The sequence below is a fragment of the Lepidochelys kempii genome, chromosome 3 (assembly GCF_965140265.1).
Source record: "Lepidochelys kempii isolate rLepKem1 chromosome 3, rLepKem1.hap2, whole genome shotgun sequence".
Lineage (NCBI taxonomy): Eukaryota > Metazoa > Chordata > Testudines > Cheloniidae > Lepidochelys > Lepidochelys kempii.
In genome coordinates, this window is record NC_133258.1 from 165,096,612 (window position 1) to 165,384,969 (window position 288,358).

General features: G+C 42.1%; 2 protein-coding genes across 3 annotated transcripts; one reads left to right on the plus strand and one right to left on the minus strand.

Annotated features, from left to right (window-relative positions):
- The first annotated feature begins 8,146 nt into the window (after positions 1-8,146).
- Positions 8,147-189,945, plus strand: PTPN14 (protein tyrosine phosphatase non-receptor type 14). Of its 2 annotated transcripts, XM_073338921.1 has the most exons (20): positions 8,147-8,645; positions 13,982-14,083; positions 77,286-77,610; positions 85,338-85,507; positions 127,175-127,272; positions 130,333-130,400; positions 133,142-133,212; positions 133,691-133,778; positions 137,553-137,641; positions 140,178-140,265; positions 140,992-141,074; positions 144,263-144,320; positions 147,964-148,042; positions 150,062-151,548; positions 154,952-155,095; positions 160,913-161,131; positions 172,619-172,747; positions 174,071-174,305; positions 176,601-176,764; positions 182,248-189,945. In XM_073338921.1, exons 3-20 carry the CDS (start codon positions 77,437-77,439, stop codon positions 182,374-182,376), a joined length of 3,573 nt encoding a protein of 1,190 aa, XP_073195022.1. In that variant the 5' UTR covers positions 8,147-8,645; positions 13,982-14,083; positions 77,286-77,436; the 3' UTR covers positions 182,377-189,945. The 2 variants fall into 2 exon arrangements, with proteins under 2 accessions (XP_073195022.1, XP_073195021.1); XM_073338920.1 differs by lacking the exon at positions 13,982-14,083.
- A 1,559-nt stretch (positions 189,946-191,504) lies between these two features.
- On the minus strand, positions 191,505-234,814 carry SMYD2 (SET and MYND domain containing 2). The gene is made up of 12 exons (XM_073338922.1): positions 234,474-234,814; positions 231,275-231,338; positions 217,550-217,660; positions 215,690-215,750; positions 213,191-213,315; positions 209,483-209,550; positions 207,327-207,429; positions 204,032-204,142; positions 200,039-200,159; positions 196,381-196,555; positions 194,775-194,883; positions 191,505-192,011 (listed from the first exon to the last, which is right to left on the minus strand). The coding sequence occupies exons 1-12, from the start codon at positions 234,653-234,655 to the stop codon at positions 191,931-191,933; spliced, it is 1,311 nt and encodes a 436-aa protein (XP_073195023.1). The 5' UTR covers positions 234,656-234,814; the 3' UTR covers positions 191,505-191,930.
- Positions 234,815-288,358: the final 53,544 nt, after the last annotated feature.

The window sequence follows — 288,358 nt, forward strand, 5'->3', positions numbered from 1 at the left end:
AGCTATATACACTATACTTTACTCTTGTAACTTAAAAAAAAAAAGGCTTTGTGGAAGGTGCATAATAAGCATGGTTAGCAGTTGTTCTTGCTCCAGTTCCTCCATCTGCATTTTGTGATTCACCTTCAGTAACATTTTTACCTACATCATCTCTAGTCTGATAAACAATCATTTCCCTTTACACTAATTACATAATCTTCAGCTCTAACTTCAGTTCTTTATTTCCTGTTCTGCGCCTTTTATCTAGTACACCTGGTTAATACAGTTCGTATTACTTCCTAGCAACTAGATATGTTACTGGTCCCAATACCTTCCTGACAATACCTTTTCCATACTGGGGGAAAAAAACTGGTGGGGCTCTTCCAATCACCACCCAAAACTGTCCTTCCTCCAGTTTTTTCTGTCTGGCTCAATTCTCCTTATGTGGTTCTGTTCCTATCTGGACACTTTGGGCAGAGCACTTCTGGCATGCTCTGGCTTGGCTACCTCAACTCCTGCTGGCTGGCTCCACTCCCATTCTCTGCTGCCCTTGGAAAAAGAAAGAACAAAAATAAAGTCTTGATGAGAACAGCATATGTGTCTCTCCTGACAGTCTGTAGCAAGCTCTGAGAATTACTGCTGATTTCTGTACACACAGAGAGTTCTTAGAAATGTAAAAGTGCAGAACAGAGAAAATATCAACATTTTATAGCTGCATACACCAGTTGCTTTACATGGTATGTTTAGTTGGAGTAGGCCAATTTCTGATTGAAAATCTATGTGGGAGTTACTACTTGTCTCTTCAAGGAGAGGGGAGCCCAGGGATTGGCTACATAAGATAGGACACCAGTCACCGTGCTATATAGGTGCTAGAGGGCTGGTCTTCCTTACAGGATCTGTGGGATTGACTGTGACTTCTTTTTCAAGGCCACATCCCTTGCCCCCTCTCTGAGGCTTGCAATCCCTCTCCCTGAGGGGAACATTCTTAGGAAGCTTAAATTCACCAAGTTGCCAAAGTTCTCTCAGCACTTCTCCCCAGACTTTTCAGCAGGGGGGAAACATTTGGCCCTCTGTCTTCACTTTAACATTCACTTTAATTTGCTATAGCGTATACAGGCATTGTGTAAGTTATGGTATAGTACGGGGTGGCCAAACTGTGGCTCTCGACCACATGCAGCTCTTTTACCCTTAAAGTGTGGCTCTCAGAGCCCACCACATCCCCCCCACCATTCTCCACCTACTAGAATGGGTGGAGGTGCTCGGAACCCCTGCCTTGCAGCAGGGTGCTGGAGTATGGGCTTGTGGCTAGTGGGGAAGGGGGTCTTGGGGCTTCAGCCCTGCAGGACACACTTCCCGGGGCTTGAGGGTTCAGCAGGAGCAGGGCTGAAGCCCTGAGCCCCGTCAGACACCTCCCGCAGGGCTGAAGCCCCAAGGCCCAGCCCCTAGCAGGTGTGTCCCGGCTCTTGAACTTCTGAAGATTGTCAGATGGGGCTCGGAAGGCCAGTATGTTTGACCATCCCTGGTATAGTATGTAACACTGGTGGGACAGGCTAGTGCTTAGGATGAGATCAAGTCAGAAGCTCAGCTGGAACTCTAAATATATAGTGTATTTATTTTAAAAACATATAGCATATCTGTAAAAGGAATTGGTTTGATCTGGATGTTGCGATGCAATTTTTTAAAATCATTTAATGATCATGAAAGATGCCCAATTCTCCACAGCTGGAAACTGAAATCATTTATCTACTGTAAAAAGAAAAGGAGGACTTGTGGCACCTTAGAGACTAACAGTTTATTTGAGCATAAGCTTTCGTGAGCTACAGCTCACTTCATCGGAATATGCATCCAATGAAGTGAGCTGTAGCTCACGAAAGCTTATGCTCAAATAAATTGGTTAGTCTCTAAGGTGCCACAAGTACTCCTTTTCTTTTTGCGAATACAGACTAACACGGCTGTTACTCTGAAACTTATCTACTGTAGGCAGTTTCGAAGTTCCCTGCACAATTCCATTAATGTGCCTCAATGCTGTTCTTTATCAGACCACATCTAGGAATCTGAGGGTGAGTCAGTCTGAAAATCCACTGAGTCTTAACTGGCCTTTCTGCTAAGACTGCTGGCAAACTGGCCATCTGTAATGTGGAAATCTGTCCATTGAGAAGTGGACTCAGGCCATTAACTAATTTCACATAGGCCCCAGATAAAAAGAGCCATCAGGCAGTAACAACTTTCAGTCACTAACAACAATTTGGGTCAGATTCAAATCACTGATCATGAGGTAAAAGGGTTTAATCCTACTACCAGTTCCCTAAATCACACTTCACCTTTTTGACAAATGGTATCACTTATTCAATACACTTGTCACTTGTATTTATTGGAATCATGTCTCTATGAATTAAAACTCTAAATGATAGAGGCTATGTAGAAATGCATTTTTTGGCCTGATGTTCATTACAGACTATTGATTAAATCACTCTTAGTTCATGAATCATTGACCAGATAGATTGCAATGACTCGGAATGGTATGAAGGCGAATTGGTCACATACTGACAATACTTAACATTTTGTGAAAATTAAAGTGAAGCACATATAATAACCAATTTTTAAATCTCAGTCTCTCAACATTCTAAAATGGCTTTATATCAGAAAACCATATGATCATATTCTGAATTAATCACTAATGAAAAGAAAAAGTATAATTATTTAATATTTATATTATTGTAGTTGTCATAAAATCCAGTGTGAATCAGGACCCCCTTATACTAGGTGCTCTACAAATACATATGAAAACAACGCTGATATTTATATTACTATATAATGCTTTCCATCTGCTGATTTTAAGGAGCCTTAAAAGCATGAATGAATTGAGCCTTACAACAATCTTGTAAACTAGGAGGGTATTATCTCCATTTTACAGATAAGCAACGTGTAGGTGTCAAAGTCAAAGCACCAAGAATAAATTCAGGTCTCTTGGTACCAATTCTTTGCTATTTTCAGGAACTGGATGGCCCAAAGAGTGGTTATAGATCAGTATTTTCAAATGTGGGTTATAGATCAATATTTTCAAATGTGGGTGCCAAAAGTTAGGTACCTAAATACATATTTAGGTGCCTAAATAAGAGACTGATTTTCAGAAGTTCTGAGCACCTGAAATTCCCTTAGACTTAGACCCTGATTCAGTAGTCCATCTTTATGCTTACCTTTAGGTATGTGCTTGTCTCATTAACTTCCATGGAACTTAAGCACATGCTTAAATGTTCTTTGCTGAAATGTGCCCTTATGAGATGCTGGTGCTCAGCACCTCTGAAAATCGTGTCACTTTTATTTAGGTTTGCACTACTGTTGCCTTGTTATATGGATACATTATGGATTTGGATCTCCAGGGTTGTCAAACCAGTAATTTCAGGAGCAGTAAATTCACTAAAAAAAATGAGCTTTTTTTTTTTTTAAATGAATGCCGATTTTGGATTGTATAAACTAAAAAATTACAATAGTAAATTTCTAATTGTGCTAGAATATCCTAAGAATATCCTAACTGATGTTAAAAAAAACCACCCCAAAACAACTTAGGAAAAATATTTACTTCTGTCTTAAGTCTCTGTGACAAATTAATGTCCACCCTGAAACACATTTCTATACAATTTCCATAAGAGCCTGAAAAATGGGGTTTATAATAGAAGTGGTGACACAACCATAACTGTGGAAGCAAGAGTTCACCACTATAATCAGTCTCAAACACTAAAACTTTTTTGATTTTACAAACTTTTATTCAAGGATTAAAAAAAGGCCGAGATTTTCAGTTATTCCCCAAACCTGTAGAAATAGACTGTAACTTTAAGCAAACTAGAATGTTCAATGTTCCATAATTTATTTGTATGGATAATCACAGAAAAGTTTTCCTGGTCCACAAAACTTGGTGCTGGCTGTAAGACACTGTAAGCTATAGAGTACTATAACATGTTAGCTCATGCTTGATGGCAACAGGTTTGTTTTCCATAATTGTGTAATCCAAATTCCTTTTCAAAGAGAAGATTTTTGAAAAGGACTATTAAATGCAATCATTAACAAGCACATAGGGCACTAGACAAGTAAACTTGTCTTAATTATGGTAAGCTTAAAAAAATTGAAAGTACCAAGTTACAAAGTACAGATATGGTTTTAGGACTAAGAAGTTTCTCCCAGTATACTGCCTAAGCTTTTGTCTCCATTACAGTTACAGCCAAGTCAGGGTACCCAGCACATGTTCTAGCTTTTAGAATAGTTAGGGAGCACAGTTAAGGTCATATTTACACTACATATTCGAACTGTGTTGCAACTGTGTCCTTTGATTTGATTGTAATGTAGATGGCTGTAAAGCTAATTAAACCTCATCTACTGTTCTCAGAGCAAACCGCCAGATGTTGCTTAAGCACAGTGTAAAGGGAGTTTTGCTGAAAACAGGTTATGACATGGTTTTGCCAATAAACAGGGACTGAACATTTTCCGTGTTATAACAAGATTTTAAAAATTGCTTTAGCCCAGGATAAACATGTTGGAAGTGTTTAAACACAGGTGTTACCAGGTGCTAGAACTATTTCAAATCTCATTGTACACCATATCCAAGTCCCATAGACATTTTACATTTTACTGATAAAAATACCCAGATACAAAACAATAATCCTCTGATATGGTTGACACACCATTCATTCAGTATAGATATACTGGATTATGTTTTCACTTCTTTTTAGCTATGTTACAGCTCTGCTCAGGTGCCAGACTTTAGCATGGTTTAGGAACAGAGTTAAAACATGATTCAGTCCTGTCTGCTCTGCAAATCCAAAATGTATATCAACTTTGTTAGGACTACTCTGCTGCAAAAGGATACCCAAACAAAAAACTTTTTCCAGGGCAGATGGGATATTAGAGAGATAAATTCCATAAACTGTCATATAAAACCACTGAGTCCCATCTTTAATAATATTTTAAATCATGGCAACACTTTTCTAGCAAAAGAGTTATGTTTAAACATGGTCTCTAGGAAGCTGGTAACTTGTTTTCTTAAACGTCGGGGCTGTATGCTCCTTTCCATTCTGTTTTGGGGAGCAAAGTAATGGCAACAAGAATACAATGGGTCCTACACATGCTGAAGGTGGGAGTGGTATCAAAGTGACATATTTCCACTCAGAAGCTTGTCTGTACTAACCAATTGTGTATTTCTTAAAGCACCTCTCTCCATAGTATCTAAGAGCCAAATACAGGTATTAATATTTGTATTGTCACACAGTAGGCCATGCTTTTCACCACTCCTTGGTTCAGCAGCTTTTATATATTTGGGTGGGTTTTCTCTTTGGGCTACAGCTTGCCATTGCAGGCAGGGCTTTGCAAAAGGGTCAGCTCTGTAAGCTGCTGTATTTTGGGGCATATTTTTATCTCCTCTTGGACTCTTCAGTATTTCAGGACTGTGCTGGGACAGGAGAGACAGGAGCTGGGATTCAGCTCCCATTCAAAACTAGCAGATACTCGAGCCAGTATCTGCTACTGTGTTAGTGCTGCTTGCAATATTACCGTATGCTCGCACTTAAAACTCCTTGAATGGAAGAGTTCTGTACAGGTGCAGTGAGGTCTAGAGGAGGACAAAGGGGCCAGGAGCAGTACCTGGGGCCCAACAAAACCGCAGAGGTGGCTAACACCTTGTGGTGAGGCATTAAGATATACCTGTGAATGCCAGCCTCCACAGTGTTTAGAAGTAAAGTCTTCTGCCTGCTTGGTAGGGCCTCAAAGTTGCAGAGAGAATCCAGCAGAAACTTCAGGAGTTTCATGCCCACTTCCCCACCCCACCCTCTGTGTTTTTCTACTTGTGAGGGGGAAAATATAAAAAAGAATCTTACAGATCTGGAGTAAGGAAACTCTAAACTCCACTGTCCTCTCCTGCTTTGCTACCAGCTGCAGCTACTCTGCTCATGGTGCACTACCTACTGCTGTGCTGTGACTGAATGTGTCTTTGTAGTTCTGTAGTTGGGTGCTATTCACAGCTCCGTATCTGACTCAGTGTGTGACCTGGAGCAAGAAAAACCTTTGAATGCAACAGTTTACCATCAGAATCACTTCTCAGCATAACCATCTGTAAGACGTGGATACTATTTACTTACTTCACTAAGCCTCACAACAGCTTTGTTAGAGCGTTTCAGATAAATAGGACTTTCTCTGCAAAGTGTAATTACATTTTACAATCTTAGGGGTAAGACACAGACTTGTGACTCCACATATGGTCCTGAAGCACAATTATGAATCTATCTAAATTGAGGAACTGTGCTATTTCTCTCTTTTTTAAGGGCTTGATCCTATTACCTTTACTGATGTGGGTAATGCCCACTGACTACTCATGTACTGAATGAGTATTGCAGGACCTGGCCCTTCAATGAGGGGAAAAGTATGTATGAATACCAAAATGTGTTACATAAGTGTAAAACAAACAAACAACCCTCCAATTGTCACCCATTTTTTTAGAAATTACTCTGCTCATGAAACTCTCTAACTCCTGTGTAGGGAATTTTACAGTTTTCGGAGCATATTCTGTGTACGTCTCTGACACCAAAAGGAATTCTGTGCCCTATTCTAGGGTTGCTCCTACCCTCCATTTGGTTCTCTCCTGCTCTGCTAACTCAAAAATGAATAAATAGATTTTACTCAAACTACCCTCCTAAACAATCTCCCATACTTGAAATCAAGCACAGTAAGGTGAATTTAAGAGCTAAAAGTGGTTTAATATAAGGGTTCAAAATCTGGTTTAGGTAATTTCCTCCCGATTTTCAGTGTTGATTTTTAGGCAAACAAGGGCTCTTTTTTAAGAGTAAAATTTTTGTGAATTTATTTTAATGATATATTACTTAAATGCCCAACACCTGTAAAACACTATAAATATCTGGGGAATTGTTTGCAGGGTGTCTACATATTCTTAACACCAGTTCATTCATAACTGATTCATCATCTCAGCAGAAGCAGCAGCCTGGCTTTACAATGTGCCCCAACCATGCTCCTCAGCCAATCTTAGTGCAGCCACCAGAAAGGCCCTTTCTCACCCACTGTTGATGAGGAAGGGCCTTTCTGGTGGCTGCACTAATGTTATGCTTCTGGCATGACATTCCCATCTCTTTTACCCCATCGCACATCTGGGGGGCTGCAGGGTTTTCTCTGCTGTTTCTTCTCCAATTACAAGTGGTGCCAGCATTGCAGGTAGCCAGGGAGCCTTTCGTCCGCTCCCTCTGGAGGATCCCAGCAAAGAGCTGGCAAGGAGTAGGGAGAACTAGCAGCAGCTGGATTCCCCAGCGCCCTGCCACTGGACACGTGTGGGTCGGCTCCTAACACAAGATGTGAAAGAGGGACAGGCCAGGGAGCAGGGGCTGAAGTAGGGAAGCGCGCAGAGGCTCAAAGGCGGCCCATTTTGTAATACAGGGAAAGGGGCTGAAGAGAATGAGGGGTGGGGTTGGAGGCCGGCTAGACCAGACAGCCTGAAGGGCAGGGGGGAGGTAGACCGGCGGGGTGGGGGTCACAGCAGAGGAAGTGGGGCTGAAACGGGGAGGCAGGGGCAGAGAAACTGGCCTCCGAAAGACTCCCCTGGGCTGCCTCAGCCCCCGCAGACCAAACACACTCCCTAGGACTGACTCAGCCCTTTCCTCCCTCTCAAACATTCCCGCTCCCCCCCCCCCATCCCAAACCAAACCCTCCCCTGCGGACTCGGACTCTCGCTGTTCTCCCAGCACCCTCAACCCCCCGGCCGCCCCTCGCTCCCTGCCCCTCTCACTGGCTGGAAGAACGCGGGGGGAGGAACTGGGTTGCAAAGGTAGCGCAGGCGAAGGGGCGCGGGCGGGACCAGCGCAGACAGGGGGGCTCCGAGGGGAAAGCAGCGAAAAGCCCGTCCCGCGGCTCTGCCCCGACCTTGGCAGAGTCGCAGCAGGCGGGATTGGCAGGAGCCCGCCCCTCCTCTTCCTCCCGCCGACGGGGTTCGTTCCTCCTCTTCTGCAAAGAAAACACACAAACAACAACAAAACAGCCCATGTCAAGTCCCCGACGTCTCCGGGCCCCGCAGTAGCAGCGGCCGCTCCGCATTCCTGGGATTCCAGGGCTGTGACTCCGCGCTCCACAGCGACTCCGACACGCACTCGCTCCGCAGCCGCAGCCGCCGCCGCCTCCGGCCCCATTCGCTCTCTCGGGACGACAATCCCCTCCCTCTCTCCTTCCCCCACCCCCGCGGGCTGCAGCGGGAGCCCACGGCTCCCTTCACCGCCTGCAAACTCCCCTCCCGGCCGCAGCGTCCTGCCTCCGCCTCCCCAAACTCCTTCAAACTTTCCCCGCCGCAGCGGGGACAACATTATTGGGTGGGGGTCGTTGGTTTAGTTTCCCTCCCTCTCCTCCGGGAGCCCCCAAATCCGGCACCACCCTGATTTCCCCTCGGCCCAGCTGAGCAGCAATCAGCTCTTCCCAGCAGCACCGGTTCCTACTTTGTCCCCCCCCCCTCACCAGTTGGGAACCCTCTCCCGGTCAAGACGGAAACCTTCTCCGCTGGGAAACCCTCCTGGGTGACTTGGAACGAAGCCTGAGTTCAGCTTGTTGCCTTTTCCCGAGGAAGGGGGGGGGGGGCATTCCCAGTGTCCCTGCCCGAGAGGAGAAGCCGCCTCTACATGTAAACCCAGGTAAGCAGCAGCAGGAGCAGTAGAGTTTGCTGAAGTTTGTCCGCGTTGTTTTAATATGTAACTTGTAGTTGCTTGTACCACTGATCGCAGCGCCGGAGCGGTAGTGACTTTTTCAAAACAGTCTTGTCATAATTGATGGCGTATGTGTGCGTATAAAAATCGGTTCCCATCCATTATAATTTATCATCCGTTGTAACGCAATTATGGACAGATTACTTGTATGTGTACATAATGCAAATTTATCTCAGCTAAACTTGTCCTAATCCAGAAATATACTAAAGCAAATGTCTAAACAATATATGATTTATAGAATCAATATAAATATATATTTGTAAACAGCTGGGGACAAGCTAAGCTTTCTGCTGAGCTGCTTTCTTATTTACACTGTAGGATCCTCCTCTGCCCTACCTCACCCCACCGGATGGATTTACCTTGTTCTTTGTTAGTTACAAGTCAAGTCTACACTGACCATTCCTCTACAGCAAAGGCTGTAACAAGTTGGGCAGAAATTACAATATTACAAGACTGTGTGAGCATTGTGACATCTCTTCTCATTTCTAATGTGCCAAAGTCAAATAATCTTAAAAGATTCAAAAGTAACCTCCCCTATTACAATCCATTTGGGCCATACAGTAGGTATTGTGTGTGGAAGGGTATTGCAATGTTTTCCCATTAGGAACACTGTAGTTTTGGTTGCAAAGGCAGTTCCATTATAAGCACCTCTCTATCTATTGTGGCTTGTAACTTTAACTTTATAGAAACAAATAGTTACTGGTAAACTGGGCAATAACAGTGAATGATCATTCAGAGGTTGTTCCTGAGATTGTGGTATGTGGCCCGCAATCAAGGGCAGTATTCACAGTAGAATGAACTGTTTTTACTCTGTTTCCTCATAGACATTTGCTATTAAAATGTGTGAAAACATACACTTACTGTATGCTGAATTCTTTAGTGCTTGTGACTTCAGTCTATAAAATGGCTCCCTTAAGCAGGAGCTCTTGAGGCCACCTGCCAGCCTTGTGAGGGTGGGAGAGATTAAAGAAGACAAGTAGTTTTTAGGAGATACTTGCTGGAGATTGTCACCCTTGTCTGATGTCTTCTGACCATTTATTTGAAATTGTCTGTATCAAACAAACATTATAATGACATATAGACTCCAGGGTTTGCTATTGCCCTTTTAGGAAGGCTGTCACTCATATCTAACATTGGTTTAAAATATAAGAGGTTAATGTAGTTTTTGTACATGCATAGAATGGGATTTGGGCAATGATCTGTAAATGACTGTGCAGCTGGACCTCCCTTGATTTCAATGGGTCTCTGCACAGACACAGGGCATTTGTCTGAGCAGAATTTCATGCAGGATTGGGGCCTAAATCCAAACCCAGTGGGCACGATATAGAAGTTTCTGAGCCATGCAAACTGCTGATTTGGGGCCCAGTCCCAAAGCCCTTATTCAAATGATAGTCCTTTAAATCCATGGGTTAACTCCTGGATCCCCAAGTCTGCAATCACATCTGTATGGGGAAACCCTTGTCCTCATGTAAAGGTCCGATGGCTCTGTACAATTACAGGGGGTCTGTCTGTGCAGGTCTGACTGCAGGATCAGGGCCCGCATGGATGAAAACTGCAGGGTGGAGCCCTTAGTGCTGCTTTGTACATACAATGTGTCTTAAAAATGTATATTTAAAATCTGTGACTTTCAAATGTTTGCACCCCAGTAGTTACAGCTATTATAACACAATGGTGTTCTTTGAGGATTAATTAGCCACTGTTGTTAATGGCTCGTCGTGTCATTAAATGCCAGCAGATGCCTTGCTTAAATATGGAACAGTCTTCCATGAATTAGGTGTTTTTTGTTTTTTTACTCAAATTTGCACAAACTGCTAAAAAAATGGCTAAACCAAACATGGAGAAAGTTTTCAGCCCGAAGAAGGGTCAGAGGTGCTTTTGAAAACTGTCGGGTACCAGTGTAGTCAAAGGACCACAGATATTTTTCATCTTATTTGTCTTTACTTTGGGTCTGGAATTAATTACATAGTGCTAAAGCACAAGTGTATTATTTGACTCTGAATTTAATAGCTTTACATGCATATCTGTAGCATGAAAGACACACTTTAAAAATAAATAAATCAGGCTCCTTCGTTGGCACGTCAGTTCTATTGTATCTAAGTTGTAGTTAGGTTGTTGATATAACTATTGTAAGAATGCAGTTATTTAATATGTCTTAGAAAGTTTTTCATTAGGCTTTCATACTCAGTACTTTAATTATAGGTTCCAGTTCTTCAAAGGCTTACCCATGTGCTTAACTTCATGTAATGAAGCCACTGGGACTACTTGTGTGTGTAAATATTAAGTATGTGCATACATTTTTGCCATAATAATTAGGATGTATATAGTATGATTGTACTTATCAAGCACAATTACCAAAATAGAGATTGTTATATTGTAGGGATACTATAGCAATCTTGATTTAATCCTCTTGTGCCTAAAAACATTGATGTCAACAGAAAGATTCATAAGGGCAGGTTTTGGTTGTTTTTGAAACAAGCTGTGAAGACCATTTTTCCTGTGAGAAAACTATTGACCATCTGTAGACTTTGATGGAATTTTATATAAAAGCATGTAGTTCTGTATTAATATTTAAGAATATTTAAGATAATTCTTTATTACACAGGTGGTTCAGAGTAATATCCATAGAACCCTATTGATTTAATCTTCATTAAGTTCTAAAAGACTCTTTTGTAAGGTAATATTTTAATAATTTTTATTTTTATAATACTTTCTATTTGGGGACCTCAAAGCATTTTACAAATACTGTTGAGTTAGGCTTCACAGAGCCTCATGAGGTAGGCAATATTATTGTTCTTAGTTTATAGATTGGGAAACTGAGGTACATATATTAAGTGACTTGCCCAAGGTTATATCCTAGTGTGTGGCAGAACCGGGAAGAGAAGTCCAAAGTTAATTCTAGAGCACAGGATTGTGTCCTGACCTCTTAGTCCTATGCTCACGTCTAATTAATTGTTTTCCACCAGGGAACAGAAATGAAGCCATTCCAAGGACCAGCCATAGGTGTCTTGCCATCCTAGATAAAAAATATTTTTGTCCCCTTCTTCCCACCAGTAACTGAGCCCAAAAAAGAAAAAGGTTGAAGGATGTCCCCCCATATGCTGATTTGTTACCCCTAGTAGTTAGAGCCCAGGGTGATCACCCTGATTACCAGCCATACTAGATCCCTCTCTTCTCAGATGGATTCCCTCCTGCAGCTATTTCTTTTCCCTCCCAACTAGGCTATTCTTCTGCTTTGCTCCTACTGCACCAACTAACTGCAGCAGCCTGTTAAGGAGCCCAGTGTGCCACACTCCTCATCTCTATACTCCATTAGCTATAGGATGCAGCAGAACTACAGGGAATTTTGAGATGAATCTCTCTCACGCATCCCTTATCTCTCTCCCCTTCCCCCCAGCACCATCCCACCACCACCACTTGAACTGCATGGAGTTATGCCACATGTGATTTTTCACCCATGGTTTCCAAACCCCTTGAAACATCTTGTGGCCCGCCCAGAGACCCTTGGAAAGTTAGGTTTCAGAGTAACAGCCGTGTGCATCCGATGAAGTGAGCTGTAGCTCACGAAAGCTTATGCTCAAATAAATTGGTTAGTCTCTAAGGTACCACAAGTACTCCTTTTCTTTTTGGAAAGTTAGGAAAGTTCTGGAACTCCAGGAATGTGGACTCCCGAGTGGGTGTTCTGAGGAGGAAGACTCCTAGCCCAAAATGAAGGAAAACAGTGAGAAGACTCAATGCCTTGTGACACTCCAGAAGACAGGTGGGAATAGGGTGGCCAGATAGCAACTGTGAAAAATCGGGTCACTTTTTTTTAACGGAGTGGGGGGTATAGTTGCCTATTTAAGAAAAAGCCCCTGATATCGGGACGTCTGGTCACGTTAGGTGGGAAGGAGTGAAGAGATTGTGGTTGCAGATGTTGTGGAATAAGGGGGCGGGAAAGAATTTGGGAGGGATGGTGGCCCATGAAAGGTGAAAGATAATAGCAAATGTGCGTCGGTCTGGTTGACTTCACAAAAGTGGATGGAAGGGCTGGGAGAGAGTGAGTGTTGGGTGATCCAGGTGAGGGAAAGCCCACGGAAAGAGTAAATGAGTGAGTATAGAGACTACCTAGGAGCAGTCCTTCACACACTTTGAGCCAGTTTGTGAGTGTGTTTTCCCAGACTGAGCCTGCAGCTGTTTTATGAGGTGGGCAGGCTGAAAGGTTGGTATGTGCACAGAGAGGAGGAAGAGTGGGTTTGGTTCTGGGGAAACTAAATAATGGGAAAAGGGGTTGATGGGAGAGTGTAGCAAGTTTGTATTTCTGAGGTGTTGCATACCTATAGTTTGGTTATTTTCTGTCTGGCTATTGATAGTCTTTTTTTTGGTAGATAATCCTTGCCCCAAAGAACAATCTTCTCTCTCTCTCTCTCTCTCTCTCTCTCTCTTTAAACAATTGCCTAGTACAATGGGGACCACTTCAGATTGAGGCATCTAGGTTCTTTAATAATAATAATAAATAATTAATTACTAACAATAATGATGGGAAAAACACAGAAAACGAGAACAAAAATAATAAAACCACAAGAAATCATTAGAGCGTAATCAAAAAATGGCCTCTTCACAGACAAAATTATTCATAGACTTTTTGTTTTGTTTTAATTTTTTTTATCCAAGTTGTTAGGGAAATTTATCTAATTTTTTTCCTTTATTGAAAATCTTATTTAGCTACACTGGAAGATCTTAAAATGCATTTGCCCCTTTTTTTGTGTGGTTTCTGTTCTATTTTCAGCTCTTTTTTTAAAAAAAAACCCTCTTGATTATGTTTGTTATAATTTATTATAAATTGAATGTTTGATAAATAAAAAAATTGTAAAGTTTTGTGGTGAAAACAAATTCTGTGAAATTTAATAAGATCAAAAATTGCTCCATGTCAAACACTTTGAAGTGAACCCCCCCCTTTGAAATTTCAACTTTTTTTGTGAAAAGTTTTAATTGTTTTTCCACCTCTTAAAAAAACAAGGAAAACAATTTAAAGATTAAAATGATTAATAAAAAGCTTAAAGCAAATAATTACAATAAATAACATATCAAAATGTTTGTTTAAACTGAAGAGATGTAAATAGAAAAGGATAAGAAGAAAATGGGAACACACATTGAAATCAACCCGGAATAGATAGATAAATGCCTATTTACCTCGTTTAGTCACTTCATTGGTGAGCTACTACTATTGAATAGTTCTGTCCCATTTTATTTAGTCATGAGTCACTGTTTGTTTGTTTTTTTGGCAGTGGTGCAATACTCTTCTAATTTTACAAATTTCTGAAATGAACATGGCAATCAAGATCTCCTGATTACCAAACCAACGTTTTAGCCACAAGAGCAAATAGACAGTATGTATTCAGTTTGTATGTATATTTTTCTCTCTTCACTGTATATTTCACCCGTATGTTATAGAGTGCTGGACCTTCTGATTAGTGATTCCGATTAGTGAGTGGTAAAGGACAACATGGAACTATGACTCAGAATTTCCTTGGGATTTACAGTGTTCTGTCTTAATATAGTTTTACTGATACATTTCCCTTAAGATAGTGCAAATGGCGCATTTTTCTTTTGAAAACATAATAGTCTCCATTGACTTTATCTGATATGTTGGATTTGTACTTGATAATATACTATAACATGGTTATTTAAAAAATCGTTCTCATTGAGTTCAAGGGGAGTTTTGTGAGAGGAAGGACTGCAGGATCCTTGTTATTATAGTTGCCTTTATTTGTAATGACATTGGCATGATGATATTGTAATGAAATTAGATCTACTGTAGTGAATTAGCAACATTAGATCATGGTATAATAAGTGTGACATAACTGTGCTTGCACAGTGGTTTGCCTTCCAACCCCTTCATGGGGATTGACCCTTTTGGACTTTGTAGAGTGCATCCACATTTATAAGTTTCTTTCCTATGCTTGGGCTTTGTATTGTGGCATCTCCTCCTGTTCATGACCACATGCGGCTCTAATCACTGCTTAAAGTAACTGAGAGATTGCTTAAGGACAAGAATTTTAAAGCTCCTCTAGCTCTAAGTGTTCATCCTCCACCGTTTTTCCTGCTACTGCTAGCCTGGTAAAGAATTGTGGTTATTTTCAAGCAGCTATTGAAAAATACTTTGTCTGATAGGAATTTAATGATATCGTAATCTTAAAACAGATCCATATGAAAGGCATTCCTCTTAAGGGAGTCAGCATGGTATTTGAAATGTCAAACCTTTGGTATTCTAGAATTAACAGAAACCTTGGGTAATCTAATCCCAATTTGACATTCTTTAAGGGACTTTCCTGGTGCTCTGCTAATGTGAGGAGTAAAACCCAAACTTTGAAAAGTTAACAGACTGCAGCAAGTTTCTTCCCTTATTTCATTTTTTTGAAAAATAAAACAAGATGTGTATTTCTATTATTATTTATTATGTTTATTACTCTAGTGCCTAGGGGGTACCAAGATTGGGGCCTCACCGTTAGTTAGGTTTTTGTTTTATGTAGTAGTAATAGAATTATAATAATAGTCTAATTGAATTAGACTCTGAGCAAAAAAGAACTCTGAAGAACTGTTGTTTAATGTTGTTAGTGATCTAACAAAGAGGCTGAACGGCAAGGTGCCAAAATTTGCTGCTGATGCAAAATTATTTGGTTAGTCAAGACTAGAGAAGACCAAGAGGACCTAATAAAGCCAGATGAAAGAGCAACACAATATCAACATTGAATTTCATCTATTGGAAGGAATAGTTGAATTACTCGTACATGTTACTGGGTTTTAAATTTATTATATCCACTAAGAATAAAAGACTTGGGTTTTGGTGGGTTCAGTGAACTTTCTACATCTACTTAATGGGTCTCAGTGAACAGAAAAGGAAATAAAATACTGTACTAGAATAGAATTTAAAATATTTAAATCAGTGACCACACTCTACTCAGAATACTGTGTTCATTTCTGGTCGCTATATCTCAAAAAAGGTATAGCAGACTTAGAAAGGGATGTAATTAAGAGACTTCCATATGAAGATCAGTTGAAAACATTGGGACTGTTTTAGGGGGAAGATGAATAAGAGGAGACATGATACGGATATAAAAGAATAGAGAAGGTAAACCACGTTCTCTTATTTACTCTTTCTTATAATGCATGACTAGGGGTACATCCAATGAATGTAAAAAGCAAGAAATTTAAAACTGATGAAAAGTAGGGTTTCTTTAACACAATGCACAATCATCGGAACTCAATGCCACACGATATCATTGAGGCCAAGTAGGATTTTTTTTATAAAAGGATTTTATATATACTGTATGTCAACCACTCTCTGACATGGTGTAGGAAGAAATTTCCGTTAGGGGTTATTTCATAATTGTCTACTATGAGATTTCCTGTACCATCTTCTGAAGCACATAGTATATAAACCACTGTCATAGACAGGATAATGGGCTAGGTGGATGTCTGGTTTGACAGCGTATGACAATTGCTATGTTTCTCTGTGTTGATGGTTTTTAGTTAAAAATAATGAACCTGTAATGAGAGGACTTAATATAGCTACACCAATGCTGGAAAGGAAAGCCTATTTTGGGACTTCCATTTGTGGTCCTGAAATAGACATAACGATGATGTAATATCTATTTTATGTTTTATGTATTGTGGTGGGCACACTGGGCAGTGATGAGGATTAGCCGAGAGGGGAGAAGAGCTGGCACTTAGGCCCTATTTAAAGTACCATAGGGCAATTAGCATTGGCACCTGTCACTGAAATCATGTAATCTATTTGGTATAATTTGTTCATTTAAAAAAAATTCTATAAAGCTTATTGTAAACTACCCATGTATTTAAGATGTGCATAATATTCCTGAATTCTCTCTTGAAAAAGAAATTGGGATAATGCTTACATCTAGATGACAGTGGTAAATGTGAGAAACATTCTAACTGTCAGAAACATGTGAGCCATTCTCTGAATGTAAGGAGCAGTCCTTGGTGTAATTTAGTGAGTGTGGGTTTTTCAGAAAAATAATTGAATTATCTCTGAAACTTTAATACAACTACAGACTTTTTTAAATTCTGCGTCTGTGTAAGATGTGAAAGTGAAGGGAAACAGTTCAATTACAACATGTCTCCTCACTTCTAATTTGTTACATTATTAAGAATCCCCTTTTCTGTGTATATTGTAACATTTTTTTAAAAGTACAGTAAGAAATATTTGAAAACTGTATTGGTGTACTCAAAAGGAAAACAGGGAGTGCCAAATCCATCCCTTTAACTGAGGGCAGAAATACCCTTTTTAAATCAATAGGAGTTGCAGCTGTTTCTGCAGACAGATTGGGTCAATAGTACATAACTGCTTATAATACCAGTAAATCAGGAGTATAATGTGTTAGATACTTATATGAAGACTTAGCAAGAGATCTGTTCAGTGCTTCAGAATAACGGACTTGGCTAATATTTGCAAAGATTTGTCAAAGTCTCTATATCTGTCCAAACTGTGGAGTGCACTAATTCTGCGAAAGAGAAGGGATAGGGGGCTCTTACAGATTAAGGTAAAATGAACAATGCTGCCTGAGAAAAAAAGTTCTGTTTGAGAACTTACGCATCATAAAGTGTACACTATCTAGCCACATTCACAAACTCTGCAAAGTTCTCCACAGCCAAATGGAACTAAGAGGATGTGCTGCTAAGCTGTGCCCTGCTCTGGCCACTGAATAAATGCTTTCTCAGTATTATGGAAGTGGGGACTCTCCTGGGCTTTCCTTCAAATTCCCTTATTTTAACATTATTCACAAAATAAAACTCAAGTTTCTTTTGCTGACTTCATGTTGTTAGTGAGGATGAAGATCCGGGTATTTATTAAGATAAGTACCTACAATTATTTGCCTTAGTTTCTAGTTTCCTGCATTTGGGAGCCACTAGCATTCCTGTCTAAATCTGAAGGGTGCTTGTCTTCCTTTTGGGATGACATCCTTTTAAAAACTATGGACCTGATCCAAGGCATGTTGACTTCAATGGGCACTGCAGCAGGCCATAACCCAGGATAAATCAGGCAGAGAGGGTGAGGTCAATAGTAATCCTTCTAGCTTTGTGCTTGTGTGTTTTTTCTTACGAAGAAAAAATAGTTTACATTCTTCAGGTTTCTTAGATTAGCTCTTATCACAGGACTCCTTCTTTTGAGAAAAGACACACATTGACTTGTAGATAAAGTTGGCTGCAGCCTTTTATTGATGAGGATGATAAAGCTAGCTGTTTGGACAGGCCTGATCATGGGGGTTTGGCAGTCTGAGATTCAGCTACTAGTAGTCAATTCCCTGCTTGAGTTTCTTCATCCGATGAAGTGAGCTGTAGCTCACGAAAGCTTATGCTCAAATAAATTTGTTAGTCTCTAAGGTGCCACAAGTCCTCCTTTTCTTTTAGTGCCTACTGTATGTTCTCTCCCTTTAGAACTTCCCCTCACAAGACTGGGCAACCCTACTGGAGAAGCCTGCATTAAACCCCCAACCAATGGGTAATGTTCACTTCTGGGGCTGGTGAGACAGCACTTACTTCACCTACATTGCCACAAGCTTTGGCCTAATTGTTTACTGTAACACAGAATAAACAAAACATCCAAGCTGTGAAACGTTAGAGCTGGGACTTTCAAAAGCACTCACAAGGTGGGCTTACTTTTGTTCCCACTGCAGTCAATGGTAACACTCCACCATTGAGAGTAGAGGTAGGCCAGTGCTGAGTGCTTTTGAAAATCACACCCTCATGTAGATGAGGAAAGCAAACTCCACTCTTTGTGGGAAAACTACCTGAAGGTTCAGTATAGATAGAAATCCCTGATGAACTCTTGAGGTCGGAAGTTAGCTAGGGGGGTTCCTGAACATACTTCATTTATGACCCTCCTGGATCTTTCTCTGGGCAGGAACCTTTCATTAGTTGAGTTTCCCAGCTACTGGGTTGGAGCCACAGAGTTGAGTCAGCAGTTTTGTGACTTCCTACCCTCTCAACAGTATGTTAAAGGTTTTAAGCTATCTAAGAAAACCTCCTGGCCAGTTGGTCCATTCCAACCCATAAGAACTCTTGTAATTCACTTATTGTAGCTCCTGTTACTTGCCACATTGGACCCTTTGTTTGCAAAAACTGATTTGCGACAGCTGTGTGAACGTGCAACATCAAGGTAAAGCCGGATCACAGCACAGTAGCCTCTCTACATATGCTGGTGGCTGCTATTGCTTTGCAGTAGTTCTGCTTGCCTCTGGCACTCCGAGAACAAAGAAAAGAAGTGGTAGAATGGTTATCTCAAAACTTATTTCTTGCAGACGCATACAATTTAATGCCTTTCCCCTCTACAGTTCAGTGACACTTACAAAATTCATTTGTGCTTAAAGTAGTCTCAGCCATAAAAGTGAAAACTAAAATATTACAAGAGAGTATTATCCAGATAATGTAGTATATAACACCAGAATACTAAGTATGTTTGTTCATTGCTGATGGTTACATTTCAAAAACTGGTTTTATTCACAAAAAGAAAAGGAGGACTTGTGGCACCTTAGAGACTAACAAATTTATTTGAGCATAAGCTTTCGTGAGCTACCTTTTTTGCGAATACAGACTAACACAGCTGCTACTCTGAAACCTGGTTTTCTTCAGTTTCTTTGTGAAATTTAGGAAATATAAATTATTCTTAAAGTATAAAATTTATCCTAGACACTACATTTTATATCTTGTGAATATATTTTACATGTAATACTATTGTATTGCAGCATTTTCTTGAGAGGCATGTTTGAAGAAGAGGTATTGTAAGGAAAAGAGCCTTATTTTGCCATGTACTGTGTGTTCAGATTTCCTTCTATTTTTCTTATTTTGAATTATTTTTATATTGCAGTAGCAGTCAGCAGGTACCAGGCACTGTACAAATATAAAAAAAATGCACAGTCCTTATCCCAAAGGGGGCGGGCGGGCGGGGGGTGGGTGAAAAAAAAAAGGAAGAGTATAGGAACGAATACAACAAGTAGGCAGGATAAAAGCTGGCAAATGTATTTTAGTTTTGTAGGTTTGTTTGAACAAATTGTCCTTATCTGCTCTTCTCATTAGTAATGATTAGCTGGCTAGTTGCTTGAAGGTTTCTTGGTTGGAGAAGTAATTTAAAATGATAAAACTATTAAACGTATATTTAGAGTTGCATATTTCCTGCAACATATTTTGATTTCAAATTAAATGATTTCGGGAGAACATGGCTTATGAGAGAAATGATTTACTGTCATAATGTCTGATCTTGCGAAGGGTTATGGAGTGCTGACCATCCTCAAATTCCTCTGAAGTCATTTGAAGCTGTGGCTGCTTTGCTCAACATCTCAGAGGATCTGGCCTGTAACATCTTACTATTCTTTCTTCTTCCTACCAACCACGTTCTGCTTTGCTGTAGTTCCTTCTATTATCTCTTGTGTCACTGACATAATAGTAACTTCAATATTTTTTTAGTTATTACAGTACAACTCCATATTTTTGTAACATAAAGTTATGAGTTTGTAATGCTGCACTGCTGATGAAATAAACAAGTAACGTAGATGAGGTATATTTCTGCAACATTCTAAACTTTGCCTAGTGAAGGGTATGATGTTACCTCCGACATACAAATGATTTTATCCACAGAGGTTATAAATGTGGTTTGTATAGGTTTCTGGAAAGTCTGACTTGGCTTTCTAGATTGTCACCCAGGCAGTAATTAATCTGTGAAAATATCTGACAAGGGGTGGGCATGAGTTTGAGGCAATTTGTACTTCTTTGTTGTTTGAGCCAGTAATGTTAACCTCTGTTAATGTGAATATAGGATTTCCCGGCCTGATTTACAAATGCTAATTTTGGATTTTTAGCTTAGAAGTTTGTTAACAAATAGCTTAGTCCTCTGCTCATGCCTGAATGTTTAGTATACTCAACAACTGTCATTAAGTCTCTGGGAATTGCTGTGAAATTTCTCTTTCAGTTCTTTTAATATAAAATGTATTTGAAGTAAATATTCATGTCTAGTGAGACTGTGTATTCAGGCCAATAGAGCAAATGTCATGCAATTATATCTGTAATATAAAAGGGACTTCCAAGAGCTAACTTCAAGGAGCAGTGCATATTATTACATGCCACTTAGCTTGGGTTGTTCTTTGCTCCTAAGTAGCCTCATTTATATTTAGCTTGACAGACTAATTTCAGCAGATATCAATGTTTATTTTTATGCATTCTTAAATTTTCATCTATTTAAATTTTCACAGTTGCACAAAATTATGGATTTTAAGCATTTTGTTATTAATTTAAATGTTCACAGTTGCAGGAAATTATAAGGGGGTGAGACAATTATTTAATGGCAGTAGCCATTGAGAATCAAAAAGTTAGTTTTATAATAATTAAAACACATATTTTGACACATGATGATGACCATTTACTAAGTAAATATTCATTAAATCAAATTCTCATAAGTTCTCAAGCAGCATCTTTTTTTACTTTGCCTCTCTGTAAATTTTGCTTATTGTCAAATAAGTAAATATTTTTCCTTTGCTTATTGTCAAATAAGCAAATATTTTTCTTTGATTTGTGTGCGTCTACGTTAATGCTTACCAACATTTACTGATAAAAATCTAATCCTTTCAAGCCTATTGGAAATCTAATCCTTCCAACCAAAAAATGTAGCTATAAAGAGGATGGAAGCGAATGTACTTCTCAACAGCTCCATGTGGTGTTTTGCAGTCAGTCAGAATGATATGCTACCTTCCAGATACCAGTATAGAGGATATGACAATAACAGTAAAGGACGTCATTAATTATCCTGGAACATTCCAAGGATGAAACAATTTGTGTGAGTGGGGAAGATTTTATAAAATCAGGGATAATTTAATTCGTGGATGAGTTTGGAGATTCTTCTGGTATCAAGTTCAGTTCAGGAAGAAGATTGATATCCGAGATCAAGCAATAGATTTTTCAATATTGTAGGGCATGATTTTGAATTCTCTGAGCATGGGGAAGCCTTTTTAGAAGCAGAGTGACTGTTGAGAGTGTAGTCTTTACTTTAGCAGATGTAGTGCCAAGCTTCTGGGCTTACAATATAAAGGAAATAACAATTGAGTAGGAAATAACAAAACACGATTCAGTTTAGAAAAGAGGTACGCTAATATGTCTGGGGGAAAATAATCTGAAACACATTCAGCATAAGGGAGAAACCTGTGAAACTGTAATGTTGGCAGAGACCTAGTGATGAAAAAGAATAGCAAATAAAAGGTGTTTCATGGATACTAAGAAAGGCAACCTAAATTTTTCTCTATCAGGCAAAACTTCCTGATATCAGCTCTATTAGGCTGTGGAATAATTTCTCAAGCATGTCAGAGGGAATTGCATTACTTACAGCACTAACAAGACTGGACAAAGCACCAGTAATTCCGTACTGGAAGAAATATGAAGTAGGGAACCTAATGGGCTTCTAATTTTTGCAACCGAATAGGTCTCCCACTTGGTGGTGGTTTGAGAATATAAAACAGATTTTATGACATCTGTGCTCACAAGCTTTGATAATTCTTACCATATGCAAATCTATAGTAGTGGGGGAGATTCATATTTAACAAGAGATTGGAATAACCACATATAATAGCAGTATAAAACTTAGCAGGAGACACTTAAAGTATGTATAGGTAGTCCAGTTTCATGGTGAATCAAGCAATCTCTTTCTTTTGTAACTTAATTTTGTACTTTTGGTTACACTTAGAAGTTTGGTATGCTAACTACCATTTGGACAGCTTAGCATGCCTTAAACAGTTCCACAGACCTGCTTCCAGTGATGCACAGGTGACCACATCTCTGTTTCGGATTAGACTTGGTTTGAGTAAAGTTCTTAACTCTGCTGGTGTAGTGCTGTTGTGGACAGGAATCGATCACACAATATCACTAACTGTACAAAGAGTCTTTTCACCGCTGTCCTGCAGTGCACTTCTTCTGACCTGTGTGGTCTGCTTTGTTCACAAGAGTCACTTATCTGTGGGAACAGCGCTGCTCACACCCTGGCAGTTTATTTGCTTGCTTTTTTTGCCAACCTCAGGTTCTCAGTAGCAATCCATTCCACTGGTAGCAAGCATGCCTTGGAGGAGGTTTTCTTATTAACTTGCTGTCTACTGGACAGTAGCAGAAATGCATGAGCAGGATTGCCTGGAATTACTGTGGTGATCAAGACAAAGTTAATATTCTTCAATATACTTACTTTCAACAGGTATGAATAACTGCTCCAGATGCAAAGAAGCGGAGAATTGGGACCATTATAGTGTTGATATCTCTTGTAATTTTATTGCAAGTCTTGTGGTGTTTTGTTTTCTTAGGCCTTGTCTACACTCCAGTTTTGTCGACGCAAGTTATGCCGACATACAGCCACTGCTGTAAGTAAACCACTGTTGCATGTCCACACTATGCTCCTTGTGTCGGTAGAGCGTATCCACACTAGCAGCACTTGTGTTGACACAGAGAGCAGTGCACTGTGGGTAGCTATCCCATTGTGCAACTGGCTGCAGTGCGCTTTGGGAATGGTTTGCAGTGCCTCATGGGGGCAGGAACGGTGTCACGTGATGGCTTCTCAATCCCTTCATTCCATGGGCATTCTACTAGATTGCCAGCTGCTTTTCGACTGCCCTGGTAACCTGCAACCCAGATATCTCTGACAGACAGCATGAATCCAGCACTGCTGTTCAGCATTGTGCTGTGCATTATGAACACAAGGCTATAAGAGGAGCCCAACAGGGGCTATTCAGCTGGGGGATGCCTTGAAGGAGCATATTAACACTGCGGGCTCGTCTACACTGGCAAGTTTTGTCGCCAAAAAACTGGCTTTTGGTGACAAAACAGCAATAGCGTACACACTGCAATGTGACTTTTGCAGAAAAAAACCCCTTGTTTTGGCGACACAAAATTTCCATCCCTGTGAGAGACGTTTGTTTTTTCCCCCGCCCTTTATTGTTGACAAACATGCAGTGTAGACACCACAGCTTTTTCCCCGATTTTATTGGCCTCCAGAAAGTATCCCACAATTCTCATGCTGCCACTCTGGTCAGCGGTTTGAACTCCGCTGCCCTGCAGCCAATCTGTCCCTCCCCTTTGCAAGACCTGGGAATTTTAAATCTCATTTCCTGCTTGCTGGCTTCTCAGAAGAGCTTCCCAGGTAAGCAAGGCGGGCTATTGCACCAAACGCGCTCCCGCTTAGACCACCGCTGAGTTGTTGTATCTGATCGGTATATGGGGAGAGGAGTCTGTTCAGTCGCAGCTGCGAGTGACCCGTAGGAATCGGGACGCACATGGGCAAATTTCTCGAGGCCTGTGCAAAAAGGGCTACGATCGGGACACACAGCAGTGCAGAGCGAAGATAAAGGAGCTGAGGCAGGCGTACCATAAAGCGGGAGAGGTGAACTATCGCTCCGGTGGTGCACCTAAGACCTGCCGCTTCTGTAAGGAGCTGAATGCTATCCTTGGTGGTGACCCCACCTCCATCGCCGATAGCCCTGTGGATACTTCGCAGGCAGCAGAAAGGGGGGTAACCCACAGGCTGAAAGTCTGGAAGAAGAAGTCGAGCTAGAAGAGGATGTGGTGCTCCCAGTGGGGCAGGCCGCCAGGAACTTTTCTCCACTCCAGAAGTGCTCAAAAGGAAGCAGATGAGATGCTGAGTAAATTGCTGTGGCTTGTGTAGGGAATCAAAAAGTGGGAGGCAGGTAGTGTTTTCTGTGAGCTGGCTGTTGCCCTGTGTACCTAATCTGCATGGCCAAACAGGGTGTCGATGGGCATCGAGACCTGCAGGGAATCCTCCAGAGAGAGGCTCTGGAAAGTTTTCAAGAGGTACTTGTTAATCCTCTGCCGCAGATTCCAAGGGATTGCAGCCTTGTTAGTTCCCTCATTGTAGGAAACTGTATCATGCCATTTAGCAATCACTGGAGCTGTGACCAAAGCAGCACATAGCTGAGTTGCATGTAGACCGGGGTGAAAGCTGCAAGCATTCAGCAGTTGTGCTCTGGTTTCTCTGGTCACCCGCAGCAGAGAAATGTCAGCCAGCAGGTTGGCCGCCTGTGAAAAAGTGTGGGATCATTTTAGAATGAGTTCCCTGCAAAGTTGCCCTGCAAGCCGTGACCTTTTTGTCCATACGCAGAACGACCTTCCCTGCACTCCTGACACTCACCACGACTGGTGTGCTCGCGGAGCTGTGGGCCTGCCTAGAGTCTGAGAGAAAGTGATTTCTACTAGCAAAAGGCCCTTTTTACTAAAATGTTTGAATCATTTGCTGGAATGTAACAATCCCTCTTCTGTTCAGCATGGACCTTGAAGAACACACCCTGCAGACCGGCTTCGGCAGATAAGAAAAAACCCTAGGCACAGCAAAGAAGACCTGTTCCGTGAGGTGCTGCAGCGCGATGAGAGACAGACCAGGGAGCGGAAAGAGTGCTGGGGAGCCGGAAGGCAGGGCAGAAAAGAGAATGCAGCATTTGCTAGGCAAGCAACAGAGCGGATGATAAAAGTGATGGAGGATCAGACAGGGATGCTCCAGTATCTGATACAGCTGAGCAGATCTGAGCAGATCCGTGGTTGACCTCCCCTGCAGCACATGCAGATGCACAGTTCTTTGCCAACCCCACCCCCCTCCATGCCCACACATTCCTTTTCACTTCACAGCCCTCCTGAGCCTCCCCGTCACTCCACCTCCTCTCAACAGTTCGCACAATGATAGCTGGAGCTACACACAGTTGTGTGGTTTTATCTTTTTTTAACCATAAATAAAGGCTAAGGTATTTAATGGTACAGCGTTTTTATTCTGTGTTCTACAAAAGCGTATAGCAATCGATTCAGTTGTATCCACTCCCAGTCTCTATTCAAACTCAAATTAATGGGACCTAATCACATGAGCCACACCATCAGGGGCTCGTTCATAGAATATCAGGGTTGGAAGGGACCTCAGGAGGTCATCTAGTCCAACCCCCTGGTCAAAGCAGGACCAATCCCCAATTAAATCATCCCAGCCAGGGCTTTGTCAAGCCTGACCTTAAGAACTTCTAAGGAAGGAGATTCACCTGCACATATGCCATCATGTGTCAGCAATGTCCCTCTCCCATGTACATTGGCCAAACCAGACAGTCTCTGCGCAAAAGAATAAATGGACACAAATCTGACATCAGGAATCATAACATTCAAAAACCGGTAGGAGAACACTTCAACCTCTCTGGCCACTCAGTAAAAGACTTAAGGGTGGCAATTTTGCAACAGAAAAGCTTCAAAAACAGACTCCAAACGCATGTTAAGTATCCTCACACCTTCTTGTCAACTGTCTAAATGGGTCATCTTGATTATCACTACAAAAGATTTTTTTTCTCCTGCTGATAATAGCTCATCTTAATTAATTAGCCTCTTACAGTTTGTATGGCAACTTCCACCTTCTCTATATGTGTGTGTGTGTGTGTGTGTATGTATATATATATATATATATATAGCTTCTTACTATATGTTCCATTCTATGCATCCGATGAAGTGAGCTGTAGCTCACGAAAGCTTATGCTCAAATAAATTTGTTAGTCTCTAAGGTGCCACAAGTATTCCTGTTTGTTTTTTAAACATGTTTCATGTTTTGATTCGTTGACTCCCTCAGAGTTCTCCCACATTCTCTTCTCCCCACAAACCAAGGAGATCCACCCCCTCCCCTGTAGTCCCGGCAGGAGTGTGTTTGCTGCTGGGAGCTGGCATGCTTAACTGAGCAGTAGCTATGTGAGCTCTCCACTCTGAGCAGTTTCAAAACTTTCTGGGGCTTTGAAAGAAGATGGGTGCATGTCTGTGTAGCTGGATGCAGGGCAACAGAGTTCAAAACTGTGAGCACAGTGGTCATGGTGGGCATTGTGGGAAACCTCTTGGAGGTCAGTTACGGTGATGTAACGAATGCAGTGTCTACACTGACACTTTGTCAGTCTAATTTTGCCACCAAAAGTGTTATGCCTCTCGTTGAGGTGATTTGATATTGTTGGCAAAGCAGGAGAGTTTTGTCAGCGGGAGGAGCGTTGTAGTGTGTACAGCTCCACTGTTTTGTTGACAAAACTGTATAGTATAGAGCGGGCCTTACTTAAAGCCTCACCTCCTGGAGATGAATAATTATGTGAGAATCCTTCGTTTGTTTGTTTTGTTTAATATGAAAGTTAAGTCTCTAGTCCTCATAGCTGAAGAGAAAAGCTTGGAAATATGACCTGCATGCCTCCTAGTGGCTCAAAAACCAAAAGGCAAATAAAGTTTATTTATTATTCATCTCTTGATTGTTGAACATGTAGGATTGACAGTATTGCCAGTATATTTCATATACCCACTGAAACCCATAACCATAACTGCCTCAGCAGTGCGGGGTTGTTTGAGGTGTCAGTCCTGCAGTGAACTCCATGCAGGAGGAGACCTGAGTCCTGCGCCTGCATGGAGCTGGAGAAGTCAGTGGAGCTTTGTTTAGTCACGCGGTCGTCTGTGTGCAGAGCTCATTGCAGGATCAGGGCCTTATTTTGCGTATTTGATACCTTCTCTTCTTCAGCTTTGCATATGTAAGAGAACAGCTTGTCAATGTTGGCAATTACTTACCTTTTTTTTTTAATTAAAACAAAAATTAGGAACTATTTTGTGCAGTAGGAGGAAGCTTCTCATCTAACAGCTGTTTTATTTATTTTTGTGCCTTCAGTTTATGTAGCCAACCATATTTACTTGCAACACGAGCCATGTTCTTTTCTATGGTTTTTCATAAGCCTGCAAACTAAAACATTTTGTTAGACTGTAGGCAGTAATATTGTTTGTGATAGCAGTGTTGTGTTGCCTATTGACACGCTCATTGTAGGGTTCTGCCTTGAAAAAGTAATGCCTTGACTTGCCCAGAAAATATATCTCCACAGTTCTATTTCCTCTGCTAGGGATCGTAAACACATCAGATAATGAAATAATCATTTTCTCTGTGTGTGTGTGTAACCTTAAAATGTTAATTAAAATTATCACATGTATGCCCCACTAACATGCACACCACGTTTAAAGGCAGAATGTCAAAAATCCACTTGGTACCAATACCTCTGAGTTTCCTTGCCCTTTGATCTTTGTTTAAAAAAAAAAAAAAAGCTGTAGGAATAAATTACAACGCTGTGTGAAATTGGTGGAAGTGTGGGCAAAGGACATTGTCAAACATCTGTGGTAGTAGTTGGTGTACAGAGCTTATTTAAACAGAGATGTGTTGCTTGACACATAGTGAGAAATTACAAAGACACGCTCTAAGGGCCAAAGGTGGTGGTGGTGGAGATAATAATAATAAATCAAACAAAATACCTGGCTTTCATGCCTGAAAAACGGATTATTCTGTCCTTTTCCTGCCACTGTGGGGCTGCAGGCCTCTATATTTTATCCAGTCCTAAATGAGTAAAGAGTAAGAGCCCTGTGAGCTGAGAGCGAACACAGTTTGAAAGATGTACATTTGAGAGCTGTAGTATTTAAACAATGACCTTTTGAATGAGACAGTTGTAGAGCAACATAATTAAATTGAGTGGGTGTGGCACCTGGTGCAGGAGATACAGATACAATTCAAAATGCACAGATAATATATTACATTCTAATACAGTGAATATGTACTAAAATATCTAACAATTGAACTGTCAGTCTATTTTTTCCGATTTGATGCATCCAGTATCTCCGTGATCGTGAATGATTTAGATGTGTGTCATGATTAGTTGCCTTGGCACTGCAGCTTCTCAGCAAGAAGTGTAGTTTGCTGATGTAGGTCCCAATTCCAAAAGGCCTTAAACGTGCTGATAGTTCTTACTCCTGCGGCTCGTCCCATTGAAGCCAGTTAGGCAGCTCATGTGGCACAGGTTTGGAGGATCAGCACAGTACTTTGTGACAAAGGAAGTACTGTGTATACTAACATTCAGTGGGGGTGTTTTAGTTGCTAGCTCCCAGGACTAAAAGGGGAAGGGTCTATGTGAAATCAGCAACCTGAGACTGATAGTCCCCAGGAACAATGGGGAGAGGCCAATGCTCCAGGTCAGCATGAACGGCAGGGCAGGCAGGCTAATCAGGGAGTCAGGAGGCCAGGGAGGTCCCGTCCTCCATGTGAGCTGGAATTGCCTGGGTCAGACAGAGCGGGGCCGAGCTAAGGAGAAAGCGGGGTGCAAGTTGAGCTGGGGAGCAGAGCTGTGCCAGATCCACAGAGAGCAGACCCTGTTCTGGGAGCAGAGCTGCAGCCCCAAAGCCAGAGGCACAACCCAGAGAGAGCAGACTTGCCCTGGGAGCAGAGCTGTAGCAACCAGTGGCAGAGGGACCAAAGAAGCAGCCCAGGGAGCTGGGAGCAGAGTCACAGAAGCAGCAGCAGTGCTGAGACAGAGTGGTGGAGCTGGAGCTGGGGCTGGAGCAGTCCGGAGCTGGGTGCGGTGAGAAGCTGGGGAGAGCGAGGGGGACCCTGGGCAGTGGGCCCAGCACAGGGAGACACCTTAGCCAAGAGGCTCTGCAGGCCAGGCTTGGATCGTAACCCCGACAGGGTGGGGCGACACTGGGAAGAAGGGTCCTACCACTTAGAGCCTGAGAGCGTGTGGCCACCACCAGAGCAAGTGTCCAACCCACAGCATCCCTGCAGCACAGCCAGGGCTGAGAAGAAGGCCTGGGACTTACAAGGAACAGACTGTGAACTGCCCTGACATTCCAGAGACACTGTTTGTGATGTTCCCTGCCACAGAGCGGGGTGATGTGTTTCCTTTAACCTTTCCCATTTTTCCTTATTCTTCTTAAAATTAATTGTTGATTAAATAACTTGCATTTGCTTTAAATTGTATGTAATGGTCAGTGGGTTAGAGAAGTGCCCAGTGCAGAGAGAGTACCCTGGAGTGGGTACCTAGCCCCTGTCCTAGGTAACCACAGCAGGGTTGGGGGTCGAGCCCCCCAGGAATCCTGGGCCCAGCCTTGTCGGGGGTTACGAGGACTCTGCCAGACAGGAGAGTGGAAGGGGAGTCTTCAAGGGCAGGGAGGTCACTGGGTAAAGGAAGTGGGAGCGAGGACTCAGATCCTTTCGCGATCCCACTCCACCAGGGTAGTGCAGAAATCAGGAAAGTTCCCCACAATAGCGGGACTATTCCCCTGCTTACAACTGCGCTAAAGTTTAATGCATGAAAGAGGCTGGAGACTTTTAACAGCTCATTCTAAGTTAATTCTTTTGTACTGAAAATATAAAATTATATATATTAAACAAATGTTAAATTAAGAACAGAAAATATAGTAAACAACAGAATTGTCCTTAAAATAACCTCCAGGTTTTCTCATGTGTTTTGAAGGCTAAACAATACTTCCTTTGTCACATATTACATCAGCAGACAACTATTACAAGTTCCTGTTTCGCTAATTATTTATGATCATGTTTTGGATAAAAGAAAAAAGTGATTTACTCTTCTTTGTAATCAGATGAAGTGATTCTAGGGGTTTTACTTAACCTTTTGATTTTTTTTTCTTTTGATACTTTAGGATATAAATTCCTTCCTTTCCTTTTACAAACAGACCTTCACCTTTCTACCTCTGTGAAATTGCATCAGGCTTGGTTTTTTAATGGCAATAGCCATTGTGGTGATAACCCTCAGGCTAGGAAAACAGGAGACTATTCCTCTCTGGGATTGTTACTGTTCCATGGCTTGTACAACCGGCAGAACTAAACTAGTTGTTCAGCTGTAATGCCTATTTAGGTGCTCTGACCCCAAATTCGCTTGCAAGGACCTGATCCTACAGTTTGCTGAGTGCCTCCTATAGAATGCCTTTCCGCTCACTCTGCAAGGTGCTGACCCCTCCAGCTTCCATTGACTAAAGTGGAAGTTGAGAGCTCTGAGCATCTTGCAGGTATGGTGCTTAAGTATAGCAGGCCAGCCTTCGGTTGCAAAACATGCCTGAACTGGTTGTCCGGTATTTGAGATGGGGGCATAGTTTATTTGTTTGTTTGTGGTTCTCATCCAGGTACCTTTATATAGTGGGCAAAAGGGTTTGTTTGTTTGGTTTGGTTTGATTGTTTTCTGAAGGCAGCCACCATGCTTTAAAAGGATGGGTTTCTTTTTTAGACATACTGTTTTTTCTTTTATAACACTTCAGCGTTTTCAGATGAGATGCTGTTAGTGTAAAACTGGCTAGGTTGAAGATAGTGGAAGAGAAGGGATAAGTTTCAGATGTGGTCATGAACAATAGATAAGAACACAAGGAGAGGTATGGAAACGTAATGTTAAACCACAAAGCAAAGTCTCTGACCTCTAGAAGCCCAGAGTTATTTCTGAAGCCTTCTGACACTATCGGACATTGATTAGGGCACAAACAAGGTGCCACTATCCCTGTATATCATGGGCTGCTCTTTGCATGTCTTCTACATGGTTAAATCCCATAAATTTTTCCCTCTCTAAATACTATTTGATGTAGGGATTCTTTTGGTTTTGCAAGTTCTTCCAGCTGCCTAATAGCTTGTCTGCCATGCTGGACAATCTTTTGGTCTTTGCTTGTTGGTTTAACTGTCATTCGGGATTTGTCTACACTTAAGGAAAAAAGTGTTCTTAATTCAAATTAGCTAATCCAGTTTAAAGTAGCAATGAAGCCACAACAACTTGGATTAGGATCTTGAGTTCAACCTCAGGCTCAACTGTAGGCTTTAATTCAAACTGCTAACCTGCTAAAAGTGGAAGCACTGTGTCTTCAGCACTTAAGCCATGTGATGCCTGTGGTGTATCTTTCTATGCTTTCTTATAATGAAGTCTATGGCAATGCCAAACAGGAGATTTGGGAGAAGATTTCACACCACAATTCACTCAAGTCTGTGTTGACTTTAACTGAGCAAGTTACCCCTTGATATAAAGCCTTCAGGATGCTAATTATTTTTATTTCCACAGCAGTAATTTTCTTTACTTTGTGGTGGTTCTGCTTTCCTAGTTACTAAGGGCTTGTCTTCACCGAGGGGGTAGATCGACCTATGTTATGCTACTCCATCTACGTAAATAATGTAACTGGAGTTGATGTAGCTTAGGTTGACTTACCCCGGTGTCTTCGCTGCCCTGTGTCGACAGGAGACGCTCTCTGGTCGACTTCTCTTACTCTGAGAGCTCGAGTACCAGGGTTGACCGGAGAGTGCTCTGCCATAGATTTAGCGGGTCTCCACTAGACCCGCTAAATCAATGCCTGCTGCCTCGATTGCAGCAGCATTGATCTCCCCATAGTGAAGACCAGCCCTAAGTATCATCATTTAATCCATGTAGACCTAAAAGGGAAATGTTTAATAAATGATTGGTTGAAATCTTCTGTTTTTTTTAATCAGGTCTATAACCATAGTAACAATTAATTTAAAACAAACAAAACTTTTGAATAATTCTAACTCGTTGTTTGAATTGAGTTGCCCAAGTTATATTTTGCATGCCTGCCTCAGTGGTAATTTACATAGCAGAAAGCTTTGCATTATACCTATAAGATTGTCAAACTCTGGCAGACTATCAGAGAGAGCAGGTTTCGTAGACAAGGTCTTTCAATGATAAATGCCCGGTTGAGGTTTTCAAAGCAGTGCAGGGGATTTAGCCACGCATCATTCATTAATTTTAATTTAACGGAAGAAATGTGTCTAAGTTCCCTGCTCAGGACTGAAAAATCCTAACAACGCCACTGGACCTGGAAAGATTGTTTCCCAAGTATTGACAACATGAGTACCCCTACCAGTGTGCCTCTCTGCTTACATTTAAATCTCTCAAATATTAGAATCTAGTGCTTTATAATAAGGATTAAAGGTGAATTTGGAATTTATTTTTTCTTTACACAAAACAAACCCCTCTGAATCCTCAGATCGATAGTGATATAGCTCTTCATAGTTTTGTTTTAAAAAGCTGTAAATCCTTCACTACTAACTCTCTTATAAGAAGAAGAGGATCTTTAAAGTAAATGGTTTAGAAGAAAAAATGAAGGGAAGGAGGGGGATGCATTAAAGTTGTGGATTCTCAAGTTGTGGTTTTCTTAGCTTTTGGTGGTTGTGATCTCCAGCATGAAATGTTTTGGAAAACAAGAAGAAAGGGATTAGGGTTGATGGTGAGGAAACGGCCCATGAGAAGATCCTGCCCCCACAGAGGTCTGCATATAACAGTTGGAAAACCACTGCATTAAAGTATGAAGATGTGTACAGTGTTCGAATATAGGAAAAGAAATTACAATTCAATCCCAATTTTACCCTCCCCCCGCTTGACTCTTTTTAAAAAAAAAAAAAAAAGTAGACAGTTCTATGCTACAGTAAATCAAAACCAAGACAGTAATTGTCAACAGTTCAAAGTTTATCCATATATTTTTATATTTGGTGTTTTTTGTTTCCACTGAGCTTATGACTAACCAATAGCTTTTTACTTCTTGGGGACAGGAAAGCTGTGTTTAATGCTTTGTAAAATGGCCATCGGTTCCTCATTTTTTCTCTCTATTCAGCATAAATTATTTCAGCAAGGCCACAGAACACTTTTGGCCAAGATCTGCAGGTGACCTTCATGGATAACTGGGGATAAAGGCTTAATCTTAATGCTTGTCTTCCCTCTTCTTGAAGAACACTAATCCTGAATGACAGGAGCCCACAGTTTTCCCTTTGTGGCTGACTAACGGATTTATTTTCTTTTTAATTTTTAAAATTAACCTGCTCCTGAGCTGGAGTTATATAATCATATTCTCTTACATTTCAGCATGGAGATTCAGCATAGACTGCCGTTTGAATATTTCTAGAGGGGAATTCAGACCCTAATTATGAAATTAGATGCACATTCTGGTTCTTTGGCATGACTTCACTCCTGCCCATCTGTTAAGTTGGCATTGTGTCCACTCACAAAGTAGCCTGCTAGCTTCAGCACAGCAGAGGATCCAACCAAAGATGGGTTAAGAGGGGCAGCCTGCAGAACACTTCATGTTCAATCTCCTGCCAGAAGCTCCTCCTGTTTGCAAACAATGCCAGTTTAAGACCATATGTTTCATTACAGAGGATCACATCTGTCTCCACGGATGTGGACATACAAATACAAATGACACTTGATGAGGAAAGGTAGTATAGTTGCCTAAACAATGCACCATTTTCTAAGGCCCTGTCCTTACTGTTGTGGTGGTTTGGGTTTTTTTTTTTCATACCAGTATAGCTATTCCAAGGCATTTCACTGATGCAACTGCCCAGTATAGATAAACTTCACCTGTTGGTGCAAGACTATGCTTGCACCAGTGCAGTGGATCTACATTTAGGATTTGCATAAGTGTAACTACATCAATGTGGTTATTTCAGTGCAAATTTTTGTTAGTCTAAGTAGGTCCTTAGTTCAGCATCTCCTTGGTAGGCTCCTTTTTCAAAGACTGAGTTGCAGCACACATTTTTGTTGGTATCGGGCATGGGGAGGGTCCAGTGCATTTTCTGGCATATCCTCTTGAGGAGTTAAACCACCTAATAAGTAGTCTACCAGAATGCTTTTTGAAGAACTCAGTACTATTAGTATCTTTCCCAATATTAGTAGGACATAAATACCTTTTTCATGCTTCAGGAGGACGTAATGTCTCCTCTGGTGCACTACAGCCTGTAGGAAGGACCTATTGCCTATCTTGCCAGTTTATGCTGGCTTTTCACATGAGGCCAAATTTTGGTCCATAGTAAAGTCATTATTTTTCCTATCGGCCTCTAGTATTTGGAGGCTTGCAATAACTTGAAATGCAGTTTTCACATTGCAGTTCACTGAAGCAAATCAGGACTTTAAAGGAACCCGACCAACTTAAAACCTTTCATGGACTAAACTTGCCCTTGAATCCTTCTCCAATTGCAGTATTTTGGTTTTACCATCACACTCCCCTTTTTTAAAAAATGGTTCTCCCTTGTTGCTGTGTTAAAGGCACACATGACCAACAAGGGAAACTGCACGACCGGATAGACAGAGCAAGTCCTAAATAGGTGTCAGACTTGTGGCTGCACATGGAGCCTTTTAGGCCTGTCACATGGAATAGCAATGGCATGTACAGACTCATCAGAAAAAGTAATACTGGACCAGAACCTCCTAAGAAGAGTCCATGGTGAAGAGCAAAAGGAAGAGGGATGCCATAGGATTCCCCAGTCACCAGCAACAGCCCAAAGGAGGGGAAGGAAGACAGGAGCTCTCCAGCAAAAGGCGATTGAGCTGACCACTTCTGCTATTTCCAGGAATCTTTAGATCTGGTGGCCCCAGGTGCCTGGGGTGTTTTCTGCATTAGCTGCTCAGAAGCAGGAGGTTCAAAGAGCTATAGAGAGAAGCTTCACCAGATTCCCCAATATGGAGTAGGCAATAGGCAGAAAGAGGTATAGAGCCCTCCTCTGTGGGTGGAGTGGGGTTTGGGCATGGTGTGTGTTTGAGAGCCTGCTTCTCTGTGTGGTGGTACACATTCAACAATTTGTGGGGTGAAGATGGGAGAGTCCATTTTTGGATCTGCCCTTGAGAAGGAAGTGGTACCTCTCAAGCAGTTGTCTGATTTCCTCTGAAAATTGCTAATTATTTTCTTTTATGATACATGACCTCTTATGACTCAGTTAATTTATGAAAAGATATGTTCTGCTCATGACTGTTGAAAGACTCAAAGTGATTAGAAAGAGACAAGGTAGGTGAGGCAATATCTTTTTATTGGACCAACATCTGTTGGTGGAAGGTACAAGCTTTCGAGCTACACATGAAGAAGATGAGCTCTGTATAGCTTGATATCTTGTACCTTCCACCACAGAAGTTTAAAATATATGTGTGTGTGTGTATGTGTTACCTGGGACCAACACAGTTACAACAACACTGCAATCAAAATGACTATGGCACTGAGTCTGAGGATCAGCCCTCCCAGGCTACTATAGGCACCTGCAGACTCTACCTTACTGTGATCATTTGTTTACGATGTTGGAAGGGGAGGAGGAAAGAAACGTCAGTAGCCAGAGGGTTAACCTGAGCAACATGCCAGATTTAACACTTTATCTCTGGTGAGTCATCTGCGAAGAATGAGAAGGTGGCGGCTAACTGATTTAATAATTTTATTAAGATGTTGAAGTAAAAAGAAAACGGTACAGAGTTTAAGCGTAGAAGTTTCTCGTGATCAGGGAATAAGGTACAGATTATCAAGGGGTGCGAAATTCGATTTAGGAACGGGTGGCGTAAGGAATACATAATCTGCAATCTCCCCGATTGGGGGTAAAAGTTTTTAACGGGTCAAAGTACAGACATTGAGATATGGGGGTATGTTGTTCATATAATGGCTATGTTCAGGTGTGGAGTATAATGAGTGGATACGATGATGAGGATGGATTTACCCTCATTTGGTGGGATTTAATGTTCAGTGAGTTTATGGTTCCAATTCATATGGTCCAATGGAAAAAGTCTCTCAGTCCCTTTCCCATAGTTGATGCATGATGTCGTACCGGCTCACACCTCCTGGTACTGTCGGTGGCCGGTGAGGTGTTGGATGTAGATGTCCCTGGACCATCGGATGGTATCTGAGATCATGAGGCGCCGCATGAGCCGTGCGTAGTGTCGACCGATCCCACAGGTCCTCAGCACACTCTCGTTGCAGGGAACCCAAGCGCCCAGGGCTCCGACGATCAGGGCATCCATCTGCACCTCATAGCCCTTCGCTCTCAGGGTGTCGGCCAGGGGGGCGTATTTTTCCAGCTTACGAGCTCGGGCTTCGCGGAAGGCCGGGGTCCTGTTCTCAAAGGAGACTGTGATGTTGACGAGGGTGATCTTTTTCTGGGTCTCGTCGGTGACTACCACGTCAGGTCGCAGATGGCTGTCAGTACCGGGGATGGCACAGTTCATGGCGACCTTCCCCAGGCATGGTGTGATGGCTTTCACCAGGCAGTTCTGGATGGCGTTGTGGCACAGCTGCCAGGCTCTGGAGTGGGGCTTGCAGATGCACAGTACGTGGGGCAGGGTCTCGTTGGAGTAGCCGCACTTCCTGCAATGCTTGTCTCGGTTCCCATGGCGGACGGCTCCGTTAAGCGGGACACAGTTGAGCCAGGCATGGTGGATGAACCGCCAGAGTAAAGCTAGATACTTTCAGACTGGAAATAAGGTATACATTTATACTAGTGAGAGTCATTAATAATTGGAACAACGTACCAAATGTCAAGGTGGACTCTCCATCACTGGTAATTTTTAAATCGAGATTGGATGCTTTTATAAAAGCTATTCTCTAGGGGTTTTTTTGGGGGGGGGGGGGAGTTCTATGGCCTATACTATACAGAAGGACAAACTAGATCAGTGCTTCTCAAGCTATCTGATGTGGGGGACCGGCAATTTGTTTTCCCCAATGTGCGCGTAGACCGGCAGCCGATGGCTCGCGGACCGGCACCGGTCCGTGGACCACCACTTTGAGTAGCACTGGACTAGGTGATTACAATGATTCTTTCTGGCCTTGGAATACATGGATTGAGAATTTGCAATACCTAAGTCTTGCAGGCTGTAATAATTTCAAATTTTAAATGCCTATCACTTATAAACAATAGCACTATATAACTGTAACAGAGCTTAAGTATAATTAATCATTTATATTTGCTCACCTGTTGAGCAACGTTTGTTGCTAGCAAATATTTCCTGCTTTTACATATCTTGTTCGTTTTTTTTTTTGTTTTTTGTTTTACCCCTACACTTTCAAACTAGTGTAGCTATAAGCAAGTCAAAATTACCAAACCTGGATGCCTAAAGTTAAGTTCCTAGATCCATATTTAGTATCTAAATAAGAGGCCTGATACTCAGATGTTCTCAGCACCTTTGAAAGTAAGGACACTTTTATTTATTTAATATGCATCATCCAGTTTAAAACTTCAGACCAACCTGCAAACATCAAAATTTGGTTTTGTGGCCCGTGACAAAATGTAAGGTGGTTAGACATATTCAACGAGTTAAGGTGTACGCTAATACCAATGAACCAAACTTACTGACACATCTTTTCCTTGCTATAAAAGTGTCCTCTTTTCATAGTAATAAATAAGTTTCCATGCTTTTAGCAGCAAGAAATATGTATGTAGTTTCACACCCCGTATCTGGTGGTGTTTTCTCTATTAATTGAAATGTGCAGAGTCTTGTTATAAATCTTCAGAATGTATTTTTGATCAAGGTGAATATGGAGAATTGATTTTTTTTTTAAATCCCTCCCCCAGATCCACTAAAAGACATTTAAACTTTGTAAATAAAAATGTTTGTATCCTTATATGCCATATGATTAGAAAAATCAGACCATGAGGAGGATTGAATGATTCAAGAGATTAGATATTCAACACAGAATTTTGAACCAATGATGTAGAAGTACAAATGAAGACTACATTAGTAGTTAACAAAAACATTGCTTGGTGGTTGTTCAGTGGCCCATTCCTATTGCTAATAATTTTGTGGGCACTTGATCATCATAGTTGACACTCTTGTTGGCAGTTTCATCAGACAGGCCAGGCTCTGAATGTATATAGTGACTGATGAAAGATGGATCTATCCTTTCCTTGCTATCCTAAATACAAAAACCCTTTTCTGTGCTTTGGTGGCTGTGGCATTATCCTTTCTGTCCTTCCTTCATCTCACCTCTGTTCCCTCCAATATCTCACGTGCTAATAATGCTTTAACTCTTTTTTGTACTGTACCAAGCAGTTTGGTTTAATAAATTTAGAAGTGAAAATTACATTCTCATTTTAAAAATATTGTGTTTGGGAGAGTATACTGATTTCCCCCCCCCACCACCTTCATGATTTACAGAGCAGTATCTGTGTACTTCCTGGTGTATTGGAATTGACATTGTTTTAAAGGGAACATAGGGGATGCGTATCAATTTTGAGTACCTTCAGATACTTTTGTTTTCATTGTTGATATTGCGGTGTCAACTGTTGACTTCTCAAACAAAAATACTTCTAAACTATTTATTAATTTCTGGACATTATTCTCTGTGTCTTGCACTACAATCCAAAATCCTTCTCTAAACAACTTTTCATTTGATTAATAAAAGAAAAAGCTCTGTCCCCAACACAACAAAATGAGACAGAGTCCAGGTACTATGGGGACTTTGATGGTGAGTTACCAACATCAGTCAAACAGGGTTACATTCTGCACTGAGCAGTCCCATTGCACTTGTCTCAGTGGGAAAGTGTAAAGTGGAAGTCGAAGCAGCTTTGGCCTAGTGTCTCTGGAACCAGCTAAACAGACCACATGGAGAAATGCTATATGAATAGAGAACTGAAGAGAGGATAAATTTTGGGGGAAATAGTAGCTACATTATCCAAAGGCTAAAATTGTTTTGCATTCCAAGGCTTAATTTTCTCATATTTGCTTTTGAGAGAGAGCAGAATGACACATCCCAGTCAATTAAAATGTTTAATAATCCATATAAAATTCTTGTAGGTAACGAACCATTTCAGAACAGTTTGTGGGCCTAATCCTGCTACTATTTGCTTATGTGAGCAAAGGGCTGGAGGACTGGGCACTTAGCAGTTTCTAAAGTTAGGATCCTAAATCCTTAATTAGTTACCTGAGTAAGTGCTCTGATTTTCAAAAGCGCTGAGCACTTAGCACCTCCCACAGACTGTTGTGTGTATAGCGCTTTTGAGAATCAGGCTATTTCCTTAGGCATTTAAATATGGATTTAGGAGCCTAAATATGGATTTAGGAGCACAACACAACCCGAAGGTACCTCTGAATTATAGTGTGTGTTAATAATTGAATCTGGCTCAGTGCCTGAACTTCCCACAAGGCACACTATAATGCTATTCAAAGCACCTCTGAGAAACCATGTATACCAGTGATGGAGTTGTGTCAGCGATGAATGCTGGGTGCTCATGAAGGAGCCCTACAACTTTCTAGGCTAATTCAGGTTCATTTCCTCATCCCTTAGCTCTGGCACCAGTTTTCCAACATGGATATTACATTTATAAAACTGTTTCCTAGTCTGACTTTCTACTCCAGAGCCTCTTTGCATACTGTGGTCCTGCATTTTCTGGTTTTTTTGTTTTGTTTTTTTTAAAACTTGGCTTAAGTGTTTTAGTAAAAGCCCAGAGACTTACTATTTTGGACAGTATCAGAAGCAGTGTTCATGGCAAAGGTATTTTAGATACAAAAAGTTCTGTGACAATACACATGGCAAAGTTTTGTGCTAGATTCAGTAGTAAATAGTCACTCCCAGATTGTGGTATAAATCTAAAGTTTTACTCATCACTTAAAATACTTATATATGGTTTATCAAAACTATGAAATTGGTTAGATTATGGAATTCTGCAGTGACTACTAATGAATCCTGCATACAACTAGTACTACTGTTTATGTATTTTGTAGACATTTTTGTAATTTTTGGAAGAAGTTACATGAGTATCAGTTCTAGTATTCTGAACACTTACTGCACAGGGCTTTTAGCAAATGAACAATGTGGGTTTACATTTTTTAAACAAGCATAGATTGAAACGGATTCCAGGCTCTAAAAGCAATCACAAGCAAGCTAACTTCTTTGTGTGTGTATGTGTGTGTTATATATCATTTCTCCTCAGGAATTAACATCATACTAAAAACTGCAGTACTACTTAATTTGATTGAAAAAGAAAGAACCTTGCATGCAGAAGAATAAAAACACTTGGACTGTAATCTCTTAATCTCCATAAAATGTTTGAATGTTTAGTTTTGATAAAATATGAAACAAATCTGGTGGTCCGTAACATTTCTGAAGTGCATTCCCCTTTTGGAAACAGAAGAAAAACAAAGCAGACATAAAACAACGTATGATAAATGGGTTGACGTTGGTAAGAGTTTGCCCTCAAGCATGAAGGAATTCCATGGCTGTAAATCTGTCTTTTAATAATTGAGTTCAAAGGCATTATGGTGGCTTGAGATGATGATGATGATCTGCTTTGTATATGGCAACTTTCCTCCAGAAGTATCCCCAATCACTTTGCAAACTTTTATAGGGTACTATCTGTACTACAGAAGAGACAATGCAAGGAAACGGTTTATAAAAACAAAGTGTTTTTTTTTTTTTTTAAACTGGGACGGCTACGTCTCTAAGTATGGACAAGGCGTCGTATGCTTTTCAGAAACTGTTCTCAAATAGATACTAGTCTTGGCTCAAAATGAGGCACTTGGAGTGAAAGGTTTACACAACAGTTGTGGATGCAGCAGTTTTGTCAGTTAAAACAGTGGTGTCATTTACGTAGAAAGAATGCACTTGCCCAAAGTAGAGCGAGAAGAACATGAGCTTTGGTGTAGCTGTCTTCTACTTCATTAATTGTTTACAGTAACTTACAGGAGCTCGGATTCCACAGTGGTTTGGGCTACCTAAGAAGATAATTTGAAACAAAGAGAGCCTCCTTGTCTCCTCGGCCAGAATAACCCACATAAAGGAGTGGAAACTGTAGGGAACTCCATGTGTTGAAACACTCTTCCAAAGGGGCTGTGGAGTTGATTTGGGGCTCTTATGCAGAGGGGTGAAGCTCACAGGATGCTAATGAGACAGAACTCCCTTTCCTCTTGCCTTCCATTGGTAACCACTGAGGAGAGTATTGGGCCCTAAATTTGTGCCAAATAGATGTTTTAGATATTCAATACTGATGCAAGTGTTTGCAACTCGATTGAAATGACCTGCTTGCACCAGGGCTGAATGTAAACCATTGGGATTGGAAGTGCTTACTTTCTCCTGGATGCTGCCATCAGACCTTTGTATTTTTGTTTCTGTAAATATTTCATACAAAAACTGAATACCCAACTGAGAAATATCAAGTATATCTCTAAACATAGGCATGGAATAAATGGTTTGGGGACTTCTATCGCTCTTCTGGTGAACATTTGTCCATTGTACTAAAACAGTTGTCAGTTTCTCTCTTGCCTACGTTGACCCATACTGAGTGTTTTAAAAAATAGATCCAACATAAAATTGTATTCTGTGCATGTAGAATGCCTGCCCCAGGGAACAAAGGAGCTCCTATGACAAATAATCAGAATAACCAAACAAATGCAAAGACATTGCAGATTAATGGTTAGATTGGGCAGGAAATAAGACTGGAAAGTCACTTGCACCTCTGTGTTAAAAACAAAGAAATCCTCAAACAGTTTAAAAAAAAAAAGTTATAATCTTTGACCAGATCTTCATTCCTTTTAATAGACAGGGAGAGATGTCATCAGAGGAGTTATAGGTATCATTTGGGTGCAGAGATCACAAAAAAGGAATACACAAGTACTGTCAAAGTCCCTGATTAGATTCCTTGGGATTCATCAACCTCAGTGCACTGATTTAATTTTCTCAGTGACACATTTTTGCCTGCAGGCAGCAATAAACCATCAGAAATATAACAAGATACCCTGCCATGACAAAAAGAAAATCTTAGGGCTCCATGTGTCCAAAGGCTGTGGCTGACTGATACAGAGTCAGTTATATCACTAAGTGGAAGCTGCAGTTCTAAAGTGAATTTAGCTTAATTTTTTTTTTTTTTTTTTTTTTTTTTTTAAAAATCTGCTCTCTTACGTACTAACAACTGCTCATCCAAGATAAGAAATAGCAGCAGCTAGAGCTTTAGATTTATTGCTACAGTCAGTTTCCTGTTTTTTAATAGGATATGATTTCTCCACTTTCTAAACTACTGAGCTGTATCAAAGAGACCAGATCACATTTCAAATGACCATTTCTGTCAGTTTTTGAACATATGTTTATGACCTGGGTATTAGCTCTCTAGGTTTGGCATTATAGCTTTTATTCACTGACCTTTTACCCTTTGGCTACAAGGATTTGAGGTCTTTGTGTAATGTGTGTTCAGTCAGTACCGTTCGTCTTTTATCGGCCCAGAGTCCTCCTGTACTGAGATCTGCTTGCTGTGGACAGAGGCACAACAATCACCTACCTGGTTATCAGGGTGCCCTGGCCTGTTGGCATAACTTCTGTGCTGGGGGATTCTCAGCTAGCCATTCAGAGTGAGGTTCTGTCACTTCACCAATGCAAAGTGGCTGGAGCAAGGGGAGTGAATCTGGCTGATAAATTTCTAGCAAGTTGAAATGCAGAACACAAAGCCTGGCTTTAGTGGGGGAGAGGGGAAACGTCTTTTGTCTTACTTCACTAATATCTTTTTTCACTGTTGTTTTCTTGATCTACTGTTGATCATTTATGCTTAATCTCTAGGGATGTGCTAATGTGAGAAGAGATATGTAATGAGGGCAGCCTTGTATAGAAGTAGGGGATTGGGCCATGAATTGACTCCCCATATTGGCCAACTGTCAGAGTGGGGAAATCCATGGGCTCCTGATTTGCAAGGTCCATATAGGATTTAGGCATCCCAAGGAAAAGCTTTGTGCCGAAGGGCAGCTCTGCTTATGATGATTAAACACCTCATTTACAGCTTTTTGCATTTTTAATGCAATTGTCACTCTGTAAGCGAAATTCCTTATTGTTCAACAGCTAGTTCTACAACCACCATTAAGATCACAATAGTATTGTAAAACGAAAAGGAGGATTTGTGGCACCTTAGAGACTAACCAATTTATTAGAGCATAAACTTTCGTGAGCTACAGCTCACTTCATCGGATGCATATCGTGGAAACTGCAGCAGACTTTATATACACACAGAGAATATGAAACAATACCTCCTCCCACCCCACTGTCCTGCTGGTCATAGCTTATCTAAAGTGATCATCAAGTTGGGCCATTTCCAGCACAAAATTTCATATTCTCTGTGTATATATAAAGTCTGCTGCAGTTTCCACGATATGCATCTGATGAAGTGAGCTGTAGCTCACGAAAGCTTATGCTCTAATAAATTGGTTAGTCTCTAAGGTGCCACAAGTCCTCCTTTTCTTTTTGCGAATACAGACTAACACGGCTGTTACTCTGAAATAGTATTGTAAACTTTTTAAGACTACTCCGATTTTTAAAATTAATTTTAGTTAATAAAAATACAAAATTCCTGGGTTTCCATAGGTCTTTTGGTTTTTGTTTTGTATAGCATCAGGCCAGTTTTTAATTGCGCCATCATTAATGGGTAATCCAAGTTTAAAATTTGTTATTTAATAATGCATTTTATTAACATTAAGATGGTCAGATTGCTCAGTTGGCTGAACATTCATAAGGTAATTAAGAAAACATACATCTCATATAATGGGACGGTTCCAATAGGACATTTCTATTGCGTTTGCTCTGGAAGGGCGGGGAATAAAAGTAGCACTGTTCTGAGATCTGGGACTTGCGGCATTCATTCCTGGACTAGTGCCAAAAGGAGGACTGTTAAACCAAAGGATCAAATGCTCCTGTGGTCCAACAGTTTGCAAACATCAGGATCAGAAATGCATATCTGATTCATTTGGGAAGCTGACCTCAGCTTTTCAGTGAGAGGAATTATTTGTCTGTGGCCACGGAAAGTCTTGATAAGTGGGACCTTTTAAGATCATGGTGATCTGATTACTCTTTTTCTTTTTCCCATTTCACTTGTCTGGATTTTTGCAGTTTGTGTTGAGTGTTGCAAAAAATTAAGAACTAGTGTTGAAGATCTGGAATCACTGATACAAACTAATCTGCAATGGTTGAAATTCTTGAGCTGTTAAAAATCACGTGATAATTGAAGTGTAGGATGGGGAAGCAACATCAGAGTGAGAATGCTTTTAAAAATCCAAATGACTTTGCAGGATAAGAGACCGTTTGGCCCACTAGTGCAAAAGCTTTCAGGACCAGTAAACTTCCTTTTGATCCTGGACATGTGACCAAAGACATGAGAAACAAAATTTCACTTCCTAAGGTGAGATGGCAATTCTTGCTTCAAATATTAAGTTAATTATTTTAAAAATAATGTAACAATGCTTTATAAATTGCACAACACAACCTGAAGGTACCTCTGAATTATAGTGTGTGTTCATAATTGAAACTGGCCCAGTGCCTGAACTGCTCACAAGGCACGCTATAATGCTATTCAAAACACCTTTGAGAAACCATATATACCAGTGATGGAGTTGTGCCAGTGATGAATGCTGGGAGCTAATGAAGGAGCCCTACAACTATCTAGGCTAATTCAAGTTCATTTCCTCACCCCTTAGTTCTAGCATCAGTTTTCCAACATGGATATTACATTTATAAAACTGTTTCCCAGACTGGTTTTCTACTCCAGAGCCTCTTTGCATACTGGGGTTCTGCATTTCCTCTTGGGTACCTTTCTTATTTGTTCGCTGGGCCCTAGTTATGCAGAAGCAATACATACTCAAGTGAGCATAAGTATTTTCTTTGAGGGCTGTTATTACGTTCATAAGCTTGCATAAAACTGAAGTAGAAAATGAACTTAAATTTGAAGTGATGTACGATTTGTTTTACATTTAGAAGAATGAGGTAGTTCATATATGTTTATCTTTTAAAAATATTTGAAAATACTCCTGTCTCAAGAAGCTTTCAGTACTTGTAATTATACCCACAGAATGTGTGCTCCACATGGAAGACTCTCTTTCAGTGCCATTCATTATCAAGAAACTTCTTGATCGCAGAAAGTTCTTGGCTATGTGCCATTCAGCCTACCATCCTTTTGCTTGCAGCTAGTTTCTTTGCAAGTGGAAGTGAAATCCTTAAGAACAGGAGCTTTCACTACCCAAGTCTCATCGGTTTCATCATATCACCACCTTGTTTTGGGAAGGGGAAGACCATGTAGCACTTGCACGAGTCAGCTTACCTACCAGCCTGTCCCTTAGAATGATGGATCTTAATTTCTCTGCCTTGTTACTCTGTAGTATTTTCATCCTTCTCTAACACCTCCATAGAGGACCTGGAAAACTCGCTGTTTACGCATTAACTGGCCCATGCTGCTTGGGCATATTTAACTATTGCCAATCTGAAGGCTGGTATTCTGAATTGCCTGCTCAGCTTTGTCAGCTGTTGTAGTGCCGCAGAGCCAGCTGGGTTCTCATGTGAGTTTTCTGTCTTGAGTATTACAAGTGAAATTTTTACCTAAGAAGAAGGGCAACACATTTGAAATAACGATTTGGGAGGGTTTTGGTCTATATTTCTCCTCCTCCTAGTGAGTTCTAAGTATAATTTAGATAATGGATTTCATTTCCTTTTTGTTGGTAGCACTAGTAAGAAAAGGTATTACTACATCCAGCACAACATATATTGTTTTCTCCTTCAGGTCCTGGGTACGAACAGATCCGCAAACAAGTTTACTAAAAAATTCCTGGCCAGATTCTGTCCATGTAAGAATGGCTACTGGACAAACCAGTGTATAACTACTTGCATGCTTTAGCGTCACTGTCATGCAGTTAGAAGCATGCCAGTGTCAGTGCTTATACTCGTGGGATGAAACCTGAAAATGTGTGGAAAGCCTCTAAGGCAGGGGTGGGCAAACTATGGCCCGGGGGCCACATCTGGCTCTCCAGCCTGTTTAATCTGGCCCTTGAGCTCCCGCCAGGGAGCGAGGTCTGGGGCTTGCCCTGCTCCTGCGCTCCAGCTGGGGAGCGGGATTGGAGGCCACGCTGCTCGTGCGTGCCAAGGCTCCCAGAAGCAGCAGTATGTCCTCCCCTCTGGCTCCTACGTTTAGGGGTATCCAGGGGGCTCCATGTGCTGCCCCTGCCCCAAATACCACCGCCGCAGCTCACGTTGGCCAGGAACTGCAGCTAATGGGAGCTGCAGGGGCGGTATCAGCGGACGGGACAGCGCAGAGAGCCTCCTGGTGGCACCTCTGCATAGAAGCCAGAGAAGGGACATGCCGCTGCTTCCAAGAGCTGCTTGAGGTAAGTGCTGCCTGGAGCCTGCACCCCTGCTCCCCTCATGTGCCCCAACCCCTGCCCCAGCCCTGATCCCTCTGCCCCAGCCCACAGCCCCCTCCTGCACCCTGAACTCCTTACTTCTGGCCCAACCCCAGAGCCCTCAGCACCTCCTACATCCCAAGTCCAATTTCGTGAGCATTCACCATACAATTTCCATACCCAGATGTGGTCCTCGGGCCAAAAAGTTTGCCCACCCCTGTTTTAAGGGCATCTTGGCTTTCCTCAAAGAGAGGATAGGTAGCTGGCTACTCCAGGGTCTGCCTGGCTCAGCAGGGCATCAGAGCAATGGTTCTTTATGTACTAAAGAATACTTTCTGCACTGAAGTCCTTCTGAGCTGGCCGGCACACTGTACCAATATAAACAGCTTGATAATGGTGTAACTGAGGCCACGTTAGGGGGTTGTGCTTATTTTAATTAAATTAGTGCCAGGAGTTCTGTGTAGAAACCCACTTTTTTTCTTTGTATGGGCCTAAGTGCAGACCTTTCAATCTATTTACTCATTTATTTGGCATCTTTCTATTGCTGCCAGCATGTTGACATTTCCCATTTCCAGTTCATTTTAACTGCAAAGTATAAATGACCCTTTCCCACCCCAGCATGTGTACTTGCCCTAGTGCTGCTAGATCTTAGTCTTTTAATATTGCCAGTGCCCTATTCACAACATATACCATGACAGCTTCTTCTGTATGATTCTTAGCAAGTACTGATTTCCTACCATCTCTTTTTCAGGCTGCAGCAGCAGGAGAACTGTTTGTATTTCTAAATTTAGATATCCATGGATACATATCATATTTTTCTCTGTTTAATCTTGGCAGTTTAAATTGCACATGGAAAAGAAAACTGCATTCAACTACAGGAAGTCTGTGTGCTGTACACTTGATTTGCAGAAGAATAAAATGTTACATGGAATATTTCACTCATTGTTTTGTAGGAAAAGCATGCCTAAAATTAGAGGCTTGCACTATTGTTTATAGATTAATTTTACCTCCCTATTCTGTTATACTGTATTTTGGCTATCACTCTTGATATGGGAGCTGGCTGTATTTCAGTGGTTCTATTTGTATACAGTTGTAAAGCAGTTTGGTTCTTATGTTGTTTAAAATAAATTCATTATTACTATCAGATTCCTCCCTCCGTCCTTGTTCATCAGGTGGACCAATCTTAATACAGAGGTTGTCTCATGGATACCTCCCTTCTGTTCACAATAGCATGTACTATTTCCCCCTTCCAATAGCACATACCATCTCCCTTCCAGTCACAGTCGGGTAACACGCCATTGGCAACTACAGCAATTGGAAAAGTAATAGTAGGAAACTGTTTCTATATTTTTGTTGGGGTTTGTGAATGTTTCCTTTTATTTTCTAGCAAGCTGCTAGATAGACAAGGCACAGCAAAAAAAAATGAGATGTATTTGGCCTTTTGCATATTGTCACCAACTCTTGCAATTTCATTGTTAGTCTCATGGTATTAGGTGTTTTACTTTAAGCCCTGACTCCTGGAAACAAGTGACCATATGAAAATCTCGCTTTTCTTTCTCCTTTTAAGTAAATATCTGGTCCTCAAGCTTATGGAGAAAAGCGTGAAAATGTGACTTGAGTGCACTTCAGAGTAAATAAAAATAAATATTATTATTTATGTATTTTATTTAACAAGCTCATGATTTTTAAATCAGTCTTGTGACTTTGTTGAGGGCTGACCCATGATTTGAATGTTTTAAGTTGGCAATACTGCATACGTTAGTCTAGATGATAGTTTACTTTCACCAAGTTGGTGAAATTTTGAGAAGCACAGGGACAACTTGGTGGAGGAGATTTATAGGGACCATAGGTGACTGCAGCTTAAGTGGATTAGAGTTTTTCATGATGTGTGCACTTTATTGTTGGTGTTTGAAGGGGGGGAACACTTTGGTGGGAGACTAGTCATTCAGTCCTGCTGTCAGCACTCCTGTCTCTGTCACGTATGAAACAGATGATATGAATTAGACAACATTTGGTGGTCCTTTCTCTCATGTTTAAGCATAGAGTCCTGGCAAGCAAGGAAGAAAGGAAGGAAATAAGGTTCCCTAGCCTTAGGAGCTTACAGAATTCATGGGGATTAATGGTCTCAAATTGTAAGTTTGACCATCAGCTTCCTCAAGCAGGGTATTAATTGGAGTATTTTCTAATGATTAGAGGATGGAATTAGAGTCAAGACTCTTAGATTCTGTTTCTAGATTTTCCACTAATGCAGTGTCTAGTCTTAGGGGTGGTCAGTTGCCTTTCCTGTGCCTCAATTTGTTTAATTGTGTATAGCAAACACCTTTATTGCACAAAGGATGTAAGATTTAATTAATGCTAGTGGAACACTTTGAGAACTTTTGGACAAAGTTGCAGTATATTTGCAAAGTATTCTTCATCTTATTATTATTATTAATTTTCCACAGAAAATGCCTTGCCTGTTGATTATAATTACCTAAAATAGTTGTACCACTTATATGTTAGAACTAAGAGTCATCTGATTACCCATGACCACAGTCTCTTCTCCTTACATTTCTCTGTCAAACTGCTGGATGGATTTTTTTTTTTTTTTTACTATTTCTCTAGATACAGCTTTTTATGTGAAAATCTCCTAAGCTTGAATTTTTTTGTTTTGTTTTTGAGATCTTTTCATGTGTAAAAGCCTGCAGACAATAAAGTTCCAGAGTTCTAATAGATTTAGATTCCTCCTCTTCCCTCCCAATGGTTTCCATTCATGATGATCAGCTTCATTACTTCTCTGTCAATTTCATATTTCTGAGTAATACACTGATAACAGGTGTAAGATTGTAGTTGAGGAGCTGTACTAATAAGTGCCAATAATAATAATAAAGCCATGAAATCATGTAAAGATGCAAAAATATTCCACAAGCTTTTTTGTGTTTGAGAGTGGTGAAGACAAAAAGCCCTGCGAATAGTCTGTGAAGCAAATGTCGTCCTATTCTTCACCAGCTTCTACATACTTGTTTGTAAACATTCCAGGGCATGCTAACAGAGTAGTGATCATTTGGGACTTCCTGAGTTTGACATGCTAATATGTTGCCACTTTCAACATGACTCCCCCAAAAACATGCTCAGTTTTTTAGAGTGGTCCTTCAGAAGGATTCTTCTGTTTTCCCACCATTGTATACAAATGGCCTGTTTAGTCTTAGACACTGACTGTACTCTCTGGAACTAGTCTAACTTACCCCATTGTGCCCACCAAAGGGAGAAATTATTGGAGAAAAATGGAGTATTCCTTCTTTTACCAACAAGAGGCTAAGTATGATGCCACCACAGAGATTTCACTGGATCTGAACTCTGTCACCTGCCAATCCCCTGCTGTGGCAGCATGTTATGTTTCCACTGGACCACAAGGTACACCAATGATTAAATAAAATATCCCCCAGGAAACCAGACAGTTGTTTGTGGAATAGCTCTTCAATCTGTTGGCCTCTTAAAGAGTAGACTGGTACGGCGGTACATACTTTAGGTAGCGAGTTCTGAAACAATCTTCATATTGATTATATTATTAGGGTTGTACTGAAATTTAGCCTCTGAGGGGTAGTCACCTGAATTATGGCTAAAGTTTATAACATTCCCTTTCAGCTAACTAGTTTTTCAGATGCCAGGAGGAAGAGGTACTAATCTTTCCTTGTGGTATCTGCAACATGGTTGGTTTAGTCACTGCTTCTTCTCTCCTTTTGTCACCAGATTGGATGTAGGCCCAATGTGAGCTAAGAGAGGAGGGTACGTTAGGCAATCAGGCTCCTTGTCGTTGGCCATTATTTCTCCCCTCTTCTTGTGGCCTATTATCAGATTCCCTCTTCCATTCAAGAGTGAACTCAGGAATTCTGGGAGAGTGCAGGTTTGAGATGTGCCTGTAGTCTCCGGGGAAGTTGTTTAGCTCATTCCTTACTCTAAAATGACCATTTTCCCCATTATTTAGTGGTTTAGCCTTATAGGTCAGTGTCCCAAGTAAGCATGTTATAGGGTCTTCACTTTTTTGGAGTCCATTAGTTCACCTTAAACCGTTTTAAAAACAAAAAGGATATTTTTTAATAAAAAGCAAATAATTCTGTTAAGATTTAGCTGTCTAAACCTTATTACAGAAAATGGGAAGAGCAACCATTAGTGACAGTTAAGGATTCAGAACTGAAATTCTAGTGAACCTGCTTTAATCAAAATAAATTGTTAACTCTATCGGGCAGAGACTGCATCTTCCTGTGAGTGATGGAAATTGCCTAACACAGTGTAGGTGTCCCTAGAAGACAAATATAGAACAATACATTTTTATTTGCTGTGCTTTTCTGATGCAAGGTAATTATTAAGCCAATATAATAGGAAAAGTAATATCAAATACATGTTCTGTTTTGTGATGATATGACTATTATTTTCTTATTACCAACATCTGGCTGTGGTAAATGATCAGGTAAATGATCAAGTCACTATCATTTATTGCTCTGTCCACTGTTTGGTTTCTAATTCTGCCAAAAGCCATTTACCAGTAGTTGTCCAAATGCTATAATTAGATGTATGGTTACAGATACTGATTAACACATTTCAAAGCTGTTGGGGGTCACACAACACGATAACTTCAGTGGAGTTGTGTATCTAGGGTTGAACTTGGTGATTGAGGTCTTATGTCTCTTGGTTATGCACCTAATTGACTACTTTTTATAGGAGAAATAGTTGTCATGAAAGTTGGTTTCCTTTTGATTTCTTTTTTTTTTTCTTCAGTAGATACAGATATAAGGCTTCTTACCCACTAATTTGTAGATTGTGGGCTTGCTACACTAAATTATTTAGCTTCTTTAAGACACTAATGTATTCTGTTGCCCTCATCCTTGTTAATTTACAAAGGATCTACATATTGTTCTCCAGGTCAAAGAATGCACTGCTTCCAGCTGACTAGCTCAGAACAGAATTACAGGAAGAGCACTGTCACATGGTCTTTCCGCACTTCACTTTTTGTTTGTTCTCCTGGTGTTCTTTGGATTCAGCTTACTCATTTGTTTCTTAGTCTACTAAGAGTGCACTTATATCAGGGGTGGGAGAACTTTTTGGCCCGAGGGCCACTTCTGGGTATGGAAATTGTATGGCAGGCCATGAATGCTCATGAAATTGGGGTTGGGGTGCACGAGCGGGTGAGGGCTCTGGGTGGGGGTGTGGGCTCTGGGGTGGGGCTAGAAATTAGGAGTTCAGCGTGTGGGAGGGGGGCTCCGGACAGGGGGTTGGGGTGTGGGGGCAAGGGGTCTGGCTGGAAGTGTGGTCTCTGGGGTGGAGCTCGGAATGAGGCGTTTGGGGTGTAGGAGGGTGCTCCAGGCTGGGACCAAGGGGTTCGGAGAGTGTGCGGGGGGCTCTGGGCTGGGGCAGGGGATTGGGGAACAAGGGGTGAGGGCTCCGACTGGGAGTGTGGACTCTGGGGTGGGGCTGGGGATGAGTGGTTTGGGGTTTTGGAGGGGGCTCCAGGCTGGGACCAAGGAGCTTGGGGTGCAGGAGGGGGCTCTGGGCTGAGGGAGGGGTTGGGTGTGGGAGGAGGTATGGGCTCTGGGCTGGGGGTGCAGGTTCTGGAATGGGATCAGAAATGAGGGGTTCAGGGTGCTGGAGGGGGCTCCGGGCTGGGGTTGGGTTTTGTGTGGGAGGTGAGGGTTCTGCCTGGGGGTGCAGGCTCTGATATGGGGCCGGGGATGAGGGATTTGGGATGCAGGAGGGGGCTCTGGGCTGAGGGGTTTGGAGTGCGGGAAGGGGGTTGGGGCATGAGCGGGGGTTCGGAGGTGCAGGCTCCCGGTGGCCCTTACCTCAGGCTCCTACGCAGAGGCGCAGCTAGGCGGCTCTGCATGCCGTCCCATCCACAGGCGCCGCCCCTGCAGCTCCAATCAGGCTATGTATAGAGGAGCAATCGGTTTTTCTCCTAATTCTCCCCTTAAATACAAAATGTAAACATTGGACCAAATCTGCACAACAATTTCATTTTAAATGTTTAAAAATTAACCTATTTTTTATTTAGTTGTATTGTGATAGCACCTAGAGGACTGCAACAGTTCATGGGCCTATTGGGCTACCTCTGTATACATCTGTAATAAAAAGACAGTATATTAATAGAAGTGTTTTCATATTTTTAAAAAAATTTGCATCAAAAACATTTAGATCCAAACAACTATTCCTTTGCAACCTTCAGCTTTGCAGCATCTTTAGTGCTACTGTGTCAGAACCGGAAATCGAGACTGACTTCTCTGTTTGAATTATTTAAGCTAACTAATGTGCAAAAAATGCAAATGAACAATAAAATGGGGAAAATTAAATTAGCTGTTTTTTTCTAGAGTTTTAATATTCAAATATGTTGTTTGCAGATAAGAAAATATGTACAGCTAATTCATTATGCTCCAGTTTCATGGCAGTTATAGACTCCTCCTCATCATCTTTATATACAGTTGTATACTGGTATAAAACTGGAGTAACTGGGGAAACAAGCTCTGTATTTTAAAGTAGGATTTCTAGCTTTCCCATGACTCTTTTTGTAAACTTATGTAAAATGTTTTTACATGGAATGTTTTGAAGGCAGTTGTTTGAATAGCAAGGGCAGTTAATAGAAAAACGTAAAGAATGACAGTAGGTCTACTAGCCACACAGCATGTCCACTTTCTGTGAGACGATAAACTTCAATCTCATTAAAAGCTGAAAGCTTTCTTTGAGGTGGTGCTTCAGGATAGCACCATATTCAAACGCCAAACATCATGCCAATCCCTCCTTTGGACAGTGGTTGTAGAGGGCTTATTACATACCCTTAAAACATGTTACACTCAGTAGTATAATACGTCATACTTTTTTCAATTGATTTTCAATAGTTTTGTGTACAACATTTTTTTCACTTACAAATTTGTATTCCACTTTTTTTTTTTCTGGCCTTTACTGCAAAACTGTTCTCTTGATAATAATTAAAGCGGGAATAATATATGTTAGAGGAAGTAAAATATAAACAACCTGCGGAATTGGAATGGGCAAGTTATTCTGATAAGCTATAATTAGTCAGAGTTGAGAAGGACACTATTGCATTAAGAAACAGTACATAATTACAACTTATACAGTTGCCTCATCTGTAGATGAGGATAACAGCACTTATCTCGTGGGCATTTTGAGCCTAAATTCATTAATGTTTGTAAAGCGCTTTAAGATCTTTTGATGAAAAATGCTGTAGCACTGAAGAATTACTAATGTTTGTTTATGCAGTTGTTGTAAAGGAAATAATACCACTTTCTCTGTTTAACCTTTTTACAGTAATGGCCATCTGTTTTCAGTAACATCTACATTCTTATGTTCCATTCACCCCTACTGATGTCCACTTAATGATTTTCAAACGTTGTTTAGCAATATAATTATATGCAGTGGAGATGAAGGAAAAATGTAGAAGGCTGTTCACAGAAAGGGGTCCTTTTGAAGCTTTGTAATTCTGAAACACCAGTCAAAGAAGTCAGTCACTTCAAAGAAAGATCCCCCTCATTTCAGCCATAAATCTTCCTGCTAAATATTTTGGCTGTTTTCAGGCTGGAGTTTTTAAGCCTACACAGTGCAACTGGAAAATAATCCTATCATACAAAAAGAACTGTACCATTAGCTCACTTCCAACTACTACTCAGTATTGCAAAGGAGGTGTTGTTCTGTTATGAGATTGAAACAAATGCAGTTATTCATAAACTGTTAGCAGCATGATTTACATCAAGGTTTTTATTCAATTAAAGGAATAACAGATTCACTTTCTTCATGCATGCATACTCAATATAGACTTTCTCTGATAGGCCTTTAAAGAGTTTTTTCAGTGATTGGTACAATTCACGTTTTGTTGAGACCAGGTTGAGAGTTTACCACTGCTACCCAAGTTTGAAAGTTCATGTTGTGAGTTAGCACTAAACAGCAATTTATCTAACTTAAATTAGGTTTAATATATGCAGTACTGTCTCTGTGCTCAAATTCAGCTGTTGGTAAGCATTCCCAGCTTTCCTGTCCTCCCATTTAAATCAGCTTGCCTATTCAATTAATTAAGCCATTCTGACACATTCGGAGGTGGTCTTCTACTGTGGGCATCGTGAAGACAGTTGAAGCTTTATTACTAATACCATAAATACTAAAGGGCCTAATCCTGAATCACTGCAGTCAATTAAAGCAGAATTGATCCGTTAGTCTCTAAAAGACAGATAAGAATCTTTTCCTCTTATCATGCACAAGTTTGTTCACATCGGATTGTTTAGCACATGGAGTGTGTGTGGTTTTGTTTGGTCTCTTTAAAAAACATATATTGCTGGAATGGTTACCCCCTTTTTTAGGCTTTACAATGTGTGTATTTTAAGGACTTGATTATCTCCTGCTGGTCCATTGAGCATAATATGTTGTGACTTTGGTTCTTTGAACACATAATTTGATTTTTTTTTCGTAATTTTTAGAGGTATATGTGGCCTGGTGCATTTTAGAAATCTGTAATTGTAAATCTAGCCCTTCTTCTTTGAGTAGTCCCCCTAGGGGTGTTCCACTTCAGGTGAGAATGCACCTGTGATTGGAGATTTTCTGAAGCAGTGCCTGTTCAGCCTGCACGAGTGCTCTAGTCTTCCTTGTGCCCCATACTGAGGATAGCTGCGTGGGCGGACTGCCCTCAGTTCCGTCTGTACCATCCTTGGCCTGAGACAGAGCATCTAATGTGCCCACGTTGTGCTAAGCCTCTAGCTTAGCATTGCTGTTTTAATTTTAACTAGTAGGTTTAGTTTGAGTTCACTTTACTTGATCTGGTAGTGATTTCACGGGACGGGTGGGGGGGGGTTCCATGTGATAACCCCTCCCCACCCTCCGAGGGGAGTTCCTCAAGGGTTGTTTTTTGCTGTGGTATGCCAGGATTCCCAGGATTCAAATGTTGCCTCTCCTGCCGAGAATCCATCCAAGTCAGTGATGGACACTCTGCAAAGTGCAAGATCTGCATCTCTTTTAAAAGCTTATTTGAAGAAGAACAGAGAAATCAAGTTTAGGCTCCTGATGGTGGAGCCAGGCTCTGTGACAAGCCTCTGATCTGGGCCCAGGGAAACCATACCAGTACATCAGCCTCTGAATACTCTTAGTGCCCTTTTGACCTCTGCTTCTCAGTCACTGAGATCCTTGACAGAGAAGACTTCAAAAGGTATTGACAAGCTCCTAAGAAAAAGAAGTTCTAGCTCTCCTTGTAGAGAGTCTTCATTCAAAATAACCTGGTCACCTCAGAGACTGCACACTCCAGAGACCTCAGGTCCCAAGAAGCTGTGAAGGCCCAAGCTGTTCTAGTACCAGGAGCTCTTTGAAGACAGTTCTTGGAAACACTGGTACCAGTTGTACTTTTGGTACTGGATCCAGCTCGGGTACCACTGAAGCATGATAGACCTAGCAAAGTCACCAAACACTCTACTTCGCGGAAGCCTGTACCATTTTCAGACTCCTTGCTGAACAAGTATCCCAGACATTGGCACCAGTACAACAGAGGCTATCTACAACCTTGATATGGAGGTCATCTAATAGGCCTGTGTCTCTGCAATCGCTGCCTTCGATACTTGTCCCATCTTCCAAAATGAGACCACCAAAGCAGGCAGTCCCTTTAGTATCAACACAGATTCCTGTGGAGCCTCAACTGACTTTCACTCATTTATACCTGATACCACAAGGATTTAGATATTCTAGAGACTTGCTCATGTCAGACAAGCCAGAATCCCGCTTATTAGTGAGTACCCAATGAATGTCAGTACCAGGATCTACTGGGTCACCAAGATGGTATCTTTCACTGGTACCTCCTAGCTCTCTGGTAGCCATCACAACAGACAGGCAGTTGCATTTGACTTTGCACAGTGCTTAATTTGTAATTAAAGAGGTGCCGGTGCTCAAGCAATTAGCTGCTGGGCTCTCACAATTTTTTTGCATTCATAACTGATGCAGCAAGTTCAGAGATGCTGGGGCTATGAACTGTCAAGCTTAGAGGTGCCAGGGTTCATTTCTGGCAAGCACTGGCACAAATTTAAGCACTAACTTTGGACTATGTTGAGGATGATTCCTCAGACTCCTATAGGGCCTTCATATAGGGTTCCGCTGACTATTCTACAAGAGACATTCCCCCATATTTCTATCCTCAGAGGGAGATCTCAAGGTACAGACAATCTCATGTTCTTCCTTACTGGCATGACCAGCATTGAATACTTTTTCCTTTGCCTTATGATCCACCTCAGTGGCCCTACTGGGAGCCGTAGATTGTATACTGCCTGCAATTCTCAAAGCCTCAGAGTTCCTCCCATGGGGATCATTGAGGGAGACACTCCCTGTCTCATCACTCACTCCTCAACAGCCTCAGGAGGAGTCTTTTGCAGACCAGTAAGCTGCAGGGGACAAGGAGGTGACACCACAAACTAATATTTCATCCTAACCAGACGTGACTTGTAAAGCCATCTCCACCTTCTGTTGCTGATGACTTTAAGCAGTTTCAGGAGTTGATGATGAAACATATTGCTAAATCATTACAGACTGTGCTAGTAGAGGTCCAGGACTCTCAACATAAGCTTTTGAACATTTTCCGTATATCAACTTCTGGCAGAGTCGCTCTACCAGTGACTGAAGCAATACTTGATCCTACCAAAACCATCTGGCAAACTCCAGCCACTGCACCACCTACTTGAAACCAGCGGACAAAAAATATTTCATATACCAATGAAAAATACATTCTTCCACCCTCAGTCAAATTCTTTGGTTGTAGAGGCAGTAAATGAGTGTGGCGGACAACATCAGATGAAGTTCACACTCTCTATCACGGACCAAAAGCATCTCAACCTATTTGGATGCAAGCAATTCCGCAGTTCTGAATCATTAATTATCAAATCTTGATGGCAAAATATACCTTAATCATTTATGACACATTCTATAATTTTATTCATCACCTCCAGATGGAACATCGAGAACAGTTCAAACCATCATTGACGAAGTCAGATCTTAGCAGGAATCTCTCCACAAGCTTCCCACAGTGGCCCACTCTATCTCATCTGCTGTTATGTGTAGAGCATCTTGGCTATGACTGGCTTTCCTAGGGAAATACAAAAACTGTAGAAGACCCTCCTTTTGGTGGGCTTAAGCTCTTCTCTGAGTCCATGGATTAATTCTTTCACACTTTAAAGATTCTAGGGCCACACTCAGGTCCCTTGGCATTAATATTCCTGAAAATAAGAGGAAAATTTAGCAGGCACAGAGATCTCATCCAGCTCAATACTCATCCTACCATAGATCTACTGAACCAAATAAGAAAAGGGTATTGTTAAACAGCTGGAAGACTTCTGCACAAAATACTTACCCTCAGAAATGCAAGAGATTTCACCGTTAGGGTCTGTGATGACAGACTTTGCCTGTTTTCACTCTTCCCTTTTCACTGTTCTCAACTACCTGTTGGAATTAGAAAAGTCAGTTCTTGCTATGAGATTTGTCAAGGTTCACTTGGTGGCTACCACAACCACTCATTCATCTGTGGAGGGTTTTTCAGTTTTTGCTTACCCCATGACAGCAAGATTCCTCCAAGGACGTATGCATCTTTTTCCACAGTTTAAGGAACCCACCTCAGTATGAGATTTGAACTTGGTCCTTAACTGCGATATGAAGCCCTCTTTTGAACCAGTGGTTACCTGTTCACTACTCCACCTGTCTATGAAGACAGCCTTACTGGTGGTCATTACTTCTGCCCAAAAGGTTGGAGAAATGGGGATTCTGATGGCAAACACTCCCTTCACAATGTTCTTCAGGGGCAAAGTTTCATTACGACCCCGTCCTAGATTTCTGCTGACAGTTCCTTCTGAACTCCATATGAATCAGGGTATTCACCATCTGGTTTTGTTTCCAAAGCCACACCAGACCATAGAGGAAGCTGCCTTATGTTTATTGGATGTCCAAGCGACATTGACCTTCTATTTAGACTTAAGCAAAGATTTTTCAGAAAGTCTCATAAACTGTGTCAATTGGTGACAGATCCAGAGGTTCTGCAGTTTCATCTCAAAGACTCTCAAAGTGAATCTCTTGTTATGACATTGCCAGTGTTCAGCCTCCTTCTGTGATCATAGCCCATTCTACAAAGTCTACTTCTGTAGCCATATTGAAGGATTTTCCAGTTGTTGAAATTTGCAGAACTGTATATGTACTTTTCCCAAACATTATACTCTGGTTTATGCTTCTAGAGCTGATGTTGTTGGCAATGTAGTCTTCAGTGCTAGATCTGACTCTGAAGGTGTCACCTCCATCAGGGGTTACTGCTCGGGAGTCACCTGAAATGGAGCATCTATAGGACACTACTCAAAGAAGGAGGAGAAGTACTCACCTTATGCAGTAATTGGAGTTATTTGTGATGTGCCCCCCCCCATGGGTGCTCCATTACCCAACCTCCTTCCCCTCTGCTCCCAAATCTTGTCTCTTGGCTAGAGAAGGAACTGAGGGCAGCTGTATCTAGCCTCAGTACAGAGCATGAGGAGGACTAGAGCGCATGTGTGATGAATTTCTGATGAAAGGCTCATGGGTGCATGTGCACCTGAAGCGGAGCATCCATAGGGACATGCATCTCGAAGAACTCCAGTTACTGCACAAGGTGACTAACCTCTCCTTCCTACATTCCTGTTTACTTGAGAGGATAATTCCTTTAACTTGGTATCCTCAAAAAATGTTGTATTTAAAAACAAAACATGTGAGCACTTTTTTTCTTTTACACAACTCTGAATGGTAAAGGCTCTGCTGTATTTTCTGTGTAGAAATCTGAGCACAAATGAGAGAATGACTTCAGAGCAGGATTGGAATCTGTCAATTAAATGAATAGCTGGAAACAGGTTTTTCCCTTAGACCCAGTTACTCTTCTGGGGGGTTTCTCAAGTGATCAGAAGTGAATTTACCCTATTCTTTCCAGATGTTAAATTACTGTATGGGCTGATAAAATGGCATGTGCTAAAAGTATGTTGTAAGCACACTTGTGGGTTTTTGTTGTTGTTGTTGTTCCCATTTCCATTTGGATTAATACATTTTAGAGATCCGAGTAATTTTTGTACAGGTTCATTTTTAGGCTTATATTCCAGACTTCTCTTGTTGTACCACAGTACTCTCTATCTTGTGTCAGATGTAACTGGGATTATGGAAGAAGCTGGGTTTTCAGGAGGGAGTTAAAAGACAAGGAATGGAATCTAGGATCAGGAATGACACTCCAGGCATAGACTGCATCCATGAGAAAAAGGGACAGGAGGAGGAATAGGAACAAAGGTGTCATGGAATTGACAGTACATGGGTTCAGAACAGGAGAGAGGCATGAGATCATGCTAGTGATTCCAATACAGAGATTTTGATACTTCTGTTGGTTACATGAAATTATGTGACACACATTTGTCTTCTTTTCACAAGAATTTTAGTTGCTGTACTCTTAGGCAGGTAAGCTCTGGTGGTTTATGATGTCTCAGAGCCGCTTGACAAAATTTCAGCCTTTTAACGGACAATTGAATATGCACTGAACTTTTCAAGAAATTTGGTGATGGTTTTTTGGCCTGGCTTTAAATTCAACAGCATAGATACTGTTTGGAAATTTTGTCGATGTGATTTGTAATTAACTTTTGATTGCATCATCTGAGATTATGCAACACCTCAGCAGCTAGCACCATTTGTACTGATTTTTGGTCATTCTCATACCTGATCTAGCTGCTTGATTCTGAAGAAAATTTATTGCTTAGAATGTTCATAGCACTTCATTAACCCACATGGTGTTATTGACTTGCATACTGTTGATAATACAACGTGGCCAAAATTTTCTAATTTGGGTGTCTAAAATTGGCATCCAAATCTATAAATCACCTAAATAAATCTAAATCAGTTGCTGCTACAAAGATCCAGTCTTTCAAACTTGGATGCTAAAGTTAGGCACCTGAATAAGTGGCCCAATTTCTTCCCCCACCCCGAAGGGGCTGAGCACCCACAGTTCCTGTGGAATGTAATAATAGTTGTGCGTGCTCAGGCCTCTGAGTCAGGTTTCTAAATCTGGCACCCAAGCTTGCAGATTTTACTTGTGTAACAGCTGACTTGGATTTATGCAACTTCTCCTTTGTGTATTATTTTTTTTTTAAATTTCCTAACCTGTAGTCATTTGGTCTGTTACTGATAGTTATGGGTTTTTATGTTTTACAGACAATCAAGATCCAGACCACAAAGAATCTACAGTTTGACAAGTTACATGCACACTGGTGGCAATATGTTAAAAGTGTATTTATTATTAATAATTTAATTGCTTTCTTCTAAGGCTCTTTCTTATAACACACTTTGATGAAGGGCTGCTGCACTTTAACTGTATAGATGGTAGCCAGGTGATTGGTGTTTTAAAGGCATATTCATTCACAGAGAAGATTTTGCTTGTGTCCTTGTAGTATGAAAGAAATGTGAAAACAAACACCCGAAACTATTCTTCATTCAAACACTATTTAGTTGCTGTTCTATAATGTTTTTTGCACATTCATTAATTACCTTAATCAGGAAATAAAATTTCTTATTTATATAGCACCCTTCACCCTGAAGGATCTGAAAGCAATTGACAAACATAGCTAACTGAAATACCATGCATATGGTGGGAACCCTTCATTACCATTGAATGTAGCCACCCTGAAGTGGAATGTGGAAAGGGTTTAGCACAAGAAATGAAGTATACTTTATCCAATTGAAACCACAAGGGAAATTTTAAACAGGCAGAATGTAATTACTCAAAATTATCATTTGGCCAGGCCCCTGGGGATTATAGCCCTCTCTTCTTTGCAATAGGACAAGGGGATATACAACAAACAGATGGTCCAGGGCCTTGATATTATGTCTTATCGAAAGATGGTTAATGGAACCTCCAGCAACAGAATGGACCATAGTGCTACTCTTTAGTTTGAGAGAATACAGTATGTCAGACTTCAGAATTGCCACCCCCACTTCTGCAGCACCAAAGGTCTTGTCTATATGAGGAAATTGACCAGAATAGTTATTTCAGAACAAGCTATTACACAATCATTATTCCAGAACAGATCTCCATGTGGCCACTCTATTCCGGAGCAGGTCACTTGATTCTGGAATAATTAGTGCACTTTGTGAGCACACTGATTAACTGGGAATAAAATATGCCAACCAGAACACATGGTGAGCTGTTGCGGAATAGCTTATTCTGCAATAGCTATTCTGGTCAATTTCCCCATGTAGACTAGCCCCAACCCTTCCTTAGAGGCCCTCCATCCAAATACTGCCATAGGTGCTGGCACTAGGGGGTGCTCCTCCACCCCCTGGCTTGAAGTGGTTTCCACCATATACAGGGTTTACAGTTCGGTTCAATGCCTCTCAGCACCCCCACTATGCAAATTGTCCCAGCACCCCTGAGTACCGATCAGTCTCACCCTTGTTTACTTTGAGATCTGACCACATCTGAGGTTATAAAGGGTTAACTCTGCTGTACTCTTTAGCGTTGCATAACTCCCTCTAAAAGAGGTGGAGTTGCTAGGAATGCATTCCTGGCATGAACAGGCAGAGTATGCATATTCAAGGAGGAAAACAATTCAGGGTATTTTTTTTCCCCAGATATGAATTCGTACAAGTTAGAGAGGCCAGAAGAGAAAGTTCCTGTTTCATCACTGACCGTTTTAAAGAGATTTCCTACTCTGATATAAAGAAAAGCAGAAATTGAGACAAGTTGTCTCTGTCATTATTCACATGGATCACTTCATAAAAGTATTAATGCGAAGGTGAACATCTATTCAAATCCAAGAAGAGCTCTTTATGCCACAATGGAATCACAATAGTTATAGCCTGGAGGGGTAGAGGAGGTCACACATCTCACAGCTTCTATCAGCCAAACTTACTGCATACCGCAGGGGCTCCTTGCATCCCTCCATTGCACCCCACAAGCTCCCTGTGTGCCACGTTTCCTTCCCCCTCAACTTCAGGTACTCCCTGCAATGCTACTCTCCACCCCTCTCCTATACCAGGGTCCTCCATTGTGTCTCCCCTCACCCTGGCTTTTTGCGTGCCTTGATTCCCCACATTCCTTCAATGTCCCCCCATTCTCCTTTTCCCCTATGAGCAGGGGTATTGTTATTCTGAAAGACATTAATGGGTACCATTAACCGTTGTTTAATCTGCAGACAATCAAGAGGTGTCTAAAGCTGTGGCTATGCTAAACAGATGACAGGGTGTGTCTACACTGCAATTAGACACCTGAAATGGACCAGGCTGATTAATTGTGGTGTAGACGATCTGGCGCCAACTGTAGCCTGAGCTCTGCGACCCTTCCACTTTGCAGGGTCCTAAAGCCTAGGCTCCAGCCCAAGCTCAGATATTTTCTGCGATTAAACACCCCTGCAGCCCCAGCCTTGTGAGCCTGAGGCAGCTGGCACTGCCCAGCTGCGGGCTTTTAATTGGAGTGTAAACCTACCCAGTGTGTCTTCCAATTTTCTTCCTGTTAGTTTTCCAATCTTTGCCCAAAATCAATAATGTTCTGATAGTTGATTGCTCAAACTTTCTCTGAAATGTTGGCATTGATCGGATGCAGTGTTAGAAATATTATCTAGTTGATCATACAGCTTTCTCAAGCTTGGCCAATAAAAAAGACCTGTTAGGTTATTGAGTCCATCCCCCACCAATGAGGAAGAATGGTCTCATGGTTAGGGCCCTTGTTTGATGTTTGGGAAATACAGGTTCAGTTTCCTGTTATACCACAAATGTCCTGTGTGACCCTTGTGGATGAGTCATATAGTCTTTTTGCCTAAGTTTTTCATCTGTAGAATGGGGCTAAGAGTAGTTCCATATAATGCAGGGGTGTTGGGAGGATACATATATTAAAGATTGTGAGGCGCTCAGATACTGTGGTAATAAGTGTCATATAAGTATGGTAGGTAGATAGAAGGCAATGGTAGGACACTCACCAACGGAGGACGTGATCAGATTTTTGAAAGGATGTGACAGTTGATTTTAGACGAAAGGTGAAAAGATTAACAAAAAAGCGATATTGACATAATTGAGGGAACTTTTTAAAAGCTTTTTCCTCACTTAACATTTTGGCTAACATTTCACTTCTTTTCTAGTGAGTTATCTTAACTTCTCGTAGCCTTCTCGTCTTCTCTTAAACATAAAAATGAGAAGAAACAAAGGATCGAATTCTAATGTTACGCCTGTATCAGTCTAGAATGATTCACTTGTCTTCAAGTGAGTCATTCTAGACCTATAGTGGGGTTACTTAGAACAAAGTCTTGCCTATGGTGTGCAGTAATTTGTGTCAGGGGAGATGTGGTAGCTGCAAAGCATGGAGAGCATAGGGTCTGTTAGACGCCTCAGGGGCATAAGGTCAGTCGGAGGAGGAGGTGGCAGTGGTAGAAAGTGGCTGCAGTTTCCTTTGAGCGAGGTGACTTAGGAATCTGAAGAAGACACCAAAAATGGGCGGGGCTGGCTGGGAGACTGCATGGCTTGGGTGTCCAAGTAGAGCATTGATTGTATGTATCTTCTCAGGAGACTGTGCCATCAGAACCATTATGGAGTACCTGACATGAGTTAGAGCGTCCTGTGGGAGGGCAGCAGTCATGGTCCCTCCACCTCCCATCCTTTGGGTTGGATCCCCCAGTGGAGTGAGAAAGCCATGCTGGTGCAGACAGGTGTACAGTGAATCAGACCTAGAGAATGTTCCATGGGTAAAATGTCATTTTAATTGTTAAAATGAAACAAAATGGCAAACTGACTTTCCACTCAACCAGAAGAGTTAGGTGTGGATATTATCAATTGTGCATTATTTGTTTGCATTATGGTACCACCTAAGAACCCAGTCTTGGATCAGGACCCTATTGTGCTAGGCATTGTACAGAGAAGAAACAAAGAACAAAAGCACGGCCATACTGGTCAGACCAATGGTCCATCTAGCCCAATATCCTGTCTTCTGACAGTGACCAATGCCAGGTGCTTCAGAGGGAATGAACAGAACCGGCAATTATTGAGTGATCCATCCCCTGTTGTCCAAGAAAACAGTCTTTGCCCTTGGGGATTTATAATCCTAGAGGAAAAACATCATTTGTCCATGACTCTATTTGAGTGTTGAGCATGTAGCAGGGTTTATCCAAATCCCACCCACTTCCTAGTATGGAGACACCTCATCAACTACAAAAATATACTCTGCCTTGGCTGTGTTACCTGGATAGAATGTAGTGTAAAACTTCTGCAGGAGAAATTCACATGACAATGGTTAATCAGTGGAAAGAATGTTGTCTCTTTCAAAAACCTATGAAAGAATTCTTGTTAGATGAATTACTCCAGGTGAGTCCTGTCTCCCTTACACTTACTTTTACCCTTCCGTAAAACTGCAAGCTTGCACAGCATAAGCAAGTTGCATCAATTATTCCCTTCTCATGCCCTGCCCAGGGTTACATAGTTCTGTTAGGTGTGCGTCTGCTTTGTAATATATGGAATGCTGAAATTGTTCCAGAGGCTGGTAGTAAATATAGGCCGCAGTTTTACAGTAATTGTTGTCTTCCTGGAATTTTAGAAATTAAATTCAAAAGCGAATGTAGTAGGAAAAGTCTTTTTAATATTATTTAATTATACATGTTAAGTAGTCAGTTTTTCTCCTTAGAATACAGTACATTAAAGTAGTTGAAGCCTATAATAAGAAGAGCAAGGCATATGCCAGGAATATCCCGAGAATCTTCTTGGCCTTAATATATAGACCCTTCTTCAGTGCTGGTATTAAATATTTTTAGGGGAAGTGAGAGAACTGCCTGTGATTTGGAGCAGCAGTTGCTTCTGTGCCCTTCACCACACAAGAAGACTTTGGTTGCGGACTCCCTGTACTCCAAATCCAGAGTTTTCCATTGCTCTTGCCCCATCAATCTTAATAAATAACACTTTTTTGCCTGCTCCTCCCAGTCCCAGAATGCTGGCCATGGGGGAACCAGGGGAGCAGTTCCTAAATGGAATTGGTCTCCTTGGCCTCTTCATATGCACATGCAGCAATGGGTGCAAAGTATTCTGTTTGTCCTTTTTGCTTAGCATAGGTCCTATATCAGCTTTGCTCCACTGTAGTCTTTTATAGAGAAAAAAATAGCATGATGATGGAAAGATGAATTTTCTTCTGAATCAGAACTTAATCAGGAGTAACCCTAGGAGGGGATGTATGTTGTAAATAAGGCTAACAGAATTTTTCAGAAACCGCAATTAAAATAGAAATGCCCCAGAGCTATGGACTGAATTGTGAACTTATATTTAGTTCTCTCACAGGCAAAATTACCACTGAAGTCAAGAACTTCAGAGTTTGGCCAGTTATTTGCATAACCCTAGTGCTCTAAATCAGGGGTTCTCAACCTTTTTCTTTTTGAGGCCCCTTTCCCCCCCAAATGCTGTAAAACTCCACGGCCCACCTGTGCCACAAAAACTGGTTTTCTGCATATAAAAAGCAGGGCCGGAGTTAGGGGTTAGTAAGCAGGGCATGCCACAGGGCGCCCCGCAAAGCTACATTGCTCAGGCTTTGGATTCAGTCCTGGGTTGTGGGGCTCAGGGCCTCAGGCTTCAGCCCCATGCGGTGGGGCTTCATCTTTCTGCCCTGAGCCCCAGCGAGTTTAATGCTGGCCCTGCTTGGCAGACCCCTTGGGCCCCAGACTCCTGGTCAAGAACCACTGCTCTAAATACAGTGTGGCTACTTTTTCCTCAACTGTTGGTTAAGGCTGCAGTTTTTTCCTTTAGCACCATCTTTGCCTTGAAGAAGAGTTCTCTAATTATGCACCCAGATTGTGTTTTGAATAAATTCTTCAGTTTTATCCAGGTGGTTTTATTTCAGCACGCACTTCTCTCAAAATGTATTCTTTTCCAACATATCGCTTATGAAGTATGGGTGGATATAAAACATTAGGCTTGACTAGATTGTCTAGAAACAATTTCCAGCAGAGGGAGAGGGCTAATATTTTGTCTGAGTGCTAACGTAAAGAAGAAAAATGTATTTTGTGGTTGCTGTATATCTTTATCTTTCTCAACCCCATATGTATGCTCCCTGTTCCTTTGATCAGATAGTTTATACCAGTTCTACCAGTCTCAATATGCATCAAAAATTTCCAGATTATATGTTATGTGGATTAAAAAGTAATCCACCACTTTTAAATTCTAGCTTGTTAGGAGTCCACTTCTGCAAAAAGGAAATAAAGCCATCTGTCTCTACCATTTCAAGGAGACCAAATGACCTGACATCATCTTTAAGTTAAACTCCAGCAGATACACAGAAGAGTTGGGAAGTGTGCTCTTTGCAGTGAGAACCTGCAGATTTGAAAGATCTAGGGTTTGTCTGCACTGCAGGTTATATCAGCATAATTTATGTCGCTCAGGGGTTTGAATAAGCCACCCCCCAAGCAACATAAGTTACACCAACCTAAGCTCCAGTGTGGACAGCACTATATTGGCGGGAGAAGTTCTCCCGCCGGCATAGCTACCGCCGCTCGCAGAGGTGGTTTAATTATGTTGTCGGGAGAGCTTTCTCCCGTCAGCATGGAGCATCTTCACCAGATGCGCTACAGTGGTGCAGCTGTGCTGCTATAGCACTTCTGGTATAGACTAGTCCCTAGTCATTCTCTAGGTTGTGCTCACATAGAGGGGCTATTGTAGTGTTCTTCCTGCAGAAACACCTAAGATTTAGGACAGTCAGTCCATGTTGCCTCTTTAGCGATTAGAAATATGCAAAAAGAAAAGGAGTACTTGTGGCACCTTAGAGACTAACAAATTTAGCTGTAGCTCACGAAAGCTCATGCTTAAATAAATTGGTTAGTCTCTAAGGTGCCACAAGTACTCCTTTTCTTTTTGCGAATACAGACTAACACGGCTGTTACTCTGAAACTAGAAATATGCAGTAAGCCAGTTGCTGCATGCACCATTGTCATTAATGGGGATAGATCCCAGTGTCTTAAGCACCAGACAAATAAGCCTAAATTACTTGACCCAAAGGAGTAACTCGCTTACCAGTGAGCAAGGAGGTAGCTCTTCCATGTGAGCCAGCCATTAGAGGGAGACATACAGGCATGCACAGCCAGTACAACAATTCTGGGTCCAGGGGCTGTTTTCCATTGTACCAAGGGTGGAGGACTGATATCTTTCCACACTCATTTGGATTCATTTACATAAAAGTAATGGCTGCAAGAACATTGTCCTCCTCGTTTGAAGTGGGATAGTAATAGTGGTGTTTCTTGTCAGAGTGATGGAAAGGGTGATAGAGTAATATAGTGTTTCTGCAGTGTGCATCCAGGTTATTGTCCATATGTGGGAAGTACTCTGGCAAGAGTAAAGAATGTATGATAAGGAGGTGGATGAACAATCCCATCTCCACGAGGACACAGAGTCCAATGTTAGCAGCCTAGAATCTGGCAGGGGTCCAGTAAAAACTATTAGAGATTTTATTTTGGATTGGAAGAGGAGACTGTTTGGATTTACGTTGTGCTAAATCTGTTCTCTCACTTTATCCTCCCAATGATCTTATTCACATGGCTTTGCAAGTAAATAACATGCCATATCCAATTTAATATCCATGGTAGCAATGGATTGGTTTAATTATTTTCTTCAATATTTCTTGGTTTAATCTTTTCTGTCTAGCTGAAGTTTCTTATGCTTCACTGGATCACCTCTAAGATGGTGTCCTTTCAGCCTTTGTACTGAACAGTCTGTGTTCAGGAAAGACATTCTTGAATAGGTTATTCCAACTTTATAGATGACACATTTGGCATCAAAGTTTTACAGAGGTTTGGGAACAGTATTTTGCAGGACATAGTTTACCTCTTGAAATGAATAGATGCTGAAAAGTTTTTAAAAGTTTAAATTGAAGTCAGTACACTGCACTCTGGCTTAGCCCCGAACCTAAAAAAAAGTTATTGTTTTTTTTAATATAGCACTTTTCATCTTCAAAAACCTTTGCAAACATTAAATAATATGCAGTAATTCTATGAGGTTTTATTATCCCCATACATATTTTAAAACTTTTAGTGCTGCACCATTTCAAAGGGACCTCACTTCAGCCTATAATTTTGGGACTTCAGTTTTGAATTAGCAATCAGTTGCAGGCACACGTAGTAGAATTTAGACGGCTTACTAGTTGAGGATTTAATACAAACGTCAATTCAGATTAGCAGGATTCCTGGAGTGACATTTGTGGTTTTGTTGGTGTTTTTGTTTGTCTTCCTTTTGTTGAGAGTCTCAACTTTTTCCTAAACAACATTTGAACAAAATCTGAGTCGGCAAAACACTTTTCTATGAGAAACAAAACTTTAAGTAAAGACCACAAAGAACCTCCAATTTTCATTTAGATAGATAAATAAGATTCTAACCTGGACACTGCCTTTCCCACCTGAAACACACATAGGGTATGTCTACACTGGCAGAGTTACAGTGCTGCTCAGAGAACACTGAAGGGAAACCGCTGTTTTGTGTTCACACTGTCAGCTGCCTGCGCATTAGCATGTTCACACTTGCAGCATTTGCAGTGGTATTCGGAACGGTGCACTCTGTGCAGCTGTCCCACAGAGCATCTCTTCCTCTTCTGCTGCTAAGAGTTGTGGGAAGGCGGAGGTGGTTGCGGGACATCCTGGATCCTGTCCCAATGCCCTGTGATGTATTGATTCGCATCCCAGCAATCCCCGTGCTTCTGTCTGCATTTGGCGCCATCTTTCAACAGTTTGTGTATTCGGTGCTCTGCCTCTTTGGTCTGCGGGACTGGATCCCGCAGTGTTGACTAATATGCTGCTCACTCTCACCAAAACATCTCGGGTGGCAGTGGAGTTATTCCTTAAACTACAAAGGCAAGAGGAGTGCAACACTGATCTCGCCACACGTACTAGCTATGACACGAGATTGCTTGTGGCATTCACAAAAGTGCTGACCACATTGGAACGCTTCTTTTGGGCTTGGGAAACAAGCACTGAGTGATGGGATCACGTCATCATGCACATCTGGGATGATGAGCAGTGGCTGCAGAACTTTTGGATGAGGAAAGCCACATTCATGGGACTGTGTGATGAGCTCGCCCCAGCCCTGCGGCGCAAGGACACGAGAATGAGAGCTGCCTTGTCATTGGAGAAGCGATGGCAATTGCACTGTGGAAGCTGGCTACTCCAGACTGCTACCAATCGGCCACTAACCTGTTTGGAGTGGGAAAGTCAACCGTTGGAGTCGTGTTGATGGAAGTGTGCAGGTCCATTAATCACATCCTGCTCTGAAAGACCGTGACTCTGAGCAACGTGCGTGACATTGTGGATGGCTTTGTACAAATGGGCTTCCCTGGCTGCTGAGGGGTGATAGATGGCATGCATATTCCAATTCTGGCACCAGACCACCTAGCCACCAAGTACATTAATCAGAAGGGATATTTCTAAATGGTTCTCCAGGCACCTGTGGATCACCGTGGGTATTTTATGGACATTAATGCAGGCTGGTCGGAAAGGTGCATGACGCACGCATATTTCAGAGCACTGGCCTGTTCAGGAAGCTGCAAGCAGGGACCGCTGGTGCTGCCTATATGGGAGTCTGGACCTGGCTGATGACGATATTCCTATGCTTATAGTGACGTGCTGTATGCTCAATAATATTTGTGACGGCAAGGATGAAATTTTCACTCAAGGCTGGACCGCTGACGCTCAGTGCCTGGAGGCTGAATTTGAACAGCCAGCGACCAGGGCTATTAGAGGGGTGCAGCGCGGGGCCATGAGGATCAGGGATGCCTTTGGGGCAGCAATTTGAAGCTGAAATCCACTAATACTTGTTGCTATGCTCGGGAGTGCAGTGCTTGTAATGCTAGGAGGTGATTGTGATTGGTGCAGACGATACACTATGAAGGTTTAAGAAAATTGTCATTTGCTTTGCAGGGCTCTGTTTGCTTTCAATTAATGAAATAAAGATTGCTTTCAAACTAGAACAATTCTTGTATTAAAAAACAACAACCAGAAGAGAGAGAGAGAAACAAAAATAACACATCAGCACTGTGGGGGATGGGGGAAGGGAGGATCCCAGTAGGAGGGGGAGTCCTGGGACAGTTAAAGATCTGTGTATGTCGAGGTATCATATGCAACCTTGTCCTTTGGAGTACAGTGCAGCGGGTGCTGTACTTCGACAGGGCTAAACTGCAAAGGGACGGCTGTTTGAGCGTGGTGGGTACAGGGAGTCCGCAGGGCTGGACTGTGACGGGGCAGGACTGGAATGCAGCAGGTACAGACGGGAGCCAGGAGGTTGATAAGCGTGTGCTGGCAGTGTCTGGGGGGAGCCTGGGAAAGAGTTTTTTGCGACAGCGGCTGCAGGAGAGGGCGGGCGCGGAGCTGCTCAGTTTGCAGTGCTAGTAGCGACTGGAGCGTTGGTAACCTGAGGGCAGGGCAGTAGAGTTCAAACCGCTGACCAGAGAGGTGAGCAAGGCATTGTGGGACACCTCCCGGAGGCCAGTCGCAGTGCTGTAATTGACCCCGGCGTCTACACTGGCGGTGCAGAAAGCTGTACGCCTCTCATCGGGGTGGGTTTTTTTACAGCGCTACAACTGCACAGTTTCTGCACACTAAGTGGCTTGGCAGTGTGTACACCTCGGGAGTTACAACGCAGAAAGCTGCTTTACTGCGCAGAAACTTGCCAGTGTAGACAAGGCCTTAGTCATAACGAGGGGACTTGTTTAAAACAGAATGAAATATGCACATAATATTTATTTGACCCACCACTTATTGGTTTGCTTAATTGATTTAATTGAAAGCCTGTAGGCTTGTGAACAAGAATTGGTGTTACAAACACCTCTTGAGTTTGCTAATTTGGCTAGGAATATTAACTCTCTTTTCATAACCTTACAGCTGGGAAGCAGTGGTGACCCTGGCATGAAATAAACAGGCCATCATTAAAGAGTGTGTGTGTGTGTGTGTATATATATGTGTGTATATATAACTCTTATTGCTGCCCTAAAAATGTTTCCATAATTAGATTGGTGCATGTGCAATTAATTTGCTGTAAAAAATAATACAGGGGCTGATTCTGGCATCCTTATGCACATTTGAGGTTTATCTTATTTATGAGATTTCCCATTGGTTTTAGTGAAACTACTCATGGAATAAGATACTACTCAATATGAGTAAGGGTGGCAGAATATAGCTCACAGTAAGCATGTTTTCCGTCCATTAGTACAGACTGTGAGCAGATTCCCTACCCAGAATTTACGGGCTTCTGTCAGCAAAATCCAGGCTGTAGGTTTCCAGTGGTCAAAAGTACTCCTGAAGCCAGGATGTATCAGCACAAACCATATCATGAGACTGAAATAGGCTACTGAAGCCGAACTGGGAGATTTTAGGTCACTAAAAGTGCAGCGGGGTTAAGGCAGACTCCCTGCCTGCTCTGGTCTCACGCTGCTCCTGGAAGCAGCCTGCAGCCCCTGGGGTTGCGGGGCAGGGCCTTCACGTGCTGTCCATGTCCTGAGTTCCAACTCCTCAGCTCCCATTGGCTGGGAGTGGCGCAGGCTTAGCCCTGCTGCGCTGCTGACTGGGAGCTGCCCGACGTAGGCGCTGCCCCAACCCTGATCCCCCTCCCTGCCAGAGCCCGTACCCCCTTCAGCACCCCAACCCCTTTCCCTAGCCCGGAGATGCCTCCCACACCCAAACTCCCTCCCAGAGCCTGCATCCTGCACTCCTTCCTGCGCCCCAACCCCCCACCCTTGCCTGGTGAAAGTGAGTGAGGGTGGGGGAGAGCGAGCGACGGAGGGAGGGGGGATGGAGTGAGCAGGGCTGGGCTTTGGGGAAGGGCTGAGGCAGGGGTGGGGCCTCAGGGAAGGAGCGGGTAGGAGGTGAGGCAAGGGTGTTTGGGTTTGTGTGATTAGACAGTTGGCAACCGTAGACTGAAATATGGGGCAGGGATAGTCTTTTCATTCTCTGGGTGTATAATAACTGGCACCTGGGGTCCTCTAGGCATGACCACAATACAAATTATAATAATAATTGAGAGAGAAGAGATGTCTTTAAACAGTTAACAGTTAAACTGTTTCAAAATGCTGTCGATTTTTGTTTATTTAATCCCAGCTTCTGACAACCTTTTGGGAGAAAAGCTCTTTGTAAAAAATAATTCAGCACTCCTGTCCTTTTGGTTGAGGGTGGAGAGAATTCTTCTTGCAGTTCTCTACTCCTCAGAGTTCTCCAAGAAATATCGGTAGACAAGAATCAATATTCCTGGTACTGGTAAGGATATGGGGGGCAGGTTAGGAAGCAGGAGAAGAGAGAGGAAAATAGAATCTTTCAGGCCTTTCTTATACATCCTAATGAAGGAAGTGAGGCAAAAGCACAATTCCTCTATCCCTCACCCTGTATTTGAAGATCACTTTTAAGGACCAAAAGTGACCAGGGTCTCTGTAAAAAGAAAAGGAGTACTTGTGGCACCTTAGAGACCAACACATTTATTTGAGCATGCTCGGGGGTCTCTGTGTTATATCTTCTTCAGAAAGTTTTATTTAAACCTGCAAAATGTCATCTTAAGACAGTGATGAAAGCCAAAGAGCAGATTTGCCTTGCCTTGATATGTGACCAAACAGGAATGCTAGTCTTGTGCACAGAATCAAGGGTAAAGATTTTCCTGTGTTGATATCACTGATTTTGTCATAAAAGGGTTCTGGCTGGCTCAGCATAAGCTCTCTGGGAAGCGGGCGGTGGGAGGGTGGAGTAAAACTGATGATTTATTTTTTCAGTTTAGACTTTATTTGGCAAATAATTTGGTTTGTTAAAATTAATAAAATAAATTAATATAAAAGGTGCCATAGGGAATCCATGCGTAGTCAATTATTGATTGATATGAAAATATAGCGAGAGCAGCACTTCACAAAGTCTATGTACTTTTTTTTTTTTTTTAAAGAGTGCAAGCTAATCTCCATTGATAGGATGAGACAGGATGACGGTGGTTCTGATTAATGCCATGAGCTGCACTGGCTGTCTGTTGACTTCTGGGTGGACATTAGGATGTTGATTCCGACCTATAAAGCCTGAATCGACTGGGACCATCCAGCTTGAGAGATTGCCTCTTGCCTTGTGCCTTACTGCTGCAGTTTAATTGGAAGAAGCTCGTAAGCTGGAGCTCCCTTGGTATATAAGAGAGGGAGTGGCTGGCAGGATGGTCCTTGTAACAGCCCCATAACTTCGAAATTCACTATTCATCTTGGTCTTAAATAGCTTGGTACTCAGGCAGTGCTGCAAAGCCCATTTTCTTGAGTCAGTATTAGGGGAAGATAGAGGTGGCAGTGCCTGGATAAGTGGGTGAGTATATTTTTGAAGTCTTGTTTGTAATGTTTATGCATTGTGTTTGTAACTGACTGCAGTGATGCTTAGAGGAGCAGATAAGTGTTCTTATGTGTGTTTGTTTAAATACAGTTAAATGAATAATATTTCCTCCTCTCCTGCCTGGCAATGTCTAGTTTTATGAGAGTGGTTTTGTGCTGTGTTTTAAGAGAGTGTGTTTATATAGTATTATATTTTTCTTATTATAATACTCTGAGAGCCCTGGCAAGTGTTGTTTTAGAACCAGGATATATTATATAATGATTAAAACATTTGTAACATGCAATTATTCTATAGTAAGGCTGGGACATTCAAAGAAGCTTAAGGGTGCTGGATGCCCAGTTGGACATCTAACTCCATTAGGCCCCATGGAAAATCTCACCGTACTTGCACTATATTTGCACTTCTATTGCACTTTCCATTGGTGGAGCTCAAAGGCCTTTCAAAGCCTGTGGTAAAGCTGGGAATAGAACCCATATCTCCTGACTTCCAAATTCTGTCTCATCTGTATAAACCCTACGTTGCTTTACCTCTCTAATTTCTTATATTGACCCACCACTCTTTTTAGTACCTATTAACATATTAAAATTGAATTTTTGTTCTTCCTCTTTGTGGCTGCTTAATAATAATAATCATAATAATAATAATAAAGTGAAGATAATGTTTGTCTGCACAGGGAGATTGACTGGAATAACTATTGTGAAATAAGCTATTCCTGAATAGCTCCCCAGATGGACACTTTCTTCAGGAATAAAAGTCACTTTTATTCTGGAATACTGACTCTGCTTTGCGGGTGGAACTATTCCAGAATAAAAGTAATTTTTATTTCAGAAGAGTGTATCCGCATGGGGAGCTATTTTGGATTAGTTTATTCTACCATAGCTATTTCAGTAAATTTCCTTGTGTAGCTAAGGCGTATTTTAAAAAAAATACTTTACTAAATGAACATACTGACTTCAGGATGAGGGCTCTCTAAAGTTGGATTGACTAATTAGAACAAAATCAGAGACCTCACAAAAATATTTGATAAGACATGGGTCTATCCTGCCTAAGTTGTCTGTGATTTCTTTTTTTTTTCTTTCTAATTTTTAGCTTCAAACTATTATTTTGGGTATATTAATGGGAAACATAACCCTCAGGTCACAAGATTTGAGTGTTAAGGCATTGGATTGAACTCCAGATACAGATTAAAATCTTGGATCTTCTACAGAGTTCCTAAATGGTCTTGGGCAAGTCATTTAAATCTCTTTGTCTCGGTTCCCCATCTGTAAAATGACAGGTTTCAGAGTAACAGCCGTGTTAGTCTGTATTCACAAAAAGAAAAGGAGTACTTGTGGCACCTTAGAGACTAACAGATTTATTTGAGCATGAGCTTTCATGAGCTACAGCTCACTTGTAGATGATAACACCCTTATGAGGCAGGAGAGCAGTATGAGGATAAATTTTCTGTTTGAAGTGTTTAGATGTCCTGATGATGTGAGGGCATATAAATACACTAATACACAGTCATGTGAATATAATGCGCACACGTGTGTGTGTGTGTGTGTGTGTGCGCACGCACGCTCCAACGTTAGAGATGGGATACCTACAGATGCCAGTGTAAGATGGTTACTTACAGTATACATCAGCAGGCATCTCAAAGTTCTGTGTGTTTCATGGTAAAGTTATCATACTGCCTGGGCAATTATGAAAGCTCAACAACAGCAGCTAGTTTTAACTGCTAGTAAATGTCAAGATATGAAGTGTTTTGAAAAATAACTTTAACCAACTGTATGGTGGTTGCATTGCTGTGCAGTGGTTATCGCTTATGTCCTTTCTAATAATTACCATAGCAACTTAGTAAAAACTGAAAATAACTGATGGCTGCAGTTTCATGTCAAATGTTACATGTGGGCAATATACTATCAGTTTAAAATTTCACTACATTTAGCTAAATGATGCATATTTTGGTGGAAGCACTTTGTTACTTCTCTTCAGCAGAACGAAAATGATAGCTTGTTCTTATTCACTATTCATCTTTCTACAATACTTGTTAAAAGCAAATGACCTTCTTAGTCGTAAGGGCAGTACCCCAAAACACACTCACTAAAAAGGAATCCGGGGGGATTTTGCTACCAAGCCTTTTCCTTTTTTGTATTTAGGTCCAGGAGAAAGTTGCACCTTTTTAAATTAAACTGGGTTTAAACTAGTTTGGTAATACCAGAGCAAACCCCTTATTTTGGTTTGAGAGACTTCTTTTGCTTTATCTTAAACCACTTCCTAATTGACTTTAGCTAAAACGGAAATAAGCTCTAGCCCTCAAAATTAAATAATCACTTCATTATATTTTTTGAGAAGTCTGCATCCCCTTTTCTAAGTCCATTCTGTTTTAGCCCAAAAGACAAATCTTGTCAGGGATGTGTATGGCTGTTAAGAATAGTTTTAATTAAAAATGGTATCTAAACTACATGCTCTCCTCCTCCCATTTGGCTTTACCTTCTTTGTCAGCTGCGGCTGACGTTATTTATCCTAGCTCAGAGTGGGACATGTAAGTATTATGGAGCTGAAATGAGTCGAATGGCAGGAATTGCCCCACAGGAGGTTTCTCTCTAATGTTTCTGACACTTCTTCTCTTTCACATGCATTCTAGCCATTTTGGGCCAGATTTTCAGTGGTGCTGAACACGGCAGCTCCTGCTGACTTCAGCATCTCTGAAAATCAGGCCTCTTTTGAATACATAGCACTTCAAGCCAATGTTCAGGGCTGGCCTGGGGCACCAAAGGTTTAGAACAAGGCTAGGTTATAGGTCCTTTAGTGGAGGTTAATGGTGGGAGGTTAATGGTGTCAATGGGGCTTGACAGAGTTAAATTTAAAAAAAAAATGTTTATCAATGTTTATTTTTAAGCATTGTTTCAATTTGTATCTATTTAAATGTTCACAGCTGTGGGAGATTAGTGGAGAGGGGACGTCAGACACTGGGAATGTCCAGACAAATCATTTAATGACAGCAGACATTGAGATTCCAAAAAGTTAAAGCTTTATAATCATTAAAACACACTGTCAAATCACATGTCAAAATATAGAAAGTAAATATTCTTAAATCAAACTCTGAAGCATGTTCTCGATGTCTTACTCTGTTCTCAAGCTGTGTTTGTCTTAATTTGTCTATCTGTAAATTTTGATTATTATTGATGGGAAAAAAATATATATATAGGTAGTGTGCGTATGCATGGGGAAATCAACATTTACCGACAATTTCTGATAAAATATAATTCTTCCAGCCCTACCTATACAGCAGCTGCTTCAGGAGCTCCTCAAAGATAGTCTGACATTAAAGTTCCATTTAAAATTCAGTGCCGGAATATAGTTTTAAAAGATTTTGTTTGGTTTTGGGGAGCTGTAGAAGTGCTTTGGAATCTATTTTACTTGTCAAGTGTAAGTCTTTCTTTGAGTTCAAACCCGTTAAGATTCATTCATTTCCACTGATCTTTAGTAACATCTTATCCTAATCCATATTGTTAACTATGCTTCATATTTGTTGTTTGTTTCATGTTTCTTTACAGGGATCCCTTGGAGTTGGCCCTGGGCATGGACAACTATTTCCAGTCCTGGAGGAGAGTAGTAACTAGTGGAGTGGCATTCAAGAGAAACCAAAAAACGTGCTGAGGATATCCAAAGTGTGACAGGAAGGGACAGCCTTCCAGCCCAACAACCATGCCTTTCGGGCTGAAATTGCGACGGACCAGGCGCTATAATGTCCTGAGCAAGAACTGCTTTGTGACACAAATCCGTCTGCTGGACAACAATGTGATCGAGTGCACGCTCTCAGTGGAGAGCACAGGACAGGAGTGTCTGGAGGCGGTGGCCCAGAGGCTGGAATTACGTGAAGTAAGTGTGACCCAGGAAAGGCCGTCTGTCAGTTGTAATTTAACATATTTTTAGCTCAAGCAATTTGTCATGTAGAATCCGTTTATTAGAATCATGTTATTCTTCGTGTTGGCCTGATCTTATCAGTAAACGGAACTTTGGCAAACGTATTCTGGTTTAATGAAAACTGATGACAGCACACTGCCTATAGTTTGTACTGTGATTAATGTTCATCCTTGCTAGGAAGAAATCTACATGATCGGAAAGAGAGCTTTCTTCTTTGCTTATGAAAATAAATGTATATTACTTTACCTTTGAGCGGGTAGCTGATAATTTCCACGTTTGGGCATCACATCAAAAATGTTAAAACTCCTTCTTGTGGCAGAGTCAGTAGACTAATGTTCTTTTACTTTGTTGTTGGAAAAAGGACTAGTTGTTAAGGACCAAAGTACCAAAATATAGTTATTTATCTGTGCAAATTTTGGGCCAAATCCTAAGGTTTTTACATAGTCCTTAGTAAGACAAGGCGGAGATAGACTTCGGGATTTGTTTCTTTTTCATTCTTTATATGTATAATTGAATTTATTTCTTGGTAGCAGCCCTATTGTGTAGACAATATGTATATATAGTTGCAGTATTTGGATGTGTTTTTTAAAAAAAGATTATTAAAATACATGATAATCAGATCATTCCATCAGTTTAGCATAGTGATATCTCTGTTTGGAACCCATGTTTTGTGGGAAGTTTCAGTCCAAAAGAAACATGATTGAGAAAGTTGAGTGGGTAAAAAGAAAAAGTTAGAAGAACTTGACCTACACCTTAACTAAAGCTATATGTGATAGCTGTGTAATGGCTGACTGTTCCTTAAGACACATCTTCCTGCATTAGGCAATATCTTTGGCCCTGGTTACGTTGGTTTTATTTTGATGTGACATCATTGATTTCAGTGGCTCCACTCTCTAATTTACAATGGTGGGAATCAGGTCCATCGTCTTTTGAATTTGGGCAGCATAGAACACTATTTTAATATTAAAATAGGTTTTGGTAAGAGCAACTTACTTATTTATTAAAATATACATAGAAGTTGAGTAGTGTATGTGGTAAAATCCTGTGGATATGTGAAGAGCTTCTTTTGGCGGCTTTTTATGTTGTATAGTTATTCTCAAAATTTGTTGAGAGGCTGAGCCTTCCCATCTTATATCTTGTCCTTCTTTTATTTTCTACTTTGTGCCATAGGAGTGAATGGGTATTTTTAGAATTGATTTTGTAAGAAAGATACTTTAAAAAAAAAAAAGTTTAGGTACTCTGGGCCAAATTCTGTGCTGACTTATATCCTGTGCAGGCCCACCATAGTCAACAGGGCTTCATAGGATGTAAGTCAAGGCAGGGATTGGCCCATTGGGTTTGGATTGCCGCTATGAAGTGTGCACCTTCCTGTCCACATTTATCTCCAGGTTTCTGTTGCCAAGACTTGCTGATTAGCCCTGGGTCTTTAATTTACAATCCATATTTCTCCAAGTCCTGCATAGCTGGCAGGTGGCACCAGTTCTTCGTGAACCTATGTTATGTCTTTGGTTTCCATCCTGGCACAACCTATTCTCTGAAGGCGTGTAGGGCAAAATTCAGATGAGCTGTAAACAGATGCTACTCCCTCGCTCTCTATCTTAGGTACTTATATGGCCCCTGTAGTATCTGGGCATGTCACAATTTTTAATGTATTTTTCCTCACAATGCCTCTGTGAGGTAGAGAAGTGCTATTATCCCCATTTTACAGGTGCAGAACTAAGGGCTTGTCTACCTTGGCAATTAACAGTGCTGCAACTTTCTCGCTCAGGAGTGTGAAAAAGCACCCCCCTGAGCGCAGCAAGCTGCAGTGCTCTAAAGTGTCAGTGTAAACAGTGCACCAGCGCTGGGAGCCGTGCCCCTCGTTGAGGTGGTGAGTTACGCCACAACCTACTCTGCACAATGTCTCCTCCCTGAAAATTGCCTCTCTTCTCTCTCACTAACCTTGAGTCCTACCCTCACCTTGCCTTTATCTAGATAGTTTTTGTAATCCTGTGTTAATCTCTTTTTTGTAAAATTATATATTTTTGTGTGTCTATCTAAAAATCAGTGTTTTAGACCTTGGGGTGTCTGGTGATGTTAATTGTATGAAAGACTCTATTAAAAATAAACAGTAATTGTGTTTTTAATTTGATATACTTGTACTAGTTCTCCTGTTATATATGTGTTATAAATTGTACCTTCAGGATCAGAAATAAACACACCTTTCAGTCAGGCTGACTTGGAAGGAAAATATTTTGTCAAAAACAAAACTCAATTTGCTTGAGTTGACTATGTGTATTGTTGTGGAAGAGCTATCAATCACTGTACCACACCTGACTGAAAAACAGTATTTAATGGGTTATGCATATTTTTATTTGATCTCCAGGGAATGCAGTTCTTTCCTTGACTGAGTCAGGGGTCAAGCATAGGTCAGCTGAAACTGTAGCCATGTAACTACTGTAAAATCAACTTGAATCCTTTCTAGTAAGCATCAGCTTGAAGACCTGATTCATTTTGAGTTGTTGACAGTTATCAGTTGCAATAAGATGAAGTTTTATGTAAGCCCTTGTAGGCCTTAATTTTTGTTTTTTTTGTACTTTTAGCATTATACTCTCTCACACTCACAGAGAGAGAGAGAGAGATCAGGAAAGGAATTTAGTATAATAGGACTTACACCAGTTTTTTTATTGGAGAGGAGTATCTGTATTAAGTATTACAGAAGAATTTTGCTGTTAGCTGGCTATGAAACTGTTTCTTTTTTATTTTGGTTAAGGATATGTAAATCAATAATGCACTTTTTAACCAATTTTAATAGATTAGTTGGTTGATATTAAGCATGCACAGCAAACTTTACCTTGATATTATGCTACTCTCAGTAGCCAGGCAGAATGGGGTTGGGTGTACCCCTACCTTTTTAAGTAAGAAAAATGGCACCTCTAGCACCATATGGTGCCGCAGAACTTCACATGGATCACTGGCTCAGTACTGAGGCAGAGGGAAGAGTGCTACTTACTGAATCATCAGCACCTCTTACTACAGCACTCTGGGCTTTTCTTGGAAGAGCTCCCATCCACGGACTGGCCTGATATAACAGGAAGTCCTGCATCCTGCAGTCCTATTGCCTCAAATGTGTCTGACTTGTCTTCGTCTCAAACTAAACAGGATTATACCCAATCAGTACATGAATGGGAGAACTTCCAAGAACAAGCAGCTGCAGTAAGTGGTGATCTCCCCTCTAAATCAGTATTGAACTGATATCCCAGGATGGGATTAGGGGGAACTCCTCTATTAGAGGTATGCTGGTGCTTTATGGCTAAAGCAACAAGGACTCTTCCTCTTGTTTAGAGTTCAATTTATACTTGGCATTATAGCTGAATATACCAATAGGTGTTGAGTCACTAGATTCCTTTGATTTAAGTTAATTACTTCAACAGGTGTTATTAGCTTTCCTCCTCCAGGCATCCCACCCATGCTGTCTGACAAATGAGTAGGGACGTCTCTATTATAGACTGCAGGATGCAGTAGAAGCTCAGAGTTACGAACCGACCTGTCAACCACGGAAGTATTTGGAACCGGAAGTATGCAATCAGGCAGCCACAGACACGAGGGGGAAGAAAAAAAAAGCAAATACAGTACAGTGCCATGTTAAATGTAAACTATTAAAACAATAAAGGGAAAGTAGCATTTTCCTTCTGCACAGTAAAGCTTCAAAGCTATATTAAATCATTGTTCGGCTGTAAACTTTTGAAAGAACAACCATAAGGTTTTGTTCAGTTATGAATGTTTCAGAGTTACGAACAACCTCCATTCATTCCCAAGGTGTTTGTAACTCTGATGTACTACTGTATAGCAAAAATTTATTAAACTGAAAGTTGTGGGATTTTTAAGCCTTTACAACAAAGTTTTGTGTAAATAAAGGTCTCATTGATCATTTTTAATGAATTGATTATTATATCTCTGAACCCACCATGTAAAGTGCATTAATGCACTTTAACTTCACACCTTCAGTTAATTTGGCTCACCTTTGGTATGTGTCCCTGGGTAGACATGTCCTCAGTGAAAACTTCCCAACTGAAAGAACAGTAGGACAATGGAACAGACTGCCTAGGGAAGTTGTGGAAGCTCCTTCACTGGAGGTTTTCACAAAGGAGGCTGGATAGTCATCTGTCTTGGATGGTTTAGACACAACAAATCCTGCATCTTGGTAGGGGGTTAGACTAGATGACCCTTGCGGTCTCTTCTAACCCTATGATTCTAAGAGGCCAATGACTGAACAGATATTGAAATGTTCTGCCCTTTCATCCCTATAGTTGGGGTCCCTCCACATCAGGGTTGAGGTACATTAGTAGAACAGTAGAAGGAAGGGTTATACTGGTACCCAGTTTAAAGTAAAACTAAACATTTCAATAAAGTCTTTGATAAAAATTTCAATAAAAATATATGAAATATATTAAAAAGTATATTAAACCCTGTAAAATGGAAACCATGTTGAAAATGTTGGAACTTTTTAGAAAATTTTATTTAAAGAAAAATTCCAACCTTCTCAAATTCTGATGAAAAAGTATATTTAAATAAAAATGTATAGTACGAAGCATATTATAGGCAAGGTTGTTTGAAAATTGTGACTTCTGCCCTACTCTTGGCAGTTGTTTGGTACGGTGAGGCAAACTGTCCCTGTTTTGTTTAAAATCAATGTAGAATTTCCATCAAGATTTTAAAGGAATAGGCAGAATAAAACATTAAGAAGCAACAATGCATCCCAAAGTATAAACTTAAAAATATAATAAACACACAGTTGAAACTAATTTCCTGCTACATAATCATTCCATATATGTAATCATCATCAAATGAATGTTCCTTCTTTACTAATTCATTGCTATATTAGATTAGATTTAGTTGCAGGTGGGAGGAGAGGAGAGATTGCAAGGAAAAGGAATGTGTAGGAGTAGAAAAAAGTATAGTAATTTTACCACCTTTCAGAAGAAATCCTTTAATACATGAACTCTTGAAACTAACTAGTTCACTTTCAACGTGAAATGATACAAGTACTGAAAATACTGTACTGAACTTTCAAGGTATTAAAAGGGCTTACAGTAATCCGTGTCATCTTGGATTGAAGTTTCCAATGTGAGCGATCTTAAAAATCACCCAAATAACCAAGATTATTTGTAGTCTAAAGTTTACATCTGTTATTCAAAGGTGAGGGGAAAAATATAAACACTGTGAATAAGAGGCTTTGAACAGCAGAAGTCATTTTATCCTGGGAATAAAAACTAGGGGAAAATAAAATCAAACATTTTGAACTACTTTAAACTTTCCAAGGAAAATGACGTGAATTCACCTCTGACTTGTAATGGCTTGGCTGTACTTGTGAGTTAGAGCGCATTAAAGCAACCCCGAGCGCCCTAGCTCACTACCTGTCCACACTGACAAGGCACATAGAGTGCTCTGACTCCATGGCTAGAGTGCTCCTGGTACTCCATCTCGGCGAGAAGATTAACGCTTGACATGTCTTGTCTGAAATGCGTGGGCGTCAGTGTGGACGAGGTGTTGCATTACTGCGCTCTGATCAGCCTCCAGAAATCTCCTTAAGTCAAGTGTCCACTCTTGTCATTGTTTTGGAATTGCTGCAGGAATGTGGGTATGCCCTTTGAAAGCTCCGTTTCTGACAGCCAGCTGCTTATCTGCTCCAAGACAAAGCAACCACTAGTGTGGAATGCTGTGGGGGGGAGGTGTCTGCTGCTGTCTGAATTTACAAGACAGCATGCTGACATGCTCTCAGCCCCCCAAAAACGCACTCTCTCCCCCCCACATACACACAACACACTCCCTGTCACGCTCCACCCCCCACCCCTATTTGAAAAGCACATTGCAGCCACTTGCATGCTGGGATAGCTACCACAATGCACTGCTCTCTGTGGCCGTTGCAAGAGCAGCTAACGTGGCCATGCCAGTGCGCTTGAAGCTGTCAGTGTGGACAAACTGCAGTGCTTTCCCTACTGTGCTCTCCGAAGGCTGGTTTAACTCAAAGCGCTCTACATCTGCAAGTGTAGCCATGCCCTAAGCTTCTGGCATGTTCTGGTAGATGTAACAGGCTGTCCAAGGGCAGTATGCATCTCAGATAATTGAATGATGGCCTGTGGAAGAAAAGGTGGAAAGTACAGTGGGCATTTATGGAATGTAGAAGAAGTGATATGCTAAATGCTTTAAGGGAGGAGAAGTAAGTCACAAACTTAAAGGCTGGATACACTTGTGAGTGCACAGAGTACTTTTCTGTGTACATGATAAATGACTCATAAAAAAGTCAAACAAAAAATCTCAGCTACCTGACTTAAAAGAAAAGAAAGTTCACTGGGGCATTAATTCTTGACACTTTCAAATATTTTATAATGCTAAAGGAGTTAAACAACCTGAAGTTTACTGACCTTCTAGATAGCAAGGTAAGTAAATCACAAATATGGAGACTCTGCCTCTGGGTATTAGCCATGGAATAGAGTGCCTTTCATCTCTCGGCAAATGATTCAGAACCAGCCCAGATATATCATTCCCAAAAGTTGGTACCATCTGATGGCTCTTTGGATGAAGACGAATAGCTCATTTCACACAGATCACCAGTTTTCACTGGACAAGTATCTGCATAAAAAAACCCACTGCCCCAACTAGCAGACATTGCAACACTGTAGACTATTTCAGCAAAGAGGCCAGTGACTGAAGCAGCACTTGCGATGAACTGTACTTCGAAGAGGTACTGTGAGGGGAAGTTTGCGATGGCGCTACCCATGGTGTACCCATTTTGTGGATAGAAGGAGAGCATGTTGCTAGAATTCAGTCTGGCACCTTTCACACACATACAAAGAGCTGTAGGAAAAAAAAATTGGTACAATTTTCTTCCAGAGTTTCCTAAAGGTTGCCTTATGTTCCACACGGCCTCAGCCTTATGTACATGACCTGGAATTTCTTGGAGTGTACACGTTTTTCTTAGACAGTAGATATACATACAGAAACATCGATTTCTAACACATGCTAACATCACACTTTAAGGGCTTATTAGTACTAGAGCTGGCCAGAAAACATTTGTTTTGGGGGAAAAAATTGAGCTGTTATAATGTGTTTTCATATTGATATAGAAAGAATTCAAGACCTTTCAAAACTTCATGAAAAAAGGCTGAATGTGTATAAAATCTTTTACTTTAATCCTAAAGTTCCATGTGTAGATTCTCTGTATCTCATGGTGCTAGATGGGGGGGAGGGGACGACTACCACCATACCCCTCTTAAAACCTTCCTACAGAAGAGGTATTTTTCAGCTCAGCAGTTGGCTTCTACTTTCTCTGCAACAGATGCATGTCCACACTGCAGTTTTACAGCCCTGTTGCCCGAGCCCTGTGAGCCTGAGTCAGCTGACACAGGCTAGCTGTGGGTGTTTAATTGCCGAGTAGACATACCGTTAATGTGCAACCCTGTATAGATAGTAGTGAAAAGCACAGATCCCGTATTGTGATGTATACTGTATTTCAAAAATTATTTGACATCATCTTCAAATTAGTCCCAAGAAGTAAAAATGAAAGCAAAAGACAACTTTGGCCTTGCATCTGCATTGGGAAAATTGACACATTATTGCCTTCCATTTTTATTTGCATTTATGACCTCAGTTGTGTGTGTGGTCTTGAAAATAAACTGTCTCTATTTGACTTCTTTATTTAGACACACTACTTTGGCCTTTGGTTTCTCAGCAAGAGCCAGCAAGCACGATGGGTAGAACTGGAAAAACCTCTGAAGAAACAGCTGGACAAATTTGCCAATGAGCCTTTGCTTTTCTTTGGGGTAATGTTCTATGTGCCCAGTGTGTCCCGACTGCAGCAGGAGGTCACAAGGTATGTGAATTCCTTCTGGTCATCCTGTTGATAGTAAATCTGTGGCATAGCTGTGTATGAACGGACAATTACTCTTTTTTTTTTTGTTCTGATTTTTAAGATTTTGAGTGTCATCTATTTTGTTCCCTTCCTGACAAGTTCCAAGTAAAACCAGTGAGAGAAATGACCAGTTGGCATATCCATTTGAAAAGATTGACTCTGTGTGTTGCATCTCAGCTAGTGTTCTGCAAAAACGAAATGATAAAATACACATTAAAAACATGAAATCCTACCTGCCTGCCTCAACTGGCCGGGGAACTTGATGGGGCCAGCGGTAAAGAGGGACAGCTTCAGCAGCAAGGGAGGGAGACACTCACGGTGAGAAGCTCTATGTAGCTCCTCCCTGTCCGTTGGAGTCTCTGGCATCCAGTCTCTGGTATCCGTTGACCGGTTGATGGAGAGGGGCACTGATTGACCTTCACAGCCCAGCTCCAGGGATTTAACATGGAGCACAGGCCATGCAGATCCTCTTTCAGCTCCATTCCAGAAGTCCCACCCTACCCACCCTGAACTAGAAATGGGAATCCGACCTGGCAGATGCTGTGGGTTGAGCCTGTCGCCCGTTTGGGGATCATGAAGGAATTTTATCTTGCACATGGCCAGTTGGCAGAAGTCCAGGGAGCATTTTTGCCTTCTTTTCAGCACCTTGGAGTCAGAGTGGGTTAAGTAGGAATGTGCTTAGTACCTAACTGATGTACTTGGTTAAGTTGTTAATTTGTAGCAACTTATTGCTGGCGTCTAGTGCAGTTAAAAGGGTATTGCATGGGCCCAGAGGAAAAAGACCTGGGATTTTGCTGATGGGCCTTGGGCTCATTGCATAGGTACAGATCTTGTGGCCCTTATGGGACAAAGTCCCCACCCTTTGGCGTCCTCTGACCCCCTCGTCGGGGGGAGGGGCTAAGACTCAGAGCAAGCTGAGTCTTGCGGAATTGGTTGAGGAGAGCCTACCCCGAATTATGGATTATATGGTAGGAGCCCCATAACCTCTTCAGTGAAACCACTTAAATGTCTGGCATAGGAGAGAATGGGTTGCCTCTCCCTTGTGTTTGAGTAATAAAGTTTCAGTCTGCCGCTTCAAATATATCCATGTTTCTGTCCCCATTTCACCTCTCTGTCTGGATCAGTTGGAAGGGTAATCTAGTTGCCAGATCTTCATGTGCTTTGGTGTGTTCTTCTACAAGCCTTACACATTTGACATCTGTTTACATTTTTGGTTTCTACTTTATATTCTCTAATAACTTCTGCTGTAAATAAATCTTAGTTTTGTCTTCTATCCATAGAATCATAGAATATCAGGGTTGGAAGGGACCTCAGGAGGTCATCTAGTCCAACCCCCTGCTCAAAGCAGGACCAATCCCCAATTAAATCATCCCAGCCAGGGCTTTGTCAAGCCTGACCTTAAAAACTTCTAAGGAAGGAGATTCTACCACCTCCCTAGGTAACGCATTCCAGTGTTTCACCACCCTCCTAGTGAAAAAGTTTTTCCTAATATCCAACCTAAACCTCCCCCACTGCAACTTGAGACCATTACTCCTTGTCCTGTCCTCTTCTACCACTGAGAATAGTCTAGAACCATCCTCTCTGGAACCACCTCTCAGGTAGTTGAAAGCAGCTATCAAATCCCCCCCTCATTCTTCTCTTCTGCAGACTAAACAATCCCAGTTCCCTCAGCCTTTCCTCATAAGTCATGTGTTCCAGACCCCTAATCATTTTTGTTGCCCTTCGCTGGACTCTCTCCAATTTATCCACATCCTTCTTGTAGTGTGGGGCCCAAAACTGGACACAGTACTCCAGATGAGGTCTCACCAATGTCAAATAGAGGGGGACGATTGCGTCCCTCGATCTGCTCGCTATGCCCCTACTTATACATCCCAAAATGCCATTGGCCTTCTTGGCAACAAGGGCACACTGCTGACTCATATCCAGCTTCTCGTCCACTGTCACCCCTAGGTCCTTTTCTGCAGAACTGCTGCCTAGCCATTAGGGCCCTACTCCGTAGCTGTGCATTGGGTTCTTCCGTCCTAAGTGCAGGACCCTGCACTTATCCTTATTGAACCTCATCAGATTTCTTTTGGCCCAATCCTCCAATTTGTCTAGGTCCCTCTATCCATATTTTTCTTTTTTGTGATTTCCTTTTTCCTCCTGCAGTTCATGACAGGTTTGCAATTAACGTTTTTTTGTTTTTAATTTCAAATCTTATTTTATGTAAATTCACGTTTATGCGTCAATTTCCCACAATTTTGACAACACAATTCAGGAAACAGTGGCTGGCTTTTGTAGAGCGAGTAAGTAAAGGGGGCACATAAACCACTGAGTTTTACATAGGTTCTACATTAAAATTGGGGATTTCTTTCTTGTCAGGGGAGTGGTGGATTTAAGTTGGGAGGTTTTTTAGTTTTAAATAGGGCTGTTAATTTGTGTTGAGTTAAATTGCTTGAGTTAACTCGATTAAAAAAAATCTTGATTGCCATTTTAATCACACAGTTAAACAATAAAAGAATGCCAATTTAAATTTATTATAAATATTTTTGGATTTTTTCTACATTTTCAAATATATTGATTTGAATTACAACACAGAATGCGAAGTGTACAATGCTCACTATATTATTTTTGGTTACAAATATTTGCATTGTAATAAAGATAAACAAAAGAAATAGTATTTTTTCAGTTCACCTCGTACAAATACTGTAGTGCTTTAGAATCTCTTTATCGTGAAAGTGCAATCTACAAATGTAGATTTTTTTTGTTATGTAACTGCACTCAAAAATAAAACAATGTAAAACTTTAGAGCCTACAGATCCACTCAGTCCTACTTCTTGTTCAGCCAGATGCTAAGGTGAACAAGTTTGTTTACATTTACGGGGTCCTACCTGTAATGGACTTTCACGATAGAGATTGCAGTACAGTACTTGAAGGAGGTGAATTGAAAAATATTATTTCTTTTGTTTATCTTTATTACAGTGCAAATATTTGTAATAAAAATAACACAAAGTGAGCACTGTACTCTTTGTATTTTGTGGCAAATAGTCTTCTGGCTCTTTATAGACGAACAGACGTATTGGAGCATAAGCTTTCGTGGGTGAATACCCACTTCGTCAGATGCATGTCCGGATAACGGATGCAATTGTGTTATAATTGAAATCAATGTATTTGAAAATGCAGAAAACATCCAAAAATATTTAAATAAATGATATTCTATTATTGACAGTGCGATTAAAACTGCAATTAATCATGATTAATTTTTTAATTATTTGACAGCCCTAGTTTTAAAAGGAACACCTTTTGCCACCCTGTCCTTTCACAATTGGCTATTTAGCCTCAGACAGATCTTCCCACCAAATTGGTGATTAGACTGACAATAAAATCTGCCTTGGATAAGGGGCTGCCTAGAGAGTGAATTGTGACTCAGTCCCAATTTATTCCCTGGTTCCCCACTTGCTTCAGGGTAGGGGGGAAGAAATTCATGCCAGGCCTTCAGCGGGTCTCATTCCTCTTAGTGTACACGCTGGAGGACAGACTTAAGGCACTGTCTTTTCCTCATCCCTGCCTGCCCACCTGCGTGGAAGGGGGAATAGTGGCCCCTGCGGTATGTCTACACTGCAGTAAAGAACCTGCGATGGGCCCGTGTCAGCTGCCTCAGGCTTTGGCTGCATGGCTATAAAATTGCAATGTAGATGTTCGGGCTCAAGTTGGATCCTGGGCTCTGTGACCTTCCCCTCTCAGATGTGAACCTGAACATCTACACTGCAATTACATAGCCCTGAGAGGCCAAGTCAGCAGATGCAGGCCAGCTGTGGCTGTTTTACTGCAGTGTAGACATACCCTTGGATGCTGTGACCTGCAGTGCTGGTAGCTCTCACAGAGGAGAAGAGAAACACCTCCTTACTACCATGCACAGGTGTGTTAGGCATTTGACAGTCTTGCTGTAAACTAATTTTTTGGGAAGGTAATTCTGAGGCCTTTTAAACCTCTGTTGTACTTGCGAGTACTGCAGGTTTGAGTGGCTGTGGATTCCTATAGTTACATTTTGTGTTTCTTTAAGCTGGGGTTGACACTTTCTCTTATTAAGTGGCAACAGTGAACATAGTAACTCACTAATGGATCTCTGGTACAGTACATTATATTATAAAGGCATTAAAATTATAGAGGATACAGTGGAAATATGTGGCTTCTGTCTTTCTGTTATGTTACTTGTTATGAGAACAAAGAGAGTCTGGAAATTAAAGGGCAGTAAATTTAGAATAAAAAAAGGAAACACGACCCCCTACATAGTTCTACAGTGGTATGTCAACGCAAAATTACTCCTAGGTATCAAGGAGCTGGAAAATCTTATTGTACCTAATGTTTAGCTATGCAAATTCAGATAAGGACAAGAAATTTCATTTTTCAGGGCATAGGATGCTCACTTGTGGGGATCAGGAAGAATTCCCCCTTCCACCATGGGCAGTGGAGGGTATCTGTCTGAAGCATCAAAGATCAGTTGAGAGAAGACTAGCTGGGCCAAGAGTCTAATAATTTTTGACAGATCTGGAATAACAGGATGGTTATGGAGAAGAGTCAAACTTAAAAGGAATGACAGCAACCCACAGACAAACAGAGAACATCATACGACCACTGCTCCACTGGAGGCAGCTGCTCCCCAGGATGGGGATTGAACTACCCTATTTCTAGGAGAGGAAGCTTTAACATCTAGTCATTGCTCCATAGGATCAATGCTAGGCCGTGTTCCATATTTGAAGGTGTATTGGCTGTCTGTGGCCCTCCTGATGAAGTTTCCAGAGCTCCCCTTCCTGGAAGTACTGCTCCTTAGTGTATGCTAGCAGCAGCCTTGTATCTGTCCTGTTAATTACAAATTGTATGAATTGGAATTTGATTTTTTTTCAAGTATCTCCTTCTGATCAAACACATCATTCACTCCGTTTAAAGCTGCAAAAACTACCAAAAAGAAACCAAAAATTTTACTGCCCATGAAGCCAATGAGAGAGCCTTACTTCAGGAATTTGCTCTTGCTTGAAATATGTCTAAGCCTCAGCCTGGTCATGTTTAGAGTGTGATTTAAAACTCTTCTCTTAATCTAGACTTTCCACTAACTGCAGGGCCTGGAATTCCTGACTCTGATTAATATTACTGGATTGTTATATAAAGTGGTCAGGTCAACAAATATACACGTAGTCCACAAATATGCAGAATTCAAGGCATTTCGTTTACTGGCAAAGTTTTCTGTGCCCCTGCTCTATAAGATTAGTAAGTGTGGTTCTTCTTCGAGTGCTAGTTCATGTCCCTTCCACATTAGGTGTGCGCGTGCCTTATGCATGAGCGTCAGAAACTTTTCCCCTTAGCGGCTGCCGGCGGGCCCCCCAAGTTGCGCCACTGTGCCCGGCGTATATATACCCCCACCGGCCCGACCTCCTCCAGTTCCTTCTTGCCGACGACTCCGACAGAGGAGTAGGAGGGTGGGTGGTGGAATGGACGTGAACAACACATCTCGAAGAACAACAGTTACGAGAAAGTAAGTAACTGTTTTTTCTTCTTCGAGTATTTGTTCACGTCCATTCCACATTAGGTGAATTACAAGCTTACCTCTGGAAGAGGGTAGGAGTCATGGAACAATTGCTCAGAGGACATATATGATATATGAAGGCTGTTATGCCTCTTAACATAATTGTCCATTAGTTAAAAAGGACTGGGATCTGCAGGGTGGGGTAGAGACTTCTGAAGCCCTGCCTTGCCTAGACAGAAGAATTAGTAATAACCTGACTACAGATCAACTTATTAGTCACCTAAACAGGGCCCTATATTTGGGAAGATGATATTGACTCTTCATCTAAATCAGGTGAAGTGAGCCCATGAACTATGGTCATGATTGCCTTTATAAATGCACACCATGATAACTCATCATTGGATGAGCGAGTAAGATAACAGAAAGTCCATGGTGGCAGAAAACTACACCTAGAAATTTTTGGTAAAAGTTCTTTTCTAGTTTAGAAATTCATAGCGGAGTCTAATATAAGTGCAGACTCTTTTTGCTGCGTAATCAGTGGCAGTTTTATTATTTAAGTGTTCACACAGTTTTGCTACCTGGTTTATCCACATATTTTTTCTAGGATTTCTCAAGCCATTTGCCCTTAATGACAACTATAGCAGAAGCAATTGAGTTGGGAGTAGGGGTCTTGGTACATTAGCAAAATATTTTTTTCCTGGAAGGCACTATTTCAATTACAGGCTAGTTAAACAACAACTTTTCCAGTCGTCCGGCTGTTCTCCGAGTTACCAGCCATCACAGGTGGAGATGCGGTGTCTGCTTTGGATATTTAAAGAGCCTTGGATTTGTGTGGTGTCTGATATAAAGCAGTCTTTGTGATGCCCTGCAGAGTAGATATTTGCATAGATTAGAAATTGTAAATCTGCCTTTTATTTGCTGCTAACTCAGAGGAGGCATCCTTCCAACCATTTGTGCTGAAAAATAAGCCTTTGTATAATGTCTAGAGCAAACCAACTTGTTTTCATTGTACTGTTGTTCTGCAAACAGACCCCACATGCTCTCATGGCCGCTTCTCATGTGGGTGTAATACTGTTTTCTGAATAAGTGTCAGTCAGTCCCCACTCACTGCAGACAATTTCAGGAGAGGTGTGAAGATTGTATTCAGATCTTCAGGCATGATCTTGCACGGTGGTGTGCATCTTGCAGTGCCTTTTTAAAAAATTCCACGTTGCAGGAGGCATTCAGTACGTTGTAGAATTTAAACCCATTGTTTTGAGCGGTATTCATGTTTGTCACCTTGCAGAATTGGGACTCTGGGGCCGAATCCTGCAAGATGCTGAGCACCTTTCCTCTAATTGCAGTCAGTGGGGTTCAAAAGCATACAGCACCTCACAGGAGGCATGCTGCACCTTGGAGGATTTGGTTTATTGTCTGTGTAGGTTTCAGAGTAGCAGTCATGTTAGTCTGTATTCGCAAAAAGAAAAGGAGGACTTGTTGCACCTTAGAGACTAACAAATTTGTGTAGGAAGATCAAAGTACTTTGCATCTTGTAGGAGTCGCTCAGCACCATGGTGGATTGTGCCCCTAATCTGAATCCCACTCCCAGCTCTGCATTTTCCTTGAGGAAGGCAATGTGCAGTTTTTATGCAGGGACCAAATTTGGAAACAAATGTATTTGCAGATGGAAAAGGAGCATTTCTGGTTGCCAAGCATGTTTTTGGAGGCCTTTTGAAAAACTGGCCCCAGCACTACCCTCTTTTAACTTAGTTTACATCCATTTCTTCCTATGTTTCACTGCCACTTCTTTTTTTTTTCTCCCAGCTGTACTGGTCATGCTTTAAACAAAGGTTTCTTCTTCACAGCCCTTCTCCTCCTATTTTCTTTCGCTTCAAATGCAAAGTGAGGAATTGATGATCCGCTGTTACCATTAACATGGCAACAGACTGTTATGAACGGATGCTTTTGACTTCACTGGAGAATAGGGCTGGGGGAAAATCTGGGTTGTGACTAGATGTGGAACATAAATATATTCGGGGGGAAAAACAGAAAATTGCTGGCAAGATCAGTTTGTTTTGATCAGGGCTCTTTTTTCCTTTCCAATTTTTTTTTCCATTGAGAAAAAGTCCCTCTCTTAAAGATCTCAGCTATTTGAACTTATGTTTACTTTGAATCTGTTTTGTTTTGTGTTTTTTAGATAAGTTAAACATCCTCAAATGCTGAGTGTGGTTACTGTTTTTATCATTTTTAATACAAATATAATTTGATTGTTTTTGCGTTAGTCACTGTTTTTAAATGGTGCTTTTGCTTGCCTTGATAAGGATAACACATTTTTCTATTCCAGTCAGTCCCTCTTTGTGGCAAGCTCAGTGATGTGGAACAATTTTGGCTGTTAATGTGGAACAGTACATAAACTGCTTTTCTTTTCAATTTTGGTCACATCTGTACCTTGTGGCTGAGAGTCTTTGTCTGCTTCAGAATTCAAAGTGGAGTAATGGGTTTGAGCAATCTATAGCAATGCCATTAGCCAAAATAGATATTCAGAACATCATATGTATGTCAAGAAAATCATGGGGTATGTACCATAGGATTTATTCAGGATAATCAAGAGTGCATTTGCCTGAAGTCATGAGACATGACAGACTGTATGGCAGTGCTGATTAATGCACACCTCTGGTGTGAAGTAAGGCATAATGCAAAGAAGTGCCACATGTTTGTATCTTACTGTGATTTTCCAAGAATAACAAGAAACGTAGAAAGATCCTTAACATTAATATTGTGTAAAAGATCATCAGAATTTTTAACTACAAATAATTTCAAATGTAAATTTGTAAAATAAATTAAATAAAATGAAACGTCTTGTCACGTGATAGGCTGGGTGAATTGTGCGAGAACTGACAGTGAGGGGAGAAAAGATGCAAGGAGTGGAAAGGAGGGATTTAAATACACAAGGCTGGAGCCTGATCTCTCTTACATCGGTGTACACCTAGGTTAACTCTACTGAAGTCATGGCTCTTAATTCAGATTTAAAACTCCTGCCCTCACAGCCAAGTTCTTAATCACTGAGAGCCTAAAGAGGCTGTGCAAATCCTACATTTAGTTGCTGAAGTACGCACTGAAGTATGTAAATGGAATTTTAAGTCTCAAACCAGTGGTAGTGTGTTAGACTTCCCTCATCTGTCCCACTTCACAGAAAGCCTCACTCCCCACGATGTTACTGCACCTGTTGTTCTTAAGACCTCACTCTCACAGCGGACTGTAGCGGAAGCTTCCGGCATTGCAGCATCAGCCTCTCTGAAGCAGGTTGTTGTTTTATACAACAAGTGAGCATGCTTTGATTTCTCCTTCAGTGCAGATTTTATCCACTCTAGACAATTTTACCTGTCTGGAGTTATCATCTAGACATTGGTATCTCTGGATTCTGATGTCTCAGTTCTGTAGCTTTTCAGTGCTCTAAGGGAAAAGACTGTTTGTTTTTAACTGTTTGTTGTCCAGTTAAGTAAATTTGAAGGCCTCCAAAATGTATTGATTTTGTGTTACCTGTTAAGACACCGGGCCAGATTGTCAGTTGCTGTAGCTCCATTAACTTCAGTGGTAGCGGTTCCAGTTTACACTAGCTGCAGGTCTGGCCCACTGATTGTACTTTAAGAGAAGTAACCATTTCCAGATATAGCGATCATAGCGAAAGAGCACAATAAGTGTTATCCTAAAACAGCAGGTATTAGAAATGGGAAAGAATGACTGAAGTCATATCTATCATTTCCTTCTCGCTGTTTGCAGGGTTGTCATGTCTAGTTTTAAAAGTTCCAGCAGTGAGATATCTACCACTTCTCTATTGGGGAAGCTCTTTCATAGCCTAATGGATCACATGGTTAGGAAGTTTTTTTTTTTTTTTACTGACATCCAGTCTAAATTGCCCTCTTCTTAGTTTTATCTCTTTACTCTAGTTAAATTCGGTTGTCCCCAACTCAATAATTCCCTCCAAGGAAACTGAATGATTATGCATGTTAAAGAGATACTCTAAAAGTTATTAGTAGGCTACACATAGACTTACTTTGGCAATTGTCTAATAGGCCTTACCTGAAGGATTGATCCAAAGTGCTGTAGCAGGAGTAATGTGATGAAATAAAGAAAGGGAAAAGAAAGGGAAAGACTTCAGCATAAATACCTTAATCATGAGATTGAACTGTAATACAGAAAAGGAGTACTTGTGGCACCTTAGAGACTAACCAATTTATTTGAGCATGAGCTTTCGTGAGCTACAGCTCACTTCATCAGATGTTTACCGTGGAAACACGGTAAACATCTGATGAAGTGAGCTGTAGCTCACGAAAGCTCATGCTCAAATAAATTGGTTAGTCTCTAAGGTGCCACAAGTACTCCTTTTCTTTTTGCGAATACAGACTAACACGGCTGTTCCTCTGAAACTGTAATACAGTCTCCCAAAAGAAGCAGCAGAAACTTAAATCATATAAATTCAAAGTGGACAAAGCAATGAAATTTACCTTAGGGAAGAATCCTGTATTAGACTAGATAATCTGAAGTATTTTCCTTTTCCTGTTTCGGTGTTTCTGTGACACTTTTTTTTTAAACCACTGGGTTTCTTTAATACTGATAGTTACTGCAGCACAAAATATATTCACCAGCTTTATTACCCTTCCCTATTGTAAACAAAGCGGTGTTTAAATGGCTTTAATATTTTCCTTTAAAAAACAAGCAAAGTCTGAGTGCTTCACGTTGTTATAATGTGGTGGGGAGGGGGGTTGTTTTTTTTCTTTAACAACACTCAGTGGATTCTTTCCCCACTTTTTATGTTAGCTAGAAATGTTGTTTTAATGGCTGGTAAAACTCTCTTGTGGACTTAAAAATAAGAGCTTGTTCATGGCAGACTTAAGATTCAGCATTAATTCCTGTTTATAAAATAATTTGCTGAGGATGGCAAACACTTCTCCCTGCTGACTCCCTCCAGTGAATGAGGAGCTTGTTCTCTCTGTGTGTTGGTGATTGAAAGCTGAGCTTTTCGTGCCAGATATTTTCAGAAGCCGTTGACACCCAGATCTAATCTAAAACATTATACTATGCTTTTAGCCCAGAAAGCTAGTGTGTTTCCATGCGTGTGGTGGGGGTGGAGTTGAGTACATATTTAAACATTCCATGGAATAATGTTGTGTAAATATAAGTGTTAAGATCCAGGCTACTTTAAAAGAGGGGGAGGAAAAATGCTGGCTCGTATGTTTTGAAGGTCAGAAATGTTGTAACAGCAATGTCCTGGCATTAGAAAGCATAATGTTTTCATGTTGATCATTAGGAAATATTACTTCATTTTGATTTGGGGGCTTAGTCTCATATTCATGCATATTTCAGTCCCATTGGGTCTTGTGTACCTTTAAAATCAGCTGGGTTTTTGTATAGTGCCTTGTTAAATGGCAGGTTTTCCCCAAGGGTTAGGTTTTGAGTTCCTAGTATTCTAAAGTTATACATCTTTATCATAGCTATTTAAAGACATGGGGCAAGATCTGCCTTTGCTATGTTGGTGGAAGCGTTCACTAGTGGGAGAGGGTGGATGGCCTGGCCTGCCCTTTCTTGGGCTGAACCTCCCACGCCGTGTGCTGTGGCAGCTGGCTCTCGGCCCCTTTGTGGAAGAATGTTCCTGACTGAAGTAATATAGCTGGGGCCTACCACCCAGGAATGACTCAAGCCCATTGTTAACAGGTATACCTAATCTTACAGATATATTACACCTACTGTACACTAATGTAGGAAACAGTCTTGCCAGCTCTTCTGATATCGTGTGTCTCACAATAGTTGTTAAATCTCGAGCTCCTGGAGTCATGCAATTCCATGAGAATTTCCATTTTCATTTTATAAAAAGTAACAGATTTCTAGCCAATATGGTTGCAAAGAAAAGCTTGAAAATGTGACTCGAGTGCACCTTAAAGGCTCAAAACCCAACATGAAAACAAGAAGAACCCCAAATGTATTGTTTTAAAATAATCTAATTGATTTAAAAATAATCTGATAAATTTCTGGGGGCCTGACTCATGGTTTTTTAATGCTTGGGGGTTGGCAATACTAGAATCAGCCAGCCATTTTTGTGATGGAGGGCAGCCAGCTGGATAGAGGGTGTATGCACACTGCACAACCGTGAGAGAAGTGAAAATTTTGGCCTTGACCATGGAGGAAACCCCCTAACATTATGAACAATGCTGTATGAACCACAGAGAATAGACAAGGGCTTCCTTCTTGGGACTTTGTTTCACTCTGAAGGAGGAGTAAGATGCAACATTTAATTCCCTGTTGGGAACATTTGCTGAGGATGGCAAACCCTTCTCCTTACTGACTAGGCTTCCATAAGACTTTTCAAACCTGTTGCTCAGAACACACTGTCATCCGTGCAAAGGGAAATAATACAGACACATTGTGACAATCATTTTAAAGATCTGCTCAAGTCACTGTATTGTGCTACAAAGGTGTAGGATGTCGTCATGTCTGTACTGGCTCACCCCAGTGAGGATAAGGACCTGTCATTTACTCACTAGGGGCTCAAGTTGTAGGGGCTTGTGGTGTTGGTGCTGCAGGTCCTGGGGTCTGTCCCTACAGACAAACTGTTGTCTACGCATATGTTGTGATGAGTTTGTTGCACTAGCTCTGGATGACCTCTTCTTTCTTGCACTTACCTCTGAAGCAGCTGTTGGGAGATAGGAAACTGGGGTAGATGGACCACTAGTAGGATCCAGTACATAAATTCCTATGTTCCTGTATTTCAAGTATGTTGTGGCTGTAGGCTTTTCTCCATTAGATTTTTCCAGTACTGCCCATAAATTTTTCAAGCACCTTCCAGCTGAAGTCTGCTTATGTGATCTGAATGTGTTCCTTTGTTTTTGTTTTATGCTTGATTGAGACTCTCTTTTAAAACCACATTTTGGCACCATTGTAAACTTCCTGTGATGTTCTGCAGCATGCATGAAAATTAAACTTTTTTCCCCCTTTTGAAATGAAGTGGAAAATTACAAGTCTAGCTTTGTTTATGTGGCACACTATCTTAGGGAAATGAATGGCCTTCTGAATAATGAACTTTTAAAAAAAAACCCTATAGCCTAAGGGTTTGTAGAGGGAAGTGGTCTTTAACAGCAAATCTAGCTAGTCATGTAGCACTTCAGATTATAAGACTTGTTGCATGTAGGTATTTACTCTCGGAGACTGTCAAAATTTTGGTTTGGGGTAGGGCAGGAACGGGGGGAAACCCTCTTGTTTATAAAGGCCTTCATTATGTTTGATTATTGATGGAAGTAACATTGGATATCTTGATGATGGGTGCAATATAATTTTTAAGAAAATCAACATGTAAGATCCCTGTGATCCCTGGTGAGAGGACGTGGTAAGATAAACAAGCCTAAGAAGCTGGAACAGTAGAAAAGTGATGTGTTAGAGCTAGATGTATTTCCTTTGTAGACTTTTTCCTCTTTCCTTCCCTCTTTTCAATTAATTCTCATCTCCTATATATTGGAAAGGAAATACTTTAATTAAAATGATCCATGTTACAGCACAAAGACCAGCTTATGCTTATTCACTAATTATAAATGACAGTTTCTCATCAACCTATCTGAGACAGCCCTACCAAAGCTCGGGATACTTTTTTGTATATTAATGTAATGTTCATTACATCTAAACTTCTCCAGGAGAAGGATGTTGTCATGTTGCATGACAACACAGGTTTTTTTCAAATAAATAAATATTTAAATAAATGCATACATGCATACATTTTTAGAGAAATATTTGTTGAACTGACCTGCACCTTTCTTGTTCTATATATACCTTCTTCCTTGTGGCTGGCAGAAAGGAATTTGGTCCTAGCTGTAGTGAAAGTAACTGAGGTTAGTGAATGGATAACCTATGTTAGTTAATCTGATGTTGTCTCTTTTCTCCCCCAATATGTTGTGCAAAATTTCAGTATAGCTGGCGTGTAGATGATTAATAAATCAGAGAGGGCTATTTATTTTTTTCAAGGGCAGTAGTGCTAGAAGGCTATCCACTGAATTTCTTATGTTAGGAGTGAGAAGGATAACTTTGCATCCCTGGATCCTCAAGTAGCAGTTCTGGCCATTGGCCTTCCCTTTCTTCTACATTTGGTGAGAAGAGTGCAATCTTTCAGGCGGAGGAGTTAAGGCACCGTAATCTCTGTCTTTGTAATAGCCTAATTTTTAGGTAACAATGTAACTTACATGGGGTTAACCTAAAAAATAAAAATACCTCTTCCAGTCAATATAGAACAGTGTTGCCTGCTCATTAGGCAGTGTTGTGTGCAGAGTGAATGTTACACTGCTTCCAATTTGTCTTCAGGTGTAGCTGAAGGAACTCTTTTTTGGCACACACATGCCCTAAATGATTTGGGACTAGTTTTCTCAAGAGCTTAGCTCTTCCTGTGAGAGGCTGCTTCATCAGCAGACACACACTGGGGCCAACAATGTTGGTTTCAACCAAAGATACGTATTCACTGCAGAGTTAACCAGAGCTCTTACTTGGGTGTTATCCCTAACCCCTCTCTTGTCCATACACAAAAACTTCTCACCTGAGTTAAGTGGTGCATTCAGCCTGACATGCGTGGGGGTGGGGGTGGGGGTGGGGGTTAGAGCCTGGGTTCTGCTCACTCAGGCTGGTGACCCACTGACTTTGCAGTGAGAACACGGGCTAAATCACTCAAGTGCTGATAGTTCTCAAGTGCCTTCCCTCAGTTCTCCCTGTGTGCTCAGCAGGACAGAGAAGTTCTCCAGTTATTTGGTGGGAAAGAATCATAGAGTGGCTCAGCTTACTGCAGTGCAAAGAACCGTGGGATGTGCCCACCAAAGTCCTAGTGACACACATTGGAGCACGGCATCAGTGAGTGCACAGTAACTCGGGTATAGCTTTGCAGTGTGGCTGCTCAAACATAGGCTAGCTAGGCTAACCTGGGTTCTCAGATGTGGGTGCAGGTCACACAGCCTCACTGCAGTGGAGATATACCCCATGAGAATGCTGGCAGAAAGGGCTCTCTGCGTGAGGGAACCTTGGCCCCAGAATTCATGCCTAGCCTTTGGCTTCGCGGCGTCTGGAATTGGGGGGATATTCAGTCACACTTAATGTTTGCCTACATGGTGGGCTAAAAGTACTGCTGTAGTAGCAGCTCAGAGCATGCTAGGAAACTTTTAGTGCACAGTACCAGGGTCCCTGCAGCTGGTTAGTGCATGGAAGACCAGTGGACTGTGTGTAGATTTACCACCACTTGCCTCATCCTACATTTCTCCATAGTCAATACCCTTATCTAGTTTCATTGCTTTTGTTGGGGAGTTTGCTTTAGAATTTGTGTAGTGGTGCCAGAGTGGCATTTATTTATTTATTTTAAAGAGTGCTCTATCCTTTGGCTGCAGGGATGGATTGTTATGAGCACCTCTTTAAAGCTGAGATATTTGTCCTTAAATTCTGAATATTTTTTAGACTTCACACAAATGCCTGCAGATTGGGATAGAAGCTTTTTCAATCCAAATAAATAAATAACGATACTGACATGCCTAGGCACTTTATTTTTCTCCGTCTTACCATCCCCCTTTATTTTCCATTAAAAAATAAACCAGAGGAAATGAAATGCCAACCCTCTGCCCCACCAAAAAAACCCCACCCCACCATATTTGGATGCTACATTAAGATATATATATATATATATATATATATATTTGCATTTCCTAATATGTTCTGTCTACATATATATATAGACAGAACAATTAGGAAATGCAAAAATTGAAATATAGTCCTTTTCTGGGATGGCTCTAAAAATTATTATTTGTATTAGAGTAGCAGCAAATGACATTGGAGCCCCACTGTGTGAGGTGCCGTGCATGCCCACAGGGAGAGACGCTCCTTGCCCCAAATGCTTGTGATCTAAATATAGACAAAGAGTGGACGAATGGAAATATCATCCCCATATGACACACGGGGACTTGAGGCATAGCGAGATTGTGATGTGTTCTGGGTCAGAGAGGAAGACTGTTGAAGAACTGCCAAATGAATCCAGATCTCCAGAGTCCCTGTCCAGTGCCGTAACCATGAGACCGTTGTTCCTGACTAGTTATTGTGGGGTTCCACATTTGTGTCTCAATGAATTCTATATCAATTTTGCTTTTAAATGCCAGTGCTGTAAATTCAGTCTGGGATCTGAAAGCCTGGCTTTGTTTCTTTTAGTTTGTGCACCTCCACAAATAGTAGAGGTACTGGGAACCAAATGAAGTCCATACTTACACCTGTACAAATCTCACTTCCCTTAGATTATACCTTCAGCTATGCATATGCAGCTGCACTGAGTGCCGTGGTGTAACTTCACAGTTTGAAGACGATGGTGTTGTACAGGTGACTCTGCAATTGGGAGCTAGTTAACAAGTCTGTTTTTGTGTAAGTCACAAAGAATGCAGTTCACTTCCCAGACCTGTACTGGTTTGGTGTAGTAAAGAAATGGTACCTTTCTCACTGCAGATCTGACTGAGTAAACACACACTGTGACCTGAAGAAGAGCTCTGTGTAGCTTGAAAGCTTGTCTCTCTCACCAACAGAAGTTGATCCAATAGAAGATATTACCTCACCCATCTTGTCTCTCTAATATTCTGGGACTGACACAGCTACAACAGCACCACACACACACACACACACACACACACTCTGAACAGATTTGCTGTGTAAGAAAGTGCCATTTTTACAGTTACATTTCAGAATAGATGACATTTGAAGGATCACAGAATAACATTCTCACCTATACTGAACATGTGTAATAGTGCTCAGATACTGAGTCAGCTAATAAAGGAACCCTGAATATATTACTGTGGGCCTGTGTTTTAAACAGGAGAGTCCTGAGGACCCCACACATTTTTGACACAATTATGTGATTCACACATAATTGTGCAAGAAATGTCATGCAAAAATGTATGGGCTGTTGCTTTTAAATATACTATGTCAAAAAGTCAAGCAGTGAAAATCTTATTTGAAATTATCTAATCTTTTTATTAAAAATGGTTGTATGTGGTAGTCATACTACAAGGTACGGCAAACTTTCTCTTTCTTTAAGATACACACAAACTATGGAACTAGTTCTAGAAGCAGCCTTCTTCTTGAGCCAAATACCTTCAGCGTTTTTCCCCTCTTGGCAGGATATAAGGCTAAAAAAAATCTGCAGTTGGATGTCAGTACAGTCCTGGGAACTTTGAATGAGTTTAAAAGAAGCATTTGTGTGGAGGTCCTTATGAAAATCTCAAGAAGAATTTGGCAGAAATACCAGTGTAGGAAGATGGCAGATTCCTGTGCAATGAGATGTTTACTGGTTCACTGTTTTATCTTTGGCAGCTGCTGTGGCTCTTGGTATCTTCAGCTGTTTTTGAAGGTTTTACAAAGAATAATTACTCACCTAATAAAACAAATCCACTTCACCCAGCAGGCAGGGCATTGATTCACATAGTGTGCTGGCAACATCCTGCCTTTAGTAGAGCACTGCTCACTAACACGGGGTCATGTTTGCTGAGATGTTAGAATTCCTCTGTCTTCCATGGTTTGATCCATTTTCTTCTGATAAGTGGGGACTAGTTTATATCATACCAATGGAGGTGTCAAGGTCTCCAAGGTCTTTGCAGAAAATAAAGTCAGAGAGTTGAGTGCAATTTATTGCTTTCTGCAGGATTGCTAGCTATTAGTTACTACTGCAAAGGGGAGGATACTTGGGCAATCGTTTCATAGGAATGTATCTTGTTAAGATATACTGATGGTGCTGAAGCCGGATAGTTTTTCTATTTTGTAGAAGCTTCTGACTCCTCACATTTCATTTTAAGCAATATTTTCGTGCAACATTTCCAAGACAAGTCAGTGACAAAGGCACTGTGCAGTGAATGGGCTAGATTCTGAACTCACTGCAGGGGGAAAAAAACCCCTCCTCTAAAATAAATAGATTTACACTGTTCTGAGTTTGGAATCTGATCCAAAGGCTCTACTGATGGCTTTCCTAGTCAGTTGAAGATTTGTGATCCTGTGTCTCCCAGTATTAATGATCGAATACTTAGAGGTACATTTAACCCTGGCTTTAACCCAGCCCCCATTTGTGCATAAACAAAATTCTGCTGCCAGTACCAGAGCCTGCAGTTTCCAAGTACAAACACCTGCATGTGTTCTGTAAAAGTTTGACTGTATACTCGCCCTTTAAATAAAATAGCACCTGAGTACACATAAGTGTCAGAGTTTGTACCCACAAATCCCATTATTTTGAGATTGTGAAATCACACATACGCAAGTGCACAGGTGCTGTTGTAGGGGTCAGAGATGTTTGCACTGCTAAGTGTAGGCACAGTGATGTGTGAATGCAGTGGGTGGCTGGCCTTTGAAAATCAAGACGTTTGGTCTCTTCTGGAGCAGAGTGCTTCTAAAAAGAATTCCGTAAGTGACTTGTTTGTGCCTAAAGAATAAACTAAGAGCAGTTGCAAGCTATTTCTGAATTAAAGCACATTTTTTAAAAGAGACTTCCTTCCTATGAAGTTTTTACCTTCCAGGCTACATAATATTTGCTCTAGTCAACTTATGACATTTTTTTAGCGTGACACTCCAACCTACTTGACCACTAACCTGGCTGGCTACCAGAAAAAACTTCAGACTGTTGACTCATGTTGCTTCTATATGTAACTTAAGCCATCTTTTCCCACAGTGATAATAACTCCTAATGTTAGTCGCACTTACCTTTCAGGGCAGCCAACAGCATATTTTGAACTGAGTCAGCCAGTGTTAGTGGAAGAAGTAGGCTGAGCTATAGACATCTGTATTTTAGGGCAGAATCTAATGTAATTTTTTTCTTGGGGGCTGGGAGGGGGAGAGTGCAAACTTCTTTGGACTTGTGGTTCTCTTCCCCTAACAAGATACATATTCCTCCACATACACAGCCATGGGTCATCTTTTAGTTTCTATACTTATATTGCAGTTATTCAGCATAAATCAGAGAATAATTGAACTGCAGAGTCGCAAATAAGCCATTGGAAGCCTGCATTTCTCTCATTCCTTACAGACAAAACACAATGAAGGATGTTTAGCGAGAGAGATTTTTCACAACAGATTTGAAATCCACTTGAGTTTGACAGGGGAGGCAGTGTAGCCTAGTGGATAGGGCAATGGACTGGGAGGCAGGAGACCTAGATTCAGTTACCCTCTCTGCCACTGCTTTGCTGGGTGACCTTGGGCAAGTCACATCCCTCCCTGTGCCTCTGTTTCCCTATCTGTGAAATGGGAACAGTGATACTCACATCCTCTGTAAAGCACTTTGAGATCTATGGATGAAGTGTTGTATGTTATTCATTATTGACCTCTTGAGTAATTGGGCTACAAAATATTGTTCCATTTTATTTGTATATATTTTAATATTTTATGTTAAAGAATTAATAAATGTGGAAAGGAAAGGGGAGGAGCGTTATCAAAATAGAATATTTTGTCATCAAGTACCTATACGTTTTTTTCCCTTTACAACCAGGTCTAAAAGAGTGAAGGCTCTGTTTGTCTTGTCGAACAAGGAAGAAAGGCCTTCTACCAATTTAGAAAGGTACTTAAGTCATGTTGGGCCTGTTCATGTGCTTAATATTAGGTACATGGTTAAGTGCTTTGATGGATCAGAGCGGCAGGCCTCAGCAGGCTTTCAAAGGAATATGGTTAACAAAGTGTTAACCACCAAGTCTCTTGTACTAGTGTCTCTGTAATGTGCATGTGTGCATCAAACACCTCATTTTCAACTGAAAACCTGCCAAAATGTACATTTCCCTCACCCCTTTGATTCAGTTTGTGATTTGCCTTATTTTTCCCATTCCACTCCAAGCTCTAGAAACTGGGCTAGCCAAACTGAATGCTGAGGTGTTTGTTGTCACTTGGGTTTGTATTCACTGAAATTTATGAAGCCAGTTCAACATGAAGAAGTCAAGATCAGCCTGTGTGAAGATTAGACAATACCACAAATGTTTACTTTACTTTAAAAAGCATGTTGGTGTATTGTATTGAATAATACCTCTGGTATTTTTGATTAACCCAGATTAAATTATAGGTGGTTATTAGGGAGTTTATTGTGCTTATAAATTGTACCTAGTCTCCCTGTAATTTGTTATAATTAATTCAAGAGTTCAAGGACAGTAAATAAGAATCAGGTTGTGGCATGCCTTTCTCTCTTGCAAAAGCATGTTATTACTGGTCTTTATTATTTAAGGTCTAACTTCATGTTTAAGGGGTTATTTTAACATAGAGTATCCAAAAAGTATAATACATTATTAACAAACAGTAAAGATTCTAGGCTGGAGGTTAGACCTGTTGTGGCTGGGGTTTTTCTTTCTAAATATTGTAGAAATTGGTGGATAGTGAAAGACCAAGTCTGCTGGGTAAGCTTTTCAAGAGAGAAGTATGTGTTTTGAAAGGCTTGTATCATGCCTACAGCCTTAACAAGGCCTAGGCACATGTAGCAGCTTGTAGTTTGCAGGAAGAACAAAAAACTTGCAGAGCATTTTTCATCTGAGCTTGTGTTTTAGATGTATCCCCCCGCTTTTTCCAAAAGAATTTAGTGCTGGTGAAAAGTGCTGAACTGACAGGCCTAGAGACAAAAGGAGTCCTCTGTTAATGAACAGAAAAGGCACACATGAGCAGCAGTAGTCTACACTGGCCTGCCCACGTACTTCAACTCTCACCAGGAGGGAGAACTTGTAGGGCTGAGTTCAGTCTCCAAGTATATTCAGTGCTTAGTCTCTCTGATTCTAAGGGTATGTCTGCAGTATGAAATTATTTCGAAATTATTCTATTCGAATTTTCAGAAGCGATTTTATACATTTGCTCTTGTGTGTCCCCACTAAAGTGCGTGAATTCGGTGGAGTGCGTCCACAGTACCGAGGCTAGCATCAAATGTCAGAGTGGTGCACTGTGGGTAGCTATCCCACGGTTCCCGCAGTCCCTGCTGCCCATTGGAATTCTGGGTTAAGCTCCCAGTGCATGATGGGGCAAAAACATTCTCGCGAGTGTTTCTGGGTGTGTATCATCAGTTGCTCCTCCCGCCATGAAAGCTACGGCAGACAATTGTTTTGCGCCTTTTTGGCGTGCAGACGCCATATTGCTTTCAGCAGACGGTGCAGTACAGTGCACTGCTTCTCTCCTGGTACTATGAATCTACCTCGCGTTTCCTCTCGTCTTTCTATATAATCTCTATAAGTATCTACTCTTTCTCTTCCTCATCGACCGCTTCCGCTGCCAACTCTGCTCAGCCATCGTGAACCGAGCAGCACAGCTTCCGCCACCAACTCTACTCTACCGCTCTTCCTGCGCTACCGAGCTTCTCCATGTTGTCTGTCCTGGGGTCCCGCCTCTGTGAAAGCTACAGAAGACAACCATTTCCCGCCTTTTTTTGGCTATCGTGAACCGAACAGCCCCTCTTCCGCTGCCACTCTGCTCTCCTATGTATTGTGCCCTTTTTCCAGGATTACCCGTGCAGGCGCCATAGCACGGAAAGCATGGAGCCCGCTCAGATCTCCACTGCAGTTTTGACCATTGTAAATACCTTGTGCATTATCCAGCCGTATGTGCAGTACCCGCAAAACTGGGCGAGGAAGCGACGACAGCGCGATTACGATAGTGATGAGGACCTGGACGCTGACATTCCTGGAAGCATGGCATGTGCTGATTGGGAGATCATGGTGGCTTTGTGTCAGGTTCATGACATGGAATGCCGATTCTGGGCCCTGGAAACAAGCACAGACTGGTGGGACTGCATAGTGTTGCAGGTATGGGATGATTCCCAGTGGCTGCAAAACTTTCGTATGCGTAGGGCCACTTTCATGGAACTTTGTGACTTGCTGTCCCCTGCCCTGAAGCGCAAAGACACCAAAATGAGAGCAGCCTTCACAGTTGAGAAGCGAGTGGCCATAGCCCTGTGGAAGCTTGCAACACCTGACAACTACTGCTCAGTCAGGAATCAGTTTGGAGTGGGCAAATCGACTGTGGGGGCTGCTGTGCTGCAAGTAGCCAATGCAATCGTTGACCAGCTGCTACCAAGGGTAGTGACTTTGGGAAATGTGCAGACCATTGTGGATGGCTTTAATGCGCTAGGGTTCCCTGACTGCGGCGGGGCAATAGATGAAACGCAAATCCTTATCTTGGCCCCAGAACACCGGGGCAGCCAGTACATAAACCACAAGGGGTACTTTTCCATGGTGCTGCCATCACTGGTGGATCACAAGGGACGTTTCACCGACGTTAACGTGGGATGGCCAGGAAAGGTGCATGACGCTCACATCTTCAGGAACTCTGGTCTGTTTGAACAGCTGCAGGAAGTGACTTACTTCCCAGACCAGAAAATTACTTGTTGGGGATGTTGAAATGCCTATAGTTATCCTCGGGGACCCAGCCTACACAGGCACCCTGGACAGTAGTAAGGAGAAGTTCAACTATAGGCTGAGCAAGTGCAGAATGGTGGTAGAATGTGCTTTTGGACGTTAGAAAGCGCGCTGGCGCAGTTTACTGACTCTGTTAGATCTCAGCACAACCAATATTCCAATTGTAATTGCTGCTTGTTGTGTGCTCCACAATATCTGTGAGAGTAAGGGGGAGACGTTTATGGGGGGGTGGGAGGTTGAGGCAACTCGCCTGGCAGCCAATTTCACATAGCCAGACAACAGGGCAATTAGAAGAGCGCAGCAGGGCGCGCTGCGCATCAGAGAAGCTTTGAAAGCCAGTTTCATGACTTGCCAGGGTATAGTTTGACAGTTGTGTGTGTTTCTCTTGAAGTTACCCACCCCCTATATATATGAAAGGAAATAAAGTCACAATTGTTTAAAAAACATTCTTTATTATTTGTTGCACAACGCATTGAGAGAAATCAGAAGGTAGACTGGGCTGGGTGTGGGGGGGTACTGTGGGAAGGGGGATGGAGGAGGAGGGAAGGACAAGTCCAGAAATCAAATCAAATTTCGGATATGCCAGCTTTCTGCTGCTTGTGCAATCCTCTGGGGTTGAGTGTGTGGGTCCCTGTAGCGTCTCCCCCCCCCCCCCCACCGTGTTCTTGGACATCTGGGTGAGGAAGCTATGGAACTTGGGGAGGAGGGGGGGCAGTTATACAGGGGCTGCAGTGGCAGTCTGTGGTCTTGTTGTCTTTCCCGCATTATATCCACCATACAGTGGAGCATGTCAGTTTGCTCCCCCATGAGCTTGACCATAGCATCCTGCCTGCTCTCATCACGTGTGTCCCTCCTCTCTTCATGTTCATTTAACGCTTTACGGGACTCCGCAATTGTTTGCCTCCACGCATTCAGCTGGTCCCTATCAGTGCGGGAGGACTGCATGAGCTTGGTGAGCATGTCGTCCCGAGTTCATTTTTTCTGCCTTCTAATCTGGACCAGCCTCTGGGACGAAGTAGATAGGGGCCGTGTTGAAACATCTGCACCTGCGGGAGGAGAAAAAGGGAGGGTAGTATTTTAAAAGATATATTTTAGAGAACAAAGGGGACACTTTCTCAGTGGAACAGGCAATTCATAGTACACAACACATGTTCTTTCTGTATGGGGTCGTATTTTGCCTCTTATACTGAAGTGCCTGCCACTTTGGTGTGAGTAAGCCACGTGGCCGGGCAACGGAATTCTGCTTGCAGGCAGCCGTGGTAAGCCCCAGGGGCACGCAGGGTTCTGCTTCTTCCGCATTCATTTCAATGCTTTCAAACTACCAGGCCCCCTTTCCCATAGCAAGTAATGCCTGGTGGGTTTGCCATATAAAAGGAGGGCCTGTGGGCTCCCTGGGATAATAGCTTCACATGACGCTCCCCCCATCCTCCACCCCCACTTGCCGCGCCTGTTCACTGTTATTGTCGTCCTCCTCCTCCTCTTCATCCTCCAATAACTCATCCTCCTTGCTCTGTGCAACTCCCCCCTTGCAGGTGTCCACGGACAGTGGTGGGGTAGTGGTGGCGTCACCCACCATAGTTGCATGCAGCTCACGGTAGAAGTGGCATGTATGGGGCTCAGTAACAGCCATGTTAGTCTGTATTCGCAAAAAGAAAAGGAGTACTTGTGGCACCTTAGAGACTAACCAATTTATTTGAGCATGAGCTTTCGTGAGCTACAGCTCACTTCATCGGATGCATACCGTGGAAACTGCAGAAGACATTATATATACACAGAGACCATGAAACAATACCTCCTCCCACCCCACTGTCCTGCTGGTAATAGCTTATCTAAAGTGACCATCAAGTTGGGCCATTTCCAGCACAAATCCAGGTTTTCTCACCCTCCCCCCCCCCCACACACAAACTCACTCTCCTGCTGGTAATAGCCCATCCAAAGTGACCACTCTTCCTACAATGTGCATGGAAATCAAGGTGGGCCATTTCCAGCACAAATTGAGGTTCTCTCACCCCCTCACCCCACTCCAAAAACCACACACACAAACTCACTCTCCTGCTGGCAATAGCTCATCCAAACTGACCACTCTCCAAGTTTAAATCCAAGTTTAACCAGAACGTCTTGGGGGGGGGGGGGGGACGACAAGGGGAAATAGGCTACCTTGCATAATGACTTAGCCACTCCCAGTCTCTATTTAAGCCTAAATTAATAGTATCCAATTTGCAAATGAATTCCAATTCAGCAGTTTCTCGCTGGAGTCTGGATTTGAAGTTTTTTTGTTGCAAGATAGCGACCTTCATGTCTGTGATTGCGTGACCAGAGAGATTGAAGTGTTCTCCGACTGGTTTATGATTGTTATAATTCTTGACATCTGATTTGTGTCCATTTATTCTTTTACGTAGAGACTGTCCAGTTTGACCAATGTAAATGGCAGAGGGGCATTGCTGGCACATGATGGCATATATCACATTGGTGGATGTGCAGGTGAATGAGCCTCTGATAGTGTGGCTGATGTTATTAGGCCCTTTGATGGTGTCCCCTGAATAGATATGTGGGCACAGTTGGCAACGGGCTTTGTTGCAAGGATAGGTTCCTGGGTTAGTGGTTCTGTTGTGTGGTATGTGGTTGTTGGTGAGTATTTGCTTCAGGTTGCGGGGCTGTCTGTAGGCAAGGACTGGCCTGTCTCCCAAGATTTGTGAGAGTGTTGGGTCATCCTTCAGGATAGGTTGTAGATCCTTAATAATGCGTTGGGGGGGTTTTAGTTGGGGGCTGAAGGTGACAGCTAGTGGCGTTCTGTTATTTTCTTTGTTAGGCCTGTCCTGTAGTAGGTGACTTCTGGGAACTCTTCTGGCTCTATCAATCTGTTTCTTCACTTCCGCAGGTGGGTATTGTAGTTGTAAGAAAGCTTGACAGAGATCTTGTAGGTGTTTGTCTCTGTCTGAGGGGTTGGAGCAAATGCGGTTGTATCGCAAGAGCTTGGCTGTAGACGATGGATCGTGTGGTGTGGTCAGGGTGAAAGCTGGAGGCATGTAGGTAGGAATAGCGGTCAGTAGGTTTCCGGTATGGGGTGGTGTTTATGTGACCATTGTTTATTAGCACTGTAGTGTCCAGGAAGTGGATCTCTTGTGTGGACTGGACCAGGCTGAGGTTGATGGTGGGATGGAAATTGTTGAAATCATGGTGGAATTCCTCAAGGGCTTCTTTTCCATGGGTCCAGATGATGAAGATGTCATCAATATAGCGCAAGTAGAGTAGGGGCTTTAGGGGACGAGAGCTGAGGAAGCATTGTTCTAAATCAGCCATAAAAATGTTGGCATACTGTGGGGCCATGCGGGTACCCATAGCAGTGCCGCTGATCTGAAGGTATACATTGTCCCCAAATGTAAAATAGTTATGGGTAAGGACAAAGTTCAGCCACCAGGTTAGCCATGACATTATCGGGGATAGTGTTCTTGACGGCTTGGTCTGGTTTTTATTTAAGGTATTCATGACGACAACAGCACCTCCTTTGTCAGCCTTTTTGGTTATGATGTCAGAGTTGTTTCTGAGGCTGTGGATGGCATTGTGTTCCTCACAGCTGAGGTTATGGGGCAAGTGATGCTGCTTTTCCACAATTTCAGCCCGTGCACGTCAGCGGAAGCACTCTGTGTAGAAGTCCAGTCTGCTGTTTCGACCTTCAGGAGGAGTCCACCTAGAATCCTTCTTTTTGTAGTGTTGGTAGGGAGACCTCTGTGGATTAGTATGTTGTTCAGAGGTATTTTGGAAATATTCCTTGAGTCGGAGACGTCGAAAATAGGATTCTAGGTCACCACAGAACTGTATCATGTTCGTGGGGGTGGAGGGGCAGAAGGAGAGGCCCCGAGATAGGACAGCTGCTTCTGCTGGGCTGAGAGTATAGTTGGATAGGTTAACAATATTGCTGGGTGGGTTGAGGGAACCATTGCTGTGGCCCCTTGTAGCGTGTAGTAGTTTAGAAAGTTTAGTCTCCTTTTTCTTTTGTAGAGAAGCAAAGTGTGCGTTGTAAATGGCTTGTCTAGTTTTAGTAAAATCCAGCCACGAGGAAGTTTGTGTAGAAGGTTGGTTTTTTATGAGAGTATCCATATTTGAGGGCTCATTCTTAATCAACATCCTCTACAGCAAACAGGGAAAGAGAACCTCGATTTGTTCTGGAAATGGCCCACCTTGATTTCCATGCACATTGTAGGAAGAGTGGTCACTTTGGATGAGCTATTACCAGCAGGAGAGTGAGTTTGTATGTGTGGTTTTTGGAGTGGGGTGAGGGGGTGAGAGAACCTGGATTTGTTCAGGAAATGGCCCACCTTGATGATCACTTTAGATAAGCTATTACCAGCAGGACAGTGGGGTGGAAGGAGGTATTGTTTCATGGTCTCTGTGTGTATATAACGTCTTCTGCAGTTTCCACGGTATGCACCCGATGAAGTGAGCTGTAGCTCACGAAAGCTCATGCTCAAATAAATTGGTTAGTCTCTAAGGTGCCACAAGCACTCCTTTTCTTTTTATGTGTGGGGTTGTGACCCAGAGTGCCCGTTCGCCTCCCTGGCTTTTTGGTACGTTTGCCTGAGCTCCTTGATTTTTGTACAACACTGCTCTGTGTCCCTGTAGTAGCCTCTTTCCGTCATGGTCCTGGAGACTTTAGTGTATGTATTTGTTTCTTTTTTTTTGGAACGTAGTGCTGCCATAACAGATTCATCTCCCCAACTGCAATGAGATCCAGTACCTCCCGTTCGGACCATGCTGGAGCTCGTCTGCGAATTCAGGCCTGCGTGGTCTCTTGTGATGGTGGACTCTGCATGGTCACCTGTGATGGTGGACTGTGCTGATGGTGACCAAACAGGAAATGAAATTCAGTAGTTCCTGGGGCTTTTTCTGCCTACCTGGCTAGTGCATCGGAGTTGAGAGTGTTGTCCAGAGCGGTCACAAGGGAGCATTCTGGGCTAGCTCCCGGAGGCCAATAACGTTGAATTGAGTCCACAGTACCTGTAACCTAGAACTGCGATCTCGATTTTAGCGCTACTCCCCTTGCTGAGGTGGAGTACAGAAATCAGATTAAAGAGCCCTTTAAATCGAAAAAGCTGGTTTGGTCGTGTGGACGGAATCAGTTTCATTTCAAATTAACTCAGCTAATTCCAAAATAATCACGTACTGTAGACCAGGCCATAGATTCTGATGCCAAAAATTACCATTGGGATCATCTAGTCTGACATCTCATATAGAACAGGCCAGAGCACTTACCCAAAATAATTCCTAGAGCATAGCTTTTAGGAAAACATCCAATATTGAGTTAAAAATTGTCAGTGATGGAGAATCCACCAAGAACCCTGGTAAGTTGTTCCAAGTGTTAATTACTCTCACTGTTAAAAAAAATTTATACCTTATTTCTAGTCTGAATTTATCTAGCTTCCACTTCATGTTATATCTTTCTGGGTTAGATTGAAGAGCTCATTATTAGATATTTGTTCCCATGTAGGTACTTACAGACTGTAATTTAAATTGCCCCATAAACTTCTCTGTTTGTTTGTTTGACCTCTTTGAGTCTGTCACTATAAAGCATGTTTTCTCATCCTTTAATCATTCTTGTGGCTCTTCTCTGACCCTTTTCCAATTTATCAACATCCTTCAATTGTGGACCACCAGAACTGGACACGGTATTTCAGCAGAGGTCTCATCAGAGCCAAATACAGACTTAAAATAACCTCTCTATTCCTACTCGAGATTTCCCTGTTTATTCATCCCAGGATTGCATTAGCTCTTTTGGCCAAAGAATCACACTGGGAGCTCATGTTCAGCTGATTATGAACCATGACCCTTAAATCTTTTTCAGAGTCATTGCTTCCCAGAATAGACTCCCTCATTCTGTAAGTCCCTACATTCTTTGTTCCCAGAAGTATACATTTACGTTTGGCCATATTAAGATGCATATTGTTTGCTTGTACCCAGTTTACCAAGTGATCTAGATCACTCTGATTCAGTGATCGGTCTTCTTTATTATTTACCACTCTCACAGTTTTCATGTCATCTTCAAACTTTATCAGTGATGATTTTATATTTTCTTCCAGGTCATTGACAAAGGTGTTATATAGCATAGAGCGAAGAACCAATTCCTGTGGCAACCGCTGGAAACAGATCCACTCTGATGATTCCCAGTTTAGTTTTATTTTGAGACCTGTTATCCATTTTTTAATACACATAATGAATGTTAATTTTATGTTCTATTTTTTTAATCAAAATGTCCTGCAGTACTAAGTCAAATGCCTTACAGAAGTCTTTATATTACGCCAACGCTATTATTTTTGTCAAACAAATTTGTAATCTCATTTAAAAAATTTAGTTTCACAGGATCTATTTTCCATAAATAGATTTACATTAATTACATTATCCCCTTTTTGTTCTTGATTAATCAAGACTTGTGTCAGCTGCTCTATTATCTTGCCTGGGATCAATGTCAGGCTTATAATTACCTGGGTCATCTTGTTTACACATTAAAAAAAATGATCACATTAGCTTTCTTCCAGTGTTCTGGAACTTCCCCAGTGTGCCAAAACTTATTGAAAATCAACATTAATGGCCTAGCTAGCTCCTCAGCCAGCTCTTTTAAAATTCTTGAATGCAAGTTATCTGAACCTGCTCATTTAAAAATGTCTAACTTCAGTAGCTTCTGTTTAATATATTCCAGAGATACTAGTGAAATGGAAGGCATAAACGATGAGTTTGCATCATCTGTTTTTCCCCAAATATAGAACAAAAGTATTTATTGAGCATCTGCCTTTTCTGCATTATTGTTGATAATGCTACCACTTCCATGTAGTAAGTGACCAGTACAATTGTCAAGATTCTTTTTATTCCTAGTATATTTTAAAAAACTTATTCTTATTGTCCTTAACTCTGCTGGCCATAGATTTCTCCTTGTGTCTCTTGGCTTCCCTTATCAGTTTTCTACAATTCCTAATTTTTGATTTATGCTCATTACTTCCCCTCTAAACGAGGTTGTTTTTTTAACCAGCATAGCTTTCTTCCTTGGTTGTGGCTTTTCGGCATCTAGAGACATATACTTAAATGATTCCCAATTATCATTCACATTTTTCTGATTCAATTCTTTCTCCCAATTGATTTGGCTCATAATTGTTTTCAGCTCTATGAAACTGTCCCTATTAAATCACCAAGTATATAAATAACTGTTCTGGAATTTATTCTGCTTGCACATTGTAAAATGTGATCAAGTCAAGATCAGTTCTACTTAAGCTACCATTAACCGTTAGTTCTGTGATCAGTTCTTCTTTATTTATTAAGACAAGGTCAAATATAGAATTCCCCTGTGTTGGCTTCAGCACTTTTTGAGTTAGAAAATTGTCATCTATAATATTTAGAAATTCCAAGTACGTTAAAGTACTGGCAGCATGAGATCTCCAGCATATGACACTCAAATTAAAGTTCCCCATGATTACACAGTTAGGGTTGCCAACCTTCTCGGTTTCACCTGGAGTCTCCCGGAATCGGGCTCTATCTTCCAGCGGCTACTGAAGCCAAATTGGGAGATTTTAGGCTGCTAAAAGTCTGGTGGCACAGCAGGGCTAAGGCAGGCTCCCTGCCTGCCCTGGCTTCGCGCCACTCTAGGAAGTGACGGACACGTCCCTGCGGCCCTGGGCGGGGCAGGGGCAGAGGGTCTCCACACGCTGCTCCACCCCGAGCGCCGACTCTGCAGCTCCTATTGGTCTGGAACTGCGGCCAATGGGAGCTGTGGAGGCAGTGCCTGCAGGCAGGGGCAGCGTGCGGAGCCCCCTGCCCCCCCAGGGGCTGCAGGGACATGCCAGCCGCTTCCGGGAGCAGCGTGGGGCCAGGGCAGGCAGGGAGCCTGCCTTAGTCCCGCTATGCTGCCAACCGGGAGCCACCGAAGGTAAGTGCCGCCCTGCTGGAGCCCTCACCACCTCCCTCACCACAGCCCTGAGCCCCCTCCTGGAACCAACACCCCAAACTGCCTCCCACACCCAAACTCCCTCCCAGAGCTTGCATCCCGCACCCCCTCCTGCACCCCAATCCCCTGCTCCAGCCCTGAGAGACCACCCCAACCCTGTGCCCCAGCTGGAGCTCCCTCCTGCACCCAAACTCCCTCCCAGAGCTGGCACCCCACACCCCTCCTGCACCCCTGCCCCAGGCTCAGCGTGGAGTCCCCACCCACACTCTGGAAATTTCGCCCCTAGCCGAGAGCCTGCACCCCTGTACCAGCCCGGTGAAAGAGAGTGAGTGAGAGTGGGGGAGACCGAGTGCTGGAGGGAGGGGGGATAGAGTGAGCGGGGTGGGGCCTTGGGGAAGGGGTGTGACAAGGGTGTTTGGGTTTGTGAGATTAAACAGCAACCCCTACACACAGTTCTCCCCCCTCTCCCTTCACTTTATAGATAGGTGCGTAAGCAGGCAGTCATCCTGTTCCTCAGTGTAATTTGGTGGTCTGTAGCAGAGACCAACTTGTACTGTATTTTGTGCTTTATCTGTTAAGACATTGCTTCATCATCATTCAAGATAATTTTCTTCTGAGTTATCAGTGACTTGGAAATAGGTAATGCCATTTTTTATGTAGAGCACTACTCCCCATCCCCCTTTTGCCAACTCAGTCCTTCCTAATAGCTTTATAACCATTGATTTTAACATTACAGTTATGCAAATCATCCCACCAGGTTTCAGTAATGCCAGCTAGACTCAATTTACGCTCATAAATGAGTGATTCCAGTTCCTCTTGTTTCTTACCCACACTCTTAGTGTTGGTGTATAGGCAATTCAGGAATTTCCTCTCTTCGTAGTTTCTTGATTAAATTTGTTCTCAGCATCTCAATTTTGTGCTAAGTCCTCTTATCTTTTTTCTTTTTACCCTCCCTTTTGCTATTAGTTTAGCCCCGGGGTTCTCTCAACAAATTTTTTGGTCGCCTCAGAGGAAAAACAAATAAATATGCACATTTATGGCCAAATCATTGTAATTTATTTTTTTAGGGGTTTTGTGAAGACTCGGTATTAAAAATAATGTACAGTTGACTCTAGTCTTTACTGAATCTAAACAGAATAGAAACACAAATAAGGTGCTTTGCCCATTCTTGTCTTTTGTTGTTGTTTCTTTTACTTTTTTGGTTGTTTTTTTTATTTTAGACTTGCTGGCTAGTAAGTCTGCTGCTGTGAAAAGTGATACTTGTATGTTAATATCACTTTTCACAACCACCCAGCTACCTACTAAGTCTCCTGTGAAAAGTGATATTAACAAACATACAAATATCACTTTTCATAGCACACTTACTCAGCCTCGGCATGCCAGGGGACAAATTAAGCCCTGGATGGGGGGTGCGTAGGGAAACAGGAGGGCCAGGGTAATAGGTGAATGGATGGGGGGCTGAGGGAGGCAGCGGAGGCAAGGGGTGATGGGGTGGGGGTAAGCATGGGGCCAGAGCCCACTGCCGCACAGCCAGGGGCCAGAGCCTGAAGCCCTGCGCCCAGGGGATGGGGCCTGGGAATGGACCCCGGGGCCTGGAGATGGTGCCCGAAGCCCTGTGGCTGGAGCCTGCTGCCTGCCATGCCAGGGCTGAGCCCGACCCCTCTGTCCCCAGGACGGTGGGGAACTCACTGGCTGCCTGCTCCGCCAGTGTTTGTGTTTCCAGATGGGGCAAGACCCAGCCCCTGCTGGCAGCCCCAGGGGAGGGGCCACTTCTTCCCTCCCCACAACCCAAATCACCACCCAGAAGGTCGTGGCTGCATGAAAAGCCCCTGGTGGCTGCACATAGCCACAGTGGCCACATTTGAGATACATTGGTTTAGCCCTCTCTAGACAGCCTGTCGCCACAGAGATTGGTCCCCTATCTACTGAGGTGGAAGCTATCCAGACTATATAGACCTCTCTCCCCACAGAAGGTGAACCTATGTTCCACACAACCAAAGCCCTACACCACTTACCTAGCCACAATTCACTTCCAAACACAGCCAGCAAAGATGCTGAATGTGATAATGATTGGCGTCTGACTACTAGGAATTTCACTAGCAATTCAATTCACATTGACCACCAAACGGCAACAACTTTTGATCCCCAGTGAGTTTGGCTGGATTTGAACTAGCAGTTTACACAAGAAAAATTTCAAATCCAGTTCCAAATCCCAATGTCTATACTTTTTTCTTTCTTGAATGCCTGATTCTCTTCTCACTCACACCAATTTGACTCTGTTGATTTCCTTAGAATTACTTCTGGTTTACAGTAGTAGGAGAGCAGAATTGGGCCCATGATGCCTGAAATGCATGTTTTTGTTTGTAATCTGGTGGTGCTTATGTATAGCATGGAACAAAATACAGTAGATCTGAAATTTGGATTGGCAGTCTTTTTTAGAATGCATAAATAAGAACAACTTTTTAGTAGTAAATTGAGCAAATGGGGCTTGCAAGTAACATGAGCAGTACAGCACTATTTTTTTATTAGAATATAACTTTAATTAAATGTGCTAGGGTTTTCACATTCTGCTGCCTTTAGATAAGTGATTATATTGTAGCTGGGTCTCAATTTGAAAAATATTCAGCATCTTTTTTTTGGGAGCTTGAATCAGTTTGGTCTGGTAACTTGTCTTTGCATATGTTTCTTATTGCTACTGGCAATATGAGTAGGTCAGCTAACAGTTTATATTATCTGAACATATGCCCACAAAACACCCCCTGAAATGAATGGAATGTGACTCTCTGTGAAGTTGGCATCTCTGTTAATCGAAGTCGTTCATCTTCTGCTATCCCCCACACAAATCTCCTTTTCAGTAGGCCACTTTCCTATAACTGTGGATAGTTTTTTGGTTGCTTGGAGGTTCCCCTCCTCAAAGTCCAGTTGGCAGATTTACTGCATGAGATATTTGCTAGCCTGCGGGAGAGGGTTGACCCAGTGGATCCTCTCAGCTTTAAGGGTTGGAGATGCAACCAGAATTCCAAGGAAATTCCCCAACTGACCCTGAAAAAGCCCTTCTGAGAAGAGTTACAATAGCAGGTTTGCAAACAGATGCCTCTAAAGAGTTGAAGTAGGCAGAGGTAGGTGATAGGAGTTGTGTATTTGAACTATCCTCCCTTTTGGTCCTGTGAACAGATGTCATGGGAATAATCCTGGCCCAGCAAGGACCTTTTGTATCAGTAGGTAGGGCCAAAGACTCCCAGAAGCTGTTTTTGTTTTTTTTTAATTTCACAAAATGAAATGTTATGGTGTATTTTTTTTCACCCAGCTCTAGAAGGTGATTCTGATTCTGTCTTTGCCAGGGTTTGTTGTTCTGTCAACTGCAGTTAACCTGGAATTTCTTGATGAGGCTGTTCAAGCTCCAGGATTTTCTGACCCAGGAACCTTTTATTTATGACTGCACTTAAAAGTTGGCATGGACAGCTTGAGTTTCTAAAGGGAGGAGTCTGATGGGTACAGTACTGGCTCTTCATTTTCCTTCAGTTTTTCCTGGCTAGCCTGCTGAGGGTTTTTTGTTTTTTTTGTTTTTTTTTCCCCCGTTGCAGGGTGTGGCAGATTTCCACTAAATGACAGTCTTCCAAAATATTACTCTTTAGTGAAACACAGCTACTGTATTTGATATTCTACCACAAGTAGATAAATGACTGTCATTAGTATCCAGAAGCCTCAGGCTTCCATTGGTAGATTGGTTGGTGCAATTCCAGTGGAGCAAGTTAGAGTTATTCTGGTATTTTGTTATCAGAATCTAAATTATTCCAGTGGCAGGGATGAAGGCTTGCCATACTCTCACCTATCATGAAATCATCAATACATACATTTTTATTTTTAAAGTGCCTTTAAATTAAACTATACTGATTGAATTACAGCTTCTAAAATCTGTTTCAGCACATCCAGGACCAGAAATCATAACGCGATAGTAACACTATTTATGCTAATATGCTGAAGGTTGTATCTGGATGCCTGAAAGGACTGAACATTTCCCTTTTTTCTATTATTATTTCAAAACCTATCTGCAGTGAAGAAAAGTTATTGCCCTTTCTTGGATGCTGTTGTCTTACCACAAACTCTTTCACATAGGTATCACCTCAGACTGGTGGAGATTTGTCTACATTATAGAGATTCACCATTTCAGTCAGTTCTCATCAGCACCTTCCTTTGCACTCTCAGCATGTAGTCCAATGATTGAATCAGCATGGAAGATGAAAATATAAAAGACAGATGAATTTAAAAGAAAAAAAAGGAAATACTTTTTAAAAAACACAACACCCTCAACCTGGGGAACTCACTGCCACAAGATATAATTGATTTCAAGAGCAATTTAAATGGTATGGACAACAAGACTATCCATATTGGAGATGCTGATATTTAAAAAATAATTCTACCGAGGGATGTAAGCGTGCTGTTAAGAAGAAACTTCCCTTTTAGGCAGGCTATTCCATGATTGCCCAACACAGGGTTTCTTGTTTCTTTCTCTGAAGAAGGTGATACTTGCCACTCTCAGACAGAATGCTTGACTAGCTGGACCAGTGTTTTGATCCAGTGTGGCGCTTATTATGTTACTAATTTGATAGGTCTGTATTATGATCTAATCACTTTTTAAAAAATACTGAAACAGTAAAAGAGCGGAAGGATTGAATGCTAAAATCCTTTACTGTGCCTCTGGTGGCCAAACTACCTCCCTCCATTTTCTTAATGATTTTGATTGCTTCTATGTAACATTACAGCCATTCTCTTCTTTCCTCCCTTAAAAAAACAAAACAAAACTATGTAGTTTAGCAGTTACCTAACAGATCGGCTTGGCTCCAAAGAAGTACCTAATGAGTTATTAAAAACTGCTAGTCAATCTAGTAATTACATCATTAGGGACAATTCTAAAGGCGTTGTACCTCTTGAGTAAGCAATGCACATTTTGTAAGCTACTACCAAGAACTTGTCATTGTTTTTCAAATACATCTCATGTAATCAAATTTAGAAAATCTTTCTTTTTAAAACATTCTTTAATATATTTATTTATACTTGGCAAAAATTCCCAGCAAAATCAGACTTGCATTTATTTTTAAAAAACTAGAAATAACATTTGCCAGCCCTCCAAAACTGAGGTGTCTGGCAAAGAAGCCCACACTTTTGATGCACATTGGAGGCAAGTACAATAGAAATATTCAAAGTACATTACAGATCATAGAATCCCTTCAGTACATAATATATTTTATTGTTCTTTAGGTGACTTAACCAAAGAAATTAGATTCTCTGTTGCCGACAAATGTTGCAGGAGTGTAAAGGAAAGCAGCCTGATTGCCACTGATCATGTTGTTTTCATTTCTTCACAGTTGGATAGTTAAACATTCTTCATGATTTCTTTTCTTTTTGAATCTAACTTGGTGAATATGTATGTTACGGGGATGCCCTATTCCTATGTCAAATATTTGCGCACACTTGGGGAGAATCCCTTGCACAGTATAGAAGATCTGCTGTAGCATCTCCTGAGGACTGGAAGCCAGAAAGAGGAGGGAGGGGTCCTGAGTGATTTGTACAGCTTCCTCTGTCCAATGCCCATTCTTCTCCAGCACTTGTGTAACCCACACACCTTCTGGGTGTGGTGTTCTGTCCCAGCTAGTGGCACTGGGAACACTTAGAGGGCGAGATTAATGAGTCTGCTCTACAGCCTTAGCTAACAGGCAGTTGGCTTTTAGCTCATGCTATAGAGGCTCATGCGCTAAGCTCCAGAGGTCCCCGGTTCGATCCTGCTCGCTGACGACTGGGGTCTGTTGGCGTTACACTAGTCTTACTGCAATGCCCGTTTATAAGCACCACAAGTCTTGAAATATTCATTTGGTTTAAGTTGAAATATAAGGGCTGTATTTTTGGCACTGGAGTTCCTGGGTTCTGTCTGCAGTGTACGTCTACATAAGTACGTCTACATAGCCCGCCGAAGCAAGCCTCCGAACCCAGGTGAATGGTCTTGGGCCAACAGGGCTGGCACCATTGCTCTAAAGATAGCAGTGTAGACAGTGAATTGAAGTTGCAAGTTGGGTTGGCGCTTAGGCTCTGAAGCTTAGGGAGCATGAGCCCTGCTAACCAAATCTGTCAACCGGAGGCAGTACGCTATATGTGCAGCAGTTACATTGTCCTCCTCCCAAGAAGCAGAGATCAACAGAGTGCTTTGAATGCAATGTTTTCCTTACAGAGTTCTATCTGGGGGTTTGTAGCAAAAAAAGGGAAGGACCCAATACTGATATGGCTCTGCAGGACTGACTCACATCCCTGCTATCTTTGAATGCCCCCATAAACTTCTCAGGATAATCTCTCCTCCAATATTCACCATGCCTGTCCCTACTTTGCTTTTGAGATTTAAGAAGTCCACCACCCAAAATAACAAAAGTCTAAAACAAATGGGCAACCTAATTATTTCCTTGTTATAATAGGGGCACCGGTTATGCATCAGACAGAGTGTGGTGGTTGAAGCATCCCAGTAGGTGAAGTCATGTTACGAATACTAAACCAAAAATGTTGTAAACAAACATGACAATGAAACCAATATGAAAGATAGCGATGATATATGCTGTGCTAAATTTGCAATGAAAAATTATGTTGTCAGTTGGAGTTTCTCAAGATATACGGAGCTCTAGCTAAGACAGTCTCTGTATCATGGAATGAAGTTTTAAGCCTGCACCCTTTTTCCACGTTTTTAAGCTCATTTGGTTTTTCTCTTTTGTGGTATTAACTGATTGATATTGTTATTGGCAGGTTTTGTATTTTAACAAAGTTCAGATACTTTCTGATATCTGTTGCAGTTTTGTGTCTTTTTAAAGAACGGGACTCACTTGATGAAGCAACAGAAACAAATATACTCGTAATGTTTTCTGTGTTTGCTTAATGGAGTTGTGGGAAATTATATCCTTGTAATTATGGTTTTGTTCAGACTTGTTGTCCACTCCCATTCCCCTTGGAATTAACTACAGGCTGGCATACAGCGGTAGACTTTATTAAACTTTAAAAACTATGCTCAAAAGTTAACCCAAAATTAGCAAAGAAGATTGAAGCTCAGTTCTCAACTCATATTTTAATTCTCTCCCCTTTCCCCATAACTCTGAACCAGGGCTTCATAACTGTGAACTTCTTGATTTCTGCCATCTTGTGTAACAGTTTGTAGCAATGAGCAAACATGTTTTTGTCTATTTTATTTGCTTATTTCTCCAACATATAAAACGTTGAAAGTTTATAAAATACATATTTTTATCTACTTTTCTGAGACAGTTTCTCTGAAGTGAATATTTATTTAAGCAATTTAAAAAAAATGTTTTATTCACCTAGGATTCTAAGTGAATATTTAATTTCTGTTAAAACAAAAAACACATAATCTTGGCTAGTGACATAAGGTTTAATTAATATAATTTCATATGAAGGAGCCCTAAGGATTTCACAGCTTATGGGCCATAGGCTGACTCACCTGCAGAACGGGCACAGAGCCAGACCATGGCCTTGCAGCATGGATGAGCTTTGTACCTATGGAGCGGTAGTGGAGTCTCTCCTCTATTCCACCCCTTCCTAGAAAGTGGAGCCCACGACTTCTTCCTCACAACACATATGATCTAGTGTGATGTCAGGGAATTGGTGATTTCCCAGGGACTCTGCATGTTGGAGTATGACCATCCCCTATCTTGGAATAGAACCAGAGTCGGCACCCAGCAACAGTCCCAACATTTGTCCAAAGAGCTCCCATGATTCCCATGGCAAAGGTGATGTAGGAGCCCCTTATTATCTCTCAATCTCAACAAGCTTCTCCCAACTGTAGCAGGCTTCTAGATTTTACCCTGCTCCTGTCAGGGCTACATTTTTCTACTGTACCCTTGGAGGGGTTGTGCATCCATATTATTCTCCTGCAAGCAAATGTTTTCCACCCAAAAAGAAAATGCTGTGTTTATAACTTTTTGCTAATTTCAGATAGCCATTTTTTTTTCATGGTAGCTTTTGATAGCCACCCCCAACAACCAACCCCCTTTAAAAATAAAAATCAACCACCAACCAAAGCTAAGACTGGAATTTTGGGCCTAAACTTAGCTGTTCATATTCCTTTAAAATAGATCAAAGAGTGGGGATGCCACACGTGTTTTTTAAAATTAACAAAGTGGCTTTTGAACCATAGGTACCAAATTCCCCTCTGGCTGGTGGGTGCTCGACCCTGCACCGCCCTCGCCCCACCCCCCTTCTTCCCCTTCCCCAAAGTCCCTGCCCCCATTCCACCCCCAAGTCCCCACCCCTGCCCTGCCTCTTCTTCACCTCCTCCTCCCCTGAGCGTGCTGCGTCCCCGCTTCTCCCCCCTATCTCCCAGAAAATCCTAAGCGCCGCCAAACAGCTGTTAGGAGGAGGGTGGGAGGGAGAAGGAGGAGTGGGGACGTGGCGCGCTCGGGGATGGGGAGGCGAGGAGGGGGGAGCTTGGCTGCTGGTGGGTGAGGAGCACCTGCTAATTTTTCCCAATGGGTGCTCCAGCCCCGGAGCACCCATGGAGTCAGTGCCTATATTTGGAATTGTACCCATCCCGAGCCAGTTAATTTCCTTTTTTAAAGAAAAAAATGATTGGCTGAAAATTGTCCAAGCAGACCTTTTGTTTTGTAAATATAAACAAATAATTTGTTCCAGGTTGAGCCCTTGCATGCCAAAATCTCAGCCCACAGCATACGTTTATGATCAAGTTATAAATTCTGAAAATAAGGGTTTATAAAGAAAATGGTGACCACCTAGTAGAAATAACATAAGCAGCTATGACTTAACTCTTTGTGCAAGAGTACTATAAAGTGACAGTACTTAAAAACTTGACAGATACGTTAGATAGCCAAGGGTGTGATCTAAAGTCCACCTTCCATTGACTTCAATGGGCTTTGGAACAGAGCCTAAATAAGGATTCTTAGCATGTACCCAATGTGCCTCAAGTGGCACATGATCAGGATTCATCACCAAATTTGGTCGCTGGTTGGATCATTAGCTTGCCCGGCCCAGGCTGGGTACTGACAGGGGGAGCATGACGTGAACACTGATCCATGCCCCCCAACTAAGGATTGCAGTTAGCTAACTTCCATATCTGTAGTATTTCCTACAGCAAATATGGGGAAGTACAAGGGAATACTCTAATAAATACTGAGTTAACAGTATGTATTTTCAATAAGGTTGGTAGGTGTTACATTTCTACTGCTTTATTTATTTATTTATTTATTTGGATTTCTTTCTTTTTATCATGGGTGCTTATATATCGGGAACATTGGCAAATATTAGAAAATAAACTAATAAGCAATCTCCAGACCCAGCAGCAGCCAGTCAGGTTTAATATATGCTATCCATTTAATACAATTCAACACCGCACAACACAGTGCCTTATACAGGTGCTGTAAAAAACATTCAGGTCAAGATTTTAAAAAGTGACTCGTGCTTGTGGGTGTCCCTATTTTTGGGTGTTCAGTGTGAGATACTATAAAGGAACCTGGTTATCACAAAGGTGGGTGCTAAGAACTTTCCTAAAATCAAGCCTTCTAAAGGTGTTGCAAGTTAAACACGTAGAACAGAGGTCCCCAAACTGTGGGGTGTGCCCCCTAGGGGGTCGTGGAGGAATGTTCAGGGGGGCACGGCAGGGCCTGGGCCAGCCCCCACAGGGGGCACGGAGGGAACACCACCCAGCCCCACTCCACTCCCATCTCTGCTCTGGACCAGCCTCAGTCCCCAACCATGGCCTGGCCATGACCCTGGCCCCGGCCCCTGGCTGCAGCTCCATTCCCGGCTCCAGCCCCAACCCTAGTTGTGGCCCCAGCCTCGGCCTTCTTACCCCTGTCCATGACTCTCTTCCCCCCCCTCCCCCCCTGCTGGAGCCGCAACTCTGCTCCTGGCCCTGACTCTGGGGATCAGGGGGCACAGAGAGGGGCGGGGGGGGGCATGACAGTGAAAAGTTTGGGGACCACTGGTCTTGAATTTTGAGGCACCCAAAATCACTAGTTACTTTTCAAAATCTTGTCATGACGTCTGATGCAGGTACTGTGGTATCATCGTATATTTTCTGCTGTTTGTGTATTCTGCAGTGTGGCTTGTCTCTAGTTTTTGCAGGAACTGTGGTTGAAATTCTGGCCCCACTGAACTCAGTGGCAAAACTCCCATGGACTACAAGTCATTTAGTGTGCAGATTGTGAAATTATAAGTGTAGTGTCACCCTACCTCCATTTAAGGTGATGTCAAAGGCAAGTCTGGCAGTCTTTCTGCCTGCCTCTGGTGCCATTTTTTTGCAATTTCAGATTATCTATGTTTTGCACAGTAAACTGAATTCCAGGCCACACAATCCCAGAGTTGTGAAATTTGAGATTGGAGGTAGAAAGGCCAAGCAGAGAGGCTGTGTGCTATTCTCATTGGCTCAAGCTTTCCTTTCTCACAATCAGATTGTTCAGAGCACTCTGAAATTAATGGGAGTCTTTCAATTTTCTTCAGTCTTTATGTGCATGCCAAATCAAAATTTGTAAAATGAAACTGGTTGTGAGTTACCAGAGCACAAGAAAATGTGTGAAGAAAATTTAGCTTTGATTTAATTTATTTTTTTAAGTCTAGTAACCCAAAATTATCTGCAAAGGTTTTCTTCACCTACTTCACCTAAAATTCAACTTTTGGGCTTTAAGTAAACTTGAAAAATTTCAGCTCGAAGGGGAATTTCTCTAAGGAAATGAAAATGGGCTTTACACTGAAAATGCTGCCTTGATCAAATTATAGTATTGCCACTCTTGCTGTAATCCTGAGAATGCAGGTCTCATCAGAACTTTGGTGCTGTCTAGTGGCAAGATCCTGAATCTCATTTGTTCTGATTTAGGAGTTCACTCTAGAAGAATGTGAAAGGTTTTATTAGATTAATGCAGCATACAGAAATGTCAGATGGCACTTTGAGCTACTTGCTCTTACAGTTTGAACAAGAATCTTTTCTAATACTGTTAGGACTTGTCTGCACGAACAGATTACTGCTTTAACTCTGTATAGTAAAAGCAGTACAATTCTCCTAGTGTGGATGCAGTTATACCAGCATAACTGTTCTTGTACATACAGGAAGGGGGATAAGCTATACCACTATAAGGCACACTAGAAGGATTGTACACATTTTAACTATCTTGGTAAAAATCAAACCTGTAACAGAAACAGTTGTACTAGTATAAATTTAGACCAAGCCTAATTCCATTTCCTGTTATCCTCCATATTCTGTCTGTGCCTTCCTCCCAGACTAATTTCATTCTGTTGCATGTGATCTGGGAATATCATGATGTATGTTCCAAGAGACAAGCTTTCGAACTTACACAGAGCTCTTCTTCAGAAAGGTTCTCTCTGTCACCAACAGAAGTTGGTCGAATAAAAGACATTACCTCAACCACCTTGTCTCTCTAATATCCTGGGACCAACATGGCTACAACAACACTGCATACAAGGATGTACGTTCCTCAGTTGCACCTACAGAATTTATGGGTGGATGCAATTCCAGAAGCTGTCACTCTTGTGGTGTGGTCCAATAAGCACACAATGGAATTCTGATTTCTCTCTCTTGTACAGTTGGGAACAATGGTCCTGATAGGGATCACACTGGTGATTTTAGTCTATATATTTAAAGTGCTATAATTAGGATTCTATGTGTGGCATCTGCAACATACACGGTAGAATTTAAGTACACAACCTTTGCTTAAAAATGTTCTGTCTTCAGCAATCTTTGTTCTGTAGAAAATATCCAAGTATATAAACTTTGGGTCTCGTTTTGTTGTTTCACTTATTCACAGGTATCAGTATTACCTACAAGTGAAAAAAGATGTTCTTGATGGTCGATTGCGTTCTTCGTTGGATCAGGGGATCCGGCTGGCTGGCTTAGCTGTGCAAGGTAAAGTTAAATTACCTGCTAGTCCTCTTCCAACATTGCCCTCTATAGTTAATTCCAAGTGTTCATTTGACACTAATTAGGCCCAGCCCAATTCATGTTAAGGATCATTAGTCTTTCCACTGATTTCAGTAGAACTAGGATTGGGCTTTTGATGAATTACTTCTACTTTCAGGTGTAGAATCATGGACTGGGATCATAGGTACTATATAAGCACTGTTCAGCTCCAACATTGGATTTTCTGAATTAACAACAAACAAATCTAGATTCTTCTTCTAATAATAGTGGACTACTTTGTAAAATGATGAGAGCTGACTGTTTTTCAAACTTTGTTTTCAGTGTAATTCCATTTTCAACCTGAGTTTAATTTTGCCTTTAATTAAAAATTCACTTTGCTGTAGCGGGAACTTCCTATCAGAAGTACTATAGAGTACGTAATAGTGGTTATTACAGCTGTTTATTATTGTGATTTTACTCTTAGCCTAGTAAGGAGAGAGATGAAAAGTATACCTATAATATAGAAAAATAAATGTGTATTAGGTTATATCATCTCTCAGACTTTAATAGGCAGAATTTCAAAACTTGATGCAACAGATGTGCCTGCTGAAAAGAATACAAATGTAAATGTTCAAATCAGGTAATTGTACATACAAATAATAGCTAATATTATTAAAATAATAACATGGTTACTGGCTTCTCAAAAATTAAAAGATTTTTGTGGTACAACAGGTCCCTAGACATTTTTGAAACCTATTTGAACATATGACCATCCTGTCTCTGCTTATCTGTAGAGCATTCTGTTGCTGAAATGAAATTTTCTAGAGCTTAATTTGTGACCTTCTGGCACTTCCATTTCTGTGTGGTCTAGTGGTTAGAACAAGGATCTAGCAGTAGAGAACTTGTGTGCTACCTCTGACAGCCACTGACGGGCTCAAAGGCCTTTGCAAGTCTCTTGTGGATTGATTTTCAGATCTGCTGAGCATCTTCCATCCCTACTGACGTTGGTGAGATCTGTGGATGCTCACCACCTTGAAAGCTAGATCATTAACTTACTCTTTGTTTCAGTTTAGGAATACTAATATCCACCTGTTTAGAGCACTTTGAGTGCCCAGGATGAAAGCTGTTGAATGGGTGAAGAGTAGTAGTATTCAGTAAGTTAATATGATCTTTGCCAACGCTGGTAGAAATACTATTTTAATGTCCTATTGGGTGTTCAAAAACAAAAGGAAAAAAGGTTTCAGAGTAACAGCCGTGTTAGTCTGTATTCGCAAAAAGAAAAGGAGTACTTGTGGCACCTTAGAGACTAACCAATTTATTTGAGCATGAGCTTTCGTGAGCTACAGCTCACTTACAATTTATTTGAGCATGAGCTTTCGTGAGCTACAGCTCACTTCAAAGTGAGCTGTAGCTCACGAAAGCTCATGCTCAAATAAATTGGTTAGTCTCTAAGGTGCCACAAGTACTCCTTTTCTTTTTTCTAAAAGGAAAAAAGAAATCCTAATGTTTTCTTCTGACCATTGCCCTGAAATCTTTTAGTATAATTGAAAAGATATGTCCACCTTGAACTTTTCGGTATGGTTTAATGAGGTTTTCCTAAAGTACAAGGCCAAGAATTGGTGATGGACAGACACCAAATTGGATTACACTGTCTCAGTTTGGGACCTTTCCAGTGGCTTACCATATATTTGTCCGTTCTCCTGTCTCTGTAAGTGGTTTGAGTAATAATCACTTCTTTTGTTGCGAATTTTCTGCATAATCTTTTATCATGATAGATAGCTGCATCTGACACTTCCATTTTTGTTGCTTACTCATGACATTGTGTTGCTGTCTTTTATCTTTTGCACATGATCCTGTAAAGAGACTTGGAATATATTCAATTATTTTTAATTGCGTACTTTGTGTTTTATGTCCATTTTGATTCCCTGTGTATTTTAAAACATAACTCTGAGGTGAAACAAAACGAAACAGCATTTTTGGCATCCTGTACTATGTGAAATTGTCTAGAAGCTTAGCAAGAATGTTTGGCTACTGTGATTTATGGTGGGGATTTCCAACTCCTAAATACTAGTATATTGTAGATGGGGTTTGATCTGGTTCAGTTAAAATAAAATAACTTTTCAGCAAGTTCATTCTTTAGTTATAAGCTGTTGTGTATTTAGCAAATAGATAAATCTAGACGTGGCTTTTTTGGGGTGTGGGGTGGTTTTTGTTTGGGGTTTTTGTGTGTGCGTATTTCAGAAGAAGCATTTTAATTTTTAGGAAGCACTTTCAAAACTGCACTATTTTAAGAACATTTAAATCATAATAATCCTTTGGGTGTTGCATGTGGGTGACTAAGAGCAGTGCTGTGAGTGCCAAGATTGTATCCGCTCCTTAATGGATAGAGAGAATGGGGGGCAAATGAGAGGGAATTGCCAGGATGAGGGAATAAAGTATTAAACTAGCACCCATGGCAGGAACTTTTGGCTAGCCTGGTATATATCAGTCTGGGATGAGAAGGAAAATCCAAGTTTACTTAAAGCTCTGCATTGATATGGTTAATTTTCAAGGGATTTCAGCCTCCTGGGATGTTAAATCTAGCACCTTTCACATAGGTCTTTGTGGTGTTTTAGCAAAGGCTGAATGAAATGTTCAGGGCCAAACTGTACTATGTGTTAGGGGAGGATGGAAGCTATGAGGAGCAAAATGCCTACCAGAAGCCACCCCATCTCTTTTGGGATGGCAGCAGCCAATGAGGCATCAGTATGCAGTAGCAATCCCCATGCTCCAAGGAGTGGGGCACTGAAAAAAAGGCGAGGATCCTTGTGTAATTGTGCCCAGATCAGTCTTTAACTGGTCTTTAGTGACACCATTAACTCAGGTATGGACATTAAAAAAAAAAAAAAAAAAAGATAGTTTTTTAAACTGGTGTTCAAGACCTCAATCCTACAAACACTTTGGTTTCTGTGGGAGAACTCACACACTTAAAGTTAAGCATGTGAGTCAAAGGTTCACAGGATTGAGGCTTTAGTATCCATGGAAAGTGCTATGTAATATGAGTAAATGTGATGTTGTTTTTTCCAGCGGATTTTGGTGACTATAATCAGTTTGAATCTCATGATTTCCTCCGAGAATATGTTCTGTTTCCTATGGTGAGTTACTTTTTTCCCCTCTTTATTTCATGGTCTCCTATGAGTAATTCCTCCATCCCTCAGAGGTGGTGGTGTTGATAGTTCAATGAAAAGAGCTAGTGCTAAATTTTTAAATGACTAAAGTAAGCTTTGCCTCCAAAGAGATTGTGTTTCATATGGTTTTAGCTAAACAGCTACATTTACTATTACCAACTACATTTAGCTAAACAACTACATGAAGCATAAATTTAACCCTTTGTGAGCTCTATTCATGCTTATTTCTCCCCTAGGAACAGATTTCAGTAGAAGAAATATATTTACTTGAACAAAGTATAAAGTTATACAGCATTTAACATATTCCTGATGGGAGTCTGTGGGCAGTATTGCAATAAAAACAGTAAATAATAATGGGATGTGAGGTCTGGCTCATATAACAAATGCAGACTTACAGAGCAAATCATGCAGTCCTTACTAAAGAAAAATTCCCACCAATATGGATCAGCCTGTTGCCTGAATAACAGGTGAATCAGGACTTCAGGGTTTGGCTCACAGTAAGTGTTCAGTAAAAGTTATTAAAATCTAAATCTGAAACTATCGAATCTTTCAGATATTTAATGAACTATTTTATGTCCATTGATAAATTCTGCAGAGAAATGTAAAATTGCTGCCATAAGACAGAATGAGGTAAGATACCAGCTACTTTGACACCATAGCAATAAGCAATTGATGGGAGAATGAATAACTTTAACGAGCTCAACCTTCATAAAATTTCAACGATCAGGCTCTGTTCTTGACGTTCTTTCTGAGTTGAAATTAAATGTGTAGGGGTTGTAAAGCTATAGGTGTTTTCATCAGATAGCAAGAGTGGCTGAGAAATGGCAATTGAATGTCAGTCATTGTGTGCTGGGAATTCAGAAGTATCTGAGAGAAAACTGCAAGTGGAGGGGGAAAATAACGAGCCTACGTAAGTGTAAGAAGCCATATGTTGTGTATGCCGTGGCAGATGGCGTTTAACTTCCACTGAGCAACATATGTAGAGTGACTAGCAGAATTCTTGTTTTCATGAGGCCTTTTTTTTCTCATTTATTACTAGCTATTTTGGTGTTACTCCATGAGGGGTATTTTTTATCATATTGTGGGTAACAGCCTGGGGCAAGATTATGGCTGCACTGTGGACAGAGAGATGTGCAGTGCATCTACCACTGTGTGCCCACATTTCAAAAGACTGCACTCCTACTGAGCTTTTTCAATACACTGCAATTAGTTTTCTGTCAATAGAAAAAATAAAGATGGGTCTCAAAGTTTGGATGAACTTCTCCCTAGTTTGAGGGAGTTTGAATCCAGTGTTCTGGATTGATACCTTCTTTTTCCATTCCTGCCCTCTGTTGTTGTTTAGGCTAGGTTGTTTGACTTCTGCTTTGCACCTGCCATCACGCTGTCTCTTACCTACCTTTTATGTTGCTAATACTACTATTGTATTATTATGTGTTAGTTGTATTACCATAGTGCCTAGGAGCCTAGTCATGGGCCAGGGCCCCACTGTTCTAGGTGCTGCACAAGCATAGACATCCTCCAACGGCTGAAGAGGGGTATTGTTGCTGCCACTTCCAGCCGAAGCAGTTAGCCCTTGGAGCATGTTGTCCTCCAGCATTGAGTCACCTATTCTACTGCGTCCTTTCCCCGGGCAGGGTTAGGTAACATAAAGGTAACCCCCGCCCCCATACCAGTGCTGTAACCGCTGCCAACTGTTGTAGACCTCCCCAGTGCTAGAGCAGCGGTGAGGAGATTTGTGCAGCTCTTAGGAGTAGATGAGGTCTCAAAGTGGAACATTGATTTGCTGAAAAATACATTATTGCAGTGTGCTGGTGAATGGGGGAGGGGCAGCTGCATTTGGACTGTTTGATCTTGTGAGGCTACATTATGTGTCAAATGGCATTTCTTCAGTGAAAAGAACAAAGATATGTACCTAGAACACCCCACAGGTGTGTAGCTGTGTACAGGCACGTACCATGTCATTTTTCATTAGCGTGATACCACTTTGACATTTTTCTGTGGCAGAAACAAATATTGCAGGGAGGCTCCATTGAGCAAGAAACAGGCAGTTTAGCCACATACAATACACACAGCCTTGAGGCGTATTTTTTTATATAAATATAATCACTTTGAGGTTTTGCTAGGTAACTTTTTAATTTTCCTTTCTTTTTTTTTTTTTTTGGCTTTGATTTTATGACCAAACTTCCTTTGTCCTGCCTCAATTGATTTCAGAATTATTCCTCCCATATACACACTAGCACATTTACAAAATGTACAACAATTTCCTCATCAACTGTGTGTTGAGAACACAAGGCAAACTCTACTATGCACTTAAAGGAAGAGCAAAGCTTTTGATCCTCCTTTTTTGAAACAGTTACTAAAAGAAAAGAGTTGGGTCTTTCTGTTCTGTATTTGGGAAGAAATTTCTAGCCCCCTTTTTGTTTTGAATTAACAATCTTCTTAAAATTTCCAATCCCCCCACCCCCCCGCCCCGCCAAGTTTTCCCTGAAGCTCTGGTACCTTGCCCTCAGAAAATTTTTGGTAATAACAAACAAATCTAGATTTCCATTGCAATCAGTATTAGGTATCTTCATTGTCCTGCAAGCTTAAAGACATGTGGCAACCCTAAAACATACACCATCACAATGTGTCTGTTCTGTGTTTTGCTTTGTTTCTTTCCTGATTAGTATCCCTCAAGAAACAGAGTGTTCTTGTTTGTATTCTTATAGGACTGGACTCAAGATGAAGCAGTCCTGGAAGATCTGACTCAAAAGGTAGCTCAGGAACATAAAACTCATAGGTGAGTCCCAAAATGTTAAGATACAGGTCTGTTCTGTTTTCACTGGCAGTAGGAAACTGGTACATATGGCTATTCTTCTGCTACTTTAAGTTGGGTTTTTATTTAGTCTGTACAGAAAGTTTAATCAGCTTCTCACAAAATTTTACAAATATAAAATAGCCCTGGTTGCCAACCTGTTTTAGACATTGGAGTAGAAAGTGCCTCTTTGTCATATTGGTTGCTCCTCTCTAGATTTGGACTGTGCTTTCTACGTCCTACTAATGACAATATAGAGAATGAACTAAAATGTCTGTCTCCTCTTGATAATATAAGTAATGATCTGTTTTTTAATTATATTGTACATTTTCTTCAGAATCTCAGTAGTATCTAAAGTGAGTCAATCTAGATTATTCTGGCTCTGCCATTTTTTGGCTAGAACCTTTAATATGACTTGTTACACTGAACAATTTCTTGCTGTCTTATGTTGTTTTAATTGTAGTGGCGTACCAGCAGCAGAAGCTGAACTTATGTACATCAGTGAAGTGGAACGTCTGGAAGGGTTTGGACAGGAAAGCTTCCCTGTGAGGGTATGGGGCTCTAGTTACTATTATTTACATAGCCTTCTTACAACCCCCATCCAAAAAAAAAAAAAAGAGACAATAGAGGGGTATATGGTGATGTGTGTGTATAACTCATGTTATTGTAAGCAATATGTGTACATCCAAATGAAGAATGAACCCTTTCATGTACCAGAAGAGAGAGAGAGAGGAAGTGTTTTCTAACAGAGCAAGGATTCAAGATCTGGACATCTTGGGCCTGGTTGTTCTCTATCTAGCACCTTGAGTACCTGTCCTATATACCTGTGCAAAGTCAGTGTAAAACATTGCCAGATTGGAATGGTAGTGCTTTAGATCCGTTTTGCACAGGGGTAAACGACTATATCAGGAGCACAGCAATGGAGAATCAGGGCCCCTGATTTTATTCCAGCACTGCCATTGATTTTCTGAGTTACTGTTGTTAAAAGTCACTTAACTGCTGTATCTCAGTTTCCCCATTTGTGAAATGAATATAACAACTCTTGTTCACTTCACGGGAGAGTTGTGAGACTTTATTAGCTAAGGTAGGATGTTTAGATGTGGTTTGTATGACCGTACTAGCTTCTGTCAGCTGAACAGAAGCAAGGTAACGTTAGGCTAACAACTGTTGTTTGTTTTTTTTCAGGGTTCTTAAATATATTATTGTCCTTTTTATGTTGCATTCCCTTGAATTTTTAATTAGTTTTCCTTGTCTTAATGCCCCACGCTGCCATCTGCAACCTGGTTAAGTTTGAACAGCACATGTCACTATGGTCCACTGGGTGGCTAAAAAATTGAAGAACACTTTTAGCCTGTTCTGCAAGTGCAAACTCTCCTTCTGTGGTTATTTGTTAGAAATACTGGACTGCTCAACAGTTCTCCTTGTCCCTGACCCCAGGCACTTCCTAGTAAAAGTGTTTTTCTGCCTCTCCTGCTACTGAGATTAAAAAATAAGAGAACCCTGAAGTTAGCCTGAAGGGACAAAAAAAACCAAACAGACTGGCTGATTGTACTTTGGATCTTGTGATGGCCTCTATTGAAGTTAATGGCTTTTTCACTGGAAGGCAGAAATTATGTGGTCTTCTGATGTCAAATCTTTATGCATCTAAAAGAAATGAAAGCTTTGTTCTGGGATTAATTCCCATTAAAACTCTAGACTCTGGCAACTTGTTTCTTTAACAGAATTTCTCATTCTGCCTTGTTGTTGTTGTTGGTTGCTGGGTGAAGCACCAATTGCATGTTCATACAGTGCAAGACGCAGAAAAAAACCACCACCCACCCAGGAGAGCTGGCAGGATAGATGTATGGACAAACATAGTGTATTGAGAGACCCTGGAGAAAGTTCTCTTTTGGAGATGGGCATTTGAGAGCTGATTCCTTTTTTCCTTCCTTTCTTCCTTCCTTCCCCACCTTTTAAAAAAAAAATTAAAATAAAATCTTCACTATCTCTTTGCTTAGCTTAGCTCTTCCCATGATTAAGCGGAGAACGTCCAAACCACAGCAGATTTGGAGTATAATTTGAAGAATTCTGGTGTGTGCAGCATTGGGAATCTGCATGTACAGGGCTTGAAAAATGTACCAGACATCTACTTACTGGGGGATTAACCCTTGCTAGCTAGAAATAAATACAAAATGCATGTGTGGGGCACACTACCAGCGAATCTTTGGGACAAATCTAGACGTGTGTTCATCCACAGAGCCTGAGAAGGTAGCTAGGATTTTGAACAGGGTGTTGTCTTGGACACTGCCAATGGTATTCATCTTTTTGTATTACCCTGTTGGTAGTAGGCATCTGATAAATTTGAAGCTCACCACTCTCCAGAAGCTGGAAGGGATACAGGATTCCCTCTCTTCTCAAAACAGCAGTCAGTGAAGAGAGATAGGTTAGAGAGGGCCACCCTCTATCTCTTTTCCAACATGTCCTGAATGGTGTGAGGATGCTGGGGAACCGAAGGGAGTCTCCTCTATTCCTTCCCCTTCAATCTGTTTTGGTCCCTCTGGCCCATATACTGTGTGTGTCTCAGCCATGCCTGCCTCAGCTGCAGCTCATAGAATTCTCCCATAGCAGCAGCAGAGTGATGGTGTCACTGTGGCCCACCCAGCACTGAAAGTCATCTTAATTTCATGTTCTGAAGCTTTGCAAACCAGTAAGCAGCAGCTGAAGCACTTGGACTACCTGCCTACAGACTCAGGAAGACAACACTGCATCACTTCACATTTGGCTCATGTTGGATTTATCTCTTGGCAATCATAAGAGCTATAGACATATTTATTTTTGTAAAATCTTCAGAAATGTGATGGCGTAAGCACCAGCCCTCTCCAGGGAAAGCTTTCCACTTGGCACTAGCAAGTGAATTTTTTCAGGTTTTGTATATGGGATGTCCCTGTTTGGCTATTGTATGCCATTCTGGACCATGTTAAATAAGAAGCACAAAGTGCCTATTCTGTACAAAATAGGAAAAACAAAAATGTTACTTTGTATTTCAAAGAACTGAATTAATGTTATCTTCAATAAATGAAGGTAATATTACTTATTGTAAAACTAATTCTTGATACACCTCTACCCCAATATAACGCGACCCGATATAACACGAATTCGGATAGAACGCGGTAAAGCAGCACTCTGGGGGGTGGGATGTGTGCTCTGGCGGATCAGCGCGTCAGCGTGTCTGGCTCCGATAGGCTGCTCTGAGCAGCATGTTAAGGGTGCTGGGCCGGGGCCGAGGGGTTGGATAAGGGGCAGAGGGGTTGGGTAGGGGGTGGGGTCCTGTGGGTGATTAGGGATGGGGGGGGTCTCTGGAGGGGGTGGTCAGGGGACAAGGAGCAGGGGGGCTTAGATAGGGAGTGGGGTCTTGGGAGGGCTGGTTAGGGGTGCGGGGTCTCTCGAGGGAGTAGTCAGGGGACAAGGAGGGGGACAAAGAGCAGGGGTGAGTACTGCATACACCGTGTTAGTTCTAACAAAAATGATTTGCTGACTATTAATAACGGAAATGCTCGAGGCCAAAGCAAGTTCGATATAACGCAGTTTCACCTATAACGCGGTAAGACTTTTTTTTTGCTCCCGAGGACCGCGTTATATCGGGATAGAGCTGTATTTATACAGTGGTTTACATCTTAGAAGCACTGTATAAATAGTCCTGTAAGGTAGGTAAGTATTATTTCTTTTAGAGAAGGGCAAATTGAGTCACAGAGGACCAGAGTTGCAAATACAGATCTCCTGTTTTGCATCCGCAGATAACAGGAATAATTCTTTTGGGATGCAATTTATCATTTAAATGTATGAGTACCAGATTGCATCCACAGATCAGATACTTAGACATCTAAGCTACCTAAATTGTGTCCCCGGGTATTTGCACCTATCAAAATGGAGGCCCATTTAAAACCAGTCTGAAAATCTGGCTCCAAAAGGTCAAGTGAATGGTCCAAATCCATATAGTATGAATTAAAATGCAGGAATTTCAGACTCTGTCTAGTGTTTATTCCACTAGAGCACACTAATTTCCCTTGTATTGCTCCATACAGTAATCCTTTTTAGCCACATGGCTTATATTCATATGACATTTATTTGAATTACCGTGTAAATACCTTGTAAATAAGAAGCAATTGCTCTGCAGATTGTGGAGGTTTTTGGTTAGTTAATGTACAGACAGACTCTGAATGCCTGATGTGCTGTACATCTTAGGGGATGATTTTGATTTAAACATTTTATTGTAGTTCCATGGGCGTTCTTCATGTAAAACCAGTTTTTGTATTAATTAACTAAATGTTTATGTGGTTTTTGTGCAGGACAATCATGGAAATGATATGCATCTTGGCATTTTCTTCATGGGAATCTTCATAAAAAATAGAATTGGAAGGCCAGCAGTGATATACAGGTACCATCAAGAGACATCTGCTTTTAATGTGAATTCCTTTTACAGGAAGCTGTGCTTTTTTTCCAGTGACTTCAGCATCAAGTGTGGCTTCAGTGGATCTGTTTCTGTGAGTAAAGGAGTACTGACATGAGTAAGGATTTTCAGGATTGGCCTCTTGGCCATAAAAGTCTATGCAGTAAAGGATAGTCTGTGATAGATGTCTGTGAATGGGGTTGATGTCTAGAGAGACAAGGCTATCATGTACACTTGAATTGCTTATGCGATTTTGATGCCTTTTCTCCTCTTGCCTTTCTAGGGTCAGTTTATGCTTAAATCATTTATTTTCTTGCACCTGAAAGCAAATACGTTAGACTTCAGTGGGGACTGCTAACTGTGTATGCTTCCATAGGTCTGGAACTAGGGATGGTGGGGGTGCTGCAGCACCCTCTGGCTTGAAGTGGTTTCCACTATATCCAGGGTTTCCAGTTTGATTCAATGGCTCTCAGCACCCCCACTATGCAAATTGTTCCAGCACCCCAAAATCAGGTCACTTATATGGATAAAGGAGCTGAATTTTAGGCTCATTTTTTAAATTCTTGACCATTGTCTTTTCTTTATGTGTGTGGCACTATGTTCATTTATGGAGCTATCTAAATAATAATGTGACAACAATCCATGAGAAACTAGGCTGAAATTAACTCATTTGGCATAGGACACTCAGCAGCCTACAGATAAAGAGTTTCTGAGATCAGAAGCTGGTAAAGTGATATCTGAATTTAAATTTGGCCCTTGTTTTTCTCATTGTGGGATTACCCAGTGTTGCTAATGCAAAATTTAAGCGTCTGGCCAAAGGATTGTTTTATTAATTCCAATTGTTTAAATTTTGTTTATCTTTTTGTTATTCTATCCAAAAAAACCCCAACTTTATTGCTCTATCAAAAAAAATGTAGCAAAAAGCTTTGAGTCAAATCCTTGCCTCTTTGAAGACAGCGGCAAAACTCCCATTGATTTCAGTGGAGCCAGGATTTCATCCGCCGTCCCTTTTTTTTATTGTTTCTGTGGTCTCATGGATTATTTTTGTTTATTTCATTGTTATCTTAGAATGATAAACCACAATCTGTGATATTTGTTTCTGACCAGTGCTCTTGGTGTATGAATGTTTGTACAGCACTCATAGTAAAACAGATGTTTTAAGGAGTCATACTGTAGTTTTTGGCCAGTGGTTGGAGCTTTTTTTCAAAGACCTTAACATTTATTTTAAAGGGCTTAGATTATTTTTTCCAACATCATCAAGATTCCCATCTTTTTTTGCATTTTTCATGTATCTTTCATTTTTGAATGTGTAGATTTATGAAGAAATCAGAGTAGATTTCTTTTAAATTGTGCCATTCCCAAGATTTCTTGAAAATGTAGGTTGCAAAAGTGAGATACCTCTCAGATTATTTTTTTTTAAAGGTATAGATGTCCTCAGAAAATGCTTGCTTGTTCTGTTTCAGCATGCATTCCCATGCATGTAATGACAGGATGTATCCAAGTACATTTTCCAGAAGAGCAAATCATTTCTATCCCAAAAGTTTTCATGTGGTGGACATAAATGACACCAATTAGTTGTAAAAAGGTCATAATACTGATCTTAATCAACCTGACAGTCACTGGAGGAAAGAATAAGTTAACACATGGCCAAAAAAAAATTAGGAGCATAAAACACAAAATAGTAACATGGTATCTTTTGTTTGTATAAAAACAGTAATGGGTAAGGGCTTATCTACACAAACAATTAATTTGGGGCAAACTGGTGTGTGCATGTACCCTGGACTAGCCTGCTGTGAACTAACTGTCTATGTGGGCCCTGCTGATATTCATTAAAAATTCGTTAGTGCACTTTAGTCTCATTTCAAAAACGACTAGATCAAAGCACATTAACAAACTCTAGCGGTTTAGTGTAAACCCCTACCTATGCTGACAGGAGGGATTTTCCTGTCAGTGTAGGTAATCCACCTCCCCAAGAGGCAGTAGCTAGGTCGATGGGAAGAATTCTTCTGGCAACCTCTTGCTGTCTACACGGGGACTTATGTTGGTTTAACTACACTGCTCAGGGTATGGATTTTTCATGCCCCAACCAAGGTAGTTAAAGTGACCTAATTTTCTGGTATAGACTATGCGTCAATCTAGGAAATTTGGAAACAGTTTTGAAAAAAAAATCCAACAAGAACTGTACATATTTCCCTGCCAGCTAGTCACAGTCAAATCGTAATTAAATTGTGACACAATGCAGTTCAGTTTACAATTAAGCATTCATATATTTCCAATTATATCTTTTATTGTAACCCTTAACATTGCTGTTTTTGAAGAATAAATGTTTTACTCTAAATTCTGCAGTGTTTCTGGGTGGCTTTTTCTTTAATCACAGCATGTGATTTTTTGCTGGCTGTGTTCCTTCATCAAACAGCATTTCTCACATAAAATGAACCTGCACGTTAACTATTACATTCCTAACATGTTGGTGAAATGTTTGACTGTGTGTCTTGGCAAAGTCAGCAGCATTTCTTTTCCACAGGTGGAATGATATTGGGAATATAGTACATAACAAGTCTTCAATCATCGTGGAGTTGATCAACAAAGACGAAACCGTGCTCTTTCACACAGTAAGCAAAGTACCTCAACAGTATCAACAGAAAAACTTTTCAGTATATCAGAAAGACTGAACTTCAAGTCCCAATATCTGAATAGAGCTGTGACCTCACTCCCCTGCATTTGGAGGGTGGCAATCACAAATTCAGTTGGTCACCTGCTCACCCTTTCCAACATTTCCATCACTTGTATTTGGAGGGTGAACTCCAATTTATTTTTTACTTTACAATGTACATAATACCTTCTAGACAGCCTGAAATCCACTCTGTTGGGAGCTCTGTGGACATGACTGCCTTTTGGATGAAATGTCCATGGCCCCTCACCACACCATGCTCTCATAGCTGCAGCTGCCTGAGCAATGGTGGAGCCTGTATACGTGCTCTCTGGAGCTCTAGGAGGGACTGTGCAGTGCTCTGAGAAAACTGCAACTCCCCATAATCCCCAACACAGGCCAGTGTGTAAATTACACAGCCTGGCTCTAACCATTCTTTTTGTTTTTTCACTGTCATTAGCAGCAAAGTGGCAGCGTGTAAAGACATGCTGATGCGTTTCAGTGGTCCAGGGTTTGAGGGCACTGCAGATGTTCTTGGCAGCTGACTTTGTGTGTGGCATCCCTTAAAAGGCATTATTGCTGTTGAATTTTTTAGAACGCGCTTTCGGTTGCTGAAATCAGTTCATTGTAATAGCAGCAGAGTGAATAATCAGACGGCTTTTCCAATTTTTCTTCTTGTGTTTTAAAGGATGATATTGAAAATGCAAAATATATTTCACGGCTGTTTGCTGCAAGGCATAAGTTTTACAAACAGAATAAAATCTGCACAGAGTGAGTATGCATATTTCCGATTTCTTTTTCAGTACACTGCATTGGAAGTGCTCTGATTTTTGGCTTGTCTGTCATTTAAAAAAAAAAATTGTGCAATTACTCTTTACCCTCTCCCCTTTTTACTAAGATATAGCAAAGGAATAATTCCTGTACCATATGAGGCCTATGTATCACTATATGCCGCTTAAGTCTATTTTGAGCCCTTAGTAATGCACAGGCCTTGAGCTTGCCCTCTGCACAAGGGTGGATTTCACCCTAATGAAAGAGGAATGGGTGGAGCTTAGGTTGTACCGTGTAGGGACAAAGGCCAGTTTATTAGCTGCAAATATCTTTCAACATGTATCCACCTACTGGAGTGGAGAGCTGTGATTTTAGAGTTTGACATTTTTAGAATAATGCTAGGTTATAGAGCAATGCCATGCACTGAGAGAATTCCCTGTAAAGTATCCAACACATTGATTAGTTAACTATAAAACTGCGAAGAAGCTCCCATCATCACCACAGTTCTGTTTACCCAGATGGACATCCATCTGTTCTGTTGGGTGTTGTCATCTGTTGGAAAATGGAAGGCCAAAATAATGGAAGGAAAGACTAGAAGGTGTGGGGGGGAGTGTGTGCGCACATACGCGAGCAAAAAATAAATTTTCAAATGGGGTAAGTTAGTGGAGGGCTGATGAAGGGAATTCTAAATATAAGCACTGCCTTATCACCCAAAGAAGAAGCTTGTAGTTGATCAGATTTCAAATGCTATCTACTATTCTTGGGAGTTAGACATGTTTCCAATATTTTATTTATTTCTTGGTAGAAATATGTTTGCACTTTCATAATCCAACATTGTGGATTTAATTTTGTTTTGAACTGTGTGATGTATTTGGTCACAGAAATCCCCTTTGGAACTGCCACCTGATGTGCTGGGACTACCTCTGAGCCCATTTTCCCTGCCAGCTTGGGACTTCAGTACCTTGCCGGGTTGTGCCAGACACTCTAGCCTGTTACAGACACAGACCCAGGACTGAACCACGTCCCACAGAAGCTGCAGGCTTAACTGAAAACAACTTAAGAAGTGTTCCCAGTTCCCAATGGGATCCAAACCCCAAATAAATCCATTTTACTCTGTATAAAGCTTATACATGGTAAACTCATAAATTGTTCGCCCTCTAACACAGAGAGAGAGATGCACAGCTGTTTGCTCCCCCAGGAATTGCTTGCTTGCTCTGGGTTAATTAATAAGTAAAAAGTGATTTTATTAAATATAAAAAGTAGGATTTAAGTGGTTCCAAGTAATAACAGACAGAACAAAGTAAATTACCAAGCAAAGTAAAATAATATACGCAAGTCTAAGCCTAATACAGTAAGAAACTAAATGCAGGTAAATCTCACTCTTAGAGATGTTCCATTAAGCTTCTTTTACAGACTAGACTTCCTCTTAATCTGGGTCCAGCAAACACTCACACCCCTGTAGTTATTGTCCTTTGTTCCAGTTTCTTTCAGGCATCTCTTTGGGGTGGAGAGGCTATCTTCTGAGACAGCTGAAGACAAAATGGAGGGATTTCCAGGGGCTTATATAGTCTCTCTCTTGTGGGTGGAAACCCCTCTCTTCCCCTGTGTAGAATTACAGCTACAAGATGGAGCTTTGGAGTCACATGGGCAAGTCGCATGTTCATGCATGACTCAGTTCTCTACAGGCTGAGCCATTGCTCAGATGTTAGCCTGAATGTTCCCAGGAATGCTCAGATGTGAATTGACATCTATCAAGATCCATTGTTAGCCAAGTACTTCCATTTACTTGAATAACCCTTTCACACTATGTTGACCAAATCTGCCTTAGGTTCTTTCTACAGCAAACACTTTAAATAGAAGCATAGAGCCAACTCTCATGACTTCAGATATAAAAATGATAAATGTAGTAGAACATAACCTTTGCAAAGATGTGTTACATGGGATATCTAGCATAAAACATATTCCAGTTATGTTATATTTACACTTATAAGCATATTTCTATAGAGCATTATGGGGTGCAACATCACACACAGTTTGAGGAGCAAGTTCAAAGGGAAGCTTCTGATTCTCTCCTCTAGAAAAACAAAAAGCAATGTGATGGCTAAAAGGTTAAAAAAAACTTTGAGCGGATCCTGGAGAGGAGCATATTTCTACTTTGAAACTATATACCAGGGTCAACACAGAAGATTCTCCTATTACAGTAAAGGCTGTTTAAATTCAGACTGCATAAGCAGTGGCGTTTGCTCAAGTTATTTATCCCTTGACATTGAGGGGTAGGTTCTCGGATACCATAAGTCCAGTATAGAGAGACACTTCAGATATATAACATCTAAAAACACTTGCATTTTTCTATTCTCAGATAAAAATAAGTAGCAAATGAAGTTGCTGAGAGAAATAAATAGAACTAAAATACAGTTACTAAGTTAACTGGTTTTGTCCTTGCACCACCATTTGTGTTAGAGTTACATGTATTGATAGCAAGCAACATATTGCAGTGTGTTTTCTGACTGAACACTTTTCCCAACTTCTGTGTTAAAATGACTCTGTTGTTGTTTGTATTTCCTCTGTGTGCATTTCCTCTAATCGCACATAACATCATTCACCAGATCAGAAATTCTAAGAGGAGAAATTCCACCTTTCCTCTCTACACGTAAGAACTATATTTCTGACTCCTCAAAGTTTTTTTCTTTCCCCCTTCCTTTTTAAAGTATTCCCACTACATCTGGCTACTCCAACATTATACCTGCCTCCACTAGCTTTGTCCTTCAGCCGCTCTTTCCTCTCTTGATCTGTGCACTGCCTTTTTGTGATTTGCTGTGACTTCTCCAAGATGCTCTCACTGTTTTTTCTGTTCACCTGTATCATCTTGAGAGCTGGCCCATGCTTCCTTAAGAGACGTCTACTTTTTACATTTGTCATTTTTAAACCAGAGTTTATTTTCTTTCCCTTGTTTCCAATTAGGCCAAATAGGATAATGGCCAGAAAGCATGTTTATTTTGGAATAAAAATACATCTATACTTAGGGCAGGAACTGAATTATTTCCATCTGTTTTATTTGATATAAATCTATCAATAAGGAATACCTTTCAGTATCTTAGGCTCTTATTTTCCTCAGCCAGTCTTGAATCAGAAATTTAAACTTTGTAGTAAGACCAGTTCCTAGTATCTCTCTCCACTTTTCCCCACAGACAATCAAGTTCTCCTCCCCCTATCAGACGGCGGCCCACCTGGAGTAGGTCATCCTTGGTATGTACTATAGTGCGGTCTTCAATAATAATGCTGGTATTGCTGATGCAGGGATGGGGCAATACATGAGATGGGACATTTTCTAAAGTTCAAATATATTGATTGACTAGACATCGGCATTCTTGAAACTCATTCCTGCCATATCGCCTACAGCAATTGCGTTTGTTTAAATGGAACGAATTAGTACTACTGATTCTAAAACTTATAGGCCTTGGGGCTTTAATGTTTCTACTTGTCCTGCAAAAATGGAACATCTTTTCTGCAGGAATGCAGTGATGTTCAATGGGATTTGTCCTGCAGGGTAAGAAATCTCCTGCAGGTTGGGTAGAATTTGAAAAATCTATTACTGTATACGTAACGGAACCTCAAAACATACATACGCCAAAACTGAATCACTGCATGATTTTACAGTGTGTTGCCCTGAACCCTTCCTCCGTCCTCTATTTTTTGTCACCCTAAGGTGTCAAGTCTGCATTTAGACTGTGGGAACTTTCTCATTATGTGTTTCTGTGAAGTGCCTAATATTTCTGAGTAAAACTTTTACAATCAGTACCTAATTCTGTGATTCAATATTTTCTTTCTTTTGTAAATCCATGCAGCTAAATAGAGCTGCTTTCAATTTTTGACAATATTTTTAATTGAAATTTTCACAAAAATGAGACAATTTTCCGAGAAATTTTTGCAAACATTATGTTCCATTTTTCAGCCAGTTGTAGGGATAAGCTTTCTTTTGCTGCTACATTCTTCTCCCAGCACCCTTGAACCACCCCCAAGAAATATCGAATTCCAGCAGAAAACCTAAGAGAGAATGGCAAGGTGCAATAACATTGCCAGTCCCTTCCATAGAGGGCAAAGATTATCATGGCTGTATAAAATGGTTTGCTTGTGAAACAAAAGAAGATAGGCTTCCTTCTTGCCTCATTCAGGCCCAGTAATGAAGTACAGTTTTCTTGGTTTGTAGCACCTTCCTGAAGTAATAAATCTTATTAGCATATGTCTGTGTGACAGTCAGTGTTGGTAGTTCTGTTTCTGACACCTCTTATCCATGCACAGCAGCTGTCCCTTTTCAAGATGGGCAGTTCCTGTGTTTTAACAAAATCTGTACCATTTATTCATTCTGTTCCTTCCACAAATCTGTTCTAGTCCATTTTATTTCAGTGGTATTAAAAGTTGTCATATTTTCCTCTCCAAAAGCTTTTAATAGTTTTCACATGTGGGCAGGTACCTATGTTTTAAACTAATAGTCCTGCCCAGTTTCCTTTCCAAAACTGCCTATCATTTTAAGCTTACTTCCAGAGAGCTATTGGTTAGCACAGTTTGGTTATTGCACTTTCTGTGTTACATTCTTTAAAATATAAAATTCTTATTCTCTGCTAATTTGCTTTATGAGCCTTGATGTGAAATAGCTAATGTAAGAAAATGAAAGGGCCCTTAAATGCCTTATGATCTGATCAGCCTCTTCTTTATCGCAAAGAAAACAAGACCCTCTTCCTATCAGATATGGAAAATGGAAGCCTACATTTTAACAGGAAAAATTAATCATGCCTCCTTTGTTTAGATTCTATGTGTAAACTATTGGCAAATGAGAAAATGGATTGGGAGCAATGAGAAGAGGAATAGGTGACTCTCCTCTCAAAAACAACCTGGTTTTCTCTCTGTTCAAATGAACCTTCACATGCTTCTTTTTAAAAGTAGTTTTGCTCACTTGTTAGAATAGTTGTTCTTTATAGCAATTAGCCTTGCAGACAGCCTCCTCGAGCTGTATACAGCAGTTCTGGATAGCACTATCACTAAGCCTTGGTCTTCTATGGTAGCCTTGTAATAAATCAGTAGGCAGAAGTGGGATAATGAAGTGAAGTCTGTGGTGTGTCTCTGACATTTGACAAAATGGCCTGGATTCTCATTTACACTAAGGCCTCCTTATACCGCTTTGGCAGCATAATTGCATTTATACCCATTTCAAGCCCCTTTTATACTGCTCTGTCATGGTCTTAATGATAGGATGATAACTGAGAATCAGGCCCATTAACTCTGTACTTTTTTATTTCCATTGGGCAAAAGTCTATTTACTCTAGCCAAAATTCCAATGACTCTCACACAGGTGGAAGAAAGCCTGTAAGAGGCCCTAGTGTGGATTTGTTTTTTAACCCCGCAGTGATCCCTGAATTGGATTTCTGACTACTCCAGGCTTCAAGCTGCTCCCCAACTACTTCAGGGTAGACTGTTTTGTCTGGTCTCTCAAAAAAGTCCTGCTTTTCCAATAACAGAAGAGTCCTTCAGACCAGTCCCACAATAATGTGGGATTCAGCTTGTTTCCTATATTTCCTAATATATATGATACATTCCTAGCAGGAGACCCGTTCTCTTTAGTGTGAAGGCTTTTTTTCTGGCTCAGACCTACGTAGGCTCCTTCAGTGCTTGCCAGACTAAGTTCTGCCTCTCAGGCTGCCAATAGAACCATTCTCTGCTGCCTAGAGCCATGCTCTTCGGAACACCCTCACCTGTAACTGGGTCCAGCAGGAGCATTTCCTGTTTTCCTCTGGTTCTGACTTAGCCCTTTCCCTGTCATATTGCTTGCAAGGATTTAGATGCCTCATCACAGTCGCTTTCACTTTTTTTATTCCCCTGATCCCATAGAAAATATAGGTGTAAGCTGAGCCTATCTCCTTTTTCGCCCGTTCAGTGGCTTGGCTGTCATTGTGGCCCTTTGACTCTGCACAAAGGTGGACTGTGCCTCTTTTCTCCTTGAAGCTATGGGCTCAGTCAGTATTTTGCTCTCCTGGAACCAGCCTGTGTGAGAGGTGCCTCTGAGGTGGTTCTGCAGATACATTTGCTCAGAACTCGGAACAGTTTGTGTCTCTCTGAACACACCTGTGTGTGCTTCCGTAAACTTCTCAACTTAATCACACCCACAGCCGAGGTGGCTGCAGTGCCATCCTCCAAATTCTTCTCTTTATGCATGGACAAAACTGCTGATTATGACATCATCCATGCTTTATATTATTACCTTTATTATTTATTTATTATTACCTATATTACTTTTAAATAATCCATTGATTTAATACTAAAGCATCCCTGCCACTGATTCCTACCATATCACAGTGCTAGCTGCAATATTTATCAGTTGGGGGTTTGCTCACTGAAATTCTGCATTCAAGACACTGCGTGACTCTGCTGAGCCACCTCATGTTGCTCTTGCCTTTGCCCTCATCTCCTACCTACTGCTCCTTGTGTTTTTGTCTCCTCTTGTTTTTGTCAAAGCCTCGTTTCTAAGCTATTCAGGGGCAAGGACTCTGGGTGAAAATGTTGAAAAGTAAAGTGAGCAAGGAGCCTTAATTCCATTTTCAAAAGTGACTTATGTGTTAGAGAGCTTAAGCCCCAGTGATTTTCAATAAGAACCAGGCTCCTAAGTAGCTAAGTCACTTTTGGAAATGGGACGTAGATGCCTAAGTCACACAGGCACTTTTGAACTCATTACCCTATGTCTTTTGTTTGTAAAGCTCTGTACACTTCTGCAGAACTCTGTAAGGAAATATTCTGTATTGCGGAAAGAATCTAGAGTAATTTCTTCTGCACTTCATATTCAAAAACTGTGGCAAAGCTCCAGTTTGCCGAGGTTATTCATGTTTTTTTTTTATTTCAGCCAAGACAGCACCCATTTATACTGCCGCCTATGCATGTCCAGTGCGGAGAACACTATACTGAAACAAACAACTCACAAGGTATTTCCTTTCAGAGATCTGCAGCTTAATGTGCCAGCAAAGGGGCTCTTGTTCATCAGATCTTGATTTCCAGAATGCCATCCTCGCCAAATGGGAGTTAGTATCACTCCTCCACAATAACTTCATAGTTAAGGTTGCAGCAGGGTTCTGTTTAAAGCCCAATTTTCAAATTTATCTAACATACACCTGCACCGTTAGAAGGGCTTGGAATTTGGCATACCAGTTAAGTGCAGTGGGTAGAGTTTATAGGGCATGTTTGGGGTCAGTTAGTCAAGGGGTTGCCAAGTTACAGGTCTCCCCAAATGGCCTGATTTTAAAATTGCAACTTTCTTATACTGCTTTTTTCTGCAGACCAAGTGAAACTGGGGAGCTGAGGGGGGAGTAGATCCACATAGCCTGTATATTACTTGGTGGCCTTTGCTCTGTTCTAGTGCTTGTCACCAGGGTCAAGCTTCAGAAGTGTGTGAATAAAAAGTTGTATTTTTGGCTCTGTGCAGGGTTAGCCTCAGAACGGTTGTCTGAGGAAAGTGTGATGGCTGGAATCTAAGGAGTAGAGAGAGATTCTCACAAAATATCCTGTAGCTTAGTGCACTGGCCTGGGCATGAGGAGACCATAAGTTCTGCTGACATCTGTTTGTATTTCCATGCATTGTTATTGACATACCTCTACACTAGGGAGACGCAACTATCATTTCCCACCACCCCTTTTGGCAGATGAGATGATGGAAATGTTGCACCAAGTCACTTCCACTAGAACTGGAAACAGAGCCCTGGCCTCTAATGTGGCAGAGTCACATGTCGTTCACTTAACCACCCTCTCTTTTTAAATGATTTTCTCAAAGCTATGTCTGCATACTGTGAGAGACACAGCTGAAGTGCCCTAGCCAATCATGTCACATGATGGAATCTTAGTGTAGCGATTGTGTCTCGTGCACGAGGCAGGGGCTATACAAAGGAATGGACTGAGACGCAGCAGGAGTGGACTTTACCAAAGACTTCTCATATGATGTTGGGCAATTGCTTACACCAGAATCATTGAAGGTGGCCATCCTTCTGAGTCCTGTGAGATTTAGGAGGAAGGATAGTCCTATGGTTAAGACACTCAGCTGTGACTCGAGATCTGATTTTTTTTTTATATTCCTGCCAGTGCCGAAAACTCCCTTTGTGACCTTGGCCAAATCATTTAATTTCTGTGCTTCAGTTACCTGATCAGAGGGCTGTTTTGCTTCCTCGGGGGCATGATCAGCCTGCTTTGGCTTGCTTAGAGTCCTGGAGACAAGAAATTGGTTTGATGTTGAGGAACCTGCTACAGCCCTGGAGGGACACCCCGCCCCCCCTTCACAATCTCTGCTTGCTTGGGGCAGGGAGGGCAGTATATCAAGAGGAGACCTCAGAGAATGTTCAGTGGTACAGTAGCTCTGGGGCCTAGTGCTGCCAATCGTGGGATGTATCTTTAGATAACAGCTGTGAACCTGCTGAGAGGCAGATGGATGGAGGGGGAAGAGAGAGTTCCACAACCACTTTCTCCGCCTTAAGAACCTGCCAGAGGGTCTGGATCTGAACTGTTTCAAAGCATGGGCGTGATTTGGATCTAGGATGTAGGTGCAGCCAATTATACAGACAGTGTTCAACCTCCAAATGTTCCCAAATTGCAGGAGTGTTTGGATCTGGAGTATTGTTTTGATCCCATTTCTGACACAAGTAACAAACTACAACGTGCGGGTGTATTACAGCATTTTGGACTTTTGGGGGGGATGGAAAGAGCACAATGGATTCTGGAATGTGAGGCAAGGTAGAGAAAAGCTTGGGGTATTGAGTACAGGAGTGGCAAAACAATCTGAAAGGCCAGTCCTGTGACCACACGTCCTGCACGGATGTACACAAGGCTGCCTCTTAATCAGTGGTCCAGAATGCATTTGAAGTTTTGGTGGTTTTATTTAGGAAAGGTTTTGAGGATCGTGACATTGAATGTGCCCTTGTTTGTTAAAGTGTCCTTTTCTTTATCTCTACCATACACAGACAGCATTTTCCATGGAAATGAAGAAACATTCTATTGTAGGTCTCAGACCAGCTTGGACAGGTGTCCCATGGACTTCAGCTACTTAAATGGTAATGGGCCAAATGGCAGTATGTGCAGTGCCCACAGCATGAACTCCCTCAACCGTTCACAGAACTTTGTTCAGGCGTCTCCAATGTCCTCCAATCTCAGCATCCCAGGAAGTGATATCATGAGAGCAGACTACATCCCCAGCCATAGACATAGTGCAATCATAGTGCCGTCCTACAGGCCGACGCCAGACTACGAAACTGTCATGAGGCAAATGAAGAGAGGGGTTATTCACATGGATAGCCAAAGTCAATCTTTAAGGAACCTCAATATTGGAAACACACATGCTTACAACCAACCAGAAGACCTGGTTTACAGCCAACCTGAGATTCGAGAGAGACATCCCTATACTGTTCCTTATGGGCCGCATGGTGGTTATAACAAACCTGTTGCCCCGCCTGACCAAATGAACCCTAATAATGCTGTGCAGAATAAGGCAGCAGCCAGTGCCATATCCCACACAGTTAGCACGCCAGAACTGGCTAACATGCAGCTGCAGAGCAGTCAAAACTATAGTACTGCCCATATGTTAAAAAACTACCTTTTCAGGCCACCACCTCCATATCCACGTCCGCGTCCTGCCACCAGCACACCTGACCTAGCGAGCCACCGTCATAAATATGTCAGTGGCAGTAGCCCTGATTTGGTTACTCGGAAGGTCCAGCTCTCGGTGAAGACATTCCAAGAGGACAGCTTGCCAGTGGTTCATCAGTCACTCCAGGAGGTTAGTGAGCCCCTCATGGCAGTCAAACATCATGCAGCTTTGAACAAGCGCCATAGTTTGGAGGTCATCAGCAATATGGTACGTGGTATAGAAGCTATGGCTTTAAAGACTTTAAATGCCCCTCTGCCACGTAGAAACACTTTGCGAGAGCAGGTGCAGCCAGAAGAGGCATTGCAGGTGGAACATGCAGTTCAGCAGCTCCCTTGCTACCATCACAAGAAGACGTTCTCGAGTGCCACGATGCTGATACACAGCAGTGAAAGCGAAGAGGAAGAGGAAGCTGCAGAATCAGTGTCACAGATAGCACCGCTCCACGAAAATGTGGAATATAGTGCTCAGTTGCAAGCTGCTTTGGCTAGAATACCAAATAAACCTCCCCCTGAGTATCCCGGGCCACGGAAAAGTGTTAGCAATGGAGCCCTGAGGCAGGACCAAGTAAACATTTCAGTGGCTGTAGCCAGGGCCAAGGCCATGAGGCCAGGGCCTACCAAGGCCATTAGCGCGTCTCGAACTGATCAAATGACAATGAATGGGTCCTCCCTTGGACCATCTATCTCAGAGCCTGACCTCACGAGTGTAAAGGAGAGGGTCAAGAAAGAACCAGTGAAGGAAAGGCCTGTGTCTGAAATGTTTTCTATCGAGGACAGCATTATAGAAAGAGAGATGATGATGAGGGTAAGTATCTTTCTCTAATGCAGAGGCTTCTTTGAACCAAAGAACCAACCTGTTTTTTTGTTGGTTTTTTTAATTTCCCAAAATGTGTAACTCAAAACGGTTATATCCTAAACAATGAGGAATGTAAAACAGCCTTATGCAGAAAAAAGAGTTTTTGACAGTCATAGGATTAGCTGGAAGGTAAAAGTGAGTAAAAAATGCAGGGTCTGATTCTCCATTGCCTGGCTGCTTGTGCAGTCATTTAGAGCGCTGTAATTTGAATAGGTTTGCAATGCCATCACCAGTACGAGTGGAGAATTCTGGTTCAGTAGCATATTCTCCCTACTTTGCAGGGAAATAAAGCAAAGCACTGCATAATACGCAGTGTTAGTGCAGAGCGTCCAACCCATGACATTTAGATGGCTTATCACTTAGGATTGCTGCTTTGACAGTGATGTAGCATATGCTTAGCCTACAATTTTACTTAACCTACGTGACTGAGTTTTATGAGGACAAAACTTTGGTGGCACTAGAATTTGGATTGCTGATTTTCTAAACTAGTGACTTGAAGCACAACAAAAGGAGCAATACTGCTAACTTGAGGAAGTAGAGATGCTGTTTTTTCTTTCTCTGAAGTGTGGGGAATGGGAATCCTTAAATTCTCATTCAGTTTCCTAGAACAAACATAAGATGCTTACACAACTGCTTTTTCCTGCACAGCTGCACACTACAGCAGTTTTCAGATGAAAGTACCAGCCCACAACACTCAGTTAATGAATTATGCGCATACCTGGCGAGCACAGTGTTTAAAGAGATTAAACTGATAAGAGTGACTAACTGTGAAATACTATTTTTTTAACAACTTAATTTAGACATCCTGCATTACTGACATGCCTTTTTGAAGAGACTTATTACTGAGTGTCTATCTCTTCTGCTTGTTGTAGGAATACAGTACATATGTTCCCTAAAATATAATATAATAAATGGACAGATATAAAGTCTGGTCTTCCATAGACCTCGATGATAGACAGCAGGGAAGGTATCAAAATACAAAGACTTAGTCATGGGCTTAACTTTAGAAACTGTGAATAGTCCTATTGAAATCAAGTTAAGAAAGTGCATATTTCTTTTTCAGGATGGGTCCAAGAGCAGAAGAAATTTTGAATCCATTTACATTAATGTGATGTCCAAGTGATCTGGGGGTGTTTAGAAATAATAATAATAATAAAAATAATACTAGCCTTGCTGTTAATATTCTTCACGGCGGGGCTATTAGTCAGCAAATAAAATGAGGTTACTTAATATCTACATTTATAATGAAACACTTCACTATACCCCAGGGGATTTTTCAAGCTTGTTTAGAAAGCTCCCATTTTGTTATCGCTGATTCTTGCATTTGAAGTAATGATTTAGAAGTAGTGACAACAAAATTATTTGTTAGTCTGAAAGTTGACAGGCCCTCTGTTTCCTTTGAGTTCTGCTAGAAAAAATGCAAAAATGGATCTCTCAAATCCTGAAAACTGTCATTTCCTAGGTCATTGGTTCTGATTCTTGGGGTCAAGGTCTCAAGATGGACCACAAAGCTGTATCCTAGAGGTTACGTTATTCCCTACAGTATCTAAGCTTTTATTTAACAAAAAAAAAAAAAAGTTATAAACTTTCTGCTTGCAAAATATAACCTCTCACATGTAAATACTGCAGTGGTAAGGCTTTTTAACTGTGTAGCATCCCAGAATATATTCAGTAAAACGATCTGAATTATATTTTTTGATCTCTTTCAGATATGAAGTGATCAAAGGGTTATGCATTGAGTGTAATTGTCTTCCTTAGCTGTAGACAGCCCAAGGAATTCAAAACAAATTTGTGTGTGTGTGTGTGTGTGTATTACAGCATTTTAGACTTTTGGAGGGACCAAAGAAGTACAAAGGATTGTGAGACTGGGCACAGAGGATTCTGGGATGTGGGGAAAGATAGAGAAAAGCTTGGGGTATTGGGGCCAGGAGTGGCAAAATAATCTGAGAACCTCTGTTCTGGATATTCATTCAGTATTAGATCAACTTTGTTCACCTCATCAACACCATGTGCATGTTTGCTTTTTGCAAACAGAGGTTATTCTCTTTTTTTATGCTCAAATTGCTTTTAAAATGGTTTCCAGTCTAGTTCAGGAATCACATGACATTTCTACCTCTTTCACCATGGGCATTGAAAACTATCAGCTAACCATTTGTGAATTTGGTGCCGTGGCTGATCCCGTAAGCACAGAATTCACCATTTTCACTTTGGGACATTCTGTTTTGTCCAAGACAGCAGATTTTTATGAAGCCATAGCAGAAAACCAAACAGAAATTGGGCAAAATTACCAGACCTTGAACTGTCTGTAAATCTGGTAAAAACATGGTTTTAATTTTTGCTAGTTTCACCAGTAGGATGAGTATCTTTATGCAGTTATGCCAAGGTACCTAAGGGCAATGACAAAGTTTGCAGACTGGCCCGTTCCAGAAACAATCCATTTACTATATGCCCGTGGGGAGTGCTTTTCCAGCAGGAGAGCTTGGGCCATGCTGTAATAGCAGTTTTCAAAAGCAGCTGTGATCCAGACAGCCTTTGTGCATTGCTTTCCCCCAAAATCAGGAGGGAAGAGTCGCCAAGAGAATGAAATGAAATATTTCCCCCTCTTCACCTTCCTGGAGTTGTGGCCCTCCACCTCTTAGATGTATCATTTCCCACTAGCCACAGAACGAAATTAGAACTCAAACTCTCCATACAGCAGTGTAATGTACTACACGAATATGATGTAAAGCAAGTTCTGTGCATCGCATCATATTAAAATATGTTTTTAAACACCATGAGATCATTCTTAGCATCCAGTATACAGTGGGCACCATTAACAGCTGGACATTTACTAAACACAGTAGTTTAAATTTACCAAAGTATTTCCCATTCTAAGCATTAAACAAACACCTCAGCAAAGATAAAACTTGCAGTGGGGCAAGCAGTGTATATTTTTCATGGTTTTCTGCTGCAGTAAATGGAATTGAACACCGTTTAAAACCAGTATAGGATATGTTTGCATAAGTATTGCCATCATGACATGGTGAGATGATTCTTTATGTCCTGCTAGCAACTTACCATTACAGAAAAGATGCTCAAGATTTGTATTTGCAATTCTTTTGGTAGCAAGTAAGCTATATTTTACCTTTTGGACTGTTCCTTTGAAATTAAAATTCTGTGCTCATGTAGGAGTAGGCCCCTGGGGAATAATAGGAAGAATTGGAGGTTTTATTTGAATTTACTCTGCTAATGGTGATCATCTGCATTTCTTGGCTAGAGAGTTGCAGATTTTGGAGATTAAAAAAACATTCCAGTGTTTTACTGGCATTATAGATAACACAGAGATGAAAAACATGCCTTTTCTTGCCAAAAGAATCTAGAGAAACAGAAGATGGCAGGCCTGGAGGCCCAGAAGAGGCCCTTGATGTTGGCAGCGTTAAATGGACTCTCCGTTGCTCGAGTTCCAGTGCCTGAGGATAGCCAGGATGAAGTAGCCAAGGTGCCAATGGATGAGAGGGTAAGAGAGGTTCACAAAGTGCTATTTATTCCATTGTTTCTAGCAATTGTATGCATTTGAAGTTTTAAAAACTGGAAACTGTTACTAGTGGCCACGCTGAGAGCACCATCAGTGATGGAGGTCTTTGGTATTGTCACTGCTTCAGTGAGGCCAAAATCTTGGGTGATGAACAATTGTAAGAGGTTCTGAATGCCCTCTGATGTCAGTGGAAGTTGAACGTGGTTTGCACCTCAAGGAGTGTTCAGCGTCGCACAAGATCAAGCCCTAAATCTAAAATATTGCACATCTCCTCTTGGCCAGGGAGGTTGATACACCAGTCACTCTTTGTTGTAACATAATGTGCTGAATGATGCATGTAGGTTGCTGAGAAGAGCCCTAGTTGCAGTCCAAGAGACAACAAAGATTCATTCTTAATGATTTCTCTTTGCATTTCTGTGTATGCATATGCATGCAATTAAAAACAAATAAAAATATCTGTGCCATTAACTGATTTTTGTGCATGGAATTTTGCACCCTATACAGTTTGTACAAGTAAATGACAGCAGTTACATATGGTAAGCCCATTTCTCCCAAATACACATCAGAGGTTTTTCTTTGAGTGATTGCTCATGTCCATTCAACTTAGGTGTGTGTGCTCGCCACATGCACCAGTGCCGGAAGTGTTTCCCTCAGCAGTATCCGAAAGGGACCAGCTCTGGAGCCCCCTGGAATGGCACACATATGCTGCGGCATATAGGGCACTGCTGGCCCCCTCCACCCTCAGTTCCTTCTTGCCGCCAGCGTCAGTGCATGGAACTGATACTGCTTCAGCTAGAGCTGTTGCTTTTCGTTAGTTCGAACTCATTTGCCTCTTGCAAATATTACTGTATATAGATTCCCTCTAGTTTAGTTCAACCTATTTGTTAAGTTAGATAAGAGGCCCATGCCCATTAGTGATCCACATAATAGTTGTTTACAGTTCTTGGTTGAAGGTCATATTAGTGATAAGTGCAAAATCTGCAAGTCCTTCAAGCCCAGGACGAAGAAGGAATGTGACATTCATTTGAAGGTGCTCCGGATGGAGTCTGCCCTTACCCCGAGCTGGAGCAGTGCTCTGATTCAGCGCCAAGTACCATGACCTCAGTGTGCAGTGCCCTGCCAATACCATCTATGAGCCGGCACCGGTTTCCTTCCATGGCTCCAGCCAAGAAGCCCAAGAAGATGGGGCAAGGAAGGTTTCCAGCTTCCCGCAAGGGAAAGGACAAGTTTGGGGTGGACCAAGGCCCTGTCATGGGTGCCTCTTCACCCACTTCGGGATCCCGGGCCCCAGCTCAGGTCGAGCGGTGTAGCCCAACCTGCTCCCTGCTGGCTACCCTGGATAGTGGTGGAGGTCCTCATCAGCTCCAGGTGCTGTCCACGCTGGAGGCCCTCCGAGCAACGCAAGACATTATGTCCCTCCCAGTGCCGGCCACTCCAGCCCCTGTGGGGTCCCGGGGTAAACCCACATTGGGACCACCACCACAGTCTCCACTTTTCCTGTAGCATTCCCCATTGCGGGGAACGTCCCGCCAGTGGTTGCCCTCACACACCCGACACGCTTCTGACCATGATAGGTAGAAGCCTTGCAGCCCCATCCCCTCTCTGGACTTCGGACAAGGGCAGAGAGGCTCGAGGCGCAGCTCGCCGGTGACCGGGCGCAGACCTCTGGAGGCACATGTCCCCTGGCAGGAGTTTCGGAATCAGTGCCCAGAATCTCCACGGCACCGGTACTGCTCCAGGGACAGGTAGAGGGACCAACGGTACCATTCCGTGGACCATCGCCGATCCCCCAGGGTGGCATCACTGCATGTGGCTACATCTTCATGATGCCAAGCCCGCTCTAGTTCCCGATCCTGCTCCACATCCTGGTACCGCTCGTTAAGCGTGAGGCATAGATCGCTGGCTCAGGGCTGTCGCAGGTCCGCTGAGTGCCACTAGTGCCCAAGGCCCCAATCCAGACGCTCGTCGAGGTCAGCCAGATCCAACTCCAGGAGGGGCGACCGGTACCGATCAGGACAGAGCCACCAAGCAGCCCTGTGTTTGTCGCAGGGGAGCGACCACTCGGACTTTGGCTTCGGTTTGGAGCAAGGTTCCCTAGCGGCAGGACAGGCCCCAGCACCTACGGTGCAGACTACAGCTGCAGCACTGCAACCAGGCCCATGGCCTCAGACTCCGTGGCCGGCACAGTGGTACCCATGGGGGGTTTGCTTAGCCTTCTCAGGCTGCGCGCTCAGTATCTGGAGCTTAAGAGAGACTGGCTACCACCCTCTCCCACCCCACTGCAGGTTACAGGAGGAAGTGGGCGAGCAAGCCACCGGACCACCTATGGGTGACCTACCAAATTGTTCCCCGATCCTTCCTCCTCTCTGTTTGCCAACCGCCTTTCTTCCTTCCTCCCTGCATGGGCATCTACAACATTGGACCGATGGGTCCTTAATATGGTGGCGGGCACAGGGTTACATCCTTCAGTTACTTGCTACCGCCCCTTCCCGTCCCTCTTCAGGGACCCCCTCATGAGAATCGTCTTGTACAGGAGGCAGAGGGTCTACTACAGCTGGGTGCGGTGGAGGTAGTTCCTGTGGGGTACAGAAACAAGGGGTTCTATTCCTGATACTTTTTAATCCACACAGCCAATGGCAGTCTGCGGCCCATACTAGACCTGCGGGGCTTGAACCGCTACTTAGCGAAACTGAAGTTCCGCATAGTCTCCCTAGCTTCCATCATCCCCCCACCCTGGATCCGGGAGACTGGTACACCACCCTCAGTCTGAAAGATGCGTACTTCCACATCACCATCTTCAAGGGACACAGATGGTTCCTCTGGTTCACGGGAGGTCCCGACCACTATCAGTTCGCAGTTCTTCCGTTTGGCCTAGTGGCAGCACCATGGGTATTTACCAAGTACATGTCGGTGGTGGAAGCTTACCTCAGACGTCCAGGAATCCAGATCTGCCTGTGCTTCGACAACTGGCTTGTCAAGGGCAACTCCAGGTCCAAGGGGATGTCGTGGTGCTGCTTGCCATGTGCCGTCACCTCGGCCTGTTGGTGAATGACAAAAAAAATCCATGTTAGTTCCGGTACAGAGGATAGAGTTCATTGGAATGATGCTCGACTCAACCTCTACCAGAGTGTTCCTGCCAAGGAGAGATTCAGGGCACTGACAGACGTCATCGCGGAAGTCTCCACGTTTCCTGTGACCACAGCCAGCGTTTGCCTACACATACTAGGTCACATGGCAGTGTGTATGTGTGTGGTGTGCCACGCCAGGCTCCAGATGCGGCTCTTGCAGCAATGGCTGGTGACGGTCTACTCCCAGTCCAGGGACCACCTGGAGAAGGTTGTCACCATCCCCGCGACGGTACTTACCTTGCTGCGATGGTGGACCGACCCTGGGAAAGTCCTGGAGGGAGTTCCCTTCGTCAGCGTTCCTCACTCAGTTGAGTTGGTTTCGGATCCCTCGGACCTTGACTGTGTGGTGCACCTTGGCACCCTCCAGACCCAAGACATGTGATCCCCAGAGGACTCAATGCTACACATAAACGTCAAAGAGCTCAGGATGGTGTGCAGAGCATGTGCGGTCTTCCTACCTCACTTGTCAGGCAGAGTGGTCAGAGTCCTGATTGGCAGCACAGCCTCGATATCCTACATCAACAGGCAAGGCAGAGCGTGATCCTCGGCCCTTTGCCAAGAGGCACTCCGTCTCTGGGACTTCCTCATCGACCACGGAATCCGTCTAGAAGCGTGTCACCTTCTGGGGGGCCAGGAACACACTAGCAGATCAACCACGCAGGGACTTCTCCTCTCAACACAGGTTGTTGCTCCACCTGTAGGTAGCCGGCATGATTTTCCAGAGGTGGGGAACTCCCCAAGTGGATTTGTTTGCCACAAGGCAGAACAGGAGGTGCCACAGGCTTTGCTCCAGATGAGGTCTGGGCAAGGGCTCCCTCTCCAATGCCTTCTTCCTGCCATGGGCAGGAAGCCTGATGTATGTGTTCCCTCTGATTCAGCTCATCAGCAAGGTACTAGTGAAAAAAGAGGAACAAGGCGCAGGTTATCATGATCGCCCCGGCATGGCCTCCCCAGCATTGGTTTGGGATGCTGTCAAGTTTGTTAGCGATCCCTCCGTGGCCCCAGCCAAACCGACTGGACCTGCTGTCACAGGATCATAGCTGACTCTTGCACCACAACCTCACGTTTCTACACCTCACAGCGTGGATGTTGCGTGGCTGAACCTGAATGAACGGGCCTGTTTGGTCGGAGTCCAGAAGGTCCTCCTTGAGAGTAGAAAGCCCTCGATTAGGCAGAACTACCTGGCAAAGTGGACAAGGTTCTACTGCTGGGCGGCCGAACAGGGCATCTCCCCTTCGCATTCTTTGGTGCAGTCGATCTTGCTGCTTCATTTAAGGAACCAGAGCCTGGCGAACTCTTCTATCAGGGTGCACCTGGTGGCCATTTTGGCCTTTCATCCACCAATTCAGGGGCAGACTGTGTTTTCTCATGACATGACCGTCAGGTTCCTTAGAGGCCTTGAGAGGCTTTTCCCTCAAGTCCGGTCCCCATCCCCTTAGTGTGATCTCTACTTGGTTCTGTCTTGACTCACGGGTCCGCCCTTTGAGCCTTTGGCCTTGTGCTCCCTATCTCACCTATCACTGGAAGGCAGCTTTCCTGGTGGTGGTGATATTGGTGAGGCAAGTCTCCGAGCTGTGAACCCTGACCTCGGAACCGCCATACACGATCTTCTGTAAGGACAAGGTCCAGCTCTGTCCCCACCCAGCTTTCCTTCCCAAGCTGGTGTCCGCTTTCCCTATGAGCCAGGACATCTTTCTTCCGGTCTTCTGCCCGAAGGCCCATGAGACTAGTGAAGAGAGGCGCCTTCAAGCTTTAGATTTCAGAAGGGCCTGGCTTTCTATCTAGATCAGACAAAACCTTTCTATAAGTTGACTCAGCTTTTCATCTCTACAGCTGATAGGATGAAGGGCCTCCCGGTGTCCATGCAAAGGATTTCTAATTGGATCACCTCTTGCATTCGGACCCGCTACAATTTAGCGTGAGTCCCTCCGCCGCCGATCATCAGAGCCCACTGGACAAAAGCTTTCCTGGCACACATTCCGATCCAGGACATCTGTAAAGCCATGACGTGGTCCTCGGTACACACACGTTCATGGCCCACTATGCCATCACGCAGCAGGCCAGGAATGATGCTGGGTTCAGCAGAGCTCTGTTGTAAGCTCCATGTCCGTGAACTCCTTACCCTCCTCCAGGGGTACTGCTGGGAGTCACCTAAGTTGAATGGACATGAGCAACACATCTCGAGGAACACCACTTACGGAAAAAGGTAACTGTCTTTTTTTGTATGTGCACAGAAATGGCAATGTACAGATTAAGACCATGTTTTGAAAATGTGGACCTAAATTAATTGTGAGAAAAGAGTGACTATTTTTAAAGAGAATTTTTTCAAAAATATACTTGAGATAAGTCCATTTATGGAATCAGGATTGTTAACTAGAAGGTTTTTGCTTTATCTTGCACCAGAATCTATAACTATAAAAAGAGAATGTACTAGAAAAATAAAATTCTCTGCTGATTTAACTACATTGAATCAGACAGAGTTATGCATTCTCATACCACATAAAACTGTGTATAGTAAGCAGTATAGCTCCAAGCAAAAAGACGAGAACATCCTAGTTTTTGATGATTCGTTCTGTATTGAGATAAAATACTGCCCTATGATACTTTTGCAACCATTCTGTCTCGAAAAATTAATTGAGGAGAGTATTCCTTTCCTTCTGTTAAATCACAGTGCAAAATCTTGAAGAGGAAGTTGGAAGAGGGGATGGTATTCACCGAATATGAGCAAATTCCAAAGAAAAAGGCAGATGGGATCTTCACCACTGCAGCATTGCCTGAAAATGCTGAGCGCAACCGCATCAGGGAAGTCGTTCCTTATGAGGAGAACAGAGTAGAGCTGGTGCCAACCAAAGAAAATAATACAGGCTACATCAATGCCTCGCACATAAAGGTAAAGGCTTTCGAAGCATAACATGGCACATGAAGAAATGTTAGGGGAGTGGGTATGTTGTTACAGGGATGGCCATTGTTCTCTAACATTAGAGGACTTGCAAAAAGTTATTTACTCACATCTACCTACGTTTCTCTAAAAAATGGGCAGGTTGTTTTACCTGGGACGACAATGTCACTACATCACATTCCTAATTTCAAGGTTTAGTGAACAATCATGAATTGATGTATTTATTACACTTCTGGGACCTGGAAATCATTGTACAGAAATTTCCTTATCTATTGCAATGCTGCATAGACTAGCAGCTAAATGCTTGCGTTAAGCTGAAAAGGGCATTCAGCATATCTTAAATTTAACTGAAGGGCTAGCTCTACCCATATTAGTTCTCACCAATACAATTTCCATCACCCTGACCCTGCAGGAGCAGCTGGGCCAGCAGGAATTTCCTCCCAAGGGAGGAGGATAGGCAGTGCTTCCACCAGGGGAAACTTTAAATGGAAACGTGCGGGGAGAAGGGGAGTGCACTGAATCAGTAGGAGTTCTGACCCCAGAGCTTCTCTCTTAGTTTTAAATCTTATGGGGCTTGATTTTTAAAATGTAGGGGTGTTAAATGCATGTTTGCCTTTTGAGCATGTCCAGTACTCAAGTGGTCTAGTAAATCAGACCCCTAAAATAATGACTTTCATTTAGACTGGTCATATGAGCATTCATATTGCCTTGTTTCAAATGGGAGTTTTGTAAAATGAAGTTATGTTACTGTTCAGAAATTCATTGTATGAATGGTTTAGATACAGTCTGACCCTGTATGCTGCTTGTAAGCCTGCTATATAGTCATTTTCAGCAGTAAGCTGTCTCAGGGTGGCTGCAAACTCATTTTTATCTTCTCAGTTTCTAATAACAGCTTTTCAAGGCCCCTTGGTGATTATCACTCTGTTCTGAGAGAAGTAGTGGTACTCAGTTCATGCCAGGCTGGCATGTGGCTGTCATCTGGCATGTGGCATTCCCATTGTCCAAAGCTAAATGAAAAAAAATTAAATTATAATAATAAATAAAACATTTTGTGCATTTACACCTTTGTGGAAGAAAGGCCTTTAAGTCCAAAGAGAAGAGCTAATCTTAGTCATGATTTACAATATTAAATCCTGTTGATTCAAAATACCTTTCTAAACCAGGATCCTGGGGGGTTATAACTTTCCCACCAGAGTCCTGGTGGATAGCAGATACTGTTTTTTGGCATCATCTGCCATTGCTAGAATGATAGATTATTGAATCACATTTTTTTTCATCTAATTTGTGGGAGAAAAAATTTCTAACAATATAAATTGTGCCCATAAGGTAGTATCAGCCAGGAAAAGAATTTTCCCCAGCCAATTTTAAGAGTCCACCTTTCATCTTGTGTGTCACTATTGGACACACACTCATTTGAGATCTAGAGAGCATGCAGGAACATGCACTAATGTTTTACTATCTGACACTCTGGCTCTTGCCAGTATTTTCTCCTTGAACTCCAGGTGGCTGTTACAGAAGCCAAGCAGATGATCTTTTTGCTTAGAAGGTGAAATTGCATCTGTGAAATTTACCTCCGTAGCATAAAGTGTGTGCTTGCAGCCCAATACTCAATTTTTAATAACCTGCAGTCAGGGCATTAGAATGCAGTAAACATTCCAGGCATCACTCTCTCTCCAGACTATTTATGGTTCTATCCTATCTGATGCCAGGAGGCTGGATATTTGTACCAGAAGACAGCTCCTATATCATTTTGATAAGATCCATGCCTGGAGGATCATGACCCCCTCCAACACTAAGTCTGCAGTCCCTGTGGGTTCTCTGCTTACTTAACACTGGCCTATCCTGTCAAGATGTTAAGCACAGTCTGAATACAGGGTCACAAATCATAATTTAAGTTATGGATTTTTTTTTTAAAAAAAAACCTTTATTTTTTTGCTGCACTTAAAGCATAATCCAAAGATCATTGAAATTAATGGAAAAAGATTCCCATTGACTTCAGTGGACTTTGGATCAGGTTCATATTACACAAAAATGCAATCAAATAAAAAAATCATATATTGAATACAGCTACATATACAAATACGGGTCCGGATGTCGAGTATCTGAAATTTCAACTGATTTTAAGCACTGTTCATCAATTATCTGGATTTGGTCCACAGATTGTAGTTACTATCCATATAGGAGAGTGGTGTATATGATTGAATAGGAAACAAAACAAGGAGCTAGATTTAAGGCTGAAAAAACCTTTCCTGGTATATTGAAAACAATAATTTAAATACAGCTCTAATCATTGTGGCATCTAAGTGCAAAAGCCAAACATCTAAGTTTAGTGTTGTTTCAGCAGTACAAGCTAAACTGACATTTCTTTCCTAAAATTTATACAAAGACTTGCATCTCAAGTATGGTACACACTTAGTTTTGTCAGAGTTATTGATTGTTCTTTATAGCATTGGCTGCCAGAACCTTGATATCTATGGTTGTGTCAGCCTTTATAATATCAATCTTTTTCTCTGGGATTTATAACTTTGTCAATAAAAAGTTGCTCTGGGCTGAAACTTGGAATTAGAGGTCCCAGTCTGAGAGACCGAATATATATATATATAAATTATATATTTTAACTTTGACAAAATAATGGGTTCACCTGGTTTTGTTTTTAAGCTGCTAAAGGTATTTTTAAAAAAAAATTAGGTTTAGTGATTTTAAATGTTCTTGGGGTTTTTTTTACCTGAAGAATTGAAAAATAGTTTGGATATGAAAAAAAAAGTGATGTTTAGTTGGTGATAGTGTTAAAATGGCAGATTTTTACACATACCGTTGAGTAAATTTTAAACTATCTAAGTATTTTAGAAGATTTACTTCATGGGAGGATTACAAATAATCTGTTTTAAATGGGAATTTTCAAGGTGATCTAACAGTACATTTTAGTTATTGCACAGTATAGAGCATGTATATCTTGTTTCAAATATGCTTTTTAATTACCTGTTTATATGCTGCAGTGCAAACGCACCAAAAGTATTTTTTCAAGATCTGTTAGGTCAATTATATGTATTGGGAAAGGATTTTCATAATTTACTTTTGAAAAACTGTTAAATGTGCCATATCTATTGTATGATAGATTGCAACCACTGAACTGAAAACCATAAATTAGTGGAGGAAGAGAAATTCAAAGCAAATTCTGCTGGCATATCAGATCAGTGTATTATATGCAATATGTGGGCATAACTGGATGATTTGGGAACAGGCTCAACTGCAACTTTGAAAGTGATCCACAGAACAGGACTACTTACTAGAAATAATTTTTGTCCATTATAAAAGAATTAAGCATGATCAAATCTAGTGACATCAGAGGACTAATCAGCCTCTTGCTTTCCTGATGCAAAATGTTCAAATGGTGCTTACAAAACTGTGTGTTATCTGCAGCCATGCAGTGTCTTTTAAAATGTATATAGAATCTGCCTAGTGCTCAGACTTTCTTTCAAAGTAATCATTGACGGCCTGATGCAAAGCCCATAGGACTCAACAGGAGTCTTTCTAGGGTATGTCTACCCTGCAGCTGGGAGTGAGCCTCCTGTCCCAGGTAGACAGTTTTGAACTAGAGAGGCTCCAGCTGGCACGCTAAAAATAAAAGTGTGGACATTGCTTTCGGGCTGCAGCTCGGGCACTCAGACTCATCTGAGGCTCACTCCCAGCAGCAGTGTAGACATATCCTTAGTGATTTCAATGGGATTTCAATCAGGCCCTTAAACAAAGATTTTCCTTTTTCCATTTGATGCACTGCATTGTCTTAATTTTCTGCAAAAACAGGAAGAAGTATTCTTCTTCGAGGGCTTGCTCATGTCTATTCTATTCTAGGTGTGTGCACAGTCATTGGAGGTTTTTGCCTTAGCAGTATCTGTAGGGTCGCTTATAGCACCCCCTTGAGCGCCCCTTGGTATATTAGGCGCCACCAACCCTACGTTCTCTCAGTTCCTCCTTACCACCGTGATGGTTGGTCTTGTCTTGCATTACAAGAACATTAGCGGTTCTTAGAGTCCGTTGTTCTGTCGTCTTTGTTTTTAGTTGATAGGTACTTAGACCATTAAGTTAAGTGTTAGACTAGTAGTTTAGGAGTTAGAGTCCCAGCTGGGACTTCGCCTCAGAGCGGGGCATGCCCCTTTCCCCGGGCTTTAAGTCATGCTCAGCATGCAGCCAGCCGATGCCCTTTAGCAACTCTCATGATAGCTGTTTAAAGTGTTTGGAGGAGTCCCACAGAAAGGATGAGTGCAGGATCTGCAAAAACTTTCACCCTCAAACTCAAAAGAAGTGGGATATTCACTTGAGGGCCCTCCTTGTGGAGGCTGCTTTTTGTCTGACCTCAGAGCCCTCTCGATCGGACTCCATGCCTGGCAATTTGGCATCGGTGCGCAGTGCACCGCCAGCACCAGAATCTACCAATCCACCCTGCACTGTTCCCTCTCCCTAGTGCCTAAGAAACAGTCAAAGTCGACGGGCCTGCTGGCACCGCAGAAAATGGGGGCCTTGGGCAAAGAACTAGTGTCAGGCCATGTGCCCGCCCTGGAATTGCTGCTGCAGTCGGAGCCCCTAGCCCAGCCAGGGACCCACCTCTGACTCCTGGGAGCGGCAGAGGGTTCTGACCCCTAGCAGGGTCATCTGTGCCCAAAGCAGGCCTGGCAGCCAAAGAGCAAGTAAGCCGGCCGGCACCACAGACACCAAGCCAGGTGATGGACCCGGCTAAGGCCCTGGCATTTACGGGCAAGCTGGTTATGGGACCGCCCTCTAAAGCAGCAGAGCATCCCCGGTCCCTGGACCACAGGCGTTGATCCCCATCACCACCTCAGATCCCGGCACCACAGCCTCAGTCCCTGGTTAGAAGACACAGGTTTCTGACGGCAAGGTCTCCATGGCACGGGACACGTGAGTCACAACGCCGATCCCCATGGTACCGTCGGGCCTCCCACCAGAGATCGCCATGGTGCAGTCTCCTAGGCATCTATTTCCCCCCACCCGCTCCCCGGTGCAGGACCGTTTCCTGTAGGGGCACTGGTCTCCGGCTCCCCGGTACCACTCTTTGGGCAAGCACCGATCCTCGCCCTCTCCTGAACATCATTCTGAACCTGCGCCGGCTCAACAAGTCTCTCAAGAAGTTAAAGTTTTGCATGGTCTCTCTGCCCTCAATTATTCCCTCCCTGGATCTGGGAGACTGGTACGCTGCCTGGAACTTGAAGGAAACATATTTCCATTTTTCCAGGGCACCAGGCGCTTCCTCCATTTTGTGCTGGTCCAGCGCCATTTCCAATGCACGGCGCTGCCCTTCGGTCTCTCATCGGCCTCAGGAGTGTTCACAAAGTGCATAGCACCAGTGGTAGCTTACCTGAGGTGCCGGGGTGGTCAAATTTACCTGTACCTCGATGACTGGCTAATAAAGGGCTGGTTCTGGGATCAGTTGCAACAGCATCTTGATCTGGTTTTCTCCACCTGTTGTGACCTGGGGCTGTTAATAAACGAGGAAAAGTCTACCTTAAATCCAGTGCAATGTATGGAGTTCATTGGAGCAGTCCTCAACTCTACTCAGGCCTGAACCTTTCTCCTCATTGGTTCCAAGCCATGGATGACCTCATCTTGTGCATGCAAGCCCACCCTCTCACCACCGCTCACAGGTGCCTGCAACTGTTGGGCCACAGGGCAGCCTGCACTTGTGTCATCCGGCAGAAGTGTGTGGTCAGGATCCCGGACCAAGTACTGTTGTTACTCACCTGGTGGCAGAATTCTGCGTTGGTGTTGGGGGAAGTTCCCTTCGTGGCTCTGTCCCTGTTGGTGACCCCCCATCTGTCCCTGTTGGTGACCCCTGACCGGGAAAACCGAGAAGTCTGCTGCTTGCCAGGGGCTAAGATTCGCGATGTGACGGAGAGACTGCCGAGACTCATCAAGCCCTTGGATCGCTACCCCTTCCTGCTTCTCCACGTGGGCACCAATGATACTGCCAAGAATGACCTTGAGCGGATCACTGCGGACTACGTGGCTCTGGGAAGAAGGATAAAGGAGTTTGAGGCGCAAGTAGTGTTCTCGTCCATCCTCCCCGTGGAAGGAAAAGGCCTGGGTAGGGACCGTCGAATCGTGGAAATCAACGAATGGCTAAGCAGGTGGTGTCGGAGAGAAGGCTTTGGATTCTTTGACCATGGGATGGTGTTCCATGAAGGAGGAGTGCTGGGCAGAGACGGGCTCCACCTAACGAAGAGAGGGAAGAGCATCTTTGCGAGCAGGCTGGCTAACCTACTGAGGAGGGCTTTAAACTAGGTTCACCGGGGGAAGGAGACCAAAGCCCTGAGGTAAGTGGGAAAGCGGGATACCGGGAGGAAGCACAGGCAGGAATGTCTGTGAGGGGAGGGCTCCTGCCTCATACTGAGAATGAGGGGCGATCAACAGGTTATCTCAAGTGCTTATATACGAATGCACAAAGCCTTGGAAACAAGTAGGGAGAACTGGAGGTCCTGGTGATGTCAAGGAATTATGACGTGATTGGAATAACAGAGACTTGGTGGGATAACTCACATGACTGGAGTACTGTCATGGATGGTTATAAACTGTTCAGGAAGGACAGGCAGGGCAGAAAAGGTGGGGGAGTAGCACTGTATGTAAGGGAGCAGTATGACTGCTCAGAGCTCCGGTACGAAACTGCAGAAAAACCTGAGTGTCTCTGGATTAAGTTTAGAAGTGTGAGCAACAAGAGTGATGTAGTGGTGGGAGTCTGCTATAGACCACCGGACCAGTGGGATGAGGTGGATGAGGCTTTCTTCCGGCAGCTCGCAGAAGCTACTAGATCACATGCCCTGGTTCTCATGGGTGACTTTAATTTTCCTGATATCTGCTGGGAGAGCAATACAGCGGTGCATAGACAATCCAGGAAGTTTTTGGAAAGCGTAGGGGACAATTTCCTGGCGCAAGTGCTAGAGGAGCCAACTGGGGGGGGGAGCTTTTCTTGACCTGCTGCTCACAAACCGAATTAGTGGGGGAAGCAAAAGTGGACGGGAATCTAGGAGGCAGTGATCATGAGTTGGTTGAGTTCAGGATTCTGACACAGGGAAGAAAGGTAAGCAGCAGGATATGGACCCTGAACTTCAGGAAAGCAGACTTCGACTCCCTCAGGGAACGGATGGGGTAGGATCACCTGGGGGACTAACATGAAGAGGAAAGGAGTCCAGGAGAGCTGGCTGTGTTTCAAGGAATCCCTGTTGAGGTTACAGGGACAAACCATCCCGATGAGTCGAAAGAATAGTAAATATGGCAGGCGACCAGCTTGGCTTAACGGTGAAATCCTAGCAGATCTTAAACATAAAAAAGAAGCTTACAAGAAGTGTAAGGTTGGACATATGACCAGGGAAGAGTATAAAAGTATTGCTCAGGCATGTAGGAATGAAATCAGGAGGGCCAAATCGCACCTGGAGCTGCAGCTAGCAAGAGATGTCAAGAGTAACAAGAAGGGTTTCTTCAGGTATGTTGGCAACAAGAAGAAAGCCAAGGAAAGTGTGGGCCCCTTACTGAATGAGGGAGGCAACCTAGTGACGGAGGATGTGGAAAAAGCTAATGTACTCAATGCTTTTTTTGCCTCTGTCTTCACGAACAAGGTCAGCTCCCAGACTGCTGCGCTGGGCATCACAACATGGGGAATAGATGGCCAGCCCTCTGTGGAGATAGAGGTGGTTAGGGACTATTTAGAAAAGCTGGACGTGCACAAGTCCATGGGGCCGGACGAGTTGCATCCGAGAGCGCTAAAGGAATTGGCGGCTGTGATTGCAGAGCCATTGGCCATTATCTTTGAAAACTTGTGGCAAACGGGGGAAGTCCCGGATGACTGGAAAAAGGCTAATGTAGTGCCAATCTTTAAAAAAGGGAAGAAGGAGGATCCTGGGAACTACAGGCCAGTCAGCCTCACCTCAGTCCTCGGAAAAATCATGGAGCAGGTCCTCAAAGAATCAATCCTGAAGCACCTACATGAGAGGAAAGTGATCAGGAACAGTCAGCATGGATTCACCAAGGGAAGGTCATGCCTGACTAATCTAATCGCCTTCTATGATGAGTTTACTGGTTCTGTGGATGAAGGGAAAGCAGTGGATGTATTGTTTCTTGACTTTAGCAAAGCTTTTGACACGGTCTCCCACAGTATTCTTGTCAGCAAGTTAAAGAAGTATGGGCTGGATGAATGCACTATAAGGTGGGTAGAAAGTTGGCTAGATTGTCGGGCTCAACGGGTAGTGATCAATAGCTCCATGTCTAGTTGGCAGCCGGTGTCAAGTGGAGTGCCCCAGGGGTCGGTCCTGGGGCCGGTTTTGTTCAATATCTTCATAAATGATCTGGAGGATGGTGTGGATTGCACTCTCAGCAAATTTGCGGATGATACTAAACTGGGAGGAGTGGTAGATATGCTGGAGGGCAAGGATAGGATACAGAGGGACCTAGACAAATTGGAGGATTGGGCCAAAAGAAATCTGATGAGGTTCAATAAGGATAAATGCAGGGTCCTGCACTTAGGATGGAAGAACCCAATGCACAGCTACAGACTAGGGACCGAATGGCTAGGCAGCAGTTCTGCAGAAAAGGACCTGGGGTGACAGTGGACGAGAAGCTGGATATGAGTCAGCAGTGTGCCCTTGTTGCCAAGAAGGCCAATGGCATTTTGGGATGTATAAGTAGGGGCATAGCGAGCAGATCGAGGGACGTGATCGTCCCCCTCTATTCGACATTGGTGAGGCCTCATCTGGAGTACTGTGTCCAGTTTTGGGCCCCACACTACAAGAAGGATGTGGATAAATTGGAGAGAGTCCAGCGAAGGGCAACAAAAATGATTAGGGGTCTGGAACACATGACTTATGAGGAGAGGCTGAGGGAACTGGGATTGTTTAGTCTGCAGAAGAGAAGAATGAGGGGGGATTTGATAGCTGCTTTCAACTACCTGAGAGGTGGTTCCAGAGAGGATGGTTCTAGACTATTCTCAGTGGTAGAAGAGGACAGGACAAGGAGTAATGGTCTCAAGTTGCAGTGGGGGAGGTTTAGGTTGGATACTAGGAAAAACTTTTTCACTAGGAGGGTGGTGAAACACTGGAATGCGTTACCTAGGGAGGTGGTAGAATCTCCTTCCTTAGAAGTTTTTAAGGTCAGGCTTGACAAAGCCCTGGCTGGGATGATTTAATTAGGGATTGGTCCTGCTTTGAGCAGGGGGTTGGACTAGATGACCTCCTGAGGTCCCTTCCAACCCTGATATTCTATGATTCTATGATCTCCGATGCCTCGGACCTGGGGTGGGGAGCCCACCTGGTCAACGTCAGCACTCAAGGTCGTTGATCGAGTCACGATCATTCCCTACACATCAACATCACAGATCACCTATCTAGGACATCTGTAGGGTGGTGACCAATTGTCTGTCCACACTTTCACGTCCCATTACGTGCTGACCCAGCAGGCCTGGCACGATGGTAATAACAAAATGTTTTTTAAGTACATCAGAAGCAGGAAGCCTGCTAACCAACCAGTGGGGCCCCAGGACGATTGAGTTACAAAAGGAGCACTTAAAGATGATAAAGTCATTGCAGAGAAGGTAAACGAATTCTTTGCTTCAGTCTTCACGGCTGACGATGTTAGGGAGATTCCCAAACCTGAGCCATCTTTTGTAGGTGACAAATCTGAGGAATTGTCACAGATTGAAATGTCACTAGAGGAGGTTTTGGAATTAATTGAGAAACTTAACTGTAACAAGTCACCGGGACCAGATGGCTTTCACCCAAGAGTTCTGAAAGAACTCAAATGTGAAATTGCGGAACTATTAACTATGGTTTGTAACCTGTCCTTTAAATCAGCTACTGTACCCCATGACTGGAAGATAGATAATGTAATGCACACTGGAAAAAATAACCAACTATACATACAATATGATGGGGGCTAATTTAGCTACAACAAATCAGGAGAAAGATCTTGTAGTCATCATGGGTAGTTCTCTGAAGATATCCACACAGTGTGCAGCGGCAGTCAAAAAAGCAAACGGGATGCTAGGAATCATTAAAAAAGGGATAGAGAATAAAACGGAGAATATTGTATTGCCCGTATATAAATCCATGGTACACCCACATCTTGAATATTGCGTACAGATGTTGAATATTGCGTACACCCTCATCTCAAAAAAGATATACTGGCATTAGAAAAGGTTCAGAGAAGGGCAACTAAAATGACAAGGGGTTTGGAACAGGTCCCATATGAGAGATTAAAGAGGCTAGGACTTTTCAGCTTGGAGGAGACTAAGGGGGTTATGATAGAGGTATATAAAATCATGAGCGGTGTGGAGAAGGTGAATAAGGAAAAGTTATTTACTTGTTCCCATAATATAAAAACTAGGGGCCACCAAATGAAATTAATGGGCAACAGGTTTAAAACAAATAAAAGGAAGTTCTTCTTCACACAGTGCAAAGTCAACCTGTGGAACTCCTTGCCTGAGGAGGTTGTGAAGGCTAGGACTATAACAGGATTTAAAAGAGAACTGGATAAATTCATGGAGGCTAAGTCCATTAATGGCTGTTAGCCAGGATGGGTAAGGAATGGTGTCCCTAGCCTCTGTTTGTCAGAGGGTGGAGATGGATGTCAGGAGAGATCACTGATCATTACCTGTTCGGTTTACTCCCTTTGGGGCACCTGGTATTGGCCACTGTCGGTAGACAGGATACTGGGCTGGATGGACCTTTGGTCTGACTCAGTATGGCCATTCTTATGTTCTTATGATGCTGGCTTTGGTAAAGCAGTGCTGCACGCTGCTAGACTGTGAACTCCGAGCCCACCTCAGAGGATACTGCTTGTGAGTCACCTAGAATGGAATCGCCATGAGCAAGCACTTGAAGAAGAAAAAACAGTTACCTAACTTTTCATAACTGTTGTTTTTCGAGATGTTACTCATGTCCATTCTATTACCCACCCTCCTACCCCTCTGTTGGAGTTGCTGGCAAGAAGGAACTGAGAGCGTGTAGGGTCGACGGCGCCTAATATACCAACTCATAAGCTCAAGGGATGCTACAGCCGACCCTAAAAATACTGCTAAGGCACAAATCTCCAACGACTGTGCACGTGGGCATGAACCCACCTAGAATGGAATAGACATGAGCAACACATCTCAAAGAACAACCGTTTTTCTGGCTTCTCTAAAACTTGCTTTTTGGTCCCTGCTGTAAACTGGCCCTGCGGATGTCTGTGTTTAACATGTCAGCTGTATAAAATCTTGTGGCTGTTTTTTTGTTTGCTCAGGCCCTTGTGCTCAGGGTGATAAGAGAAGAGTTGTATGCACCCAAGGTTAATTTTTTGCTGATTTGCTGTAATTGTAGGATGGATTAGTGTGGAAACTTAAGAGTAAAAGGTTTTATAATCTTCATTTACGTTTAAAAATAGTATTAGCACAGGCACTGCAGAAAACTCTGGCATTAACTGTATTTTTTTCCTGACTCCTAGGTTACTGTAGGTGGGGAGGAATGGCACTATATAGCCACACAAGGACCTTTGCCACACACATGCCATGACTTCTGGCAGATGGTGTGGGAGCAGGGGGTGAATGTTATAGCCATGGTCACAGCTGAAGAGGTACGTAAAATTACATAGAGCAATTCTTTCTGAATGTGAGCAGCTCTACCATTGTCACTGCTTCCCATTCCAATAATCTGTTTTTCTTTAGCAGCCCTTTTATTTTCTCCTTTTATTCCCCTTGAACACGTGTCTGGAGATAATCTACTGCCGTGACCTTGTGTTTTATAGCTCTCTAGTATTTAGCTTGTCATTTACTAAAATAAAAAAACAACAACCTCCAAGCTTTAGTTCAGTTGTAAGACTTTGGTTTGCCAAACAAAGCAAAAATGTTTCCATTGGAATGAGTACCCTGAACTGCTCTTGGTTAAAAAGACATTTATTCCCAGCCCATCCAAGGCCAGTTCTGCATACTGTCATCCTTATCGCTGAAAAGGGACCAGAAGCTGTTGTTCCTGGAGAAGTGTCCATTTAAAAAAAACCTTTTTATTCCTATGCCAAGCAAAACAATTATTTTTATTGTAATCCAAGAACTGTGTGCTATGTTATAAAAACTGGCACACGTTGCTAACTAACACTACATCCAGCTTTGAACCCTCCTGCCTTATCAGAACATAGGAATTAAAATACCACATTAGCCCAGTGTTCTGTCTAGTCCACTTTCGCATCTCTGACATTAACCAGTATCAGATTGTCAGAGGTTAGAGAGACAAATCCTTTTAATGGACAGTTATGAAATAACCTACCTATGGGGAAGTTTCTTCCTCACCTATTGCAGTCAGAAGTTGACGTATGCCCTGAAGGATGAGAGTTTTTTCCTTAGGTTTTTTTTTTTTAAGTCTCTTTAATGCAGGCCTGTCGATAGCAATTCTGGGTGATGAATCCGTCACATCCAGGACCGACCGCTGTGGCCAATCGCGCTGGCCCGCGGGGCTCCCCAAAGCGTGGGGCTCACAGTGGTCATGTGTGCCTAGTAGCCCTGCAGCCTACCTGTATGATTTAAAAGGGCCAGGGGCTCCTGGGCCCTTTTTAAATTGCCCGGACCCCAGGGCAATTGCCCCCTTTGCCTACCCCTGTCGGCGGGCCTGCTGTAATGTAACTGTGGATGTTCTCATTAACCAAAGTTCAAGCCTTGAGCTTTCTAAACTCTTGGACTAAATAATATTTTGTGGCATTGAGGTTCCACAGGTTAAATATATGTTTTGTAAAATGTGGCATTTTACATTTAATGCAATTCAGTTTCTTGGGAAGCCCCTTGTTCTTCTCTTACAAGAGAAGATAAATAGAAATACCCAGTTTAGCTGAACAAGTGGTTCTGTTTGTGAGAATTATAATTGCGACACTACAAGAAGAATCATTTTAATTTTGCTTTTTGTGGTTCAGGAAGGAGGAAGAAGCAAGAGTCATCGCTACTGGCCTAAACTTGGCTCTAAGCACAGCTCAACCACGTATGGGAAGTTTAAGGTGACAACTAAGTTCCGCACAGATTCTGGATGCTATGCTACTACGGGGCTGAAGGTCAAGCATCTTTTGTCTGGGCAGGAGAGGACAGTGTGGCACTTGCAATATACTGACTGGCCTGATCATGGTTGCCCAGAAGAAGTCCAAGGATTTTTATGTAAGATTCCTTAATTAATGCACACATTTATGGTCCATGAACATTTTTAAGAACCAAGGGAGCATTGCACGCTTTATAGCTTCTGTCAGCCGAACTCATTGCACATGCCAGGGGCTCCTGGCTTCCCTCTATTCCAGCCGATAAGCTCCCTATATGCCATCCTCCAAGCTCCCTGTATTTCAGGGGCTCCCTGTAACTTCCCCCCTTCTCCCCACTGCCAGTGGCTTTGTGTGCTCCTTTCCCCTCCATTTCCACTTCACCCCCATCCCAGGGTTTGTGTGCCCTTCTCATTCCAGGGCCCCCCATTCTTTCCCTCAAGGCAGGCACTCTGTGTGCACCCCCTCCCCCATATTTTCCCTTTCCCCAGGGCTCTGTCTACCCCTTTCCTCCCCTGCTAGGGGCTGTGTGTGTCCCCTGTCTTTCGAATATGGTCCTCAGTTCTCCCCGACCAGAGGTTCTGTGTCCTCACTTCCTCCCTCCTCCATATCAAGGACCCCCATTTCCCATGCTCCCCATTGTTGTTTATCTGGGAGATAAGTCACTTAGGGTGTCAATATGTTTAACTCTACTGGGAGAATGAGCAGAGATGAGATAGAGTATTATTATGTTGGAAGGTGTTAATGGCTGCCATCAACTGGCTATTTGATCTGTATGTGTCCCCCATTTTTCCCTCTGTCAGTTCTCCATTTTTCTCCAAAATCAATGGGGTTCTAGCCATGGGTGCATAGAACGTTCCCTGACATTTTGGAATTGACTGGATGTGGCGTTCAAAAGTTATTGTGTTACATATAGACAGACAAATACAGAAATATCATCAAGTTGAGTGTAAGGCCTTCACAAGCTTGGCCAGCCAAGAAGGAGATCAGATAGGGGAGGTAGGGTCATAAAAATAATAGGATATGCCTAATTGTTAGTCAGTCGGGGGCAGTAATCTTAACTCCCTACCTGCCTAGGAAGTGTTTTAATTATCGGGCTGTACATAGTTGAAGTGTGGGAGGCTTGGGTGAGAGGAAAAATTCTCAACCGTTGTATTGACTTTTATTAATTCAGTACTGTTCCTTACTACTTTATTACTAATAAACACTTAATACACTAGTAATGCTACCGTAATGACCCTAAGGAATGCACGCCCCTTTTATTTAACTTTACAACTGGAGGGAATAATACGCAAATAGAATTTTCAGCTTTGCCAAAGTGACGACTCAGGGTATTATGGGTTAGTAATGGAGTTTTCAGCCACCACTTTAAGTTGGGCTACTCTATTTCTCATTGTATTTCCAAGCTTCTTTTTTGAAAGGACAGTCTTCCAACATTCAACCGCAGCAATTGGGAAGTTGTAAAAATTGGAATCCAGCTGTCCATAGAGACAGCTGGATACAGAGGTCATGGTTCACCACTGCTGTACACCTAATGGAATCACTTCCACTTGTGCAAAGTAGGTGTAAAATGCCACCTTTCTGATTCTGATGGCATTTTACACCCAGTTTGCACAGGTGGGAAGGACTCCACAGGGTGCAATGTAATGGTGAATTAGGTCCAGAGACTTCATTTCTGCGGGTCATACAATTCCTGCTGGAATAATCGTGGGAGAGACCCATACCCTGGTCAGAACCTGAGTGTCCTAGTTTGCATTGTGTTTACCCAACCATCTGAGCCACTGGGATATCTGAAATGTTTATACTTTTAATAAGCAAAAAACCACTATTTTGGAGAGCATTAGAGCTAGACAAGAGGACTTTCTGAGATCCTTACACTTTGCAGTAGTGATTACAGGAAAGCCACAGAGAACTGTGTCCAAAAAAAATCCTAATACCTGCTGAAAAATAAACAAAAGAGTAGAGACCTGGTTGACATTCTCACTCAGTCTACAAGGGAAGGAAAGAAAAGGGCAGATGGATGCTCACTTCCCATCCGCTACTGGCTCTGGCAGGCGGTACTTTCAAGGGGACTTAGCTGTTGTTTTTGATCCCAGCCTGTTAATAGCAGGAATTGCTGTAAGTAATGTCTAGAATCATCTGCTTTGGGGAACTGGGGATTTGCAGAGGGGAAAACAGAATTTAATTTTTTTAAAAGAACTATTTAATTTAAGGGACCAAACTCCCAAGTAATAATTGAAACCCAGCTGGTACTCGCTGGATTCAGTGCTGCTCAGTGCACAGTGGCCAAATAATTAGTGTCTTGTAGGAACTGTAAATTATTGTCACTTAAAAAGAAAACTGACTTTCTCATCAATTTTTCAACTTTTATGTGAAGCCATACAGGATTTTACAGCATAATTTGCATTTTATCTTGCAGCCTATTTGGAGGAGATACAGTCAGTACGTCGCCATACCAACAGCGTGTTGGATGCTAGCAACAATTGCAACCCGCCAATTGTGGTTCACTGCAGTGCAGGTGTGGGGAGGACAGGGGTGGTTATCCTAACAGAACTGATGATTGGCTGCTTGGAACATAATGAAGTAAGTAAACTTCCCCCTTAATAATTGCTTTTCTCTTAGCTGGTCCACTGAGTCATTTACTACATTTGTGTTGGGGGAATCTAGTCATAAAATATCATCTATCTTATTGTGTTAGTGTACCCAGACACAGTGGACAGAGATTTGTCACCAGCTACCGTGTGTACCTTGACTATTTTGTAGGTATTGTTGGTTTTTATTTTAATTATTTTAATATAGCACTGCAGAGATAGGACACTTGCCCCAAAGAGTTTACAATCTAATTTAAGATGGGTCAGTACCTGGGTCTTAATTAGTCAATCTGGAGACAGAACTATGTAAAAGAGCAGCTTGAGAGCTGTTGGAGAAGTGTGCTGGCTTCCAAACTGGTTTGAGCTATTGATTTAGTTCTCTAGCTTCTGTCTTCAGCATATTCTCGTTCTCTCTCCCTCTCCCTCTCTCACATTCATTGTCTTTGGCTTCTAGACTGGAACAAAGCTCAGCTGCGACTCAAAAATAACAGGAAAAAAAGGTTGACGGGCCACAGCCAGTATTATGAGACCTATTACGCAGGCTGGCACTCTAACAGACTATCAACAACATAAAAGTTACAGTGTGTAACGACTTGTTGTTCTGCTATGTCCTTTGTCATTGGGGAACAGTGCAGCAAAAACACTACGTCCTGAAGAAAAATATGATGTTGGTGTACAATGCCAACCTCAGGAAAACAGCTATTGAAATGTAGGGGCTTCCTTCATCAAGTGAACTGCTGGAAGGCTTTAATGCCTTGTATAGATATTAAAGGTGAAAGAATGCAGCAGATGTTACAAATAGACACACATCATCATGGTTTCACCTGTACCCCACAGCAATCCCATATCTATTTGTTGAAATAGAGAATCTGATACCCATGTGTGGAGGGGTGAGAAGTGAAAAAATGCTATCGCTTAAGAATGTGTGCCTATTGGCACAGAGGGACAAGTGCCAGTGGACTTTTCTCCTCATCATTTGTTCAGCACTGATGATGTACCTTTCTCTCTCTCTCTCTCTCCCCCGCATTCCCAAAATCTTCCAAAGGCTGGTAATTGCTGGCTAGTTAACCAAAATAAAAGGAAATGCCTGGCTGTGTGGTACTGCAGAGTATACCACACAGTAGTTGCAGGGTGATCATTTAGAGGTACTGGAATAAATTCAGCCCTACTGTAACTGCTCTGACCGCAACTGAGTGACACTAAGGATGAATTTATTTTCATAGCACAATTTAAACATTTTTTTTTGGTTTAACTTTGCACTGATCTCGTTTCAGCCTCACTCCTCCTTAATCCTTTTCCCCTACACCCTCCCAGAGAGAGGGATTCAAGCTGAGGTTTGACTCATGGCTCTTGAGCTAGCTGAAGGCTGGGAGTGCTGCAGAGATGATAGCGTGCTCAGTCGTTTGTCGTGAAGAGGCATTTCATATCACTCTATAGAAACCCCTCATACTAGTGCTGCTGTGGACAAATATTAAATAACAATCATGCAACCCTTCTGGCCATCTTGGTGTGTCTTTGGCTTACAGAGGGAGCCAGTTCTTCTGTGAGAAGAACGATTTGGCGTGAGTCTGAGCCTTTGGTAATGGAGCCCATAATACGTTGGGTGCGGGGGATGGTTCTTAGGGCTCTGAGGAATGCTCAGCAAAGCACTCAGAGAATATAGAGCTCTTGACGGCGGGGAGCATCTCTGCTGACTTTAATCAAACTCCCCTTTCTCCTGAGTATTGGCATAATTAATGGTGACATATTAATGCCAGTTTTTTAGTGTGTTTTTTTTCTTCAAGACTTTGTAGCTCAAGAAAATGGGTTTAAACAGATTTACAGTAAATGAGTAGTTCAGTTTTTAGGGTCCCCGTACCCCCCCCCCCCCCAGTTGAGCTATGTGTTTTCAGGAGAATCAGGATGGATACTTATGGTGATCATCACATACTGTAGGGATAAAAACTTTTTTCATATACAAGAACATTACCCCTATTGTAAATGACCTGTGCTTTTTTTCTATTTATTTTGCAGCAGAATTATTTCTATTGGCTCAGAAATAAAACTGCCAATTTCTTTACACTCCATACAATACCCCCTTAAAACGCTTTGCAGCCTTGGGAATTACGGAATTTCTCACAACCCACCTGGTAAATAGATAAGTTGTTATCCCCATTTTCCAGATGAGGAAACTAACACACACAGATTAACCATCTTGCCAGTGGTCATACAGGAAGTTGGTGGGAGCGCTGGTAATAAAACCAGATCTCTTGTTTCTCAGCTCTGAGCTTTAACTACAACAACATTATCAATTGCTCTGCAGCTTTTTTTAACTGTAGCTTCTATGCTTTTGCTGGTGGAACATAGCCTGTAGTTCTCACTACTGCTGAGAGTGTGGACTTTTCATGTCTTACTCTATAGATAGTAACCTTTCAAATCAACAATGCACAGTTTCTAGACACATTGTACTATAGTCATCAGAAAAGTCAGATCCCAGTATACCTGAATCTAGCACTGACCTGGCACCCTAATATGAACGAGTGATCCTTGCTGAAGTGCCCCTTATGTGAGAAAGATGTTTGTAGTGTGGAAGGCAAAGTTAGTAATTGTTTTAATTCTGTATCTTACTAAATATCACCTTTTATTAAGCATTATTAATCTCTTGTTGACAGATACACTCTGGTGGCTTTTGAATCCAAAGATTCCCCCATTCCTGGAATAAAGTGGTTAAGTAAGCTCTCCTGAGATAGATCGGGGATGGCCTGTTGTACATCCTTGTAAGGCTGACTATAAATATAGAAGTTACATGTGTGTGATAGGCTTAGTGTTACACACACACAAAATAGCTCTGAGATTAATCAAAGCCTGACCCGTGTTGTGATGACACAGAAAGTGACTGATTACCAAATGTTGTTGGCCTAGTAGAAATCAACAAACTGTCAAATGCTGAGCCTGGAATTTGGGTTGTGCAGGCTCAAACTGGCTTGCTGCCTTTTTTTTTTTTTTTTTTTGGTCTTGTCGTTGTTCAGGCAAGTTCTGACATGGCTTGGCTCAACATGACCTAATTGCTTTTCTAACCATCAAATTCCATGCTGAGGCATTCTGTGGTTTAGTTGTGTAAACCCAAAACAGGAGCTTATGCTCTCATCTACACAGATTTGAAAATAAAATGAAAATCCTCATCACCATTTCTACCTTTCTTGGTACTTATGGGCCATCTATAACTACCCTCCAGTTGCCAACACTCCAGGATTGTCATGTGATGAAACGTCCAGGAATACGTCTAACCAAAACTGGCATCCATGTCTCCTGTAACAGCTCATTTGTGGAATGGCATAAATATAGCTCCACGTTTAAAGTTGTGATCACTGGTGTTCCCTGTAAACTGCACAGCCGTGCAGCAATCTTGTATATAGGTTCTGCCACTCTCCTCTTCTCTGTGGTGGCTCCAGCAGGGATGTGGTGTAGCCCTTTAAGAACCTGTTTTGCTTGCCCCCGTCCCGCCCATGACAGAACATGTGCAGGCGCGCCGCTGGGAGAGTGGAATCGCCTCTGATCTCAGGGATACGCTAGCTTGGAGGAGGCGGTTGCAGCTCCGGGGTGCCCCTTGTGCAGGAGCTTTGGTGAGGGGCCTGACTGGGCTCTGCAGTGTACTCACACGTGCACCCATGCACGCACACAATGCCCTCTTTGCACACCGCTCACCACACACACAGCCCCCCTGCACATACCCACACAAACCTCCCATACACATCCCTCACCTCAAGTGTGAGCTTTGCCTAAGGACAAAAATATAGTGTCCAGTGCATGTTGTAACCTGCTCAGTGCAAAACAAACATACACAAATTGTAGCGGGAACATTGGTGATCGTGTCAGTTTGGGCTTATTTAATTAAAACTAGGGGCCTCCATCGTTTTACGTAAAGGCACAGAAATGTAAATGAGAAACAAGTCCCATAATGCATGGAAACCACAAATGTTTCCTAATACAGAAAGCCTCTGGTGGCTAAAGGCCGAACCAATTATATCCCTGTCCCTTTGCCTTAACCTCATTCTCATAATGCTGCTGACTTCAGCCAAAAGATTTTGTTAGTTCCAACTTGTGCTTCTGGAATGAAAAGTATAGTATAGCATTGCTTTAGCAAGACATGGGTTTTCCTCTTTCGGCATGTAAGAGACCACACACAACTGTTGTTCCAGGAACCTGGAACAGGGTCCATAGTAATGTGGAGGTTGAATGCAAACCTCTTGGCTGTTGTCTTCTTGAGGGTTCTTGTTAGTTTTATTCCCAAAATCATCCACATTCCACCCAAATTTGATGCTTCCCCCTCCCCCGTTTGTTAATGAAAATAGTTTACATCAGAAATTATGAACTTGAGGTTATGGAAAGAATTATTTACACCAAAGGAATGAATTCCTCAGGTCTTTAAGTTTCCTGTGTGAATAGTATTTTGGTCCCTCAATTTGGGCCTTGGTAGTTTTGAGAGCTGTAGCTCAATGATTTTTGAACTACTCCTCACATACCTGTTCTAACAAGTTACCTATGTTGTTTTTTCTTCTTTTGCTCTCTCAGTGCAGGCAATACAATGCTAATGCTTCATATATTTTCTAGTGAATTCTAATGCTTCATCTTGCAAGCCTCTCTGTGTTTCACACAATCTGGTTCATGTCCTGGCTTTGACAATTAAAGAAGGTCAGAGCATCTCTGTCAAGTGTCAAGTTTCTGGGTCTTGTGGATGTTGCTAGTGACTTTCCTCTTTTTTGGCGAGGAATTGGGTGGCCTGAAAAGAGGGAGCAATAGCTGCATCATACTGTCATGATATATTTGCCAAACCTTCTGTTCTGGCAGGAACCCAATGTTGTTTGGACTATTGATTGCTTCCCCTGATTTGTAGAACCTTAATGTCCTTCCTCTATAAGTAAAACTGACCATGAATCAGAGTGAAAATGGCTACCATGCCTGCATGCACAGTGGATGGCAGAGGGGAGCTGACCCAAGAAATTAAATTTTGATTATTGAAATTCTCCATTTTCCCAGCATATGATTTGTCAGGTAACGTGACAAAATTGGTTAATTTTTGACAAGCTGAGTGTGGCTATATTTAACAAGAAGCCTCCAGGTAGGATTTTAAGAGATTGCTCAGTTTCCTGAATAACCTTTTACTACACATTCAATTAGTGGTACTATATGAGGTAATAGTGATACATAGCTGGAAGACACCAGGTGTTCAATGTTAAACCCATTGATGTTTATGTTAAAATTACCACTGACTTCCGTGGAAGCAGGATTGGAACCTTGGTATCCTTTCATATTGTGTGTATAATATATATGTATATTCCTTGCTATAATGCGGAAGGCAAGGCCAAAACAAACTGTGGTGATTCACTATAAATGAGTTATCTTTGTTCTTTCCTTATACTTAGTCAACGGAGGGGTCTGGTGATGTTGGGTTTAATTAACACACAGCCTCACATCTTTGTCACCTTCACTTTCCAGAAAGTGGATGTTCCGGTGATGCTGAGACACCTGCGGGAGCAGAGAATGTTTATGATTCAGACCATCGCTCAGTACAAATTTGTCTATCGAGTGCTCATCCAGTTCCTACAAAACTCTAGACTCATTTAATCTCCTTAGAGATCCCAGACGCAGTATTTGTGGATTGGACTGAACCTTATTGGCAAGATAGACACATTCTTTTGACAATGTGTCTTTTTCATGGTGTGCAAATATTGCACTTGCTCAAGTTGCCTCAAAAGTAAGGAGTCCTTGTTCTTCAGGAGAGAGTGCCACAAATTATTTTGTACAAGGTAATTTATTTTTCATGGAATAACTTGTGAATTTCTTGAACTTGTAAAACTTGTGGTGAGGTTTGGATTGACATAACTGATCTGCATTGCCATGTGTCCATAGGGAAGGTCATCCTCTCCAGGGGTGTTCTGTTGACCTGTATTCTGTTATATGGTTTATGAAACGAACAGGTCTTCAGGGAATGGCTTTTTTCCAGTAAAAACATTTTAGAGCCAGTTTTGTGGCTTTTACCATGAAAACAAGACCTGCTAAAAGTCAGTTAAGACTCTGTAATGGGCCAAATCCAATGATAAATACAGAGAAGATACAATGCAGAGAAGCCAAAACTTGCATCCCTAAATGAATGAATGGATGGGTGGAAGCATTTGGGGGAGGGATAGCTCAGTGGTTTGAGCATTGGCCTGCTAAACACAGGGTTGTGAGTTCAATCCTTGAGGGGGCCATTTAGGGATCTGGGGCAACTATGGGGGATTGATCCTGCTTTGAGCAGGGGGTTGGACTAGATGAGGTCCCTTCCAACCCTGATATTCTATTCTATGATTACAAAGCAGTAGGGTATTTCAGGCATGAATGCTTGGGGTGTGGCAGTATTCCTTGGGTTGAAGTGGTTTCCATCGTATACACGGTTTACAGTTTTGTTCAATGGTTCTGCGCACCCCCACGATAAAAATCATTCCAACGCCACTGTAATAAGGTATACAGAGAGCTTGGATGTTCAGAATTTGGCAAGAATTACCCCTGCAGCTTAGTACTTGACAAGAAGCCATATTACACCTTAGTCATGACCTTTATTAATACCCACCAGCCTTTGATCCCTTCCTAGATAAAGAGCTGTAATACTCTTGCTAGGGCCCTGAACCCAACCACGCTGTAGTCAGTAGGAGTCTTTCGATCAACCTTAGTGGGCTTTGGATTGAGCAGTAGAAAAGAGTCAGCCAGTTGCAGCCCAGAAAATAGAAGTCAAACATTGTTCTCAAAAATGACCAACGCTTTCATTGTTGTCACAAGGCCAAATCCCACTCACCTTATTCAGGCAAGGAATGTCATTAAGGTCTAGACATCTCATCTCCAATCACAGAGTTTTGTTTTCTGCACGAATCGTTGTCTCTGTCACTTAGATGGTTTACTTTCTAGCCCTTCGTACAGTGCCGTAGTGATCTGTGCTCTCTGACCTATATCCCTGTGTTCTGTTTACTGTCCTGGCTGCTGCCAAAATAGTGAGCTGAAGTTTTTACAGTCTGCTCCTGCCCTCGGATTCTTTCCCAGTCAGTGTCTTGCAGTTTATGATCGTATCACGCACTAGCCCTTCTGGACTGGCAAGCTTTACTTTCTTAGCTTTCATTCCCCCAACCCAGCCCCCTGCATTAAATTGCAGAGGCCATTTGCCCATTTTTATCCCAGGTCTCTTTGTATCCTTTCTCTCCTTTTATTTATATTCCAGTAGCCCCTGAAGGCCCCAGTCTACTACATCACATAAGGAGAGAGAATCCCTGTCCCGAAGAGTTTACAATCTGAATAGACAAGACAGACAAATGGGGAGAGAAAGGAAGTGTTATCCCCATTATAGAAGTGGGGAGGTGAGGTACAGCTACTTTAAGTGATTTACCCAAGGTCACACATGAAGTCTGTGGCAGGAGATGTGGGTTCCATTTGTGGCTCTAAATCCCAGGACAAAACCTTAATCACCAGACCATCCCTTTCCTCTCTTTTCCCTCTACCTTCCCTTGATACTGGATGACTGTTCCACATCCTTTGTGCAAGTTTCCTCCTCTAGGTCATTAAATTATTTCACTGATGCCACACGTTCACTGTGGATCACTTTGTCCCAAAGTGATAGCTGCTGTACTTAATTACTTTTTTTTTTTTTTTTTTTAACAGTTTAGCTGGGTGGTGCTGACTCGTAAAAAACCAAAACCACCATATCTTAGAAAACTTGGTACAATGGGTCAAATTCAAATCCGGTGTAACGTACTGAGCTCAGTGGAACTGCATTTGCTTTCATCAGCTCTCAGTTTTAGCCCCATATGACTGACAGCCCTGATCTTGTAGTGCAGGTTCATGAGTGCACTCCCATGGCGACCCCCGGAAGCCAGGGGCAGGAGTCCACCTGTGTACATCACGCTGCAAGGCCCAAGCAGGCTTTGCTTGAAATACCAGAAAACATTAGAGAATCCAAGCGTAAATGTGGTTTCAGTCAAGAGTTTGCTTTAAATGTATGCAAGTGACACTATATTACAACACTTGTGAAAGAAATGGATGGAAGAGCATTTTGGGTCTGGTATAGTCACACGGCAGTATTTTTGATGGGCCGATTTTCTGTTAGTTTTGAGCAGAAAAAAGGAAGCTTAACTTTAAAAACTTTACTCAGGCCATTGCTATTACCTGACTGAGCTTGTACAATGTATAAATCGGGGCCAAATTCCACACTTCGCCCAAATGACAGAATTTACTGCTGTCATCTGTGTTTTATTTGTTTTATCCTGGCGAGCCATGACCCATTTTATAGCTTCCACCTATCTTACTCTAGAAATAATCTAAACTGGATGGGTACATAGTGACTGTAGGTGGGTTTAGAGCCATGCTCCCTAACCCCTAATCTGGAAACACCCACCGTAGTCCAGCAAGCAGAGCCTGCAGTGTGTCAACTTTATAGGAGACCCAGGATTAGGGTGAAACATTGCGCTCAATATGGTCACCGCCAGCTGCTGCTTTTTCAGAACTTATCTCCGGGACTTTGGCAGCCAAATGTAAACTCTTCTGTTTGTTCTGATTAAAGCTGTTTGCCAAGGCCAGGTAATTGTTTTAAACAAATGGTTAAAGGCTCACTCCTACAAGGTTCTGAGTGCCCTCAACTTCAGTTGGGAGTGGAGGACACTCAGATCAGATCCTCAAAGGTATTTTAGATACTTAATTCCCATTAGGCACCTAAATAAATACCTTTTGAGGCTCTGGGTCTGAGTGCCTTACAGATGTTGTCTATGCTGGTAGCTTGGCATTTACAATAACGTACCACGGTGAAGGTATAATGGTGAGAAAAGAAGAGAGAGGTTTCAGTTCAAGTCACCAAAGGATGGTTAGGAGAAATAATATATGCCTAGTTAAACTATCTTGATATTATGTTTAAGAATCAGTTGATTCTTCAGTCATCTTTAGTTTTTCTCTAATACCTTCTGCTAGTGCCAACATCTCTCTTGTTAAATTAGCAGCAACCATTTAAAGTCTTTTCAGTGGCATCTGCCTGGTAATTGCACAGAGATGCTTTATATCTGGGAATCAGGCCAAGGAATAAACCTTGAAGCAAAGTGTATTACATTAGTTATCTTGTTATAGCTTTTTGAATAATTTCCTAATGATGAATTAAGTTTGAACTCAGCGCTGTCAAGTTCCATTGCTCCATTTGGATTTGAAAGGTAGAAAATCAGAAGGGAAAATAATTTGTTCCTGGGTCGTATTAGTCAGATATCTTGGCTGAAATGTATATGACTACTGCTGCTTTGGATCTTCTGTAAGCACAGGAAAAAAAAGTTATGAGAGAGCATACATAGCTGTGTTAAAAAGGAAGAAAATTCAGCACTGTTGTCATTATGTGGCTTTTTGTAGTGCAAAGGCACATTATAGGTTTCTTTAAAAAAATTAATTACAAAATGGCACCAAATGCCTTTCCCATTAGCAAAAGGTGCCTATTAATGAGCCAGAGAGATGGTAACATAACAACCACTTTCAGTCGGTTACTAAAATGGTAGCTGGAGTCCAAGGTGACTCACTCTTTCCCTTTTATTGAAAGCTTGGTAATTTTATACTTTTCCTTTTTTCTGACTTCAGTGTATTTTTTCTGCTAGATTTTATCTTGATTAGATCAGCTAGCATCTTAGATGAACTGAGATGGTGTATGTCTCCAGAGCTTCCTCTCTAGTCCCATTTGTAACTGTAACTTCATCATGCCAGGGTTTCACAATTGAGAGAGGTGAATCTACCCCATATTGTAGAGGAAAAACTGAATCTTCTGATGCTGAAGGACTTCAGCTTTATCACACCCACGTTCTTTGGAACATATTTTCTTAACCTTAAGGGAAGGACAGGAATAAGCATTTTCTATCCAATTTCATTTGTTACAGTAGAAATGAAAGCATGGAACTTAAAGGAACAGTATCTTTTCATTTCTCTCCCACAGTTTTAGCATCTGGAGCTTTTAAAAAGAGAATGAAAACTCTAGTTATATTTGTGGTTTTCATGCTGTATTAACATCAAAGCATGGGCAATGGGTAGTTTGCAAGAAACCACTTTTAAAGCACCAACTCCCACAAATTGAACTGCACAGCAACTTGAAGCAATTCTGAAAACTAATTCCAAATAGACTTCTTCCTACTCTTGCCAGTTCCTATCTGACATACTAGCCCATGCTATATCCCTGTTGATGTCTTATGCTCCTTCATCTCCTTCATAAAAGGGAATCTTGAGTAGATCAATAAGCCTGCATTCATTTTTTTTCTAGATAAAATGTTACTGTTTAACAGCCATAACTTTTTTGGTTTAATATTAAACATTTTGAACTGCTAATAGTTAACATTGACCCCAAATTCCATAGTGCCAAATTCCCCAGCTCATGGGCAGCTCATGCTCTCAACTTCATAGAGGTCAGGGATGGGAGAAATGGCTTTGCTAAATTTAGAATCCACTCATAAATAGTTTGATCAGAACTCCGTAAGTTCTGAAGTTTGCATTCCACTGCTCTGTCCCTGGCTGCCTCAACTTCCCTCTGCAGACCTGCCACAACCCGCCATGCCAGCAGCTGGGTGCTGTCTCTTCAGGAACCCTGAACATGATGTGATTTGAAGGTACCTGCTGCAGAATTTGGGGCCATTGTGCCATGCATATAAATGGTAGATGGGCATGTGACCAGGCACAAGTAGGGCAGGGTAGGGTGAGACTCTGCATGCAAGAATACCTAGCTTCACAGTCTGATACAATGGTCTGGACACTGAGTTACATCCACTTGGGCCCTGGCTAGGTCCCTAAGCACCAAACAGGGTTTCAGAGTTAGTGGAATATAGTCTTAAGGCTTTCATACTAAACCTGATGTAACTTTGTATTGTAGGTGGAACAAATACATTCACTTCACTTACATTAACAGTGGTCAGCTGTTTGCTTTGTTCTGGATTGAGAGGATAGCAGGCTGTGGTTATTCTTTCACTAATTGCACCTGCTCACATTACTAACACAGTCCAGACATTTAAACCAATTTCATTGAAGGACACTTCTGCCCCCTTAGCTGTGGCTTATTTATCTGTCGTCCCAGCTCCAAGTATCATTCAGTATTTATAGAATTAAAAACATAGTTTTACTCATTTCATCTAAATTGACAGGAACACAAGTTGTGAAGTGTAGAACAAGTTGGAAATGTGTTGCTAAGTCTAGGTACTTCCACAGAGAAGATCTTTTAAAACTAGTACAGAAAGTGTATGTTTTGTTTTTTAAAATCTTTCTTTAATCTCAGCAGCACACATTGACTTGTTAAAATTCTGATAGATCTCTTTTCAGGATGGCATGGTAACTTCCCCTCTTTACTGTGAGCCATTTTATCAGTGGGGAAAAGAAGCAAATTCATGACTTACTGGCCATAACAGCTTTATTCAACAGTCTGCCTCTCAAAGCTTCTCAGGGGGTGGGACTATGATCGAATTGGTTGTCAGATCAAGAATCTGCAACCTACATGCCCAGGAAAGGAACATACTAGCATTGATGGCAGTTGCTCAAGGGAATTTCCTGTGCACTGATTGGAAAAGTGAGTGAGTCTAGGGTCAAATTCTGCGACCAATGCTTATGCCAAATAGCATCTTCTTCTATGAATAGTCCCAGGGCAGCACCCATTTAGAATCCGTGGTATTTCTTGTAAACAAAGATGCTATTCATTGGGAGTGAGGATGCCATAATCTGGCGCCACCTGAGGATTATTTGTAAATTTCATTTTCAATACTCCTTGTGAAAGCGGGCCTGAATGAGCTTGTCAGCCTGCTAACACTGATATGGACTCTAGCGTCAACAGGATCAGGCTCATTGGGCCAAATTCTGAATGAGGCAGAGCATCTGCAGTCCCCACGGCATCAATGGGAGTTTCTAGGGCCTGACTTCTCCTAGAATTTTTCATGAGTTTAGATATTGACTTCAGTGAAACAAGACTGGACTGCTCATTTGATGGGAGGGAATGGCTTGGCTGCTATGTATTCTGGACTCAGAAGCTTGAGGCTTTAGGGTAAATTCTTTTAGGAAGTTTTGTTTAACCTTTGTTTTGATGTCAATTGTTATTTACCAGACAATGTGTGTCAAAAATGTAAGTATTTATATTTATCCAATTCTTCCAGCAAATAAAACCATCACATGCTCTACCTGAAACCACTATGAATTCCCCAGCCTATCCATGCATTTGCCAGTTGATCAGTATTTCATTGTATACCAAGGGTAGCTTTTCTGCATCTGATGCATATACAACTCTCACTGGGTGCTTTACAAGCGCAAGATCTACAGGACTGCGCACCTTGGCAGCAAATGGAAATTTAGCAATATACCAGCAGCCCTAACTGAACAATCCCAGCACCATTTCGAAATAGTGGAAATAAAACTAACATTTCTAAAAACAAATCAAATCTTTAAAATTTGCAATTTATTTTAATGTCAATATTCACCTATCTAGGACCCCAGTTCAGCACTCCCTATAGAGGTAAGAGTCCTAATCAGCTCAGGAGGATTGGTGTCTGAGTGAAATGGAGAGGAATTGATTACCTACTGTTGATATTTTTCAAAGGAAAAAAGTTTACACATGTATAATTGTGTGGTACATGACATAACATGTTAAATTAGTTTTACATCACTGGATGTTCTATTTTACTTCAGTATTCCAATGCTTGCTTTTGTATTTGTTCTGTAACTCTGTACATTACAGTTAAGTCCAAGACAATGATTTAACAATTTCTCAGCCTCATGGTATGTATACATTTTGTAGACAATTGAGGTCAAGTCCCCTCCGCCCCCCTTTAATTCAAGATGAATGGCATACTCATTTTATACTATTGAAAGTCTTTAAAAAAAACTATGCATGCTATTTTATATTTTAATGTATATTTTTCATATCAGTACATAAGCTTATGCTTATCAGTTTTATCTTGTGTATAAAACTGATTACTTTTGACAGTATTTTTGCACTGTTTCTCTTCTCTTTATAAAAAGAACTATTCAGCATTAGATGACTGCAATAACTTTTTGACATCTTTCACTGCCTTTGTGTAAATAGTTTCCTATATGCCTTTTCAGATGTGAGACTCATGCCTCACTAAGCTTTTTTTTTTGTAAAAGATTGTCTATCCTTTGTATTCATAGTATGCAATAAACTTTTTTTCCCCTAAGGAAATTCACTTGTTTTCCTTCCTGTCTAGCTTAAGGTTTTAAACTTGCACCCTTCAGTGCAGTATTTGAGCACCTCCAATGTTTCTTAGGTTGGCACACCAAAGGCCTTAGGGAAGGAAGAAGAGTAGAAAATTCTGACATCCACTGACTCCACTGCTTGGGGTAGGATTATACACAGTGGTAGTGGTTTTCATCATTCTAGTTATGGTAGGAAAGCCCTATCAAAGAGAGGTAGTGTAGCAGCTGTTGGAAGTGGTCACACTGGATTAGCGTAATCTTCTCGTGCTCAGAGTCAAGAACAGTGGAGAGGGGAGGTAGAGTGTCATCCTGCCTTGTGTGCATCACTTTGTGGATTTTTCTGTCAATGAAGGCAGCTTGCATCGACTTAAGTGTAAGCATCTACACTAAAACATAGCTCCTACTGCCACTGGTATAACTCGCTTGCTACTGTGGCTTAACTCCACCTCTTAGGTTGACATAGTCTCAAGGTAGCACTGAGGTCGCTGTAGCCTCAGCTGCTGTGTTCTTACATCAGCAGTTAAATCAGTGCATCTGCTCCTGGTGAGGACATGCACCACTGACACATGGAGTGTAATGTGGGCATGCAAAAGCAATTTTAATTGCTGCAGTGGTTATAAGCTGATTAATTTAGGTAGACTTAATTTTGTCATGTAGACTTTCAGAAAGGACTTGAAAAACTTGGGGTGGTTAGTCTTTCCTGGACTGGAGAAACAAGCCTGCTTACACAGGGTGGAGAATGAAGGCAGGCAATCAGCCCTGGAACTGAGGGGAAACTGAGGCAGCAGACTGGGTAGGTGGTGTGCAGCTACAAAATAATTACCATCTCAGATTTCTCATGCCTGCTCTGCAAGCTGTAACAATGGTACAGTATGGTTATGTAATTTAACTCCATACCTGATTGACTTTAAATGTGTAACTAAGAGGGAGAACCCTGGATTCTGAGAGATGACCAATCAACCCCCCCCTCATTAAAAACAAACCCTGTGTTTCAGTTTTTCTTTTGGATTCTTCTGGAGGTGGGGTAGGGGGTGCAAGTTGGTCTCCAACTCAGCATCTAGCAGCCAGGGATGTTCTGGCAGCAGCTCCCTGTGATCTGCTGGATGCAAAAGGGCTTCTCTTTAACAAGGCAAGGTGCTTCTACTTCAGACCAGCTCACCTTACTCCCAGCCAGTGTCTCTGCTCTAGGACCCTGCAGCTAGGCCCTCCCCAGCCTAAGACAGTCGATGGAGCCCTGTGAAGCCAGGGTTCCAAAATAGCTAAGGGATAATAGCAGCAATTTATGGCACCTTCTCTTGTGGGTTCAGTGTGAAGGAGAATCCAATGTCATCGCCCTCCAAACCCATGGAACTGGCCCATGCTAGGTTAACACCTGTGGCAGAGTTGAAGTAAGATTGGGGTGGGAGCCTACAATTCAGCACCGATGCACTGAGCCAGGGTTGTCAAGCTCAATGTTTTTTAAATTGAAAATGTCTCTTCCTAGCAATTTTATTCCAACTCCTAAAAAAAAAAATATGGGACACAGTGGATATAGGAAAAGCAGCTGCTTTCAATATTTAATTCTACAGAGTAAAAACGTTTGTCACAAAATTAGGGCATGCATGAAGCAAACAAGTAGGGCCATGACAATGTACCACTTTTATTTACCTTCCACAGCTAATACATTCAACTTTATAGAGGGAAAAAAATTGGTCTTCTGCACATAAGCTATGGGAGGCATGAGCTGTATGAAACCATGCCATTTTTTTTTTAAAAAAGCATTTGAGAATTTGCAAAGGCTCAAGATGTTTTGCATAAACCTTAGAGAATGCAAGATACAAGGCCCAAAGTGCACGTTTGTCATGCCACTTATATTACAGAAGTGCTTTCATAGGACAGCTATTTTCAAAGCACTCTTGTAGGTTTGCTAGCAAGGCTTTTAAATAAAGGTAGAGGGACTGCATCGATTCAGAGGCTCAGTGGTCCTTGAATTCGTTTTTGATCTCTGAAATGTATGGATGATCTTTCCCGTGTGCTACTTCCATAATAGCAATTGCCTGTGAAAGGAAAAAATATTCATAATTGATTCATAGTTAGCATTAGGCTAGAAGTTCTCCTCAGGAGTGTGGAACAGTGACACCTCTTGCTCTTATCCCTTTAAAGTCATCTATTCCATAGGAAACAGTATGAATTTCATTTGATAGAATAAGTTTTACATTCATACAGCACTTTTCATTCTGAAGGCTCTCAAAGCATTTTTCAAAACTGTGTACATACAGCACCCCTGGAAATGCTGCCAACTCTAAGATAGAAAGCTAGGGAATAGAGTAGGGCAGAGGTTCTTAAACTTCATTGCTCTGCCATCCCCTTCTGACAACAAAAATTACTACATGACCCCAGGTGGGGGTACTGTAGCCTGAGCCCTGCCACCCTGGATGGTGTGGGAGGGGGGCAAAGCCTGAGCCCCACCACCACAGGCAGAGGGGGCAGCCAAAGCCCAAGGGCTTCATCCCTGGGCAGGGGACCTATAACCTGAGCCCCACCATGCCAGCCCTGGAGCCCCCATTAAAACAAGGTTGTGACCCACTTTGAGAACCGCTGGAGTAGGGAATATTTTGACAGCTGTTCCAGAGCAATGAGCTCAACTCCTCTCCTATACCTGTAGTCTGACACCTGCAGCCAAGCTCTTCCAGTTTCAATCACATTTCATCTGCATAATGCAAGCCCATGCCATGAGTTAAATATTTTCTTAAATGGCCAATGCCTGCAGTGCAACCCAAACCCTGTTTACCTTAGCATGACACTGGATAGGTCATTGATGTACCACAACCACTTGAAGACATCAGCCAAAGTTAGCCCTTGGAACAACTTGCTCAGAAAACTGGCCAGCTCAACCTGGGGTGTGAGCGCCCAGACGCTTAGAACATCAGCCCTTGTCCTCTGCTATTCAACAGTAGAGTACTGTGCTCTCGTCTGGTGTTGCTTGTTTCAGAAGGCTGCTTGATGTAAAACTTAAAAGCTATGCGCATTGTTACCGGGACTTTACATGCAACTCTGTTGCCATAGCTGCCAATACTTAGTAACATACCACCATCTCATATTCACTGTGGGGGGCTCCTGGCCAAGATCAGTGAGAACAGCAACTTGCCTCTGTACTCAGATCTCTCCAACCGCCTTCAACTCTTTGCACGTCTTATAGACGCCCTTTCTGGTCACTTATGCCACCACAGGACATGACTGTGGAATCTGCTTGGCATAACAAGTGGGCAGTGCTGACTGTCATTAATCACGCTCTTGTCACTGACCCAACCACCTGCCCATCCGGTTTTGACCAAGGCACCTGTGGTCATTCCTGAACTGGTTTTGCACAGGACTGGGTAATTGTGCGGCCAATCTCTTCAAATGGTGTTTCTGTAACGACCCACGATTAAGGTCAACTTCAGACTGTCGCGTATCCTTGACGAGTGCCTGCTGACTAACTTTGACTGTGGGCTCCCAGTTCTTCACCAGGCTGGTGACAATGCTATCAAATGGCTAGATACACTGTGCATGGCCTGAGAGACCATGGAGTAAGAACTCACAACATCTTAGAACCCATTTTACCAAGGGAATATTTACTAGGATTATCCCCTACTGGTTTTGGCTTTAGAAGATTTAAACTTCCACCTGAATAGCACCAACGACCTGTGCTTTCCCATCTCACTCAAAGGATGAAATCTAAAGATCCTGTCTGAGCTATTTCCAAAGAGATGTGAAAAGATAATTGGTTTGTTTTCTAATAAGCCTCAAGATGAAGCACCACTATCTAGGATGCTTTTGCCAGTTTATTCAAGTGTTCCTGTAGGCTATTTTTGGAAATAAGTCTTTAGAAAAAGATATTTATGTTGGGAAACTGACTGCCAACAGATTTTCCTGCACTGTTTGTATTCTGACCAACATTAAATTGTTTAAAAAATACATTTAAAATATGTAATTTATGCAGGCTCTTGTAGGCTGGAGGTCTCCTTTAATACCGGCTCAAGTCTGTCTTACCTAAAAATAAACCTCTACAAAAATCAGGGAATTCCAGACCCAAGTAACAGAAACAAAAAGAGGCTAAAGAAACCAAAAAGGTATTTACTTGTATCAAAGAGAGAGTACTCAGCCAAAAACAACAGGGGGAAGAAAGGATCATGAAACACACTACAGATTAGTAATGGGAGGAGAGGAATCAAAGTAAAATGTCAGGGGTTTGCTATCACAGCACGCTATAATCTATCATATGCATTAAAAATTCAACCCACCTAATGAAAATTAATCTGCCTGTGTCCTATTCCAGAATGAGTGAGAGCCAGAAACATGTTCAGTTTTTGAACAACTCAACAATATATGAACCACAGAAATAGTGTGTAATGCTTCAGAGGCCAGGACTGGTGGGTGGGTGGGAGGAAGATACATAGCTCATTCAACAAGGATGTAAATGAAATGCAACTGCACCCACAGTTACTTCTCTAGCTGAAGTGGAACTCTGACTCAATGAAGGGAATAGGCAGGGAACATGACACATACTGTACTATTTTGATTCTGCAGTATTAAAGTTAATTGTGAAAAGATCAGGAAAGACCTGCTTTGCATAACAGACAGTGAAATGATGTAACAGCAGTTGCATTGCATCTTTATAACAAAACACACAATGAATTAAGGAAAGGATGAAAATCAAGTAAATAAATACAAGCCATGATAAGTTTTCTAGCAAGTCATTCATCGGTTAAGAAATGGTAACACTTCAACAATCACATGCCTAGCTAAAATGGTTAGTTATTGGGTAAGGGTGGAAATACCTTTTTTAGAGCGGTAACTCCAGCAGTTCTGTTTTCAAGTCCCATATAAAGCCTCCCTAACTTCAGCCACATGGAGGCAACGTTCAGAGAATATAAAGGATAATGCTTACTGCAAAAGAAAAACTTGGCTTAATCAGATCCTGCAAAAAATTTCCACAATATTTCCCCACAACCCCTCTCCCTGGCTCTAGGTGTGAGAAGCTGGTTCCTTCTTCCTGCCCATTCAATCCTTGCACTCTCTGCTGTGGCTGCCATGAGTTAGTATCTATTGTTTGTGGGATGTGGACACAACTGAGAATTGGACTGAGACCACAACGTTCATTTCACGCACCCCAGGCCTCTGAACAGCAATCAGGTGGCAGTGACTTGCAGTCACTGGATTTAATCTGGCCAACAAAAAGGGTGAAAAAGCTCTGTATCATTACCAATTCCCAGAGCCACCCCCACTCCTAAGCACCAAGGATTCTTTGTATTCCAAAGGCACGCAGTCAGCATTGTGTGTACGTGGGTGACGGAGGGGGTGTACAGAACCCGTATTTGGAATGCAGCTCTACGGTTGCAGCAAACTAAACTGCAGGAGCTGGGTTCAGCTACTGACCTGGAATGCCAGTCTCTGAGCCAGTGGAAGCTGGGCAAGTCACAAGGATGATAAATACTATTCAGCCCCCGGGGAGAAAGAGAGAGCCAGCACAATCGCAGCTCCCTGCCAGCTGATCTAGGACTTTACACTGGCATCCAAAGGGAAAGGTTCACTTGCACGCCCTCAGCTGGAGAGCAAATTACACCTTTCGATGAGAATTTCCTGGGGAGACCTGTGGCAGGGTCAGACCCATGCATAACGTACTATCTGTAACAAACTAGGGAAGCATGGCCCAGAAAAGAAATCAAACAAGGGAGATTCTTTGTTTTCCTCTCAAAGGTAACATCGGGGTGGCTCTAGTTGGCCTGGGCTGTGCTACCCTGTCCCGATGCAAGAGCCCGGAGTTTGCACATTCTCTCAGGCTCAGACGCCAAGGGAGAGGTAGCCAAGAACATCAAGGACTTGACAAGCTCAGTCTGGGAATCAGGAGAAGCAGAGTTCAAGCTCCCTCTGCTGCCCAGTCCATTCAATGGGAAAAGAGCCTTGTTGTAGCCATCACGGTTCATTTCATTCATCACCCCCCAACAGGACGACTGGAATCTCTATTAACATGCAAGGGCCAGGATATTAGCTACAGTATTCAGACAGGGGTAAGATTAAAAAACTACTCTTAGGCAAACTATCAATACAATATTAGAGATGACCACATGTTTCATTAACTAGGCAAGATTAGTACAGGCACCAATATAAGGAAACACAGCTGGGAGTGTAAACAGGTCCTGCAATTCTGTGGCAGGAATTTGCAAAAAGCCAAGTATTGTTAATACCCTGGCCCTATTCTGATCAAGTAAACACTGACAATCTGGTCCTGCATCTCCTTCTAAACAGGCCATGAACATTCACTTCTGTACAGTGCATCTCTATACAACGTGCAATCAGATTAGTGATGCCTGCCCATATGTTTCGTTTAAACATGTGTTCAACTTACTGCATTATATAATTAAAAATAAAAGCTCTTAAATTTACCTGTATGGTTTGATAATTTTTTCCCCATAGCGCAATGCACCATCCCAGTCTTGCATGTACAGACAGACTCCCATGGCCTGATACATCATATGCAGCATATAAACATTACTATCTTCAAACACGGAGCCCATCTTGTCCAGACTGAGCTCACAAACCTCCAGTAATTCACTAGGGGGTACAGTGGAGTCAAGGAACACGTTACATGAGTGGTTTCCAACTACAAACCTGTGTTGTACAGCTTGAGGATACCCACCTTATGGTTGTCCAGTAAAGAATGGTTTTGAGAAGCTTTTCTTTGAGTACAGCTCTTCTTTGAAAATGGGACTATTAAAAAATGGCATCAAGGGGTTCCTGGTCTCAGCAACTCCAGATCAAGTGTGCTCAGTTTGCATGCCCCCCCCCCCACCTCTTAATTGTCAGACCTGCAAACCCAGCTTTAAGTCCTGAATGGTTTTCTTGCACCAGTGCCGGTGTACTTTGGGGGGGGGGGGGCAGTGCAGCATGGCCGCAGGGGCTAGTGAAGAGTGGAATTTTCCGTAACTGTTGCAGAATTCCCCATGTACTTACTATAAAATTGAGGGAAGACCAGAAATGACAGGTAAATACCATTGAATAGTGAGGTGCGGCATGAGGGGTGGTCTTGTATAACATTTGTAGATTATGGAATTTAAACTGTTTCCTTTAAAAATTACTCTTGGAATGCTCAGAAGGGTGTGTGCAAGAGAGAAATGTGTGTGCAATTCCAGAGCTCTTCAAAGTGCTCTGCAAACACTAATCCTCACAACGCCCCTGGGAAGGAGACAAGTACTGTCTTACTCCTTGGATGAACCGGAGCACGGAAAGGTGATGCAGCAAGAGCCAGGATTAGAACACTGGAGTTCCTGGGGCATGCTCAGTCCACTAGATCACACTGCCTCTCTACAGAATAGAGGCTTTCATGTCACACGTCAATGAAAAACCTGTGCAGTGCCAAAACAGTTCCCACCAACTATCGTTAAAAATAAGGTCTACGGATGAAATCCTGGCTCCACTAAAGTCAATGGGAGTTTTACTATTGACATCAGTGGGGTCAAGGCTTCACTCTAGATGTCTGCAATCACAAGTGCTGGGTGGTTTAGGGACAGAGTAGCACTCAACCCCAAATCCTTGGTGTTCATCTAATCATGAAATTGAGACCATTGCTTCTTCAGTTGCTGTTATCCACTTCAACAGGAATACCTGTGTGTTTCCATGGAGAAGGGTCCAGAAGTAGCACGGGCTCTTTGTGAAATGGTGAGTCTTCTGGAGGCAGAAGAAGAAATGACTTCTGTCACTCACTGTAGAGCAGTGCCATGAAAAATCTTATGTAGAGGATGTGAAAGCACTTATGGGAGAGATGTTGAAATAGGAGGTGTAACTATATGCCCCTGTGGCCAGATGCAGTTTGTAGTCCCCCATGCCATGTGTCCCAAACCTTTTCTCAGCCTTGATGCAGGGATGGGGAATTTGTACATGGGCAATTCTGCAACAGTTGTAGAAAATTCCACTCTTAGTGTACCATTAGATGATCTAGGGACCGAATGGCTAGGCAGCAGTCCTGCAGAAAGGGACCTAGAGGTTAAAGTGGACGAGAAGCTGGATATGAGTCAACAGTGCCCTTGTTGCAAAGAAGGCTAACGGCATTTTGGGCTGTGTAAGTAGGGGCATTGCCAGCAGATAGAGGGGAATGATCACGTCCCTCTTCGACATTGGTGAGGCCACATCTGGAGTACTGTGTCCAGTTTTGGGCCCCACACTACAAGAAAGATGTGGACAAATTGGAAAGCATCCAGCGGAGGGCAACAAAAAGATTAGGGGACTGGAACACATGACTTATGAGGAGAGGCTGAGGGAACTGGGATTATTTAGTCTGCAGAAGAGAAGAATGAGAGGGGATTTGATAGTTGCTTTCAACTACCTGAAAGGGGGTTCCAAAGAGGATGGATCTAGACTGTTCTCAGTGGTAGCAGATGACAGAACAAGGAGTAATGGTCTCAAATTGCAGCGGGGGAGGTTTAGGTTGGATATAAGGAAAAACTTTTTCACTAGGAGGGTGGTGAAACACTGGAATGGGTTACCTAGGGAGGTGGTGAAATCTCCTTCCTTAGAAGTTTTTAAGGTCAGGCTTGACAAAGCCCTGGCTGGGATGATTTAGTTGGGGTTGGTCCTGCTTTGAGCAGGGGGTTGGACTAGATGACCTCCTGAGGTCTCTTCCAACCCTGATGTTCTATGATCTTACGTTTGGGTCTGCTCTGCGCTCCTCTCTCACCCAGGATGTCAGGTGGATGATTAAACTGCTCAAGCAAGCTTTTTGTTTTTAAGATTAAAAATACAAACAAACCCCATCTAGTTTTAAAAGCCTTTTGAAGGGTTTTCCTCCATGGCTCTATTCCATGCTTATTTTGCACGAGCAAACGCAGATCCCAGTCACGACCAGGGAGTGGTTCTGTGCAACACATATGAAGACACAATCCCTGCCCTGAAGAGTTTACAATGTAATCATCAGTGGAAACAGTTTTCTGTGGGCCACACCTATCGCCTCTGCTGCAAAACCAGGCTCAGCATGCAGGGTGGGACGCTCAGCTCAGTTTTATTTTTACAGGTGCTTGCAGCTGCTGCTCTGCAGAGGTGCTGCAACCCTCGGTGTTGCACAAGAACAGAGAGACCCCCTGATTAAGGCCTTGTAGCCACTCCTTCCAACGTTTAAAATCAAGACTATTCTATCATTAAATCTTCATGGCCCTTGACATCGCTGAGTTCAGCTAGGGAGACCCTTTAACATCAACCACCGGCCCCTACTACCTCCCGATCCACTGATTCTGGTGTCAAGTCCCCAGATATTCTCAAGGGCTAAATTGTCACATGTCAAATCAGGGCAGATGCAGCCAGAGGGCCAAATCCAGATCTAGTATAAAGGGGTGAAAGTCTATGAGTGCACTCTGGGCTGAGGCTAGGTCAGATGTAACACTTTAAAAAAGCAACCAACATAGACTTGGCCTGGATGCCAACAGAAGGAAACTTCTGGCGGTGAGCAATTAGCCTGTATGGCTTGGCTAAGGGCCACAGCCACTGAGGTCCACTGGACTGGTCCTTCACTTCAGGACAGTAAGTCCAGACTCTCTGTAAATAGTATCACTAACCTTCCTAACTGTGTTGACATTTTAAAGGTTTTTAAATCATCCTGCTGTTGGCTCAGTTCTTTATTTTTCTACCCATTATGTCTTCAAAAGTATGGGCTTCTGCACAAACACAGATTGGCCAAAAAGCCATCTAGCTCTGGGAAGTGGTGGATCTACTTGAATATTTTCTACCTGTTAAAACGTACCTGACTCACGACAGGAAACATTTTCAGTTTAAAGGGAAACAAACACATTCTTCAGCATAACACCACATTTTGTAAAGAGAAGGCAGCAACACAATGTTCTGACAATCCCTCTCATACACGCACGCATCCACTTCAGAGAAAACTCTCTCTTCACAAACAAAGAGGAGAACAACACTGTCTAGTTTCTAACTGCCTTCAGAAGTGCATTGTGGGAGGTAGGGGGAGTTTAAAAGGAGTGAGCCTCAGGATATCAAAAAGATTTAAAAATTGCAAAACAAGCCATCAGGGGCAAGAGAAAGGCAAGGCAAAGGATATATTTGTAGTGTTTGGCTCTCCTGAATTCCTCAATCACATTTCGGGCATATTTGATCATGTCTTGGACAGTTTCTGCTGATGGAGGTTCACTCAGTTTGCGGATTTCCAATTTATCTTTGTCCTGAAGGAAGCACATGAGAATTACAAATGCAATCCCAAACCTCACAGGTAAAGGAACATCCACACAGTTTAAAAGCTACATAACATTAATAAAATAAAAGGCATGGTTGGAATGTTAGGCTCCCACAAAGAAATCACTGAAATCTGTAGGGGAGAAAACAGACAAAGTAAACTATTCCTCTGTAATTTTTCTCTAAACCTTCGGCTGGAATGCTCTGAGCTTGCAAACTCCTGGACGATGACTGCGTCCACAACGCAAGAGCTATCCCAAGGTGTTTTATAAATGTCACTTTTATCAGCTGGTTGCAACAACTGCGATAAGGTCTTCAACTCAGATCCATCTGCAATAGTTTCTCCACAGTGTTGGTGGGAAGCTACAAGTGGTGCAAAGTGCACCGATTCGGCAGCGCCTCTGACTCCATCTCACAAGCCCCTGCCTCAGGACTCAAACCCCCCTGCTCTCTCTTGAATAGTGCTGGGCACCGTACAATAGGTGCCTCAGAAGTACCAGACTACACTGGTACAAGCCAGGATATAGTTGCTGTGGGGGATGATGTGGCAAAATGGCTCTCTCAGACAGTGCTGGTTTGTGGGGTCAACTACAAACCAGAAAGCTACAGCTTGCTCTCGTTATCTCTGCAATGGCTTCCTCACCTAGTACGAGCGCTCCCTGAAGATTAATTGCCCCTCTGCCTCGCCAAGAAGGCTAAGAACATGTCCCCAGTTAGACGCTATGATGCTCTCCAAGAATTTCTAAAGCTCGGAACTGCTGCCTTATGACATTGGGTTTTTAAAAGCATCTAGTGTGAACCCCAGTTCAATCTAAAGTGCGACCTCCTGGTGTCAGAAGCCTCTCGGTCTTTGCTATGTGATCTTTGAGAGGTGGGGGAAGACTGCCAGTTGTGAGTAGGTGATCGTTAGTGTGCACACTAACGAAGTGCAGATTAGCAAGGTTCTACTGTCCATGCAGTGCATCTTGCAGGACTAGAACTAATCAAACTTCTCTAAATTCACCTTTCCAAATCATTTAAAATTAAAGATATACACAGCCAAATTCTGCATTCAGTCACAGTACAGATTTCACAGATCTTAAGGCCAGACCGACCATTATGATCTAGTCTCACTTGCATAACACAAGACACAGAATTTCAACCAGTCTGGCCCCATTGCATAGGTATAACAGCAGATTTTGTCCACTGTTCTGCATTTGCTTGATCCGCTCATCTGACATCACCCTCCTTTGTCAATACACCAAAAGAGTTTTCCAGTATTGATTTTACACAGATTTGTAAAGTGCAGTAACTGGACATACCGTCAGTTACTAAACCACTTCAAAATAAGAAGTTTCACTGCTTATTTGACACAAGTTTTCGGAATTCCCATAATAAAAACCCAGACACTTTAGGCTCACCAAGAAACTTAATTCAATGGAAAATGAATCCTATTCCATACTTCCCTTTCATGTCCTTTTGACTGTAGATATTTCCATAAGAGGTAGAGTGACAGGTTGTTTTGTGAGTGGTACATTGTTAAATGTTATGGGTGAAATCGCCGCGCCACTGATGCCAGTGGCAAAAACTCCCATTGACCTCAACAGGGGCAGGATTTCACCCTATATTTATATTTTAAGAAAACTGAGTGTGATGGTCATGGAGTTCCTATACAATAATCTAAGAATAACTAGGTAGCATATCAGTAATGGGAAACCAATATATACTGGGGGTTGTGGAATATTTATTATATGTCTGAAATGCTTAAAATCAGTGGGAACTACAGCGAGAACAAGCAGGAAAGCAACACAATGGTCCCAGATAAGAATATCCAGGCACACCTTTGAAAGACAACACAGGAAGGGGTTAGTTTCAAGGATCCTACATCCTGTCTCCAAGGAAGAAGCAAGTTTTATTTTGCCAGGCTGGGAACCTGGAGATCAAAAGGACTCAGCAGCTTTGAAAGGACATTCTCTCTCAGGGAAGTGTGGGGGTGCAGGAGGACGACGGTTTGTGAATTATGGGAACAGACTTCACTAAGGAGACTCTCAGGAGGGGTGTCAGCAGCGACTGACACCACCTTGTACAAAGACCCAGCTCAAGCAGCCTAGGTCAGTCCTGGACCAGGCAACAGTGGCATAAATCCAATCAGCAAGAAAAAGAGGCCAAGTCCATAAACATCACATAAAGGAGTAAAAAAACCTTTGGTCCTTAAGGCTCCCATCTCCAGCTACCTCCCTTGTACTTCCAGGAGAGAAGTAGTCTCTCAGAGGCAGGCACGCACTAGCTCCTCTAACAGAGAGTTATTACTCCCTTGAAGTCTTGAGCTCTTCTACCTGGTCTCTTCCTCCCTCTTTATACTTGGGTTTGCCCTCATTAGCTACACTAGCTGGGGCCTTCTCTCTCCCTAATTGAGATTTCTCACAGCTGTGGTAGGGTGGGACTGTGTCTGCAGGCAGGCAGGCTTCTCACCCCCTGCCTGCCTTTCTTTTGTGTAGGATTGTAGACCCCACCTCACAAGGGGTCCATAAGAATCTTAGACCTACAGGATCCCTATGTTGAAAATAGTTAGATACCTGGTAAACTAGACATGAGTATTGTTTGTTTTACTGTTTTAAGTCCTGTTTTTTCTTAATGCTTTTGTCATATTAAATACGTTGCTTTAAGGAGACGCCGGTCACTGCTTACCACTGTTTTTGGCTTAGAGAGAACAGAGCTGCAGGTGCTGGGCACAAGTCAGTCCTGCTGAATAATCATGGTTGATCACAGGGGCCTGCAGCCCAGTATCTGATCTGAGTGGGAGAACCGTGTAATTTCACCCTCAGAAAGCGGAGAGTTACAGGCAAGACCTGAAAGAGGGTGTACTCAAAGAAATCAAGAGGGGTCAGAGGGGCAGTCAGCCTGGTAATTGTGACATATTTTCCTGCTAAAATAAAGCCATCTATATATAGGTCCTTAGTTAATTTGTACAGTTAACTGTAAGCTACAGTATGTAACAAATCAATTATTTTTTCTGCCTAACAAGACAAAGATCAATTTCTTTTTAATAAAGAGCTTTCATTGAAACCTTGTTCCTACAGCTACCATCACAATGCCTTTTTTCCTCAGACTACATATAACAAGGGTAACACACAAGGTCATGGAAATGATACAAAAGTTAGCCCATCTGATAGTTAGTGCCATACATGTATTGTCACATTAAAGCTGATCTGCTGCGCAAGAACAAGAACTCAGTTAAGCAGAGATTTGTTTGCTGAAAATCCCCAATTATCAGGCTGTGGGAGCCATTCAGCACAGAATTAGGTTTTAATTAACTCTTTTAACTGCACTCTTTGAAGTCAGTGGCAAGCCAGGATTGACACCGATGGGTTCATGATCAAGCCCTAAGTTCCCCCTGTGAAATCCTTGCGGTACTTCTTGGTTCACAGAAGAAAGACCAGAATTAATCAATCATTCAGTACATCACTGGTACCATGAACTGCAGCGAGACTTCTGATATTTGTAAAGCTGCATCCTGGGATACCTTCAGAAAGCCAGGAAGAACCAAGAGAATTTCACAATATGCGGGGGAGGAAGGGAAGAATACCAAAGTCAGAAAAAAAAAACTGATTTCTGTGCCAAATGCCCCGTACATCCCGTTTGTGGAGACACTCAGTACAAAAACCCGGGTCTAACAGTTTTCATATTACCTTTAAGCAAGTACCTACTAGGATATTCCATGATACTTTATGGTTACAGTGGAGAGAAAGGGAATGAGAGACAGTCTCAGACAGAAAGCACTCCCTACATTCCAAATCTGATTAGTCAGATAGAAAACAGCATGAAAGCCTCTGGTATGTGGGTAGGTCATCAGGAACATACTTCTATACCCTGGTTATATTACCTTTTCTTTAGTAATGCATTCCCTGCAGTCACAGGTGAAGAAATAGGAGTCTCTTAACCGATCATTTCTATCTTCTGTAGGGTACAACAGATCGATATAACTGGTAAAAATCTAGAGGAAAAACATATCAAATCAATAAAAATATGTATGTAACAAAGTAAGTGCACCCACATTTTATAATAAACACCACATACACACAATCCATATATTTCAAATATCTAATATAATCAGATCACCATATACCTGTACAACAGAGGTGGGCAAACTATGGCCCGCAGGCCACATCCCTCCCCCGCTGTCTCCCTTACCCCGCAGCCTCAGCACGCCGCGCCACACTCTGGGTAGCTGGGCAGCGCAGTTGCAGAGCCGTGGCCTGACCCGGTGCTCCGGCACCTGCCACCGGTGCTCCAGGCAGCGCAGTAAGGGGGCAGGGAGCAGGGGGAGTTGGATAGAGGGCAGGGGAGTTAGGGGTGGTGATCAGGGGCTACAAGTGTGGATAGGGGTCGCGGCGGTCAGGGGACAGGGGGTGGTGGATGGGACAGGAGTCCTGGGGGAGCTGTCGGGGGGCGAGAAGTGGGGGGGGGGTCGGATAGGAAGTGGGGGCTGGGCCACGCCTGGCTGTTTGAGGAGACACAGCCTCCCCTAACCAGCCCTCCATACAATTTTGGAAACCCGATGTGGCCCTCAGGCCAAAAAGTTTGCCCGCCCCTGCTGTACAACATATCACATCCCTACAATCACATCACCTATCCACTAATCCCACCTCCCAGGGACTAATTCTTACATTCAAAACTTCTCAGCAGCTCCAATCAGTCGCTATTTCATTAATTCAATCTGCCAGAGAAATGCGTCCTCCTTCTAAGGGTGGAATTTCCCCTCTGACTGAGGCTCAGGACCCGCAAGATTCTGGATGGGGCAAGAGAGCTTTTCTGTACCTAAATATGTCATGGCTTTAAGTGTGCCATCTTGGGCTCCTGCCAGGCTAGAAACTGGGGCCTAAGTGTTTAGTGATTTGGGGTGTCCAACTTGAGAAACCTTCAAGGGGCCTGACTGTCAGAGGCTGGGTGCTCTGCTCTTTCTGAAAATCAGGTCCCTTTACGGTGTCTCCAGTTGGGCACCCAGAATCACTAGCAGCTTTGGAAAATTTAGGACAGAGCTTTAATTTATTGGGGAGATTTCCACTTTCCAAAAGGGAGCCAGTGCTTCAGTTCTGAAAGGGTATTTAAAAAAAAAAAATCAGAATGTAAAGCAGTGATATTTTTAAGTACAAAAAAATTATTATAGGTCATTTTACAGGCATTTCTCATTCATTAGTTTTAGTTTTAATTACCCTCTCCCTCTGAGCCCTGCACAATGGAACTCTTGGCAACTAACTAAACTGTTTTGTGTTTTAAAATGGTATCCTCCTAAGAAACATCCTAAATACACAGCACAGTTGACCATGTTGTCAGTGAAGAGCAAAAAAATAAGCGAGAAATAAGGAAGTTGAACCAAGTCTTAAAATGCTGTGCTAATCTGATCTAGTCTTTTCTGGTCTGTTGCCCTCTTAACAGCAATCAGTTTCACTCAGTAGTTATACTTGTTTTTATTCTATGCCGGCACTCAATTTATTTCCCCAGGCACAAAGCACAGATGCAGGAGCTGTATGTGGAAACGGACCGTTTTCTGATGCAATGGCTACACTGAACCAGAAGATGGAGACACAGGCCACATGCCTGTAGTACACAAGCAAAGTGATTCATTCCAACACACTTTGTCCACACACTGCACACTTTTTAAATGTTAAAAGACCAATTATGGGATACAAGATTCCGGTTTTGGGAATTTTCTACCAAAGGGCCAGCAATTGTCTTGTAAATAACAGTCCAGCTTTAAAAGTCAAGGTGTCCAGAGATGTGTTAGCAAAAAGAAAAGGAGGACTTGTGGCACCTTAGAGACTAACCAATTTATTTGAGCATGAGCTTTCGTGAGCTACAGCTCACTTCATCGGATGTCACGTGCTATAGTTCTCATTTTAACCCCACAAACAGTAAGTCCATTATAAAAAGATACTATGTCCAGGATGTCACAATAAATAGCCACTTTGTAATTATCTCACGTGCATTAATTAAACTTTGTTTGCAATGTGTGCTGCTGTTACTGTGACCAACTCCCCTACTCAGAATGAGGAGTCATCATACACCTGGGTTGTCCCATTACTCAGGCGAGTAACTCTTTACCCATCGCCAGTAAGGAGTGTTCACAGTCTGACCCCAAACAGCTTTCCTCCTCTTAGTGACTTCAGTCACATTATTTTCATTACACTTAAACAAATAAAAAGCCAAAGCAAATAAATAAATAAATAAAATAGGACAGACAGACAGACAATTGCTACCAAAATTAACCTCAAACTTATTTTAACATTAACCTTTATCATTCATATGCCATTATCGAAGGTCTAACAGTGAAATCCTACACAAACTCCATCATTATTTAGCAAATGCACCATTGCACTCACTCAAGCACCTCCCCCCACCCTGCCCAAGATAAATTTAACAGATATAGGTGGTCTTTGCTGATGAAGACACATTGTTAAAGATCAGTGACTGACCCAGATGGGCTGGACGCAACCTAAAAAGCCTAGTTCTAGTCAGAGGAAATTCAATCCAGCCTTCATTAACAGTCTTGCCCCCCCGGAGTCACAGAGGTCAAAATAACGTCATTCTTTCACAGCATGGTCCTGTTTTATCCAGTCTGGTATGGATGAGTTCCATGTTATGTGATTGCTCTGTCCAGACAGAAATAGGATAGCAGAGAAATGATCAGTCCCCCTTTTACTTGGTCTTGTTCTGTCTATCTCCACATCTTCCTTACAATACTATTATATTGGTAATGGTAATTATTACAGTAATAATAATAATAGTTTACATTCATTTGACCCTTTTCATATGGGGATCTCAAAGCATCAGCTAAACATCAATAACTCAAGCCTCAAGGCTAGCTACTTACATCCATTTTACAGATAGAGAAAGCGCGGCACAGAGGGGTCAGGTTCCTCCGTTGAACTGGTGGCAGAGATCCAATGCCCTGCCTCTCATTCCCCTGCTCTAACCACCAAAAAGACACTGTCTCCCCTTGCCCCACCCCTGATTTTTTTTTTTTTAAGTGAGTTTTCAGAACTGATTGAAAGACAAGAGACATGAGGAAGAGGCTTCCATTTTAACTGGAGCAATGCTTGACAAGCCAAGTCCACTCCCACTTTACCACGTGCATACTCACACACCACTGCATTTACACTCTCATGATATGCATTTACCTCATCTCCAGGTTCAACCTCTTGAACAGCTCGGACTTCAGCTAAGGTCCCTTTGTAGGTTACAATCACATTTGGGCAACAACTGTGGTTCATCAGTGCAACACTGTAAAAGCAAAAGAGCAATTTTTGTGTCTGAAAGCAAAAAGCATCACTTCAGCATCTAACAGCTCAAGTCACCTTGCTCTGCAAGATGTGTCTCAGCTAAAAACATAAGTAACCTTAGGAAAGGCTATAGTATGGTTATTATAAAATTACAACCAACTGTCTTGCTAATGAATAGGGAAGGATCAGACAAATTGTCCTTCCATCCCTTGTTGTGCAGCTTGCCAAATGCTAGTGTGTAGCTGCTGTCCAAAGGTGACTATATTACAGTGGTATGTATAACGGGAGCAGGCCTTGTAAAGTCAATGGCAAGTCTCAGTGGGACCAGAGCCAGGCTCATAGCTTGAGAAGTGCCTGGGGAATCCCTTGGGGAAGAGGAACACGAGGATTATTATACTTGAAAGCAATGCAGACAGAAACTTAGTACACAAAAAGCCACTTGTTTGCACTGGAGTCCGAGACCAATAGTAAAACTTTTATCAACTTCACAGAGAGCAAAAGCAGGCCCCAAGTCTAAAAAAAAATTATTTTTCAGTTATGCACACAAAAAGTGTGTAAAAAAATCTTAACTGCTGGGGAAAAGTATGTCCCCCAGCACTCTGGGCTCTGAGAAAATTCAGTTTGTCTGTTTTATTAGACACAGTAGCTAAAATACCTTCTTTAACCCCACCCCCAAAATAATAATTGCTTCTTTGGTCAGAGATCAAGGAGAAATCTTAGCTCAACGGTATAATTGTTAAATTCGAAAGGCCTAATTCACAGAGTTGCTGAGCACCTTCAGACAGAAAGGATGGTCTTACGGTTAAGGCACTGGACTGACACTCAAAAGCTCTAGGTTCAATTCCCTGTTCTGCCATAGATTGCCTCTGTGACCTTGGGTAAGTCACTTAATCTCTCTGTACCACAGTTCCCCATCTGTAATAGGACAACAGCATCACTGCCTGTCTCTCACCCTTTGCCTTGTCTTTTTAGAGACTGTAAACTCTTTGGAGGAAGGACTGTTTTATTCTGTTTATGTACAACATAAACTGCACTTAGCACAATGGCACCCGGACCTCAGTCGGGGACTCTAAATGTTACGGTAATACAACCAACCACCACCCTGTGGCTCCCACTGATGTCGATGGAAGCATGTGCCCAGAAAACTCAGATTAAGCAATGCCTTCAATATGGGCTTATAGTCATCTCCTTAGCTATATTGTGAGCAGCAAGAGGGGAATTTGCATACCAACTCCCTTGAAGGAGCACCTTTCTTCCTCTTGAGCACTAGAAAGGCTCCTATTCCACGAACAGCACTTTAATAACATCTGTGATTTATTTCTAGAGCTGACAGAGTTTGTACATAATTTTTCACTGTCATGGCAACATAACATCACACTGTTAAACATCGGAGGAGGAGGTTGGAGGGATGTATGAAGGAGATATGCTACTTAAAAAGGAACAAAGCTAGGGAGATGGCACTGAACAAAGTCTAATCACTTGGTCAGAGAGCACCAGGTTAAGGATTCCACCAAACTAAAAACAAAATGGGAAGGTTTTATGGGGGAAGTCATCTATGCAACTATTTTCAAATTCTTTTGATCACTAGAAGCCCACTGGTTCATATCAATCTAGGTGTGGTTCACACCCTGAGTTTCATCGCTTCAAAACAAACTGAAAGAGTAACTCTGCTGAAATTATTAAGTTTTTAAATCAAAAATGTCTAAAATCATAAACTGGTTCACAGCCACTTGAAACTTTACCCTTATCAAAAGGTAGGTGGACCCTCTTGAACTCTTTGGCAAAGACGGCCTGGCTTTTGGGTTTCCAACAAAAGCAGGGGAAACGTCATTATAAAAAAAGTTTGCACAACTCCATTGCACAGTACTATACATGTCCCTCTATGTACACTAGACAGTTCTTTGAAGCCACTGTGCTACAACTCCAGTACCTTGGAGTATTTCATTAGAGACAGAAACATAACCATGGGTTAATTCAATTTACCATGTCTGTAACATGTATCAGGGCTTTTTTAAAAAAAAAATTTATTGTTTAAAAAATAAAATTCAACCTACTCAGGAAATATTGCTGATCCCAAGTGAGACAGTTCTTCATCTTCAATTGTGAAGCCATTACAATTAACCTAAGGAAAAGAGAGAGTGATTAGCTTAGATCTCTGGTAATCACAATCTTCTGGTTTAATATTCCATGTTTACATACTATATTCCTCTGGCTATGAGAGACCACAGTGAGCGGTAAATTGAAGTAATCTGGTAGCAATTCTGTTTATTCTTAGTCGGTATTTATTACAGAGCTACTGGTGTTCAGAGTCCTCATGTTGAGAAGTTTACAGTCTTTTAGGCAGACTAAATGTAAAGGATAAAAGACTCATGCACCAGAGTAGGATCAGACCACAACACAGAGGACATCAGCATTTGGATAGCCAAGGACAGGACATGAGGCTTAAGAAGAGTTTGGAAGAAGGAGGGACAAGTTGCCTGTATAGAGCGAGACAATTCCAAACAGAGAGGACATTGTGAAACAAGGCACAAAGTTGAGAAGTGGCAGAGGAGAGAAAAGGCCAATCCTGCTTCAAATGGAAATTTAACTACAGATGTCAGTGGGACCAGGATCTGGCCCAGAGGAATGCTAACAACAGAGGACTGGACAGAGCTATGTGCACAAAGAAAAGGGAGGGTGAACAAAACCAGACAGACAGTGAAGGGCCTGTGCAGTGCCTTGAATATGACACACAGGGCCTGGCACAGTGGGGCTGCAACCTGGTCAAGGCCTCAAATTGCACCTGCAGTACAAATATTTATTTATTAGTAATGGACGAAGAACTTGAATTTTGTGGAAAATATAGAGCAGAAGCGAACACTGGGAATACATGACAGTGGAGACATAGTGGGAGGGGCAGAAGCAGACCGGTTTAATTAAACTACACAGACACAGGACAAGGCCAGATATTTGTCAATACACTTGAAAGAGAGGAGTCAAGCAGGCCATAAAGCCATGTCCTGAAATCCCTACTCATGTTTTTTCTCTCATTGCTTCAATGGGAGCTTAGGGCTAGTCTACCCTACTGCACGCATCAGTACAGCTGTGCCTCTGTAGCACGTCTGGTGCAGACCCACTGCGCCGACGGAAGAGCACTCTCCCATCAGCATAATTACTCCACCTCCGCGAGAGGTGGAAGCTACAGTGGCGGGAGATGCTCTTCCGCTGACATTGTGTGGTGTGCACAGCACTTTAAGTTGATGTAACTTGCACTGCTCAGGGGGTGGCTTTTTCACACCCCTGAGTGATGTAACTTACACTGACTTAAGCGATAGCGTAGACAAGCCCTTGGTCTAAGAAAGAACTTCAGGATTTGGCCTACGACAGTCTAAGTGCCAATGCATGTGCACTAAACAACAACATTTAAAGCTGCACTTCCCGTATATGTTCACGGTCACTAAAATCCATGTCAACCCCAATCAAGTAGTTTAGTCCCCATTTTGATGACAGCTGCATTTATGCCAACAGAAAGTTAACCCCCATATGTCTCCCTGCCAGTATCGATAAGCTCTCCTTTCCATGATGATACCAAAATGGAATGAACACAACTGTTGTCTCACAAGTGACAAATGAAGACACAACAGACCCAGGTGCAGCCAATCAAGTATAAACTAGTAGGATTGTCAACTGCACAGGAAGCCCCCTGAAAGAATCCCTCGTCTTTCCTCTTTACTGAAACTACCGGGAACACACGCCTATGCTCCACCAGCCAAACTACAGTTAGGAATGTACTCTACAAGCAGTGTGAAACCCCACCCCCAACCCACCTCGACCATCCTTCAGATAAAGGCCAATGAACTACATAAGCAGAATTCATGGTTCTAAATAAAGAGTCCTCACCAACACCACCTTCAGAATGGTAAAATAACTTCTAATGATGATTACTTGTAGTGTGGTAGTATCCAAAGGTCCCAGTCAGGATGGGGGCCTCATCATGCTAGGTGCTGTACAAACATCCTGCCCCAAAAGCCAACAATCAAATTTAAAACAAGACACAAAACAGGTGAGCGTAAAACAGGTGGGAAGGAGGATGGGGTTAACAGCAATAAGAAGATAGGGTTACATAGGCTGGTGACAGACACAAAATGTGATGGTTCCAATTGATTTGTAAGTGTTTTTTAAAGAAAAGAGAGAGAGAGAGAGAGAGAGAGTGTGTGTGTGAGAGAGTGAGAGTGTGTGTGTGTGAGAGAGTGAGAGTGTGTGTGTGTGTGTGTGTGTGTGTGTGTGTCAGGCACCTCCAACTACCCTCAACCTATAGTCCTCAGTAGGTGGCTCTTTCTTGTAAGCATCATAGCAGAAATGGGTCAGGAGAAGGGATTTGAAGGATAAGAGGTTAGTCGGTTAGAGTTTAATTCAGGGAGAGTGTTCCATGTGTAAAGGGAAGTTTGTGAAACTTGAATGGCGTTCAAGGCTGGCATCAGTGATACAACAGAGGATAAGAGACTAGAGCAGGGAAGAAAGGTGGGGGCAGAGTAATGCAGACTCTAGAAGGAGGGGACAAGTCCCTTGAGCATGATGTCATCAAGAAGGGGTGTCAGGGGATGGACCTGGAGGAATGTGTAGAGCGTAACATGGACACAGTGACAGGCTAGGATGCTGATCTCATTAGCTGGGTTTTGTATGGACAGAAGGGAGCAATGCGGATGTTAGGGATGCTGGGGAAGAGGGGTCTGCAGTACCCAAGAGAAGGAAATGAGGAGTCAGTAGCATGCAGAAAGTAGCTGAAGCAGTGGGAGCTGACAAGATTGCCCAAGAACAGAGTAGCATGGGAGAAGCTACTGTTTTAGTCAAAATCAATTAATCTTTGTGGGCTCTGGCTGCTTTCCAGCAAAATATTCAAAATCACAATAAGAATCTGGACAGGTCAGATTCCTTAAATCGAAGCAGAGGTTTGGATGCATCTCTTTCTAGATCACTTGGCAAACTGAAAACGCTTACAAAAAAAAAAATAGAAAGAAAACTTTTCAATCACCAAAGAAAAAACAAACAAAAACAAAAAGTGAATCATGGGAAACCAGATGGCTTAGAGGATAAGTAATGGAATATGGTACTGGAACTTTCACCTGAAGTACAGCAGTTTAACCGCTAATTAAGGTAAGAATAGCAATGACGACCTCTTACTGGTAGGCACTGGCCTATACAAAAGGAATGGGCAGTCTCAGTCCAATAGTAGGCTGTTGTCCACATCTCAAAAACCTACGACCACAGATGGCACGGCACCCTTTGTTGGAGGCTTAAACAGGGAGTCCAGACAGAAAGACAGAGTGATGCTTGGCAATTCTGGATTTAAACGTGCATTCACTTTTTTTTTTCTTTTTTTTGGGGGGGGGGAAATGAGGGGATGCAGGCATGAAGGCGAAATGTCACTCTTAGAGCATCACAACTATTACTGTGTCCAAAAGATACATGCAGTCTAGATATATGTGAAATTCAAGGTAAGAGACAGAGGTGAAATTAAACATTTTAAGATTTCAAAATGTTATCCAAAATGATATTCTGCCTCCTTGCCACCCGTCCAGAGCAGTGATAAATGAATTACCGGATCACATGTAGAAACCGGTGCCTGGGAGAGAACACCATAGCAATGTTTTACCACTACCACCTCTGTTTGGATCCAAGGAAGGCTGTTCTCATTGCTGTCTTTTGCTTCTTTCGCTTCTTTCATGAAGACTAGATTCTCACAATATCATCTACCTAAACGGATTTTATTCTAGCCAACTTACTTGTGCAAAGAGGACTACAAGGGCAGCGTTGTCAGGGTACGCTATGTGCTTTGAATAAAAGTGATGAAGCGCAGCAATGTCATTCTGAATCAGTTCTCTCTTTTCATTGTCTAGTTTATCAAGGTCTGTGGATAAAGAAGACATCCTGTTTCAATACAAAGAACTCTCTCCTGGTTAACTGCAGCCATATCTAAGTCAGAACAGGTCATAACTTGGATGGGAGACCCCCCAAGGAACAGCTGTATGGAGGTACTGCAAGAAGTGGTTGTGATTGCTTCTCCTTCCAAGGCCACGTGTATACACTGGGAAAATGCATGAGATTAGAAAATGTTGGATGATGCTTTTTTTATTCACAAGAGATTAAACACAATACCCCTTACTGAGAACAAGAACAGTAGTGTTTAAAACTTGTTAGCTGATGGTTAAGTTAGCCCTAGGGTTAACCATGGCTGTGAATATGGTCTTATACACTACTTGGCCCCATCTACAAAAGGTGCTAAGCCACATTTAATATCTTGCTAGTGAAACATTTCCCAACATGACAGACCTTCCCCATGTAGACGTGTCCTAGTCAGTACTGAAAGCGTCCCAGTATAACACTGGAAGAGACTGTTCTGCCCCTCATCCAAAAGACAGGATCTCTAATAGCAGAGGTCCTAAACACTTGCAGTCAATGAAGGTCTCTACCATTTGCAAGGCCTGAGGCATCAGCAGTGGTGTCCTGGCATACTTGTCTGGTCCTGTCTTGGTATTTTATATCCAGTCCCACTCATGGTTCCAGCTGAAACCCTGGGCAGCTAAGCCATCTGACATTTCGAGGGGGCTGTGGACTGAGCATTTTCCCAGTCCCTTCTCTGCCTGAGACACTCTTTGCTCTCACTCCAACAGAAGCAGAATGGAGTGCCTAGCTATTACCACTGTCCTCCTCCCTACTCTACACAGCAGCAGGAGTACCAAGCCACACCTGCAAAGCAAAGTAATGCTGCAATTCCCCTTTACATCCCCCAAAATATAAACAGCAGTGAAGAGAGAGACTACAGGAAAAAGAGCTGAAAATGAGGGGCACAAATGAGAGACACACATAAGAATGGGGACAAATGAGGGGAGACACAGAATAGTGGAGACACTGAAATGGGACAATTTCGGGATGAGAACTAGGGGGAGCTCAGGTGCAAGAAAGAAAGATGAAGCCTTCCCAATGGGAATCCTATGCCATTTCTTCACTCACCCATCCCTGGGAAGAGAGTGAGGGCAGGGGGCAACTCCTGAAGATGCCAAAGGGGGGTGGGTAACAGGCAGCAAAGGGGGCTTCTCACCAAGACAGCCAGAAATAGAGAGGAAGCCTGCTGGGGGAGAAGGGCAGAATTGTGGTGGCAGAGCATTTCAGTGCTTTAGGAGGGCCCCACCACAGTTTGGAGAAGCATCCACTGACCCAAACCCCAACCCTTTTGAGCTTCCAAATGAGTAAGATATTTATATTAACGCAGGCTAAAATTCAGCGGAATACACAGAAAACCCTCCATGAACACCCACCCCCCCAGTTCCCACCACTAGCTTGTCTGACAACTTGTCCTCTAAATTCCTCTCAGATGTAGGCTGCTCTAGCTTGGACAAATGCCAACACTTTACCATTCCATTCCTCCAAGCAGTTCCAGTTGAGGCGGTAATCTCATTCACCTCCTGTACTAAAGCTGTTCGGCAGTCTTGCTGGGCTTGGTTAAATAACCGCCACTTCTCACTCCATCAATGACAGCATTTGTCTAGCATTTTGTCAAAGGGTTGGGAATCCTTCAGGATGAAAGGCATGTAAGCCTACAGTACTATCGCCCCATCATCTCAGACGTGTGCACATCAGCTTCTTCTTATTACTATCAATACCAAGAAAGGGAGCAACACTACAGCACCATACAGACTATTCCAGGCTGGTTAGTTTTAACAGTTGCTCAATTTCTAACTGCCTCAAGGGTGTGGGGGTGGAAATGGTAACCTTCCAGATAAAAGCAAGCCACTGCCTTCTCTCCTTCCTCAGATCACTTTGGAGCATTCAGGACATGGAATTTCAACACAATCACAGAGAACATGTCAAATTTGATTGGCAGTGACAGACACGAAGTGCAGTCCAGAGGATTCTGCAATTAGCCCCATAGTCATTGTCACCATCAAACAACTGTGTTGTCTCTGATTTTATGCCTCCTGGTAACAACACCAACTATTTTAATTTTGCAACATTACAATTCAGAAATGTCACCAGGTGCCAGGAAAGCCATCTGATGAACACTACATAATTAATCTGTCTAAATTTTCACCCTCACTTCCCCAATCTACCAACAGAAAAAGAAATTAAAGCATTACAAAAATGTTTGGAAATGCGGTTCTTTTTTTCACTCCCTCTTCCTATAACAGAGATGCTTGGAGAAGGTTTTTACGAAGGGTAATGAAGCAATTCCTAAATGCAATATGGAAAAGAGCTCTTGTTACCTGCAAGTCTTCTCTACTTACGTGATTCAAACTCTCTTACTGCAAGCAATTTTTCTGACTGTGTTCTTTCAGGGTGGGTTTTCTAGGAACAGAAAAAGATTGCAATGACAAGAAAAAAAAATGTAGAACGATCACATATTTTGTCTATCAATGCTTACATTGAAAGTTTTTACTCACAAAACAAAAACATAAAACCTTCATTGTATTCAGGCTTTATAAAGGCCAATGAACAGTGATCTGGTCAAACTGACTAAACTTACAAGGCAGAAAAAAAGTATTGCTGTGCCAAACAAAGCAGGCGTAAACTAACTCCAATCAAATGTACATACAGAACCAGTGGAGTATTTTAAAATATGTAATTTGCTTTGTTATAGATACCCAGAAAGCGACTAACAGCAGCAAAGCAGGCAAGAAACAGGCTTCGCTTTGAGGAAAGTGAATAAAGTCACTGTTGACAGAGTTCAAAAGCAGTGCTCTATTGTTGGCCTAAGGCCACTTCTTTGTGATCTTGGCCATTATATATGGCTTTGCAGGTGGCCCAGCAGCTGAGATTCAGGGACTATGGTTTGCATATTTAGCTTTTATATGGCATGTAGGTTCCCCCCTCCCTCAAGCACAAATTTATTCCAATGACTTTTAATCATTAAACATCTAATTTTGTTTGTGGACCACCACTAGACTGTGCTTTAATTAAAAAAACCAAACCCCCACACACAGGTACAGAGGGAGTATGCAGGCCACCTTCCCAGCAGGCCATCAAAATCCTCTCTATATACAGTATCCGGGGTGCCCTGGTCATATACGTAGACCTCGATCGTACAAATGTGCTTCAAAGAGGATTTGTTTTTGCAGAGAGAATTTAGAGCTTTGCAAAAATACACAGTGTAATAACCTTGAAACTTACATGCCCCATATCTTCCATGCAAACACTTCTGCTATGCCCTTCCCACCATCACAAATTCTGCATTCCAAGGAATATTGCAGGTGGAGTTAATACTACAATGTCAGAGCAAGCACACTAGCATAGTACCCTCCTATAAATAAACCTCTTTCCAAAGACCAAGGGACTGATTTTCCTTCCTCGAACACTGGTTTTACATCAGGATCACTCCAGTCATTCTAACTGGATCACTCAATTACCTGTTCTGTTCATTCCCTCTGAAGCAGCTGGCATTGGCCACTGTCAGAGACAGGAGACTGGGCTAGATGGACCATTGGTCTGACCCAGTGTGGCCGTTCTTATGTAACTATTTGCATCTGTCTGAATGAGAAGAGAATCAGGACTTATGGGGTGCTTACAGAGTGAACAGTGCTATAACTATACAATGCTATATAGTAAAATCTGAAGGAAGTTCTGTTTCACACAAGTCTAACAAATGTGGCTGCCATTAAAAAGCCAGTGTTTGCCAACAGATACCACATGTGGTATCCATCAATTTCACCATAAACACCGAGTCCGATCCCCCTTTCACTTATGCTACTTTTGCCTTGATGCTATGCCACTGACTTCAGTGCTCAGAGTCACATTGGTATACATGAGCAAAGAATCAGGCCCACTGTATTTAGTGAACCTATTAGTAAAATTCTCCAATTTTTGGTCTTTAGCCCACACTGCACTGGTTCTACTAAGACATCAGCTTAACACCTCTCAAAGCCCCCAACTGGATGTTATGCTGCTGTAGCCATTTCAGACATCAGTTTTTTCAGCTGCTCACACTCAGCATTCCAGCCAATCTGTACACAGGAAACTAACATGAAGCACGCTTTGCTGGGACAGTTACTGTCGGTCAAATTTTCATTTTTTCCTGCTCTTCCGGCTCCTCGCCTCCACCCCCCTTTGAAAACACATACGTACCTCTCAAAGTCTTGCATTCTGCTCACCTGTTTGGCAAGAATCCTCGCGGTCAGTCTCACGGTCTCTGAGGGATTCCAGTTCTGCCCAAAAACACACATGGCAGAACATTCCAGCTTGTGCATAGGCCAATCTGCTTTCTGGAAGGTTGAAAAAAAAAAAAAGAAGTGCAGTAGATAAAGAGATGAGAAAAGAGGATGCAGCGAGTCCCACCACAACCTGGAGGTCAAGTGACATGTGTTTCCTTTAGAAAAATAAAATGACACTTGCTAAATCGGAACAAAAGCTTGAGTAATTTTTAAGGGACAGTTTTCTATTTAAACATGCTCGCCAAGGATGAGTCAAGGTCATACTATCTTCATTTACTTGGTAGAAATAAAATATAAACGCAAAAGAAACAAACATGAAACACTGTTTCTAAATCGTCAATCCTTATTGTTTAGAACAAGTGTGGGAGGGGAGATTAGGTTCTCTCTTAATGGTTAGACTGGGTTCAATTTCCATTGAATAAATACATTGGCCCCGATTCGGACATGACCCTGGTGTAAATCAGGAGTAAGTCCTCTGAAATCTATGAGTTTTCATCAATAAAAAGACAGTGTATGTAAGATCAGAATCAGACCTATTGAACAGATTCTTCAGATTTATTTTGTTAGTTAGCAAAGTGTAATAGAATAAGCCTGGTGCTCTCCAATGCAGTAGTAGCAAGAGTAGTGGCTGAAAGAGGACAGACACCCTTTAGTTAAAATTTAATGTTATATACTTCCCTTAAATGTAATATACAGTAAAACATTTCATGCAACCACGTAATTAATCTTTTGCCATCAAGCAAAGTTATGAACAGCTGTTCTCAGGTGTCTGAGACTTTCCTGAACACTCTTTGGATGAAATGGATGCAGGCCATTAAAGCCTGCACAAAGAGATCCACATTAACAGATTTAAGTGGTACACAGGGTGTGGTTCAGGCCTCTCCTGGACTGGAGTGTATTTCAACTTATTTATATATTTAGAACCTAAATCAATGTTCAATTTTATATCACACATTTCTAACATTCACGCCCACAGGACATATAAAGTGGTAAAACACACACAATGGGTTACATTTATACATTTGTCCCTTAATACTTAAGAGGCAATCAATCCCTATCCTCAATTAAAACACCTGAGCCAGGGGAAGGTGTGGGGTGGAGAGGAGAGAAGAGGAGAAGACAGGGGAGCATACCATAACAAGCCCCACAAATTTATGACTGAACTCAAGTCAGAACATGAAAGTCTTTCGCTGCCCCTAGAGGGATACTAATGTTGCACTCTGACACATACTCCAAAGTCACAGGACTTCAGAGAATCAGCCCTGCACTTCACTCTTGCAAAATTCCAGCATGGAGCCCATCATCACCACCCTGAAGTGCCATGATAGGATTTGGAGCAACTCAATGTCCCTCAGGTAGATTGACCCATGGTTATTTAAGGCTTTATATACCAAAATAAAAGTCAGACCCACTGTCTTATCTTGATGTCTCAGGAGTTTCCATTGGAAATGACTATTTGTAATTGCCCCATACACTGAGATACATTTTAGAGACTTGCCATAGGAGGGAACAAAGGCCCTCAACTCACACTGGAGGCTCAACAGGGTGCAGAAGGTGCTCAGCACCTTGCTAAGTTAGGCCCATTGCCCTTAGTGTCTTTTTTTCAAATCCAAAATTGAGATTTTATGTAAAGCAAACCCAAGGTCTGACAGTTCTAAAAGGTGACAACAATGTAAAATTTTAAAGTATTTTACATTTTAGTTGTATCATTTAAAAAAAAAAATCTTGGATGCTCCCATTAATGCAGCAGTCACATTTTTCAAAATTTGTCCTTGGAAATACCAAATTCCTATGCACTGTGAGAGCTGGTTGGAAAATTTCTATGGGCCCTTAGTCCTTAGCGTGTGTGCAAAAATTACACAATGAGGACGCAATCCTTTATTCGTTGCACATCCAAAACTCCCACTGACTTCAACTTGAGGAGTTTGGGGTGTGCAAGATCAGACCCTAAATTTTTTTAATACAGACTTACGTTCACATACACTGTTTAATTAATAAGAATACTTGAAAAACAAAGCCAAGATACAAAATTATATGCCTGTCTCAAAATAATGTTTTCAAAATGCATTTGTTTCCTTTATTCTCTAAGCATTGTTAATTAAAATCTTTCCTCAGGCAGAATCATACTGAGCTATGTGAACTAGTAGGGAGGTTAAAGGGACAAGATATGGCTGAATTGTGCAAAGCAAGATAAAAGCCTGAAACATTGCAGGAATAGAGAATAGTGATGACTGAGTAATACTGGTTATGAAAACACTCAGAGAGCCCTTCTCTGCAATCACAGCAGGATTGCATTTAGCATTCTTTTCCACATTTTCTCTGAGTGGTTTGCATTACAGCAGGTATCATTGTTCTAGCTGAATCCCCAGTGTTGTATTAATGTTATTTTTTTCCTATTTTCATTACATCTACTGTATTTTTCCCCTCATTTAAGGCAGAGTGACAACACTTTTGGAAAGGAAGTTTGCTAAGCCTTGTGTTTTCCACATCAAAGAGTGGAAAAGTAACCTCCTCCACCAAGTTCTTCAAAAGGATTGCATCAGCTAAGACTACTGGATTATGGCCTGAAGACTAGACTAGTGCAGTATACTACAAAACCAACAACCAGAACTCAATGCAAGCCCAAAGGGAGACATTTGGGGTGCCAAACATGATCTTAAATTTTCAGTCCCATATAAAATTACTATCATTTGTTAAATGGCAGTGATGTGCTTTGTTGGTACAGCAGAAGACAAATAAAAACAGTCTCTGCCCAGTGGAGCTTAGAGAGTCTAGAAGACAGATACACAGATAAGACAAAAAGGGTCCTGGGAAAGCCATTGGAAGGGTTAACAGAGCCCAGTCATGCAAACACTTAGAGCCTGATTCTACCACTGATACTTGTGTTGGGCAGTGCTCCTGCCCCCACAAAGAATACCACAGATTTCAAAGAATTTCAAAGAATACCACTACTTGTGGTGTATGGTATTGTTGAGCGTGAGTAAAGGTATTGCAATATGGCCCTGAAGTGCTACACCCAGTGACAAGTGATTGAGGTGTAAGCCCTTGTGTCTTCTTTCCCTCTCGTCCCCATTTACATAATGTTGGGCTGGAGAGGATACAAGATTGACATGGGTTAACATCTGAAGGACTCCCAGAAGAAGCAAGTCTTTTTAGGCAGGATTTCAGTGAGGAAAGGGTGAGGGAGTGGCCCAGTAGGAGCGAAGATCATTCCAGGCACAGGGAGCAACATGGAAGGAGACATGAGCATGAGAGTGGGACTGAGAAATGAAGGGGACAGTGAGGCTGGTAGGGAAAAGGGGACAATGGGGCAACATTAGCAGAAATAAGATAAGAGATAAAGGTGGAGCTAGTCACAACTTAAATTAAAAGATTCCTGAGCTGACAGGGACAAGAGACTGAGAAGCAAACACTTCCATATACTAACACTTATAACAGTTTTACCAGTAAGGTAGCTTCTCTAGGCAAGGAATGAGATTTGATTACCATGAGCGCAGCCTTAGCTTGCCACACAAAATACTTTGACTTAATAACATGGATAAATATGGACCCAACGCTGGTTATTCACATGTGGGAGACAGGGAATCTCAGGAGTAGATACAGCTTGTTTGAGCATTCCATCAGAGTGGCGCTTAATCTAAAAACCTGCAGATCTCAGGAGACCTGTCCAGAGCCCCAGGATATCTACCTGGATGCCTCACGCCTCCATGACCACACAGATGCTACAGTGGAACCCCTCTCCCTACACCTCCCCCAATTCCAGTGTTTTTTTCTACCCTCCCCTCTTGGAAGCAGAGCGGAACATTTGGTCTTTTATCAACAATGGGCCAAATCCTGCCGTTTTTACTCAGTCAAAACTCTCATTAAAACCAATGTGAACATTTCTCAAGTAAGGACTCCAGGAACTTCCCAACTAAATGTGCACAAATCACCTAATCCTTTTAAAAAGTATTTTCAAAATGATCTCCTGAGAGTGTGAAGACGACACATGGACTTTACAATGTATATAAATTACGGTAGCATTTCCCTTTATTTATTTTAGGCCTACTGCCCTTAAACTTCCATCAAGTGTCCCCTTGTTCTCATATTAAAGGGAAGGGTAAGATAGGAGCTCCTGATCAGCTCTCACTGTACCCTTAGTAATTTTGATAACATAAGGATTGTAAGTCTCCTCTCACTCTTCTTTCCCAGCCCAGAGGCATGTTCACTTAAATGAAATTTTAACATAACAGAAACATTCCACGTTATATTTGACTTAAATCCACCTGTATGAAAATGTGCAGACTTTTTGCAAGACAAGATTCTTACTGAAACTAGCAAGCAGGGATTTAGTTGCATAAGAAACAAAGGCCCTATCCTTTTCTGCACTCCAGTGGCATAAAGCAGTTGGTAAACTGGCTTAATCAACCTCCTCAGGATTCCCCTTACTAATGGGAATGTCCAGGTGGCACAAGGCGGGTGCAGTGGGCCCTTGCAACTTGGCCCCTGGAGTGGAGGCATGGACAGAAAACAGGGAATAGACAGGTCACTGTGCTCTGGTGATACCTAGCTGTCAAAATAGCCCCTTGGAGCTCTGGGCAGCTGGGTATTGTTTAGAGGAGCCATGAGGTTACCCTAAATTGCAGTAGAGGGACCTAGATGGGCTGGGATCAGGAAAGGGAAGAGATAAAGACCGGTTAAAATCATCTTTGGTCCCCACTTTCTGAGGCTGTGCGGCTGTGTTGTCCAAAATTGTACCTCAAGGGTTAAAGCTTTTCCCTACTGAAGTCAACTGGAGTTTTGCCACTGACTTGAGTGAGAAATGAGCAGGCTCCAAATACATGGTTTCCCTTGCTACAGAAATACAGATTCCATACAGTGCAATACAACAAATAAAATCTTCAAGCCTTCCGTCTGCAGAGCACATTTCAAATGATGAAGGAAGAGACAAGTACAGAACAAGCTGCATGATGATTAGCTGACCTCAGCTCTCTGTAAGGGATAAACAATAGGTGTATTTAAATAGTTGAAAGAGGAAGCACTAGTAACTGGTTTATAGTTCACCAGTTCTGCATTTGTAATAATGTAACCCTCCTAAAACATTTCTCTTCAGAGCGGTTGAACAGTTAATTTCGGGGGAGGGGATGACAAAAAATGAACACAGGTCTGATGCTGTTCGACTAAAACCATACTTTAAAAGTCAAGACCTGAACAATTGCATGTGGAGCTTGAATTCCATTAGTGTAATTGCAGGTCGATACCGTGCGATGCTGGTAGTGAAAAGCAGAGCGATACGGATCAACTGACACTCACAAACCTTAGCAGAAAAAAAGTCAGATAGCAGGCAGCAGAAGAAAGGGGGACCCAGCGCTGAATCCTGAGCTACAGCCAAGGAGCACACAGTCCACCTCAAAAGGGCCTGGGGTTGCAAAGATGGTACATAAAGCTCAACCCTGTGATACCTTTGTCCTAGGCTGGCTTTGTGATTATGTAATTGCTCAGTTCAAGAGGAGCAACCTGAAGGCTACTCTAAGTTATTCTGGCTGCCAACAGGCCAAAACAGTAACTGGAGATCAGCAAACATTAAGTTAGCCCCAGCCACATCCCCCATGCCAGTCCCAGAATGTGAGCGTGAGGGAGCTGCTATGCCACTGGTGGATTCCCCCCATCCCCACCCAATGAGCTAATCCTCCTTCTGCTACTTGTGCCAGCTTTAAAGCTGCCTCATGTGGTCAGTGAAGTGCAAAGGGATCTTCACGCTGCAACACAGTATTTGCGCCCCTGGGTCAAAGACTTGTGGCCAGGAGACAGGAGCTGTGCTCATTTTTCCAGATCTGCCACTTTTTTCCAGATCTACCTCAAGCTTCTGGAGTGACCTTGGGCAAGTCTATACATCTCTTTATGCCTCCATAGCCACCATTTGCAAAAAAAGACAAAATATCTTCCTGAAAAGGCATGCTGTGAGGCTTAATTCACTAAAGTGTGTAAAGCCCTTTAAGACCCTCCAGTAGGAGATGCTACATAACTTACACGGGCTGCAAAGTTGTATCTGAGCACAGAATATAACCCATTAAACACAAAGTGTTAATTACAAAACAATTTCTACAGTTACTCAATCCATAATTCTGAAAAACTTATCCAAAACCTTTTGTTTGATATTTTAAACATATTTTTAAAAAAGTTATACTTGGAAGAATTACTTTCAAATCAGTTGAAATATTGCACTGGCACTATAGCACTATATGTGGGAAGGGGGGGACATAAACTCAAATATAGTAAAAATATTAAATGATTCAAATTGTACCATAGAGCCTATCTAGATAGAAATTCCATGCTTGAATAATAAGAGTATAATATTAGGAATATACTACCGACGACCTGACCAGGATGGTGATGCGGACTGTGAAATGCTCAGAGAGATTATAGAAGCTACAAAAACAGAAAACCCAGTAACAATGGGGGATTTCAACTATCCCCATATTGCCTGGGTACATGTCACCTCAGGATGGGATGCAGAGATAAAGTTTAATGACTGCTTTTTGGAGAAGCTAGTCCTGGAACCCACAGGGGAAGAGGCAGTTCTTGATTTAGTCCTAAATGGCATATAGGATCCAGTCTAAGAGGTGAATATAGCTGAACCTCTCAGTAACAGCGACCATAATGCAATTAAATTTAAGAGTCTTGTAGGGGAGGGGGGAAAATACAGTACCACAAAAGCCCACCACAGTAGCATTTAATTTCAAAAAGGGGAACTTCACAAAAATGAGTATGCTAATTAAACAGAAATTACAAGGAACAGTCACAAGAATGAAACACCTGCAAGCTGCCTGGAAACTTTTTAAAAATACCATAATAGAGGCTCAAATTAAATATACACCTCAAACACAAAAAACACCAGTACAAGGACCAAAAAATTGCCACCATGGCGAAACAGAGTAAAAGAAGCAATTAGAGGGGAAAAAGCATCCTTTAAAAAGTGGAAGTCAAATCCTACTGAGGAAAATAGAAAAGAGCATAAGCTCTGGCAAGTCAAGGTAAAAGTACAAGTAAGCAGGCCAAAAAAGAATTTGAAGAACTACCACCCAATGATACAAAAACTTTAAGTACATCAAATCAGGAAGCCTTCCAAACAATCAGTGGGGCCATAGGACAACAGAGGTGCTAAAAGAGCACTCAAGGAAGACACGACCATTTCTGAGAAGTTACAAAAAGAAAAGGAGTACTTGTGGCACCTTAGAGACTAACCAATTTATTTGAGCATAAGCTTTCATGGGCTACAGCCCACTACATCGGATGCATTCCGATGAAGTGAGCTGTAGCTCACAAAAGCTTATGCTCAAATAAATTGGTTAGTCTCTAAGGTGCCACAAGTACTCCTTTTCTTTTTGCGAATACAGACTAACACGGCTGCTACTCTGAAACCTGAGAAGTTACATGAATTCTTTGCATTGGTTTTCACTGCAGAGGATGTGAGGGAGATTCCCACACCTGAGACATTCTTTTTAGGTGACAAATCTGAGGAACTGTTCCAGATTGAGGTGTCAGTAGAGGAGGTTTTGGAATTAACTGATAAACTAACCAATAAACTAAGCAGTAATAAGACACCAGGATCACATGGTAATTACCCAAGAGTTCTGAAGGAACTCAAATATGAAATTGCAGAACTACTCTGTAACCTATGTATGTAACCTATCACGTAAATTAGCTATTCTCCAATCATAGGTAAAGAGCATAATGTGACACCAATTTTTTAAAAAGGCTCCAGAGGCAATCCTGGCAATTACAGGCTGATAAGCCTAACTTCAATACCAGGCAAATTCAGTGAAATTATAGTAAAGAACAGAATTATCAGACACATAGATGAACACAATTCGTTGGGGAAGAGTCGACTCTGCTTTTGCAAGGGGAAATCATGCCTCACCAATCGACTAGAATTCTTTGAGGGGGGTCAACAAGGATGTGGACAAGGGTGATCCAGTGAATACAGTTAGGGCCCTTCATTTTGTTTTTTATTTTGTTTAATTTTTCCCAGGAATTTATCAGCTTTTATTACTACACCAACAAAAACAAGTGAAAAATCAGTGCAAAAAATTAATATTTCAGGGTAAATATCAGGGTTTATTTTGGTGGATGGAAGGAAAGCGGGAAAAGTATTCAGTAGATTAATGCTTTGATGAAGAGAATTCAACGTGGTTTGCTGCAGAACTAAAATGGAACTCAAAACACAATGTCACCTCTGAGTTTAAGAAAACAATATCTCTAATACCCAAATAAAACTTCATTTGAATAAACAGTTTACTCTTCTAGACTTATAACTAATAGCCTATAAATATTTACGCCACACCATTTGCAGCGCATACAGTCAACTTCATCCTTTTCTCCTTTTTTTTTTAAACTTTCAATTTTAATTTTCTTCCCATCTTAGTGTGTCAAAACTTTAAACTGTTATCTGCTAATGGCTTGAAATGTGTACGTGGTGGGCGTGAGATTCATCAGTACATTCAGATGCGCACGCACTTATAGAGTTTGTATGCATGCCTGCTTATTGTGTATATCTTCTAGACTAATACATAGCCTTACTTCAACAGGCAGCTTTGCATATACATACAGACGAATGTATTATCGTAATTCCTACATCTCATGCAATGTATTGTATTTTCCTAATAAAACAAGTTATTTTTTATATATTTAAATGATACAAAAGTAGGGCAAAAATCGGGGGGAAAATAATATTTTTTGTAAAACCCAGGATTTTTTTGGTAAGAATTGGTTTAAACTGAAAATGAAGGGGCTTAGATATAGTGTATGTGGACTTTCAGAAAGCCAATGAGAAGTCCCTCACCAAAGGCTCTTAAGGAAATTACTTAGCCATGGGATAAGAGGGAAGGTCCTCTCATGAATCAGTAACTGGTTAAAAGACAGGAAACAAAGGGTAGGAATAAATGGTCCATTTTCAGAATAGAGAGATGTAAATAAGCAAGGTCTCCCAAGGAGCTGTACTGGGACCAATGCTGTTCACCCTATTAATAAATTATGTGGAAAAAGGAGTAAACAGTGAGGTGGCAAAGTTTGCAGACTATACAAAATTACTCAAGTTAGTCAAGCGCAAAGCTGACTGCGAAAGATTACAAAGGGATCTCACAAAATTGGGTGACTGGGCAACAAAATGGCAGATGAAATTCAATGCACTAAGTGCAATGTAATGCGCACTGGAAAGCATAATCCCACCTCTACATACAAAATTAGCTGTTACCAGTCAAGAAAGATCTTGGAGTCATTTCAGATAGTTTTCTGAAAACATCCGCTCAGTGTCCAACAGCAGTCAAAAAGCGAACAGAATGTTCGGAAACATTAGGAAAGGGACAGATAATAAGACAGTAAATACCAAAATGCCTTTATATAAATCCATGGTACACCCACACCTTGAATATTGCATGCCGTTCTGGTCATCCCATCTCAAAAAATGATATATTAGAACTGGAAAAAGTCCAGAGAAGGATAACAAAATGATTGGGGTTATGGAACAATTTTCATAGGAGGAGAGATTAAAAAGACTGGGACTTTTTCCTCTTGGAAAAGGGGACGATTGGTATGGAGGGGAGGTATGGTAGAGGTTTATAAAATCATGAATGGTGTTGAGAAAAAGTGTTATTTACCCCTTCACGTAACACAAAAAACAAGAGTCTCCAATAAAATTCATAGGCAGCAGGTTTAAAATCAAACATAAAGGAAGTACTTCTTCATACAACACACAGTCAACCTGGGGAACTTGTCACCGGGGGATGATGTTATGAGGGCCAAAAGTATAACTGCATTCAAAAAAGAACTAGAGAAATTCATGGAGGATAGGTCCACTAGCCAAGATGGTCAGGGATGCAACCATCACACTCTGGGTGTCTTTAGGCCTCTGATTGCCAGATACTGGGACTGGACAACAGGGGATGGATCACTCCATAATTACCCTGTTCTGTTCACTCCCTCAGAAACAGCTGGCATTGGCAACCGTCAGAGGACGGGAACTAGGCTAGACAGACCATTGGTCTGACCCAGTATGGCTGTTCTTATGTTTTAAACTGTTCTAGAAAGGGGAGTGTGAACTGAAATGAAATTGATTTCATGTCCCCCACACTACACTGAATATGTGACAAACAGCTGTCAGACTGAGTGATATTCAGATTATTTTTATAGCATTGTATCTATACCAGGTTCTTGTTGGCAAGGGCAATTTTTAGCAAATGAATGTGGATTCACAGAGTACTAAAAATATCAAATGAACAATGCTATAAGAAAGCTTTTAAGTGCAGCTCCAGACTTTCATCAGTTTGGTATGAAGAAAACGAAAGCATGAAGTCCCACATCCATGGAAGCTGAAAGGGAAACATTTACTGTACATCCCACTGTTACAAGTTCAATATCAAGGCACAGATGTCCTACTCAACTTTGACAGAGAATTGTTGAATTGGTGAAAAGTGCCTTTGAACAAGACAAGGATGAAGATGTGATGTAGATTGTCTGTGCAGTCATTGGGGACCGGTTTCTAAAGAATGTTGTGCTTGAAGATAACATTGAAAGAATGTCAGAAGAATTGAATCCCAGCAACGTTCCTAAATTTCACCTGAATGATTCAGAAGGATCTACAACACTGAAGATAGATTTATACTAACGAGAGAGCAAAAAGCTCTAAGCATTTCACGTAGAGTGATGAAGAGCGAGCCAATGCTGGGGCACATCACAGTACAGTCAAGACACCAAAACACTACTGAATGATTTTATATACAAAGCATTATGTATACATATTTAGGAAGGGTTTTAATTATCATTAACTTAGCACACAATCAGTTCTTCTGCTAAATGTTGTGTCCTGAAGCTTTCAGGATGTTCCGACTTCCTGAGTGGATGGCAAGAAGACTTTTCCTCTTGGAAGGACATTTCATCAAAATAAGGGGTGTTCTGGCCCCTGAAAAACTTTAGAGATAGCTAAATACAAATACTACCTCACTCTGTAAAAAATAATGAGTGATCTACAGTACCAGAATACCTGTTCTTGGGGGGTCAATGCATACAGGAAGAGAGGAACTAGCTCCTATTATATAAGCCTCCTCAAGTCTAGAGTGCAGATTCCAAAATACTGGGAGGCAGAGGATGGACTTGTGGCTAACACAAGTAACTCAACATCAGGAGTTACTACTACTGCCTCCAACGTGCACTTGCTATTTGAGCTGGACCAAGCTGTTTAACTTCTCTCTACCTTAATTAATCCATCTGTAAAATGGCAACAATAGCCATTATCTACTTCATAGGAGTACTGTGAAGCTTATTTCCTTGTTTGTGAAGAAACGGATTCTCAGATGGAAGATGTTATACAGCACAAAGCAATTTTATTGCAAATATTATTGGATTCTCTCACATGAATTGTACAGGGCTGGTATGAAACAATGTCACCCGGCATGCACTTTTTACATCTACGTGCAAGTGCTTCTCATGATGAGATTATGGGTTGTCAGAGGATTTAGCTAGGCTTCCTGTGAAGCTTTTCCAGGACTTTTCCCTGGGTCCTTAAAGATGCTCACTTCATGAAGCTTTCACTTTCTGCTATATGCAACTACTGTCCTGACAACCTCTTATGTAAGCCAATATCAATATTCAAATTTTTAAAGCTGCCTTTGCTTAAAGCTTTCCAAACCAGCTTGTGACTCAAAAGTAGGAGGCCATTTGATGATTTTCAGTCCCGCACACTAAAATATAGGGGGGAAGCCTGACCTGAAGAGGTATAGATTATATACCTAAACTAAAAGGTTATCTCCCCCCAGCTTTCGTCACGAACAAGTTTGGCCATCTTACCGCCTCTCAGAGATCTTTCCATCACATGTAAATAACGGAAATGAAGAAAGCAAAAGAGGAAAAAAAATATAAAGCTAATAGGCAAATATACCCTTGTCCCACTGTCCTTTGCAGATGAAAGAAAATCAAAGGAGGCCAGATCCTGCTGTTCATTACACATATTGACTAGAACCTAATTCTGGACCAGATTCTGATACTCTTACTCACATTGGGTAGCACCTTATTCCACAAACAGTCCTACTGACGTGAGTAAGGTATCAGAAACTGGCCCTCGGGGGGTGGGAGGACGATGACTACTAAGTGTGGTAGAATCTGGCCCTACGTTCTTAGTGTTTTTATAGGAATGTCAGAATTACAGACAAAATCAGCATAAAAGCTAGAAGTTTGGGGTGGGGGAATGCATAAAAGATACTACAGATATGCAATATCATTCAGAGAAACGAGATGGCTTGTTAAAATGATAGCTCTTTCTGAAGCTGCAGCAGCAATCCCAAATATTGTGCTTAGGACCAGGACAGCACAACACAATATTTCATCCCAACTAAGGGGAATGTAGAATATTCTGCATTTCATCCCAGCTAATGGGAATGTAGAATATTCTGCATACAAACAACAACAAGATGACAATCAGCACATTATCATCTAAGATAAGGCTTGTGATGGATGATTTCCTAGCTGAAAATCTGCTTTCACACCAAAGACCTCAGCTCTTATCTAACCTCCCAATGAAGTGAATTTGGTCACCTTAGTCCTTCATAAACAACGTTCCATACCACAACCCTTGCCCTAGAGCATTCTATAAGTTAAGATGTGTCTCATTATTTAGCACTTAGACGGCGTATATTTTTCTCACAGATAAGGAGCATGGTTACTTTAGGTCAAGCTGACAGCATGCAAAGGCAGCATACTGGAATTGGCTAGATTCAGTGAATTAGATAAGAACAAGCTCTCCCTCCAAAACAAAGAAAAAATAGAATTAGAATTGCACTGGGGTGTTTTTCAGTGAACCAGTCCTTCATTCTATTCTACTTTAAAGCATATTAAAAGCTCCATAACAGGAATATCAGAGAATGGCCACTCTGGTTATCTCTGCCCCGTAATAGAAGTCTGAGAACATAAGAACACAAGAGTGGCCGAACTGGGTCATACCAAAGGTCCATCTAGCCCAGTATCCTGTCTTCCGCAGTGGCCAATGCCAGGTGCCCCAGAGGGAATGAACAGAACAGGTGATCATTAAGTGATCCATTCCCTGTCGCCCATTCTCAGCCTCTGGCAAATGGAGGCTAAGGACACCATCCCTGCCCATCCTGGCTAATAGCTATTGATGGCCCTATCCTCCATGAACCTATCTCATTCTTTTTTGAAGACTAAGAGAGGAAGCACAGTAGGTTTCTAAACTAATATGCACTATAATTATCAACAGCAGCAACACTTGCAATAGATTTTGAAAAAGTTAAATCAGAGATATTTATTTTTGATTTTTCAGCTGGACAAGGACTTCTTCACCAGCTTACGGGACTAACGTTAAATCTGAGTATATTTAAAATAGGCTGAAGTTACTGAAGTAATTAGTGGGCTGGTAGGCTGTACTAATCAAATGTCTCAGTAATACCATGTCCCAGCATAGCTGATCTTGAATGACTTAATATGAACATGTCTAAATCCTGTAATTGTCCAAGGCACAACTCCACTCTCAGCATCTCTGGGATGCTGAAACTGACCAGCTTGCTGTTCTTAACACTAGATGTGATTACAGCCTGTCAGTGCTGTACTAAACTAATGATAAGTGCAGCTTACTGCTTTAGTGAACCCCTTTCCCTCCTCACAAGAAGTTGTAACACATACCTGACATTCCACATTGCAGTAAAATGCCTGTTTACATCTTCCACACTTGGACAATCCTTCTTTCCTTAAAAAAATAAAACAGAAGTTATATACATCTTCTAATAGTGAATTTAATAGGGAGGCTATACCCTATAGCTTTGACATACAACCACAGCTTAGTGAATGTGACAGGAATGCACTTTTTAAAAAAATAGATTTGCACAATACACTGTATTTTCCTAATCAAATGACTTTCTGTCCAGAATATTCTGGTTACAGCTTGAACCTAGTCTATTTATTTTTGTTTTATTTATTAAGAGTTTCAAATGCAAGTTTTCCTAATAGCTGTTATTACGTAAAAGACTTTACTATCCTAATCAAGCCATGGTTTCAGAAACATGTTATTCTATGCTGCTAGATTTTACATTATCCTTTGAAATTACATTCCACACACTGATATATTGCTTTTCCTTCTTCTCTAAGTATTGGTTGCTTGGTTGATTTAATCACGGATATAAATCTTTTGCGTCCTAATTTTTTAGTTCTATTGCTTGTCTATCTAACAGTTTTTGTGTAGTTGAAAATGTTCTTAATCAACAAGCCCTCTGAAATCTAAACACACAACATTTTAAACACTTTCAAGTGACTTAATTCGGGGTACAGCATCTGCTCTGTGATTAATGTATTATAAAAGTTTCCCTCAACCTCCCATAGTCCCTTTTCATTCGTATAAAGCCTTAACACAGCAAAGACCATAGGGAATTTGCTGCAAGGTGCACTGTACTCCCTCCATGCCCCCCCTTAAAAAGCTGTTGAGGTTTAAAGATCGCCACCCTGAGTAAAAAAATTTCCATCTGAAAACTGTATGCCTACTATTGAGTAACCCCTAAGAGTATTATATTTAAAAGTAATTAGAATTTCCTCTATATATTTCAGTTCATTACCTTTGTGTATCTGATAGCACTTTGCATATCAGTTTTATGGTTTCCCTCATGTTTAATCAGTTTCCACCTCTTTGAGTGTTTGGCTTTTGGGTGCTGGGCCTTTCCCACAGTTACAGAGGAGAGAAACATTTAAAAATAAACAGGAACTCCTGCCTATATTTTAAAAAAATATGCCAGGGGACTTAGGTCTAGGTCAACTTCACCAAAAATATTTTAGTACTTGTGGCACCTTAGAGACTAACCAATTTATTTGAGCATAAGCTTTCGTGAGCTACAGCTCACTTCATCGGAGTGAGCTGTAGCTCACGAAAGCTTATGCTCAAATAAATTGGTTAGTCTCTAAGGTGCCACAAGTACTCCTTTTCTTTTTGCGAATACAGACTAACACGGCCGCTACTCTGAAAACTGAATGCAATGTAATTATTCACATGAATAAAGTTATTCCTCGGCCTAAGTTTTCAGAATCATGCCACAGAGTATGAGAATATTCTCAAGAGGAAATGGAACGCTTTTCTGGGACACTTGAAGGAACAAACAGGGAAGATGTTAGTCATTTAGTTAATGCACTTCTGGAAGGCGCTCAGATACTATGGGGATGAGAGCGATATAACAATCTGCACATAGGCACCGATTCTGTGGGTGCTCCGGGGCTGGAGCACCCACGGGAAAAAATTGGTGCGTGCTCTGCACCCACCAGCAGCTCCCCACCCCAGCTCACCTCCGTCTCCTCCCCTGAGCGTGCTGCATCCCTTCTTCTCCCCCTAGCTCCCAGCGCTTGCCGCCATGAAACAGCTGGGAGCTGGGGGGCAGAAGGGGGAACACAGCGCACTTGGGGAAGAGGCGGGGCTGGGATTTGGGGAAGGAGTCCAATAGGGGCAGGGAGGGGGCAGAGTTGGGGAAGGGACTTTGGGGAAGCGGTTGGAATAGGGGCAGTGCAAGGGTGGAGTCGGGGCAGCAGGGTGTGTTGAGCACGCCGGGAAAAGTTGGTGCCTATGAACCTACACAGAACTGAATATAAAACCGAAAGAAAAACAGTTTTAAGGAAGACGTTTAGGATCAGTGCTGTACCCAAAGACCCATATAAAGTTTATACAAAGAAAGAAACAATTCTGTAAAAAGGAAAGTTTTTTCAAAGGAGGATCCTTGAGTCCACAGGAAGTGGTAACCTATATATGAGATTATTTTATGAATGTGCTTACATGCTTGTGGTGCTCACCTCCACTATTACTTAATAAAAAGGAGGGAGTAAAATCAGCACAGGAAGATCAAGTTACAGCATAATAATGACAAACTTGGATGTCAGTGGATCTTCAGATGAGTAATAGACTTGAGGGAGAAAACATCTGAGAGAATTAAAGGATGGGGGAGGTGTCTCAGCAACGTAAAAGCCCTTGGCAGTGCCAAATCATGGATGCAGCAGTATTCACCGATGCTTCTGCTATCTAAGATATATAGCCCCCCTTACCCTAACATATGAGTGCTTCAGCCTTTAACATATTTATAGGGTTGCCAGCTTTGGCTTGATGAATTCCTGGAGGTTTCATCACATGACATTATCTTTAATTAAAGATTAATCTTTAATTCCCAGAGACTCCAGGACAATGCTGGAGGATTGGCAACCCGAATTCATCAGTGTGGAATTGGAAAATACTACTCCCATTTTACAGATGGGAAAAGGAAGCAGAGAGAGAGAGAATAAGTGAGTTGTTCATGGTGACACAGGAAGCCCATGGCAAAGCACAGGATTGAAACCAAATCACCCCCAGAAGCCTAATCTAAGGCAGTGGTTGTCAATCTGCAGTCCACAGATCCCGGTGCGTTTGAAGTCTACGTCAAAGGAGTCTGTGAAAGATTGTCACTACCGTTATTGAACAGTGATTTTCAACTTGGGGTCCACTGACCCCTGGGGGCCCCCAGGCCACGTCTAAGCTTTCCAAAGGAGTCAGCACCTCCATTTGAATTTTTAGGGGTCCACAAATGAAAGCTGGACTCCACCCAACATCTCCTACCACCAGGACCCCACGTGTCCAGGAGATCTCACCTCCCCTGCCCCGCCCAGGCTCAGTTTGTCCACCCCTCACTTCTAACCTGCCTCCCCAGCACATCCTGGCGACAGCCCCACGCCCCCCCGACCCCTGTGGGCTGGGGACACCCCCCCCCTCCGACCCCCGGGCCGACCCACGTGCGCCGGGCACGCCCGGGGCCCCGCAGGAGGCGGGCGGTGCTAGGACCCGCGGGCAGCCGCTGCTCGGCGCGGGAGCCGGGCCGGCAGGTACCTGGCGAAGCAGCACTCGCAGTGGTTGCCCCGCTCGCTGACGGTCAGCACGCAGGTGTAGGCCGGGCAGCTGAAGAGCAGCTCCCCCGGGGCGAAGCGCTGCCGGGCCCGCAGCCCCCGGCCCTTGCCCGGGCTGGTGAACCGCTCCTGCCCCTCCCCGCGCGGGGCCCCCTCCGCCCGCATCCTTCCCGGCCCGGCGCGCGCGCGGCCCTCCCGCTCCCGCTCCCGCTCCCGCTCCGGCTCCGGCAGGGGGCTCCCCGCCAGTCCGCTCCTAATGGAGCCGCGCCACCCGCGCGGCACCACGTACACCGGCAGCCGACTCCCCGCCAAACCGCCGCAGGAGCCCGCCGGGTCCTAGAGCCCGCCCGGCTCTGGAGCGCCACCGGCTGCCCCCCCCCCCCAGCCCTGAAGGGCTGGCCAAGCCTGCCGGGCGTGACGGGGCGGCGCCGCCCCACCTCTGAGGCGGAAAAAAGGGGCCGAGGGCAGCGCCAAAACCTGGGGCCTCCCTGGAGGGGACTTTTCTCTCTGATCCTCCCCTCTTCTAGTCAGCGCGGGCATGAGCACTGCGGTGACCAGGTAGTAAGGGGCGGGACCTCAGGACACTTTTTGTGGGTGGGCTAAGGGTTGCCTGGATAAAACAAATCCCCTGATATTGGGCGGTCTGGTCTCCGGAATCAGCGCTGCAAGTCTTCTCAACTTGCTGGCTCAGCCTTAAGAGCGGTGGAAATCCCTCGGGCTGGTCTGCCCTCCAAAAGTTATAGCAATAACTGTGTTGGTTGAGGGGGTGAATTTTACAAATATAATTATAACGCTTTGTGCAACAGCCATCTAGTTATACTGGTATAAAGGACAAGGTGCCTTATACCAGTGTAGCTTATTCTTCCTGAACCATAATAAGTTGTACGTCCACAGGAGGCAGGTTTTGCTGCTTTAACTATTCCCGTCTAGCTAAAGCAGCAAAACTAATAAACCCTTATGTCTCAGCCATAAACCTGATCTTGGGCGGGTATAATGGACAATGAATCTCAGAGGACCAGTACTGGCTCACGTCAACCTCAGGTTCTCTATCAAGAAGAGCGGCTAAGCATGTAAAGAAAGATGCAGAAGACCTGGTCGTGCTGAGGATTTTTGCTCTGTAGGTCACACACAGCCTCTGAATTTGTTGCTTGCCTTATAAACAGGGCTAGTGGGCAAGCTCATGTGGGTCCCCTACAATCATCAAAACTACAGCCCTTGGGTAACTTATTGCTATCTCACTCACAAACACGCTGAGCTATTGGAAAGGGTTCCAATGTGATAAAACTTCCTAATCTAGAAAAACCCAGCAAAATGGTGCTTAACAATGTCACTCTACGTGCACCACCATGTAGTTGTGAACCCCACTGAATCCATGAAGGAACTTTAGGAATTGAATTGCAGGGAGGGCAGATGCTTTGGTAAGCCCTGCTTATAAAAAGTATACCTCTATTTTACATCCATGTAACCCCACTGATTTCAGCAGAGTTATTCCTTATTTACACCAGTGAAAATGAGAATTGGAGGGCCATGGGGACATTATTCTAGAATATTGCAATATTTTGAGAGCTTGGAAGGAAATATGTGGAATTAATGGGGGCAATTATTTGTTACCTACAACTAGTTAGCCTCAAAGGTGAGGCTCTCCCATTTATAAACAAGATAATTAGCAACAAAACAAATGACAAAAAGTCCCAGTGCGACAGCAGAAATCATGTCATAAATGTGGCTAAAAGCCATCAGAGCAAGGAAATGTTAAATTTACTCAAAACAGGAATAAATGTTGCCTTTGATTACTTTAGAAATAATAAATGCAATAAATCTATACTAAAGTTATACTCAAGGTAAGGCTCAACCCCACAAAGCTCAAGAAAGTTAGTTAAGGTTATTATAGTGCTCTTAACTCACACGTTTGTGCCTAAGCATTTCAATACATGAGGTTTTGTGTTAGTTATACAGCAGTTGGACATACCACTGATGATTCATTTCAGAAATACGAGTTAAGCATGCAGATGGATATAAATATTTTCTGCATCACTTGTAGTATGTGAGTACTCTAGATTAATATAGTCCTCCAAGGTATGTTATCTGTGCTATAAATAGGTGATCATTTAGTTTTACATGAAATAATTTGTACAATAAATCACCTGGAAACAGTTTGTCTAGATGTGCAGATTGGAATATAAAACATGAAAAAGTTCACAAGGAAAGTAAATGAATAAACTAGAAACCAAAGAGGGTGCAAAACAAGAATAAAAAAAATTAATGTTGAGAAAGAATTTCTTGAACTAAAAGAGTAAACTCGTTACCATTCGTTGATTTTAGTGCCAGTAAAACTGAAGGCCAGGTGTTAATCTCATTTATACCCTGTAAAGTTAGAGTACCTTCCTTGGTCTTAGTCTAGTGTAAATGAGATCAGAACCTGTCCCTAAATTAGAACTACAGGAGTGGGCCATAGAGTTTTAACATTAACCAAAATGTTCCAATCCAGTTCTTGCACCAGAAGATCTTAATCAAATAGCAGCAGAGAAATATGAAATTATTACCAGTAGGTAAATGTAAAATGCAAAACATGCTCTCACCAATGCACTTTTTGAAGGAAGGGCATTCTGTGCCGGCAGAGCCTTGCTGTGGAGGGCTCAAAAGGGAGAAGGACTGAAGAAAGCAAATGTAAGGGAGTCTAACTAAATGTAGATAGATTCCAAACGGATGTAATCCATGTGCCAAAAGAAGACACACTCCTAAAACTCCCATTAGGTTTACTTAGACAAATTTTGATTTACCTCTGAATTTGGCCCAAGCTGGTATATTAAGAGTGTATGGTTACACAGAAAAAGGAAGTAATTGAATGGTTCACTTTATTAATTATTATTATTTTATTTTATTATTTTTATTTTATCATTATTATATCTTTCTTCAGGGTGCTGGAACAATTTGTGTAATGGGGGTGCTGAGAGCCATTGAACTAAACTGTAAACCCTGTATATAACGGAAACCACTTCAAGCCAAGGGGTGTGGAAGCACCCCAGCACCCCTAGTTCCAGCACCTATATCTTTCTTGCACCAATATTGGTGCATAGGGCAGAAACCAGTCTCTTCCACCCCTCTCTGTAGTTAGCTGCCACTTCCATCTGCTCTATGGTGTTGAAATCAACTGTTCTGCCCTCCCTGCCAAGGGTTCTTCTCTTGGGTATTCTCGTTTCATCACACCAGTTAGTTTCCAGTTGACAGCTTCATGTGGGAGTCTCTGTGTTGGCGTCCAGAGTACATGCCTCAAATACATGCAACACTTCATTCTAATTCTAGTGAAGACAAGCTGCTGGCTGGTAATTTCTCAGATCTCTTCACTGGTAATACAGTCTCAATGCTTAGAATCTTTCTAAGCAGTTAGTTTCAAAGGTATATAGTTTTCTAACTAACATTTTAATAGATCTCCAGCACTTGCAGCCATAAATTAGCATTGAGATTATGTTTGAGTTGAAAATTCTGTTTTATTTTGGTGCTATATATCTTTGATTTCCACACATTGTTGAGTTTAGTGAATGCTGTGGATGCTATTTCCTATCCTCGATGTTACTTCTTTTTTGAGGTCTCCACTGGCTAGTTTAGTGCTATCCAGGTAAATGAACTGTTCTGCTTCCTTGATGTTTTTGCCTTCTAGTATGATGCAATGACTTGACAGCTGGGTTTCAATGATATTTGTTTTGATGTAACTGATTAGCTGCTTATAAAATGAAATGAAGATAAATTAACTTCCAAATTGCCATGATAGAAAAGTCTTGCTGTATAAGCTATTAAATATAAACTTCAAACATTTTTATGTCAGCATCCATCCAGTTATGGCTCTTGTTTTTCAATCTTCTCTCTCATATTAACACATTGAAATAACTGGAGCATTACAAAAATAATGCAGCCCTCTGGATCTAAGCTATTTTAATTATGTCCAACTGCTACATCTTTTTAAGAGGAAAGGGTCAGTAACCAAAATGGAAAAAATATGGCTCAGTAATTAAAAATGTAATACCACTCCCTCCTCCTAAATGTTAATCATGCACCACCGTAGATTTATGGGTACTGAGTATGGAATTATAGTCAGTTAGAACTCCAAAAGTAGATTCTAAATAAATAAAATCTAAAATATTTGGGATAATGATTATTATTTAAATATTATTTAAAAAATGGGGCCAGGATTTCACATCATGTCCTTACTTGTAGCAATGCGCTTAACTGGCTTAGGTCCCACAGAATGCTCAACATCTTGCAACACTGAGCCCTTGAACACATTAGAAATATAGCATAAGTGGAAGAAGCATATTCATCGGATCATGCTGAGGATAAAGAGGCAGAATCTAAAATTCTAAAAAAAATATATTTACTAAATTGGCTTTTATTCAGTACACCCTAGATAACTTAGCTTATAGTACAAACTTTCTAAGAGTTAATATATGAATCTATTTATGTAGGGTGAAACTCACCATAAGCCCTGAGCTCCATTTCAGTCATTAGGGAGAAATTCACCCAGTTGCCTGGATAGCTTTTAACATATTTTGGATGTTTTTAGTAACTAAAACTGGTTTGATAGTTTATTAATAAAAATAATTTTGTGAATATCTTGTCTATATATTTCCTTTCCTCTTTCCCCCTATTATAAAATTACATATTTAAACTAATAAAACATAGTGATCTGATCTGTCTAATCTATCTAAGTTTTCATGCCATGCTCATCCTTATTGTATGTGAGTTTCTATGAATGGATTTTTGGGAATCAGTTGGAACGGCAGAATGAAAATTACCTGGAAAGTGATATTCTAACCAACACTAGCTTCCAAATATTGTATTTGTATTAATCAGTTTATGTTGATTCTCAATAAGTTAATCATATAAATATTTGTACAGTTGCTGTTCAGATAGCATTCCTGTGAAGTGTTAGGTACCCATGAGAGCCGCTGTGGCCCAGGTCTGGCATTTAGGCACCTAACTTCCATGGGAGCTGGGCCTGAATGCTCTCAATTCCCAAAGCCTACAAGGGGAGTTGAGGACACTCAACACCATGCAGGACTGGTGGGTGATAAAATCTCTAAATGATGCCTTGTGTCCCAGGACATTTCTACTTCTCTATCTTTTTTTTTAAAACTCTGAAGTTTTTGTGTTTTAGAACTGAAAGACGAAAGCTCATGGAAGGATCTGAAGTGTGGTATAGGTTTAAGAAAGTCAAAGAACAAAGTGTGGTGTCTGTTCTTTGAATTTCTTAAAATGAAGAAGTGCTTAGAACCAAAGCCATTCACCTTCATGCACAACCTTGGAACTGCTCTGTGGAAAACTGTGAGCATTGTACTGGATGATATAAAGATTTTTAGTTTAGTTAGTGAAGCAATAGTTATTTTAACATGATCTGAATTCCTGAGAAACTTTTGAGCAGCCTACATTGAAAGCTGTATTTTTCTATTATGTACCAGGACGAACAGACCTTGCCAAGCAAGGTTTTCACTTGGAATTTACAGGGAGTCAGTCACTAAGACCTAAAGCCTCAAGTGAACTGTGAGTCAAGAGTAAAAGTCAGCTATGGGTATGTGTAAGAAATGATCATAGCTAGGGCCCTACCATATTCACGGTCCATTTTGGTCAATTTCATGGTCAGAGGATTTTAAAAATCATAATTTAAATGATTTCAGCTATTTACATGTGAAATTTCACAGTGTTGTAATTATAGGGATTCTGACCCAAAAAGGAGTTGTGGAGGGGTTGCAAGGTTATTATAAGGGTGGTTGCGGTACTGCTACCCTTACGTCTGCACTGGTGCTGGTGGCGGCGCTGTCTTCAGAGCTGGGCAGCTGGAGAACAGGGGTTGTAATGATGACGTGGTCTGGTATTGCCACCCTTACTTCTGCGCTGCAACCTGCAGAGCTGGTTCTTCATTCAGCAGCCACCACTCTCTGGCCACCCAGCTCTGAAGGCAGCAGAGCAGAAGTAAGGGTGGCATGGTATCGTATTTCCACCCTTGCTTCTGCCCATCTGCTGGTGGTGGGGCCCTGCCTTCAGAGCTGGGTGCCAACAGCCACCGTTCTCCGGCCACCCAGCTCTGAAGGCAGCACAGAAGTAAGGGAGGCAATACTGTGCCCCCTCCCCACACTAAAATAATCTTGTGGCTCCCCCTGCAACTCCCTTTTGGGTCAGGACCCCCAATTTGAGAAACGCTGGTCTCTCCGGTGAAATCTGTATAGTATAGGGTAAAACACACAAAAGACCAGATTTCACAGGGGGGCACACCAGATTTCATGGTCCGTGACGTGATTTTCATGGCTATGAATTTGGTATGCCCTAATCATCGGCCATCAGCCTGTGAGGAGAGAAAGGACAAGAAAAAACTTCTATATCAGGAGCTGTTACTTCCAGAGGTTTGGGAGCCTTGTCTCTTCTTTGAAATGCAGTATAAGAGTGGTAGGTACTATTATGAACTGGAAATATTCTAAATCCTGAGGGCCCCCCCGCCCCCTCAGATTTTACTCGTTCCTTACTCAGCCAAACTCCCAACTAGCTTTTAAATAATAATAAGTTGGGTGGCCAGGAAACAGTGAGCTAAAGAAAAAGATAGGGAGCAAGAGAGATTAGTAACTGTCCACTGTTAATCACTTTTTAGCTTTCAGACTCAACCTAGCTTTGAAGATAGAAATAATTAAGGCCATCTTGCTCCCCATAACTTCTTTATGCACAAGGAGTCTGAGCCTGTGAATCACAGGATATGTCTGCATTGCAATCAGAGGTGTGATTGCAGCTCAGGTAGACATACCCACACTAGCTGTAATCTAGCTGGCACAGTTAAAAATAGCAGTGAAGCTGCTGTGTCACAGACTTCAGCACAGGTTGTAAAACCGCCTGCCTGGTTTCCTTGGCACGTACTCACATTCCTAGTCTGCGCTGAAACCCGTGCCACCGTGCCTTCCCTGCTGTTTTTAGCCATGCTAGCTAGATTAAAGCTAGGAAGGGATGTCTGCATGAGCTGCAAAGACACCTTCAATTGCAGTGTAGACATACTCACAGCTGAGATAATGGTGAAAAGGGGGAGTGCTACCTCTGTGACGTACTCCTTCCTTCCCTTCAACACAGGTACCTAGCTTCTAATGGGGCAAGATAGGTTGGGGGAGCAGCCAAACTATATTAGATTCTCCTCCCTCCCAAACTCAAGGGCTAACACAGATTAAGGCTATGTCTACACTGGCACTTTAGTTACTAAAATGTGAAAAAACACCCCCCTGAACGACAAATGTTTTAATGACAGAAAGCACCAGTGTGGACAGTGCTTCGTCGGTGGGAGTCGTGCTCCCAGCAGCGAAGCTGCTGCCCCTCATTGGAGGTGGTTTTATTTTGTTGCCAGGAGAGCTCTCTCACATCGACAAAGAGTGGCCACACAGCTCATTTACAATGGTGCAGCTGCAGCACTCAAAACCATTGTAAGCTGCGCTGTGTAGACATAGCCTAGTTACTACACCATGAAGGAAGAAAACTCCTTTCCCCACTGCCCCATGGGAGAACTCCCATAGAACTCCACAAATTTCAACTCTTAGAGTTTAGATCCCCAATGCAGGTTATTACTGCATATGGGAGAATGAGGCCCTGGCCTGAAAGTTGCAAAGATGTGAGTTTTTGCCTGTTGTGTGGAACTAGTTTGCCAATAGATGAATGTATTTTAACCCACTAAGTGAAGTTTGCAAGCATTTTTGATATGTTAATATAAAAAGCCCTCACACAAATTACCAAAGAGAAAAAGTAACAGCAGCACAAATGCAGTTTCAGGACCTTATCATGCTGAGAGAACTGGATAACTACAGGGAACAGGCAAGGGCAGCTGCTAGGTGTGAAAGTGACACTTAAAAAGAACAGAAGTACTTGTGGCACTTTAGAGACTAACAAATTTATTTGACATGGGGAAATAGATTCAATTTGTGTAATGACCCAGCCACTCCCCATCTCTATTGATGCCCCTCTGCTATGTACATTGGCCAAACTGGACCATCTCTATGCAAAAGAATAAATGGACAAAAATCTGACACCAGGAATCATAACATTCAAAAACCGGTAGGAGAACACTTCAACCTCTCTGGTTACTCAGTAACAGACTTAAAGGTGGCAATTTTGCAACAGAAAAGCTTCAAAAACAGATTCCAATGAGAAACTGCTGAACTGGAATTAGTTTGCAAACTTGGGTTTGAATAGAGACTGGGAGTGGCTGGGTCATTACACAGATTGAATCTATTTCCCCATGTTAAGTATCCTCACACCTTCTTGTCAACTGTCTGAAGTGGGCCATCTTAATTATCACTACAAAAGTTTTTTTTCTCCTGCTGATAATAGCTCATCTTAATTAATTAGCCTCTTAGAGTTGGTCTGGCAACTTCCACCTTTTCATGTTCTCTGTATGTATATATATCTTCTTACTATATGTTCCATTCTATGCATCTGGTGAAGTAGGCTGTAGCCCATGAAAGCTTATGCTCAAATAAATTTGTTAGTCTCTAAGGTGCCACATGTACTCCTGTTCTTTTTGCAGATACAGACTAACATGGCTGCTACTCTGAAACTCAACACTCAGATGTTTGCAACAAAATCAGCAACCTCACAACTGTCATTCTGTGTTAACTCCAGCTTGCCCCTGCCAGATCTGCATTACCCTCTGCTTAAAGAGCCACGGCAGGACTCAAGCAAATAAAAAAACAATCATCAACCATGGGTCAGATATTCAACCGATGTAAATCAGTATAGCTCTGTGGACTTCAAAGAAGATACACCTATTCACAACAGATAAGGATCTGGTCCAAGGTTACCACAACCTCATGAAGTTGCCACATACTTTCCCTTTTGCTGCTTATCTGCAACTTTTGTTGTGCTGTGGACTTGAGTAAGATCTTTGACCCATTGAGCACTTCCTGGGACCAAATCTATCCCACAGATTCCTGGCCAGGATAGTGAATGAGATACCCAGGGTCATCATATCTGCCCTATTACTTGTAAAGGCATTGTAGACAAGGCAATGTCTGCAAGTCCCCAGGGACACAGGTGAATGACACCATCTGTAGTAAGCCCTTACTGACATGTGGGTATATCCTAAGCAGTATCTCTCTTTCTAGTTGTGTGGACATAGTACCCTCCTGGGTGACCCAGGCCCCAAGACTAAGCAAGGCCACATATTTCCCCAGTCACTCTATTGAGAAGAATCATGTCTTTATATGCCTACTTTCCCAATAAAAAAGTTCACAGAGGGGTGGCGGAAGGCTGGTGGCTCTCCCTTATGTTCTGGGTGAGTGTCCTGTTTGGTTCCCATTTTAGCATGCCCCTCAAAACCCTCAACTATAGATTCCTAGAGTTTAAGGCCACAAGGCCATTAGATCATCTAATCTGTTCTCCTGTATCGCACAGACCTTTAAATATCACCCACTTACCTTTTTGGTGAGTCTAATAATTTGTGCTTGACTAAAGCATAACTTCCTAAAAGGCATCCAGTCTTAATCTGAAGATATCAAAAGATAGAAAATCTACCACTTCCTTTGGTAGTTTGTTCCAATGGTTAATTATCCTCACTGTTAGAAATTTGTGCCTAATTTCCAGGGTCTGCCTTCAGCTTCCAACTGCTGGTTTTTGTTATGCCTTTCTCCACTGGTTAAAGTGTTTTTTAGTAACCAGTATTTTCTACCTATGTAAGTACTTAAACACTGTAATCAAGTCACCTCTCAATCTTCAAGTTTGTATTGCAAGGCATTTTCTCCAGCTGTTTTTTGTAGCTCTTTACTGCATCCTCTCCAACTTTTCAACATCGTTCTAAAAATATAGACACCAGAACTGGATGCATTATTCCAGTATTGGTCTCACCAATGCTGTTGACAAAAGTAAAATCTCCTCCCTACTTACTACTTCTCTGTTTATACATCCAACGATTACTTTACTCCTTGTTGTGCTAGCATGGTGCTAGGAGCTCATATTAAGTTGCTTGTCCACTTGCTTGTCCAGCTTTAAATTCTTTTGAGAGTCACTGCTTCTCAGGAGGCAGTCCCTCAATCTGCTGGTGCGTCCTGCATTTCTTGTTCCTAGACATATAACTTTGCATTTGGCTATACCAAAACATATTTTGTTCGAATGAGCCCAGCTTGCTAAGCAATCCATATCAGCCTGTATGACTGCCCTGTCCTCATAGTTATTTACCACTCTGGCAATTTTTGTGTCATCCAAAACATTTATAAACATTGATTTTATACTTACTTCCATCTCATTGATGATAATGTTGAATAGCATCTGACCTAGTACTGATCCCTGCAATACCCCACTAGAAACACTACCATTTGATGATTATTCCCCACTGAGATCTGTTAGTCAGTCAGTTCTTAATCCATTTAACATGTGTTTTATTAACATTGTCCTTATGCCCCTTGTCAGCTACTGCATCAATGGTTGCAGTACAGGATGGGAAGCAGGCTCTGCAGAGCTGCTATGTCCTCCCCATCAGTGGTGCAAGTAGAAATAATTTATTGCCATATTGCACTCATGGGAGGGATAGAAGAGGGGGCATGTGATCTCCCCACGTTACCCTCCATGTGACTCCTCCCTGCCCTGCCCCCAGCCTGGGTTCCCCATGCTCTCCCTGTCCCCTCCGATGCCCCCTGATGTATATACAAACATCAACATGCTTAACTACTCACTTCTCCCTCCACATATGTAGTATTCAGTCTGTTTATATGGAATATGGGAGTTGGGTGAGGAGCCATTTCAGCATAGTATGACTTATTAAAAGACAAATTTTAAGTAGAACTGAATCCTAAACTGCTTTATGGTATTATGCCCAAACATTGCATTTCAATGGGGGATTCAACTTCCTTTATAGGAATAGCCTCCTGAAACTCTTACCAGTCCACAAAAGTGGTCCATAGTCATGCAAATAGTCCCATTGCCTTCAATGGGATTGATCAAATGATTGTGTTTACAGTTTATTGTGTTTATTGTGTTTATTGTAAATTGTTCTGTGTGAAACTGACAATTCCTGAGCTGTTAGATCAGAAGGAGCTTCTTTCAAATAAAGGTGGGCAGATGTGTGATAAGTCTTAGCTTCGTTGCTAAGATGAGGAACATATTTTCAGCAAAGTTCTTGGCAGATTCCTAAGGCAGCTGGTTTAAGGCCATCAGTGTCTGGCATTATAATCTTCACTTATAGTTCTCTCACCCACAAAGCTGGAAAATGAGGCATTTGTTTTCTTTGTTTTGCTGCTCCAGTTCCAGGTAACAAAATGCATGTTAGACTAGTTTGGCTGCAAGGAAGCATTCTGTGTACACTGGGGACAACACCTGATTCTTGTAAGGCTGCAGAACTGAGCTGACATCAGAATCCAAACATCCTCTGGTCAGTGCAAGCAGAGGCATTCCTCTAATGATTTGGACTTGATGTGATGCAGTATGGATGTCATGGATAATTCAAACTAATGGGGGAAGAAAGAATCAAAAACACGGTTTAAACACCATCCGTCCTCTGCACCGCTCCCCTCTTGAGGACTCCTGACCAACATAACAGGACAATACATATGCTAACAAACTTAAACAAAGCCTTTGTGTAAGTTTGTTAGCTTATGTATTGTGCTGTTAAAGCCATTTAAAAAATGAATGCCCTCCTTAGCCATGTTCTGCCCCTTTAAGGAGCAGAGTGCAGCCTCACCCCACACCTCTCCTGGGCTGGGGGGACTAGCCCCAAGTCTTTCTGGTACCCTGTACCTCCTAAAAATCTCTTGCCGGTACTGTGTACTGGTGGGTATCGCCCTACTTGCACTCCTGCTCCCCATGGAGATGGTCAAGAGAGGGAGGGTAGTAGACTGAACCTTGTCTCTGCCTCTCTCTTTCACTGCCCTGAGTACTGTAGCTATCCCAGTGCATCATGCAGTGTAAGTCCCAGGGGTTGGCACCACCATGTTGCACGACGGACATTTCACAAAATTACCATACTTGGTGATGGACATGGGGGGGGGGTTATGTCATTCAGTCATTCAACGATTCTTGAAAAATTACCATGGACCTCAACATATTTACCATGGACACTTGTGTCCATGTAAGGACACGTTGCTGACCCCTGTAAGTCTCATAGCTTTCCAAATTTAAATAAATGATTGGTTTTAGTTGATTTATTTTTCCTGCTGTCACTTCCTGCCATTCCAGATATTTTAAGCTGATTTTGTTAAATCATAGAGTAACTGATAACACCAGTACATCTTTCCTTTTAGCAGCATGGTGGCACAGCCGTGTCAGTAAAAGGTGCATAGTGTAGACAAAGCCTAAGCTCGATCCCCTTATTTAAGACCTGATAAAATGGATCCAGATAAGATGGTTGCTTAGGACTAGTTAATAAGATGGTAATAAGTAAGGTATAGGTAATATGTCATTCAGGATGCTATTTTGTCCCTATCAGAGATAGCCTTATTAGCAAAATAAGCAGTTGGTGATTCAAAGCTACCACATGGATGTTGTTCAACACTTCACTGAGTCAGTCCTCTCAAAGACAGTTGCTGTAATTTGTATCTTATATTTTGTTAATCTCTGAATCATTGTGAGTTATTTTCACTTCAGCAAACCCTTATGGGCCATGTGATGGATGTGTTCAAGCCACAATAGCTGGCTTCTTTTTGTGCAAAACATCAGTGGTTAGAAGGAATTGCATTTAGTTAACATGACAAATCCTGCCATCTTCTACATCCAGGAATCTGATGTTTCTGTCCACCCCCTGTTCTTAGATAATAATGGTTACCCCTGCGACAAGGCCATAGAAGAAGAAAAAGACAATAGATCATAAAACCTTCATTGAAACTTAGCTTTAGCTTCCATTGTTCTCCATATCTCCCTTGTCATAGCCAATGCTTTGACTGAATGGGTGTCAAGTTGCTTATTTCATTTACTACTTCTGTAAATGCAGATGTCTGAGTAATTGACCGTTTTAACCTATGCAGTATTTCTTCAATCACTTAGTTGTGCAGTACACCAGAATTCATCATAAGCTCATATGGAATTTGTTGCATTCAGCTTACATTAAGAGCCAAACTTCCAGACTCTTTAATTTTTGTCATCTCTCGGAAGTCAAACAATAGGTTGGTGAATCCAGTGACACTATAACACAGTTTATCAGTGACAGTTAGAAGCAAAAGTTCTATTTAATTTAACCTTTTTCTCCAGTGTGATTGTAGGATTTTTTTGGTCTGATAGTTACCGAGGACAATAATTAGAATTACACTGTATGTTTGTTCACAATGTGGTACCACATTTTTTTTTTAAATAAATGTGTAGAATCTTGGTATCCTTATCTCATTAGGACCTGGTCTTTTGTGTTGGAATAATGGGATGGTAATAAGAATAACATGAAATAATATCAAGTTACTAACTTCATCAAAGAAAGGTAGAGCAACTTCTGACCTTTTTTCAGTTCTTTGGAAAACACCCAGGAGGAGCAGGCATGTAGTGATGGCAGAGCAGAGGTGGAGATAGAAGATGAGTGGACCCAGTACTGGCCCTCGGTTATCTGTCCAACTTTCACCCCATACACTCAACTTCCCTCAACCCTCAGCTGCCATCGTTCCTTACCTCCTACAAAGTACCTCTACAGTTATCATCCTCTAGTGGCCACTTGGCTCTGGACAATCCCACAAACACAACTTTCCCCAGCTTCTCCTTCACAAGCTAACTAGCTATCCCCTGAACACCTCCAGAAAGCCACCGAACCAGCTATCAGAAAATAGCTCTCTTATGAAAAAGTGCTGTGTAACTTAATTGTCATGAAACCCAGAGGGGTCTATAAAAATGTAACAGGGTTCTACAGAAATGACTCTAAAACCTATAGAGAATTATATCCTTTATATATCCTTTATTGAACCATTGTAATGAATTCTATTGCAGGGATATCTCTGCAATAGGATGATTCACAAAACCTGTAGAAAGCTTACCATTTTGTATTAAATGCTGTAGGAGTGTTCCAAAAGAGTTGGGCAGTTTCTGAGGTATATGCCTGTGTGGTTTTTGTGACTCCTGTGGCTAGTTGAACTTTGGTTTTGGACTGCAGCAGAATCTGAACATATGAGCCACCTTTTGTGGGTAAAAAAAAAGATACTTCTCTGCGCCATTAATCTACAGATTCATGGGCAAGTTTGTGCTGCCTTAAACTTCACCAGCATGTCATCATACAGCTGTAGGGCCATTGTGTTTGATTTCTAAATGGAATGTTCAATAGGCACTGTGTCTTCTGGAGTAAATACAGTATACACAGAAAATCACATGCCATTTACACAAGTACCTGTGATTGTATATTATTTCAGTGATCTGAGGGTTTTTTTTCAATGCATCAGGGAGATAAGAAGGTACCTGCCAATAAATTTTGATAGTGTCCTTTCCTTGACCTGGTAGAAATGAACATAGATGGCATTGACAAGAAATGGAACTATTTAAATTAGGCAGGTAAGTTTATGTTTGAGCCAAGCACAAAGATTTAACCTTAGATTGGAAATGTTCATTTCAAGAAAACCATTGCAGTTCAGACATTGAAAGCTATCAGTCACACAGTTAAACACATAAATTGGGAAGATTCATGCTGAAGACAATGACAGCAGAGATTAGAAACGACAGCAGGGGGAAAGTCCTGCCTAACTTAGGAAAGAGGAAAAATGTCAAAACAGTAATAAACTACAGCAAGGCCAACAGGTCAACCCACATGAGAAAACCAACAGGTAACAGAAGGGCCTCTGAAACTTCTGAAGAATAGAAGATCAGTAGGAAAGCATTTTTATGAGAAATAAAATGCGCCTTCCTGTCAGGGAGGAAGGGAGTTGCAGAGTGCTTGAGAAATGGAAAAAAATGCAATTAAAACCAGATATGAATAAAGATCAGGTGAGAGAGGATGTCACCTTATGTCCTTTGGAACCGTATTTCTGCTGCCTCCTGAAATTATGTTTTCCTGAAACAAAGGAACAATGTTATGGAAAAGTGGGTGCCAGGTACTTTAGGAAAATGAGACACAGCGAAGCGGATAAAAGAGACAAAGACAATAGCAATCATATGCAATAAACCAAAGGCAGCTGAGGTCTGAGACAAAGGTGAAAATTCTGAGCCAGCAAGATGAGTGAAGCAAGGGAAGGAAGGAGGGAAAGATGATTCACAATAACGTTTGAAAGACATTGGCTTGAATATTCATCAATGTCACAGCAAACTTAGCTTGGCGGCCTTGGTGACTGACTTTGTTCAGTTAGCAATTTCCCATTTTTAAGATGATAAACAGGAAAGTGGCTTGATATATGGCTTTTTAATGTTAGCTGAATGCAACAAACTAAGCTCGGGCTTTCATGCCAATTGGATAGACATTGGCATACAATTTTATTGTTTTTGTATAGGCATAATTGAAATATTTGTGTTGGTACCCACTCCAAAATTAGACAATGTAGACTCCTGTATACAAATATACCTTTTGACATGCAGGCAGCATGGGTACACCACACAGTGGAACAAGTGGAGTAAGCGGTGCAGTCACTTGGAGTACCTCACTCGCCATTAATTCATTCAAATGAAAACCTAGTTACCATGCCCTGGTCAATGACTTTGTTATTTCTTTTACTTTAGAAATCGCTATAAGGATTGTGAAGTGATTAATGCAGCTTGACATGATGAAGAATCTGAAGGTACTTATGGTCAAATATTTTAGCTGATAGTGGTACAGACTATTTTGTGCTGCTTTTGTGAGTGCTATTTCAATATATTATACAACAGTGTTCTGAAGTGATGGTTTGCTGAAGATTAAGCTGCCTGTACTATTATATGTGTTAGGGAGGGGCCCAAGCTGCAAAGTTCAGACCCGAAATCAGATCGGAATCCAAACTTTCCCAAAGCTTGGGATGGGAGTTGGATCTGAGATTATAGTTCAGTCTCATCTCTTATACCTACATACAGATATAATATGTAAGACATATTTATAAAGATACAAGGGCCAAATTCTGTTCTTGGTTACACCTGTATAAATATTATTCCAGATGTCACAGTGTTGTGGCTGAGAGCAGAAATTGGCTGCTCATTTGAAGTTGGTGCCAAATGCTATCAATAAATGCCTGCCAAAAATAATCAACGGAGATGTAGTAATTTAAACAGAAAATTCGGAAATCAGTTGCACACTGAGGGCATGTCTACACTAGAAATGTATGTCAAATTATATTAGCTTGACTTACAGCCACCACAGTAATTACTGCAGTGGTGCACATCCACACTACCCTCCTTGGGTTGGTGGTGAGCGTCCTCACCAGGAGTTCTTCCTCCGACCTAAGGGGGCAGTGTGGGGAGCTGAAAGCCTGATCTCTCAGCTCTGCCGGCAGCTTCCTGCCAGGAGCTAGGCTGCCCCACAGGCTCCTGGACTCCTGGAGGGCTTCCCTCCTTCCCACCGGAAGTGGGGGAAGCCGCCTGGGGCTTCTACCCTCCCCGTTCCCCGCGGGGAGCCCTCCCAGGGCTTCTCACTCCTCCCCTCCTCCCCTTCCTGCTCTCCAATGGGAGTGGGGCAACCTTGTCATTTGCTGTGAAACTGACAAGACATCCAACAGCTGACGTAAAGGATGCAGAATCTGTACAGACACTGCACCACCCTAACTACACGGACATAAGCCTTATGCATCTCCTGGAGGTGGTGTTATTATGTTGGTGTAGTAGGGAACTTACACCAGCGGGAGGAAGGCTGTAGCTGTAGTGTAGACACTGACATAATTAGGTTGACATAAGCTGCCTCATGTCAACCTAACTGTAGTGTAGACCAGCCCACAGTTGCAACATGGGCCCACTGGATGCTGATGCAGAGACTGATAATGGCATTAGTACGTGCCAAAAAATACCTGAAAAGCACTACTTCTGTGTGACAGCCAATAAAGCTGCTGCACACACCCCTATGTTTTTCAGCAATTAAATATCTGTAAATGGAAGCTCTCCCTTTTCCCTACCCCATGTCTGAAGTGGCCAAGATATAGAAGTTTTTCAGTGTGGTCCCTCTGCACAGCAGCTGTTTTACAGTTTGATAGCAGAGTCTACAGCCAGCTGCTTCAGTTTGCTCCTGTCACTGCCATAGGTTAATAGGAACAGAGGCAAGAGAAGGGCCTAGGCCAGCATAAAGCAGAAATAACAGGATTTTCTGCCAAAAGGGCGTGTGAGATAAGAACTTTAATGGACCAACAAACAAAGAATGAGTCCGAAGCCTGAGGCACTTCAGTGTGTTAGCAACAGAGAAGCAGTCCTGGAACAAGTACAGCCCAGAGTCTCAGTTTGAAATGATTGCATGGACCACATGCCAAAAAAGTTTGGCTGTGTGTGTATGTGTATCTATAACCCCACACCAAATATGAAGTTGTGCTAATCATAGAATAAATTACAGAGCCATCTGATAAACTGCATGCACCTTTGACCACCTCACCTGCACTCTGCTAACTAATCCACCTCCACTTGGATTTATTCTAGCATTCCAAACCAAGGCTGCAATCCCATAAACACTTATGTACATACAAAGAATCCCATTTAAGTCAAGTTTGGCTGCGTATAGTTCCAGAACTGAGTGTAAGTGAGATCATGGTTTTGCCTCTTCCATTTATTATTAGCAGTGAACTTCTCCAGACGGTGATTTATTTCATGCAGTATAACAACTGCTCCAGTACTGGTGTTGATTACCAGTTTACTGTAATTATCAGTCTTGTAACATGGGTCGTTTGGGGTATATGATTTATTTGGTTTAAAGGAACCATCCTTTAATGTTCAGTCGAGGAGAAACACCTTAGACCAGGGGTGGGCCAACTTTTTGGCCTGAGGGCACATCGGGGTGCGAAACTGTATGGCGGGCCAAGAAGGCTGTGCCTCCCCAAACAGCCTGACCCCTACCCCCTATCCACCCTCTGACTGCCGTCCTCAGAACCTTCTACCCATCCAACCCCCCCTACTCCTTGTCCCCTGACCACCCCCTCCTGGGACCCCCACCCCTAACTGCCCCCCGCAGAACCTCCGCCCCATCCAACCGCCCCCTGCTCCCTATTACCTGACTGCCCCCTGGGGTCCCCTGCCCCTTATCCAACCCCCTGGCCCTGGCCCCCTTACCATGTCGCTCAGAGCAGCATGTCTGGCCACCACGCCGCCCAGCCGGAGCCAGACACGCTGCCACGCTGCCTTGCATGAGTGCACAGCCCTGCCCCCCAGAGTGTTGCTCGCGCGGTGGCATGGCTGCTGGAGAGGGGAGACAGCAGAGGAGGGCCGGGGGCTAGCCTCCTGGGCCAGGAGCTCAGGGGCCAGGCAGGACCGTCCCATGGGCCAGATGTGGCCCGCGGGCTGTAGTTTGCCCACCTCTTAGAATCTAGTCTGATCCTCTTACCAGTGTACAACAAAATGTCAATTTTGCAGTTTCATGGAATTATCTCTGGCAGATTAGGGACATGCAAGAGAAAGTGGTTTAACAAACAACATTATAATATAAATTAGTATATACAGCATTAGAATATAAATATAGTGGTATTGTTGCAAAATACCAGTCAAAGATAAATATATCAATAATTCTTTGGCCAGATTCTCATTGGTGTAAATTTGCTCCATTGACTTCAGTTTGCCTGAGCTGAAGATCAGGCCTGTTATTTCTGGAAGTTCATAACTATCATTGACTTGTTTTGCAGAAACCTACAGAGATATCTTACAAATATAAAATGATGGTGGGCTGAGTAATAGACTTCACATTTTCATGAGTTGGGAATGATTGATGATAGTGTTGCCCCATCCCATGACTCCTTAACTCATGAAAATACCAGTGTTTTTATAGTAGCTACTCATTGCTCACTCCAACCTGCCGCTACAAATTCTCTCACTCTCCCCTTACATATACTGTACAGAGAGAACAAAATGAAAAGAGGGAGAAAGAGAGGAATGTAATTGTATAATGGAAAATAACATCCATAAGTCACGCAAACACTAAACCCTACGTATAATGAATCTGTCCTTTAGGGACAATCTTTTCCATGTCATTGTCTGGTACTTATGTTTTTGTTCATCTAGCTAATTACCTCTTTGAAAGGTATAGTCCTGCTGTCATGCCTAGATTAGCAGCAAGTGTTTGGCCAGCTACTTTCTTGTCACAGTTGATAATTATTTAATGAGTTCTGCTCTTCCCTAGGAAAGCAAGATTGGGATAGAATTGGACCTATTTTATCACAGTAGCATTGCTGCGCCTGTTGGCAGGTTTGGCAGCAGCAGTGCTGGATTCCAGTAAAACAGGAGAAGAAGAATTTCAATAAGTAGTTCCTGAAGCATTTGGGAGCAGGGGGGAAATTAATAGTGATTAGCAAATCTCAATGGAAACAGGCTCATTACTATGTTTGCTGCCAGTTTTTTCCTAGAGCAGTAACCTTGCTGGGGAAATGGGTGATGCTGGAAGGTCCTTCTTAGCTAAAAGAAAAACCAACATAAGAAAGCACTGTGTGTTGTGAAGCTGGGAGGCCTGACATCTAATCTCCAGACTTATCTTTGTCATACTGGGGGTCCCTGAAGTAGCACTGTTAGTTTTTGATGGTCAGAGTAAGTCAGTGCAGCCTCTGTTGGAAGATACAAGAATGGCATCAACAGGAACTTATGGGTGCCCCCTTTATGGAAGAGTGTCAGTTCTTCTGTAACTGAACAGGTGCACCCTGGCTAGGCTAGTTAGGGGTGGGGGTATAACCTGGGGTCAGGAGAGCCCAGATCCTTAAGGGTATTTAGGTTCCTAACATCCATTGATTTCAATGGATGGGAGGGGTAGGATCCATGAAGGGACCCAGGTGATGCAACACTCAGCATGACGGTGCCTAATTTTTAGGCCCTTAGATAATCACAGAAACAACATTGTAATCCAAAAAGCTTGAGTTAGGTGCCTAAGCTCCCTATACACTGAATGGGGAGAGATGGGCACCTAAGAATGGGATCCACAAAAGCCAGCATATTAGCCTCCCAATTCAGTTAGCCAGTGGGAGATGCTAAGCCCCACCTCTCTCTGAGGTAGGCACTTATGTCAGCTTAGCAATCCACCAAGGGGAACCTACCACCTGTAGTCGGATGGCTTAGGCACCTAAGATACTCTTTGAGGGAATGAGCAAGGTGCCTGCCTGCTCCACACAAGATGACCAGAAGGGTGGGGGGTGTGGCTTATGATTTTTAGCCCAGTGGTTAGAGCACTCCCTTGCAACATGAGAGATACAGGTTCATTTCCCCCTTCTTTGCCACAAGGGGATAGATGATTTGAACAAGGGCCTTCCCCCTTGCTAGAGGCTGATGTAACCGCTGAGCTCTAAGGTATTCTGATACGGGACTCCCTCAGTCTCTTTGATTGAAGCTGTTGTGCTCTGGATAGCTAGTGAAAGAGTTGCTGGAAAAGGGGGACAGGATTCAGGGTCTTTCACCTCCCCAGTGGATGCCCTATAGTTAGAACACTCTCCGGAGAGGTGGCAAATCCCGTCTTCCCCATTAGCAGAGAGAGGGTAATTCAACCTGGGTCTCCCATATCAGAGGTGAGGGCCTGAATTGCTTGGCTAAAAATTACAACCTGGTCACCTCTTTCTTCAGCTGGTTTTAGAATGGGATCTGATGCATGGTCTCTGAGCACATCTACTGATGTAGGCAAGCAATTTAGGTGGCCGAACACCTGTCTTCCCCTGGTTTGTGAAGTGCTTTGAGGCTTAGGCATCCAGATGCCTCGAGTGAGGCAGCAGTGAACATGCCCAGAGGCAGGAACATAGACTCATAGGGAACTTTTACTCTGAAAAAGGCACCTACAAGGTTTGGTGGGAGTTTTGTGGCTCACATTGAAGCCAAAACTGGGATTTAGACACCTAAACCTGAGATTTAGGCACCTAAATCTGTGGTTTAGGCACCTGAGTACCATCATGGATCCCACCCTAGGAACCCAAATACCTTTGAGGATCTGCGTCAAGATAATTAAGCTTGGGAGCCGGGGGTGGTGGTGGAAAGGGGTGGGCTAATCGGCCCAACCTGAGACACGTGGAGCAAGAGGTAATTGTCCAGGGAGGGGCTTAAAAGAAGAGCCATGCTCAATGCTGGGAGGCTGAAAAGGCCTGAAGGCTAGGAGAGCAGTGGAGGAGCTAGCCTGCTGATGTTTCTGAACTGGAGAGCCAGTGTTGGGAGGCTGAAAGGGCTGAGTCATTGAACTGTGTTTGGGATTTTTATGATCTATGTGCACTGTGTGTGTGGGATAAACAGACCGTATTTGGGGCTTTCAAGGACCACTTTGCACTGTGTGGGACAATAAACTGGCCTCAGGGAGGGATAATATTGGAAACAAGAGAATGCATGGTGGAATTTTTAAGGAGTTTGAGAGGGACACTGAGGAAGTAATCCCAACATTACCAAGCCCACCCACAAAGGGTTGCTTGAAGGTGAGGGGGAATTATGACACGGTGCTTCCTCTAGATCAGTGGGTCCCAAACTTGTTCCGCCGCTTGTGCAGGGAAATCCCCTGCCGGGCCGGGCTGGTTTGTTTTCCTGCTGCGTCCGCAGGTTCGGCCAATTGCAGCTCCCAGTGGCCGTGGTTCGCTGCTCCAGGCCAATGGGAGCTGCTGAAAGTGGCGGCCAGTACGTCCCTTGGCTGTTTCCCAGAGCTAGCTGGAAATTTTCTGCTGGAATGTCTTTCTGACAGAAAACTGCAGTTCATCAAAAGTGAAATGTTTCATGGAAAAGTGTCAGTTTCAGTAAAATTTTGTTTTGGAAAAGAACGTTTTCATAAGGTTGAAATGTTCTGTTTCAACATTTTGGGAATGGAAAGTTTTGGCAGGTTTTGTGATGAAATTTTTTACATTTTATATTATTTTTTCAATTTAAAACAGTCAGTATCTAAACAAAATGTTTTGATTTTATTGAAACAAAATGTTTTGGTCAAGCCATAATATTTTTTTCCAGAATTTTATTTTGCAGGAAATTTCAGAATTTTTTGGTTTTGCTCCTCCTTGGAAAGGAAAATGTATGAAACTCACAGAATTTTTCACAAAACAGAAAATCTATTTTCTGCCCAGCTTTACTATTTCCCTAATTTCCAGCTTTTCTTTTTTTCTCGTACAGTCTCCTAACTTTTCTTCCTGAAGTTTTTAAATCCTTCTAATCCTAATATTGAACTCTAGGTTATTAATCTTTCTCTCAAGGCACTTAAAGCCTTTTCCTGAGGCTCTGTTTCTCCTATAGTCCCAGAGTCCCACTGTGGCCCATACAATGATGATGCTAAGGGATAGACAGACACTGACACATGCAGTTCATTCTGTTTTCCATAGGTATCTCTAAATACTTGACCTACTTCTGTATATAGCAGGTACACAGCTAGGTTTGTCTGCCACTCCGAGGCCTTGTCTACACTGAGAGATTCCCATTGACTCTGCTGGGCTTTAGCTCATGCTCTTAAGTGTTCAATAGAATTATTTGTTACTGTATGTGGATCTTATTATCAGTTCTGTAAAAATGTAACTTGACATGATAAAAGTATTTCAGCTTTAAAATGAAGAATGTAAGATTTCATAAACTCACAAACTGAAAGGGAATTAAAATAAATGTTCAAGTAATCCTCTAGGGAAATTAGTCATGGATTAAATGATGTTCCTGCCAGGAGACATAGAATTCTTACTAAGAATTGAGTGACAATTCTCTGTGAGGTACTGTACTAAACACAGTCCCTAGAAAATATAAATGAAAAAATTTATATAATATAACATTCATTATTTTGGCTAGATTAACATAGGAAAACATTCACCGAAGTGCTGAAACCCGTAAAGTCAAAGTACAAATCTATTTCTTTCAATATGGACGTCAGGGTCTATTTTATTTTTAAAGTGTAGAGGAATAACACGAGTATTTCCTACTTATGTTAGTGGATGTGACTAAATTCTCCATGCACCCAACAGTCTGGGAGCATAAGGTAGTAAAAACTTATTCCATTGGCAAGTTAGTGAGAGAAAGATAAGAGAGGTGTCATTTTGATTCAGAAAAATCTACAGAATCATAATTTCTATGGTGTCAGCCTCTGCAGTGTAGCAGGGGGGACTTGCTGCCCCAGCCTCCCAGTTCCAGGTCCTCTAGTTGGTGGAAATTTTAGTAATACAAAGTCATCAGAAGTGGGTCAAGCTGGGTATCATTCAAAAGCCCTTTCTCCCCTGAACACGATGGTACCAAACATGATAAACCTAGAACGATGATGTAGATATACATTCCAAAAAATATTTAAAAATCAAGCTTTTTAAAAATATTCTTTAACACAGGATGCATTGCTTATATAAAAAAGACATTGATCTCTGGCAATCCTATAAGGAAGTTAGCCTTGACATGTAGGACTGAAAACATTTTATTTATCAGTCATCATCGGTGTCATCTCCATCTAGAATGCTACTGCTAGCTACGTTATCACACTGATCCTTGTCCATGCCGCACTCACACATCTCCGTACAAGACAGGCTGCCAGCCAAACATTTACAAGGCGGTAAGCATCTGGTCTTTGCACGTGAGCATTTGATTAGCTGAAGGATTGATTCAGGAGTGCATGGTATTTCACACATAACTGGTGTGATCAGTCTATCCTCCAAGCCCGATAGGGAGGATAGTTTTGCATGTGCTTGATCATCTCAGAGCCATTCCATTGCTTGATAATTTGCCCTCTTGATAGCAGGTATAAATGCACCCATTGGTGGTGGCAATTTTTCTCTGTCCGCTTCTTGGAAAACATCCACCAACATAGCTCTGAAAGTGTCATAATGTTGGTCTTCAAATGGTAAACATTGCTTATGAACGCCTCCAGTGCGTTTATGAGCTCATCAGTGACTGTCTCAGCCATTTCAAGCACCTTCAGAGTGATGAGGGAGTCTTTGGAGGTCAAATCAAATGCCTTTCAGTAACATAATTTGGTCTTTCCAGCCAACTTGCCAGTAGCATCACATCCTGAAAAGGCATGGAAACCTGGCAGAGTAGCAACTTTTAATGGTTCGAGTGATAGTAATAACCAAATTTCCTTTTCAAAATTCCTCCCATATGTCAGGGAGGTACCAGGCAATCACTGCAGAATAGCTGGTTAAATCTAAAGCAAAACAGTATTTCACAAAGTCTTCCAGTGCTGCAAGGTGCAAATTCGAATTACCAGTCTAACAAATCAATAATGAACAGCAAAGACTCAAACATCTTCATGTATTGCTACATCATCCTGAAAGTTGACTTTGTTGCTGATTCAGCCTCACTGAATTGCATGATGTGTCGTGTGAAATTGCAGCTCTCTATCATGTGCAGTAGGTCATTGAGAGAGACTATACACTAGAGGTGTGGAACTGGTCTCGCAAGTTACTAAATTGTTTTTAGTCAGGGTATATATATATCAATTTCTGTGTATCTTTTTCCTATGCTAACTAACCTGACTGATTATACCCTGTATAGATTTATTTAAGGGATTTTATGCAAAACCATGTTTAAAATGTTCCCTTTGGTTGGTGACTCTGCCTTAGCAATATAATGCGCTAGGATTTTTCTCATACACGGGTATTGGGACAGACCCCTGGCTTTGCTATGGATGTTCTGTGCCACTCCAGTAGGGAACAGCTATAATGCTTGTGTAATTGGCATGTGGCCACAGTGTAGAGGAATCCCTAGCTTGAGTTCTATGCCACACCTCCTGCCGCCCTGGGCCCTGGAATAGGGAGCATGTCTGGACAGAAGGGAGCATGACTAGGTGATATCTACAACCCTATGGTGAGGCCAGAGGCAGCCAAGCATATGTTGAATCAGCCCTGAGGCAGATTATCTCTGGCTGGCTCCAGGATCAGTAAGTGGGGGAGGGCATAAAGGTAGTGTAAAGTCTCCTTTGGCCTCCCCCATTACCCACTTGAGCTGTACTGATTGCAGCAAGGATAAAACACAGGAGAGGGGCCATTCATTCAAGAAATGGTCATGAAACAAAACCCTAAATCCAAATATCCTCTGACTTTGCGCAGTTCAAATCTGGATTTGGAGCTGATATTTGAAATTTCAAATGCATATACATCTCCATGATAATATGCTACTAGTGAGGGTCTCTCCACCCTCCTACCATGTGTGTATGTACACAGTCCTCTACTAGAGGAGTGTCGTATATGGGCAGACAGTATGTGGGCAACAATTCTCTGTGTGCTAACTATATTGCGTTATAAATATTTCTGTCCATTATAATTGGTTTGCCTATGTTAGAGATGGGTGTGAACAAAAACCCCAGATCCAAACATCCATAAACTTTGGAGTGTTTGAAATCCAGATACACATTTGCATTTGGACTTTGGAACCGGTCCCATCTCTAGCACTTTACAGAATATGGCCTAAGATTAGGATGTAGTTCATCAGTGCACACTGTAGGTCTCATAGCTGCAGGATACAGCTCTACTGCATATTCTGCCACTGTCCATGGATGTGATAGATGGGGTTCACAAGCTGTCAGAATGAGTGTCTTATCTACCCCCGTCAATGCAAGACGTTCAGGATAGTATGTTTCCTGGCAATTTAATTTCAGTGGAAGTTCTGCACAGAGAACAAGTGCAGGAAAATAATGAGCAATAGGCAATTGTTTCATGGATAAAATAATCCATCGTGCAAACACAGGGTAATTTCATACTTGCAGTCGAGATGTTCCTGAACTTAACTAAACAAACGTTGGTAAGGTTTTAAAGCAGTGAACATTTAGTCACTTGACAGGGTGACACAGAAATCAACATCTTGTGATCAACAGGAAAAGAAAAGAAATCACTATTCTGATGTCACCTCCCATTGTAATTGTTGTTTATGGTAGCAAGACCATAAATCTCAGTGCTCAGCATTGTCTCATTCTGAGATCAAGGTCCTTGTTGCTGATTGATTCATGCATTTTTCATTTGCCTGTCTAATATGCTTTAAATGGAACAGACACTTAGGCATGGAAACTGGAGCTATTCTCCTCCCATCCCCCAGGAAGATTTAGCATATAAATTGTGCAATTTTTTAGACTCTAGAAAATATCATAAAGATGAATTTTATTCATCTCAAAGTGCTAAAATTAATTTTCCTCTCAATGAGCCCAGTCCTGAAAGGCGTTGAGTACACTCAACTCTTATGGCTTGAAAGTGATATCCTGCCTCACTAACTTACTCCTTGAGTTATCCCACTGAAATCAGTGGGACCACTCAAGAAGTAAGGTACCATTCAACCTGGGTGAGAGTATTGCACTCTAGCTTTTAGTAAAGTCTGCAGGAGTTGAAGGTGCTTCTTACCAGAATTGGTCAATCATCCATATTTTTCTTCTTTTACAAATACATCTTACTCATTTTATATTCTTTAGCCGATCATATAGTACATGGAAGTGTACCAAATACTGGGGTCCTGATTTGCTATATCATATGAAGTTATTTACACCATAAGCTAATTACATGACACTAGATTAGAGCTGGTTGAAAATTTCAGACGAAATTTTTTTTGTAGAAAATTTACCTTTTTTTCCAAAATCGAACATTTAATTTCTCACTAAAGTGTGCCTGTGATGGGGTAAACTAGGCCTGGAGGCCTCAGGGTCCTACCACACCCCGTCCCAGAGAGAAGCAGAAGAGACATTCTCCAAGCGGCCTAGAGTGGTTGTGGGGAAGCAGCCAATGAGGGAGGCTACAGGGAGCAGGCAATCAGGGCACCGCAGATTCACATAAAAGGAGTTGCAGGGCCAGAGTCAGCCAGTTGCTGTCTGGAGCTGGAGGAGAAAACACTGTGTTCCTGGCTGGCTGAAAGAGCAGCCGCACCATGGACAGCTCTGTTCTGACAGGGGCTGGGGTAGCAAGAGAGAGCTCCTGGTTGGCTGCTAGGACTGAGTAAGGACTGACCCCAGGGAGGGGCCGCAGGAAGACAGTGTCTCCAGGGAGGAAGCCCTGGGGGCACAGCATTATAGCAGGTCTGGGACAAGTTAAAGACTGTTACCCAGGAAAGAATTTTCTGTAGTATCTGGCTAGTGAATCTTGCCCATATGCTCAAGGTTTAGCTGATCGCCATATTTGGGGTCGGGAAGGAATTTTCCTCCATGACAGATTGGAAGAGGCCCTGGAGGTTTTTCGACTTCCTCTGTAGCATAGGGAACGGGTCACTTGCTGGAGGATTTTCCGCTCCTTGAAGTCTTTAAACCACGATTTGAGGACTTCAATAGCTCAGATATAGGTGAGAGGTTTTTTGCAGGAGTGGTGGTGAAATTCTGTGGCCTGCGTTGTGCAGGAGGTCAGACTAGATGATCATAATGGTCCCTTCTGACCTAAATAAATATCTATGACTGTAAACCTTGGAAGGAGTTTGTTCTGTTTCACATACAGACTGTTTATGAGACTTGGTCAGAGGGCTGAGTCACTGAGAAACCACTGAGAAGGGTCTCCACATATTCGACCAGGGGCGCTTGTGAGAGGTGAATGCCACCCCGTTACAGTGCCTTTTGATATTTTTATTTGTTAATCAAAAACTTTGTCAAAACTCCCGTTTATCAACCCCCCTGTAAAATAGCAGTACCTTAACTGAGATGATGTTAGGCACTGTACAGAAACAGAGTAAGATACAAAGAACTTACCATCTGCAGAAAAGACTTTTTATAGCTCAGGTGCAGAGAGATTAAGCGACTTGCCCGGTATCCCACAGGAAGTTGTGGCAGAGTTGAGAGCTGAGTCCGAATCTAATGCTTTATCCACACTAGGAATTTGACTAATGACTGATTGAGGGGTCAGGATTTGGCCCTACAAAAGCATATAATCTATTAGAAAAATGCACACTGTATTTTGGAGTAAATTACTGGTCATTCAATCAGATGAATTTTGCAACAATGCTTGATTTTTGTGTGTCCTGTGGTGCAATTCAAAATAATTCTAGATCAAAGAAAAAGCTGTAACTCCTTCTGGTTGATCAGAAGAAACTTCCATTTATATTCTCGGATTTGCTCGTTTTACCATGGTGTGCTTCCTCTGCAAAAATAGGCAGGCATAAACAAACCCTTCTATAAATAGTTCATAAATTACAGCACCGAGTGCTGCACGGGCAGTACTGGGAAAATCAATGACATCGTGCTGATTGGTCTCTGGGTTGCCTTCAGCTGCTGAATAATGTTTCTTGCTGATGGAAGATTTCATCATTCAACTTTTTGCAGCAACAACTGCCGTTTCTCAGTCAAGGGGAGATGATTGGTTCAGGTAACACATAGGTTTCAGCCAACTGTGTAGAGGGAATAGATTCTGTGTGTCTATCTAGCTATTTAGCGTGTCCCAGATTACATACATGCCTTTTCATAATTCATAACTATGCCTGCCTGCCTAAATAGTACATAGCAATGGGCCAGACTGCAGCCTGTCTTGTGTGCCCGTGCAGGGGAGTAAGGGACTGTAAGTTACTCCTTTACTCCTCTATATTAGTCATCCATACTGTGGGTAGCTGTGGAGAGGGGACAGCAGCCACCACAGAGCTACTTACATGACCTCCCATCCCCTATACACAAGGGCAGGAGGAGGCGGGGAATGTGTGGAGACTTGGCCCTGCCTTAACAGTATGCTGGTCAGTGTGGCTGCACTGGTGCAATAGGAGATGACTGCAGAGCCAGCTGGGTACATCCCCTCTGCAGCAAAGGAAAACTGATTCAAATTCACAATATGCTGATAGAGCAGACTGCACACCTTGTCCTGTGACATCTTTGAAATGTACATATCAAGAGATTCTTGCAATGCTGTTAAGAACAGAAACTTACAGGGCTGTGGAGTTCTTACTCAGTTTTTACTCAGCCCTTACTGTGATGAATGCTAGTTGATCTCAGGATTTGGCTGCTCCTGTATCAAACATGTAAGACCACTCTTCTCCATTGATCCTGCTTCAACACTGCCAAATTTTGTTGCTTGTTAGTGATTCGAGCTATTTTATTTTCTTGAAAAGAGCTCACTATATAATAACATCAGGGCTTCCTGGGCATGGCCTTTGAAATAGGTCCCTGAGACACCGAGGCAGCCTTTTTACTCTGTATTCTTTTATATTATTATACACTAGACCATAAAACAAATCCAAGAAAATTGCACAGATTGTACCTTAGAATAGGCTGGATCTAAAGGGTAAAATGGAAGGGCAATGCGCAGATATAAGATTGAAACAGAAAATCTAGCAGAAAACTCCTTCCAGCCTTTCAGTGATGCCCAACACCTTTTCCTGCGTGCACAAGGAAGTCACAAATTTGTAAAGCTAAGTGGCAATGGATGGTGCGATCCTAGGTTCCAGCATCCATTCTAAATAGCCAGTTGGTTTTTATGTTTCTGGAGGAATCCCAAATCCCTTTCCATTTCAATCCGTTAATATTTCATGCCTCATGTTGCACTTGCAGATCAGCATTCAAAATAACACTTTTGGACTTCAGGGGGAACTGCATGCATCCCTCTTTCTGTCTGGAAAAATGAGACTATGAGAAGTAAAAACAGCTGAGAGAAGTTTACATTAGTGTTGATTTAGGCATCAAAAGAAAAGGCTGACAACACAAAGACAGTACCAGTGAAAGATCTAAATTGTATGAATAGAGAATAATAAGGTCAAATTAAAGTGTTTTAAAATGCACAGGGTTTGGTGCCTCTAGAGAACAATGCTACAGTTCCTCCTGCCAGTTGTCAGCAAACATCTCACAAATAAGAGGAGTGAAAACATGATATGTAGGGAGCAGAAGAGAATAACTGATTGTTTGGGGTTATGGCTCAGTGTAACTTGGATTTAAGGTGGAAAACTACGACTGATATTTAAACTGAACTGAAGCAGGTTACTGAGAATTAATATACTGAGAGAATGATGGATGGGCTGCAGTGTGATACAAGGAAATAATTGCACTCAGAGTTGTCAAATGAGGTAGATGCATCTCCATACATTAAAGGAAAAGCAGCAGCAAAACAAGGGATATTATCACTCGAACAGAGTTCTTATAGACTGTGCTGGGTTTTTCATGTGGCAACAGGAGTGAGATGATCGGGCTTGCTTCCTGCTGAGCTGCAGAGGTGATTTCCTGCTTTGTCAGAGCACTGCATGTGACATGGAGATGTGCTGGTGTGTTGGGAGAGATTGTTACTAGATGGATACTGGAAAAGGCATTAAAATCTTGTGGAAACAGAGGATAAAATTGGTAAGAATAGAGTTTTAGAGGAAAACTTTTGAAAAAAAATCTTTTTTGGGGGGGGGGGTGTTGGCAGGTACAATTTGCTAAACTCACCTTCATATATATGTCTTTAGTTTAATCTGCAGATTGTTACTTCACACTGAGAGAAGCTTCATATTTTTCCAGGCCCCAGTTCAGCAAAGCATTTAAGCACGTGTTTAAGTCCACCCCTATTCAACAAAGCACTTAAAAACATGCTTAAATTCTATGAGCACACACCTACATTTAAGCTGAATAGAGATGGACTGCAGGATCAGGATCAAAGAGTGTAATTCAAAGCCACTGAGGTTAGTGGAAAGACTTGCATTGATTCCAATGGGATTTGGATCAGCCACTAAAAGAACAGGCTTTTCCAGCAAATGTGCTAATAAATATGTCAACAATGGTGACCTACAATAACAAATAACTTTGTGTTTATGCACATGCTTGGTTTCAAGCTTTCAAGGGCTTATTGCAAATAGCAAGGGAACAAATATTTGAATAATTGTTTAATGTTGGGTTATTTAATGGTCAGTGTGGGAATCTGCATTGTTCTTTTATTCCTGTTCTTGGTTCTATTCAGATTGGTTGTGTTTTGGAGGTATCATTTGTTAATGCCCTGGAGGTCTTTGGCATGGGAGCCCAAAAAATTAACTATTACTATAATCAATAATAATATGAAAAAACAATTAGAAGTGTCCTTTAAACTTCATGTATCAGAGGGGTAGCCGTGTTAGTCTGGATCTGTAAAAGCAGCAAAGAGTCCTGTGTCACCTTATAGACTAACAGACGTAACGTATTGGAGCATAAGCTTTCTTAGGTGAATACCCACTTCCTCAGATGCATGTAGTGGACATTTCCAGAGGCAGGTATAAATATGCAAGCAAGAATCAGGCTAGGGATAACGAGGTTAGTTCAATCAGGGAGGATGAGGCCCTCTTCCAGCAGTTGAGGTGTGAACACCAAGGGAAGAGAAACTGCTTTTGTAGTTGGCTAGCCAGTCACAGTCTGTGTTTAATCCTGAGCTGATGGTGTCAAATTTGCAAATGAACTGAAGCTCAGCGGTTTCTCTTTGAAGCTTGGTCCTGAAGTTTTTTGCTGCAAGATGGCTACCTTTAAATCTGCTATTGTGTGTCCAGAGAGATTGAAGTGTTCTCCTACAGGTTTTTGTATATTGCCATTCCTAATATCTGATTTGTGTCCATTTATCCTTTTACGTAGGGATTGTCCAGTTTGGCTGATGTACATAGAGAGGGGCATTGCTGGCACATGATGGCAAATATTACTTTGGTGAACGAGCAGGTGAATGAACCGGTGATGGTGTGGCTGATCTGGTTAGGTCCTGTGAGGGTGTCACTGGTGTAGATATGTAGGCAGAGTTGGCATTGAGGTTTGTTGCATGGATTGGTTCCTGAGTTAGAGTTTCTATGGTGCGGTGTGTAGTTGCTGGTGAGAATATGCTTCAGGTTGGCGGGTTGTCTGTGGGCGAGGACTGGCCTGCCTCCCAAGGCCTGTGAAAGTGAGGGTTTGTTGTCCAGGGTGGGTTGTAGATCACTGATGATGCGTTGGAGAGTTTTTAGCTGAGGACTGTACGTGATGGCCAGTGGAGTTCTATTGGTTTCTTCTTGGGCTTGTCTTGCAGCAGGAGGCTTCTGGGTACACGTCTGGCTCTGTTGATCTGTTTCCTTATTTCCTTGTGCGGGTTTCGTAGTTTTGAGAATGCTTGATGAAGATCTTGTAGGTGTTGGTCTCTGTCTGAGGGGTTGGAGCAAATGCGGTTGTACCTCAGCACTTGCCAACTCTGCCTACATATCTACACCAGCAGCACCATCACAGGACCTAATCAGATCAGCCACTCCATCACCGGTTCATTCACCTGCACTTCCACCAATGTAATATACGCCATCATTTGCCAGCAATGCCCCTCTGCTATGGCCCAACTTGATTATCATGCACATTGTGTAGAGAGTTGTCACTTTGGATGGGCTATCACCAGCAGGAGAGTGAATTTGTGTGGGGGGGTGGAGGGTGAGAAAACCTGGATTTGTGCTGGAAATGGCCCAACTTGATGATCACTTTAGATAAGCTATTACCAGCAGGACAGTGGGGTGGGAGGAGGTATTGTTTCATATTCTCTGTGTGTATATAAAGTCTGCTGCAGTTTCCACGGTATGCATCCGATGAAGTGAGCTGTAGCTCACGAAAGCTCATGCTCAAATAAATTGGTTAGTCTCTAAGGTGCCACAAGTATTCCTTTTCTTTTTGCGAATACAGACTAACATGGCTGTTACTCTGAAATCTGCTATGTACATCAGCCAAACTGGACAGTCCCTACATAAAAGGATAAATGGACACAAATCAGATATTAGGAATGGCAATATACAAAAACCTGTAGGAGAACACTTCAATCTCCCTGGACACACAATAGCAGATTTAAAGGTAGCCATCTTGCAGCAAAAACACGTCAGGACCAGACTTCAGAGAGAAACCACTGAACTTCAGTTCATTTGCAAATTTGACACCATCAGCTCGGGATTAAGCAAAGACTGTGAATGGCTAGCCAACTACAAAAGCAGTTTCTCTTCCCTTGGTGTTCACACCTCAACTGCTAGAAGAGGGCCCCATCCTCCCTGATTGAACTAACCTCGTTATCCCTAGCCTGATTCTTGCTTGCATATTTATACCTGCCTCTGGAAATGTCCACTACATGCATCTGAGGAAGTGGGTATTCACCCAAGAAAGCTTATGCTCCAATACGTCTGTTAGTCTATGAGGTGACACAGGACTCTTTGGCGCTTTAAACTTCATGTAATTTCCATATTGATTTTCACCTTTGCTTTTCACTTAATTTTCCAATCTTCTGCTCCCGAGGTTTTATACCTCAATGAAACATCTTAACATTGACTACTGTTTGGACTACCTTCCTCATCTGAATTGATCTTTTTTCACTTTTAGTATCACACACATTGCTGGATGACCCCATAACCTTTGGCCACATTTCCCATTTTTCCTTTTCTCATTCCATCCATTGTTTTACACTATTTAATTTCTCCCAGAGCTTCCTGGCTTCTAAAAATTTCATTGCTGAATTTCAACATCCTTACTCTCACCCATTTTGAGTCTCATCATTGGTTCAGGCATGGACTAAATGTGCCAGAGTTGAGCTACCACAACACAGTTGGACAACCTTTGGGAAGAGCTGGGTAGAAGACTTCACTCTTACTTCACTTTTTTAGGAGCTTGACTCTCCCGCAGGCATTTCTTTCAAGCTGAAATTTTCCATGCTTTTTTTCAGCCCAGAGGTGAATTGTTTGAGTGAAATTGGCTGAGCTATTTTGGAGATATTTGAGTGTGTCAAAAATATTTCCCCATGTGTTCCAGTCATGCTGGGATAACTTCAAAGTGATTGAAGCTAGAAGCCTCAAATATGGGGCCTAATACTGCCCATCTCATTCACACAAATTGTGTCATAGAAATCAATGGGATTGAATTGTTGCTATTTGAGACTTGAAAATCAAATCCACTTGGAAGAAAACAGGTTCAACAGTTTTAAAGTTTTAGAGCTAAATCCTGTGGTCCTTCCTCAGACTTTTAGACAGGGCTAGACTGTGGCAGTCCCTGGTATAAATTGCTAGGGATGGGTGCAAAGATCTTTCTTCAGCCCTTTCACAAGCACCAGACACAATCATAGTTCCTGCAGTCTTCCTTCCTTCTCTGTCTTTGAGTATGTCTATGCTTCAGTCATGGGGTGCTAATGCAGCCTGTGTAGATATACCCAAACTAGTTTTAATCTAGCTAGCTCTGGTATGGAGCAGCAGACCCATGGCAGCAAGGGCTTCAGAGTCACCTGAGCAATTATTCAGGGCCCCAGGCAACCTGCTGCCAAGATGGCTAGATTTAAGCTAGCTCAGGTATGTGCACATGAGCTGCAATCACATCCTATAGATATACCCTAAGGGCACATCTACCCTGTAATAAAAGACCCACAACATGGCCACGGCTCAGGCTGAGGGGCTAAAAATGCTGTGTAGACATTTGGGCTCAGGTTGGAGCCTGGGCTCTGAGTACCCACGAGGAGGGTGGGTCTCAGAGCCCAGGCTCCAGCCTGAGCTCAAACATCTACACTCTTATTTTTAGCTCCGCAGCCAAGCCTCATGAGCCTGAGTTAATTGACCAGGGCTCTGAGACTCAGTGCCATGGGTTTATTGTAGTGTATAGGTTCCCTTACTGACCCCCAAGAGGGGAGCCACCCCGAAGTGGACAGGGAGGAGACTCCTAGCCCTTTGCCACACAAAGAATACATTCTTGTATGCTGGGGAACTCTGGGAGGCATTGTGCATGCAGTCAGCCACTTCAAAATGATCCCCACCAGAGGTTATCAGTGGGGATCAAAACCACAGGCCACTCCCACTTGAGCTAGAGAAATAACCCTGATGGGGTAGTAATAGCAAGTGTTCTCCTGCGGGTGGGCCACCCATGCCAGTGTGTTCCAGATCCAGCTGATTTACATTTGAATAAAGTAATTAGAAGTGGAGTGCAGAAAACCCTGATAGTGGGCTTGAAATCTTTTTTAAGAGTTGTGCATTAGACTAGAAATCTGATTCACCGCCATGTTATACCACATTTACTCCAGGACAACTCTGTTGAAATTAATGGAGTTACACTGACATGAAGCCAGTAGAGAAGCAAGCCAGAGTGCTGGAGTGGACAGAACATACATGGCTAGGAAATGGCTCACTTGAAAATTTAAAGCTTTGTTTCCATTTTAAAAAATTCCTTAATTGCTTATTAGTCAGGTGCCGTTCTTCACTAAGCACTGGAAATAAAATAAATCATAATGACATTGTTACCTGTGGCCCCAAGTGAGATAAATAGATTTTTTTTTCCAATGGGCTACAAAGGAGAGTTTAAAAAAAAGTAAAACACTGGCTCTTTTATGCGTGTTGACCTGCCTGCCTCCAGGATGCCTCCGCTCAGAGGTTCTCTTTCAAGTTCAGCTGCAGGCATCAGGCCACTGGAATTTGTTCTGCTTTGCTGGAGGCCTGTAGAGCTCAGTACAGACACAGAGAGTTCAAAGCGCAGTTGTGAGGCTTTCATTCAAAATTCCTCCCAACAGTAGAGTAACTTTCCATATGCCTGTCAACACTCTCACGCGTTCACTTTCCTCAGTGATGGGGAGAGCGTTTACCCAGAAGAGAGGGAAACATGGCACTAACTTTTCCTGCCTCTCTCCAGCCCTGCTAATGAGATTGGAAGGGGAATAAACAAGCAGCGAGTACCTGGGAGGGATGTTTGCCTGGTATCTCGCTCATGTTTACTAGCCCTGGCAGGAGTAGGAAAGCTACACTAAGGACTTGTGTACACACAATTTTTGTACCACTACAACTGACAGTTTAGAAATGTATGGGAATAAACCATACCAATAGAAGCATCTCTATACTGATCTAACTGCATCTAACTACAGGGGTTGTACCATTTTAACTATGTCAGTTTCTAAATCATAAACCAAATCTAAATCATAATAAATCATTTCTAAACTGATATAGCCATAGTGGTACAAAAACTGTGGGCGGACTACCCCTGAGCCAACCTAACCTCCGTGAACTAAAAATGACAAATGGTGCTGATCTCCCACAGAGGAGTTCTAGGGGGGTAGAACTAACAGCAAATATGCAGAGAAATCGAACTGTTATTCATGGCTTTTAATGATAACCTTGTTTCCAGGCTTGGAGATAAATGCATGGGTATCTTCCTTAATAAAGGATTCAGGATCAAGGCCTAAGTTTTTGATCTCTTGGTTCCTGATAATAACAGTCCCAATCGTGTTCCTGAGATCTGCTTTGGGAAGAGATCCTCATGACTGGATCTTCTACAGCTGGACAGAAAGGGAGCTCAGTGCTGCACCCTTTGTGTGGCCCCCACAGAGGAGTCCTCTCGAACAGCTGCCAAAGCCATGATGACTCCCCTGGAGCCCCAGTGCCAAGTGGTGTGGAGGACTCCTCAGGGACCCAGATCTGTTGCCAGCAACACCTCATAGACTAGCTGCACGAGGTGGGGCACGGACATCGCTCTACCCTCTGCAGACTGGGCGGCACCAGGAGGGCCATGCTAGTGGGAGCACATGCTACACCTGCTCAGATGTGTACTACAGGCTGCTGCTTAGCGTACTTCCCCACCGCACCTGGAGGCATTATGTCTATTTCTGGCTTCTGCGAGCAGAAACCTTTCCGACACCACTACTTGGGTGGTGCACGACCCCTCCCACCCTACAGCAGGATTCTAGCTCCTGCAGCCTTAATTTGGCTTTCAAACAATTATCTACTTGGTTTTCTCTTTGGCATCTGAGAGCTAAACTACAGCATGCAGAGCAGGAAATTTGACACATTTGACATTGTGTTTGCAGACTAGGGCAGGGCAGAGATGTGCCATCTTTGTATTTATTTCACATTCAAGATCGGTGCGTATTTCAAACAGAAATAACCCCCTAGTCAGTGGCAGTTCACCAAGGCATGAGAGAGTGATACAGCCTCTACGCAGGCCAGGGTGCAGTCAAGTGAAACTTGTAGCAAGGATCTGCAGCATTTGGTACAAACCGGCGTTTTATTATCACTTACTGACATCTACTGGCTGCAGCATGCATTATTTCTGAAGGCTTTAGAGAACAGAGCCTTTAAGTAGGGCCTGATTTCCAGAAGAGATGAGATTGTGGAGCTCCAGTTGAAGTCAATGGGAGGTCTGAGTGCTCAGCACCTCTAAATATCAGGCCCTAAATTAAAATGCATCATTAGCCCGAAGGATGGGAGTAGTAGCAGTGCTCAGTGTAGCATTTGGAGCACCAATGTAGCCCTACCCAGAAAAACTACATAGCCTCCAGGGCCTTCTGTTTCATGGTCCATGTATACTGAAGCTGTGGAATTAAAAACAAGAGTGTGAGTGTGTGTGTGTGTGGGGTGGGGATGGGGGGTGGGGTGCAGGGAGGTTATAAAATCAGGCTTGTTCTCAAACTCCCCTCTTTTGCAACATTCTTAGTTTCCTATGAAAAAATCTGATTAGTTCAGTGGTACATCCAGCTCCCAGTTTGCTGAGCCGGGCTGGGTGCAGGGAAGATACATAGGGGTGAAGAGGAAACCTCTCACAAGCTGCGCAGAGGCTGCGGATTTCTCTGCAGAGGCTACTTTGGCTCACAGACTGAGATGGCTTTATATAGCTCCCCAGTAGGTTCAGGAAACAAGAGGATCCTGGATGGACTATCGGCCTCCCATCCTTCCCATTAGACTCATGCCCCACCCACTTATGGTTACCCCCATGTGCCGTTATGCAGGGGAACTCCACAGAGCAGGGAACTGATACCCTGCATGGCACCCATGTCCAATACCTACCATAGTAATGGCACTTTGAATATCTCACAGTGGCTTATAAGCACAAGAGAAAGGTAAGTGATTTGAACAGGGCCACACAGTGAGTCAGTGGCAGAGGTGGGGATAGACTCCAAGACTGCAAATGCCCTGCTTCAGCCACATACACCTTGCCAAAGGACTGTAAAAGCGTCAGCAAACTAACGGTTGCCACACAAGTGGGAGGTAAGGGAGTCATTGTTATTATTCCCATTTTATAGATGGGTCAATTGATGCAAAGAAGAGACAATGACTCACCCGACGCCATAGTTTGGGTCAATGCCAGATTCAGGATTGCTATTCAGGATCCCTGTGTCCCAGGCTTGTGCTCAGCCCATTGGACCAGGCCTTTGGCTTTTCAAATTATTTCTACTTCAAACTATTTGGGAACAATATTTATGGGCAGGGGAAATGGAATTAAGCGGCCATTATTCTTAATCTCTTAATGTCTAATTCCTCTGCTTTACACTGAAATTGTCCCCCTTCCTATCAGATGTGTATCATATAGTCAACACTGGCAGATTCCTCTAACATTGTGATCCTCTCCTGTCTTGGCACAAATGCCATCTTGTGCTGCTCATGCTGTAGGATAGCTTGACACTGACAGCTGCATTAAAAGTACAAAAACAAACAAAAAATATCAATTCACAGAGAAACATGAATGGGTGGGGTGAGATGGGGTTTGTGTGTGTGGGGGGGTCCATCAGGAATGCAGCATCCCTTTTTTATATTATTCTGCTATTTTTGATCGAGTCGGAAGAAAATCAATAAAAAAAAGCACACAAATTTACATGAGTACACAGTTGGGGAGGTGTCATACCATACCTAATCATGTTGGTTCTATACTGTATATTAAATGCTAGAACTGCTCAGCTTTGTACATCCAAGGCTCAGCACATTCAAAGCCCAGCTAGACAATAAATAAGAGCCGGTATGGCCTAGTGCACATCATACTAGAATAGGGCTCAGGAGACCTTGGTTCTCATCTGCCATTAACCTACTGAGTGACCTTAGGCAAATAACTTCACCTCCCCGTGCCTCAGTTTCCCCCCAATGACCTCCTTTGTAAAGCACTTTGAAATCTACTGGTGGAAGTATTGTTTAAGAGCTAGGAGTTATTATTGTTACCTGGTGAACAAAGACAAACTACTCTTATCTGATAGAAATGATGAAAGAAGAGACTATTTAAAATGGATAAAAGGGTATTCTGCACCACTCTCAGTGCAATGTAGAAAATTTACTTCTCATGCCATAACAGCCAACAGAAGCAATACTTGAGTTTACCAACTATCTAAAATCTCACCTTCTGTGTGTTAGCTCACATGTAGCTACTGGAACTGATCTTTTAATTTGTTGGTGGGTGCCTGATCATAGATCTGTCATATTAAGAATGTGTGCATTGCCAAATAATAATAATAATTAATAATTAATTTAAAAAAAGGAAACAGCATTTTAAATCACCTTGGTGGGGGAGGCAAAATCAAAAGGTCTGCCCCAGTGAGAGGTATGGATAAACATACTGTGAATAAGCAGGTTTCAGAGTAGCAGCCGTGTTAGTCTGTATCCGCAAAAAGAACAGGAGTACTTGTGGCACCTTAGAGACTAACCAATTTATTTGAGCATAAGCTTTCGCGAGCTACAGCTCACTTCATCTGATGCAGACAGTGTGGATGGATAGATAAGCACTTCCAACCATTCCTGTCAAAAATGATGCACAAGTGCGATTCACTGATCCAAGCCAAAAGATAACTCAACACAATCGCGTGAGTTGTGCAGAGGAAGCTCTCTGAGTTCTCAGGGCTCAGGAGGACATCTCTTGTGTATGCACATTTGAATCATGATGACTAGCTTTCCCAGAAAGAATACACCTAGGCATAACACCAGGAAAAGGACATGAAACAATCTTCCCTGAGAGAAAATACAGGGGAGCCAGGCCTGAAACTCTTACTCAAGCAAGGAGAGGTTGCAGGATCAAGTCCAAAAGATTATACTAGATGGCTGAGCAGACATATATTCAGTTTAATACACTCTGCCTTAAAACATCAGAAAAATATACATTCAAATTGATGGTAAAATGAGAAAAGCAAGATATTGTAGCTAATACAACCTGGGCCTATTTTTCAGAGGTACTGAACCCCCCACCCCTTGACTTCAACTAAAGTTATACATGCTCAGCATCCTTGAAAATCAGGTCCTAAAATGGTAGCAAATTACCCTTTACTATCGTGATATCCTGAGGCACAATGAGGGATATTCTGGATCAAATGGGAGCTCCTTAACAAAAACAGTAATGTCATTTTTTGTGTGTTATTTTCTCCATATGATAGTATAAATTAAATGCAAAACCACCACTTTAATGCCAAATTGAGATTTCACTAGCACTATAATCATCAGGAAATGTACAGTTAAAGTTCCCACGGCAGCTTTAACCTGACCTATTATGCCTATGCACTACTGTAGGGTCTTTGCTGTTAGACTTACAAATTACCCACTTCTGAAGGGTAGAAATGATGCAGACTCTAACATCTGTGATGCCTGATGTCATGATAAGCAATCCTAGACTTCTGATCTGTATTCTCCTGTCACCTCTTCCATATATTCTTCAAAATTGCTTCTTCTAAAATGATCAAAGTTCAGTAAAATCCTTATAGAAGGAATAATGGCACAGAGACTGCTAAGAGAAGTTGACTCATTGTTTCTGTTAGAGAACAATTTGTAATGGTATTCGTGCCTTGGTTGATCACTTCTCTTCAAGTGACTAGCCGTCTGAGTAACACATAAAAATGTCTGCTCTGGCATGAGCTAGCAGTGCTTCACATTACTTTCACCATGCCGAGAACTCACACAGAAATCCAATTTCTAGGCTCACTAACCATTTCGATCTAGTACTAATTCCCCTAATACTGTTATAACCTTTCAGCATTTTCCTTATTCTCTTCCTGTATAGAGACTTGCATGTTTTAGAGGAACAGTTTTCACACTCACTATATGCCTCTGGTCATTACAACCTTTCTGTCACTTTTTCAGTTGTGATGAGGAATGCAAACCCCACATACTCTTGGCAAACCAAGAGTTAATTAAACCCCTGTCCCAACCAGCCAGAGGCTCTACAGCTGGTAGTGGCAGCCAAGCAATTAGGGCTTGTCAACATCCCTCAGATAAACTCCTGCTGTATATCAAATCCTATTGTTACCTGGTCCCCCAGAGGCTGGGGAGGTTATGATATCAGAACTGCAGGCTGCAAAGAGCTCTCTGTTTTCTTTTTGCCTGACCCAAACCTTATGCTTCTGTTTTGAACTGTGGGTGAAGAAAGCCTTATCTTTTGGGGAAGATGAATGCTCCATTTATTTTACTGAGTTCTTAACTCTGAAGCCTTTTGCGTGGGGGGGAGAGACTACCACCACCACAGGAGAGGACTCTGTGTGGTGGGACTGCCACTCTACGGTGGCTCTGCAGGGGTGATTATCAGAAGGAGGCCTCCTCCCCAACTCTGCGTTAGCTCCAAGCCACACAAGCAGACGACTGGCCGAGTCTTTGTTCCTTTGGGACTCCAGACTGCCTGAAGACAGGAAGTGTTGGACTGAAGGGGCCATATCCAGCTCCCCACCTCAAACTCATCCGTGAAGCAGGCTAGGTGCACATTATGGAACAATCTGTTCCATTGTACTCTAATGCAGTGGATTGCTTCCATCCTGTGCACACCCTGAAACATCCCAGGAGAGACTGTGCACTATCCCACATACCAGGAAGTGGCACAAATGCCACAATCTAGCCCAAAGAGGCATTTTTTAACACTGGCTGTGCAATCGTTCTTGTTCATTACAATGTTTTCTGTCTTCTTATTCTGTTTCTTTTAAATTTCATTTCTGATGCTTAAATCCAAGCAAACAGACTCGAAATCCAAAAAGTCAGATGAAGCAGAGTGTTTAAGATTCAGTTTTGAGTGATTATATTCCATCTCCACATAATCTCTCCATTTTCAACTAGAGAAGTTATTCTTCTTCACTTCCTGTCCTGAACTGCATTTTATGTAGTGTGTTTTGTTAAACAGTGACTGCATTCCACTCCAGAGGCAGCTGCATTTCATTGGTGCATGAAGTGATTCCTAAACGTACAATTTGAAAATCAGTTTGGGGATTTTTGGGGATGCAAAGAACTACAGAAAAAAATTAATTTTCACATGTTTTTAACTGCAGAACAAGGAAAAATACCCTGGAAATCCTGGGGATACTTTGAAGCACTCTCTTGAGGTAGTGGGTTGCATTTTAAAGGTGGTTTTCAGTGCAGGTTTCACTCTAACTCAAAATGTTAAATCATTGTTTTGATAAGGGCTCAGAATTAGCTCTAGTCAAACAATGCCAATGATCTTTCTCAGGATCTCACCAAAAAATCTCACCAAAAACCAATTTCCAGTTCCGGAGTTTCTTTTTGACCAGCATTTCTGTGAAAATTTTCATGTTAGTCAAAAGGCCATTTTTGTTCAAAAAAGTGTTCTGACAAAAAAAACCTGACCAGCTGTAATCACAATATAGAGAGGGCATGAGAACAGAGGAGAGGAGGTACTCTGCACAACATAAAAATAACTCAGGGCACAAAGTTACTCTCTTTCAACACATATACTTTGATTCAGGTGGATAAGCTATACAAATGCACATACACTGCTGACACTTTTACATGGGAATGGAGAGGCTAACTCTTTAAGACAGGAGCTGTGATTTATTCACTTTCATTGTATCAGGATGACTCTCAATGTTCAAATATGCTTTTTTCCATGTATGAGAAATGATAATGTAATCAAGGCCAATGCTGGACTGCAAAGTCATTTCTCCCCTTCCCCCACAGCAGTTTGTGTTATTTGTAAATATAACAGTAGCAAAGATCCACAGATCTGTTATTCAGTGTCTCTTGATTTCCCTGTTTTATTTTGTGCCCCTTATCGATACTTTTCAGAGCTCAGGGCTGAAATGAAACATAATGGGAGCCTGGAAGCATTGTCTGCATCTCAACTAGGGTCTTGGCATTTGGTAACAACACCAGGTTGTCTTTCTTTTTTTTTCCTTCTTCTCCAGAGCAAAACAGCTTGGGAGTGTTTGAGCATGAAGTGGTGCCAGAGAACTTGTAGTTGAACTGGCCTTAACCCCTACTGCGGAGCTACAAGACATTAGTACTGGGGAGTCCAAAGATCTAGACACAAGAAGAAGAAAAACTAAATGAAAATCAAAAATAAAGGGAAAACATGCTTAATTTTCTATCAGCTAATAGCTGAATGTTACTCAAAACACTCCATATATATTGTTAAACAGTTGCTGCATAATGCTGAGATATCTTTCTTTCATGTTATGTTTATGCTCTGCATGACTGTACAAAATCCTCCTCATGTCCTGCAAGCTTCTCTGATGTAAGGCTCATGAGACCCTTCAGTACCACAATGAGGTGAGTGAATGATTGATTAATGATGAAATTAGTTGACATACCAATAATGGCTATTTGACTGATTGCTTTTTGTTTGGTTTATATTCCTGGGGTGGGGGTGGGGGGAACTGAGTTTGTTTCTGATGCCTGAAAACATATAATTTGTGATAGAAAAGAATCTCTGTAGAAGAGATTTTTTAAACTAGGCTTGGCAGATGCACATAAATAAATGTGCACATCGAATGCACATTAATACATTAGTTATTCACTCAGTCATTCAGATGAGTGGACTCATTTATCTAGTCCACAAATATGTCATAGTCTAGAACCATAGTAGCAATATTAGTGGAAGGTTGAAAACATTTAAAATCTTCTGTCTCTGCACTTTATATTCCCCTCCAAAAATGTAAACGCTAGGGATTTGCTATGTACAAATGTTTTCATCACTTATTCACAAAAGGCAAACTGTCCATCGTGTTGCTACTGGAGACAGCAGATAAATGCAAGGTCTGAGATAAAATATGGGCAAAATTCACAAACCTATACTTATGCTCTGCAATCTATATAGATACACGTAAATAAAAAGCTTCATTTTTAAAGGCACTGTCATCAACTTCAATGGGCACTATAGGAAGCCAGGTACATGGTCTTTATGAAACAAAAATGGTGCTTTATTTAAAAAGAACTCTAAAAATATGACTAAATATACCAAATGGCAATTTCCCCCCCGCTTTTAATGTTTTTTTCCCCCTCAAAGCATGTATATTGTGTACAGCTACACTGGGATCTTAGTTAAAATGGAATAAATCTGGAGTAACTCCACTGAAGTGAATGCTGCTATTCCAGATTTACACTAATGTAATTGAGGTAACAATCTGGTCCCTAATGGTTACTGACACAGATAACTCCCACATCAGGACTGGATCACATGCATTTCTCTGAAAAACCCAACATATTCCAAAGCACATACACAACTACATGCATACACACTCATCAACGTGTATAATGAACTTTTGTAGATTTCACTTTACTTTTCCAGGACTCTTTTTTTCTTTGCTGGTAAGAGAGAGAGAGAAGATTTTTTTTCCCTTTTAACTTCCCAATATTTGATATAGAACCGAGGCAGAGAGCTGCCTGCACATCAAGTTAGTTTATGTTCCATGCAACGTTACCATAAAGCACAATATAACATGATAGATAAGAAAAAAACAAACTATTTGCTAATGTGAACAGCAAATACATGATCTAAATTCTTACTAGGCAATTAGCTGATTGCTCTTGTGAGGCAGTGACAAAGCTGTGATAGTTGGAGTCAATTTGGATTTGTGGGGGTTGAGTCCCAGCACACCTCAAGAGCAAATAGAGTCTGCTCTGATAGTTCCCATGGTTCAGGTAAATAAGTAACTAAACAACTGCTCCATCTCTATTATTTATTCCTCAAATACCAGTCCGAGGGGGTAGCAAAGCATTAGAGGGGAAAAATTTATATGTGGATATTCCCAAATGGATTTGTGCAGAAATGGATAATTAAGTAATGACAAATTACAAAACAATCTGTACATCTAGTAACTGAAAGAAAATGCAATAATAAATGTTCATTAGTTTTGCATTCTAAATTCTGTTTACCTACTATGAATAGACTAGTGTATTTTTAACTCATATCATAGACTACTCTTTATCTGCCTCTCTTTATCTCTTGCTACAAAGAAGCTATGCATATATTAATATATAATACCATAAAATGTGTCATTTTTTACACAAAAGGCTGTAGGAAGCTATGTCTTTCCAAAAAGGTAAATCCACAGCAAAATATACTCCTAATATAGAAGAAAATGGGACTTAAACTATCCTCAGCAAACATCATTGGTAAAGCTTCATTAGCATGTATTTTCACATAATTCAATTAGCCAAAATACATACAAATGCTAGCAGTGATGTTCTCCTCACTGGGAGTGTCAGGGAAGCTTTAAACAGATCTGAAACAAAATTGCATAAATGGCATGTAAAGCCCTGTGCATACAAAGATACCTTCAGGGTTCTAATAAATTCATGAAACTTTTTAAAGTATGATTTCCTAGCAGGCAATCACTTTTAATTAACAGGATCACCTACAGCAACACATGTCCTTCAAAAACTTACATTATTTTTTCTTTTGAATTTCAAAGTTTCTGTAGTAAAAGTTGAATAGCTGAGTAGCTTAACCTCAAAAGGATTGCAGGCTTTTATGACAGTTATAAACCACTGTGGTGCCTTCTTTATAAGAAGAAAAGATTCTTAACACAACAGAGAAAGAAGGAAATCTCTTTTTAGTCATAGCTAGAAGCAAGCATTTCCTCCAAAGGTCAGAAAACTTTTCCTCAGTTAAAGAATATTTTTAAGGACATTGCAGCTACTTGTACATGTAATCTCTGGTAATTTGCTATATGAATTAAACATTCAATTTCCAGTATTTATTATATTATACGTTGTAGATCTCTCCTTTTCAGCAGATGGCTTTGTATAGTTTTTAGTGTACAGTGTTAGTAAACATGGGGGTAAATGGGTGGAAGTGGCTTCCTTAATGAGCCTTGGTTGATGGAAAGTCATGGGATGCTCTTCTCTTTGTTCAGAAAATGTATTTGTTTATTTATTGAGCTAGTCACACAGCTCTGCTTCATTGAGGTGACACTTGTTGATTGCTCAGAAGGGTCCTATTTCCATTCTCCAAGACTTGGTGACTCTCCTGACCTGCAGAGATAAAGTGACAAAATATTCAAAAATGTATAGAACAGCCAAAATGTGGGAGAAATGTGAAGACAAATTGTTAGAGCCAAAGACAGAATTTCCAAGTTGCCAAAACCTGCTCACCTCCTTACTCAACTCAGGTGAGTCTTTCATTGATGTCAGCATGTGAGGAAGATGAGCAGGATTTGGCTAATTGATTGAAATGGACCTACAGAGAAGTGTAGTAAGTGAAAGCCTCAGTCTACCATTTTGGTCTAGGATATTTTGTGATCTATTGTGGATTGGCTGCATTACTTATTGTAAATATATATATATATTTTTCCCCTTGCTTCTTCCCCCCACTTTGCCATCCTCAGGTTGCTTTGCAACATAAGGAATGAACCAGAGGCTGACTGAATATCCTGTGGGTGAACAGTCAATTTTTGATGATCCAGCCTGCTTGCTGAGGGCACGATTTGGAGGATGAAAATGCTAGCAAGATTTTCTTGGGTCTCTTTTGTGGCTTGGAAGAGAACAAATTTGGTCGAGACATGGGAGTGGAGAGAGGAAGATCAGCCATATCTTTCTCTTCCTTTCTGCTCTGTGAAGAAAACACCTATGGAACTGTGTAATGGGGGAGCTTTTCCAAGGCACAAATGGCATTTAGGCACCTAACTCCCCTAGGAGCCTTTGAGAATCTCGCCCAGGATTTAGTTCTATGGGGTAGACAGATTTCTGAAGAATAGGTCAAAAGTGTGAAAGAGCCTGTTCCTAAATCAAACAGCATTTCTGTTCAACAAAGTGCTGCGTTCATAACGCACCAAATAAATTGATGCTTTTGGAATAAACATGTGAGTTCAAAGTCATATGGCATAAAAGTATTGCTCCTGTTGTAAATATCATCATCCATCTCTGTCCAGGTTTTTATACTGCACCCATCACTTTGGTGTAGAAGCACCTCACAGATTTATACCAGGGTAATCGCTACAAACTCTGCCTCTTGTCGCTGCAGTGAACAAATTAGCTAAGTGCACTCCCACACTGTGCAATGCTCAGCACACTCCCATTCTGAAGCTTTGTCCCCTGAAGTATGCTTCCCCCATCCACCTGGAACAGGTTCCTTCTCACCCCTTCAGCACCTTCTCTCTCTTTTTAAAAATCTATGTAGTCAACCAACCCTTCTTATTGGTAACCATTCCCACATCCTCCCTCCACCAAACTGTTGTCCTCTGTCTTATATTGTGTTTGTCTCATCTTTGGTTCAGGAAGCATTTGCCTAATTCTAGGCAAAATCTTTAGAGGGTCTGAGCACCTGGAACTCCAAGTGACTTGAGTTATAGGTGCTTAGGATTTGGCCTTATGTTCATATGGGGCAGTACTGTCAACTTATTACAATACATAAAGAGAGAGGCAGCACGGTCCAGTGGATTGTGCCCTGGAATGGGATCCAGGAGACACGGATCCTCTTCCCAGTTCTGCCAAGGACCTGCTATGTGACTTTGGGCAAGTCACCTCTCTGTTTCTCCTCCCGCCATTTTTTTTGTCTTGTCTATTTAGACTGCAAGCTCTTTGGAGCAGGGGCTGTTTCTCACTATGTGTTTGTACAGTGCCTAGCACAATGGAGCCTTGATCTTGGCTAGGACCTCTGGGCTGTACTGTAATACAAATAATAAATGAATAAATGAATTTATTATTCTTAATAACATAGCAGGTTACCTCATTTCTCTTGAAGTTTTACCACTTAAGAACTCAAACAAAGCATTTAGCCTACAGAGCCTATTGTACATATCCAATTATTTTGGAATGACAGATGTTTATATCAGTTCAATAGCCTGAATTTTGCTGTGGTTTGATTGGAAGTGGTAACCCTTTCTGTGTCTAATATAGACATATATCTCTCTCAAAGGTGTTGACATGGATTACTGTATATTGTACTGTAGCCAGCAGCTGGATTATAAAGGACAACTACTGGACAATTAAAAAGCATTGAGAAGGACACAGCTACATCACAGTGATCAAAATATGACAGAATAAATTAGCATCACGCAAAGTTAGGCAATGTTTAATTCATAGAATGCGCCTATATTTAGCCACCTTATTATTTGTAATATAATCCATCCATTTATTGAAGGTTAACACCAAGTATTACTCCTGGGTATTTGGGAGACATGTCACAGGTCAGTGAAGCCCTTCTGATCTCCAGCTACTAGATGGACCGAATTTGCTGGAAGGAAAAAAATGGTGTAAGCAAGTTGGATAAAGATAGAATTCTAATTGTTGTTAAGATACGTTATTCCATGTGCTTTTTCTGAGTAAAGAATACCAGAGACAAAAGAAAGGTAATTAGTGGTTAATAAAAGAATGGTATTCTCTGCCTTCATAAATACAGTGCTGTTGCTTTCACACATACACAGGTGGATGATAATGATTGAAGAGAAGGGGAGCTGCTGTTGACTATTGAGGCACTCCAGGAAACAGTGGAACAAGGTCTGACAAGGCGCTCTTGAAAGAAACCCTTTGAAAATGATGAAGGAGGAGGAGTGTGGAGAAGACAAAGCATCAAAACGGCAGAGTTTGAGTTGAGCTGTTAAAAGGTGAGTGTCCTAAGACGGTACCTGAGAAATGATGTTTGTTTTGTGCTGATGCGATCAAAAATAGAGCTGGGCTTATTGAATGGAAAGTAGGGCTGTCAATTAATTGCAGTTAACTCATGTGATTATCTAAAAAAAAATTAATCATGATTTAAAAAATTAATTGCAATTAATCACAGTTTTAATTGCACTGTTAAACACTAGAATACCAATTGAAATGTATTAGCTATTTTACATTTTCATACATATTGTATTCTGTGTTGTAATTGAAATCAAAGTGTATATTATTTTTTATTATAAATATTTGCACTGTAAAAATGATAAACAAAAGAAATAGTATTTTTCAGTTCACCTCATACAAGTACTGTCGTGCAATCTCTTTGTCCTGAAAGTGCAACTTACAGATGTAGATTTCTTTTTGTTACATAACTTCACTCAAAAATAAACAATGTAAAACTTCAGAGCCTACAAGTCCACTCAGTACTACTTCTTGTTCAGCCAATCACTAAGACAAACAAGTTTGGTTACATTTACAGGAGATAATGCTGCCCTCTTCTTATTTAAAATGTCACCAGAAAGTGACAATGGGCATTTGCATGGCACTTTTGTAGCCAGTATTGCAATGTATTTACGTGCCAGATATGCTAAACATTTGTATGCCCCTTCATGCTTTGGCCACCATTCCAGAGGACATGCTTCCATGCTGATGATGCTTGTTCAAAAAAAAAAATTGCGTTAATTAAATTTGTGACTGAACTCCTTTGGGGAGAATTGTTTTATCTACATTCTGACATATATTTCATGTTATAGCGGTCTCGGATGATGACCCAGCACATCTTGTTCATTTTAAGCACACTTTCACTGCAGATTTGACAAAACGCAAGGAAGGTACCAGTGTGAGATTTCTAAAGATAGCTACAGCACTCGACCCAAGGTTTAAGAATCTGAAGCGCCGTCCAAAATCTAAGAGAGACGAGGTGTGGCGCATGCTTTCAGAGGTCTTAAAAGAGCAGCACTCCAACGCAGAAACTACAGAATCCGAACCACCAAAAAAAAAACCAACCACCTTCAGCTGGTGACATCCCATTCAAATAATGAAAACGAACATGTGTCAGTCTGCACTGCTTTGGATTGTTAACGAGCAGAACCCGTCATCAGCATGGACGCATGGCCTCTGGAATGGTGGCTGAAGCATGAAGGGAGATATGAATCTTTAGCGCATCTGGCACATAAACATCTTGTGAGGCCGGCTACAACAGTGCCCTGAGAACGCCCGTTCTCACATTCAGGTGACATTGTGAACAAGAAGCGGGCAGCATTATCTCCTGCAAATGTAAGCAAACTCGTTTGTCTGAGCAATTGGCTGAACAAGAAGTAGGACTGAGTGGATTTGCAGGCTCTAAAATTTTACATTGTTTTATGTTTGAATGCAGGTTTTTTCCTACATAATTCTACATTTGTAAATTCAGCTTTCGTGATAAAGAGATTGCACTACAGTACTTGCATTAGATGAATTGAAAAATACTATTTTGGTTTTTTACAATGCACATATATAAATATAAAGTGAGCACTGTACACTTTGTATTCTGTGTTGTCATAGAAATCCATATATTTGAAAAGGTAGAAAACATCCAAAAATATTTAAATAAATGGTATTCTATTTGTTTAATAGTGCGATTAATCGCAATTCATTTTTTAAATCGCGATTAATTGCGATTAATTTTTTTAATCACTTGACAGCCCTAATGGAAAGCATAATACACTAATCAGATTGGTCAAGTTGAATTAAATTGTTATTAGGTAGGGGTCACTGGGCTGGATTATATATTATTTTTATGTATTTTTGATAATGTTTCAAGGAATTAGCTATAAGATTTTGAAAGAGCTATATTTTATATATCATCAAGCCACCTGGGGATGTTGAAGGTGCCAACTTGGTGGTATCTAAGCACTGGAGGGAGGGAGGGCTGATTTTCAAAAGTGCTGAGCATCAACAGACCCTGTTGACTTCAAATAGATTTTTGATACTTGTCACATCTGAAAATCAGGCCCTAAATTGCTGGCCAGTAAGGGGCTGGGTGTTACTGGGAGGGGATAGGAGAAGTAGGGAAAGAGGTAATGGATTTTTAGGAAGAGAAAACTAGGTATTTTATCCAGGAAACTAAGCTCAGATTGTGGGAAATATTTTGGCCCCTTCCTCTTTAAAAATGCACTAGAGAAAAACATACAATTGAAAAGCTGCTTGGGGACTTGTGGATCTGAACAGACACCCTCTTTCTGCCCTCGTCTAGTGGTGCCACGAAAGGGTCAGGGGCAATGTTCCCTCTAATTTTTTACAGGTTGTGTGTGCAAAAAATTTCTTCTGTGCAAATTGTTGTGTGCGCGGTGTTTCGGATCTGTGTGCGTGTACACACGCTCACAGCTTAGAGGGAACAGTGGCTAGGTCAAGGCCTGAACTGGCAACCCTGGCTGTGGATCTGCAGGAAATCTGGACCCAACCTCCCTTTGTGGAAATCTGATTCATAAAAGGACATTCACACCACACCCCTCTCAGTGTCCTCCACTCTAACTAGGGCAGCAGGGACAGTTTTGTTATCATGTCTGTGTGCTGCTTTCTGTGGCCCCTCCAATGGGGGTTGGGGGTAGTCACAAAGCCTGGTAAGAGTTAATGGTCTCAGCAGAATTGACTAATCCAGCACCAATATTTTACATTGAAACTGAATAAGGCAGAAAGAGGAATCAATAGCATAGAGTGGCAGACCCGTGATTCTGCCCCCTACTCCCTGGCCACTCCCTCTTCTCTGCACTATTCTTTTGCTATGCAGAGTTTCTGCAGAGGGGAGAGTGGCAGCTATGCAGTGGGAGATGCAGTGCTGTGCTTAGGGTATATTGGGCCTGTTTTGAAGACTCAACTCTGCCCCCCGCCCCTACAGCCGCAAAAAAACCCACAATCACCACTACATACTTTTACAGAGGGACCTTCCTAGCCTTCACTAAAGCAATCTCATTGATTAGCTCATTCCTGTCTATCCATCTTGCTTCCAAGTTCTTTATAGAAACAACTGCCAGGTCACTCAACTTCTCCTGCCCAATGGACATTCTTAGATAGGTCTTGTTTAATTTTAGCTTGCTGCAACTCCTGTTGTTAGTAGCCACAGTTACAATAAAGCAGCAATAATTATGCAGTGCTGTTTCTGTGCTAGGAAAACTTGCATCAATAGACCTTTTGTGAATGTAGCTAAGAAGATCAATGGGCACCTTCATTTCCAAGTCATCCTTAAAGATTCACTTGCAAATAATGATGAAGAGCTCAATCTCATTCTCAGAACTCTTGAGTTTAAATTTCTTATGTGCAACAGACCCAGAAGACCACAATTCCAATAAAAGAAAAGGAGTACTTGTGGCACCTTAGAGACTAACCAATTTATTTGAGCATAAACTTTCGTGAGCTACAACTCACTTCATCAGATGCATACTGTGGAAAATACAGCAGATGTTTTTATACACACAAGCCATGAAAAAATGGGTGTTTATCACTACAAAAGATTTTCTCTCCCCCCACCCCACTCTCCTGCTGGTAATAGCTTATCTAAAGTGATCACTCTCCTTACAATGTGTGTGATAATCAAGGTGGGCCATTTCCAGCACAAATCCAGGGTTTAACAAGAACGTCTGAGGAACGGGCGGGTGGGGGGCAGAAACAAGGGGAAATAGGTTACCTTGCATAATGACTTAGCCACTCCTAGTCTCTATTCAAGCCTAAGTTAATTGTATCCAATTTGCAAATGAATTCCAATTCAGCAGTCTCTCGCTGGAGTCTGGTTTTGAAGTTTTTCTGTTGTAATATCGCAACTTTCATGTCTGTAATCGCATGACCAGCGAGATTGAAGTGTTCTCCGACTGGTTTATGAATGTTATAATTCTTGACATCTGATTTGTGTCCATTTATTCTTTTACGTAGAGACTGTCCAGTTTGACCAATGTACATGGCAGAGGGGCATTACTCGCACATGATGGCATATATCACATTGGTAGATGTGCAGGTGAACGAGCCTCTGATAGTGTGGCTGATGTTATTAGGCCCTGTGATGATGTCCCCTGAATAGATCTGTGGGCACAGTTGGCAACGGGCTTTGTTGCAAGGATAGGTTCCTGGGTTAGTGGTTCTGTTGTGTGGTATGTGGTTGCTGGTGAGTATTTGCTTCAGGTTGCGGGGCTGTCTGTAGGCAAGGACTGGCCTGTCTCCCAAGATTTGTGAGAGTGTTGGGTCATCCTTCAGGATAGGTTGTAGATCCTTAATAATGCGTTGGAGGGGTTTTAGTTGGGGGCTGAAGGTGACGGCTAGTGGCGTTCTGTTATTTTCTTTGTTAGGCCTGTCCTGTAGTAGGTGACTTCTGGGAACTCTTCTGGCTCTATCAATCTGTTTCTTCACTTCTGCAGGTGGGTATTGTAGTTGTAAGAATGCTTGATAGAGATCTTGTAGGTGTTTGTCTCTGTCTGAGGGTTTGGAGCAAATGCGGTTGTATCTCAGAGCTTGGCTGTAGACAATGGATCTTGTGGTGTGGTAAGAGTGAAAGCTGGAGGCATGTAGGTAGAATAGCGGTCAGTAGGTTTCCAGTATAGGGTGGTGTTTATGTGACCATCGTTTATTAGCACTGTAGTGTCCAGGAAGTGGATCTCTTGTGTGGACTGGACCAGGCTGAGGTTGATGGTGGGATGGAAATTGTTGAAATCATGGTGGAATTCCTCCAGGGCTTCTTTTCCATGGGTCCAAATGATGAAGATGTCATCAATATAGCACAAGTAGAGTAGGGGCGTTAGGGGACGAGAGCTGAGGAAGCGTTGTTCTAAGTCAGCCATAAAAATGTTGGCATACTGTGGGGCCATGTGGGTACCCATAGCAGAGCCGCTGATTTGAAGGTATACATTGTCCCCAAATGTCAAAGGCCACCAAGTAATCTGCAAGCTGTTTGAATGTGAGACTCCAGCCGTTGCAATTTTTTGCTCACAGTGTTGATTTCTGATAAGATAGTTTACCATATCTCAGCCAAAACAAGAAATGAAAACTCCGAAGCGTATGTTTGCAAACTGTCAGCTTTTGATATAAGATTTGGTGTAAGATTATGTGAAGCCTTGGTCTTTTCTGAACCTCAGCCTGATTTTGTAGTGGACAGATTGCCTCTAGCCTGCTGTTCATCTTGTTGTGTTTTGGCATTTTAATGTAATGCTAATGTGGTTTTTCAGCACATCCCAACAACTAGTAGAAGTGGAAAACAGGGTATACAATTTTTGAACAATTCCGAAAAGTAGAACAACCCGGGTAACAACCAGCACAGCAGCTTCTCCAAAAAGATTCAGTGAATGGGCAGCACAGAAGATGAAAGACACATACTGATTTAACTGCTGAATTTGATTTGGAACACCTTTGTACGCTGCAGCCATGTTGGCTCAGTAGTTACAGCTTTGCCCCTGCAATCAGCCATATCTAAACTGTCCTTTTTTTCATCTTCTTGAAAATAACCTCCATAATACCCTCCTCAGTTTTGGGGTGAATATTAATGAAATCTACAAAGTTCTCAACAACCTTTGCTCCACA

Bases quoted from the DNA above. Each gene is read 5' to 3' on its own strand.
- PTPN14 (XM_073338921.1), top strand. From the start codon at position 77,437: ATGCCTTTCGGGCTGAAATTGCGACGGACCAGGCGCTATAATGTCCTG. The intron at 137,642-140,177 runs GTACCATCAAGA...TCTTTTCCACAG, and splicing joins AGGCCAGCAGTGATATACAG to GTGGAATGATATTGGGAATA. The intron at 144,321-147,963 runs GTATGTACTATA...TTTTTATTTCAG, and splicing joins CCTGGAGTAGGTCATCCTTG to CCAAGACAGCACCCATTTAT.
- SMYD2 (XM_073338922.1), bottom strand. From the start codon at position 234,655: ATGCGGGCGGAGGGGGCCCCGCGCGGGGAGGGGCAGGAGCGGTTCACC. The intron at 217,661-231,274 runs GTATGTGTTACA...TCAACCTTCCAG, and splicing joins ACTGCAATGTGGAATGTCAG to AAAGCAGATTGGCCTATGCA. The intron at 200,160-204,031 runs GTAATATAACCA...TGCTTCCTTCAG, and splicing joins AATGCATTACTAAAGAAAAG to GACAAAGATAAATTGGAAAT.